At 52.6% G+C, this 248,339-nt stretch overlaps 56 protein-coding genes across 56 annotated transcripts; 30 read left to right on the top strand and 26 right to left on the bottom strand.

Annotated features, from left to right (window-relative positions):
• Positions 1–5,064: 5,064 nt before the first annotated feature.
• V2A60_006599 (histidine-specific methyltransferase) lies at positions 5,065–6,388 on the top strand (the record flags this gene model as incomplete). The annotated part of the gene is made up of 3 exons (XM_083257893.1): positions 5,065–5,411; positions 5,504–6,201; positions 6,312–6,388. 3 exons carry the CDS (start codon positions 5,065–5,067, stop codon positions 6,386–6,388), a joined length of 1,122 nt encoding a protein of 373 aa, XP_083114019.1.
• A 136-nt stretch (positions 6,389–6,524) lies between these two features.
• On the bottom strand, positions 6,525–9,487 carry V2A60_006598 (transcription factor domain-containing protein; the record flags this gene model as incomplete). The annotated part of the gene is made up of 5 exons (XM_083257892.1): positions 6,525–6,701; positions 6,771–6,975; positions 7,032–7,583; positions 8,216–8,756; positions 9,136–9,487. The coding sequence occupies 5 exons, from the start codon at positions 9,485–9,487 to the stop codon at positions 6,525–6,527; spliced, it is 1,827 nt and encodes a 608-aa protein (XP_083114018.1).
• A 5,802-nt stretch (positions 9,488–15,289) lies between these two features.
• Positions 15,290–16,283, top strand: V2A60_006597 (uncharacterized protein; the record flags this gene model as incomplete). Its single annotated transcript, XM_083257891.1, has 3 exons — positions 15,290–15,549; positions 15,615–16,031; positions 16,121–16,283. The coding sequence occupies 3 exons, from the start codon at positions 15,290–15,292 to the stop codon at positions 16,281–16,283; spliced, it is 840 nt and encodes a 279-aa protein (XP_083114017.1).
• Positions 16,284–23,235: 6,952 nt separating this feature from the next.
• V2A60_006596 (FAD dependent oxidoreductase) lies at positions 23,236–24,709 on the top strand (the record flags this gene model as incomplete). Its single annotated transcript, XM_083257890.1, has 2 exons — positions 23,236–24,401; positions 24,454–24,709. The coding sequence occupies 2 exons, from the start codon at positions 23,236–23,238 to the stop codon at positions 24,707–24,709; spliced, it is 1,422 nt and encodes a 473-aa protein (XP_083114016.1).
• A 2,848-nt stretch (positions 24,710–27,557) lies between these two features.
• V2A60_006595 (sulfite reductase subunit alpha) lies at positions 27,558–30,695 on the bottom strand (the record flags this gene model as incomplete). The annotated part of the gene is made up of 1 exon (XM_083257889.1): positions 27,558–30,695. One exon carries the CDS (start codon positions 30,693–30,695, stop codon positions 27,558–27,560), a length of 3,138 nt encoding a protein of 1,045 aa, XP_083114015.1.
• A 959-nt stretch (positions 30,696–31,654) lies between these two features.
• V2A60_006594 (SUMO ligase MMS21) lies at positions 31,655–32,950 on the bottom strand (the record flags this gene model as incomplete). The annotated part of the gene is made up of 2 exons (XM_083257888.1): positions 31,655–31,837; positions 31,916–32,950. The coding sequence occupies 2 exons, from the start codon at positions 32,948–32,950 to the stop codon at positions 31,655–31,657; spliced, it is 1,218 nt and encodes a 405-aa protein (XP_083114014.1).
• A 1,729-nt stretch (positions 32,951–34,679) lies between these two features.
• V2A60_006593 (PAS domain-containing protein) lies at positions 34,680–35,373 on the top strand (the record flags this gene model as incomplete). The annotated part of the gene is made up of 3 exons (XM_083257887.1): positions 34,680–34,709; positions 34,772–34,906; positions 34,966–35,373. 3 exons carry the CDS (start codon positions 34,680–34,682, stop codon positions 35,371–35,373), a joined length of 573 nt encoding a protein of 190 aa, XP_083114013.1.
• A 384-nt stretch (positions 35,374–35,757) lies between these two features.
• V2A60_006592 (Formamidopyrimidine-DNA glycosylase N-terminal domain-containing protein) lies at positions 35,758–37,161 on the bottom strand (the record flags this gene model as incomplete). The annotated part of the gene is made up of 5 exons (XM_083257886.1): positions 35,758–36,716; positions 36,767–36,816; positions 36,867–36,901; positions 36,951–37,090; positions 37,143–37,161. The coding sequence occupies 5 exons, from the start codon at positions 37,159–37,161 to the stop codon at positions 35,758–35,760; spliced, it is 1,203 nt and encodes a 400-aa protein (XP_083114012.1).
• Positions 37,162–39,323: 2,162 nt separating this feature from the next.
• V2A60_006591 (uncharacterized protein) lies at positions 39,324–41,002 on the bottom strand (the record flags this gene model as incomplete). Its single annotated transcript, XM_083257885.1, has 2 exons — positions 39,324–40,796; positions 40,913–41,002. The coding sequence occupies 2 exons, from the start codon at positions 41,000–41,002 to the stop codon at positions 39,324–39,326; spliced, it is 1,563 nt and encodes a 520-aa protein (XP_083114011.1).
• A 2,298-nt stretch (positions 41,003–43,300) lies between these two features.
• V2A60_006590 (or S-antigen, N-terminal domain-containing protein) lies at positions 43,301–45,186 on the bottom strand (the record flags this gene model as incomplete). Its single annotated transcript, XM_083257884.1, has 3 exons — positions 43,301–44,840; positions 44,921–45,064; positions 45,122–45,186. 3 exons carry the CDS (start codon positions 45,184–45,186, stop codon positions 43,301–43,303), a joined length of 1,749 nt encoding a protein of 582 aa, XP_083114010.1.
• A 4,409-nt stretch (positions 45,187–49,595) lies between these two features.
• On the bottom strand, positions 49,596–51,873 carry V2A60_006589 (WD40-repeat-containing domain protein; the record flags this gene model as incomplete). Its single annotated transcript, XM_083257883.1, has 9 exons — positions 49,596–49,669; positions 49,724–49,799; positions 49,852–49,989; positions 50,048–50,333; positions 50,388–50,761; positions 50,809–50,976; positions 51,027–51,580; positions 51,643–51,791; positions 51,869–51,873. 9 exons carry the CDS (start codon positions 51,871–51,873, stop codon positions 49,596–49,598), a joined length of 1,824 nt encoding a protein of 607 aa, XP_083114009.1.
• Positions 51,874–53,530: 1,657 nt separating this feature from the next.
• On the top strand, positions 53,531–55,507 carry V2A60_006588 (ERMES complex Ca(2+)-binding regulatory GTPase GEM1; the record flags this gene model as incomplete). Its single annotated transcript, XM_083257882.1, has 1 exon — positions 53,531–55,507. One exon carries the CDS (start codon positions 53,531–53,533, stop codon positions 55,505–55,507), a length of 1,977 nt encoding a protein of 658 aa, XP_083114008.1.
• Positions 55,508–56,126: 619 nt separating this feature from the next.
• V2A60_006587 (mRNA (guanine-N7)-methyltransferase) lies at positions 56,127–57,620 on the bottom strand (the record flags this gene model as incomplete). Its single annotated transcript, XM_083257881.1, has 1 exon — positions 56,127–57,620. The coding sequence occupies one exon, from the start codon at positions 57,618–57,620 to the stop codon at positions 56,127–56,129; it is 1,494 nt and encodes a 497-aa protein (XP_083114007.1).
• Positions 57,621–58,542: 922 nt separating this feature from the next.
• On the top strand, positions 58,543–60,117 carry V2A60_006586 (proteasome regulatory particle lid subunit RPN7; the record flags this gene model as incomplete). Its single annotated transcript, XM_083257880.1, has 3 exons — positions 58,543–58,998; positions 59,057–59,862; positions 59,919–60,117. The coding sequence occupies 3 exons, from the start codon at positions 58,543–58,545 to the stop codon at positions 60,115–60,117; spliced, it is 1,461 nt and encodes a 486-aa protein (XP_083114006.1).
• Positions 60,118–60,477: 360 nt separating this feature from the next.
• On the bottom strand, positions 60,478–61,991 carry V2A60_006585 (pyridoxal phosphate-dependent transferase; the record flags this gene model as incomplete). The annotated part of the gene is made up of 2 exons (XM_083257879.1): positions 60,478–61,529; positions 61,604–61,991. 2 exons carry the CDS (start codon positions 61,989–61,991, stop codon positions 60,478–60,480), a joined length of 1,440 nt encoding a protein of 479 aa, XP_083114005.1.
• A 2,017-nt stretch (positions 61,992–64,008) lies between these two features.
• On the top strand, positions 64,009–64,363 carry V2A60_006584 (mitochondrial 54S ribosomal protein bL33m; the record flags this gene model as incomplete). Its single annotated transcript, XM_083257878.1, has 3 exons — positions 64,009–64,021; positions 64,129–64,245; positions 64,317–64,363. 3 exons carry the CDS (start codon positions 64,009–64,011, stop codon positions 64,361–64,363), a joined length of 177 nt encoding a protein of 58 aa, XP_083114004.1.
• Positions 64,364–65,220: 857 nt separating this feature from the next.
• V2A60_006583 (uncharacterized protein) lies at positions 65,221–67,264 on the bottom strand (the record flags this gene model as incomplete). Its single annotated transcript, XM_083257877.1, has 6 exons — positions 65,221–65,266; positions 65,335–65,683; positions 65,915–66,060; positions 66,111–66,212; positions 66,268–66,496; positions 66,571–67,264. 6 exons carry the CDS (start codon positions 67,262–67,264, stop codon positions 65,221–65,223), a joined length of 1,566 nt encoding a protein of 521 aa, XP_083114003.1.
• A 2,774-nt stretch (positions 67,265–70,038) lies between these two features.
• On the bottom strand, positions 70,039–71,964 carry V2A60_006582 (ribosome biosynthesis protein ENP2; the record flags this gene model as incomplete). Its single annotated transcript, XM_083257876.1, has 1 exon — positions 70,039–71,964. The coding sequence occupies one exon, from the start codon at positions 71,962–71,964 to the stop codon at positions 70,039–70,041; it is 1,926 nt and encodes a 641-aa protein (XP_083114002.1).
• Positions 71,965–73,967: 2,003 nt separating this feature from the next.
• Positions 73,968–77,147, top strand: V2A60_006581 (mediator complex subunit 13 C-terminal-domain-containing protein; the record flags this gene model as incomplete). Its single annotated transcript, XM_083257875.1, has 2 exons — positions 73,968–75,645; positions 75,697–77,147. The coding sequence occupies 2 exons, from the start codon at positions 73,968–73,970 to the stop codon at positions 77,145–77,147; spliced, it is 3,129 nt and encodes a 1,042-aa protein (XP_083114001.1).
• Positions 77,148–79,328: 2,181 nt separating this feature from the next.
• V2A60_006580 (E1-E2 ATPase-domain-containing protein) lies at positions 79,329–82,613 on the top strand (the record flags this gene model as incomplete). Its single annotated transcript, XM_083257874.1, has 1 exon — positions 79,329–82,613. One exon carries the CDS (start codon positions 79,329–79,331, stop codon positions 82,611–82,613), a length of 3,285 nt encoding a protein of 1,094 aa, XP_083114000.1.
• Positions 82,614–85,122: 2,509 nt separating this feature from the next.
• On the bottom strand, positions 85,123–86,289 carry V2A60_006579 (cyclin family protein; the record flags this gene model as incomplete). The annotated part of the gene is made up of 1 exon (XM_083257873.1): positions 85,123–86,289. One exon carries the CDS (start codon positions 86,287–86,289, stop codon positions 85,123–85,125), a length of 1,167 nt encoding a protein of 388 aa, XP_083113999.1.
• An 11,782-nt stretch (positions 86,290–98,071) lies between these two features.
• Positions 98,072–100,185, top strand: V2A60_006578 (bacterial low temperature requirement A protein-domain-containing protein; the record flags this gene model as incomplete). The annotated part of the gene is made up of 4 exons (XM_083257872.1): positions 98,072–98,702; positions 98,765–98,954; positions 99,025–99,623; positions 99,677–100,185. The coding sequence occupies 4 exons, from the start codon at positions 98,072–98,074 to the stop codon at positions 100,183–100,185; spliced, it is 1,929 nt and encodes a 642-aa protein (XP_083113998.1).
• A 437-nt stretch (positions 100,186–100,622) lies between these two features.
• On the top strand, positions 100,623–102,421 carry V2A60_006577 (Zn(II)2Cys6 transcription factor domain-containing protein; the record flags this gene model as incomplete). Its single annotated transcript, XM_083257871.1, has 2 exons — positions 100,623–100,708; positions 100,789–102,421. The coding sequence occupies 2 exons, from the start codon at positions 100,623–100,625 to the stop codon at positions 102,419–102,421; spliced, it is 1,719 nt and encodes a 572-aa protein (XP_083113997.1).
• A 609-nt stretch (positions 102,422–103,030) lies between these two features.
• V2A60_006576 (kinase-like domain-containing protein) lies at positions 103,031–104,206 on the bottom strand (the record flags this gene model as incomplete). Its single annotated transcript, XM_083257870.1, has 3 exons — positions 103,031–103,292; positions 103,372–104,047; positions 104,170–104,206. The coding sequence occupies 3 exons, from the start codon at positions 104,204–104,206 to the stop codon at positions 103,031–103,033; spliced, it is 975 nt and encodes a 324-aa protein (XP_083113996.1).
• Positions 104,207–105,076: 870 nt separating this feature from the next.
• On the bottom strand, positions 105,077–106,640 carry V2A60_006575 (YigZ family protein; the record flags this gene model as incomplete). Its single annotated transcript, XM_083257869.1, has 2 exons — positions 105,077–106,443; positions 106,502–106,640. 2 exons carry the CDS (start codon positions 106,638–106,640, stop codon positions 105,077–105,079), a joined length of 1,506 nt encoding a protein of 501 aa, XP_083113995.1.
• A 378-nt stretch (positions 106,641–107,018) lies between these two features.
• On the top strand, positions 107,019–108,401 carry V2A60_006574 (S-adenosyl-L-methionine-dependent methyltransferase; the record flags this gene model as incomplete). The annotated part of the gene is made up of 2 exons (XM_083257868.1): positions 107,019–107,176; positions 107,273–108,401. The coding sequence occupies 2 exons, from the start codon at positions 107,019–107,021 to the stop codon at positions 108,399–108,401; spliced, it is 1,287 nt and encodes a 428-aa protein (XP_083113994.1).
• Positions 108,402–108,980: 579 nt separating this feature from the next.
• V2A60_006573 (uncharacterized protein) lies at positions 108,981–110,191 on the bottom strand (the record flags this gene model as incomplete). Its single annotated transcript, XM_083257867.1, has 2 exons — positions 108,981–109,710; positions 109,770–110,191. The coding sequence occupies 2 exons, from the start codon at positions 110,189–110,191 to the stop codon at positions 108,981–108,983; spliced, it is 1,152 nt and encodes a 383-aa protein (XP_083113993.1).
• Positions 110,192–115,825: 5,634 nt separating this feature from the next.
• On the top strand, positions 115,826–116,785 carry V2A60_006572 (PhzF family phenazine biosynthesis protein; the record flags this gene model as incomplete). Its single annotated transcript, XM_083257866.1, has 1 exon — positions 115,826–116,785. One exon carries the CDS (start codon positions 115,826–115,828, stop codon positions 116,783–116,785), a length of 960 nt encoding a protein of 319 aa, XP_083113992.1.
• Positions 116,786–117,168: 383 nt separating this feature from the next.
• Positions 117,169–123,830, bottom strand: V2A60_006571 (CCR4-NOT core subunit CDC39; the record flags this gene model as incomplete). The annotated part of the gene is made up of 3 exons (XM_083257865.1): positions 117,169–117,207; positions 117,258–123,518; positions 123,579–123,830. 3 exons carry the CDS (start codon positions 123,828–123,830, stop codon positions 117,169–117,171), a joined length of 6,552 nt encoding a protein of 2,183 aa, XP_083113991.1.
• Positions 123,831–124,631: 801 nt separating this feature from the next.
• Positions 124,632–129,297, top strand: V2A60_006570 (tubulin-tyrosine ligase; the record flags this gene model as incomplete). The annotated part of the gene is made up of 7 exons (XM_083257864.1): positions 124,632–124,674; positions 124,728–124,832; positions 124,895–125,181; positions 125,233–127,366; positions 127,421–127,530; positions 128,075–128,259; positions 128,331–129,297. The coding sequence occupies 7 exons, from the start codon at positions 124,632–124,634 to the stop codon at positions 129,295–129,297; spliced, it is 3,831 nt and encodes a 1,276-aa protein (XP_083113990.1).
• A 1,599-nt stretch (positions 129,298–130,896) lies between these two features.
• V2A60_006569 (uncharacterized protein) lies at positions 130,897–132,723 on the top strand (the record flags this gene model as incomplete). Its single annotated transcript, XM_083257863.1, has 3 exons — positions 130,897–131,911; positions 131,969–132,312; positions 132,370–132,723. The coding sequence occupies 3 exons, from the start codon at positions 130,897–130,899 to the stop codon at positions 132,721–132,723; spliced, it is 1,713 nt and encodes a 570-aa protein (XP_083113989.1).
• Positions 132,724–133,602: 879 nt separating this feature from the next.
• Positions 133,603–135,381, top strand: V2A60_006568 (serine hydrolase domain-containing protein; the record flags this gene model as incomplete). Its single annotated transcript, XM_083257862.1, has 3 exons — positions 133,603–133,818; positions 133,896–134,896; positions 134,958–135,381. 3 exons carry the CDS (start codon positions 133,603–133,605, stop codon positions 135,379–135,381), a joined length of 1,641 nt encoding a protein of 546 aa, XP_083113988.1.
• A 1,026-nt stretch (positions 135,382–136,407) lies between these two features.
• Positions 136,408–137,185, top strand: V2A60_006567 (Ran GTPase-binding protein NTF2; the record flags this gene model as incomplete). The annotated part of the gene is made up of 6 exons (XM_083257861.1): positions 136,408–136,414; positions 136,513–136,530; positions 136,598–136,662; positions 136,761–136,832; positions 136,893–136,994; positions 137,072–137,185. 6 exons carry the CDS (start codon positions 136,408–136,410, stop codon positions 137,183–137,185), a joined length of 378 nt encoding a protein of 125 aa, XP_083113987.1.
• Positions 137,186–138,451: 1,266 nt separating this feature from the next.
• On the top strand, positions 138,452–141,621 carry V2A60_006566 (SNF2 family N-terminal domain-containing protein; the record flags this gene model as incomplete). Its single annotated transcript, XM_083257860.1, has 2 exons — positions 138,452–141,187; positions 141,268–141,621. The coding sequence occupies 2 exons, from the start codon at positions 138,452–138,454 to the stop codon at positions 141,619–141,621; spliced, it is 3,090 nt and encodes a 1,029-aa protein (XP_083113986.1).
• A 494-nt stretch (positions 141,622–142,115) lies between these two features.
• V2A60_006565 (uncharacterized protein) lies at positions 142,116–145,654 on the bottom strand (the record flags this gene model as incomplete). Its single annotated transcript, XM_083257859.1, has 6 exons — positions 142,116–143,002; positions 143,051–143,123; positions 143,179–143,931; positions 143,983–144,143; positions 144,205–144,487; positions 145,649–145,654. The coding sequence occupies 6 exons, from the start codon at positions 145,652–145,654 to the stop codon at positions 142,116–142,118; spliced, it is 2,163 nt and encodes a 720-aa protein (XP_083113985.1).
• Positions 145,655–147,286: 1,632 nt separating this feature from the next.
• On the top strand, positions 147,287–150,221 carry V2A60_006564 (autophagy-related protein 13-domain-containing protein; the record flags this gene model as incomplete). The annotated part of the gene is made up of 4 exons (XM_083257858.1): positions 147,287–147,520; positions 147,578–147,673; positions 147,729–148,041; positions 149,491–150,221. The coding sequence occupies 4 exons, from the start codon at positions 147,287–147,289 to the stop codon at positions 150,219–150,221; spliced, it is 1,374 nt and encodes a 457-aa protein (XP_083113984.1).
• A 764-nt stretch (positions 150,222–150,985) lies between these two features.
• V2A60_006563 (mitochondrial 2-oxodicarboxylate carrier) lies at positions 150,986–155,836 on the bottom strand (the record flags this gene model as incomplete). Its single annotated transcript, XM_083257857.1, has 9 exons — positions 150,986–152,770; positions 152,844–153,196; positions 153,453–153,528; positions 154,673–155,291; positions 155,350–155,430; positions 155,497–155,526; positions 155,616–155,626; positions 155,684–155,706; positions 155,791–155,836. 9 exons carry the CDS (start codon positions 155,834–155,836, stop codon positions 150,986–150,988), a joined length of 3,024 nt encoding a protein of 1,007 aa, XP_083113983.1.
• Positions 155,837–157,761: 1,925 nt separating this feature from the next.
• V2A60_006562 (uncharacterized protein) lies at positions 157,762–162,570 on the top strand (the record flags this gene model as incomplete). The annotated part of the gene is made up of 2 exons (XM_083257856.1): positions 157,762–158,396; positions 158,454–162,570. 2 exons carry the CDS (start codon positions 157,762–157,764, stop codon positions 162,568–162,570), a joined length of 4,752 nt encoding a protein of 1,583 aa, XP_083113982.1.
• Positions 162,571–164,165: 1,595 nt separating this feature from the next.
• Positions 164,166–166,100, top strand: V2A60_006561 (ENTH domain-containing protein; the record flags this gene model as incomplete). Its single annotated transcript, XM_083257855.1, has 4 exons — positions 164,166–164,238; positions 164,355–164,424; positions 164,513–164,733; positions 164,797–166,100. 4 exons carry the CDS (start codon positions 164,166–164,168, stop codon positions 166,098–166,100), a joined length of 1,668 nt encoding a protein of 555 aa, XP_083113981.1.
• Positions 166,101–167,133: 1,033 nt separating this feature from the next.
• Positions 167,134–167,841, bottom strand: V2A60_006560 (uncharacterized protein; the record flags this gene model as incomplete). The annotated part of the gene is made up of 2 exons (XM_083257854.1): positions 167,134–167,577; positions 167,656–167,841. The coding sequence occupies 2 exons, from the start codon at positions 167,839–167,841 to the stop codon at positions 167,134–167,136; spliced, it is 630 nt and encodes a 209-aa protein (XP_083113980.1).
• A 1,220-nt stretch (positions 167,842–169,061) lies between these two features.
• V2A60_006559 (nuclear protein 96-domain-containing protein) lies at positions 169,062–175,376 on the top strand (the record flags this gene model as incomplete). Its single annotated transcript, XM_083257853.1, has 6 exons — positions 169,062–169,176; positions 169,257–169,358; positions 169,439–173,205; positions 173,327–173,557; positions 173,610–175,205; positions 175,266–175,376. The coding sequence occupies 6 exons, from the start codon at positions 169,062–169,064 to the stop codon at positions 175,374–175,376; spliced, it is 5,922 nt and encodes a 1,973-aa protein (XP_083113979.1).
• Positions 175,377–175,822: 446 nt separating this feature from the next.
• Positions 175,823–176,458, top strand: V2A60_006558 (uncharacterized protein; the record flags this gene model as incomplete). The annotated part of the gene is made up of 1 exon (XM_083257852.1): positions 175,823–176,458. The coding sequence occupies one exon, from the start codon at positions 175,823–175,825 to the stop codon at positions 176,456–176,458; it is 636 nt and encodes a 211-aa protein (XP_083113978.1).
• Positions 176,459–177,149: 691 nt separating this feature from the next.
• Positions 177,150–180,257, bottom strand: V2A60_006557 (uncharacterized protein; the record flags this gene model as incomplete). Its single annotated transcript, XM_083257851.1, has 1 exon — positions 177,150–180,257. One exon carries the CDS (start codon positions 180,255–180,257, stop codon positions 177,150–177,152), a length of 3,108 nt encoding a protein of 1,035 aa, XP_083113977.1.
• A 651-nt stretch (positions 180,258–180,908) lies between these two features.
• On the top strand, positions 180,909–181,334 carry V2A60_006556 (NADH dehydrogenase [ubiquinone] 1 alpha subcomplex subunit 1; the record flags this gene model as incomplete). The annotated part of the gene is made up of 4 exons (XM_083257850.1): positions 180,909–180,956; positions 181,011–181,103; positions 181,161–181,259; positions 181,314–181,334. 4 exons carry the CDS (start codon positions 180,909–180,911, stop codon positions 181,332–181,334), a joined length of 261 nt encoding a protein of 86 aa, XP_083113976.1.
• Positions 181,335–181,558: 224 nt separating this feature from the next.
• On the bottom strand, positions 181,559–182,734 carry V2A60_006555 (uncharacterized protein; the record flags this gene model as incomplete). The annotated part of the gene is made up of 1 exon (XM_083257849.1): positions 181,559–182,734. The coding sequence occupies one exon, from the start codon at positions 182,732–182,734 to the stop codon at positions 181,559–181,561; it is 1,176 nt and encodes a 391-aa protein (XP_083113975.1).
• Positions 182,735–183,180: 446 nt separating this feature from the next.
• V2A60_006554 (60S ribosomal protein eL8) lies at positions 183,181–184,354 on the top strand (the record flags this gene model as incomplete). The annotated part of the gene is made up of 3 exons (XM_083257848.1): positions 183,181–183,183; positions 183,506–183,580; positions 183,644–184,354. 3 exons carry the CDS (start codon positions 183,181–183,183, stop codon positions 184,352–184,354), a joined length of 789 nt encoding a protein of 262 aa, XP_083113974.1.
• Positions 184,355–186,866: 2,512 nt separating this feature from the next.
• V2A60_006553 (uncharacterized protein) lies at positions 186,867–188,842 on the top strand (the record flags this gene model as incomplete). Its single annotated transcript, XM_083257847.1, has 4 exons — positions 186,867–187,433; positions 187,533–187,824; positions 187,895–188,209; positions 188,559–188,842. The coding sequence occupies 4 exons, from the start codon at positions 186,867–186,869 to the stop codon at positions 188,840–188,842; spliced, it is 1,458 nt and encodes a 485-aa protein (XP_083113973.1).
• A 1,975-nt stretch (positions 188,843–190,817) lies between these two features.
• On the bottom strand, positions 190,818–192,029 carry V2A60_006552 (uncharacterized protein; the record flags this gene model as incomplete). The annotated part of the gene is made up of 2 exons (XM_083257846.1): positions 190,818–191,450; positions 191,556–192,029. 2 exons carry the CDS (start codon positions 192,027–192,029, stop codon positions 190,818–190,820), a joined length of 1,107 nt encoding a protein of 368 aa, XP_083113972.1.
• Positions 192,030–201,386: 9,357 nt separating this feature from the next.
• On the top strand, positions 201,387–202,949 carry V2A60_006551 (uncharacterized protein; the record flags this gene model as incomplete). Its single annotated transcript, XM_083257845.1, has 1 exon — positions 201,387–202,949. The coding sequence occupies one exon, from the start codon at positions 201,387–201,389 to the stop codon at positions 202,947–202,949; it is 1,563 nt and encodes a 520-aa protein (XP_083113971.1).
• Positions 202,950–204,023: 1,074 nt separating this feature from the next.
• On the bottom strand, positions 204,024–207,121 carry V2A60_006550 (phosphoenolpyruvate carboxykinase PCK1; the record flags this gene model as incomplete). Its single annotated transcript, XM_083257844.1, has 7 exons — positions 204,024–205,042; positions 205,273–205,597; positions 206,352–206,510; positions 206,621–206,662; positions 206,736–206,811; positions 206,875–206,923; positions 207,025–207,121. The coding sequence occupies 7 exons, from the start codon at positions 207,119–207,121 to the stop codon at positions 204,024–204,026; spliced, it is 1,767 nt and encodes a 588-aa protein (XP_083113970.1).
• Positions 207,122–215,400: 8,279 nt separating this feature from the next.
• V2A60_006549 (translation termination factor GTPase eRF3) lies at positions 215,401–217,550 on the bottom strand (the record flags this gene model as incomplete). Its single annotated transcript, XM_083257843.1, has 2 exons — positions 215,401–217,145; positions 217,199–217,550. 2 exons carry the CDS (start codon positions 217,548–217,550, stop codon positions 215,401–215,403), a joined length of 2,097 nt encoding a protein of 698 aa, XP_083113969.1.
• Positions 217,551–218,215: 665 nt separating this feature from the next.
• V2A60_006548 (RanGTP-binding protein-domain-containing protein) lies at positions 218,216–218,497 on the top strand (the record flags this gene model as incomplete). The annotated part of the gene is made up of 2 exons (XM_083257842.1): positions 218,216–218,395; positions 218,483–218,497. The coding sequence occupies 2 exons, from the start codon at positions 218,216–218,218 to the stop codon at positions 218,495–218,497; spliced, it is 195 nt and encodes a 64-aa protein (XP_083113968.1).
• Positions 218,498–221,511: 3,014 nt separating this feature from the next.
• On the top strand, positions 221,512–222,597 carry V2A60_006547 (casein kinase 2 regulatory subunit CKB1; the record flags this gene model as incomplete). The annotated part of the gene is made up of 2 exons (XM_083257841.1): positions 221,512–221,670; positions 221,731–222,597. 2 exons carry the CDS (start codon positions 221,512–221,514, stop codon positions 222,595–222,597), a joined length of 1,026 nt encoding a protein of 341 aa, XP_083113967.1.
• A 1,067-nt stretch (positions 222,598–223,664) lies between these two features.
• V2A60_006546 (poly(A)-specific ribonuclease) lies at positions 223,665–228,962 on the bottom strand (the record flags this gene model as incomplete). Its single annotated transcript, XM_083257840.1, has 8 exons — positions 223,665–225,630; positions 225,677–226,093; positions 226,147–226,733; positions 226,784–226,910; positions 226,961–227,136; positions 227,197–227,310; positions 228,418–228,771; positions 228,831–228,962. The coding sequence occupies 8 exons, from the start codon at positions 228,960–228,962 to the stop codon at positions 223,665–223,667; spliced, it is 3,873 nt and encodes a 1,290-aa protein (XP_083113966.1).
• Positions 228,963–229,664: 702 nt separating this feature from the next.
• On the top strand, positions 229,665–231,993 carry V2A60_006545 (uncharacterized protein; the record flags this gene model as incomplete). Its single annotated transcript, XM_083257839.1, has 3 exons — positions 229,665–230,299; positions 230,353–231,284; positions 231,350–231,993. The coding sequence occupies 3 exons, from the start codon at positions 229,665–229,667 to the stop codon at positions 231,991–231,993; spliced, it is 2,211 nt and encodes a 736-aa protein (XP_083113965.1).
• A 3,907-nt stretch (positions 231,994–235,900) lies between these two features.
• Positions 235,901–237,096, bottom strand: V2A60_006544 (uncharacterized protein; the record flags this gene model as incomplete). The annotated part of the gene is made up of 2 exons (XM_083257838.1): positions 235,901–236,925; positions 237,003–237,096. The coding sequence occupies 2 exons, from the start codon at positions 237,094–237,096 to the stop codon at positions 235,901–235,903; spliced, it is 1,119 nt and encodes a 372-aa protein (XP_083113964.1).
• Between the last annotated feature and the right edge of the window lie 11,243 nt (positions 237,097–248,339).

Below are 248,339 nucleotides of genomic sequence, written 5' to 3'. Positions count from 1 at the left end.
TAGGCCCGTTCGAGGGTCTGCTCAACGGTAGCTTTGGTGGTCACCTCCGTTTGATCGCCCCCGTCACCTTGTCATTGCCACATTCTGCCTCCCTCATTGCGTATCTTTTTTCTTTTTTTGGGTGTTCGTTACGTCACCACGTATCTTTTGAGCCTTGAGCAGCTTATCGAATGGTCAACAGGTGAGCTACGAGGTAGAGGCGCCGCCACGCCCAGCGCTTCGGGTAGTTGCCTAAAATGAAAGCATGCGCAATCCACAGAGGGACTACCGGTAGGCATGAGGTGTTGGTACAGGTAGTCCTCCGAAATCGTTTCTTCTTTTAATCTTCCATGCGCGCAACCAGAATTGGGTCTTGTTTTTGCAACACTCCGTCCAAGTCAGAATTCCTTCACGGCGGCAGGGACCTTTGGCGCATGAGCAGGACATACTTGTCTCGGACGAAAACCGTTCTTACATGGCTATCAGTTACCAACGAACATACAAAGTACAAAACCACTTGCCAATTCATAGCGAGCTGGGGGTCTACTAAGTAGGCGGATTCGTGGATTTTGCACGCTAACCTAGCGGAAGAATACCACAAGGTTGCACCGCAGGCTGAGCTTGGCTCATACTTGCGTCGTGCTTGTCCGCAGGAGAGGGGGAAAGCAACTGGCGTTGTTGGGGCTTGATGCCTTACTTCTATTGTGTTGAGCTAAGCGGCAACAGATCTGTTACGACAGAATGTACGAATGAGTGTTCAGACTTACCTCTCGCCCAGATCTAACGCGGGACGTACCGATTGGCGGGCGGGTGAGCAGCAGCGCATACAAGCCAAGGAACATACTGGTAGCGCTCAGTAAACTGATTGTTGATAGGACCTGGTCTGTGCAAGTTTTGTAGATTAATGAAGCATAGGAGCGGCATTTTGGGTAATCCGGTTGGCCAGGGGTCAAGTCAAGGGCAAGGGGGGCAGGGGATCCTGGTAAGCGGAGAAGGAGGGTCGAGCAGGGAAGTCGGATGGGGTTCCAATGGATGCAACGCCAAATATGACAAGAGCAAGGGAAGAAAGAAGCCATCACCATGGCCACTTATCGACCACGATAAGAAGAAAAACCAAAGGCCTATTCTACTTACCCGGGACCCCTGGCTGAGCAACATGTCACCACCGTTGTACCGCATGTTGTGGACAGTAACACCGGCTTGGCTGCAGGGCGGCATTGAGATGGGATGGTCCCGGCAGACGCAAAGCTTAACATTCAAGCCAGGAGCGGTGGAACTTGTCACCTTTCTCATGGTTCCTTCGTCTCCATGACGGATGTTGTCTGCGCTTAATGAAACCAGCAAAAATGATATGCATTAGACGGCAATGCTTAGCAACGGAAACGCCGGCTCCTCATGATTAGATTGGCGCCACGCCAGACGTGAGGTTGAATGCCATCCTTTTATGCTTTCTATAGCCAGGGAAAGCCACACGGCTCCCATGGGCATACACACGACGCATCACTCAACCCCTTCCCACCAACCGGCCGGCAAAGTGAAAGCCTATTTTATCAGCCTCCCTCAGGAGTCTGTGATTGCATCGGCACGCACAGATCACACGGCGCCCTCTGGCCAGTTTGCATTGTTTCTAGATCCAATTTTTCCCCGTCACACTCAAATTCTCTTTTCGTCGTCAGGTGGAGAGTTAAAGCGGCGGCTCGGCCCTCGCTCCAAAAGGGGACCTTTTGAGGGGGCGTTCCTCTTCTTAGCACAGGTCGTTATTCGCCCCAACGGGTGACGTTGCGGTGCGGTGGGCTTGGATGAAGTAGGAAGCCACTTCCCGCAAAAAAAATCATAGCCCGGTCCCGCAAAGAACCAGGGGGGTCGGCGAGGGCGAGGCGAGAAAGGTACGAGTTGCCTTGTCCAGACAGCCTTGTGGCAGCACAACTCACGCTGCGGACCAACCAGCTGAGGATGAATGGGATACTGGTACTGTCAGCAGTACGGGTACTTGAGGGAAATGACGAGTCCGAAGAAAATGACGGGGAAGCGAATCCGCTGTGGGCTTTGCGCATCCAACCTGGCTCCTCAAGTCGGCAACGGCAGTAGGAAATCTGTACCAGTACACACACCGCGGGGAGAATCTGCGCGCGCGCGCCTTCGGCAAGCTTCCCCCTCCCGACTCAGTTGGACCGTCGACCGAATACATGGTATAGATGTCTTGCTGTGCATGAAGGCTTAAAAAGAGTGTGTCGAGCATGCAGCGGGTGCGCCCGCCGCGCTGCATGGTACAGGCTGTATGCAGGTCTCTGCATTTATGATATCCAATCTAACGCTAACGACGCTGGGCTTATGTACTGGCATGACTGGTATTTCTATTTTTTAAAAAAAGGTGTGTCCTGTGCTAAGCCGTTTACGACGGCCTTGTTTTCTCATTACAAACCGAAAAGAGACAACAAGACCACGTATGCCGAAAGAAAAATATGGCCGTCGTGCGTGCGTGTGAATGTGTGTACGGAGTAGCGACAACCATCACTTCTTGGCCGATCAAGGGTCCCCGTCCGGGGAGTGGATAGATGACGGTGGGCGGCAACAATTTTTTTTCTTTTTCTTTTTCATTTTCATTTTCTTCTTTTTTTACTTTTTTTTTCGATTATTCAGAAAGAGACATCGCCAAGTAGCTAATATATCTTCTTTTCGGCCGCATGAAGAGTGCGGGGGAGGGGGAATGAAACGACGCAGCGGTTGACAAGAAGCGGAAGGAAGAAAAGGAATCAGAAGAGAAATTTGACAACAAAATGATGAAGAAACGAGGGGAGAGAAAATGAAGAGGAAAAGGAGAGGGAAAGAATAAAAGGGACAGAGAGAAGAAGAAGAAGAAGAAGAAGAAGAAGAAGAAGAAGAAGAAGAAGAAGAAGAAGAAGAAGAAGAAGAAGAAGAAGAAGAAGAAGAAGAAGAAGAAGAAGAAGAAGAAGAAGAAGAAGAAGAAGAAGAAGAAGAAGAAGAAGAAGAAGAAGAAGAAGAAGAAGAAGAAGAAGAAGAAGAAGAAGAAGAAGAAGAAGAAGAAGAAGAAGAAGAAGAAAGAGTAAAAGAAATCAGAAAGAAAAGGAATATAACAATAATAATAATAACACAGGAATAAAAGAATCAAGCAGACTGGGCAGAAAAGGAAAAGGCAAGGTAATATTAGCAACCTTGGATCGTGTGAGAATTTCAACGATGTAATACTTTGGTCATGCAGCATCGGGTTTTGCCAGGGACATGAAGGCGCAGGAAAAGATATTATTATTATCATTTCTTTTTTTAAAAAAAAAAAAGAAAAAGAGGAGACCAATACTTTGTAATGAACGGTGCAGAACCGTTTTCGTTTGCAATGTCTCTTGTTCTTTCGTCATTTCGTGAGAGTCCCCCCCTTCCAAATCGTTGGTTGTATGCATATAGAGAGAATTTGTCACGAGTCGGGCGGTGCCTCTTATTACTTTCGTTCTTTACTCATTTATGCAAAGTACTGGTACAGATGCCAGTACACAAGATAATTTAGGGTCCTCGCAGCTTGTCCGTCCTCCACTCCTTCCCCCCCCCCCCGCTCCGTCATGCTTATATCCACACACACACACACCCCAAAGAGGCCGTCGCCCATCGCTGTGGCTTGGCTGGACCCCCCTCACACCACACACGCCGAGTACCAGGAATACTACCACACATGCACACGCTCCCAGATGGGGTAGATGTGCGAAATGCTTTGTTCCCTTTTCTGAATAAAAAGACAAGCTTTGCCATTTGCCCCAGCCCGTTGATTACAGGTGAGAGATGCATGTATGTATGTTTGAAGGAGTGAGCCAGTGAGTGATTCAGTGAGCGAGCGAGCGAGCGAGTGAGTGAGTGAGTGAGAGAGCGACAGACAGGGAGAGAAAGAGAGAGAGAGAGAGAAGGGGGTGGGGCCTAACTACTTCTTTCGATCCAAGACCTACTGATACTTACAACAAACCCCCCCCCCCCCTCCTCTTCCCATTTCTCCTCCACCCCCAGTCTTTTGCCTGATACGTACTTTATTGAAGAAGCATGGGGGGGGAAAGGGAATTTTTTATTCATTTTATGCTAGTTTTTTTTCAACTACTGGTGCTGTTACTACTGCCCATTAGGATATGAAATTATGATGGCGCCTGTGGCTGTTTTTATAAATACAGATAATCCTCGGTCATATATCCCATTACTTGCACCATTTTCCTCATCCCGCTGAATCTGATTGAATCTTCCCTTCATCCCCCCCCTCTCCCCTGCCCTGCCCTGCCCTGCCCTGCTTTTTGTAATTTTTTTCTTGGTTTGTCTTCTTTCTTTTACAAGCACGGCCCTGCGCAACATCTCTTTCTTTTGGTTTTCCTCTGGCCCGTGAACCAAAGACAAGCCCGTGTGGTTGGTGTCCATCCTCTACTACCGCCACTATCACAACAAGTCTCATATTGCCGTCCCGGGCCACTGTATTCTTACACCTCTCTCGCCTTCTCCTCATCATCCTCCTCTTCCGCCATCCCGTCACGCGCCACTCTACAAGCTTGGTCGTAATTACACCCTCACTCACTCACTCACTCGCTCGCTCTCTCTCTTTCTCACCCATTCCCTGAACACGACTTCAGTACTCCCTCGTCTCTTTCATCAATCCGCATCTATTTTTGGAAAGGTGTCTGGTGTCAATGGTTCTTGCATTAGAAAGGCCCATCATTATCATATTTCATTCTTCGGTCGCTCGCTATCCGTTACGATACCAAACACGAGCACCTACCCTTGCTCTTACACGACGACGTACAAAGTCAGATATTCAATCACACATACACGCACATACGCAAGCATTCTCGCATATATGCAGGATATAAAAGCCACCCAATTCCGTCTCCTTCGCCGTCTCTTTCCATCCAGCCATCCACAGACCCAATAATGTCCGCCATCTCGATTACGCACCATCGACCAACCAAGTAGTAACCGCGATAGCAATCCCCGTGTCAACGCCCTCGCTTCAAAAGAGCATTTCCCGCGGTTCGACGTTTCCCTTGACTCTCGTGCCTCCTCTTGTCGGCCCTCATTTGCCACCTCCACCGCCGCCCTGCCATCATGGATATCCAAACACAGCCCAGAACTGTGCCTATAGCATCACAAAACGAGTCTGTCGCTACGACCCCAGACCATGGTAGCATCCTCGATATTGGAGGCGGTTCCTTGGAGAGTCTCTATGTCGGCAAGCTCAAGGAGACGCTAGCCGCCATTGCCGACTCGAGAAGCGTGCCTACGCTACCCGATGAACTGCTGTATGATAATACGGGTCTGCTAATCTGGAACCGAATCATCTCAATACCGCAGTTCTATCAGACACACGAAGAGACGACTCTGTTCGACCGCAATGCTTCCGAGATCATTCGTCACGTCCCTGAAAATGTAACCATAATCGACTTGGGTTCCGGGTAAGTGTTGACTTTTTCCTCGCATTACCCCTAGATGGTTCTTGCATTGTAGCGGTCATGTTGTTGCTAACAAGAGTTTTCATCTCATCCAGCGATACAACCAAAGTCGACCATCTTCTCACCGCATTCGAGTCCGCCCGGATCCCCGCAACCTACATGGCGCTCGATATATCAAAGTCTTCGCTAGATCAGAGCATAGCAAACTTGCATGCTAGTCATTCTGGCCCTGACGCGGTTGTCAAGTGTGGCGGTCTCTGGGGCACTTTTGACAACGGATTGGACCATGTCGCGACGATCAAGTCGCCCCGTCTGTTCTTGTCGCTTGGTTCCGTACTATGCAATGATCCTTGGGCCAATGCTCTGTGCCACCTTCGAAAGTGGGCATCGATCCTGCGCCGGGGTGATAAGATCTTGATTGGCATGGACGGTCATCTTATTGCTGATCATCGGGACAAGATCTGGGCCTCCTATCATTCCTGCGATAATTTGTTCCGCGAATTCTTCCTCAACGGTTTGAATAACGCAAACAAGCTTCTTGGGTACGAACTATTCCATGAGCGGGATTGGGAAATCAAGTCCGGCTTAGGAGAAGATGGGTCCGCGACGCGCCATCGGTTCTTCATTCGTGCCAACAAAGATGTCAAGCAAAAAGGCGGACCCGTCATTGCCGAGGGCCAGGAAATAGACTGGTTTGACTCTCACAAATACAGCGAGCAGGAGGTTTGTCTCATGTGTGGCAAGGCTGGCTTGACCGTCATCAAGTCTTGGGCACTGCCAGGTTCCGAGTTTCGTAAGCATCCCAGATCCCCTTCCTCCGCACAAGTGCCCCAGACCAGTTCCCACCAACCTAACCCCTCTTATAAAATATCGAGGGATAATGATATTAATGAATCAATGCAGGGCAGTACCTTGTGCGCCTTAAAGAGGAGCGCGATGGCTTCGAAGATCACGATAGCGGCATTTCCGGTGTTGACTGAGGTTAATTGAAACGGGTAAAAAGATTCCATTTGGAAAGGTATTTTTTTCACTTGTTTTGTGCCTTTTATTGCTTTCGATGTATGCATTGGATGGTGTTGATACATGGGCGGCGTTTTCACTTTCATAGACGGCTCCTCATGTCAGGCAGAGGACTTCCATCTCTTTCTCATGTATCTTAGATACCATGCGCTCCCACCATGGTGGCCTCTCGGCAATAGCTTGGGACAGTTCCGTGTTTCGTGACGGCACTGGAACTTCGTGGTCCATCCAAGTATGGATACGTTTCAGGGCTTGATAGAGTGGCGGCACGCTCTGCCGCAGGAGTTTGATTAGAAACTAGTATAGAATGGACTTCTTGGCCATGATCATAGCTCGACTTACACTGCGAACAGGAGTGTGAATAACTTGTTGGAACCATGCGTGAGCCACTTCAGCATGATCTGGAACAGTCGCAAGCAGCCCAAGGAAGAATACAGGCAACAGCGGGGCCTGGGCCGTAAACACCAGGCCCGATGTTGGCATGATGGCAATACTCTTGGCCAAGTCGGCCAGGTTGGAAACGACCTCGGGATGGTTTCGGGGGAGCCTAAGCAGAATCAGTCTGTGCATTTTAGATGCGAGCAGAGACGCATGCTCGCTTACCTGAAGAGACGGCATTGTAGATATAGCATTCCCGCAAGTCTCCACGCTTCCGCAGTTACCTCTGTCATCTCTTTAGCATCTTGAACAACGTATGTCTCATCCTTCTGACGAATCCATTCAATCGGTTGTTGATTTCTATGTTGTGCAGTTTCCCAGTCATCGTGTTCGCCACTCCACTGGTTCAGGTTTGAAACCTGATCAAACAGCATTTGGGCCGTCACCGGCACGATAGGCGTTTCGCCATCTTGAAGTATACGCGCAGTGCAGTGAGTCACCTGATTAAAGATGTGCAGTAGACGTTTTGAGAAGCCACACCCGCCGTGTATCTCGTACATATCTTGCTCAGATCCATATAGAAGGAATCCAAACCGACGTGTCTCTGCGACGGCGTCAAATGTGGCGCCAGATGGCAGAGGCATCATAGGCTGGGCCAGGATAACAGCTCGACCAACAATGACTGATTGTGATAGGCGCAGAGCATCGACCTGCACGTTTGACTCCTTGTAGAAGCGATTGCCGGGATCTGTGAGTTCGAGCATGTTTTCTGCTTGCCTGAATCCCGTTAGCCAGCGAGGATGGCATGGTTTCTTGACCCTTCGTTCTGTGAGAACAACATCTTGCATGGAAAGCAGAGAAGCCAAAGTGATAAGCTCGCTCGATTCTACTTCATTCAAATTTTGCATGTCTGCGAGTAGTTGGCTAAATCGAGCTTCGGCAACGGCAAATCGTTCGTTGATGCGACGGCGTACAATCTCATCTGGCAGATAATCATGTATGTAAATCCCGGCGAGCGACTGTATAGCAGCTAGGACGCCGACACTGCCGTGCAGCCTTGCAAAATCAGTCAACCAAAGGTTCGTATTTTTCAGAACACTTCTTCCGGGGCACCAATTATGAACGTCTTCGAGGTACTAGTCAGTGACATGCTGCTAGCAAAAAAATGTGGCAGATAGGACTTACAGAACTTGAACAGTTTTCTGTCCATGCTATCCATGACAGTATTTAGTCCAAAATGTGATGGAAGGTAGCGGGGCTTCACTCTTTTGTCGAACTCAAGGTACGGTGCAACGCTCCCTGTTGGAGATGGAAGATAAGCGCCATTTTGGGAAGAAACAAGAGTCGATGCTGTTGAACACGGCGAGTCGCTCCCTGTCGGGGGAGAGACGGTTGGTGTTGAAGCTGACGTAGCGCGACAATGCTGTAGCGCGAGGTCATAGCCGTGGTTCGGTGTGTGTGATATGGCCACAGAGGTAGTCGGGGTATCGTCTTCGAGATCCGTTACTTCAACAACCCTCGATGATGGCCGTTCCTGGCTTTGGGACCAGGCGAACTTGATGTAGCCGTTGACCTTGCCGTCAACCGGGCGAGAAAACTGTTGAGGGGAGAAAGTATGCCCGAACGAATCGATGCAGTCAGAAAATGGACTGCTAGTGTTGTACTTGGGCCGGGCCTTTCGTCTCCGTTGTTCCTGGTGGGTAGGTTCCGAAACGACGGGTGGACTACGGGATGGCAGTGTTTGACGTGGTCGCCGCTGCGGCTGCAGCCGTGGCGTTGGGTGCGACTGTCGGGAATGTTGCAACTGCAGAGAGGACTGTGAGTATGAGGTAGATTGCGACGGCGGCCGTGGTGCATGTTGCGACGGCTGTGATTGTTCCAGAGGGAGAATGACGTGCTGTGGTTGTGGCGGGAACATGGCCGAGATATCAGCCGCGATGGCGGGGACGTCTGCGAGCACAGGCCATTAGCATGATAATCTTCAGTATAGTTATTTTCTGGCGGTTGGGCGGGAGGAAGGTTCCCCGTTTCAAAGGAGAAGGAAGAGGCGCGAGGACCCGATGCCAGCGAGCTAGAGTTCGAAGAGCTCATGGGACGAGTAGGAGCCAACATTTCAGTGGCGAGAGTATCTTGCAATCAGCGTTTAGAGCTCAGCAGAGAAGCATCAAAGCGGGCTGCAGGTGTAAGAGCCAAGCGATAACTGCGCTAAAAGAGCAAGCAGTTGATCGTGTTACCAATTCAATTATAGGCGCAGAGAGAGGTAGCACGGGAAAGATGAGAGAGGGCACGATTGGTGGATTCGCACAGGCTGTATATTTCAAAGACTTACTGAAACTCGTGTTCCATGGGGGCGCTATGGAGCTGTCTATCAGAGGGAGCGTGGGGGGCACCATGGAGGAGTTGATAGGCAGAATTGTGTTGGAATGAGGCATGACGCTGGCTATCGATCCAGAAACAGGCATTGGCAGAGAGCCGTGGGTTATGATCGCGTTGGGAAACAGCCATTCTTGGTCGGTGCTTGGTGATGATCCCCAAGCATCGCGGAAGTTGCCATCGGGAGGCGGGGCGCCGTGACCATCGGCGGCTTGATCAAGCCTGACGCGCTTGGCCGGGCGCTGGCCATCGTCTCCGAAGTCACCCATGCAGTCGAGGCGAAAATGTGGAGGACTGGAAGGGTTCATGGACGTGGGCCGCGGAGTTGGAGCGTCGCCGCGAGTTGATCGGGTGCGTGTCGGGCACCGCTGGCCACTGGACGGATGCCGGGCTAGGCTGGGCAAGGCGCCACAAGGCGGCAACAGTAAAAAGGTGCGGCGACAAGAGAAAAGTGAGGCGCGCAAAGAGGAATCGTGTATATTGGTAGATTGCGGCGAGAGCAGAACAGCCGCGAGAAGAGGAGACGCGCGAAGAGAAAAGAGTATTCTAGTCAGCGGGCCAGGACGTCTATGTTGGAGTCGGTGACCACTTTATTAGCGTTGGCGCAAGGGGAGAGCACCAACAACAAGGTAGGACTATGTAAGTAAGTAGTCTATCTCGCAGAGCCGAGAGGCCCAGGGCAGGTTAGCGCTAAAGGTGAAGCGAGATCCACCGGCAACAGCAAGACGGAGAGGCGGCACGCTGTTGGTGTAGAATGCCGGCTATTAGTGGTACTGATACGTAGCAGGCATGTACTCGGCAGTCGACCCAGCAAAACCAGTACCTTGGAAATCGAGGACAGAGGGTGCATGTACTCCGTACTGAGTATGCCGTGGAGCAAGAGGCCGTGGATGTACCAAGACAAGGTATGAAATGCAGCTAGCAGCACTTCTGGAGCACGTCTGGTGCAGTTGTCCTGATGCGTGGGGCGTTTGATGAGTCTCTGTGATCTGTCGGCAGCTAGCAAGGTCACTAGGCCAGCCATGCACATAGGCAACCAGTAAGCAACCTGGCCAGATGGGAAACGGGCCTAAAGCAGTGGAGAGGTGGGCGGGCCGACCGTGACAGCGAATGGCAGCTGCCCACTTGGATGGAGAGTGAAAGCACCTTTGAGATCCTTGAGCAGCTGAAGGGGCGAGTCGTACGTGAGTCGGACGACGCGAAGGAACGGCCGCTGATACGAAAGAGGTTGGGCAATAGCGTATTGGTCTTTTGGCCGGACTTTGCGATATCCTAAGGGGCGAAAGAAGGCAACGTGCGCAACAGCGTCTGCGGTGTGTTTCGCCGCTTGCTGGGGTCGAAGGCGGTGATGGTGGGTTGGCGGGCACGTCTGTGAATAGCGGTGCACTCGGGATGGTGTGCTCAGGTTCGAGCCTGGTCAATAGATGAGACGTGCGGGATAACAGAGGCAGAGACAAGATTGACAATCCAAGGGTATCTTGGTAGTCGACGGCAAACGTCACCGCGATGGCCACCAACAAACACGGACGGGGATGGCGTCGGCGGCGGGTGGCGATGCGCGGGGCCAATAGTGGAAACGCGCAGCAACAGGAGCGTCTCAACTGGCGTCAAGCAGGCATGCGTTGAACCAGTAGGGAAGGGGCAGCCAGTGCAACGAGAAACAATATAGTCGTATTAGAATCAAGATATAAAGTTTAATGTTGTTGTTGTCGTTGTCGTCTCTTTGCGGGACAAGATGCAAAAGGGAAAGGGAAATGGGGAAAGAGGAGAAGAAGTGTGGAGAGGCAGGAGGAGCTTGGCAATGGGAAGGCGGGAACTAAAAAGGCGCCCGTCTGTTTGAAGCCGACAGAGCGGTAACGAGTCTGGCCCTGCAGCACAAGGCCGTATATAGAAACAACGAGACAAGGAAACGTACGTACGAGAGACGATGAGTGGACGACGGAAGCCAGGGCTTGTTTTCATTCCCATGGCTTTTCGGCGTGGCGGCGACCGAGATGAGCAAGACAGGGCCAGACGCGGGCGAAAGCAAAGGAGGTAAAAGAAGGGTCCGAAACGTAGCCAATGGGGATTCCTTCATGCTGGGTAGCTGGAAGGGGGTGGGCAGGGCAATCTAGCTCGATTGACAGCTTCAGGCGCACATCCGAACATCTGTCGAACTGGACAAAGGCAGAAAGGTCATGACGCCGAGTTTTTTCGGGAGCCAGGTTTGTTGGCAGGTGACGGGGGTTCGGGTGGCCGGGGTTGGGTTTGGGGTTGGGTTTGGAGGGGGGCGGCTGGACGGGACGGTTTTGCTTTGGAGCAACAACATCACGAATGAATCCTGCGACTAGCTGCTGGTAGATGAGTTGCTTGCATACCTGCAACTAAAACCACGACTAATACTACTCAGTACTACTTCTTAGTACTACTACTGCTACCACCGGTCAAGGGCAAAGGGGCGAAAAAGCAAGGCAAAGGCGACTTGAACAGACAGACAGATAGACAAGACAGGTTGGGTGGCCGAAGTGGCTGCAGCGTGTGCGGGCCTTGACGCTACCTTTGGGCCCGCCAGATCTGCGCGAGATTGATTGGGCCTTGTCACCTTGAATGGGACCGCCTGGCCGGCGTCATCGTCGTCGTCGTAGCTGTCGTCGCTGCAGGTGCGCCAACCCGAGAAGCTGGGATCGTGCCCGGCTGTAAGTAGTAAGCAGTACATTGTCGGAGAGAAAGGGGGAGGGGGGCGGACATGGGAAGCGAAGGAGGCTCACCTGCAGGTTGGCAACAGGGTCATGATGGATGAATGGCAAATGGCAATTCACTGATATGGATGCTACATGCACCGCAATCACCAGCCATGGGTATAATAAATAGGATGCGCCGCCGCCTTTGCCAGGGGGGAGGGGGAGGAGGGGAGGATGCCGTAGCCTGCAAGCCACACCCATCAAGCAGCGCAGCATCAGCGCGCGATCCCCGTGGCCTCAGACATTGCCCAAGATCGCGCGGCTTGGTGTCCAGATCAGTGATTGACTACCCATCCGTCGATTGCTCAATCGGGCGCGTCTGGTGTGGCTGCCGACTCCTACCACAGGTTATGCAAGCCACAGCGCTGCACATAAACAAGCCCGGTACAGCCACATTTTGTCTGCAGTCATTGTTCGATCCAGGGGAGGATGGGGAGGGGGGCCACCATGTTCCAGCATGGCATGTTTTGCGTTGGCTTCCTATTGGTATTTTCCATTTATTTATATATTTTTACACATCCTCCTCTTGTGGGTTTGAGTGCCAGATTTGCATCATCCTCTGTTTACATGCATGGATGATGACAGAGATGTATCTAACAAACCGTCAATTGTTAAAAAAAGGTCGCTCGCCCGTCGTAGCGACCACCGACGAGCTGGAGCGCATCTGGCGTATGCAGCCAAGCTTGATTTTGGCATATGATCCCGTTCGTCTGGTTGACGGGCACTCTTGCGAGAAAAAGACGCAATACCTCTGTAATTAAGACGTCAACCTATGGCATAGCGGGCCAGCAGCGCATGACATGACCTGCATGCTAAATTATATGCTAAAGTGCTTGGTGCATTCCGGCCAACTACGGTGTGCGAAATGCTGCACATATCCGTCCCAAAGAAGGTTGCTGCATGATGCGCTTATACTCAGTAGAACCGATTTACTGCATCCCCTACAAGTACATGCCGCAACGCCTTGGCCACTCCGACGCTGCCCATCTCTGCCCATCTCTGCCCAACAAGCGCAGTCACCAAGCACTCCAACAGGGGCAGACAACCCAAATGCCCATACTCCGTACATACATACCCATCGTTGCCATCCTATGTATCCTAAATAGCACGTACCCAAACGCCCGAATACTGGTCAATTCCCCTAGCAGGGATGTCAATGGCGGCTCAGCAGCGGATCCTCCCGGCGCGAGCTTGCCGGTCCGCCTAGCCTTGTTGTCTCTTCTCTCCCGTGTCAGCACAGCCAATCAGCAGCTGCCTCGCCGAGGGCAACGTTGCGATCAGTGCCCGATCGCGACTAGCCTGCCCGTACTGTTGGGGCGACAGGGGTTGACCGCGTGAGTGGGTCCACAGCCCAGGACTCGGTCGGTAAGAAGTACCTAAGTACCTACTCAGTACCTACCTCTGTCTGGGTAGCAAATCATTCAATGTATGCAAGACTCTACATCTCGCGCGGCAGTCCTGCCAGATCAATGTACTGTGGACTTTTCGACATTTAGCCATCCACAGTGTCGGAACTCGTTCCCCAGCTTTGTCCCCGCTCTACCACCCACTAGTGCCACCCTGGGCAAGTGCCTCGAAGGAAGGACGAAAAAAAAAGAAGGAAAAAAAGATACATCATTTCTGCCTGCAAACATCAAATTTGATTATCTACCAGCTGAGTCGCTCAGAAGAAAGGATTGGCTTGCTGATTTGTTTTGTTTTGTTTTTCTCTGGACTAACTCTCTTCCTTTGTGCAACGACGAGCTATTTGTAGTTTCGAGACAAAAAAGAAACGAGCATTGGGTAGCGGTTGCATGGACAAGAGGATAAGAAATATCCATCGACGTGGAGGCGTGTTCCGCTTGTCAGAGTACCTAGACACCTGGGTAAACAGTGCGGCGTAAGTACTTACTCCGTATCTCCAGCTTATCACTGGTGAGAATACGGATCACGGAGTATTGTACCAAATATAGGCACCGGCTTATTACCACCTACCTACCTCTCTGGGCACTTACTCACCTACGTTGCGTGCTTGTCTCCGACGATTCCTTCTGCCTGCCAACCTTACTTATTAGGTCCGTTGCGATTTGCACGTCGCCATTCGCCACTCACAGGCACACACCGGCTCCGGCTCTGGCCCTGATACGGAGTACGGAGTACACACTGTGCTGTCACCATCTGCGGCCCGACCAGCCACCCAAGTGTCCCTTCCGACACTGTTGACTAAACATCTCCCCAAGAAAAATCACCACGAGGCCAAGCCAGGCCAACCACAACAGCCAACCGCTGCCTCACTTTGTGCCACCCAATCACTCATCACTCCTCGCCTCAACCAGCACCCGTGGCCCATCCCTTCCTTGCCTGAAGTGACATCGGTTTACCGCTCTTGTCTGGCCCGATACCGAGCAACAAACCCGCCGGCCGGCCATCCCTCCCTCCCCTCTTCCTCTTCCTCAGCGAAGCAGCAAGGCTGTCTGTGCTGTTCTTGTGTTGCGTGGTGTTTGCGGTGGGCAGGGCAGGTGGGCTTCCCCCGGCCGGCGTCTCTCCGCCTCTCTCCCGTTCTTGGTCGATCCAATCGACCCTGAGTTCACTTGTCTCTCCGGGCATCTGATACCCTCCTGTCTCTTTACCTCTTCGCCCGCAACCTTGGCCTTGACCGGCCGGGCAACCACCACCCCTCCCTCCCCGCCTGCTCGTAACGGTTCGCGCCTCCCCAATTCCAATACTGGGCCACCCCCCTCCCCCCCCTGGTCCCTCTTGTCTGCGCATCGTCAACCGTTGTCTCCTTGCTTGCCTGCGAACATTGCTACGCTGCTACGCTAGACGAAAAGCGTCTCACCTGTAGCCCGCAGGCAAACAGACGTTTTTAACTTTATTAGTGGCCCAGCAGAGTTTCTTGGCCCTTTCATCTGGCCTACCTAGGAAGGTCCCTGGCAGGTGGAGGCGCCGGCGCCCCGCCCATTCTGTACCCAACCATCCAACCTCGCCGACGTCATCTGTGCTCGTGGCCTGCAAAGCATACAGGCCTCTTCAAGGCAAAAGTCGGCTCCATTGACAGCGCCGACATAGCGTTGCGCGGAAACTCTCTCTGTGCCAGTTGTCGTCTCACGAACACAGAGTACTACCTGTGCCCTGCCCTCGTGGCATGTAGGAGCGCTGCCGCGGCGTCGCCTAGTGGGACGAAACAAAGAGCCCCAACCATAACTCCCCAGAGTTCCTTGCCCAGCCGAGTTACGTACTGGCGCGAGCCCGGGGCTCGTGGATATACTTATTATGGACAGTGCCTTTACTGCTACGCCGAGGCATGCTCGTATCTTTGAGTCGAGTTTGCATATAAGTTCCCGCAATACTGCCTTTTTCGATGATCTAATTAGAGACAACCTTAACCAAATCACCCGCGACTTCCACAGTATGGCCGATGGACCCCCATCACCTCCCTCGCCGCCAGCTGCCGGGCCGCTTCTCTCCGAAGAATCGGCCACTCTCCTCCGGGAGCTGGGGGACTACTTTACCCGTACCGCTCAGATGTGGTCGACAATGACGCACAGTCTACTTCAAGGGCCTCACATAGATCAAGTTGCCTTGGACGTCAATACCCGCTCTGAGAGGCAAACCCACCTGACCGACATATCAGCAATTTTTGCCGTCGATGCTGAACTTGGCCGTTTACGGTATGAGCCATCTCACACAATACCTTGTGCTCGTTCTACAACCACCTTCTCACGCTGTTTCGCAGGAAAATACGGGACCTCACTGCCAAGTTCTCTCAAGACGTCCAGGATGTTTGGCGCCCTGACGGCCGTGTTTTGGACCCTTCTTCGTCTAGTCAGAATGTCCGTAGTAGTCATTTTCCAGTCGCCAGCATGCTATCTTCTGCACCAAGCCGGGAGGTTCACTTCATGAACCACGGCCACACTGAGAATGATAGCCTAAATACGCTGGCCGGTGGCATGGCTGAACAGATGGATCTTGGCAACGAGGATGACTCCGACTCTGACTCTGGAGACGAGGAACTATTTGCCAGCATCGACATGGACGCGCTCAAACAGCGAGGCAAGGGTTCGTACACGTGTCCAAAGGGGATCAGATGCGACAAAGGCGGCGTCGACAAGGACGGCAAAATCATCGTCTTTGATCGCAACTCTTCATTTGCGTATGTGCCCAACTCCCTCACATCTCCGTCCCACATAAGGCACATTGGCCAAGCCGCAGAACATGACTGACGTGCTAATGCATGAACAGCCAGCATTGTAATAAGCACCGCAAACCCTGGGTCTGTGACTTGGCAAACTGTCCAAATACGCTCAAGAAGCGCCGATTTGCCCGGCGCGATGGGTTGGAGCGGCACAAGCAGACAGTAAAGCATGAACCCAGAACTGCAGACTCGCAAATTGGTGGCAGCTAGCATATCTGCCGCACCATTTGACCGGTTAATCGTTGAAGCATGCATCATCTTGTGATACACTGTTCCGCGGATCGCTGCAATAGGTCATCACGACCGGGCTGGGCTAGCCTAGACGCATAGAGCCAGCCAGCGAGCAAGCAAGCACGTTGACGTGGTTTGGCAGCCATGCAGATGGACGCCGCTCTGCAAAGGGCGGCGCCCGCCACATGATCAAGCGAGTCGGTGTAACCAAGGACAGACACTGGGCAAATTGCCTTGAGCAAAAAAAAAAACCATGATCTGGTCCATTATCCGCACATGAGAATGATGTGATTGTTGCCTTGATTGCTTCGCTTCCACTCCGCGGGGGGAGAAGAGGGATTTCAAGCTGAGAGATGGGGGAAGAGAACGTCAGCTAAACGGATGGGGAAGACGAGGGGAGAAAAGTCGGCCTGTATCCGTAAACAAGGCCGGCCTGGTAAGAATGGGAAAATGGAACGGGCCACGGAGCCAATTCATGTGAGATGACGGCATGGTAATAATTGGGTCACTCCAGAACAGATCGAAAGGCTAGTACAACCTAAAGCCCATCACTCACAATGAAACGACGACGCATGACATGGACATGTAATTTGAGCCCATCCTTGCATCCTTTGCTTTTCGTAACTGGCTGGCTGGGCGCCGATCCTCTTTACTCGGGATTTATTTTGTCATTTTTTTTTCTTCTTTGCCTTTAATTCGTTCGTGTTCCCAGACTATTACTTTTTATCGGTATTGTTTTTTCTTTTAATTTGTTTCTAAGGGGGGCTCGCGGGCTTTAGCAAGGAGATGGCTTGTGATCTGTGTGGTCGTTTTGGGCCCTCGTTGCGACGCCTCATTGGGCCCGTCTGCGTGTGTGGCGGCCACCAGCTCATCGGGGTCCAAGGCCCAGGCCGAAAAGTCTCGGCAGAAAGAAAGCCTCTCTCTCGGCAGAAGAAGAAGCAAAAAAAAAAATAATGTTCTGCAGCCCAACCACACCCCACAACAGAGGTGAGCGGGCGCCTGTTTTTTCCAGCCCTTCTCTTTTTGGCGTCGAAGAATGTAGGCTAGTAAGGGCCTCTTGCATGACTAGCTGGTTCGGCGATCTGACCTGGCGACGGGGAAGCGAGGTTGTACTGATAGGAGAATGAATCGGAGCGCAAGAGCATCACTACTGAGTATCAGTAATACTTTCGAGCAGGAGACAGGCCGCGGGGCTATCCTACCTGGTATAGTTACTAGTAGTGTAGACGCGCCCCATTCGAAAGCCTGCAAGCGTCTCGCATGAGTCGCCTCACGCCCCAAGTGCCGGCAAGAGCAGATACCCAGGCTCGGATGAGCAAATCTGGCTGCCGACGCTGTCTTGTGGTTGTTTCACAGCATTTTCCATCGTCCTTGACCAATTGGATTCAGTTGTGCATCATTCGGTCGTTGTGCTCCTGCTACTTCGGTTTTGGGTACCAACAGCCGACTATGGATAGCTTCCTTCCGAGGTCATCTGGCCGACGAGCCTGCATTCAGCAGAGACATCCAAACCCGTCGTGGGTACAGGCTAAGTACAGGCTGGCGTCAGAGTAGGCGTCGCCGCGCATTGCAAGGCGATACTAGACAGGAAGTACAGCTGCCAACCGCACAAGTTCCCACAGCTCTGACGTATGAAATTTGTACATGGCGCGGCGGTGAGCGAGAAAGAGGCGCGTCATCTTAACAGCTGATGCATGCTCCTCTTTTTTTCTCTTTGCGTCGGGGTCACGGCAACAGTCGTCCAATCAATACTCAACGCCTTTTACTAAAGGAGTCTCTTATATATTAGCCCTTTGTTTTGTTACAATATGAATCAAGTAATGAGGGCCCGGCCAAGTACTAACATCTCGCGCCAGCGATGCGTGTAGCCTTGTCCATGGTGGGGAAGGAGGGGTCGCAGTTGACGAACGATGGAGGCATGGCTGAAGTTGACGCCTGGCCGGCCGGGGGGGATTGTCTTGCGGCACTTGTAATTCGCGCACAAGTTGTCTTGAGGCTTGTCTCTGGGGGGACACAGCCCTGCCCATAAGGGGTTGCAAAGGATCCCAGGCTGCCAGGCTGCCAGGGAGACGCAGGGCTTACACATGAGTGTGCGGGATCTTGCTTGCTGGAAATTGGAGAAATCAGGGTTTGTATTGTCTGAAGATGGAAGGAGTATGCGTCGGCCTGCATGTTGAAGACGCCCGCAGGGCTAATGACTGCAGCCTACGGGTTACACTGTACACATACCTTTGTTCGGCTCAGACAAGATCTTGGCGCCTTGAGTATGGATTTCTTGGGGGAAGAGACATGGCGAGAAGAGGACGGAGATAAGATGCCCCGAGGAAACAATACGTGAGTACTAGACAAAAACAGCGTTCTGATGCATGTACATCGAACTGCAGTGTCGTCGGGCACTCGTCGGCCAACTTGATGGGCTTGCCAACTGTCCAGGCAACCGGGGTCAAATTCGATCAACCTATGACGCTGTTGTGTGACGTCTTGGCTGGGGTGCTATACGGTTATTGTTAGATTGAGGCGGGCACTATTTGAGATAACATCCGTCGTCCAAGGACGGTCACTACAATCTTCTGTCCGGGCAGGAGTGAGTGGCATCACACCCACCGGCATACCCCCCTTCAGCCATGCCAAGTTCAGAGTTGCACGACCTGGCAGCAGCAGCAGCACAATAACAGCAGTAGCAGGAAGCACCACACCCTTTTTTTGTCCTCGCGAAAAGAGTGCGGTACCGGTGGAATGGAACACGTGTGGATCAGGTCGATGTCGATGCCCCAGACGGCCCCTGGTCGACCCAAGCCGACGGGTCGGCTGTCTCATAGACGGCTAACTTATAACCCAACTGCCAACCTGCCTGTGCAAGCTGCCCGCCGCAGCTCCGAATCGCTGGGACGGCTCAAGTGGGGGCAACAGGCATCAAATGGGGAGAGTACGGAGTAGTAAAAGAGGATTAGTTGCGACGAGGTAACATTGCTGGGCAGAGGGTCGCCGCAACAAGTCGGCGAGGTGAAGCGGCGCTGTACTTACTGGTAGGGATGCCGTTGGTAGTATGGAGTATGCGCAGGGAGAGACCATTGGGCCTGCAGATCAGAGGACAGGGACAGCGAGGCTTGCTCTGATGGTCAGGAAGGCCGGAATGGGGCGTGTTATGCACGTAATGCGCTGACGGTTACTGCCACGTTCGTCCTGCCAGCCCATAGGGAGCGTTTCGGACAACAACGGTGGCCAAGCAGCGTGCATGCATGTATGCTTTGACAAATACCACCAGTTCGAGAAGGAAGAAGGGGCACGTGCTCTCGTGGCGGTGCGGACATGAATGTGGTCACTGGTGGGTGGTGTCAGAGAAGCAACGAGCAACCGGAAAAGGGCAAGCAGCGAGAGAAGTGGACAGACCATTTGAGGGGCGGGCGCGTATTGGGATGGGCAGGCGTGCTCCATGAGAAAAGAGAGAACAAAAAAAAAAGTATATCAATCTGGGGGTCAAGGGGTGTAACAAACAAAAATGCAAAAAGTTAATAATAATGCGCTTGGGCTAGCAGGGAGGACCATTAGCGCCGAACGGTGTTAGCTCGGGTCAGGGAAACAAGTTGCCGATTGTAACAGGATTCGGGCTACGAGGAAGGAACGATGATATCAAATAAATGAAGAGCCAACTAACTCACTTTATTACAAAAAAAAAAAAGAGGCCGAAGATGGGCTGTGGCGAGCTGCTGAGTAGATGATTTTTGTCGCGGATCGACACTGACAGATTGCAAGCAGCGTAAGCGGTTGCAGTGGCGAGATTCTGTACCCTGCAAAGTACATTTGGGTATCCCGCGTAACGTATAGTTGCATTATATCTGGTAGATGGTCAAGCCCATTCTAAGAACAGAAGAGGTTGAACCCATACATGCAAGAAGTTGGGTGTTTTTCTTCTTTTTTTTTCAGTCATTCGAATTGTTTGTACAACATTCAGGTTTATTCAGGTCTCCTTCTATCGTCGCAAAGCCACCTCGTTCTATTTCACAAATGGCCTACCAGTAAATCCGTACCAGTAGCTTATCACCTAGGTAGGTACCCATTAGCCTGCCACATGGCGGGCGGTGGCGACATCCTTTTGTTTTTTGCTTTGATGAGCCTGCTACTCAGTACCTCCTTCTCCTCCCTCCGAGTTCTGAGTGGCCATTCACTCGAATGCGCTCCCTTCCACAAAACTTCCAGATACGGGCGGGGAGGGGTACAATGGCTGAATGGGCAGGGCAGTAGTTTGGTAAGTTGGGGGCAATGCCAGCAGGGCAAAGCAACCGCTGAAAAGAGCAACACAAGACAGGGATGGATAAGTAGGAAACCGATAACTCTGGTCCCTCAGCCTTGCCATACCTGTCAGGTAGTTACTTAGTGATGGCAGCGACTGGCTGCCAGGCATAGGCTCGCTGCGCCGCATTGTCCCGGCTGAGCTGTATCGTGGTCATTTTTAGTCAACTGCCATGTCCATATTCGTACAGCAGAATGCGGTGGCTGCGACAGAGACAGCTGGGCACAGGTACAATGATGCAATGTCTCAAGACGCAGCGAGAGAGCGAGGCAGATGATTAGCTGAAATGTAGCCGACGGCCTAATGGGCGATTCGGGCTTCCCAGGACGACACACTGGCACAAAGTAGTCCGCGGCATCCGTCTGTTATGCTTGAACCCTTAAGGCTTCCTCCCTTGCCGAGTAGCTAACATACTCAGCCGTAGGCACGAATCAGTACTCCATATTCGGTACCTATTCTCTATATCCTACTTACGCGCCTTGGGCAGGTAAGTGCCTACTAAGGTACGTACTTAAGAAGTTGCCTACCTACTGTAGGTACCTTACAACTAAGTTACCTACAAACCTGTAAGCGCAATCAACTTGGCCTTTTAAAACTGAACAGGAAACCGTCCAGGCAATACGGGCTCGCATTAATAACCAGGTAATCTGCAATATGTACCTACTAATCCGTAGAATAAATGCACATGCCTACACAGATAGGTAGCTACTTGGCTACCTCTCTGGCTCCTACAGCCTCTTTTGGCTCCAACTCCAGCATCATGCCCATGCCCGCCCCGCCAGTGCGCAAACACGCCCAGCGGCGCGCCCAGGATGGCCCCTGTATTGACTGAACCTGGATGCCCCGCCACCTGCCAACCTTACCTCTGTGCACTGTCCCACCAGCTTCTTGTTGTCTCCCCCTCCCCCGCCATCTTGCTTCGCCATTGTCAAACAAACAGGCGCACCAACGTCCACTTTGATTCGCACTCGCGATTAGTCTTCTTCTGATAGCCAAGCATCATTCTCTCAACAGCCAGTCTCGATGCTGTGACACCTGAAATTGTTCACGGAATGACCTCGGAGCGGAGGATGCGAGGCAGGCGGGGGAGCGAGCTACGCTTGACACGAAACAGACTTCTCTTGCCATATTTGCTGCCCAAGCACACACGTACAGCATGAACCTGAACAGTCATCGACTGCGCGTCCCGAAGGCAGAGCAAACCTGTGCCAGTCAGTCAGTACCTGTGGCTCTGTTTCCCTTTCCCAGAAACGTACGCACACGGCTGCAAACTGACGGTGTACGAGTAAGCTGGCTTTGCGCCTACCTCCCAACGAAGTAACTAGTTACCTTGTACCAACGACTTCCAGCCTCTTGGGCGCGGACCCGTCGTCGTGATTGGTGGGCAGCATCGTCGGTCATGAAGCAATCCGGCTTCCCTCGCATGCATCCTTTATATTGAATGCCAATTAGGCAATGCCGGTTGTGGGCTAAGGCTATCTTGTCGCAATCCGCCTTCCACGATGGCGGTAAAGAGGCGGCCGTTCGCGACCGCATCCACCCCTCCAAGAAAGGACCCTGGCTGTACAAATATCTGTTCTGCACATGAGACACCTGCTGCTGCTCCTACTGCTCCTGCGTTTCTGTCAACGAGCGTCCTCGCCTACTCATTCTTCGCCTCAAATATGCAGATATACAGTGGTCCTTCTCTTGTTACACTACTGCCCACAAGGTTTTCTCTGGCTCCATCGAGAGACTATGCCTACTTTCCGGGTCTCTGGTAGAGACGACTGCGCTAGCGAACACTGTGGCTTGCGGTGGTGTGCGGGCAGCAGCCAACCGGAAGTACCACGGACGGCGTACCATCACTGTGGTTTCGAGCCCATTGCTCACCAACCTCACCCTAGTTGCTATCATGACGGGGTGTTGTGTTTCTCGGTAGCCTCGTCCAGCCCAGCAAGTCAACAGTGTGCTGGCTACCCCGTCGTGCCTGGCATCTGGCAGCTACTTACACCATGGATCCCCCCCCCCCACGGCGGAGCACCGCCAGTACTCAGTACACACGCAGCCCGGAAGGGCGGGGGTCATAACTGGGTCCCCTCAAGCTAGTCAATACGCCTACTTAGCTCTTCTTTTCCCAGTCGCCGCCCCCGCGAGAGAGGAGACGAGATGGGCGTGTGGGCATTGAGAAAAGAGGCATGCCAAGTCTCTTGCTTTTTTGTACCTACAGAGCCAATAGGTGACAGCCGCCCCCGAGAGGCTTTGTTCAGACACTCCTCGCTTCAACCCACACCCCCTCCCCTTTCCAACCCTAGGAAGACCGAGTTGTTACTCACTATTTCTTTTCCTTTTGAGAGTTGCTTGCCAAGCTCAGTCTAATACATCGCGGCTCGATTTATAAAGATCCATATCCACCCACATCTTTGTATGCCTTTTTCAATCCCTCTCCAGACACCAATTCCATACCCTCTCATTGACTGGTTGTGCACTCAATCACAGACAATATAGAGTATCACTGCCTCACACGGTGCTACTACTCTTTCATTGATTCGGTGTCACTGGCATCTGCAACTACCCTGACTGCTTTGATTAACATCACTGGTATCTTGGCTACACCAACACCGCTTGACCACTACTTATAAAATCTTGACGACCATAGCCATGCGCCAACTCACCAACATGTACACGCTGGACGCCTCAGCTCTTTCCTCATCCCCATCCTCAACTCCTCAGTCGCCTTCGATGCCCGCCACTCCACTCTCCTCCTCATCCTCCATGTCTGTCCCGGACAATGACACGCCAGACTTCAATTCCGTCATTATTGTTGGTGCCGGCAACTTTGGTGCCGGCACCGCCTTGTCATTGGCTCAACGGGGCGTCCAAGTAACCCTGCTTGATACTGCTGCTTTCCCCAACCCCAGGGCAGCCTCGCATGATATCAACAAGATTGTTCGCGACGATTATCCTGATCTTCTTTATATGCGCATGATGGCCAAGGCTATGCCTATGTGGAGGAGCAATGACCTCTACAAGTCTTTCTACCACGAAACCGGCATGCTTCGCGCTGATCCGACCGACTTTGGTGAGAAGAGCATCGCCGCCTACAAGGAGCTAGGCATTGAACATGAATGCGAAATGCTTCCTGTTGACGAGGTCCGCAAGCGCTGGAACGGACTCTTTTCTACCGCCAACTTTGAGGGCCTTGACAAGATTCTCTTTAACCCCAACGTCGGGTTTGCCGAGGCCGACAAGGCTCTGGCTGCCGTTGTACAAGCGGGCATCGACTTGGGTGTTGACTATGTTGTTGGGGAGATGGACACGCTTGCGTTTGGTCTTGAGGGTCAATGCATCGGAGTGACTCTCAAGAGCGGAGATACCATCCTGGCAGACAAGGTCCTTATGGCCACCGGAGCCCGCACGGAGCCCCTGCTTGCGCAGAGCGCGCCCAAGAACATGAAGCTGCACTCTGGTGATCGCGTGTTGGCTACGGGTGCTGTAAGCTTTTATGCCCGGTTGCACGGAAAGAAGAAGGCCAAGTTTGCGCCCATTCCTGTTTTGAAGAATTGTCTCAAGCAGGTCAAGGGCGAGGGCATGTCTATCCTGGCCGATGGCACCATCAAATTCAACTGCGATATGTGCTTTACCAACTTTCAAAACTTCCCTGCGACGGGCAAGCGGATGTCGCTGCCCCCTAGCGACCCCGCGTACAGCACCTGGACGGGTCCGGATTTTGTCGACTTTTTCAAGCAGCGAGCCCAGCAGACATACAGGGGCCTCTACGGAGATGAGGTTGAGGGTGTCGATATCGAAGCGTACCGTATCTGCTGGTGAGTCATGTTTCCGACGCCGTTCCCCGGCAGTCACTAACAATTGCTGTAGGGATGCCTCCACACCCACACACGACTTCCTCATCACTTCGCACCCCCACTGCGAGGGCTTGTACGTGGCGACGGGAGGCTCGTTCCACGGTTGGAAGTTCCTGCCCGTCATTGGCGACTACATTGCCGACATGATGCAGGGCACGCTTGACGAGGAATACACGGCACGTTGGGCGTGGGACAAGAAGGGCGGTGATGGACATTCGGCCAATCCTACTTACCAGGTGGTGGGCGATCTCCAAGACTGGATCGCGTAAGCGAACCAAGTGGGATGGACTGAGAAAGCATGGGACGCGCGACGCATCAAGTAAGAAGAGAAGGAGCAAAGAAAGAGCAAAGGGCAAAAATACCCACGAGGCTGATGTGAAGACGGCACATACACACTAGAAGCAGGCTGCAAAGAAATTTTACCGAGGGAGGCGCATATACGCGAGGGACATCACGAGACGGCGTTTTTGTTTTACATGATTCGCTAAATGCGTATTGTTTTTCTTCTTCACTTTTCTTTTCAATTATTCGCATAGAATGAACTGGTTGACCGAAATACACGAGCATTCTCTCAGGTGATTCTGGTTCCTTTTGTGGAGAGGCAGGCAGCAATAGTCGGCCAGGGCATGAGTGACCATGCGATGCGGGCGAACGAAGACTCATCTGAACCTTGGCAGCTGAGAGGGTCTGCAGGGGCCAACTCAAATTATTACGGTATTCTGATATCGAGCTGGACGAGAGAAAAAAACAAGCAAACAGAACAATCAGTGAGGAGGAGGAGGATGCATTCTGACAGTTGCAGAAAAACTGGGGGTCGTGAAACTCTGCGCCTGCAGATGCTTCCCGCCTGTAGATCCTTGGACCTATAATTTGATACAAGTGGTCGTGAGGCCAAAAAGGATGTACGAAACAAGACGGAGCCGCGAACGCAAAGCTTGCATACATGGGAGTACAACGAGGCGTACGGGAGAAAAATTAAGGGGACAGGGGGTCATGAAATTTGTGAGTAAGAAGTTTACAGAGTCAAAGAGGGTGTGAGTGAGAGAAAGTGAGAGAAAGAGCAATGGAAAAAAAGGAAGGAAAAAACCAGGTCATCTCCCACGCCAAACAAGAAAAAAAAAAGAAAACACGGCATCTCGGATTTCTTGTCGCGGTGTATATGCACGGCTGAAGGAGGGCGGTCAGTGTAAGTAGTGCGAAGCAGGGATTTATTAATAGCAGACACCTGGACAAGGAGTGAAGAAGTCGTCGTTGTGGTAAATAGGTAATACCAAGTAGAACCGAACAGGCGGGACAATGATCAAGCACACATACTAAGTAGGTACTAAGTACTCCTTACCCTGGTCCTTATTAACCAAAAGAGACAAGAAGGACGCCCCCTCCACCTTGTTGCTCTCACATCCGTCGGGGCGGTCTTGTCCGTTGAGAAGAAGTTGTCAGACACTTTTCTTTCTTCTTTTTTTTTTGTATTCCCTTGACCATGTCCGGGCCCCCTTATCCCCTTTCGCAGTCTCTCTCCCCGTCCCCCCCTTCTCCGTGCCGTTGTGTGTCGTCATTCTGCATCGCCTTGAGTACTCGACAGTATCTATCCCCCATGCACGCCGGAGCTCCTCCTGCACCAGGACGGATACGTCGTCAAGTCGTCACACGCAGGACAACAAAGTGTGTCTCGGTCCATCAATGGTGATCACGTTACATCGGGCGCCTGAAGCTCGGTTTCGGCACTGACCGACGTCTTGCGGCTTGCTGCCACCATCGAAGCCATGTCTCCCTCTTTATCGGCTACTCAACGGACCCCAACCTTTTTGTGATCGGCCTTTGTATCTTTCCGTTTTCTTTTTCTTTTTCCTTGTTCTCTTGTTTTTTTTTTTTTCCTTTTTGTCTGTCCTTTTCTATACCGCTCCTGCAGCCACGACAATCTTGTCATCCTGTGAAGATCAGCTGCCGCAGTGTGCATCCTGGCAAGTTCATAGGCCGCATTCAACTTTGCTCCGCTCGGCTTGCTCAACGCATCTCACCGATCTCACTAGGGGTCGTATTCCCCCAATAGTTGACGGCGCATACAGGATGTTTCTCCTTTGTTTTCCATTTGTCTCCTCTTTTCGTCTCGCCTGGCAGCGCCGATGTAGCACCCGTCACACCGCTTGGTGAAGATTATCAGATGGAGGACATAATGATGCTATAGGGTAGGTCGACTCTCATCCCCTGTCGTATGCAGCGGACGACCATGCAGATGCATTCATTGCCTTGCGGCAGTAGATCTCCCAACGCATGCCTACCTAGATTACGCTTCTCATGCCGCTTCTCTTTACCAGCCGGCTACCCAACGAGGTGGTTAGAGCTCGAAGCTTGATCATGCGCGGCGCAGGCGGGTAAAAATTGCAAACCCTGCCAGCCGTGTCTGTGACCCAAGTGGGCAGCCAGTGTGCTGGCACATGATGATGACATGCCGTTCCTGCATTCCCGGAGTAGAGGAGGGACTATAGTGTCACGCTCTTCCCGTGTACTGAGTATACACCTGAAGAAAGCAACCACCGGCGCGAGCCGTCGCCGTCCTAGACGGCGGTGGAGTCTACATGTGTGTGTGTGTGTGTGCGCGCGCGCGCGTGGCCAGACACACTTCGTGGCTTGCAGGAAAAGATGCAGCATGTCGAAGGAAGTTAGTTGGCTGCGCTGCTTCGCCAGTCTTCTCTGCGCCGAGTTGGGGGTCCGGGCAGCAGTGCCTCGCTCTCAGGCGCACACACAGCTACCAACACCGCCGACGACCATAGACGCGGGGTGGCGACTACCCAGAACGGTGAAGCTGGCTGCCCAACTACTCAGCCAGCCACTCGGCGCTGTCGGATTACCACTCCCCCCCCTTCGCCGCTCTCCGATTACAAACTCCGGGACAGACACACTCGAAGCATTGACATGGAGCCGGCTGGGCTGGACTCGCTGCGCAGCCCAACTACATGCACTGTTGAGGATCAAGACGCACGCTTGCGGGGTGAGTATTGTTAGCAACCATGCTTCGTGTCATCTATCTGATTATCGCTGATCTAGCCTCGATTTTTTATGCCATGAAAACGATCACAACGTAAGAAAAAAAAAACACACAACAGTGCAGCACCTCATTTAGTAGACTTCGAGAACGTAGCGTCCCTCCTCCTTGAGCTTCTCGATTTCCTTCTTGGGGTCGACCTTCTTGCCCGCCGCCTTGGCCTCGGCGGCAATGGCCTCCTCGAGGACTGCCGTCACGTCGGGGACGGGCCACGTCGGGCCGCAGAGGTAGAAGCTGCCCTCGTCCTTGATGTAGGCCTGGACAATGTCGCCGACGGTCTGGCGCATGCGGTCCTGGATGTAAATCTTTTGCGGCTGGTCGCGCGAGAAGGCGGCGCCGATGAGCGTCACGACGCCCGCGTCCAGGTACGCCTCCCACTCCTCGCCGTACAAGTACTCCTCGCGCTGGTGGCGCGAGCCCAGGTACAGCAGGATCGCGCCAATCTCTTTGCCCTGCGCCTTCTGCATCGCGCGGTACTGCACGAACGCGCGGAACGGCGCGAGGCCCGTGCCCAGGCCTGCCATGATGAGCGGCGCCGTGTCCTTGACGGGGAGCTTCATCACCGACGGCTTGACCGACACGGTGACTGGCGCGCCGGCCGCCAACCGCGACAGGTACCGCGTCGCCTGGCCGTAGCGCGTGCGGCCGCGCGTGTCGACCCAGTCGACGACGACGATCATGAGCGAGACCGAGTTGGGTGTCACGGCCTGCGCCGACGCGATGGAGTACTCGCGTCGCTTCAGCGGGCTGACAATCTTGATCAGGTCATGAAAGCTGGGTCGTGCCGAGGCAAACTCCTCCAGGACGTCCACGTAGGTGAGCGTGTCGACCTCGGTGCGCTTCTTGAAGTCCTCGGCGCCGGCTTGGCTGCCGAGCGCCTCGAGCTTCTTCTTCTCCGTCTCGTCTGTCGCAAACTCAGCCAGGGCCTCGTAGAAGCGCTTCGGCGGCTTGCCAAGAATGTCGACATTCTGCACGAGCGCCTGGTGCACGGTGCGTAGTTCCGTGACCGCGACGTCGTCGCGCGAGGGCACCTGGACGAGGTCATCGGCGTTGAGGCCGTAGAACTTGATGAAGGCCGCCACGTCCTCGACGTCGTTTTCGGCGTGGATGCCAAGCGCCTCACCAATCTTGTAGGTGAGGCCGGTGGTGCCGAGGTCAAACTCAATGTGGAAGATGTTGCGGTCGTAGTCGGAGGGCGTGAGGCGTCGGTTCTCCTTGACGGTGACGGTGTGCGTGGTGACGGCCAGGTCAGGGCGCACAGCCTCTCGCGTGCCGTACGCCTCCTTGAAGACGATACCGCGCGCAAGCGTCTGCCAGTCCTGCAGCTGAAGTGTCTCCGCGTCCTCGTCTTTGGCGAAGGAAACAAAGCTGTTGGGCTGGATGCTCAGAGGCAGCTCGGCTGGGGCCTCTTCGACCTCGGCCCAGGTGGCAGAGACCTCGAGCTTGCTCAAGCACTGGTCAACTGCCTCGGCAGCCTGCTCAAGAGTGACGTTTTCAGCGGCGATGGCAATGTCCTTGGGTGAGACCGCCGGCTGCGCGATTTTGAGGAAAGCAAGCTCAAGAAGGAGCTTGGACGCAGCGCGGTCCTTTTCAAATGCGGGGAGCACGGCAGGATCGAGGACAAAGGTAGCAATGTCCTTTTCGACAAGTGTCTTGCGGAAAGCAGCTGACAAACGCTTCTCAACATCAGCCTCCTTGAAGCCAGGCAGGTTCAGAATGACCTTGCCGCCGGGAGCAACGCTAGCGAGAACGTCGACATCCTTGAGGATCTTCTCGTCACCCACAACAATGGTATCGGCTTCGTTAATGTCGTATGGCGCCTCCAGCGTCTTCTTGGAGACGCGGAGATCGGCACGGACAGCACCGCCCTGGGTGAGATTGTCGTAGACCTCGCGAACGAAGACATTGGAGGTCGACTGCTTGGCGAGAAGCCTGCCGATAACAGCAGGCGACGCAACGGTAGCAGAGCTGTCGAGGTCCCAGAATGTGTACTGCTCGGCAGCAATGAGCGAGGGCAGGGTGTTGGCCTCGCCCTCGTTGCCAAAGACCTTGTGCAGGGTGTTGACTAGGCCCTGGGGCGTCAAGGTCTGGGCAGCGGTGTACTTGATGTCGAGCACATCGGGCTCCTCCGCGAACTTGCCGGAGAAGGTGACGGCGGTGAGGACGTCGCCATAGAGGGCCGACTGCGTGGCCTCGTCATGGAGGGCCGCGTCGGTATTGACTTGGCCGAGCACTGCGACGGTGCGGGCCGAGGCGGGAATGGCAGCAAGGAAGGCCTCCTCAATGAAGGGGCGGTAGATGCGAACGTTGATGACGCCTACCTTGGCTCCCTCGCCGGCAATCCTGGTCAAGACCTGGCGGGCAACCTGGGCCTCGACGCTGCCAAAGACAACGAGGACCACGTCGGGGGTCTCGTGGCCGTGGTACTCGAAAGGACTGTAGACGGTGCCGAGCTCATCGTTGAAGGCCTTGAGAAGCTCAACAACCTTGCCCGCGTTGTCGAGGCGCGGATTCAGCCTGTCAGCCTCGGCAGCAAGCTTGGCGTACAGGTCAGCGACGCCCGCTTCGCTGAGAGCATCGACAACGCGCAGGGTCTCGCGGGCAACGCGGACACCGTCGTAGACGTGCAGCGTAGGCAGCACCTTGGCGATGAGCGTCGCGAGAAGCGACATGTGCTGGGCCTCATAGGCCGATGAGGAGGCGAGGAGACCCAGGCCAAGTTCCTCGGCGAGGCGCAGCGCGCCGTCGTAGCTGGCGACGATGCCGCTGGCGGCCGAGTAGTCGGCCGCCGCCACGTGGGCGACGAACGGGCTGGAGACGCTGTAGAGCAGCGAGAGCTGGTCGAGCGTGGCGCGGAGGGCCGGCAGGCTGCCGGACGAGGCCAGCAGCGTCTGGGGGATGTGGCGCTTGCCGACGTCAAAGTCGGGCGAGAAGATGTAGCCGAGGGCGAGGGCGCCGGCGCCGGCGCGGGTCTGCAGGCTCAGGACCTCGGGTGTGTACTTGTGGACGTTGCTGTCGCCGGCCGCGGCCCAGCGCCTGGCGGCGACGTCGAGGTCAAAGGTCTCGGGGGAGTAGGAGAAGATCTTGTCGGAGAGCTGGTAGGCCACGTGTTGGACGAGCAGCTGGGCCGTGACATAGGTCGGGCCGGAAATGTCGCCAATGGCCACGTGCTGGCCAAACGGCAGCGTGGAGGACGATGGCGCGGAGGGCATGGCGGCAACGATGGCGAGCGAGGCCTTGTCGTAACAGTGTGATGATGATGATGATGGTTGATGCAAGGGATTTCGCTCGTGCTATTTTACGAACGCGCACGCAGACTCACTCAGGATTTGATCCTGAGCCTCGAGAAGCCAGGGAGCGCTGTGATGGGCACACTGAAAAGCACCGGATAAACTGGAAAAGCACGGCAAGAGGGAACGAGTTGAAGGGATGGAAGAAGACGAAACACAAGACAAATAGCATTTACTCTATTTCGAAGGTATGGGCACAAAATAACGGACGGGTCCGCCTCCCCTCATGGCAAGCACGGAGGCAGCGCCGAGGGCCCGTCCCCAGCTTTTGCAAAGGCAGCCAGCAAAATCTGGAATTGCGCCAACAACGGGCGTGTCGTTTCGTCGGTTTAGATGGCTCGGGGCGAATTTGTCGATACTTGAACAGAATCACGCAATTGATTTAGACCGAAACCGGTTTAGCGCCGATGGTGCCACCACCCTTGAGCCTCGTCGGCTACCCTTTTTGGCCCAATTTTTGCTGCTGTTCTGCAGCGACAGTCTCCGAGAGGCCGGACGGCCCCGGTTTTGTCTGTCGACTGCGATTCTGGTTGGACCGGGTCGTCGGCCAGGGCGGTTTCGGCTGCTTGGTCATGATAAAAATTAACAACCGACTTCCGCGGGTGGGAAGAACGCAACTGCGCTGATGACGGTCTTTGTTCGTACTTTCTGGCTCGAGTCTCATCTTCTTGACCTCTTGACCTCTGCCTGTCATGTATACCGGGTGAAGTTTGGTTCAGCCAAACACGGGTGGCATCTTTGACTCGTTCCAAACTCTCGGCACGCTCAACCATGCGCAGATTAAGAACTGAATATAGAAAGGAAACATGTTTTCGTGACATGTACGATGCGTATGCACTGGTTATCGCCAGAATGGTGCTCAAAATCAAAGCTTCCGCAGCTCACGAGTCCCGCTTCGCTCGTTTCACAGATCTTTGACTGCTTACTTGGAAATCAGTAGACGTGTTCGCGTCGTCGTCCAAATCCATATCGTCCAGCCGGTTCTGTACATTTCTACGTTGAAGTCGTCGCAAGAGGGCGTGGTCGAGGTAAAAATCTTGTGCAAAGTCCGCGCGTGTGAAAACCTGCACAACAAGACAAGTTAGCCTCCATAGATTCGAGACGTCGGTAAATCAGCCGCTATCGCAAGACACAAGACATACCTGGGAGCATCCCGTTTGCGGGCATTGGACCTGGCCCCTCGCCGGTAGATAGTCTAAGATGGCCGATTTCTCGAACGTGTGCTTGCATTTCTTGTTGCTGTAGGGCTCAACAAACTCTTGCAGCGAGAGCGGGCATCTCAGGCTCGTAACTTCTCGTGCCACAGCAATATCATCGTCCGAGTCGTCGCCCTGATCCACTGTCCTGCTTCGTCTCCGCCCCGCACGGGGAGCCACCGTGGGAAGTATAGGCGCGCCATCGGCGGCAAACCAGCGCGAAGCGTCGGGCAGCGGTGGCCCGTCTTCGCCTTGAGCGGCATCATGCCACAGCTTCTTGAAGCTCGCGTATTCGTTGTTTACGGCGTATCGCTGGTGCACGCTCAACTGTTCGTACTCGCGCTGCTTGTCGCCCTGTCTTTCACGCAGGGAATCGAGTGTGCTTTGAACAGGCGACGGTTTGTCTTCCTCGTCTTCTTCTTCTGGGGGGTTCGGGTCGCCGTTGGCCTGTGCAATTTCGATGGCCTCCGCTCGTCGGCGTTCCTTTTGTAGTTGGCGCGTAGTCTCGTCAGCCTGTGCGTTTGTAGCATCCGTGTATATTTCGCCAATGACTTTGCCCTCGTCTTCGAGAGCGAATTGCTGATCAATCAGACGACGAAGGTTTTCCTCGGCCTCTCGAGAGCTATCATCAACCTTCTTGGCGTACTCGTCCAGATACTGTTCAAGGGCGTCCAAATCTTCCTCCCCGTCCTCGGGAGCCTTGTCCTGCCGGCGACATCTCTGGGTGGCAATATGTGCGCGACGTTCGCGTAGGCGGTCTTGGATATCTCCGACGACATTTCCGAGATTGGTGGTAGCGGCCTTGAGATTTCTGATGTACCTGCTTTGCAGGCGGTGGGTGGATAGTTGCTCTAGAGCAAGGCGTGCGGCATCATCAAGGGGATACTCTAGAGGTTCGTAGTGGTCCGCGCCGGACGGCATCGGGGTCGCGGATCCGTTTGCGGCAGAGGACCTCGCTCGGCTGACCAGGCGTCGGGACATGACGAGTGCAGCGGGAGAAAGATCCGCGCGAATGATCACAACAGAAGGTTGGTCTTGTCCAGGTAGCGCCGTGCAAGATCGAGATGTGAGATGTGGGGAGCGCGTCAGAAACACGCGCTGCCTAACTTGAGTTAGAAAATGGAAGTTGCAGGGGGGTTCATGGGTCATGCTCAGAGAGCCAATCAGATGAGTGGTAGGTACCTTTGGCCATCGGGGTGACAGGAAAAGCAAGCGCCTTCGCCAACAACCACAACCTGCATCACAATAACGATTAACGCGTAAAATGAAATATGGAAATACAGAAATAGAAACTACAATATATTAGAATTGTTAAGCTACCTATCTTTTATCCCAACGATTCAAGCATTGTGTACTAAATATCATGATGCTAGCATAAGGGTGGCTGGAGCGCTCAATTTTTCTGTCACCCCCTTTGGTAGGTACCCAAGGTGGCAAGGTAAGGACCTATGTGCCTAAGTAAAGGAACCTCATTACCTCAGTACCTGCCTACGGAATTTAGGTATCCGTACTTATTGGAGGTAGGTTAAGTAGGTACTGGTAAGTAGTAAAGGTAGTCAACAATGGCCCAGGCACAGTGACGTACCTCCCTGTTGCCCCACCAGCTCCGAGTCGTCAGCGGGTGGCTTGCTTTCTTGCCTGCATCAGTAAGTGCCCTGTAAAATGTGACTGCAAGGGCCTGAAGCGAGTCTCTGGGGGTCCTGGCTTCTGCAACGAGCGCACAGTACTTACGCTGCCAAAGCGTCACAGTGCCGGGCTTGCACGCATCACAGAGTTATCACCTCTACTCCCTGTAGTGGGACGATTTTTTTTTCCCGGTGTCTCCATTGATTAAAATTACGGAGTACACTTCAATCACATATGCAGCTTGCCATGTGCGTTGCCTGATTCTGTGACGGCTATGCAGCTGGCCCAAGCACTGCTACCAGCGCGGCCCTTGAGTACCTAAGCAAGTATCCGTAGCTACATAAGGTAAAAAGTACCTGTCTGTCCACAATGAGTGGGCACCAGAAGCACTTGGGACGGACACCACCCGGGGCGTCGCACTGCGTCACTCTAGGCAGCCTGCAGTCGAGGCCGTCGAAAGATCGATGTCTTTACAAATTATCGATTTCCGCAATGTCCTGGATCCCAAGTTCTCGCCCACCTCGTGTATGGTTTTACCTCGCACTAGAATCGCCCCTGCGCTGCTTTCGCCCAGCCGATCTCCCGTTGCAGGTCAAGATGGCCACGCTCTCGGCCCCACCTATATGACCGTTCTCGATCGCGGTTCGAGAGGACCATCCGCCGCGATCGAGCCCCGGCTTCCTTTGCCTCCGGCTGCTCGCATGTTCCTCGAAAAGGCCTGGGTGTCTTGAGCCACTCTGAGTTTATTTGTAGCCTGTCAGTTAGTTACGTCGTCGATGTCCAAACACTAGTTCATCATGCGGATCGCCCAAACTGTGCCTCGTAACATTTTACCTTGCATACTTTGCCTACCTTATAATATACCCGCTTGGGTTCACAGCACCAACATGGCTGCCTTTTTGCCGAATGTCCCCGGCACCTCTTGTCAGCCCACCTCTTGTTTCTAGCTTTCTTTGGTTCATTGTCTTATTGTCAACTTCTGCCTGCCCTTTTCAACTCGCGTTTTTCCCTACTGTATCAACCAAGCAAATCAAAGTTCAGCATCATGTGTACGATTCCGAGAGCACCCGTTACTGTGCCCAGCATGAATCCTTGGGAGTCCCAGGCCATGGCAGTAAGTGACCGAACAGAACTCCCGTCGGCCTTCGCTCGGAATATTCTGATGTGTTCTTGCAGCACAACTTCCCCAGTGACCCATCGCCTGCTGTTGGCAAGAACCAGAGCACGCATTCCCGCTTGCAATCTCGACAAGATCCTATCATTTATCCTGGGCTCTACGCGCCCAGCGGAGTAGATATTATGACGGTTCTGGTACGATTCAGCCCTCCGGAACACGCCTCTGGGACGTACAATACTGACCATGTCCCTAGTTTAGTGTGTTTGCTCGCCCGGATCCGAAGATCGAGTTAGGACCTGTAGATTGCTCCGCTGCTTTGACCGTGAGCAACCTCGATCTTCCAGGCAGCCCCATCATCTATGCAAATGAGGCCTTTGCCAAGTTGACGGGCTACACTATCAAAGAGGTTGTGGGTAAGAACTCTCAGTTTCTTCATTCGCCACAGAGCAAAGCTTCTTCACAATCTAGCCTACTCGACCAACAGGTCGCAGCCATCCAACAATTAGACCACGCAGCAGCCACTCGAGACGAAATACAGCTTTACATTACCAACTACAAGAAGAACGGTCAAAAATTCACCAATCTTCTCAGTATGGTACCGATCCGTCTTCCCGACGACGAGACGCAATACTCTGTCGGCTTCCATGTTGCCGCGGATTGAATGCACTGCAGCCATCTGCCGGCGTCTTCCAGCCCATTTCCTTTCCTTGTCCCATACTTTTTGCATTCATACTTTACGATATAGCAACGGGAAGCGACTGTTCACGGATTTTTTTATTCATTTGACTTAAGTTCCTATTATACCCCAGTTATTAAAGGCTTGTTTGCCTCAACGCCCAAAGACCACCAGCCACTCCTTTGGTGCTTGAGTCTACAGCAAGACTTTGGTTGTTATACCCTACCGGAATACACGATACGGAAATACTGGTTTTCTTAGACTATGACAATACACGATATACCTCTACATAGATACATGAATATAGCTTGTATAATTCAGCCATCTTAGACCGTGCCTCTGCTCTTTTACATCCAATAGTGTGACCTTCTATTTTCTAAGCCTCCCTGAGCGACGTCTGCCAGCATCGTTCGCAACCGTCTCCACTTTTGCCTTCTTATTGTTGCTCGTCTCGCTGCTGGCGGGTTTCGAACGTTTGCCCTTGGCTGGCGTAGTGCTCTTCTCCTCTGATTTGGCTGCCTTGCGGGTTGGCTTGCCTCCCTTCTCGGGTAATGCGCTTTCATGGGCAGACTCTTCTTTGGCAGTCTTGCCTGTCGATCTGCGAACCTTTTTAGGAGGCACATTTTCATCCCCAGACTCTTCTTTGACAAGAGGCTCTGTCTTGGCGTTGGCTGTTACTCGGCCCGTCTTTTTCTGAATGGCCGGAGCGAAGCAGCTAGTACGACCGCCAACGGTGATAAATGAGAGCTTCTCCCCATTGGGAAGTTTGGATGACGAGTTCTTGCCACCCTTACCCCAGCGGTGATTGAATAGCCAGTGCTCTGGGAACTGGTCAGAGTCACCAAGTTTCTCCACGGCCAGGTCACAGACATAGCAGATAGTATCGTAAAGCTTTTTAATCTCGGTATCGCTGAAATCGTCGCAGTACTGCTCGGGATGCATCTTGGCGTGGTAGAGTGTCTCATCAGCAACCCAGTTACCGATGCCGCTAATCATAGTCTGATCAAGGAGCAGCGCCTTGATAGGAACATGACGCGATTTCATTTTGCCACTTAGATACTCTTCCGTAAAACGATCCTTGTCGACGACAGGGTCGGGGCCATTCTCAACCAGCGGAGAGTGTTGGCGAATGTCTTCCCCGGGGCAGTCCACCAGCCGGACACGGCCAAATCGGCGAGGATCTGTGAATGCGATCTCTACTGCAGGTTTTTCGTCTGTCGTGATTTGAAACTTCCAAAATTTCGGGGGCCAGATTGTGTACTCGCTATCTTCCATCTTCTTGAAGTAATTGGTGTATGCAGTCTTATCATTTTTAATGTGAATCCAACCTGTCGCGTTCAGTCAATGTGAGAGCATGTGGGAGAAGCATTGAACTTACCAGTCATACCAAAATGCATCACCAAGTGTGGAGGTTTCTCTAAAGTTAACCTGCCATACTTTTAGCTAATGAACAGGTAGATAGTCACGGCTTCGCTTACCAAAAATACTTGCCCTGCGTGCCGGCGGACACAACCTGCAATTTCGTCAGTAGTCATAGTAAAAATTGCAACGCTGTCCCAGACCTTTTTGCCTTTGAGCGCAGCTGCTACCGCAGCACCAGTGGTGCCAACCTTGCCGAAGACATTGGCATCATCAATGGCCTCGGCTGAAGCAATGCGCTTACCAACCAGGTGAATGCGCAGGAAATGGACCGCTCGTGCGACTGGTATAGGCCATTAGTATAGCGTCCTACAGCAAAGATTCAGTTGACGTACTCTCAGCAATCTCGGGCATGTTGAATCTCGTTTTTGTTGACAACGAAGATTGCAAATAATGAAAGCAAATGTATCAACAATTCCGTCGTCAATCACAGGGCGCCTGAAGCTACCCCGGTGCCCACCACGCCACCCGAGCGCGCCAACTTCAACGTCGCCGCGCTCAAGGCACGAAATCTCGTGACGTGCTTACATAACCCTGCTACCGCTCCACCAAAAAAACCGACTTTTATTAGCTTCAGGTTTTTGCTTTCTAACCACTTCTTTTCCACCACATCACCATGATTCTTTGAGCAGCAAAAGCTTTTTGGTAAGTCTCGAGAGTGACAAGTCGATCCGCATTGCATCATTTAGCACAATCCTTCCCTCTTTGCTTCCTGATGACAGCTTGAAACCGCAAACTAGAGTCTTTGACCACTTTGGAATGAAAACTCTTTTTCACACGTCAGTCTGAAAGACGAACCTCGCATTGCGTTGCTTGATATACATGAATTTTCATGAGGACCTCGAGCTAACCGCATCTACAGATTCGTGGATGCATGATACTGCGTCAGATGCAGCTTCCTGCGAATCGAATGAGGTCGCCAGCATTGCATGAATTGGTAAGTTTGCATGTTTGCTATCCTTCTTTTGTTTTATGCTTGTTATGATGATCAATTCGTAAACAATATACGCTGGAAATTACCGGCTGAGATCTTTCCTTGAAGATATTAAATGGCTATGTCTGACGCAAATCGCAACATGTTTTCTCTTTTACATCACACATCCTTGTTTGAGTCTCGTTGCTAACTGTTGCCAAGATTCACAGACAAGGTACGAACCAATTCCACCTCTCAGTATCATCTTTCTGTTGAATGATGAAGCGGCACTGGGCTCCGAAATTATACACATGAGCAAGACAAGCCACTTTGCGGCAGGCCTAGAAAACCTCGCCCACTGACTTCACACGATCCACTTGCATCTTGAACTGGCTATGGTTTAGCATTCATGCTAACTGGCTATACAGTGTCTGTTGCTCCTGTAGTTTGACAATTGTATAAACTGTTTCAACAGCTCGATCACAAGGGTACGTTGTTTGTCTATACACACAAAAGCACACTTCCTTTATATGATGAAACAGATGACGAGTCTTATTCGAGTTTTCGATGCTGACACTATCTTTTTTTTTTACCATTCATGCCTTAACTGATTTCCCTACTCAATCGCACTCTCTCTTGTGACACCTTTTCTTGAGAACATCGGCTAACTTGAGAACCAGATCTTTACTCTGTTCGCCTCAAAGGGTTAGTCCACCTCGGTCGCGTACAACCTACCTTCTGCATGATGAACAAGAATGAAAATGACAAGCATATGTCCGAGCTCACGCTGCGAAGACAAACTCATTCGACGTCTGACTACAGAAGCAATCCATCCTTTGCCACGATACTCTGGTGGAGCTCGATGCTAATCTGTCAAAGAGTTTCAGTTGTGTTTACTTAACGACCAGGACACCAACGATCGTAGATTTGTAAAAGGTTAGTACACTCTTCTGATTGCTCTTTCTCCCCTCTGCTTAAAATGATGCTACAATTATCACGACGGTCAACGTAGCCAATTTGCATTGACGATATCGCCTGTGACAAGGCACTTTTTCCTGAAATTCGACGCAGTGTTACTTCTTTTTGTTGCAAGCTTGTGGATGAGACACGTGCTGACCTTGAACAGATACCCAGCCTTGTAAACTTAACTCTATATAGATGTATCCGTAAATACATTTTTGCAATACAACAACTGTTTTTATTGACTCTTGCCATCCCACGGAGCGTCTCAATGTGCTGGCACTATGCATATCGTAACTGTCCTCCGTAGCGAACGGAGATTGTGGGTACTGGGTGCTGTCCTTTATGGCCTCTGGTACCCCACGGTTCGACAGTCTCGGACTAACAGCAGTGAAGTACAGTATGTCAAAACATGTCTCAACAGTTGAGGTGCATCACAGAGAAACGAGCCGGCCAACGCTCACTTCGTAGCGCTCTTGAGCGGCTGTCAGGGTGATTCGGCAACATACATAATGATGCCGCCCAGGTATACAATGAATGTAGAAAGCAACGCTGGTATATTAGGGCTGGTGATTAAAGCTAGTAGATGGTGCTTAGAACCTTATCATGGTCCGTCTCGTCCTTGTGTCCCTCTCCCCTCGCGTCAAGAAAAGTCAGGCTCGGCCACTTTCTTCTCGTCGTGCGCGGTCGTTGTAGCCGCCGCCGCCGCCGCCGGGGTCGGTTTGGCCGACGCACCCGAGACGCTACGCATGCTCTGGGCGGCGCCCGAGGGGCTGCGCGTGACGCCGCTCTCCTGGTCCGGGTGCAGGGCGGGTTTGGGGGCCGCCGCGGTCGGCGAGTTGAGGGCGAGCGCGTCCTCCTTGGGGTTGGTCGCCGACGAGGGCGAGGCAACAGTCGGCGAGCCCAGCGGGGCAGCGCTGGTGGTGATGGAGGCCGGCGAGGCCGGCGACACGGGCGAGTTGGGCTCCGCGGGGCCGGTGGCGCCGCAGACGCCCTGGACGACCTGGAACCACTTCTGGGCCTCGGCCGGGGTGTGCGCTTTGAAGGCGAACTCGGAGCTGCCGGTGAGCTTGCTGGAGAGGGTCTTGCTGCGGTCCTTGCCCTTGATGTTGAACTTTTCGCCGCTGGGCGCGCCGATGACGGCGTCGGGAAGGTAGAGGGAGAGCTCGGGCTTGGGGTCCTGGCGGGCGTCGTCCGAGTCCTTGAACTCGTGGAGGAACTTGGACGCGGTGACGACGTAGTAGGCCGTGGAGTAGCCAAAGGAGAGCTTGTTGCGCGACTTGCGCTCGAGGGAGCCCTCGATGAGGGGCTTGGTCGCGGCGTGGTCCATGTTAGGGAAGGTGATGGCGTCGACGGAGCGGGCAGGGTCGTTGGGGTTGGCGAGGCGGTCGGCGCTGCGCGTGGCAAAGTTGGCCCACTCGAAGCCCTTGGGCACGCACTGGATGGTGCCGAGGATGTCGTTGTGCAGGGCGCGGATCTTATCCGCCTGACCGCCGCCGAGCTGGACGAGCGCGCCGACGGCCTCTTGCAGGACCTCGATGACGTGGGCCTCAAAGGCCTCAAAGTTGTTCTGCACCGAGATGAGGTCGTTGGTGTGGTTGTTCTCGGCGAGGACCTGGTTGGAGAGGCGGTGGAGGACGCCGCGGTAGACGACGTAGGGGTCGTCGGTGCCGTTGAGGCGGCCGCCCGCGGCGTCGAACGAGGCCGTCTGCTGGCCGAGCAGCTCAATCTGCTTCTGGGTCGTGTTGCGCAGCTTCTCGACCTCCTTGGCGCCCGAGTAGGCGCCCGAGTCGAGCTCCTTGGCCTTGTGCTTGATCTCCTTGTGCAGGCGCTCGAGGATGGGCAGCACGGAGCCTTTGATGCTCTTCTCCGTTTCGAGGTTGGTGTTGATCATGGCCTGCGTGTTGGCGCGAAGGTTCTCGAAGAAGCCCGCCACGCCCCCCAGCGACTGGTCAAAGTGGTGGCCCTCACGCAGCGGGTTCGAGATGGTCTTGAGCACCTTTTCGTACTCCTTGGCGTGTCGTCCGTGGATCTTCTCCATGGCCGTCATGTAGTCCTCGAGGTATCCGACGGCGTGCTTCCATGCCTGCAGACGCTCAGCGAGCAGGCCCGCGGTCTGTACGGTATGAAAAGGGATTAGTGCCCGGAATATGAGAAGCGAGTTCTTTCATTCTTTATTTTTTTTTCTTGTTCCCCTCCGATTCTTCAAGCCAAGTCAAGGTAGGAACATACAGTCGTGGGGTCCAAGTCGGGGACGGCATCCTCGAGGCTCATGCCTGTAGCTGTGCGCGACGGCAGCCTGGACGAGGCGGGGGAAGCCATGGTCGCTAGTCGGTGCGCGTGTGTGGATTGATTTGAGGATAACTCGGGTATGATGTTGCAAGCAAGGACAAAAGCAATACGAAAAGTATGTGTGAGAAGCAAAAAGAAGGAAGAGAAAACCTGGCCGGTTTGAGTGTTAGCGAGGGGAAATGAGAGCAGGCCTGGGAGCTGGGCATGATCTCCAGCCAGAAGGGGGGCTTCCTTGGCGGAGCAAGTAATATTGCAGCGGCCGGGCCGGCGGGCTACCAGAAGCCGATGAACCACGGGGAGGGGAAACCACCTCAAGGGCGGTGTGAGTGCGTAAAGTGTCTGGGGCTTGCTTTTCTGCTCAGAAAACTTGATTTCAGACCAAGGACCGCAAGCCTATTTCCTGGGCCCCCTTTCCCTGAAGAGCTCTCTAGAGCTCTCGCTAGTGGCCCCCTGTCCCTTGGTTCTCTCACCAATTGTATAGGTATAGGTAGTGTATGTGTGTGTGGGGAGCATGTGCTGTCATGACGGCGCCGAGACCGTTTCTTGGTCCGCCTGCCTGATTGTCTACATACCGGAATTACGTCTGTTTTTTTTTTTCTTTCTTTGGATTTCTCTACAAAGTCACTCTTCTTTGACGCGACTAAGTGGTATTTTCTGGCTGTTGTGGCGTAGATGTGCGTTCGGCGTTTGAGAGAGAAAGAATAATTTAGATCAAGTAACAAAAGGGTATATATTTTAAAATAGTCAGAGGAAAAGGGCACAACAACCCTTAGATTACGGTGGCAAAATAGCAAGGGCCAAGAGAAGTGGCATGCCAGCGTCTTATAGCATCCAAGAGGAGCGAGGGCGTAGCATGCCCTTTTGGTCGTCGGACGTGGAAAATTCAAGCCAGACGTCTGGTCTTGTGACGCCATGACATCAGTGACGTCAGCGCCGCCTCGCATGGAAAAAAAACCACCCTGAGTCGCTCGCCATTGACCAGCTCAAACAGCCTACGTCGAGGTTTCACGTATCATGTATTTGAGTATCAAAGTAACTACTGATAGCTTAGAAAAAAAGTATAACAAGGTTCCGCCAAGCTTTAGCCATGTTACTCCGTACAGACCCTGATCACCGCTGCAGCCAGGCTACCAGGGTTGTGAGAGCTCAGCTTTCCAGGGTTTGGGTCGTGGCTGTGCAAAGAAGAATCGGCGTTGCGCATTTTCCCGATCGATGGGCCCTTGTTGGGTGCTGTCTAATAGTATCGAATTATCGGGCCTTCTCCCCTTTTTTTAGGGGGGGGGGTTGTTTCAACAGCCTATCCAAGGCCTGAGCAGCGAAGGTAGTCGCACGCAGCCGTATTCGTACTCCAAAGAAGCTCCAAGCATCTGGCAATTGATAATGGACTGTGAAACTGTCGAGATTGGAGATACCAACTACGCACAATTTTGTTTCCTGCTCGGTAAAACAATTGTGTGTACTGTAACCCCAGCTGTCACGTAAACAGCTCGTCTTAAGAGCCCGTCGGCGTACCCAGTAGGACAGAAAGACTCGGTCGCACGGCGCAGACAGATGCTTATTAGGCTGCCTCCAATGGGCGGATTGGCACGGCCTATTGGATGACTTGCAACGCTTCAAATATGCGCGCCTGATAGATGCACTGTGAGTGCAGCTTTTTCTGGGCAGAACGAGCCGGTAGGATGACGTGCCATTTGCTAAAAGCTGAAGTGTACCAAAGACGGATAAGAGAATGAGAATGGGAAGAATGGGGAAGGCTCCAAAACGATAAAGTGAAATGAAAGCACAGACTATTCCCTTTGCTAGCGCGTCTGTAGACTATTATCCCCGAGCTTGCTGTTACACTGGCACGGATCATCGGTGATGCCCCCAGCCGTGTGACACCGCACCGTGCGGTCACGGTGACAACTTCCTAATTGGGTTCCGCGATTCGGGCTCGCTGACACTTGTCCGAACAAGGGCCGGTCTGTCTCTGTATGTGCAGAGTTCTACTGTCACTGACGTGGCGCTTTCCCAGAAAGAATAAATCGTGATAATTGTAACTAGGCAAGGCTTTAATCGATGTGAATTCATGTATATATATTGATATTGATGGGTGATATTTACTATTAATGCCGAGTTCTGACCCAATCTGTCATCCTTAATTTCAAAACTACGCCCGTGTTCCCGTTGCTATATGTAAATAGGGCTCTCGTGTCCGTAAGCGACACGGTCCAAATCTCCGACTGTATCCCAGAAAATAAACGCCGAAAATGCATTATCCTTGTTGTATGACGAACGGATTTATGTGTGTGTAAAGATGTTTCAATGTTCCTGTGAAAAAATGTCGACCTAGGCAGAGAGCGGCACCACGCCAGTGGTATTTCTTGAGGCGCTTCTCGACATTTCCGGGCGGCGCATGCTGTAATCGTCGGTAGGACGTTCAGCAATGGGCGACAAGATCTCGTGAACGCCCTCCGTTGCTGGGGGCGTGCGAGGGGCGCTGAGCGCAGTCTGGTAATCGGGAAGCGGCCCTGCCGAGGTGTGCACGCGTGAGCGGGCTGGCGTGCGGACCGCAGTCGCATAGCTGGGCACACGATTAAGCTCAGCAAACTCGTCGGGGTCGAGGTGTACGTGCTCAGTGGATGCCCGGTCAGATCCCTCCTCTTCGCTGTTGCTGCGCGTCAGATTATTTGACGACGGTGGCTCCGAACGCGCTGCCGAACCCGTGCCATGGTTAGGAGACACGCGTCCAGAAAGCGAGTTGAGGGAGAAATATGATGTGCTGCGCTGTGAGGGGTCTAGAGATACGTCGGCCAGTCGTGATGATAGTGCCGCGGGCGCAATGTGTGACATGTGCCCAATGCCGTGTAAGTTTTCCGCAGAGCCGCTGCGCGATTGCGCATAAAACGGACTGCTGACGCCGGACTGAACGCCTGGCGTCTGGAAGCCGCTCGTGTCCATATCTTCGTAGAGTTGGTCGAGAATATGCTCGCCGTAGCCAGGAGGAGCAGCACCAGCTGTTTGCTGACTGACGCCGGCCTCACCCGGAGCATGGCTGACCATGTTGCCCTGCTCGTCGAAGGGGATGTTGGGTGAAATAAAGATGGAAACGGGAAGGGTAGCACGAAGCTCCGATATGTGGCCGTCAGGGTTTTTGAGAGCCACCGTGAGCTTAATTTTGTGGCGAACCTTGATACCGTGGTGGTTGAGGTCCTGGATACATTGGCGCAGCTTTTTGGGCAGGCTCAGCTGCTTGGTGAGAGCCCATCCCTCCTGCCCCGTCTCTTCTATCATGTCATGCCAGTGTTCCTCGCGGGTGACCTCGAATTTCCAGGTCGCGACGTCACGTTCGGTCTTGTGCTCGCGAATGTTGATGCCAGTAGAGCCTTGGATGACGCACTCACGGCTCTCGATCATTTTGGCCGTCACCTCGCCTAGCTCGAGTCCCTTGAGTAGAGGCGTAAATCGCATTTCCATGTCGACGACGCCACCAAAGACGACGGCCTTTTGGGGGATAATAACCGAGTATTCGAGTTTGTTGGGCCAGATATTTTCCACACTCATAGCATGAAGAAATTCGAGTGCACCTGCTTCGAGGGTGCGAATGATGCGAAGGTGCTTGTAAGCGTGTAAGTCGTAGGCAAGCTTGCCGCGGCTGACAGTGGCTTTGAGGCGGTAGGTAATGGATGCTTCGGGGATGCCCTCGACGCTTTCTGAGGTGTCGCCGGGGAGCGTATATTCGAACGGGTATTCGTAGTTGCCAGCAGGCAATGTCATGCTCTTTCCGTGTGTGCCGACAAAGGGAGCCCATCGGTGGTCCAAAATCAGCGTCGTCTTGTCGACCTTTTGGCCGGCGACAGCGGGTGTGCTAGATCTAGGGTCGGCCCAACTGCAAATTTGTGACTGTTAGACGTGCCAACGATTATGGAGACTAGTGGCGTGAGCGTCAACGGCGGAGCATGTACGTACGAGACACGATGTGTTCCTGTTAAGCGCAGGTGTATATCTTCCATTCGGAGGGGTTGTGAGAGGCAGAGAACGACAACGCCTTTGAGAAGCTGGCCAGCAGATTCATGGTCGTTGCCACGAAAGACGATGAAGTCCTGATCGAGGCTGCGAAGCGTTAGTGGGGGTCAATAAACGGCGGCGGTCGAACACGAGGAAGCCTACCGGATATCAAAAAGACTGTAGCTATTACGTCCGGTGACGGACGAGAACGGGTTGAAGGTCGGCATCTCGGCCGGGACTCTGGTGCGTCGCGGGGCCAAGGCCGCTCAGCGCTTTTGTAAGTGAAGGATGACGCCTGCAATGTCGCAGAGGTAAGCTCGCAGGAGCGTGACGAGTCGTTGTGGCCGAACGAGAAATTGGTGCACTGGCGAAAAGGATGAATGTGTTTTCAAAAGACAAGCAATGAGTGCGAAACCGGCAGGACGAGCAAACAGGCGCTATCCGAAATCACGTCTTGTCCGGGCAGTTGCGCTTGGTGGGGTCGTGGTGCCGGACCGGTCTGGTGGTGGCTGACGGTCGCTGAAGCCGAGTTATGAGCGAGTAGGCTAATAGAGTGGCAGGAGTGTTTTTGCCGCTGAACTATGTTGATTTGGCTGCCTCGGTTGTCTGAGCTTTGTTTTATGTTTCGTGTTGGTTGAGAAATGGGATGAGAAAGTGAAGAGGAGCAGAGACAGAAAGTTGAGAGAGAGAAGAAGGTGACGGATGAAAGCGAAGCACGAGGTATGTAGGCGAAGTACGGATACCGTGGTAGCAATGAGCTGACCAGATAGTTATCCATACAGTACAAAGTACCTTGCAGTAAAAAAAGATACAAAGATGGTCGGATAGGAAAAAAAAAAGACTGGGACCGGAACTGGGTCGGTGATGGACGCAAGGGCCTGTTCAAACAGTGAGTGGATGGTTGGGATGGCGCGCGGTGTCAGGATGGTACTGCAAGTGGATTTTGGGCGCTGCAAGTGTGGATTGATTGAAGTGGATGTGACTGATGATGGGTGGGTTTTGGGAAAGGGGAATAAGAGGTACTGAGTAGACGGGTGCAATGCAAGAGGCTGGATATCACAGTAATAAGTATTGAGTTGTGTGAGCGAGGCGTTACAAAAGCGATTGAAGAGTGGGAGTCGGCAATAGTTGGGAGAGGGAGGGGCGATGTTTGGGAGGTACCCAGAGTTGGGTAGAGGAGGCAGCGGCAGGCAGGTACTGGCTAGCAAGGAATGCAAGGCTCTTACTTTAGCGAATTCTGACGTGGTGTTGGAAAAAAAATTACAGCGCATCTGCATCGCATCCACAGCACATCGGCAGTGCATCCACAGCTGAGACACCGCCTGCAATCACCGCCTGTGCTGAAGGTACCTAGTCACCGTCGGTTGTTCATGCGTGTCCCTGGGCGAGGATGCGTGCTTTGTTCGTGTCGGCCAATGACCTGGTTGATAATCACGACTCATGCTTCGAAGCCGCCCTCGATGGTTATGGGTGAGCAGGACTTGACAGTCAAATGCCGCATCTACTTTTACCGCTCTGCAGTCGCTCTTCCTGCGCGCGCAAACGGTCAGGGTTCCCGGCGTGAAAACCTTGATCGCTCACTGATTGACTTATACCGGGATCGGAAACTCACAGGCAACAGTATAAAAGGTACAACCGTCGTACTGTGTAGGTACCCGGGCGGCTGCCTAGGTAAGTAAATAGTTCAACCACAGGAACGGCGCGGCTGGGTTCTGCCTCTAGCAGCTGCTCGCATGTGTTTTGGGTTTCTTCCGATCGTCATCCTCCTGAGTTGCACTGCGAGAGCCGTTCCGGTTCAGTCACCTATTCGAGGCTAGTTGGTGCAATGTAGGGTTGCGGCCGAGGAGGTAAGGGGAGGGGGAAAGATAAAAATACATTAAATTAAACTCAAAAGGGTCAACGGAGCGTCCATGCATTCCAGCGAGTCAATGGTTTTTTTTTTCTCGGCCATGTTTATGTCTGCTATCGAGTTACCATTCAATTGCCGCATCCGTCATGGAAACTTGAGACATGCAGCACCGCAAACTACGAACGCCCGATGAGCCGATGCGTGGGAGCAGCAGACATGGCTTGGTTTTGATTCTTTGAATCAGAAGATGAAATATCCGACTGGGCATGTACATAGCACTGCAACGTGAAACCAGCCCGGTTCGAAGGGACTGCGCCGCTTTATTATCTAGACATGCAAGCAGACCACATGTCGCCGCCGCTATACAAACTCGTCTCGGCGATCGAAAACCATTCACAGGGGTGTGTTGCCAGTGCGTTGAATGCTACTACTGGTACTATAATGAGTGTTTTGAGCCACCAGCACCAACGCCTACGATCTAGCCTGGCGCTGCACCGCCACCAGCCAAGGGTAATTGTGCTGCGTTGATACAGCCAGCCGCTCACTATTGCGTGCTTCGCTGTGACAATGGTCTCTCTGACCGTTTCATGGTCATGTCATGTCAAGTCACGTAGGCAAGGTCTTTGGGTGCTTCCACCAATGAACTTTTGGCCTATCCAGCTCGTGCATCTCCAGTCCAAGATACAGTGACGTTACTTTGAGACCTCCCCGTCGCTGCACAGAACAAAAATACTTGGAGAAAGAGCAAGTCAGTGTCACTCGGAAAGTGGTCATCAACGCGCAGGGTCAGCCCACCACGGATGCACAAATGGGCGACCAAACCACTGTGCTCACTCTCCTCATCAGCTCATCTCAATACTTACTGTCACATCACAGATGGCGGCCTGACTATTAGAGAATACTACCCAAGAAGAAGAAAAAAAGGGGAGAAACCCGCCGAATTAAAAAATAATAAAAAAAAAAGACGCAAAAAAAAATTCAACGAAGAGGAAGGGAAAAAAACAGGCCCTCTTTTACGGAGTACAATGGAGTCCATCGTATCTGCTGCGGCGCAACCCATCCTTGATATCAGCGGGTCGCTGCCCGCTGTGGAGCCTCTTGACTCTTGGCTTCTTGCATTGGCTGTTTTATAAACTAGTTATCCATGGCTTGACTGGCATGCCGGGCAAGGACTCCTTGACATTGGCTCTTACAATCAGATGGCATGTTGCACAGCACAGAGGGATGAAGAAAGGGAAAGAGAGAGAGAGAGAGAGAGAGAGAGAGAGAGAGAGAGAGAGAGAGAGAGAGAGAGAGAGAGAGAGAGAGAGAGAGAGAGACGGTTGATTGTGGTGGGCACTTGCTATACATGCTCCCCTCGATGGACTGACCCTTTATTCCCAGTTGAGTTTGACGTGCCACTTATCAAGGTATCCAAACACTTCTCAATAGATGGTAATACAGATCTATATATTTATATATATTTATATTACATATGTACACATTGCTTATTCTTGCCAAAATTCACGACTCTACATTTGCAAAAAGAGTCTCCAATTTCCCAAAGACCAGCTTGACAACAGTTGGCTGAAGCGTCTCATCCCATCACTCTTTTGGTCTCACAGGGTTCGGCAGCGACCGGTGGTGCGGCGGCCAGCCCGCGGCCGATAGCTTATTATGCAGCCCTTTAATAACTGAGACGTCAGCGCGCACACGGCCGCCACGGCACCTGTCCCGGCGCGATCGAGCTGCCAGTTTACCGAACGTGCATACTTAGTACTTGGGTAGTTGATAAGTTCTTAGCCCTGCTGATAACAGCTCAGGCGCATGTATCGCCCTCGCGTGGTCCCCTGTCAGTCTACTCCGTGCCAACCAAATTGATGACAGCTGTCAGCCCCATTCATGGTCTTCCGCAAAACCAGCGCAAGCCAGGAATGATGATTGAAGTTCTGTTCCTTGGCTAAAAAAATTTTCTACTTCAACCTTTTTTTTTTCTTGAATAAACGCGCACTTTGACTGGGTCGACCGGTCCAGGGACCCTGCTGCCCTGCGCAGATAACGAGCTAGCACAGCTCCATCACCTCATACCGGAATCATCGCCACTCTGCGCGGCAGGCTCTCTGCGACTTATTTCCGACTTGGCCTTATCCTTGTCCTTTTATTTTTGCCTGGTCTTGCATCCACATTGTTATCTGTTCCGACCAAGCCACCAAAAGCCTCTGAGAAATCACGTTGATAGCTTATCTTGCTTCGCTCCCTTTTTTTTTTCGGCGACCTAGCATGACTCAACTCTGGTCAAGCTCGGCGTTTCGGTCCGCCACACCGAGAATTCTGCCCATCAAGAGACTTTTTTCCATCGTCTCACTGACAGTGGCCAGAACCAGGGACCAACCGTTGAGAACACAGAAAACAGGACACATTCTAGAATGGGCCCAACCGACCGCCAGGGTAGACCACGTTGCCCGGCACGGCCGGCTTGTCGTACCCACCAAGCGCCACATCTCACTAGTTCTCACACGCGGTCGAATACAATCAGGTTATACCCTGCGAGATCCTCCGTAGAAAAGACCAGTCGTCACAATACCTTCATAAACGTGCATGTAAGTTTTGATATACAAGAAAGAATAGAATAAAGAAAGAAGGATACATATCAAGAAAGATCGATGGTATAACCAAATTGCACCGCTTTGCGATCTGCGGCTTAATAAGGCCGAATTATCCACACGCTACCAACTACAAGATGCCTCACCACGACCACGAAATAGCCACCAACGCCAAAGTCTGCCATGTACAAATCGTCCATCTCGGTCACGAGCCTGATTCTGAAGCTTGCGGCTCTACTGCGGCTCCCATGCCTGGTCTGTTCCACGTCCTAATGTGGCCTGTATCCGGGATTAGCAGCCGTCCCAATGAAGAGTCGTACACAAAAGACTTACCGTTTTTACAGCTGGTAATAATGGCATCTTCGGTAAATTCGAGCCAGGAAAGCGGATGCTTGTCAATGACCTTGGACTATTCACGCATGTTAACAGAATCTACAGCAACTCCACTCCACAGGACATACCATGACCGGCGGGAGCATAGGAATTCGTGCTCGTGGCTCGACGGCATGCGCGATCCCAGAGCCCTCGTGGCTGTCGTAGCTATTGACTCGCTCCGCCACGCCAACATTTGAAGAAACAGAGCCTCGGTGTCGGTGGCGCTGGCATCTTGTTAGCATTTTCCACACTAGAACGGGATCAAAGAGCAAGCAATCATACAGTTTGGGGGCGGTGCAGCATCACTGCCGAGAAATCCCAAAGACATAGTCGCCCATCCTCGCCAACGCTGCCAAAGCGGTAGTTACGGTCGTCGCAGCGCCATGGGTCGAATGCAAGCGCCGCAACCCAGGATTCGTGGCCCTGACATCGCGCTACCAACGCCGTATCTGCCATCGACCAGATCGAAATAAGATCGTCCTGTCCGCCAGTCAAGACGTATTTGCCATCTGGTGTCCACGTTACGCAGGAAAACCCGCCATAGTAAGAAAAGAATAAATCAAGCAGCCTAAGAAGCACAGTGTTAGTAGTATTCAACAAGTACAAACATGCTCCCACTTACTCTTCCTTGAGGTAGTCGATAATTCTCAGTGTCCCATCTTCGGACACAACAGCCAGGTGTCTATTATCGGGCGAGAATGAAAAGGCATGTATGCGTTGGTTGGACAGCTTCCAAGCCGCCACTGGATTCGTCTTCTGGTTCTTGGAGTGAACCGATTTGCGAATTGACATGCTGATGCTGGACGTGGTCCCGTTCGTTGCGTCGCCAGCCTCGGAGCCTCCGTTAGACAGAGTTTCGTCTTCAGGTGTGAATGCCGCATCCTCCTTCTCTTTATCGTAGACGATCAATGAACCATCCATGTGTGCTGCAAGGAAGAGGTTTTCAGATCCGGGAAGCCACTTCACATGTGCTACTGGCGTATTGTTGATCACGCCCTAGGATGGGTTAGCGTCGCAGTACAAGACAGAAGCTGCCGACTTACGTTTTTATTCAGTCGAGTATAACGTTGCGAGATGGGTTCTAGCCAGATTATCTCTCCAGTGGAAAAGCCCATGACGACATCGAGGTGGGAAGCGCCTTTAGTAGCCAAGTTCACATCGTGGCATAAGCAGTGAGCTTTTGTGAAAAGGATCTTGACAAGGTAGTCTTGCTATTTGGCTGTCAGCCCATTCACGCCGTTATTTTGCGAGCGAGCCCTACCTTATTTGATGAGGACATATCCAACCATTGGAAAGCCCGGTTGATGTTGGCAAAAGCAAAAATGCCGTCGGCAGGACGGTCGGTAAGTCGCCGACTCACGCTGTCATTGACAATGACTCTGGAGATGAATGACGAATTGCTCTTCGTGACATTATTCTTTGGCTTCTTTCTCTTGTTCACGTCTTTGGTCACCACCGTTGTGAGGGCCGTATTGCCTTGTCCAAAGGCCGGTGCAGCAGAACCCAAGGCAAGCTGTGGGCGCTGCACATCGCTGTTTGAAGTCGCACGGCCATCCTCACTACTCATGCCACCTTCGGTAGAGTATCGAGGGTCGTTGGATCCATCCAGGGTGGCCAGTCCGCCAAAGGACGATGCTGCAGCTCCCCCGTAGACGAATGGCGGGGTTTTGGGGTGGAGGCTGACGAGTGACATCTTTGTCCCTGCGCTGGCAGGCTGTGGATTGGTCGCGAGCGGGTTCGGGTTCACAATCGGAGCTTCGGAAGGGTGTGGAGGGGGTGTGGCCAAGGAGAGATCTTCTCTGAGAACGTAGGTTCCTGCGCGACTGGTGTCAATCAAACCCATCCGTCCGTCACCGATACATTGGTTTTTGGCTTACCTTCTCCGACAAGAAACTGCCATTCCGGGCCCGTCGGCTTTTCAATTGTGTTATTTGTCTCAACAAGCGGCACTATGCCACCGAGGCCCGCGGCTCCATAGCCGCCGACACCTGGGTATCGCGGAGGAGGCGGCAGAACGCTGAAGCCGCTTCGCAACAAGACTGTCAGTATGGTTGCCAAGACAGTGGTAATCCTTCCCGCACGTCGTCTGGCGGCACTACCTACAGCATAGTTGTGGGTTTCCGGGATATCTGGTCTCGTATGGGCCTCTTGTAGAGCGTGTTGGGAGGGTAATGGAAAGTCGCGCTGCTTGAGCGTAGGTAATGATGACCTTATCGTAGCCGATCCCTGCGGTGACGCAGCCGCATTCGTCGGGCCGGCGTGGCGGCACTATGTATAACGTAGCTATGTGTATAGAGAGTGCGTTCAGTGGGCATGAGGTTGGCAAAGGAGCATTTGTTGGCTGCTGGGACGCCGGGGCTGGCGACGCTCTCCGTCCATCTGCAGCTGGGGGAGTTTGCGTGTGGGGTAGTCAAGCCACCAAGCCTTGACGAGCACACGCCGACTCGTGCGACTTGGCGGGCTGACAGAGGTGTGGCTGGCACTAGACCGGCACCAGTTCGTCCGCAGGCGTGGGCAAAAGTGCCCCTTTTTTAAGCCGAAGGGGAATGCGAGAATGGTTGTCAACTGTGATACTTGGGAAGCTGTGTTGGAGTCGATTCGCCGATCGTCGGCTGCAGTATGGGGTAGTTATAGTTTGTACGTCGGTGCGACTCTGCCTGGAGGGCAGCGTCATCACTCTAGGTGGGTGGATCCTCTGGGACGAGACGAAGGGTTAGGGTCAGTACAATGTAATTAAGCCTATGATGAACGCACTAGGCCGAGTTTATGAGCAATGCCCTGTGGCTTTTTGGTCGTTTGGAGGCTAGATGGGTCAAGTTGAGTCGGTGAACACATTTCGGCCAGGTATAGGGTACTGTGTGGTCAAGTTACGGCTGCGAGGAACCAGGCAAGCCGAGACATTTTGACTGTTGTTGTAGAAGCCTCATGCATCTGGAACTCGGGTTAGTGATCATGCATCTAATGCATGAAATGGTAACGGGGAGTAGCTCTGAGTCGTACGTAGAGATGCATCACCCCACGCCCAAGGGACGACGTGTAAGTGTACTTATAAGCCAGTAACGCAAGGCACAAAGCGGAGCACGGGACGTGCAACAGCCTAATAATGCTTGAGTAGATTCATACTCTGAATCATTCATACTCTGAATCATATGGCAACTAGATATCATTACTTCATGCGCAGCTGGAGCCTTCTGCACCAACATTGTAATTGATGAATGGGACCGTCTTTCATTGGTACATGCTGGTCGTGAGGCCCACCCGACAATTCCACCAGCTCGAACTGCTGGAGACTGCTAAGTACTTATGATGAACTACTAAGTTGCTCTGTGGGCCATAAGTAAGTAACTCTGAACAATTTGCTACACAATCTACACACGCTCCTGATTGGAACTACTTATGCGCACTGGGGCTGTCCCCGGCGCTTCTGGCAGAGGTCAATTTTGACTGGAAAGCCGCTAAGGAATAAGTACTTACAGCTGCCACCAATGTACGGAGTAAATATCCGTACGGAGTACTCAGATACACAATACCACCCCTACCTACCTACGTACCCGCAATTTTACCCAGCGCCATCCCGGCCCAGCTCCTCTTCCTCGGGTCGGTCGCGCGTTTCTTTCTCGTCACGGTCATCTCGAAAGTGTTAAAGCTTCATCACCGCCTTCGTCTGTTGCTGTTCTTCTTGCTACTGAGATGCTACGGATATGACGTAGACCAACGCCGATCATCCTGTTATTTGTTCGCCTTCCGTCCTCTGTATCACTCATCATGACCACAGGTATACTCTGCTCCAAAACGCCCCTCCAGCCCCCGACAAGCCCCAACCACAAAGCTTCCCAACACATATCTAACTTGACGCCAAACTGGATAGTCCGTATTTGCGTTTGCGGTGATGAGGGCACCGGCAAGTCAAGCCTCATTGCCTCCCTGGTAAAGGATCAGTTCATCAACAACAAGATCCAGTCCGTCCTGCCCCAAATCACGATACCACCCAGCATCGGAACTCCAGAAAACGTCACAACCACAGTCGTCGACACCTCGGCGCGTCCACAAGATCGTACGACCTTGCGAAAGGAGATTCGAAAATGCAACGTCATTCTTCTGATATACTCGGACCACTACAGTTATGAGCGAGTCGCTCTTTTCTGGATGCCCTATTTCCGCTCGTTAGGCGTCAACGTCCCAGTAGTGCTCTGTGCCAACAAGTCTGACCTTGCTGGCCAAGCCAACACGCCGCAAGTCGTCGAGGAAGAGCTTCTGCCGGTCATGGCAGAGTTCCGTGAAATCGACTCATGCATCCGAACCAGTGCCCGCGAGCACCGCAACGTCAACGAAGTCTTCTTTCTCTGCCAAAAAGCTGTTACCCATCCCATCGCACCTCTGTTCGACTACAAGGAGGGAAAGCTCAAACCAGCTTGTGTGCATGCCCTCAAGCGAATCTTCTTCCTCTGTGATAAGGACCAGGACGGGTACCTCAACACGCAAGAAATGCGCGAGTTTCAGCTCAAGTGCTTCGACAAGCCGCTGACCGACGACGATCTCGAAAACATCAAGCTCTCTATCGCAAAGTCTCTGCCTGAAGTAAATTTGGAACCCGGTATTGACCTCCAAGGATTTCTCCAGCTCAACAAGCTTTACGCCGAGAAAGGCCGCCATGAGACTATTTGGATTATCCTGCGTGAATACCATTACACCGACAGCTTAAGCTTGGAGGACAAGTTTCTGCACCCCAAGTTTGAGGTTCCCGAGTTCTCTTCCGCTGAGCTCAGTCCCGCTGGGTACCGCTTCTTTGTCGATTTGTTTCTGCTGTTCGATAAGGACAATGACGGAGGCTTGAATGACGATGAATTGGAAGCACTGTTTGCCCCTACCCCGGGTCTACCGCCTTCTTGGATCGAGTCATCCTTCCCATCAACTACTGTACGAAACGAAGCCGGCCACATTACTCTCCAAGGCTGGTTGGCGCAATGGAGCATGACCACGTTTTTGGAACCGCACACGACTATTTCCTATCTGGCGTATCTTGGCTTTGAACCTCCAAATGTCAAGGACCCCATTACGGCGGCGCTCAAGATAACAAAGTCGCGCAAGAGAAGACGTCGCCCTGGTCGTGTGGAAAGAAACGTTGTGCTGTGCTACCTGGTCGGAGCCCCTGGAGCTGGCAAGTCATCACTATTAGACGCATTCTTGAACCGGCCATTCGACGGCCTGTACCGCCCGACTATCAAGCCACGACGAACTGTCAACAGCGTCGAATTACCTGGAGGCAAGCAGGTTTACATGATTTTTGAGGAACTTGGCGAGTTGGAACCTGCAATTCTGGAAAATCAGTCCAAGCTAGATGCTTGCGATCTCGTCTGCTATGCCTACGATTCTTCCGACCCTGATTCATTTTCGCATATTGTTGATATGCGAAAGAAGTACCCACACCTTGATGAGCTTCCCTCGGTGTACACGGCCCTCAAAGCCGACAAGGATAAAACGACTCAACGCAGCGAGCTGCAACCCGACCAGTACACTGCCGCCATCAACATGAGCACTCCACTACACGTCAGCGTCACATGGAACAGTATCACCGAGCTGTTCGTCGCCGTCGCCGAGGCGGCCACCAACCCTAGCACGGGCTTCCCGAAGAGCGAGGAGGAGGCCCCCGACCGGAGTGGGCTGTATATCGCCCTCGGCGCGACGGCCTGCGCTGTTGTCGCCGCGGCCATGATCTGGCGCCGATCCACCAACTCTGCCTAGGAAGTTATCGTTTGGTTCGAGCTGCTTCCTGCGCATATCCACCAAAACTCAACTCTTTGAACCCGCGCACTCATTATTTCTCTTCAAACATACGGCCGGGCTCGTCGTCTCTCACTGACCAGCCCTGTACTTTTTTTTTAATCCTTCACGGCAGACGTATCATTCATTTCGAATTATCACGTTTGCAAGGATTTGTACTCGATAACCTAATTCACACTGGAGGAGTAATAGGTGTTTCTGATCCTTTCTCTGGATCATTCTTCTTTTACATCTGTTTTTTTTGGCCTTGATGGGAGGGCAATCTCTCTTTCTGATTTTCTTGGACTAAACACCATCCACTTTTCTTTCGATATGCAGGAGTAGCGAGACGCTTTCTTGGTTCCTAGCTGCTCCGTGTCATATATTCCAAAGGAAGAACAATGACACTCCAGCTAGTGATATTATGATACCCAACGTTTTTGGAAAAAGAATAGAAATACGCTCGTTTTCACCAGTTCTACATGATACGTCGGCGTTCTGCCGAGAAAAAAGTTCAAAGGAAAAAGGTAAAGCATTATATTCGCCATGGAGCATTAGTATCTGAGCCTGTTTCTGTGAAAAAAAAAGTCCACTGTAAAATTTACACCTTGTAGAAACAGAAGCCAACGTAAAAGCTCGCCGCCTCCATCTCGTCATCACTGACCAGCAAAGGGCCGCCTCCAGACTCGCGGACGCGCATGCGCTCACTCAGGGGGCCAAGCTCCTTGTCGTCCTTCTCTGCCTCCCAGATCTCGGGGAAGGTGCGGTGGTACTGCAACTCGAGGTTGTAATCCTCAGCGAGGGCGCGGAACGCCTCCCACGGCACCACGTACTCGGGCACCTCCTCCACGGCTTCATCGAGGAAGAAACTGTACTTCCAGCCGAATGCCGGGCGGAAGACGCCATCCTCAGGCGTCGCACCAGGGAAGCGCACGCGGTAGATGGAGTTGCCCCATTCAGCAGACGGCTCGGCCTCGCCCTCCTCCAGCTCACCGTCCTCGGGTTCCGGCGCGTCTTCAGCCTTGGCCGCCTCCTCCTTGTCAGCAGCCCCTTGTGCCTCCGCATCTCCGGCCTGTTTCTTGGCCTCGCGGCGCTCAGCGGCCTTGGCGTTGAATTTGCGAACGTGCTCGCCAAGGACGTCCGAGTTTGGGATGCAACCGATAAACCGGCCGCCCTTTTTCAGGGCTCCGGCAACGTTGCGCAGCATGTTGCGTGCGTTCTTCTCCGACTCGAACGCGTAGTGCATGGAAAACATCATGCTCACAACGTCGAAGCCGCGACGGTTCATAGGCGATGGGTCGAAGCCGACCTGCTGGATGACTTCGAGGTCCTCAATGCTTTCGCCGTAGCAGTCCTTGACATGGAACCGCGCATCAAACATGCGCGCGGGCGGCCCACGATGGTGACCTCCCCGGCCGCCGCCCCGGCCGCCGCGCGGATTACCCATTTCTCTGTAGCGGCGACGGGCCTGATCGATACTGACATCCGCAGGATCGAGGCCGACGTATAGCTGCACGGCTTGTGGAGCCTGCTGCCACTTGTTCAAATCACCGCCCTTGCCGCAGCCGATGTCCAGGATGAGAAGCTCTTTACCGCTGGTGCGACCCAACTCGCGCGAGCCCGGTGCGTGGTCCTCATCAGGCGAGTAACGCTGGATGAGACAGCTCTTGATCCAGTTGTTGAAGACGCGGAGGCCCTTGATCTTGCTGTCGGTCGTGCGCCACTGGCGGCCACGCTCGGGGACGCTGTTGTAGTGTTGGCGGACAAGATCGTGGTTGCCACGGCCGCGGTGACTTTGCTCGGCGGCGGCGGCGGCGGCGGCAGCGTCTGCAGCTTCTCTGTCACGCTGAATTTGTCTTTGGCGGATGGCTTCGCGCTGCGCCTCGGAGATGCGGGCGCGAGCACCGGGGCGCTTCTGTTTGCGCGGTTGCTCGGAGGGCGATACGGCTCGTCGCTTTGTTGCATGCAGGCTGTTGGCATTGTATGGTTGTGGAAGATCATCGGTAGTCTCCTCGGCTCGGCGCTTTCTGGTCGGGCTACGGCTTCGTGATCGCGACCTGGCGCGGCCGCGGTCGTCGTCGTCGTCTCTTACCATGGCGGCTGAGAGATTTCGCAATGTGCTCGTGAATGCCTGTTTGATCCGTGCAATAAATTTTGCGACCTTCCGTAGCAATTGGGTTGCGTTGTGAGCGTGGAGCGGTGAGTTGGTTGTGGTGTGCCAGGAGGAGCTGCTTTTGTAGGTAGGTAGGAAGGTAGTGCTGGTAGGACTGTGGTGCAAAACCAGCGTCGTTCAAATGGCAAGACCGCCCACCAGGCACGCAAACAGTGTACAAATAATACGAGCCGTGTTGGAGTAACCTCGACGGCGACGATTCTTAGTGAAGCGCGACAACAAACAACAAGAGTGTGGTACCACAGATCAGGCTAATACAATGGGTTCACGAAGTGCTATGGTTCAAGGATTGGCTGGCTCGTTGCTTGGATTAAGGCCAATTGACGAGCCAGCCCATTCGCCGCTGCGAGGCAGTCCCAAGCACAATTGTGGGAGATGTGCGCAATTCGTTTTTATTCCATCTATTAAAAAAAGGTTGGAAACTGGTGAGTGGCTCTGGACAGAGTTGACGTTGACAGAGTTGGCCTACTGAACCGCCATGTTGAGCGGCATGTAGAGTCAGATTGCTGACAGTGTTGTTGCTGGCAGCACAGAACGCAAGTCCGCGTCACGCTGAAGCCTTGAGCTCGGATGCTTCGAATGGTTATTTTCAGTGCCGCTTTAGAAGACGATGCTGAAAGACTTGGAGGTGTATCGCCTCTGCACGTGACCAGCTTCACAGTCTTACCAAAGCGGCGTCGATTATAGCTAAATTGGGCCGTCTCCACGACACTGGCCCAAGCTACGGCCTCACAGTAGTTGGATTCCATCATCTTCCGCCATCCGCCTCATCTCCCAATTCGCATCAACAAGCCTTCCCAAGCCGGACGTCGGATTCTCTTGCAAGTACGCCGCCGCCGCCGCCATGGGCTCCGATCCTCAGTACGCAAAGTGGCCGCTGCTGCCGCTCTCGCAGCACGTCTTCACCCTCACAAACGCCTACGCCTCGAAGCAGTCACAGCAAGCCGCCCTCAAGGCCCTCCAGGATGCCATCGCGGAAGACAAGATGGCGCCATTTTACCGCTACCTAGCGCATCCCATTGACGGAATCCTCAACCAGGTCGGCGAGGGCGGCGCGTCGGCCCCCGGCAAGCCGCTGAGCCGCAAGTCCTCCCTCGTTGGTATGATCGCTACCAAAGCCGCACACAGCGTCCACCTGCCCTGGGACGATGCTCTATATGCGCGCTTAAAGGAGGACAACGATAAAGAATTGGCGCAGTTGCAGAAAGAGGAGGATGAAGCCGAGGAACAGGCTGGTGAGACGGAAGTTATGGCCGCTAAGGGCAAGCGCGCTGACTTTTGGGCTCGCGTGGGTGACAAGGTAAGCAGTGATCAGACATGACGACCCTTTAAATGACACCGTACTCATGACTGGATAGGAGAAAGCAATCACAGCCTATGACGATGTCTTCGAAAAGACGGGCATCCTTGGCAGCAAAATCGATCTCGTTCTAGCGATAATACGTATGGGCTTGTTCTACGGCGACAAGCAACTAGTCAAGAAGTACATTGAGCGCGCAAAGGGCCTCGTCGAGACTGGCGGTGACTGGGATCGCCGCAACCGTCTCAAAGCCTACGAAGGACTTCACCTTCTCACCCTCCGATCCCACAGCACTGCCGCCCCTCTGCTCCTCGACTCGCTGTCGACTTTTACCAGCTATGAACTCTGCACGTACTCGAACCTTGTAGTATACTCTGTTCTGGCCGGTTCCGTCTCGCTGAAGCGCGTCGACTTCAAGTCTAAGGTGGTCGATGCTCCTGAGATCAAGGCCATTCTCGGCGACGGCGAGGACAAGCTGCTCGCTCTCAGCGGTGCTCTGAGTGCCGGCCCCGGCGCCGATGATACTCCCGGCACAAACACCCCCAAGGCCACAACGACAGCCGTCAACCTGACCACCCTTGGGTCGAGCACGGAGCAGCCCGAGGCCGAGGCCGCCATCGACTTTTCGCCGCTAGCGCTTCTCGTCAGCAGCTTGTACAATGGCAACTACAAGACCTTTTTCCAGTCGCTCGCTTCTGTGGAGGAGCAGTTCCTGAACCAAGATCGCTACTTGCACGAGCACAAGACGTGGTTTATCCGCGAGATGCGCCTCCGCGCGTACCAGCAGCTTCTTCAAAGCTACCGTGTCGTCGGCCTCGACAGCATGGCCAGCGACTTTGGTGTCACGGTAGACTTTCTGGACCGGTAAGTTGCTCTCAGTCGTCAAGATGTTGAAATACTGTGCTAACAGCCAAAATTAGGGATCTCGCCCGCTTTATCGCCGCCGGCCGTATCCCCTGCACGATTGATCGCGTGACCGGCAAGGGCGTCATTGAGACAAACCGACCAGACGATAAGAACAAGCAGTACCAGGATGTTGTCCGACAGGGTGACCAGCTCATCACAAAGCTGCAAAAGTACGGGCAGGCTGTTAGACTTCGAGGAAGTGAGAGGGCATAAGAGACGCGGGCAAGGAGCGGGTTATGGTTGTTTACGTGCACTGTGTCATTACCACTTATGTATGATACGAAATCCGAGTTAGATGAGGACTTCTGATACCAAAATACAAAACGGTCAGGTCATGCAACCAGGCTCTATGGTGTTTTTAATGTACGTGGCCCAAATGGAAAATGCAGAAGTCACGAGTGATGTAAGTGCGTAGGAGTAATTCATTCATCATATGTCTATATACTGCTATGCAGTCCCAAATAAAAGATTTCTCTATCCAAAACACAGCGGAAAGCACATTGGAATGTCATTAAATTTATTCTTCTCTCTATAGTCTTGTGCTGTCAATACTATACGCAAAGATCGCCCCTTTTACCTGTATTTGTCCATGAACTCCTTGTGGAACTTGACGATGCTGCCAACCCACTCGGTGCCGGGAGCAAGGAAGGTGGTGCGGAAATGCAAGGTACCCTCGACCTGACCGAACCCACTGCCGGGGATGACGCAAATACCGGTGGCCTTGAGCAGCTCCATGGCGTAAAACTCGTCGGGCGAGCGACCGTCTGCCTTGGCGGCATCCACGGCCTTTTGGGCGAGGGTAATGGTGGGGAAGAGGTACATGGAGCCTTGTGGCTCAGCGCAGCTGACGCCCTCCATCTCAGAAAAGGCCTTGTGGAGGGCGGAGGCGCGCTCCTGCAGACCGTTGAAGATACCCTTGTACTCCTGGTCATAGAGAGCAAAGGAGGGGTCGCCGGGGCGGGGCGGGTTGACCATGAGCTCGACCATGCACTGGCCGATGACGGGGGCGCAGAGCATGATGGAGACGAACTTGTAGACGTTGGCTTCGACCTCCGGGTCGAGGCCGACGACCTCAAAGTAGCCGCCACGGTGGCCGCACTCGCCTACCATGCCCTTGGAGACGGAGTGCAGCGAGGCGAGCTGAACCTTGTCATATTTGCCGGGGGTGTCCTTCTGCATCTTGCGGAGGACCGACTTGAAGCTGTGAAACTTGCCAACGAAAACGTTGGTCTGGTAGACCTCGTCGGCCATGACGAGCAGGTCCTTCTCATTGGCGAAGTCGATAACGGCGCGGATGTCGGCCTCGGGTAGAGAGGAACCGGTCGGGTTGCCAGGATTGATGATGACGATGCAGCGAACGTCGATACCGTCGGCCTTGCCCTTCTCGTAGCTCTTTCGGATGGTGTCAAGGTCGGTGCCCCAGTTTTTGGACTCGTCGAGGTAGTAAGGAACGGGGGTAGCGTCGAGGAGGGCGAGCGATGCCGTGTAGAGGGGGTACTGGGGGATAGGAATCATGATACCGCTCTGCTTGGAGGCGCAGATGACATTAAGGAGTGTGTTGACGCCGGAAGAGGCACCAGTCGAGAGGTAGATGTGAGCCGGATCAGCGGGGAAGCCATCGCGCTCTGCGGCAGGTGCACGTAGTTAGCAAAAGTTCAGGTCGAAAGTGTCGTTGGACACTCTTGGTAGTCAATATTACCCTCAATAAATTTGGCAATGCTCTCCTTGATGGCAGGGACACCGTTGCTGGCGCTGTATGCGCCGACAGAGCCAACACTGGCGAGCAGCTTCTTGGCGCGGGCAATAACGTCGGGCTGGTATCCGAGGCCGTTGAGGAGGACATCCTCCTTGTCGAGCAGCAGCGGGTTCTCGAGGATAGACAGGACCTGGCGGAAGAAGGTGAGGGGCTTCTGGTCGAGCTGCTGGGGGTTACCAATGTTGGCGCTGATGACCTGGTCAAAAGGCAGCGTCTTGTCACCCTTGGCGAGGCGGGCGCGAAACTCCTCCGACTTAACGGCGAGCTCGCCGCGGACGGCGTACTCGGCGTTGCGGACACGCTGGTTGATGGTGTCGACGGTGAGGCCCATGGTGGATTGGAGGCGTCGATAGGCGTACGAGACTGTTGTTCTTGGTGTTGCTGAGGACGGAAGAAGGAGGGGGGTCCGGACGTGAAGCCTTGCGAGGACGTGGGGTTGTAAAAGGGCGCTTGGCGGGGCAATCGTGAGAGCTGCAACGGAGCAGATCAATGTCAGTTGACTTTTTCTCTTTTTGACGTCGAGAGCAAATCAAACAGTTATAGATAAAATTGGATCCAATGAAGAAGAACAATAACAGATTGCGTGTTGTGCGCAAGTACACTCGATGCCTGTAGAGCGCGGGGTGTATTGATTTCTTGTATGTAATGGAGGGGCAGAAAAAAAGTAGGTAGAGGAGCGAAAGCGGCTTTAGGAGGCAAGGACCGGGGAGAGAGGCAACTATGCCACGAACCGGCTCATGTTGTGTTCCACGGCAAGCACCGATTTATACGAAAAGCATGACGCTCCAAAAATCCCGAGAAGGACGGTGCGCAGCATAGGAGCACTCAGAGGATAAACCTAGTTCGGCTGCCACAGCAAATAATAAGCCGTCATCCTACTTCGACTCATCCCGCGTCATGATCAGCCCAGCCAACGAGGCCTGTTCCGCAACCCCGGTTCAGAAGGGGTGGTACACCAAGACGAGCCAAGAGGCGTGATGGCTTTTTTTCTGGGCTGTGAAATGGTATGGCTTGCGTATCGGACTCATCCGACGCCGGGTCACGCCGGCAGAATGGCTTTCTGTGTGGCACGGTCTATCACTGGATTCGGCCTCTTCGCAGCGTTGATGCGCCGGCGTGGAAGCTGAGGTCCGGTAGCGGCGGATGGGGTGAGGCAGTTGCACAACAACCTGGAGGGTATGAGGAGAAAAACCCGCCATACAAGGAAAGAAGGAAGGGGACAAGATATAGTCAAGGGCGAAAAAAGAAGAAAAAAAGAAAGAGCAGGAGAAATGGAATTAGAAGTAGCCAAAGAAAAGGAACCTCTCTTACCTGCCACTCGGTGTGAGCTGCGCAAAACCACACTCTGTGCCACGACTAGGCCCATTAATTACAGGTCTCGATATAACGCCGTTTGATGCAAGTTCTTGCAGTTGATCCGACAATGCTCAAATTTTCATCGGGAAATCCTGTTGTGAGAGCGAATTTTCTCATCCGCAGAAGCAGCAGTGCTACACCAGCATTCTTATAAACCGCGCTATATCCGCCAACGCTCTCCTTTATTAAGGTCCTTGTGTCAGACAAGACGGGCCAAACAGGGCGGGCCGGATTTCGGACGTTTCATGGGTGGCATTCATCACAAATAACGCATCACTTCAAACATGCCAAACTATCAGCACACCAAATTAGCGTGATGCGCAACGCGGCGATCCTGCTTCTGGGGCGCTGCATGGGGTGCCAAACGAATTCGATGTCCTAGCATTGCAGCTGGACCATCCCTTCTAACTCGCCCGTAGAATGCAAAACTATGCCTGGAGACTAACCGTAATCTGCTTATTCGCTGGATTTTTCTTATTTTAGAAAGAACCCTGCATAGGTATCTACCTAGCTTGTAAGGAGGCTCATATATCTGCTGGTACCCGCCAGAGGCACCTTTGATTCCCATTGCCTTACAGCGGAGAGATCCACCTGATAATTCAACCTACCTGCCTGGGTACCAGTAGGTAGGCACCTACTAAGCAGGCATAGGTTTAGATACGTAGGTATGTAGCTCACAAAATAAACCTGCAAATGGTCTTTATAGGAGAGAAAGCAACAGATATCTAGGCTAAAATAGACTCGTGGATCAAAACTCAATAAAATTGCTCTTTTTTGCATGGTAGAATTGCCATTTTATGGATGCTGGCTAGTGTGTCTACTTTATTACCGCCCTGCCATTTCCTACACCAAAATGTCTGTCCCGGAAAGCGGCTTTACCATTTTCCCGAACTTGTCAGCGACTTCCCTTAGTAACTTGAATGAAGCTTCTCACGCGGCACCGTGCACGACAGCAATAGCTCTCAAACCAACTAGGCCCAATCACCGCAATCATGGCCAAGAAAGGTGCGCATCGCGAATCCCTGACTTGGGTCGCACTCTGAACATCCGATGGAAACATCGTATCATCACCAATCTCTTCGCTCCCGTCGCTAACAATATCCGCGCTGCAGCCAAGACTCGTCTGATCCACGTGCGCCTCCTCTCCATGGCCATGACGGGATTCTTCTACACCTTTAAGCGCCCACGTACGGCTCTTCCCATGGGGCTGATGAAATACGACCCGATTGGTATGCGCGAAGAGCCTCTTGTGAGACAATGCTTCATCTACGGCGCTCAAGCTAACTTGGAGTTTCTACAGTACGAAAGAAGGTGCTCTTCCTCGAGTCCAAGCGAAAAGGCAAATAAGCAACAAGATCACCCCAAACCCTCGAGAACGATTGCACTTCTACGAACATGCACCTCATTTTCCGCTTTCCGAACATCTGAATGGCGACAAAGTCGACAACGCATGGGTAGCCAACGAGATGCCGCGCTTCTCGACCTGAATCCGCCACACTGTATTATAACAAACGCATATTTGGAGTTAATGGATGGGCAACTTACGCGCAGTGTGCGCCATGTACTTCTGCGTTGAGCTATGCTACACACATGACATACTAGAACTTGGGAGAAAATATAATGAATTCAGCCAATCAAGTGTACCATTCCACCAACTGGTCAAGCGAGGCCAAGCGGCGAAGCAAATGCGAAGCAAATCAATTCCTCCAGCCTGAAATGCGTCGGCAATCGGATCAATGTTTGATACTTTTCAGACTGCCGCCGTCATCCCCGCAGCTACGGCGGTAGGGCCTTTTGCCAAGTTCGCATCCGCCAGATCTCCGAGACAAACTTCCGGTCCATTCGCGGCATTGTTTAACCTGAGATACTCCGTCATTGGTGTAAGTCCAGTGGCCCTATTTGATGACGGAGATCCTGCCAGGGGAGATAGGATCAAAGTGGAGCGAATATCTGCAATCGCCTGCTCTGATGTAAGTAAGATGCTGCGAGCGGAAGCAGCTAGACTCTTCGTTGCCGCAACCTTGTTCTGAGACTGTTTAAGGATTGATCTTGGCCTTGCAGGCTCTCTTCTGCGCCGCTGCTCTTGAGCCGTGGTAACTGGGAGTGGCGAATCGCCCCGTGGCCCCGGACTATGCACTACAACTTTTCGGAGTTGAGTTTCACATGCAGCATCATCAGGATTTGGTTGGATAGCAGGCCAAGATTCAGGCCTTGAACATGCAGGCGACTGGCTGCTCGATATATGGCTTGCTGATGCGTCCGTAGTTCCGGAGCCATCTGAATGCAGCGCCCGGTCGCCCATCGTTTGTTGAACCCACTGCTCTTCTTTATCCATAAATCTTGATGTCTCCCGAATCAGGACGCTCATGTCGTATATCTTCTTAAGCGATAGTGGTACATCATCCACTTTGGAGAGCTGTGACTCAACCTGTCGTAGCTTGAGTCGCACGGCCTCGACATCCTGTAGCCATTTTCGGTCACTGGGGGCCGATTTACGGCTATTAGTCCACTGTGAAAGTTGCAGACCGAGATTTTCTTTCAGTGTCTCGAAGGCCGCTTCGAAATTCTTCTTTAGGCCTGTGATAAGCTCCCGCGAGACGATCTCTTGACTGAGGAACTTGGCATCAACATGTCCGGCCAGCATTTCGTAAAATCGTTGCGCGTCGCCTGTGGTTCTCTCTAGAGCAGACAAAACTTTGCAGCTTTCTCCAGATAAACCTTGAGTCGATTCCAAGATCACTGCAATACTTGTACCTATAGCTCCACGCGGAGAAACCCCCTCGACAAGGCTCTCCAGACGGCTATTTCCAACCTCTACTCTGCTGGCCACATCTCTATTAGCCGCCGATATCAATGTGAGCAAGTCAATCACTTCTGCATGATATTCGTTACTGTTACTCATCGTTTTTCTGAGGTCGATTGCATGTGTTTGAATCTGCTCCTGGAGCTTTGACCATCCTCCTTCGGCAGCTGCTGCCAACGAAGTTACGGATGCGTTTGACTCGGACTGTTTCGTAGCGATCCCTTCAATTGCCGGGAGAAGACTGCCCTACAGTCAGAATTTAAAGGGAACATTTTACCAACTACTACTTACCTCCCCTGGATAAGATTTTCTAAGCTATTGAGCTTAGCATGTGATCTTGAGACCTGCTCCTTTAACTCGGCAAAATCCTGATCGTGTCGTAGATCCTCAACTCTTACAATAGTCAGCCCCCATATACTACAATGAAATAAAAGGAGAGATAACGAACCGGGTCTTCATATCTCTTAGCTCAATAGCTACAGTGTCTTGGGAAGCATCCAACACCCGAAGCTGAGTGATGAGGCCACTAAGCTGGGAATCTACTTTTTCGATGCACGCTCTTGTAGTTCGACTGGCAATGATTTCGTTATAGAATCTCTCTTTGTCTTCTTCGAGAGCATCGATTTGGTCGCACTGAGTCTCGTTTTCTTTCTCTAGAGTTTTGATCTTGCGTTCAACTGTGCTCAATTGTAAGCGGAAGAGTAACAAAAATAAGAAAGAAAAAGAGAAAAACGAGAACCATTTAACCTACATTCAGCTGTCTTATACTGGAAATCATGCTGCATGTGTTCAACAACCTTCTTGAACTCCTCACGCTTCTCTTTATTGCTCTGTAGAGCCTTCTCCACTGCCTCAGCGGTGGCTTTTTCTCGCACATCACCTTGTTTAATCTGATTTTCTAGATTCGTATAGAGATTTTTAGATTTGTTGAATAGTTCTCGCTGTTCCGTAATGGTATTGACCAGTTTCTCTTCCAAACCGTTGAACTTAGCGGGCATTTCCTTGACTTGATTTCGAAGTTTTTCATAGCCGACATTGAGCTCGTGGATTCTGTTTTCCAGGGATTTCTTATCCTGTGAATAGCGGGTATTCTGTCTTGTAAGATCTTGTAGCTGCTCTTGTAAAGTTTGCAGGTCTGTTTTACCCGTTTTTACAGCACTCTGAGCTACCTGAAGCTCGTTCGCCTGTCGCTGAAGCTTTTTCTTCAGGCTATGTATGGTAGACCTTGCTTGGTTAGATTCTTCAGTTGTAATTTGAATGCATTCATTCCAATGTTTGACTGCCTCAGTCATGGCAAGACGCTTTCGATCAGGCTCCGAGGTTTGATGATTCGTCTGACCGAATCGTCTCTTGCGCGAAATATTGCTGGCACGTGAGCGGTTGCGGCGTGGAAGCGAGCTATCTATCTCGAATGAGAGACTTTGAGAGTGACTTCGACGAGCCATTCTTACATGACTTGGTGGTGTTCGGGTTGTATTGGAGGCCTCGTAAATACCGAAGTCTTCAAGGTCTCCACAACGCGGTGGTGGCGTTCGGCATTGACTGTGTTCCCTTTGCAAATGCTGCATCCCCCTTTGCCTGCCATCTCCCCTTGTGAGCCCTTCAAAGGGTTTGGAAGTGCTATGGTGCGCGTTGTGGGCGGGCCTGCGCTCCGTCTCCGAGAGAGAGAGGTCCTGCTCGCCGCACATTCGACGCGCTGGGCTGCAGTTCTCAAAGTCAAAAGTAATAGATGGTTCGAGTCTATCTTGTGGAGGGTTTTCAGATTGAAATACATCTCCTGGATCTGGACTGTTGTGATCGCTTCTATGGGAGAAATGAGCAGAAACACTTGGGTTTCTGCTTGCACTGACAAGAGCTTGATCTTCAGCACGAGCGTTGGCGCCAAAGGAAGTTGCTATATTGACCTGCTTGTTGGAGGCAAAATCTAGTCCCAGATATTGGGTTGTTGATCGTTGTGAAGGTGACTGTGCTGGCAATGTGGGAATCGTTGGGTTGGAGGGGTGTACGCCCGGTACGATGCTCTTGGGTATTGGGCCAGAAAACTGTCCCTGCTTATTCGCTTCTCGAGCATCAAACGAAAATCCCCTAGAGAGCTCGCCATCTGATAATATCTCCGTGTTTAGTTGAAAATGAGACGCCATCATCATGTTCGAGCGTGAAACGCGATAACACGATATGGTGAGCGGGATGCAACTGCCGCGTAGAAGGACGGAGAGTAAGCCGTTGATCGCGGCTGTCACCATGCACGGGATATCTGCAATGCAAGAGAGCAATTGTCAATGGAAAAATCCTGGTGTAGACCTCGACGGGAGGTTCTCTGCAATCTAGCTCCCAGACAACCAAGCACAACGGGCGGCTGGCAGGACGGACCGTCAAATAAAATGGCAGTTGCCACTCGCTTGCTGCCTGGTGATCTCACAGTGGAGAACGACATCTTCAACTGCAATTGCCGAAGTTAATACATTCTCGGGTCAGTGGGAAAAAAAAGGTCGGGCTTATCAATCATGTCCCTCTTGCATTGTATGTGTGTATACGCCGTGCACTCAGATGAACTCCGGCTCGCTGGCAACCTCTTTCCGTAGTAATACAGATCCCACGAAACTAGCTGAATGAGTTGCGGTGTTCTAAACATGAAGCGTAATGTTTCCCCGTAGTCCTCGAGAGCAAGGCTTAGTCCTTCGTTAACAATCGCGTTTTTATTCCGTTAATGGCTTTGGACGATGAAACCGGAAAACTTGCTTGCCACCGGCGTTGTGGCGTACTTGGCTGGATGGAAATAGGATAATCATTCTAGAAATTCCGGGCACAAGGCTGTGGCGCTAAATCCCTCCGTGTTACGCTGCCTCGCCGAGTTTGACCTGAAAGCCAACAAGACCATTATCCCGAATGAGAAAACTTGCAGCAGTGTCCCGGAATGTGTGGTTACGATCACCCATTGAGGCTAGTCGAAAGGCCATGACCAAGAGCGCATTCAAGCTGGTCCAACAACACAAACCCTGTCATTGATCTGCGAGGCAATGCTTAAACGGTAGAATTACTCTCTGCCAGGCTGCACACCATTCCCTAGAATCACAGAGCTAGTGATGCTACATGCAGGTCTGGGATTTGTTGCTTGCCGTCTCTTGCACCTGATTGGGCAAGTACTATCGTGTTAAGCGCCGACCTCAGCGCTTCGTGATGGTGTGGATCGCAGTCGCACCAATCAGCAAAGTACCGGCGTGGGATGGATAGGGGGGCCCACGAAATGCTTGCAATTCTGTGTCCCCTTCGATTATCATTGGTAGCTGACTGCCGGCATTGCAGCACGCAGGAACCGCATGCTGCCTGAGGGGACGTGCCACACTTGAATACACCCCTCGTGCCCTGGTGGCTGCATGATGGATAAATGTATTGATGATTCCCGTACGCTTCTAGATTACTTGACTATACTTTTGCACGGTACAACTCCTATGCAAACTTCTTTACACCAGTAACTTTATACTCGTGCATCTCTCGCAAGCCGATTTGTGTGACGCATCTAAGTACCTGCATACTCTGCCCTTCGAACGACACAATCATGTCCACCACCTCGGCCAGTTTTCCAACTCCAACAAACAGTTATACGGATGCCGGGGATGGGCTTGGGTCGGGCGTCGAGTCAGGGACTGAAGCCGGCGCCGCAGGAGACAGCTCAAAAAATTCGATAAGTCTGTCTACCGGAGGCATGATCGCCATCATTGTGGTCGTGGCTGTGGTCGTTCTTATTGGTGGTAAGCTGACGACGCGCTGGACCTTAATTTCTTCAGTGAAATGCTAACGACTGCAATGCAGTGTCCACCGCCACTTTGTTCTTCATCGCCAAGAAGAGAGAATGGAAAGTCCGCGAAACCCTTCGGCGATCGGCCCGAAAAGTCGCTACAGCCCTCACCCCACGCAGGTCACAATTTCCGGACTCTGTAAAGCGCTCCGTTGAAGCACCGACATCCAGTCGTCTGCAGGCGGTTGGTAGTAGAGACGGTATACTAAGATCGTCTGACGAGGATCTGGAAAAAGGATGCCCTCCAAAAGAGAAGAGAATGAAGTGGCGGAAATAAAGTAAGCGGAACAGTTTGTGGTGATTGGGCTCGAATTTTTGCGGAACGCCTTCTGTGGTCAAATGCTTTATTGATGCCGGGGAATCATGAGAAATTTTTTGGTTTAAAGGTCGAATGTACATAGTTTGGTTGCAAGTGAGGATAAATCACATCTTGCGGAACGTGTTAGAGCTGGCGCTCCGCCTTCCGGTGTTGAATCGTCTTTGTGGCTTCTCAGTCTCTTCCTGGCTCTTCTTCTTCGACTTTGGTAAAAATGTGACTTCACGATCGCCGACAACGTCACCGCGAGATCTGATATGACGGCCTGTGCCAGCTTGTCTTGATCCTAGACTAGTGTCCTTGAGTGGCCGGCCGTGATTCTGAGTTGAAGACACCCGCATAGTGATATCGGCCGGCTTCTTAGGAGCTGTCCGAATTTCGTCATCGCTAGACTCATCATCTGAATCCTTGGCTTGGTATCTCTTCGGGGCCTTTGGATCAGGCTGCTGGTTAGCCTCGATAACGGTACTCGGGTTGAGGACCTGAAATTCTCGGCTAGTCTCGTCAACCTTGTAGTCTTCGTCTTCGAACAGCTTGCTGAAACGAGAGTCGCCGAGTAATCCAGCACTGGTATCGACCTCGCCTCTGTTCTCCTGCTTCTTGAGGAGTCTATCGACAACTCGCTGGTTAACCTTGACCTTTTTACTGCCTCTGATTCTGCTAGCACGCTCCTTTTCAATCTTCTCCTTGACGCGCTTCGTTCTCTCCTCCTCGAATGCGTAGGGATTCGCAATGAGCTTGGCCTGATCATAGAGCTTGGACGCAACAAAGTAGCCGTGCATATAGGGCCGCAACAAGTTGCTCTTTCCAACCAAATGATCAAGGCTAAGTTGCTTAAGCTCAGGTAATGACAAGAACTTGTAGTTGTCGTATGTTTCTGTACGCACTTCCTCTGCCATCTCCTCAACCATGTTGTCTAAGAAGGAGCACCACTTTGGCGCGGGTCCGAGCTGAGGTATGAAAAAGGCATGTTGTTGGGGCCCCTCGTTCGCGGTGAGGAGCATTCCACTATCCTTGCACCAGGCGACATCGTTTAGGTCAACAGCGGGTTCGACTGATGTCCAAGGCTCGCCGTCTTTCTCGTCCCAAATCTTGATAATGCGCTTATCTGCCGACATGACCTTTCTTTCCTGCGATGAGGTTGTCATGTGCTTGAGATTCTGTACTGGGAAACCATATCCGTGATCCTTCTTCAACATCGGAGTGGGGCGACGGAGGTCAAAAAGTTGAACCATGCCAGTGCTCGACCCGGTAGCCAAGGACAAACCAGACTCGTTGAAGTCGATGGCTGTGACCTCTCCATCGTGACCAGCCAGCAAGGCGACCCGTGATTTGGAACGAGGATCCCAAAACTCGACTGTACCTATGGATGTGCCAAAGGCGAGTAAGTTGTGCGAACGCTCTGCAATCGCCGCTACATTGACGCTTCCCACATGGATACCGCCCTGGAGGCCACCACCCGTGAGCTCATCATCACCGCCAACCTCGATTTGGTATGATTTCATAAACCGGCCCGCCTCAAGGTTCATGCGGAAGACTTCGCCCTTGCCGTCGGCATCAATGCCGACGGCCGGGATCAGCGCTTCAGTAGAATTGCGATCATATTTGATATCTCGACCGTATCGCGGCAGACGAACTTCGTAATGACAGCCCATTGGCGTGTGAAACTCGATCCTGCGGTCGGTCTGCAGGTGCAGAGATTTAGAGTAGTCGGACGATAGGAGAATGAAGCTGTGGTTGAGGGAGTTGGTGTGCCGAGCGAAGGATAGACCAAGTTGCGGCAGGTTGTGGACATGTATTTGAGGCTTATATGTACCAGTACTCATGACCCAGTCTCCATCTTCACTGATTCGAATGCAGGAACTGGCCTCCTCGAATTCAAAATCTTGGAGCAATTCGACTCGGCTTTGGTACTCGGCATCGTTTTTTAAGCTGCGCTTTCTGCGGCGGGCGAGCCATTCTGGCAATTGTCTGGCGGTGTTGGAACCCGAAATCGTATACACGGGAACCGTGCCGGGGTTAGAGAGCTTCATAACTATCCTGAAGTGCTTTAACAGGAAGAAGCGCAAGAAAAGGTTCAGAAGGCAGTGTAAAAAAAAGTTGGTTGGTCTTATCGACAAGCCCAGAGAAAAAAAACCTTGGCCCCGTTTTTCTGGTTCTCGGGTGAACCCCACAAGTTGATTGAGGTATGTACCTCGCGCAGACCCTCGGGCCTGCCTAGGCCGGACTCCGCTATTAAGGGCCCCAGCCAACCTACGAATGTCTGCTCGCACGCATCTCATCATCTCCCGCGAGCTTTCGCGCCGCTCCGCTTGTTCACGCACGTTCAGAATCAAGTGGGCAGATACGCCAGGTCTACTGAACGACTGCAAGAATATATCTTGTCTTCATTGAATCCAAATTGCGCCTGAGCCTCGACATCGAATACTCAGGCAGCCTGCGCTCCTCCGCGCATTGCCGGCCTCACCGTCTCGCGGAAGCCGGTCTTAAGAGCTGCTGAAATGGAGTCAAGCTCCCTGAGGTGACAACGTGTGGCATTCAAGTTCAGTTATCGATATATCGCGCCAATTCGAGGATTTCTGGCTTCAACGACGACTTTCCTAGCACTTGCGCAAGCCTCGGGCGTCGCAGATCGACGCTTCCCCTGCTCTCGGCATATACCCTACGGTTGCAATACTCGCTTGTTAATATGGATACCGTGGATATTGAGACAAATGTTCTCCATATTGTAAGTCTTCGAAGCTGATTACAAGGGGTGAAATGCGACGCATTGGGAACTAACCGGCATTAGAACCATATCGCGAGCGTCGAATATCGATTCTACGAGCCCTCCACAGATTCGAAGCAGACATTTTATCCAAATGCTCTCGAAATCGAGAGCAATCTCAGAGAGCAGGGTCATATTATCTCTTTCGATGCGACCCGGCGTGGCCTATGGTATTTTCGTATCCAGCGCTCTGTCGATGCAGAGCTACAAGGCCCGTCAGAGTTGTCTGCGACATTTACTGCCAGTGGCCAAAATTTGGTTTCGGTGAGAAATGGATCTATGGAGCCATCTGCATGGTATAAAGCCCTTGCCCCAGAACCGAACCATCAAAAGCCCAATCCCGCTTCGTCTGGCCAAGGCGCACACTTGCACGCTACAGGGACTCAGCAGGACCACGACGCAACAGCGCCGATAGAACAGACTGAATTGCAGAATGCAAATGGCTACTCTTCAAAAATTCTTTACGAATCATTTGTTGGGTCTTTGCTATTGACGATATGCTCCAGCTTTTGTGCGCGGTCCGAAGCGCTGCCCTTGAATTTCCGGACAGTCCTTCTCCCTACCCTGAAACCTTCCCAAAGTACTTCAGAGCGATGGCAGGGAGAGCAATCCCAAGCTTTGGGCACTTTGAAATGCTATATGATTAGTACAGGCTCCTTGATACTGTCGTTCTCTGTGACAGTCTGCCCTGGATTAGCGAGCCTGGAGGATATATTGAGCGCCAGTCCTAGTCCTATCGGGAACAATATACTCGCGGCACCTTTTGGCGTCATGACAAACGAAGAGCAACTCTCACCGTCTCACTCGACTGGAACCAACTTGGCCCATACCCCGAATGCACAGGCTTTAGCACAAAGGTCACCTTCACACGCTAATTCTTCACTGTGGAAGCAAGCATGCATGGCCGTTTTTCAGTTGCGAGGGGTTCCAGGAGCTGCGCTGCGTGACTGCTCTTGGGTCAACTTACTTGTTTCTAAGCCCAAGCTCCAAGACACAAGACAGGAAAATGGACGTAGCACCTTGGCCACCATCAGCATTCCCTGGCCGGGATCATTGTGCTTCCGAAAGAAAGCTCTCGAATTGTCTGCAACGAATCGTATCAGTGACACAATTGCCGTCGGTCACGAAGAAACACATGACCCGCTCGGAGACGCACACAAATGGCTGAGCTCGGCAAACGAGAGAGAGGAGCGAGTTATCAAGCGACAGGTGGAACGATCTGCTGCAGGCGCAAAGGACAATCTGGCCGTGGATGCACGCCTAGCCAAAATGAACGCTCCGTCTCCGGTGACGGTGCGAAGACCGAGCACGACAGGCGGAAACGCTGTGTACCCAACCCCGCCTGATGCTATTCAAAATCTGAACGGCGTGACACCATCCATGGACGGCAATCTTTCAAGTCCCGGACACCAGCTCTCCGTTGTGGCTGACGTTGATATTGACTGTGAACCTCCTGGTGGTGCGAGTTCGATACACCAGCATACTGACGAGATGGCCGAAGTAGCAGACGGAAAGCCACTGCAATCGGACAACAACTTGTTGAGTGAAGCAGAAAATATGTTTGAGGACATGGGAGGAGACATGTTTGGTGATAACGACATCACTGATGCGGACTTCAATTTCTTCGACGAGCAACCTGATGACCTCAGTATTGACATGTCGTTGGATAACATCAAGACGGCTAATAGCTCAACTGCTACTCCGGTCAAAACTGAAGAGCCCTCTTTATTAACATTGGTACCACCAGCGACGGAATCGGTCGTATTTGCCAAGCCGGAACTCAAACATGCGAGGAGTTCGCAGGCTGAAGACAGTCTACAGAGGGGCCGGGATCTCCAGGCGAAGTCTGTGAAGCGTGGCTCAAGTCCCTTTGACCCTGATAGTGTTTTCAAAAGGCTCAGAGCCACTGCGTCACAACAGAACCAGGGAGCGACATATGGCGTTGGCCGAAGCAAAGCATACAAGGTCTTCGGAAAAGTCGACTTTCACCCAAAAATGCCAATGCTTAACAAGAAATACGAACATGGTGGATTTTTCGACTTCGTGCCAAATGACAAAGACGCCGACAAACTGGAGCCTGGTACACTCCCTAAGACCGATTATTTGCGTCGTCATAGCAAAAGCAGGACCAAACAGCAAGCGGGTTCGCGCCGATCATCGTTGGTCAAATCGGGTAATGATTCTGATTCCCAATTGTTGGATCGTCAGCTTCTGAACTTGGATGGTGACATCTCCGATGGAGATGACTCGAGCAGTGATTCAGACAGCGCATCAAACTTGTCTGTCAAAGAACCCACATCGCCCATCAAATCGACTGTGAAACAGTCTACATTGGGTGAAGATGATGCTGCCTCATATGCCACCACTAGTAAAGACCCTGAGCTAGCTGAGGAACCAGATGAGCAACTTGCACTGGAATTGCCCCGACTCTCTCTGTTGGACGGGCCGGACACATCGCTCTTCAAGTATTTCACCGATCCTCAGCCTCTATCTCTGGACATCTCCCTCAGTGACGAGGACATGGTCCAAGTGGCACAGCTTGTGGCAGAACAGGCAGCAACAGGATCATTGCTAATTTTCAATGGTCAAGGTGGTATTGGACTGCGTACTGCCACGGAGGAAGACGTACGGATTGAGCAACTTACGGGTACGCGCACCGTGTTACAGGCGCTTCGCGAGGCGGCTTCTTCTGTGATAGGAAGCGTTTCTCCAGTTGGACTCAAAAAGCTACTTGAAGTTCAGGACGGCTCACTTCCAGGACAAGGGAGTCGGGTACAGCCGCGCCAAGTTCCTTCCAGAGATCCAAATTCGGAGCCTATCAAGCCTAGCAACCTTTACCAAATACCATGTCCACATCTGGAAGTACGTCGGGCTGATGTGAGAATGTCACTGCTACCTACCGCCGTGACCTTCTGGGAGAACCTGGGACTCGCACCTTCGTCTGGTGGTAAAGACATACATGCAGTGTGTGTGTGTCCTAAATGGACTGGCATGATAGGCAACGCGCAGACATTTTTGGGGCGACTCAAGAGTGCTTATGAGACGTTAAAACTAGGTACTTTTGAGAATATGCCGCTCTCTGCAGATATGGATGATGGCGTTCTGCTCTATGGAGTGGATCGAATTTCAACCGCTCCGGATGCTACAATGATGGGGCATGGTTCTGCGCTCCTGGAAAGCATGGAAACGCTCTCCAGTGCCATGTCGGGTTTGCAAGTCGTCGACACGAACGTGGTCGTGTACTTCATGTATTCCGCTAGTAATCCTGGAACGATTGTCGAAGCATGCATGGCTTTCCAAAGATTCTTCGAGTCATACAAAAGGGCGCTTTCGGCTAAGCGAGAAACGGTCAAGAATGAAATCGTTCTTCAACTTGTTTCCGCGGATGCGATTTCTAGCTCTACATGCATGGTTGTCACACCTTCCTCGGAGTTGATCAAGCTTTGCATGGAGACATATGACCGTTGTACACTTTTCGGCGGCAATATGCCTGCACCGGCGATTCGACTCGAGCAACCACTGCCACGCATCATTGACTTCAAATTGTCTCCGGCGCCATCGTCATCTCTGGCTCGCGAGAATTCATGCATTCATATTGCCTACGCGCGGAGCATTGACGGCCGCTGGGTGACAGCGGCCTGGACCGACGACAGAGGAAATGAGCAAGCCACGGCAGCTTACTGTCTCGGACGTAAGGGTGAGCCTGAGTCACGGACTATGAATGATGTTGCAAATGAAATTTGGGAAACCACTGTTGAGCTTATTTCGACATGGAAGGTTCATTACCGAATTATCATGACCAAGTGCGGCCCAACAGACGAAGGCGAAATCGATTTTTGGATTGACTTGGCACGAACCGAGATTCACGCCAGTGTGACTATGGTTGTCATGACTGTCGATACAAGCCCATCATTGCAACTTGTGCCTGCCCCAATCAAAATACCCTTGCAACCGCTATCGATATACACAACGCCTGTGTCTACGCCGCAGGCTAACATTTTATCGCCTGATGCTAGCGCGACACCGGCAACCCCTGCTCGAGATGCAGCGGCAGCCGCTGCGACGCCTGGCGGCGAAAGCACTGGCGATACAGATGTGGATTCTGTACTGGCAGACGTTATGGATCAGACCTGGGGTGCAATCGTTAATCACCGATTGAACAACACATTCGGTACCACAAGCATCCAGCCAGCACTTATCAGCGGCTACCTCATCAAACGAACAGGTCCAAAAGCAGAAGACGTGCCCTCCGTCATGGAGGTCAACCTCGTCTACACGGAAGCGACAGCCCGGACATACGAGCCTCTGCTGCGAGAGATGCTCAGTTACTTTCGAGGTCTGGGTACTCTGGCAAGAGCGAGAGGCGTAGTCGATCGCCAGACGGATGTCAGACCGTGGCACGTGGCTGCCGCGGAGAAAGCTCTCCGGGCGCTCTATATTTTGATGTGAAGAGATGCTTGGAGCCGCCACGGGAGAAATGAAAGGACCCGGGAAATGTGTTTTGTTGATGAGTATGTTTGATTATGAACTGGGCATTTGCGGCGTGCAGTGGGAGTTCAACTCGTTGGGGTAGAGGAAAATGGCGTTGGGATTCTTCTTTTTTGCATTAGGCTGATAACAATATCGGGGTATAAACTTGATGAACGGAGATGTATAAAGAGCCCAGCGAACTTTTTCTTCTTTCTTTTTGTGTATCTGTTCTTATTCTCTTTGAAACTCGAACTATTTCTCGACCAAGTTAGTTCAGCCAGGATCTTGACCCCTCACTCATCGGCTCTGCTTGGTAGTCATCGGACCACAGCCCAGCTTTCACTGATAACCGACCAGGAAATATCCAAGCAGGACGAAACGCCACACAAGGTCGAGGCGCCGAGCAAGCCTGCCCAACCCCGGCAAGCCTGCCCAACGTCAACCACTAGAATAAGCAGCCTCCTGGACGGGTACTTTATCCAAGTACGGGATGCAAGACTGGGTTTAGGAGCATTGCCGCCCACTTGCAGTTTCGTATCAACAATGTTTAAGATGGACAATAGCATTCATGTATATTGGGTCAGCATAGCACTGAGAACGTGGGCACACCACGCCAATAGGACCAGAGAGAGGGGCGCCTTGGCGTCGGGAAGAGTTCAGGGGATCGACAGATGCTTTATCAAGAAGACACCGCCGGAAGTACCACGATGCCGAGGGGTTCCTTAAAAAGACCGCCAGGGCAACCGTTACCCCCTCGGGGACGCTTTGATGCTGCAGATGTATGCTCAATTTGACAACGTCATGGTACCACGAAACGGCCAATGAAAGTTCGTCAATCCGATATCTCAAGAATCAACGAGAGACTACATCTTTCGATATGGTCGTGTTCAGCCGATCGGGGTGTTCGTAGGCTGTTCCTACGATTCATTATTGCTCAGCACCTCCCCACGAAAGCTTAAAGGAAGAAGTTTTCTTTCCTCCTCTGGTCCTATCATCTGCAGACAGGGCTTGTGATACTACGGCCGGATGAGATGGGAGTGGTTGATCGTAACGTCGTGTTTGGGTATGGACGAATGGCCGAACAATTCTTCCCCAGATTTTGCCGCAGTGCAAAGTGTTGCAATCACACGTTGATTCCATATTAGTGCTGAAACGCGGGTGTTTAGTAGTTGATTGCTGGTAGTAATGCAGCCCCCGGCCAGAAGCCACTGTGAATACGTCGATCACGCGATCGAAGAGGTGTAAACGAACTCAGCCAAGACACGTGATCTGGGGAAGATGATGTAATAATGTGTCTATGATGCCGCTAGAATGTACAGGAATCGCGTGGTATTCGCTCCTCGTCATTCTGTCCTTTTTTTTTTTCCCCTCCGAACCTCACATTTTAATTTCCGTATATGCAAGGTCAATCCTACGCACAAATATCGCACAGGGGTCCGCCACAGCTACTCCACTGGTCATTCGTCTGGTGTAAATCCCAATTCCCCTTGCCATTCTCATTAGCCCGCTTTTAGTACTTAGCCCACTGGGCCACTGCCGGAACTCGCCGCAAAAATCTCGCGCTGGGAGAGGCTGGTTGGCTGGATCTGATAGCTTCTTCGCCACCAGATCTGTTATACCACCGCCCCTATATACGACGCGGTGTAACAAACTGCCGCCGGCAGTATTGACATTTTTCACAATTTTCGAGGGTCATGCTTCAGGGCCGCGGATGATAAATCTTGCATTCATGCCCTTCATGTACCGATGCGTGCTTCCCGCCGTCTCGCCTTTCGCCTGCAGTGAGGCTTGCCGCCCGGGTATGTACTTGCGATATTTGTGCGGATTTTAGAGTGGGTTTGTCATCGACGGCCATATTAACGCACCACCACGCCGTAATGGCTACAAAAGTCGTAGTTAATTAATATAAAGCTCTGACATGGCAGCTACGTCTCATGGTCTTTTAGTATCATAAGTCGACTTTCTCTGTTTCATTCAAACTTTGGCACTTGCCCTTTTCGTCCGTTTCAGCCCCGCAATCTCGAATCCTGCCTCTCTGTTTACACGTTACATTCCAAACTTCAACACCTGGCACATCCTATCGTTGCCGTACGATCGTGTCAAGGGCCCCCGTGCCTCCAGCAAACATTTCCAACATAGCAAACGTGGGGCACATCAAGCATGGCGCCGTCTCAAACTGCCCTGACGTCTTACCTCTTGGGCAACCTCCACTGCCCATCATGTGTCGCTGCTATCCGTACGCTGTTGGCAGACACCTATGGTGATAGGATAAAATGGGTGTCGCCGAACCTGGTCACTTCTGTCGTGACGGTCGAGCATCAAGCCACCATACCCGGCATCGTTCAAAGCATGGCCAAGACTCTCGAAGACGTCGGCTATGATGTATGCGCTGTCGATTCGACCAACGACGGCACCGACGATAGCGTCACTGTCGTCGATCACGGTGACGGCCATCTCGTGACCCCTAAGAAGGAAAGCCCCTTCAGTCTTTTCTCCTGGCTTTGGAAACCCGATGCCTCTGCCTCAATAGAGGCGGCTCGCGCCGCGCATCTGAAGAATTGCGAATCCTGCCGAAACGGCCAAGAGCACGATGTCCTTTCGAGGCGGGCTTCAGCTTCAGTCGAATCCATTCAACGCTCGCGGACAGAATCTCCTGCTCTCGAGGGTATTGTTACCTCAGGTGTGACATCTTCGGGTCCCTGGCGAGCCACTCTTTCAGTCGGCGGCATGACTTGTGCCGTCTGTACAAACACGATAACTAGAGAGATGGAAAAGCTACCATGGATTTCCAGAGTCGTTGTCAATCTCGTGGCAAACAGCGCCCTTGTCGATTTCACAGAACCTGATCGCGAGCAAGACATTGTTGAAGGCATCCAAGATCTAGGCTACGATGCCACCTTGGACAAGGTACAAGATCTCGGCCAGGATAGCAAGAAGACGGATGCCCGCGAGGTTGAAATCGAGATTGACGGCATCTTTTGCCCACGTTGCCCTGACAGAATATACGCTACGATGAAGAGTTTTGGCACTAAGCACGTTGACGTCCTTAAGAAGCCTACCCTCAACCGTCCACTCCTCAAGGTCCGATACACTCCAGCATCCCCTACCTTTACCGTCCGACATATTCTCAGAGCCATCGAAGCAACAGACTCGTCGCTGCATGCCTCCATTTACCATCCCCCAACGCTCGAAGAGAGGTCTAGGGCCATCCGCGCCAAGCATCAGCGTGCCCTACTCTGGCGCATGATATTGGCGCTCATCATTGCCGTCCCAACACTCATCTTCGGCATCATCTACATGAGTCTCGTCTCCGACTCGAACTCTACCAAGCACTTTCTCATGAAACCGTGGGTTTCTGGACTTAGTCGTCTAGAAATCATACTGTTTGCGCTTTCTACCCCTGTCTACTTTTTCGGCGCCGACATTTTCCACACGCGGGCTATGAAGGAGGTCTGGACAATGTGGAAGAGTGGCAGCCGTACGTCTCTGGCTCAGCGCTTCTACAAGTTTGGTAGCATGAATCTACTCATCTCTCTGGGTACAACTATTGCATACTTTTCTTCCATTGCCCAAATGATTGCAGCGGCCGTCAACCATGATGAGGATGTCCCATCGGACCGGTTCTACTTTGACTCTGTCGTCTTTTTGACGTTGTTTTTGCTAGCAGGTCGGTTGATTGAGGCTTATAGCAAGTCAAAGACAGGAAGTGCCGTTGAAGCGCTGGCCAAATTACGTCCAACCACCGCGCTTCTTGTCGAGGGGAAAGCAGGTGACGTCAGGACGACAGAAATTCCATTAGACCAGCTGGAGCATGGTGACATTATCAGAGTGCCTCACGGCGCTTCACCTGCGGCAGACGGCACTATTCTTACCGGGGAAAGCAACTTTGACGAGTCTAGTCTTACTGGCGAATCGCGCCCTATCAAGAAGATCCCAGGTGACGAAGTCTTTGCGGGCACGGTCAACAAGGGCGCTGCTATTACGATCCGTGCCACAGGCACATCCGGCAAGTCCATGCTAGATCAAATCGTTGAAGTCGTCCGTGAGGGCCAGACAAAGCGAGCGCCCGTGGAACAAATCGCTGATCTCATGACTTCTTACTTTGTTCCCGTCGTCACTCTGATTGCAGTCATTACTTGGATCGTCTGGCTGGTCTTGGTTCAGACTGGCAAGGTTTCCAGCGAAGAGACGGATACTTCTAGCGGGCGTATTGCGTTTGCGTTCCAGTTTGCTATTGCCGTCTTTGTTGTGGCTTGCCCATGCGGTCTCGGACTCGCTGCTCCAACAGCCATCTTTGTCGGCGGAGGTATCGCTGCTAACCATGGCATCCTCGTCAAAGGAGGCGGCGAGGCGTTTGAAAAGGCAAGCAGAATAGATTGCGTGGTTTTCGACAAGACGGGCACACTTACTGTAGGTGGTGAGCCTCAGATCACGGATTCGGCGATGTTTCCCGAAGGGCCGACTGATGTCTCCGAAACTACAATTCTCTCCGGCCTCAAAGCCATCGAGCAGAACAGCACCCACCCCATCGCCAAGGCGATTGTGGCGTTTTGTGGCACTAACCAATCATCTGCGGACCTTGACGAAATCGAAGAAGTTCCGGGAAAGGGAATGAAAGCGGCATTTACGTCCTCCGAGCTCAGCATTGCCGTCGGCAACGAGCCCCTCATGAATAGCCTCGACGTTGTCATTTCGGAGAGAACCCGCTCCATGCTTGATACATGGAAGAGGGAAGCCAAGTCCGTCGCTCTCGTCGCCATCCAAAAAGGCTCCTGCTCTGCCTGGCATCTCGTCGCCATCTTGGCCATCTCGGACCCCATCCGCGACGAGACCGCACCCGTCATCAGGGCGCTGCAGCAGCGCGGCACCCAGGTCTGGATGCTGTCAGGCGACAACCTCACGACAGCGCAGGCCGTTGCGGACCTCGTCGGTATCCCCGCCGACCACGTCCTCGCCGAGGTGCTCCCGTCAGAAAAGGCGGACCGGGTGCGGTACCTGCAGGCAACGGCCGGCGGCACCGCCGAGAGCGGCCGCGCCATGGTGGCGATGGTGGGTGACGGCATCAACGACTCACCCGCGCTGGCGACGGCCGACATTGGCATCGCCATCGGATCTGGCAGCGACGTGGCCATTTCCAGCGCCGACTTTGTGCTCGCCAGCTCCCGCCTCACCGCCGTGCTCACGCTGCTGGATCTCTCCCGCGTCGTGTTCCGCCGCATCAAGATGAACTTTGGCTGGGCGCTCGTGTACAATATGGTGGCGCTACCCATTGCCGCCGGCTGCCTGTACGCGGTCCGGACGAGCGGCGGTGCCCACGTCAAGCTGGACCCCGTGTGGGCGAGCCTGGCCATGGCGCTGTCGAGCCTATCGGTCGTGCTCAGCAGCCTGAGCCTGCGCAGCAAAATTCCGCTTGTCGGCTTCCGCGCCAAGAAGGTGATTGCGTAATAAGTATTGTTGGATTCAAAGGGATGTATACCAGTGAGCTAGGCCTCTTATTATTACGAGTTTGGACATGGATTGTTTTGGCATTACTAGCGTTGCATTAGCTATAACTCCCATTGAATTATTATACCATGGGTTGTCTTTTTATATCTTTTCTGTCCCCATCATGCCCATCATGTTATAGCTTTGGTCATAAGGCGTGATATATAGTAAATCACCAAAGCGCATAAAGGACATGACGTGTACAGGGGTAAGCGTTGTTCAGCAAAACTCTAAACATGTAAGAAGAACATTTCTCCGTTGTGGTTCCCAATAGGGACCGGAGTATTCCGCTCTCGACGGGATAAAAAAAAGAAACCAATCCAACAGTGCTACACAGATGATAAAAAAAATTACCTTTAACCGAATTCTCGGCGTAAGCTCAGCATGCCAAACACCAAAACCCGACAGTATAATGCGCGCGCGCGTGCGTGTGTGTATGTGTCCGTGTTTTTCGGAGTCATTATACACGCCGCGCGTACGAGATGTCACCAAACCCGGCCGTCGCCGCCGCCGTCGCCGGAGCCCCCCCCCCCCCCCCCCCCTTGTCACTAGCTACACGCCCACCACCACACCGGCGGCCCTCTCAACGAGCGCGGCACAACCCACCCACAAGGTAGAGAGGGCAAACACAACCACACTACGGAGTATAAGTTGTATATGTATGTATATGTATGTATATGTATCGGCTTTGATAAGACGGTGGCGATGGAGGGTAAGAGCAGGGGGGATGATGATGGACCGAAAAAAAAAAAAAGTGAGACGAGAGGGCAAAACTGCCGGTGAAAGTCGGTATAGTAAAAAAAAAATGAAAAAAGATTGTCGAGGGACAAGAAGCATGTGCGCATTCGCTTGGCCAGGTTTTCTGAATAGCGGCATCACCTGGACCGGTTTTGCTGCGCCACGTGCCGCCCCCTCCGTCCATCCATCCCGCCCTCCCTTCCTCCCGCCGTTGCAGCCCTTGTTTTTTTTTCGGGCCCATCAACCGCCTTTTGCGTTGCCAGTCATCAAAAACAGGTTGCCTGCCTGTATGCTTAGTACTATCATTATCATTATCACGACTGCTCCTCTCACCCATCTTGAAATAGCTGTAGAAGACCACCGCGAGAGGCTTCACGTGCCCATCGATCATGCCCTTTTTTTATGTGCAATTGCTGCTGCCCCCCCCCCCCCCCCCCCCCCCCGCTTCGCTCATCACGGCCTGTGTTTGATATGGGCTTTGCAGCACATGCAAGAGATGCCGCTCCCCATGTGAATCCATCATATCTTCTTTTTTATTTCTTTATTTTTTTCTTCTTTACACCGAGAAAAGAGACCAAGAATGTGAACGTACCTCTTCGCATCACGAGTCATACATGACAAGATTCACATGTCCTTTTTTCATGATTGAATAAACCGTCTCCCCCTCCCCACCACACCACCACACTCAACTTTACTTACACAGCCCAGAATCGCGGGGTGGGCGATGTGACGGTGTCTCGCGCGCGCCGTAAGCGTACGGCGTGCGTTGACCGCTTGATCATATTTCTTTGCATGTGCAATTCCGAAAGAGAAAAGAAAAAAGAGGGAGGAAGAAGGGAGGAAGGGAAAAGGCGTGGCAAGGCATGGCAAGGCATGCACATGCGAAAGCGAATGACTGTTACATGTCACAGGTAGTAGTTGATGAGTGCGACAGTCGGATCGCTTGCTCGTCACTAATAAGCTGTATAACACGACTGATAGCAAAGACACAATGGTAGTCACTGAAAGGCACATGTTTTTGTTGTAGAAGATATATTTAGCCCAAGGCCATTTATTGAGACAATCTCACACATGAGATTAAGGAAAAAAACACTATGAAAATTTCCCTTGGCAAGGGAATAGTTCCCTTTTCCCCAAAACATAAAAAAAGGTGATTGTTGTTCGTGCCATGTATCTCCACTAACAGATGCCATCAAGGCTATCAATCGTCAGATGCCGCGGCAGCAACGGCCGATGAAAAAAAATTCAAAATGATAATGCTAGATGTTTCGCCAAACTCCTCCCTGGGAAAAACAAAAGGAAAACAAGTCCGTTTCCAAAAGATATTGATGAAATCCAACCGTGTGTTGATTTCGTATGCTCGTAAGAAGAACAATGAAAATGAGTCAAAGAAAAAAAGAGCTCGGGATTTCCCTTTCCGTGTGAAAGACGGGGTGATTATGCACGTATTGATGTATGATATATAAAGTATGCAGACGCCTGTGCACGGGCGCATTAAGTAAATCGAACAAAGAAGCTCTCGGTAAAGGTCGAGTCGTCGGTGGAGTCGAGAAAAAAAGCAGAGGCCGTGAGAACCAGTCTAAAAGCTCGCTGCAAGAGAAGGAGATAAATCCAAGGAGAAACGGAAAAAAAAGGAAAAAAAGATGAAGAAGACGCCATGCATGTTTGTTATTACCCAATCTTCAGGTGTGGCTTTTCCTCGGAGGTCAAAACCTGCCACGTTTTATTTGCTTCATCGCACGGTCACAGCACCACCGAGCAAACGGCTCCACATGCCACGGCGCTGACGCTTCTTGTTGACACCATCCTGGATTTGTTGATAATGGTCGTTGGCCATGTCGTGGAGGTGCAGTCTGCTGGCTGTGGGTTTGAGTGTGCGCGTAGAGGCGGTGACGGCATCCTTTTCCATAGATAGCTCAACGGGGGAGTCGTAGAGGCTGTCGTGGAGGGCCGCGTGGTATACAAAGGGATCCGTCTCGGACTCGAGGGGCGTGGAGGAGCGGGACTGTTGTCTGCTCGAGGCAGAAGCGACCGATGAGGCGTAGGAGCTCGCAGAGCTGCTGTAGGTGAGACCGGGAGGTGTGATGGAACCGGCGCGGACAGCAGCCAGGCGACTGTCCGGGCTGGCATGCCGGGATCGAGACTGGCCACGGGACGAGGGCGAGCTGGGGTAGCGAGCAGAGGCCGAGGCGGCGGCGGCGGCGTAGAGCTCCTGCTGGCGACGCTTCTCTTCGCGGTGGCGCATGCGCTTGGCGTGGGCGTGGGCAATCTTGTGGCGGATGGGCTCGAGGAAGGAGTCAAACTCGCGGTACAGGTCCTGCTCAACGATGCGAAGGTCCCACTCAAGAAGGAAGAGGAGCTGCTTCTCCATCAGGTTGACCTCGGTGCGGCTAAAGCCAAAGCTGTACGTGTCGGTGTTGATATGGGTGTAGTTGGCCCAGTGCTTGTTCTTGGGAGAGGAGTCGTTGAGGTACTTGGCGGCGAGGATAAGAGCAGCGAGGAAGATGCGGTGTGTGGTGCATCGGAGACCACGCGCCATGGGCTGAAGCTTGGACTTGAGGCGGGTTAGGTAGACGAGGGTCGACATGAGGGTCGGGACCTGGACGTTGGAGGAGACGACGAGCTGAGTGATGAACTCCTCGACCGTGGGCAAGTTGCCATCAGCAGGCTTGACGGAGGTCGACTCGGGGCTCTCGGGCGGAGTTGGAGGTGCGTGATGCTGAGCCGCTGTGTCTTGTTGTTGCTTAGGCATGAGTGAAGAGTCGCAAGAGATGACGTTGTGGGCGGCGTTGGCGAGGTAGGTGATCATGTCGCGGCTGACGGGTTGGTAGACAAACTGCTCGAGAGCCAGCTTGTTCAGCTCGCTGCCGGCGAGCATTCTCGATGACAAGGAAGCCATATCGACTTTGTGTGTAGTGGTGAAAAAGGTTGCGACGAAGGACGGTTAAAGATGCGAAAAGTAGTAGACGGGAACCAATGGCTGGCTGGCGGATCCCACGTATGAGCGAGTGGTGGTTAAGAGAGTGAGTGAACAGAGTAAGAACCAGATGGAGACCTATTAAATATATAACAGGCTGTCGAGATAATCTGGAGAAAGCGGCCCCAAGGTGTGATATAAGTAATACGGCTCAAAGAGACAAGGGACGTATTAAGTATATGAACAAAGGAAGGAGGGTTGAAGAAGGGCGAGGGGGATGGAAAGGGAACAAGACGAGGGTGAGACTCTGGGGGGGTTGAGGAATTAAAAACCAGAGTATTGAGAAGCCGAAAGAAGTAAGGGAAGGGAGGAGGTGATCTTGTGAAAAAGCAAGACAAGTGGTGAAGCGGGAACGAGTTTAGAGGAGGCGCATGTGCTCACGGACTCGAGACCAGAAGCAGAGACAGAGAGAGAGAGAGAGGCAGACCAGACAGACAATGACTGGGCCTAGCGCCAGGGCTTGTTCCGTTTCCGTCTTGGGAAGGCTGTTTTTAGAGGGGGGAGGGGGAGGGGGGTGAGAGGGAGGGGTGTTGGGGAGGAGAGGGGGGTGTGAACAGGACAGGATAGATCCCAGGTACCTAGGTCGGTTGCTTGTAGCGGTCGCGACAACGCTGTAGTTGGCGGGTAGGCTAGCTTGGCTGCTTGGACAGGTGGCGTCGCAGCAGTGGCAGGTGCCTGAATGCGCGTTTCCAGGGGAGTTGCCTGGGGGGTGTACTGGTAGTGGCTGTGTGGACACTGACAGACGACCGAGAGCGAGGGTGGCGTCAGCGGGTGACGTTTTGTCGAGGTCCTGCAAAAAAAAAAAAAAAGAGAAAGAAATAGAAAAAAGAAAAAAGATGCAGCTCCACGAGGGTCACTGCAAGGGCGACAAAGGGCTGTGCCTGGATTCCTGATTCAAGAGAATTGGCAGGAGAAAGGAGAGAGGTACCAGCGAATCGCGCCAAGTAGCTCTGCGGGGGGAGGGGAGCGCGGGTTGCCCGACAGGGGATTCAGACGGACAAGGGGGGGAGTGCGGACGGGCGAGGATAGAGTTTTGGCTCGCAGCAACGCCTCTTTTGTTCTGATGGAGATGGGAGAAGAGAGTGTATCGTAACTGAATCGCCAAACAGGCAATCTTATCACAGGACTGGGTATGGCCGTATTGCCAGGAGCGTCTGCAAAGCAATAAATGCAAACAGGCACGGCGTGTCGTGACGTTGTGGAGAGTTCGGGTAAATTGACACGGGATGTATCTTGTTCTTTTTTTTCGGTGATTTTCGGTTCGCTGATCTGGCAAGTGCAGCTTGAATTCGTGAAAAGCAAAGTCGAGGGCACACGCACAGGCGAGAATGCTGGTGGTGCCGGTGGTTGCGGTAGATTTGGCGGCGGTGGTGGTGGTGGTGGAGGAGGTAGTGGTGGTGGTGGCTGCTCAAGGGCGAAAAACTGACAAGGGAGCGAGCGATCCGAGGGTAACGGCTTTGCGTGGCTGCAATGATCCTTTCCTTTCTTTTCTCCTTTGGTCAAAGCGAGGGGCCGAAAAAATCCGATGAAAAAAATTCCAAGGCTTTCGACAACTTTTCAAGATGCTCAATTGAATTGTCTTTTCAATGGTATGCAAAATAAGATCAACCAAAAAAAGTAGCCTGCCAATGCTTGGGTCCGTCTTTGAGATCGGCCAAAGTGAATCAAGTCCAAGTGTGGGGTCTGTCCTTGTACCAAGACAGTGGGAAGCGTTGCTCGCTAGTCAAGGGTCGGGGGCGAGGCGTAGAATTGCTTTTTCCTTTTCTTCCTATCCTTTCAGCTTTTGTTGCTTTTCGTCCGTAGTTGGTTGAAATGGTGACAGTAGTAAGTAAGTGGTTGAAGGGAGATGGATACTCGTAAAAAAAAGTGAATGGTGAACGGGTCCGAGCGAGCTGGGCAGTGTTTGCTTTTGGGGGGGGTCGAGAAAAAAAAGAATGTCTTCCTGCTTTCCGGTCTTCTTTGTCTCTTTGGCGGATGGAGATGAAGATGAGGATGAGAATCTAAAAAGAGAATGAAAGAAACCGCTTCAAGTCGTGATATATATAACGAGCTGTGAAGCTGGTAAAATGTGTCAAAATGGCAGACCACGGCCAATAATGCAAACAAGGGTCCGACGAGGGAGGTTGGTTTGGATGGGCGGCGGTGATGAACAGCCGTCGCCTGGCGTGCGGAGGCGTTGTGGAGGTAGTCGGTACCTATTCAAGGTGGGTAGTGGTTAGGCAGTCCGAGTACAGATACCAAAAGGGAGCCTAGCAGAGTACCGAGGCCTACTAGTAGGCAGAGTATTGGGCGATAAATTGGCCCAGCGACTGAACTAGTTCACTTAGTAGATTAGGTACCTAGGCTGTACGTAGGTAGCCTTGGCCTGTTGAAACCCTTTGAAGGGGATGGTGGATGGTGGATGAATGGATGAACGGGTCCTTTGCTAGCGGACGTTTTGGTGGCCTGAGATGTCAGAGATGCGCAGAGACGAGCTAGGAAAGCTGCTGTTAGCGGGGCTCAGCGCTGGAATTTGACTGCCAATGCCTGGCGGGGGGGGAGGAGAGGCGGGAGGGTGGCGTTTGGACCACATCACTGGAATGCCGTGAACATGCTAGAGGGGGCGAGGCGAGACTCACACAAGTTTTCTGTCTTGATAATTTGCCTCTTCCTTATCTTGTCCACCAGGGACAATGCAGAAACAAGAGGGAAGAAAAAAAGAAAATAAAATTGTCAAATAGGCAGGGACCAAGGTATGCAGGTTTTAAAATTGCCCAGCAATCTTACAGCCTTGCAGGTCGTCCGTGTACTTTGCTATCACGGACCGTAGGACGGGCAATGATTCAGATCAAGGTCGTTTTTTTTGCGCACAGGTGCCTTTGTCCGTGCCAAAAGAGGAGTGTTGACGTTGCTCTTGTCCAGTACTATTTCTTTATATGGCGGGCTGTCGTTGTCGTTGTCGTTGTTGTTGTTGTTGTTGTTGCTGTGCTTATTGATTTCCTTTTCGGTCAAGTAGAAACAAAAATAGTATGCAATCAATCTGATGTCGTCGTCGTGATGGCCACAATTGTGTGTATGCGAAATGCTACCAGGCAAAAAAAGTCGCAAACTCCGATATGGTCCTTGCTTTCCGTTCTTTTTCCACTAGCAGGCGCGCGCACTCAAAAGACACGAGGCCGGCAACGAAAGAAGGTCGAAAATAAAAAGGGAAAAAAAAGGGCGCGATATTAGGCGAGATTGAATCAAGATTGGGGGAGAAGAGATCAAACTGAACAAATAAAGAGACCCAGTCTCAATCAAAGCAATAGTACACACACCAAAAAAAAAGGAAGGAAATGAAGACGGGATGATGAAAAAACCACAAAGGGATGATGAGAGCAGGAAACAAGAAACAAAAAACCATGCATCTATAAAGGTGGACTAGATCAAAGATATATTCAACGTGAAAGCTGCACTACTATGTGTGTACTGGTGGTAGTCAATGCAAAAACTAGGAAACCATCCCTGTCCGCTCATCCTGCCAAGCAGCGGACCAAAATAGAATGCTTTCCCATTCATGTAAAGACCACAACCTTTTTTTTTTTTTGCGCGCCTGGATGAAGGTTCATGGATGACAAGGCGGTGCACACAAAACAGACTCTTCTTCTTCTTCTTCAACCCACAGCCAGCCAGTCCCATCCCGGCGCGTAAATCTCATGCCCACCCCCCGTGCCCCCGGCCGCCTATCCCCAAGCCAAGCCTGCGGAGACCACGCCACTTTGCTGCCCCCCTCTCTTCACTCAAGGCCAACCACCATACGAATTGCAATAACAAGATGAGAAAAAAAATCTTTTTTTTTTGTTTTTTATTCACAGTGTCTGTGGCCCGGTATCAGGGAAAGGTTGTGCGGGAGGCGATACATCGCAGGCAGGCAGGGTAGACGCTTCCCAGCCAGTCAAACGCTCGTGGGGTTCTACCATCTCACACATGCCCACTGGTTAACTAGGTACCCAACTTTGGATGGCCCCCATACGATTGTGGCCTTTTTTTTTTTCTTTTTCTTTTCTACTTTTTTATAGGCCATTTTACTGCCATTTCTAGATTACAAGAAAAGACATCTTTGCTTGCTCACCCAATTCTTTGTCGCACCTTGTCGCAGATTCAAGGTCTTTTTTTTTTGTGTGTGTCTGAATCAACAATGCTACAAAATGCATCCTCTGGTGGATGGCATCTCTCGTCTCCCGGCCACCACCAAACGGTTGCAGGCACGGGTGGGGAGAGAGACACAGAGAGAGAGAGAGAGAGAGAGGAACAATGTTTCTGAACCGAGCGGCACGTTGCTCTGGCCAAAACGGTTTCGCTTCTTTCCCCCCTTCCCGCGCGCCTTGCGTGCTTGTCTAGCCAGAGCTTGTCGAAACGAAATGTCATGTTGGGGAGTGGTTAGGCAGGCAACCACAGGGCACACATACTGAGTACACACGCACAGCCCAGAGCCCGACTTCATACTCGGCCCAACGAGGCGGCTCTCATACGTGGAGCCCCGGGGCTGACGCTGGCATTCGTTGTCATTCCTCCATCTCTATCCGTACTTATGGAGTAGGTATCTGTCTCTACTCTGCCCAACAACGGGGCTCAGGATAGAGAACTTGGCAGTACCCGTACTCTGTAAAGATGAATCAGTAAAACGTCGGCCTTTGTTCTTTTCTTGATTCTTCTCTTGCACCTTTTCCACCTTGCTATTCTTCTTCTCATGATTCATTCTGGGGGGGTTTATTTTCATCTTATTTTACTTTTTCTTCTTTCAAAAAAAAATGCTCATTGTCCTCCTACAGAGGTAGGTAGCATCGCCGCCCGCTCCGGGATGAACACCCACCCATCCATCTAGTTGCCCCCCCTGGTCGCCCTGCCGCACCGGCTCCTCTCAGCGAGCGGCAGTACCTGCATCTTGACTGGCTCTTGATGCTCCCTCTGGTTGATTAGCCTCGATCGGAAACCTAGCGGGAACGGCTTCTTGATTGGCCCGTCGCAGGCATATCCTTGCTGGTACACCACACACTCTCTCTCTTTACGGAGTACGGATGCACACCAGGCATCTTGAAACAAGGCACCTCGGCGGGCCAGGGGGCGGCCTTTTGCTCCCCTACTCAGTTACTGGGTACGAATCCTAATATCAGTAACCACTTGATGCTATTTTTTACCAGTTCCCGCTCTGTCGAGCTCATCGTTCTTGGTACTACCTTCCTGTCCAATCATTGCCCCTTTGCCCCCCCTACCCCCCTCTTCCCCCCCAAAACCCGTCCACAGCCTCGTCGCTCGCTCTGGCAAGGTCAGGATACGAAACACGCACCAGATATTGTTCCAGAACGAATCCTCCTGCTTAGACGATACCAGCCTCCTGCTTCAGTACGCGCCATAATACCATTTTGAGCAAGAGAAAAAAAAAGCTATGGTGTATGTGCAGACACGTTGCTCTTGCCGCCAAAGTGGGCAAGTTTTTTTTTTTTCTTATTCTTCTTTTTCGCTACCCAAACCAAGTATTCAGCCAGCGCACACTCGTACTGAGTATAACCGCCAGGGGCGCTACCTTGCTACACTTGTCCATTGGCAGTGATGATACCAGTCTATAGTTGGTGAATTCCGCCAAAACAGCAAAATACGATCCGCCATTGTATCAAAAGTGACTGGGCTGCCTAGCGTTCTGTCATACGCAGGCGGCCATTTTTTTTTTTGTTTCCAATGGACTGATGGGCGCTGAAGAAGGGGAAAGCAAGAGTCTCTATCCGTACCTCTCTTTGATGCCGCTTTCTGCCAGCATACGGCGTCAGCCTGGTATGAAATGAATACGAATCGCTGACCTCTCATTGCCAGGCCTCTCGGCTAGCGATTCGCTCAACAATAAAAAAAATCTTTGGCCCTTTGGTTACAGACTGACTGAATGAAATTGACTTTTTTTTCTTTCTTTTCTTCTTTCTTCTCATGTAGACATTTTCGCCTCTCTAGCAAGATGGAATCGAGTTTCGCCCATCATTTTCATTTCTTCTTGGTCAGGTCAATTGTGGCCAGCCATCCAAGCAAATACATCTCTTGAGTCGTTGTGGTGATGCACCATCATCAGGCCCACGTCCCCGCGACGCCGGCCTGTAATGCAGGGTTCCGCTGACATGCATGTATAAAAAAAAATTTATCTATTTATATATTTATGCCTTGACAAGAGCAGTCAATTTTGCATCGCCGTTTTTTTTTTTGAGGGGCATTTTGCACTGCACTTTGCATGTTGCATTTTGCACTTGACTCTCCTTGAAATTAAAATCAAGAAAAAGGGATCGCAAGGCCACTGACTTCATACATACTTCTCAATGCCCATTGTTGCCTAGTACCCAACTAACCCAACGGTATAGACCACGCCCGACTCGCCATCAACCACGTTCCCCCCTGTTCCCTTGGGTGAATGAAATGCATGCATGCAGGTCTAGTTATGGCTTGGACCCTTTTTGTGTTTTTTTTTTCTTCTTCCTTCTTCCTTCACACGCCTTGCTTCTTGACAAGGGGGGCCCCCTCCTCCTCCTGCAATGCTGCATGCGGGCGGCGCCAACAGCCCGTGTTACAAGGCCCAACCCAAAAAGGGCCCTCCTACTGGTACCAGCAACCACTGCTACTCCCGTTTTGCTTTTGATATGAAACCAGGAGCCCACAGGCTGTACGCTGCACCTGTGGCCACAAATTACGGATTCGCCCTTCTGGCCCTTTACCAGTATTTCTTTTCTTTTCTTTTCTTTTTGGTCCGTTTCGCAAAGGAAACAAAATCGACACACGCCCGACAATCCATACCAATGAGCCCCCCCCTGGATATTCGCCGCCCAGCGAATGGCGAGGCTTTGCTTGCCCGTTCATCGCCCCCGAGATCCCCTTCTTTCTACACCGCTGGGCTGCAGGTGTCACAAATGTCAGTTCAACATTCTCTCTCCCCACCCCCTGCTTTGTGTGAATCTGGAACCGTCAAGTTCTCTTCTGGGAAGCCAGTGGCCACCTTTTTTTTTTTTTTTCTTCTTGATTCGTTTGGGGTCTGCAATCAAACCAGTGGCAGTGGGTGTTGCTGGAATGTGACGGCGCTGGCGTCGCGTCCTCCCAGCCACACAATGACCACTCAACTTTTCATTCATAGGAAAAATAAGAATCTCTCTGCATTCCAAACAAAAGACAAGACCTTTTTTTTTTCGACATGTACATACTCGCTGGAGCTCCTTTGATGCCGCCACCCACTAGTTTCTCGCTTATTGATTGCAAAGAAAGAGGAGAGGGGGCCTCATTATGTTCGGCGCCCTTTTACTGAAATGTTGGTCTTGAAAGCCACTTTACGCGAGTAAATGGCTGCTCCACGGTGGCAGCGCGCCGTCGCAGGTTCCTGAAAGACACATTCCAATCTAACATCCACCCTTTTCCATCTACTGAGGATTCACTTCAGGCAATGGCCCCTCGCCGGTGTCTCTGCACACGCCCCCCCCCCCCCCCCCCCCCCCCACCCCCCCCCCCCCCCCCTGATACTTTCAGTCTATATATCTTCCTCTTTCAGATCTCCTGCTATGCTACTCTATCAGTACGGGGAGCATGTCCTCCACTCCTCAATCAGACCGGGCTGGCTTCTGAAATGCGCTTATTACTTGGGCAGCGGTGCGGGCTCTTCTCGGGAAGTAGTTCAGTTCACAAAGACCTTGGGGATGCGGCCACATCTTCCTTTCCGGCTTCGGACCCATATCTACTTATTAGTATAGTCTACTTACTCGACCAAAGGAATAGCTACTGGAGTAATTTCGGGATCGCGTGTCATATCCCGGGAGGGGGCACCAAGTACTTACACGAACGCTGATATTCAGGAACGCCGAGCAGTCAATGCCTTGTTTGCCTGATTCCTTGTCCGATGATGCCTGATGGACCGCTATACTCTTTCCATGTTGCCATGAAACACTGGCATAGAGGCTGTAGAGGAGACCTGGTCATGAACGTCTAAGCAAAGCCCAGTAGTGGCCTTGTCGGGTCGCGCGTGCTTAATCTTGGCAGGAAGATGAGACTTCTTTTGCCGGTATTATTTGCTTTACCTTCAGGCCTATGTATGCGTCCTAGTAAGGCGTTCGTGAGCTGCATGAATTCGGGCAAGGTCCCATGAACGATGGCTAGTCATGGCAAGTCCTGGTCATTACTCTTGTTCATGTCGTCCCAAACAAGGGCGAATACATTATACAGGCGGTACTTTTCTCGCTGCGGCATGGGTATGAGCCAAGCCTACCAACGGTCGCGTCGTTTGTTTGCGTCACTCTCACCGTCATTTTGCCTTTCGGATTTTCAAAAACCTCGCCCGCTGGAAATTTCACGCAAACAATCTTCCTGCACGACTTGGGGTGGAAGAAAAAAAAAGTGGTCTACGGACTACGGTTCATCCTAATTCGTGCGCCAATATTCAACATTTTTTGTCGTATGCCTCCGTTCGAGGGAGGAGTTTAATGAGTACCAAGCCTGCGAGCTTACAAGCCGCCCACCCGATTTCTTCGGCCGTCATCTAATGTGCCTCCCTTCAGTCGCTACCACTCGGGATAAAAAAAACCAATTAAAACCTGACCCTCAATGGATCCAGAATCGGCAGAGTCTTACTTCTGCTACAGAGTTAACAGACAGTCCATTTAAAAAAAAACTTCCGGTCCGGCTCTGTCCCTTCCCCTTGGCCCCCATGCCCCCTCACCAACAACTGTCCTCCCTTGGACCGCCTTGTCTCAACTCCTACTGCAACGGACCTTCACCACCATTCCACCTTCTGGCAGCTATGTGTAATAGCTTGATAGCCAACCCGCTTTCTGCACTTGCTTCAACCCTTGTTAAATATCGAGGGCGTCGGTAAATTTCGTCCTTTCCGCCCCTACCTACCATGCTACCTACCCCTCAGTCGGTGATTCGCTATTGTCTGGAATGCGTTTTTGCGCCTCATGGACTCGCTAGGTGGAGGTGTCAATGGCTACGTTGTGACCTTTCTCCCTCTCTCCTCCTATCTCGCTGCGAGAGAACATCGCCACTGGTTCTCAAACGTAATGGCCGAACAAGCAGCGTCGGCGGAAATCACTTGTTGCAAAATCCGCTGACTGTTGTTTTGCTGCGCACACATGCCCAGTGCCACACTCCGGCAGTCGCAAGCTGTCATTTGTAATGTCGCATGGCTGAGGCTGGTCCAAACGAGATGGGGAGACACGTCATGTAGGCCGTCATTATCTGTGAACTCAATCTAGCCGCGGTTTGCACGACAGCGTTCTTCCTCGGAGCTGGCCGGGTCTCCTCTACTACGCTCTGCTTTCTCTATAGACAAGACAAGCAGCGAGCGGATCTGTACAGGACTTTAACATGTGTGTCGACTCTTCGCGGATCACTACCATGTACTAGCAGCTGAATTCTTCACTAGTCAATGGTCAGTTGTATAAAGCGGGACTCAGACTCCAGGATTAGCACAAGACTTGGCTTGCGTTCCGTATAGTAGATATTTCTCTTCTACCTGGTGCCATACCCCACACTATAGGGTACGATGCTGCAGTATCAGTGCTTCGACACGTGAAATTTGTATTATTCTTCCGAAAACAAAATACAGTCTCTTTCTCTCTCTCAAAAATTGAGCTGATTTTCTGTACCATCAGGCTTGACACCGGAAATAATCAGGTTTGTGGTAGTTGCACACGATTGTAAACGATGGTCCGGACCAATCTATGTGAATGACTTGCTAGCCGCTTGACATCCGGCTTCTGCCAACCGAATTTGCAAGATACCAAAGTGACTGTTTCTATGGGTAGTCTGGGTCGCACGAAAGCTCGCTATCGGAACATACTACGATGAGAACCTCCACGCGCTGATGGCCCGTCTCAACGCTCTGGGGGTTGGAAGACCTATATTTGACGTTGCGGAGCACGATAATGAAGAAATTCCAGCGCATCAGAGAAGTCTGATTCGATGCTTGCGTACAAACCTTAGTTACGGACGCTTTAACACGCCCCGAATGATCAAGATGGACGTTGCCCTCATGACGTTCATGCTTAACCCGAGCCTTATCCAGCGCCCTGATTCAGCATTTAAGCGACGAACTGGTGAAGAAGATGAATGGCTTTTTTCTTTTCTGAAGCAACTCTTGAATCATTTCGATTAAAAACTGCTGGTCTCTTGGAAGTTGGCGACATTTGCAAGGTCAGATTTATTCATCGATCTGATGTACACTTTTGCGCGAGTCTGCGTCGGCACAAAAGATTCTACAAACCGACAAAACGATGCCGCGAGATCAACGAAAAGGGTTCACCAGCGACATGATCACTCAAAGTACCTGAAGAGGAAAATGCACCATTGAGTATGACCCTGCTGATGGCAATAGCTTTTCCGACCTAAGCCTGAACAGCATTGTATCAGATCTATATAACAAGGTCCAAGAAATATACTGTCGCCTTTTTTTATTGGTAAGAAGGGTTGGGAATACATCACAAGAGACATTTTCCATACCGTTTGCATACCTCCTCAACACTCTGCACACAATTCTGGGACACAGAAAGGTCGATTTGAGATATGCAATGGTTTCCTGTCAGACATTATTAGAGACTACCGAAACTTTCCGCCCAACCGAGACCATGCCTCTATAAATAGAAATTTCTTGGTCTATTTCACGCGGGACTCAGCAACGCGGGAAGCATGCCTCTAAGACTCAGTGACCGCAAAGACACCTCTTTGGATTACTGTCCGATGTCTTTGGACTGAGATGGGCGCTCTCGACTTTCTAGGATCACTGCACCGGCCGAAGAGAATGAATTACCATTTTGTGTCGTTGCTGTACAGTTTGGTGCTACTCGACGAGCGAATGGACACATGAATCAAAAGGGGGGGGGCCTTGTATCCCCTTCTTGGTGTCTGACATCACTGAAGCCTCTGCCATCACTTACGAGCAAAGCAAAGATAGAGGCGATTAGCTGTGCAACGATGAAAGCAGAACGCGGCGGCTCATTTGGTTCTGATACCAGAACTGCGATTCCCGGCTTGAATCGATGCAGTTCAGGAGTATCGCTCAAGGTGCGTGAGGCAAATGAGCGTAAACTCGAGCATGTGTGGTTGCGATACAGGCAAAACGATTCCACTACCTCACGGCTACCTCAGCCTTGTTGTCCGACTAGTAGTGAGATACTGATTGAGCTGAGTACCTGATTTGACTCGGAAGCCCGATACGATGAAAGCAGTACAACACAGAAATTTCATGCCCATTTCTACACAGATATAGCCCGAATTAGTCTTGAAACTGTTGACGTGTTGGGACAAGCGGCTGCATACCAGTTTCCTAATACGCTATCAAGCAAATTCCCATTTCCCGAAGCCTTTATTGCTCATTTGCAACGAGACTCAGTTGTCTCGCTCGAATCCCATGTATGAGCGCCAAATATTATTCGTGCATCTAGTGACCTTGTTAATGGGTAGCCGTTTCGAAAGCTAATAACTAGCATCGAACCGTTCAGCCCAGTTTGTATTAGCACAAGCCCTGGCGCTCGAGCTATCCCTTAAAACTTTAAATTACGCCGTGCCATATCTCACTGATGCTGTCGGTCGGCGTTGAACACCGGGCCCCAGGTAGAGTTTTTCCTCCTTGCCCGTCCTCAAAAGAAGGGCCAAAAAACCATTGAACTTCAATCAAGACATACCTAGCGCATCGGGACGGCAAAAAAAAGCGCAGCACCCCTTGCCAAAAAACATGTCGCACACGCCCACGGGGCGGCGCTTCAAGCCGCACGAGTTCACGCTCCCGTCGGGCAGGAAGATCATCGCCAGCCTGCCGGGCGACATGGCCACGCTGCGCAGGCAGCACAGCGCCAGCGACGCCGACGTCGTGGAGCACGGCTCCGACGCGCACATTGGCTACCTGCGGCAGGTGCACTCGCACCACGAGAGCCGGCGCGACGCGATGCGCGCGCGGCTGGGCGACGCCGCCGCCGAGTGGGAGGAGACGCACCGCCAGCTGACCGCGGTCGGCGTGGAGCTCGAGCGCCTGGCGCGGCGCGAGGCGGCGCTGGAGCACAACTTTGACAAGTTTGGCTACAACAAGCGCCTCCGGACGTACGACGGCGTCCTCGGCGACGATGGCGGCGGCGGCGGCGGATCCGGCCCGGCGACGACGACGGGCGCGGCGGCGAGCGGCTCTTCCACGCCTCGCGATCCGGGGGCGGATCCAGGTGAAAAAAAGAGACACCGACACGGCAGGGGAGACAGCACGAAACTGTTCAAGATGCCGGTGGTGAGGCAATGGTTCCACAAGGGCGTCATCTGGCGTGCGGCTGGACAGACGGAGATTATGGCCATTGAGTTGTTCTTTGATCTTCTCTACGGTATGCTACGCAGGCTTGGCAGCTTTTGAAAAAAGAAAAACTCGACATCTAACGTTCTACAGTTGGCATCATTCACTCGAACGGTGAGCACATGGCCGAGGAGCCCACGGGCCACGAACTCTTGCGGTTTGCCATTACCTTCATCATGTCGTGGAAGATTTGGACCGAAATTACCTATGCTCTGAGCTGGTTCGAATCGGACGACGTCCTGACGAAACTCGAGGTTCTCTTCAATCTCGCATGTCTTCTTGGGTGAGACAGCCCCCTTCACCTCTCCTCCCCCCCCCCAAACGCAAGTTCTGCCCAGCCTAACTCTGCCCAGCTTCACAACCAACATGATCAGCAGCTTCAACGAGGACGCCGCGCACAACACCTATGCGCAGCTGGTTGGCTTCTACCTCGCCACTCGCTACGCCGTCGCCTTGCACTTTGCCATCAACTACTTTCTGCTGCCCATGGTCCGCGGCTTCATGCTCGCCTCGTGCATACAGGTGGTGGTGCCCACGGCGCTCTGGATCGGCAGCGTCTTCGTCGAGATGCCGAACCGCCTGGCCCTCATCTGGATCGCCATCGCCCTCGACATGTGGGGGCAGATCTTCTATTTCGCGCCCGTGCAGTACGCTTTGCGGTACAAGGAAGACGCCGACACGCCGTTCACCAGAGGGGTCAAGACCATGTTTGAGTTCATTCCCGCCATCAACATTGAGCACCGCGTAGAGCGCACCAATGCCTTTGTGTCCCTGGTCTTGGGCTATTCTGTTGTCGGTATCTTGTTTCAGAGCAACGGCGGCTACAACGTCAACGCTTTTCTGGGCAAGGCTGTTCTTGGTCTGCTGCAAGCCTTCTTCTTCAACTGGATCTACTTTGATGTTGACGGCCACGGCATTGATGTGCACGCCATTCGTCGGTCAGCGCCAGCAAGTAAGTATCAAGATGTCTTGCCTCGAATACGGACACTAATTCATCCTCATCAGTGGGCGTCTGGAACAATGCTCACCTGCCGTTTATCATGGGCTACATCATTGCCACATCAGCCTTGTCTCGGCTGGTTCTCGCGTCTGACATGTCCAACACTCACCCGGAACAGCTGACGGAGAACTACCGCGCCTTAGCGGAAGAGGAGTTTGGCATCGGCGTCCGCTACTTTTACTGCCACGGGTTGGCAATCGCCCTTTTGTCTATGACCGCCATCGCCATTAGCCACAGGCACCACTCGGTTGGTACGCCACGTCTCGCCAAGAAATACCGCCTCGCAAATCGCGTAGCCATGGCCATCATCATGTTTTTCCTTCCGCTCGCCACCGATCTCAAGTCGCTGTATCTCATCTCAATCACTCTTGGCTTGATTAGCTGGGTTCTTATTGTCGAACTCTGGGGTGTAGCGTTGAAAGGGCATTCGTTCATCGGCGAGACGGACTGCACACGCAGAGCAATCAGAGGAACCAAGGAAGAGGAAGATGCGAATCTACCTCCTATTACGTAATGATGCACCGATTTACTCGGACTTTTCTTCAAAGCCGTAAAGCATGGTGTTGAGCATGTGATGTTGGCTTCACATAGGATTTGATCTGATGCCCGATGGTCCGATGGTCCAAAAGGACAAGTCTACACTTTTTTTTTCATGTGATTATTGAATGCTTGGCATTGTGTAAATAGCTGTTTCCGTTTGGTAATTTTGAATCATGCAACTTTTGAAAGCTATATCCGGCTGCAGGGAGGTCTGCGACAGCCGGCCCAGCCCTGCGCTAATCAACGGATCGACCCAGCTTCATCGCGATGGAGCCAAGCCAGCCCCAACGGGCGGCGCCGTTGGCGCGCCCCCAGAAAAAAAATGGGCCGCGCATCTTCGTTCATTCAATAAAGTCTCCGAGGAATCAGGCGGATTCATGCAAGAGGAACCACAAAGAGGATACACTCGCCATGGAATCTGACCAAAAGAATCCCGCCACCTCACGCAGAACCAGAAAATGGGCCACCAAGACCCGTACGGGCTGCATCACCTGCAGGTGAGTGTGATCCCTGCGCAACCAGACCGCAGAGCAATAGCGTTGAGCTAACGGCTTTCCACTTGCTCCCCCGCCCTTAGACGACGACGTATCAAGTGCGATGAAGGGGCACCGTACTGTAAGAGATGTATAACCACGGGCCGCGACTGCGAGGGATACAGCCATGGCGCCGCCGCCGCCGCCGCCGCCGGCACCAGCAACGGCGATGGTGTGGCCAGTATGCTGGCGGTCTACCATGAACCGGTGCCGAGCGACGCCCCTGCGGGCATAGACGCCAGCCACGCCGAGCGCGGCGCCTTTGCCATGCTGCGCGGGGAATGCGTGCGGCGTATGGCCGGCCTCTTCAGCGAGTCCTTCTGGACCGTCGACGTCATGAGGGCGACGCAGGTTTACCCAGCCATCTGGCATGCGGGCCTCGCCATGGCGGCCATGCACCGCGCGACCTGCATCACGGCGCAGACGGCCCAGGCCCGTGCTTCGCGGCAGCGCAACGAGGCCTTTGCCCTCACTCAGTTCAACGCTGCCGTCCTGTCCGTGCTTGAGCTGACCCGGAAGCCGGTGCTGTCCGACGCCGACAAGGAGACCATCCTCCTCGCCAGCACCCTCTTCACCGGCCTGTGCTGCCTGCAGGAGAACTATGAGCAGGCCTCGGCGCATGCCATGGGTGGCAACCGGCTGTACTGGCGGTGGGAGTATTGGAAGGGGACTGGCGGCAGCGAGGACGACGGCTCTGACAACGATGATGACGCCGACTTGACATGCACGACGGAAAACTACCGCGTCGACAATCAGGGATCGCGCAGGGCCGGCTGCGTGCTGACGACAAAGTCCCTGACGGCCGTTTTTACGCACTTTGAGATGCAGTTCTGCAGCCGATTCCGCACCATTGACGTTCCCGAGTGGCGCTGGCGCGACAAGGCGCACAAGTGCTCCACGGCGCCTTTCGCCTCGGCCACCGATGCCTACACGGAGCTGCAGCCGCTTCTGACGGGCTTCTGCCACATGGGACGCTATCTCAGCATCCCGCGGACCTCGGCTGAGCTGGAGTCCGCAAATCGTAGCATCGTGGCCTATGTGGGGGAGCTGCTTGCTTGGCAAACCAAATTTGAAGATTTGCTCGCGCGGCGGGACAGCGCATCGCTGACGACGGCCGCGAGCGAGGAGGAGGAGCACCACATTATCTGCCTGCGGCTTCTGTGGATGACGCTCGAGACGTGTCTCACGCGCAGCGAGGAGAGCGGCGAGATGGTCTGGGACGAGCGCACGCCCGACCTGGAGCGCGCGACGGCCTTTGCCGAGGAGCACTTCGCGCCCCGTTGCCGGCCCGGCGCGCCCCGCCCCTTCACCTTCTCCTTCGCCATGAGCGCCGCCGAGGTGCTCACCTTCGCGGGCACCAACTGCCGCGACGGCGGCATCCGCCGGCGGCTCATTGCGCTGCTGCACGGCTGGCGCGAGCGCGACGGCATGATGGACGCGCGGCTGCTGGCCCTCATCGTGCACTCGGTCATGGTGCTCGAGGAGAACGCCACGACGGGCATGCAGGCGGCCTACGAGGGCTGCACGTGCGTGCCGGGCACCTTCATCTGCAAGGACCACAGGGTGTGCCTGATTGACACGCAGTTTCTGGGCGAGCGCAGCGCCACCATTGTGCTGACCACGGCGGGCATGTTCAAGACGGACATGCCGCCGTACGAGACGAGCGTGAGCTGGTGAGGCTTGCGTGATGAGTGAGGAGAGATATACCCTCGAGGAGCAAAAGACGAGACATGCCGGTCGCGTGCATTTGATGGGAAAGGAAAACTAATGAATATCACGATTCTGCATTCACCGAACCGTTTCAGTTTACACTCTATTACCCTGCCTGCCGAAAACAAAAAAAAAACCTCGTAGACAATAACGAAGAAAAAGTAAATGCAGTGCAGATAGAAGGCCATAAGAGCCCCGTTCTACACTGTACATGGAAAAGGATCTGGGGAATGCGCTCCAATCCCAAACATGTGCTGTCCGTATCCGCTTCCTTCCACTCTTCCTGGTAATGCGCAATAAGAAAAGTAGCGCAAAGATATTGTCGTTCCTATTCCGGCCACAAAGCGTGACTTTTTGCATCCAGCTCTGCCTTGCTCTCCAGAGCACAATTTGTATTCTGCTCACATATATACTAGACCTGATAGGAAAGACTCGGCGCCGACATCAAAATGACTCCAAAGTCGACGCATTGATTTCTCTTTTTTTTTTCGCATCCTATGTTGATGCGTCACGTTGAAATGCTCTTGTGACCTACCGCGGGGGCGGTATGGGGTACGGCCCGGCCGCTGCATACTTCTAGTTGTAGTAGCCGGCGCCGCGACCCGCAGTCGCCAGCTCCTCCTCGTCCTCAAAGTATGGGTGGTTGACGGCAGCCTTGGCAGAGATGCGGCCGGCGGGGTCGTAAACGAGCATGGCCTCAAGCAGGTCGAGGCCGGGTTCGTCGAGGTTGTGGCAGAGGGCGGCGGAGAAGTCTCTCTTCCACTTGGGGAAGGACGATTTGAAATCAGGGTACGAGGTGACGCCGGGCCAGACGTCATCGGAGGGCGTTCCGAGGGCACTACAGATTGACAACAGTTAGATGCTGATGAGGCTTACGTGTGGGGGTTGCGGGTCGTGTATTCCATTCTAGTTCATACCGGAATATTTTGAAAATCTCGTCAATCTCCGAGTCACCGGGGAAAAGGGGCTTGCGAGTGCACATCTCGGCAAAGATGCAGCCGACGGACCACATGTCGACACCAGTCGAGTACTGGCGGCCGCCGAGCAGGATCTCCGGGGCACGGTACCACAGCGTGACGACCTCGTGGGTGTAGGTGCGGAGAGGCACGCCAAAGGCGCGGGCGAGGCCAAAGTCGGCGAGCTTGAGGTTTCCGTCGCGGTCAATGAGCAGGTTCTGAGGCTTGAGGTCGCGGTGGAGGACGCGGTGTGAGTGGCAGTAGCGGATACCGTCGCAGAGCTGGCGCATGAACTTCTTGATGACGGCGTCGCCCATGCCGAGGCGGGAGAGGTGCGCCGAGGAACCCTCGGGGAGGGCCTTGCCGCGGCCGCCATCGCTGACAGGCAGCGACTCCATGTATTTTTTGAGGTCGAGGTCGAGGAACTCGAAAACGAGGTAGAGCTTGTGGCCGTCGGCGTGCACAATGTTGAAGAGCCGCACAATGTTGGGGTCCTTCATCTCCTTGAGCAGCGAGATCTCGCGGATGGCCGTGCTCGGCACGCCCTCGTCCTCGGCCTCGAGGCGAATCTTCTTGAGCGCGACGATCCGGCCTCCGTTGGCCAGATCGCGCGCCTTGTATACCACACCATAGGTACCTGCACGAAGGGGCACGGAAAAGCCGAGCGGGCAAGGGCAAAGGTTAGCTGGTGTAGCGGGCGGCTTTTGCGTTGACGAGCGCGCCTCGTCGCCGCAGCGCGGGAGCTGCCTGAAAACTCACCCTCGCCGACCTTTTCTAGCTTCTGGTAGTTATCCATGATTTTAATGTACGCGTCTTCGTGTGTGAGTCTGTCTGTGTGTCTGTGTGTCTGTTGTCCGTCCGCAGCTGTACGTCTGGTGTTCGTTGTTCGGTAGAGAAACAGGCCCGCCCGTTGTGGAATACTCGTCGTGATAAAAAAGCAGAGAGGAAAAAGAGAGAATGACAACCACGGGAAAAGAGGATTAGAATGAAGAAACAGGCGTCGAGAGGCCACCCGTACGAAATGTGTTTAGGTGGGTTGCTAGGCGGGCGAGGTTTACGAGGGTAAAGTTCTCAAGGGCGAACAGAAAATTAGCAAAATGGTCCCAGCACCGTCAACAAGCGCGTCGTTCAATCGACAAGCCGCAATGTCGGGGTCCTCATTAGGAATCTCTAATCTTATTTTTTATCGTGTCGGACCGTTACTTTAGATTAAATTATCGTCGTCTTTGTTTAATTTAGAGATTTAGGTTCGTTTTGGTGTTTTCGGGTCTAGTCGTCCCTTGTGTTTGTGTTGCCCTTCTTGTTTACTTTTGATTGGGTGGCGGAGCGACACAGGCAGCTTGCGTGGCAGACTATCGAAGCAACTGGACAGATATCGGGGTTTCGAACACGACCCGGACAAAGTCAGCTTGACCGCCTATTTTGGCACAATTAACAGTAAGGAAGTATGTTGTTGCCGTGCGTTTTATCGATAGAGCATGCTCCTCGCCGGTGTCATCATACCGTCTTTTGCTCACCCCGCGCGTCGACGACGCGTTGTGGCGGGGCCTATCGATAACGGTCGCTGGTGCGCCCAGCGACAAGCTGTTCCGTCATTTCGATGCATTGTGCTTCGCAATCAAAAGTTCCTAAAGGGTGCGGAACCAATTTTTTAATTTGACCATCTTCAGCCCACATTACGTTTTAAATCCAATATCTTGCTGAGCTTCAGTTCGCCCCGAGCTCCCCAGCCGGCCGGTCCCGACTGCACATCCGGCCGAACAGCCATATACCAGTTCCACGCCCGATTATCCAGCTCGCCCTTGTTCAGCACGCCGGACCAGCTCTCCACGACGATTCGCAGAGCGCCCAGCAGCCGGCCCAGGTTCTCCTGCTTCTCGTCGTTGATGGCCGTGACGGTCCTCTTGGGCCCTCCCGATGGGGCCCCCGCCTCCCCCGCTGCCGTGGGCGATGCAAACGAGCGCAGTAGGTAATTGCGTGCGCCTTCGGGTCGATGTATGCCCATCCCGACGGTGGACGTGGTCGGGTTCTTGTCCTGCGTGTCAAGACCCCATACCGCTGCCTCGCCGGCCACAAACGTAGATGTGCGCCGCTGCGACGAGAGCGCGTCGTTGACGCATTCCCGCATCAGCCGCCACCGGTCTGGCCCGAGCATCACGCCGCCGAACCAGCGCGTCAGAACCACCAGCGTATTCGTAATATCGGCGTCCTTCATTATGTCCAGCATGAACTTGCCGCAACCAGACTCGCCGTCATCGAACGACGCCTGCTGCACCAGCGGCGAGTTGCCGAAGCTGGTGCGGATGGCCCACGCGTTGTGCGACGCCGTTTCCAGGTCGGGACGCTCCGCCATCAGCTGCTTGATGAGACTCGGCCGCCAGCTGGGGTTGGACACGGGTGCTGCATGAGCCACAAACGTAGAAGCGCGTGATGTCAGCGTGGCGCTCGCCGTCCACGTCTTTTTGTTTCCGGGCGACGCACTCGCGCCGCCTGCGTTCGTGGTTTCGCCCTTCTCCTTTGTCGGTGCGCCCGACCACGTGTAGTCGCCGCGCTTGAGAACGGGGATTTCTCGGCCCATGACACGGACCTTGGGCTGGCCCTCGGCAACGGGCACCTCCCCGCCGGGCTTCTCGATGCCGATGCTGACGGCCTTGCTCCGCGAGTTGGCGCTCACCAGGGCCTGCGCGAGGCTTAGTCTACTGCTTGGTGGCTGCTCTGGCATTGTCACTCGAAGGACCTCAACGGCGAAGGCGAGAACCAGAGGCGCCCTATTTGTCACGACGATGGTGTCGCGTATCAGAGTCTCGTCCTCCACCAGTGGTAGCTCGAGTGACGCTTCCAAGTCATCTGCCGTCATGGAGCCATAGTCTAAGTCGCGTTTCGTAGGCTCCAGCTTGGTCTTCTTCGCTGTCGGTGACGTCGCGTCCCCTGCGGCGCGCTTGACTGCCGGCGCAGGCCTCTTGCTATGGGATTTGCATGCTGTGTGGAGGCCCTTGGCCAGTTTTGCGTCCTTCAGCGCTTCCTCTATCGCCGCTAGCGGCGCATCAGCTATCTGTTCGATGCTGGTGATTCATCAGTTTCGGCGTCATACGTGCCGGCGCGGGATCGTGTGCTAACCTTTTAAAGTTCTTTGCTTGTAGTGATTTGACGTGACCCATGGCTGCGAGCATAGGTACTTTACGCGCTGTAAGCATACGCAGCAGCTCCTGCAAATCTCCCTGGCCCGCCATTCTGGTGGTCATTCACGTGCTGTAGACCTGGAAATATAAAAAGGTACCAGATTCCTGAAATTAAGGTGTGATGACCAGTAATTGCGGCACACAGTTTATAACTGCAAAGATGGTGTAAGTACAGGGTAAATTCGATTCACGGTGTTGGGATAATGGACTATCAGTAGCTGTGACCCACTAATTTGGTCAACAGCGGAATCGGTGCCGAGACCCCTCGGGCCGTAGCGACTCCGTTGAAAAAAAGTACCTCGAGGCTTAAACTTTTTGAATCTCAACTTACACCAGTCAAGCCTCCCGTCCAGCACCAACGTCGACCTCTCCAAGTTGGCTCGCCTGCCAATTGATCCATATACTTTCAAATACAGCTATGCACACCCGATGAATTGCTGCGTGACAACGCGCCGCGCTGCTGCGGCAGCCGCAGCCCGGGCGCACTGTGCCTGTCGCTGGGCGCACATCAAGACCGGGCCTCGCAAGCCGGGTTTTGTGTCCAAGACCAAGGCCAAGGCAACGGAGCCCACGATACTCTCCAAACCGTACGACTCAAGACTACCCTTTCTACCTCTCCCAAGATCCCGTTGTCTATCGACCGACCGAATCACCGACTAACCGAACGGGAAAAAAAAAAACAGAGCCTCGCAGGTCCGTCCCCGACCAGCGCCGTCGCCGTCGCCGACATCGAGATCGAAACCGAGACCACAATCATCGCCCCCTCCGCAGTCCGAAGACACCCTCCTGAGCGTCTGGCGCGCGACGTGGCTCCCGCTGAGCGGCGCGGCCCTCGTCGCCGGCGCGCTGGGCTTCTACATATTCGGCACCGCCGCCGCGACGCTCAAAGCTGGCCCCTGCTCCTGCGAGGCGGACCACCACCACCACCACGACGCCACGCCGACCGGCCGCCCTCCCGCACTCACGGGCGACAACGCCGAGCAGTTCGACAAGGAGCTCGACTGGCCCGAGTTCTGGATGGGCATCACCAGCCTCCGGCGGCGGCTGGCGGCGCACGCGCGCGGCGACGTGCTGGAGCTGGCCATGGGATCGGGCCGCAACCTCGAGTACTACGACTGGTCCCCGATCACGGCCGCGATCGAGGCGGCCAAGGACGAGACGCACGCGAACAAGGCGATCCGCGCGGCCAAGGGCATCACCTCCTTCACCGGCCTCGACATCTCCGTGGACATGCTCGACGTGGCGCGCCGCAAGCTCACCAAGACGGTGCCGCCGCTCAAGGCGTCGGCGCCCGTCGTGAGCGCCTCTTCCATGGCAGACAGCACGGGCGGGCAGCTCGCATTCCTGTCGGGCCGGCTGCGACTGGTGCACTCGGACGCGCACCACCCGCTGCCCGGCGCGCCGACCACCACCGCCTCCTCTTCCTCGGTTAGCAGCGGCAGCAACGGCAGCAAAAAGTACGACTCCATCATCCAGACGTTTGGGCTGTGCTCCGTGGCGGACCCTGTGGCGGTGCTGCGGAACCTCGCGTCGGCGGTCAAGCCCGGCACCGGGCGCATCGTGCTGCTGGAGCACGGCAAGGGCTACTACGGGCTCGTCAACGGCCTGCTGGACAGGAACGCGGCGCGGCACTTTGACCGGTACGGGTGCTGGTGGAACCGCGACATTGAGGCGCTGGTCGAGGAGGCGGCGCGCGCGACGCCCGGCCTGACCGTCGTCCGGGTGGAGAGGCCCAAGGTGCTGCAGATGGGCACGCTCGTGTGGGTGGAGCTCAAGGTCGAGGAGCAGACGTCGGCAACTGGGAGCAAGTAATAATAAAGACACGGGGCGCGGAGATTGGATTCTGGGAGCCGGGGTTGAAAGTGTATATTATTAGTGTTTGCATGCAAAAAGGTCGGCGCAAGTGCCATGTACATGCCTAGGTGGGGAACTGTATTGTACAGAAGAGTAAATGGCCGATGGCTGTTGTTGCCATGCATGGAGTCAATACGTCACGAATCAAGCGAGACTAAAAAAGCTGAGAACAATGAGTGGTATATTCTTTTATGTAAACCGCTAAGCCGAAATGCACTGAATCCGTCAACGCCGTCTTTGTAATAAATCAAAAGATATCAAAAAGGTCCATTTTCCGTAACCAGTCCCTTTTGTCGTAATCCAGTCTGAGCCAATTGCAGGGTCGTTGCCCAATGGCAACATTATATACATGTATATCGTAGACATCCGCCAAACATCGATTTCGCAAAGGTGCGGAGATGTGAGTATCGAACAAATTTGTACAGTGCGAAAAGAAAACAAGTGGAAACTCGCCCCGGGACGATGGCCGAAGCGCAGCTCACACACATCGTCCCATCGTACATTTTATAGTAAGCCATGGCTGAAGGGGCAGGAAGCCTAGTAGGCGTCCAAAAGACCATCGAGCTCCTCAATCTCGATGCTCTCGGCGCCCTGCTCGCCGCCAAAGAGCCGGAGCCAGTTATCGGCATCTTCATCTTTGCGAATCAAGGGGCCAACGCTAGGCTTAATAGCGGGACTGGCAAGGAAAGCAGTAGATGAAGTGGTGCGGTTGTCGCCAAACCACATGTCGTCGCGGAACCCATACTCGGCCAGGACGGCGCGGTCAGAGGGATCGACGACGACAGGAGTGGCCTCGGAGAGCTTGCGCTTAAGCACGACGTCGGCGGTTTGCGTGAACTCGCGCTCGTCCTTCTCCAGAGGGGGGGAGTCATGGCGGAAGTCGCGAGCTATTCTAACGCGACGTGATGAGAAGGAACCAACAGGAGTACCAGGGAGAAACATGTCGTCAAAGGTGTCCTCAAATCCATGAGGCGAGAGGTCGACCTCGGGGGAGGGGCTGAGCTCGCGGCGACGACCGTCGGCGTCAGAGCCGGAGTCGTCGGTGAGGGAGACGGAGGGGGTGACGATGGCGGCAGGGAGAATGGGCTGCACAATGCTGGGGTCAGGAAGCTCCTGGCGCGGCTGGGTGGTGAGGAAAAAGTATGTGCGGCGGGGGTGAACAGTCTCAAGCTCCTTGGCTAGAGGGCAAGGGGACGAAGCAGACCAAATGGGGCGCTTGAGGTATGAGGCGAGGCGAGAGGAGATGATGGCGCAAGGGTTGGCAGATCTAGTTATGTTGGGTTAGCGGTTAGAAAGGACAGGAGAGAAGAGTCAAGAAAGGCTTACTGCTGAACCGAAGTGAGAGTCTGGCCGAGAACGATGGCAAGGTCCTTGACAAGATGGGGACGGTTGCTGGTGGTCTGTAGCTGGACAATGACACCCTCGACAATGTCGTCGTTGATAGTAGACAGGTCAATCTTGGAGGCAGAGTCGGCATCGGCCATCTCGATGCTGTCGGCGACAGCAGGGGAGGGAGGGGGTGTTTGCTCGATGGCTTCGGCGGGCGCAGGGCCGGTGTGGGAGCGCTTGAGACGCTTGGTGGGATGGGACTCGGCAGACTCGGCGGCGGGCGCAGTAGGAGACGTCGAGAGACGAGACGCAGACTTGGAAGCAGAAGCAGAAGCGGCAGCGCGAGCGGCGTGCGTCATGGGAATATGAATGCCCAGGCTGGGCAGTGACAGCGACTTGCGCCGTGTGTTGTAAGGCATGGCAGGCGGCGTTTGTGACGGGAGAGATGAAGAGAGAGAGAGAGGCTGTTTGCGGGAGCGCAAGCAGTGTCGAGGCAAGAGGAAGATGCGAGACAAGGGATCAAAGCGATTGGCGAAAGCTTGTTATTGTATCGATATCAACGTCGTCGCTTAGGAGAAGGGGACTCGTTGCATAGGACTCTCTGAAGGAGAAGGAGAGGCGACGGATGCGGAATGGTGGACAAGGCGGCTTGCAGGTGGATATCGCTAGGGCGGCCGACAGAAACACGGCTGGTGTTTTAGAAATAAGGAGTTGCTATACCTGACGAGAGCAACACAGAGATGGGAGATGTTGAAAAACAAGACGAGTAATATCAGGGAAGATTCTGGACAAGGGAAGCAGTGATGTTGTGAAATGTTTCGGAGAGTGTCGGGGGGGTGGCCTGGATAGAAAGGCAAGGGAAGGGAAGGGGGGGGGGGGGGGCGGGATTCAACTTTTTTTTTTTGGCGGCGGGCTGGTTTGGAGTGCAGCGACTTTTTTTTTTCCTTTTGGCTTGGGGAGGAAGGAGCTCAGGCGATTAGTACCAGGACTGGTAGCGGACCAGCAGACCCGGGACGGGGGGGGCACTCACTGGAGTGGCTTTTTTTGGGGGGCCAAATACTGAAGAGGACCAGCAAGCACGAGAGCTTTGAACTTTTTTTTTTCTGCATGCTTCCTATTGGTTGGCAACCAGGATGCCTGCATGCCAAAGTGGGCCGCTAGAACGTCAGTCCCAGAGCACGGGCCATGTCCCGACCCTGCAGTTACCTTCTTTGATTTTTCTGCCTCATATTTTTAATGGTGACCCCAAATCAAGGGAGCAAAGCAGCCCGCATTCCAGAGTACAGACTGTTGGCGGGGAGGGTTCTTCCGGGGAGGTTGACGCAGTTGTAGAAACAAACAAGGCAAGATGCAAGATGAATGCCAGAGAGGGATTTCGCCTTTTATAGATTCGAGTTTGTATCCTGTCCTGTTGCCTCTCTCTCGCTTTCTCTCTGTCTTTTTTTCTTCTATTTCCTTTTTCTGTACGGGTACCAGTGTCAGTCATGCCCAGCATCCCCCTCGACGTTTTGGAGTGACGGCTATGAATTAAAAAAAAAAAAGGCTCACCGCCCACATTTCCCAGGTTTCCCCACTCAGCCTCGGAGGAGCAGGTAAAAGGGCAGGTTGTAAGTGTTTGTAGGGGTCCAGGCAGGTACTCCAGCCGCACTACTGCACCGCCATGATACTGTTATTGTTTACCTACTCAGTACTCCGTACTGACGTACATATTGCCCAGGTAATCTGTACGGATACGTAGATACCTGTTACTTATACTGGCAATACTTGACTTGCCATGTTGCTCATTGTCAATTGGTGATTCGCAGTCCCGTCTTTGTTTGCAGCAAGCAAGATGGCGGTAAATGAAAATTGTATAGCACATGTGGTTCTAAAACCACCCTCCTCTTTCATATCTGCATTACTACCCAGGAAATCCGTACTCTTGAGTCTTCCTACTACTGCCCCCTCATCCGTCTCTTCCGTCTCCTCTGCCCCCTTCAACGTGCCTGTCTTGCCTGGCAACTGGGAATAGTCACAAACATCCATGTAATCTGCACTTGGCAATCTACTCCCACTTATCTGCTCCTATACTGAGTACACCACCATCATCCCCCAGAAAACACTGCACCACCTATGTACTTACCCTCATCCGCCCCATCACCTTGGTCCCGTATCCATTCGTGCACTCCCGATTTGCAGATTTTCCTTTGCCACGGTAAGTACTTACTTGCCTGGCCCTTTTTTTTATTTTCCCCTTGTCTCCCCTCAACCACACTGGTCCTGCCCTCACATTATCTCTCTCCCCCCCCTTCCCCCGTCGCAGCTTGATTCAGTCAACAGTGCCCCCCGCCCGCTGCGCCTGGGGAAAGGAAAGGTTCCTGCGCCCACCCGTGTTTAGCCAATGGCGCCTCGCCTAATCTGTGCTTGTCATCCCTCGGCGACCGAATGTTTGCCTTCGCTGTTACCAGTATGCCGTTACCCAGCCTTTTCGTTATCGATTCATCATCTTATCGTGCAATAAATAACAATCAGTACTCCGTACATATACATGTATCTATACGGAATACATACAAGGCAAGTGAGGACTGTTGCTTGCTGCGTTCAAGCGCCCGCCAGGCTTTTTTCCATGCTCAATCATGAAGCAAGCCTACTTAGGTACCGACTAGTTACTGATACACACACATTCTCTCTCTCTCTCTCTCTCTCTCTCTCTCCCTCTCCCCCCTTTACCCTTCTTTTCTCTACTTGCAACGGCCAGACAATTTATCGCGTCTCTTACTATCTGAATACCCGTCTGTGCATGCACCAGCGCCAGCCACTTTGCTGACATTTGCCGAATACAAACGCATACATACACACACAAAGCGCCTGACACAAACCGTCGGTGTGCACGCATCACCACCATGCCTGCCTCAAACGTGCATGATGCGCTGCTCGGCACAATGACCTGCCTAAAACTGGAGCCATGGAACCGAATCAAGCCAATGCATCTATTAAAATCCTGCAAGACACCCGCAAGTGGTACGCGGTTACGAGTCGTGACATCAATCGCCCCTCTCGGCTCCAAGAATGAACCGGCAAGGAAGGGGTAAAAAAAAACGAAAAAAATTGTATGCCCACCCACATTTGTTTGGGGCCAACTCGTTGGTAATTTTTTACCATCCGATCGCTGTGCACCATGGCAGCTAAGTTAGTTAATGAACAGAGAGACTAATGATGCTACCGCCACTGCCAACAAGTTGTTGCCGATGGCGATGACCACTGCGTCAGTACTTGACAGTCCCGCGACAATGACCTGCACCGCCACTCGGCGTCATGATGGGAATAAACTCTACTTGCCCTTCTCCGTCATGTTCCAGAGAGCAACGAGTCTCACACAAGAAAGAGAAAGCAGCCCTCAAGTCATCTTTGTTGTCGCCGTTGTCTGCACAACACTTTAACACACCTACCGTCGACACCGGACCTTCATCGATCCCCCCATCGTCATTCCCACAACACCCGCCACCTCGCTCGTCCATCACGTAGGCGGCTCTGCTTACCAGTATACAAGAAGGAACAAGCTCACCTTCTCGAAGCCGGCCCTAGGGCGAATTGGTCCTGGCGGGGGTTTAGCTTGGGCTACTTACTAGCTGGCTAGTCTCTGCCAAGTTCCGCCGCCGCCGCCCGACGGAGAGCTCCCAGAGAGACTTGCTTCACGCCAAATGCCTCCTGGGTTGGTTGGTTCCTCTTGGTCTCCTCCTCTGCCCGCCCCTCATCTGACCATCTTGCATCGTTAGTCCGTTGGCGCGCCGTAGTCCTTTGTTGGCCGGGCTCCTCTTGCTCGTTGCGCCACTTTACTCGCCGTGTAAGCCGAGGACTAAAGAAGGGTCAAGGCAAAAAAAAAGGGGATGAATGACTTTTGTTTTTTCTTCGATAAGTGAGCCATCGCCCTCTCAACAGACAGCAACTTCTCTTGAGCCTCTGACCCCCTTTAAAGTCAAATATAGATATTCCTTCTTTACCTTTGCAGGATTCTGCTGCTCACGTCTATGCCAACAGCGTCCCGGCTCCTCCGCCTTGCTACGTTTTGCAACTTGGTAACTACTTACTGACCTTGCTCTCCATTCATTATAGAGCACCATGAAAACAACCGAATGGTCCCGATTTGCTCGCGCGACTGTAATTTCCCGGCTTACTTTACTCTTCTGCAAAAGGTTAAAGAAAAAAAAAAAGGGGACCCTCAATTTTATCCTCGACCTGGGTGTGGAACAACCGACTGCCCGCTTGTTACCGTAGTACCAGTGAGGATAAAGCCTCACCCCCAGTTGGTGGGCTCCGCTCGCCACAAATATTGGCTATGGAGCACAACGCAGGTACAGTACGAGACTTTCACTGGAGGAGGGGCCCTTGACTGCGTCCCTCGGTTGTCTTGTTATTTTTTGTTATTTTTTTTTCTTTCTTTCTCGATGCCCCGGTTTTAACTATACTTGCCGCCTGCCAAGTCTTATCATTATACAGATTAATTGCTATTATTATGTACCAGTAGAAGTTGCCCCCCAACGGCCTCATACCGAGTCTGGTGTGTTGGCGGCAAGTTGTTGTTCTGACGGACGACTCTTGACGCCTCGCCGTTTCGCTCTGTCTGTGCACTGCCGCCCGTCCGGCTCATCGGGAGCGCAACGTAGGCAAAATGCTGGTCCCCGATAAGCTTTGGACTAGTTCGTTGGTTGCTTTTGCTCTCCCCTCCTCTCTGTCTCTTCGCTCGCCCGCCTCCCCTCCCCTCCCCCGTCCGGCAATAAGGTTGCTTCTGCTGCTCTGCGATGAGCACAACATTAAAGCACCCGTGAACCTTGACAGAGCCGCGCCCATTGTCCAGACCAGGGCCTGGACGTTGCATCCTCGGTAGCCGAAAGTTGGTGTGCGCACCGAGTTTGTACTTTCCATCATGGCCCAAAGGCTAGACCATCACCACGGTAGGTGATGACGGCTAGACTACTGATGGACCGGCCTGAATTGAGTTTTTCTTCTCTATTCACTTGTATTTTATTGCCTCTTACCGCGAAATTGAGTTGATATCACTACGCTTCGTTTGGCCTGTTGTTTATTGCCTCTTTGTTTCCTGGGTGCTTGGGTCGGTGCCGCCTATCGCCGGCTTACCGCCTGCACTGCCAGCTCTTATCAATTGTAGCCTCGCAGGAAGCTGACCCTTTCTTGGCCTGGAACACAGCCGCCATGACTTTGTTCAATTGCAAGTTTGTCTTGTCCAGTTCGGCTGCTCTCGGTGGAATCCCCCCCGAGACCTGAGAGATAGGCGAGCTTTGACTACGATCTTGTACAATTGCCGCACTCCATCTTCGATAGCCAGGGCCATTTGTATCCCATGCGATAATGCACGTGTGCCATGTGCGCGGTCCCATTTGGATCTCGGCCAGGGTTCTGTTGCGGCTTACAAGACCCCCGGACGGGCGATTTGTATACTTATTCCAGGGCTACTTACGATTTGGCACAGGATTAGCGGCAACTGAAAAGTGCGACAAATGCCGACGACCTCTATGCATAATTATATCCGTGAATGCATAAACCCGGCTGTCCAATCAACGCACGATTGGCATCTCCAATGCGAAACGTTCCCTTCGGTAGGGCCGATAACCAGATCGGCTGGTGACTCATCGGTAGATAATCGGTTAATATATCAGTATGCTCTTATGTATGTCGACATGTTATGGGAGATACTTGTCCTTTGGCCCGTTCGTCCACTTATACAACCCTGCCTCAACCGTCCTCAGCCGCCTTCAGCCCACTCCAGCTCGTCAACATGAAGGGCGTATCAAGATCAAGGGCGCGAGAGCGGAGAGGACATGAGTCGAATGATGGCCGCATAGCTCTCTAAGTGTAGATATATATCCCTCTTCATCCCCATCTAATATCCCTCGGCATAGCTGCATTGCATATTCAGAGACGCCAATCAACTTTGACCCGGTTCTGCAGGCAGGGACCCCCTCATCTCTCACCTTTCACCCCGCCTCAACTCTCGCCCTCGCAGCCCGTAAGTAGTCATCACCTACAAAAAGAAACGCCCGACAAGAGTTGAAGCCATGGAGCTCCCCTTTGAAACCTACGACGTCTTCACCGAGACGCCCTACCGCGGCAACCCCCTCGCCATCGTCACCATCCCCGCGAGCCTCCCCGCGCCCCCCACGCAGGCCCAGAAGCAGGCCATTGCGCGCGAGTTCAACCTCTCCGAGACCATCTTCATCCACGAGCCCGCCGCCGGCGACACCGGCAGCAGCGCCACCTCCCGCACGGCCGACATTTTTGTCGTCAGCGCCGAGATTCCCTTTGCCGGGCATCCCACCATCGGCGCCGCCGTGTCCCTGCTTAGCGGCGGCAGCGGAATCGACACCATCATCACCAAGGCCGGCCCCATCCCCGTCGCCAGCACCGGCCCCAACGCCGCGCGGGCCGTCATCCCGCACAACGTGCACCTGCACGCCAAGCGGCTGCGCGACCTGCCCTCTGCCGCGCAGCTCGAGGGCCTCTCGCTCGTGCCGAGCGTGCGCGCCGCCGAGTTGGACGCCCCCATCTACAGCATCGTCCGCGGCATGAGCTTCGTCCTCATCGAGCTGCCGTCGCTCGAGGCCCTCGCGCAGGCCGCCACCTCGACCTGGACCGGCCCCGTCGAGGACCTCCTCGACGCCGGGTGGCAGACTGGCCTCTGCTGCCGCTTCTACTACGTCCGGACCGGCACCCGCGAACCCGCCGGCGGGGCCGGGGCCGACAGCGTCGAGGTCGTGACGCTGCGCACGCGCATGCTGGACGTGGTCTGCGCCGAGGACCCCGCCACCGGCTCCGCGTCGTCGGCGCTGTGCTGCTACCTCAGCGCGGCGCGCGGCGAGCAAAAAGTGCCCCGGCGTCGATATGAACTGACGCAGGGCGTGGAGATGGGTCGCGAGAGTAATATTGTCGTGGATGTGACCATGAAGGAGAATGCTATTGACGAGGTTCATCTCTCGGGCAAGGCCGTCAAGGTCATGAAAGGCACCTTGATCATTTGAAATCGGCATCGTTGACGCACAACATGTAGATCATGACAAAATGATTGGGTTAGATCAAAAAGCAGAAACCCACCTGTTGCGCCGTGGTATTACCTCAAACAACGTACAACTGCCCTATTAATATACATTGATGCATTATACCTAATACAAGAAATTTTCGTCGCTGGATCCAAATGTCTACATCCCCCAATGCAGAAACATGGTTCTCTATGCAACGTCATTCCCATTATTTCCAAATACTGAATGCAACCCTTTAAAAAACCCTATTTTCGGCCCTCTTGTTTAATACTTCATTTCACGCAAGTACAGCACCTTGCTTGCTTTTCATAAACATCGCGCCGGCGTTAGTAGCCGAGCCTTCTATAAGATCCTTCGGCAAGCTCCTAAACCCGCTGAAGAATATTACCAAATCGTTCCGCCACCTATACATGTTAGCTTTTGATTTCTCCCAATTGAAAGCAAGACAAAATACCTCGGGGGTGGACTTGATGAATGGCAAGTCGAAGAACATATATTTTTCGTTCTTGAGCAGCTCGATGACCATGTACATCAGCCCCCATGGCTGTGGCCAGAATCCAATGAGCCTCTCCAGTAAGACTCTTGTAATCTCTTGGCGAATGTCCGTGTCCTCCGGATCATGCAGGTCCTTGCCAAATATATACAGCAGCAGCTGGCTAAAGAACTCTGTGTGCATGTTTGGGTATCGAAGCTGGTTGATCATGCTCGACACCAGGTAGTACCTAGCCTCTAGAGATACCTCGTGCACAAGCACAGACAAGAACGCGGCCTCCGGCTCCTTGCCATTGATTGCAATGGGCTCCGCTCCAGATAAACGTTCCGCTGCGTGATTACCGAGATAAATGACGACTGCATTGATGACATCAACATTGGCGGAAACCGGAACGTGCCCGAATGTGGTTTCATTATTGGACCCAGTGCTCATGCTGTGGACAATCTGCGCCATGATACCCTCGGAAGCGGCGCCCTGGACAACTTCCTCGAGACCCTCAAGGAGACCTGCCTGCTGCAATACTACCTTGGCATCATCGACGAGACCCGGGTAGACCTTGGTCTCCTCACGTAGCGGAGAGCCCTTGCTCTTGGCAATAATCTTGGCGTAACCGTGCTGAGGGTTAGCTGCAAGGACAGCGTTGAGCAGCTGGGTGCAGTGCGGAAGGATGCTCTTGTAAATATCAACGTGATGTGCTGCAACGAATTCGGGAAAGTCGTGCTGAAGAACGACGAGAAGTTTGAGCGTAGCCCGGTACAGGTCTTTGGCGACAGGTGATACGCTGAATGCTTTGAGCTGCTCGCTCAGGCAGTCCAAAAGCTGACACAAAAGTTTTGAAAAAGGTTTCCATCCTGCGTAATCGGGTATAGACAGCAAAATCGGTAGCAGCGATCGGTGCTGCAGAAGCGCGAGCCAGCCAAAGACGAAGCCTGGTAGATGGAATGGACCGAGTGGCTCCATTCTGCTGGCGACAGTCAAGATAATTTGTCCCGATTCTTCCTCCGACAACTGATCGCAGATGCCGTGAAGCTCGTGCAGCAGCATTGAGAACAGACGGAAGAATATTCTTTGGTTCAGATGCTCACCGCGATTTGTGTGGTGATGATACAGCACCAAGGTAATAATGACAAACACTGAGTCGACGAATGATGCGCGAGTAGTAACGCCGTCTTGGTGCATGCTCACAAAGACGCCAATGAGCTTCGCAAGTGCATCAATCATGACGTAGCCATCACCTCCAGCATGGATCAGATGCTCGAAGCGTTCAACGGACAAGTCAATAGCTGTGCGGACGAACATGAAGAAATCGCTCTTGTTACGAATCACTTGTGTAGCACGCAGCTGCTTCACAAAGATATCGACTGCGGTGCTTGATGCGTTTTGGTTGTTGCACAGATGTACCCATTCGTCAAAGACATACTCCATTTGGTCCTGTCTCGAAGTAGACTCGTTGCCATTGCTATGTGGCTGGTACATGCCGGAGCCGACAAGCTTGCCCCGGAGCCTCTCACCGATGACAGAGTCACTTTCCGCATTAATCCAGCCCCAAGCCGCTTCCAAAGTACGGACAAAGTCAGCGTATAGGGCAATAGGCCGGCTGTTCAGCAAGACGAGATCGAACATCTGCTCTAGGAAGCCAAGAGAGCCCTCTTTTCTCGCATCGAGGGCCTTTGACATGGCGAGGTCGATGCTTCTCCAATCGAGAAGATCGGTCCGCATGAGAGCAGCAAGTAAAGGCAGGCTGAGGAAACTGCTTCCTGGTTGTTGGCTGAATAGAGCACGCACACGACTATTCAAGCCGGGACCGGAAATCTTGCGCAATGTTTCCATGACGTGAACAAGGCTCTCTAAAGTGAGGTTGTCTTCGACCTGCTGGAAAATGACTGCAGTAATCTGCTCAGCAGCATAAATGGGAAGCTCTTCCGAGCTCTGGGAAGTCTTAATAATCAACTGGACAAGTGCGTCGACAACGTCAAGGACTTGGTGAGGGCGGGGCAAGTCAGAAAAGTGCTCCTCACGGGCCTCACCGGCAGCGCGAAGTAATTCCTGCAGTAATTTACTAAGGCGCTCTGTTAGGCTATGTGCCTCCATCGGGAAACTGCTGGAACGTCCATTCGATATGCCCCCCGCAGTGCTTTGCAAAGGACCGTAAGGCTGCATCTGTGAGCCGAGCTGCTGAAGTGAGGGTGTCTCTGCCGGGGTAGGGATATTCGGCATATTGGCAAACGGCTCTTGTAGCACCTCATTGGCGAGCGATCTTGTCGCGTCGGAGGCGGAGGGCTCATGACTTGCGCCAGATGTAGCTGTCGTCGCCGTGTTACGGGGCTGCCGTGCAAAGTCCTCATAGATGGCCATTTGCTCGGGGTTCAGACCAGGCATGTTGGGAGACAACTTGAAGGGATTGGGTATAGTCATCGCCCAGCGATTGATATTTGCCGGGTAAGAGGACTCGTTAGGGTGCTGGGCCTTGAACCGGCGTCTGGCCTCGAAATCGGGGTCAAGTAGTTCTTCGATTTCTGGTACTGCACGTTCTTCGGCTTGTTGCTCGATAATATTGCAGGCAAGATCGAGGTTAGAGTTGACACACATGATAATGGTGCCTTCCGGAAGACCAGACGGAAGGTCGTTGGAAAGATTGCGCATGTAGTTCGTTAGGTTAGCGCGAAGGGGTTCCTTAGAAGTAACAAGAGCTAAGCTTCCAGCTGTTGCTTTGACCATATTGATCGCAGAGGTGCGAATGCGGTTCTCATCCGGTTCAGAAACGAAATCCTTACGAATCATTTGCTGCGTCGAAATCGCGGCGATCGTAACTGATCGGTCGACAACGGGCTGAATAATGTCATGCAGGGCCCGATTGATGGCGCTTCGGACGATTTCATGTAATCTGGTGGTGCTGACCACCATTTCATTTGTAGGTGGGATGGTGATCTGCGAACTCAGGTCAGGGATCGTCGGCGCTACAGCCTGAGGGGAGAGCCCGGCGCCAACGCCTGAGCCAAGGCCATTCAAAGGCATTCCTTCGAAAGGCTCCAGTTGCTCAGTGGCTAGCACTGCTGGTGAATCCTCCACCGCTGGCCTGTTGAGAATTTCACCGGACGGCTCAATGCTCTTATGGTCGAGGCTGAGACCCTTGCAGAGGACTTCGATTTCGAACTTGAGGTTTAGTTTGAGCTCGGCGTGGTGATAGAGGTCGATTAATAGATATATGATATCCATCAGCCATGGATTGGGAGGGCGGAATACAGCCGAGGTAGCGCCTTGCAAAAGTACCTTGCAGACGAACGGGATCACGACAATGAGTCTCTTGGTATCGTGAGCTTCCATGAGCAGTTGCTTGAAGGCAATGTTCTTGTGCTTAATCGGCCGATCACGAGCAAGTGTCAGAAGTCCAAGCCAGCCGCCAAGATTCTTCAAATGTGTTCGCTCGGTCGAGTTTTGCATTGTGGCTTCGGAGTTAAGCATGCGAGCGACGTTGATGTAGGTCTCCCTGAGTACCTCACCCCAGAGAGCCGGGTTCTCGAAGAATTTGACCAGGTCCAAGTATACATGGTGGTAGTTTGGTTGCATCTTTGCTCGCTCTGCGACCAGATGGCTGGCAAACCATTGTTGATGCTTGTGACTCAACATGTCGCGGAGCTCCAAGCACATGGATTCCAGAGTCTGCTCTGTGATGTTGTTGAGGACGAACTGGATTTTGCCCTGCTCGTCCTCATCGGGATCTTCGTATCCGGCCCCTGGGGGAACAGGGTCGATACCAATAGCTGTAAAGGGTGCGATTGGCCGATCAGTCAAAGCAATACCATCGCTACTGCCGTTTGCCAGCACATCGCCAGCGAAGCCTAACGAATGAGGTGTGCTGGCGCTACCTCGTCCGCGAGCTAAATCATCTTCATGCTCTCGAACGATTTCCTCAGCCTTCTTGTAAGCATCCGTGCCCTGTAGACCAGGAACCTGGAGAAGCTGCTTGCAGAAACCTGGCCATTCTCGAAACCGAGCCAGTAACTGCATCAGAGCCTGCAAGCCGAATTTGTACATTGATTCATCTGGGCGGTGATCACGAACAGCCTCAAGAACCATTCCAAGGCCTATCTTCAGTGGGAGATCGGAAATCAATTTGTGAGAAATGATGCCGCCAAAAAGAACTGCCGTAGTCGCCAAAGCTTCAAGCGGGTAATCAGAATAATGATTGTACTCGTCGAACAAGCCGTGGATCATGCAAGCGAAGACATCCTGGTCGAGCATGTCTCTAGAATGTTTGTACCGCTCGAGAATGTCAACGATAGTACGAACGGGAATTTCGTCGCCGTACATTCTTTTGTAGTGCTCCTCCATCTTGCTGTTCGCCGCTGGCGGGAGCCCATTGCCATGTGCGGAATTGGCATCGATAATGTCGTCGTAGCCTTCGCCATAATTGATAAGTCGAGGATAAGCTGTGATGCACTGACGTTGAACAAGAATAAGATCTGGTACCGGGGCTTTGGGCATCAAATCCTCAAGAATTTGTAACAAGGCAGACACGGTACGAACTTGGAGGTGTGTTGTTGCCGCCTTGCCGGTATGCTGAGACTCAGGATGCTGGAAGTCAATTTCCATCTGCGCCTTGATTAACAGAAACTGGGTAAGTGTTCTAGAAATGTCTGTTCCTTGCTCTGCATGGTACTTGGTCCATTTGGAAAGATCTAAGTATCCTTCTGCGTGGGCCAGAGCCGCCAAATCGAGTGCAAATCCATTTCCCAAATATGCGAGAGTATCCAGCCAGTTGTGCTTAACTGCATGCTCGAAGATGAGCGGCAGCTCGATTGGCTTCGAGGCATGTGAATCGACAAGGCGATTGCACACCCACTCCTTGTCCTTCCGCCAGAGGCTGTCCAGTACGAACTCATACTCCGTAGAATGTTTGTAGAGAAACTGCTCAAACAAGGAACTTAAAGTCTCGACCGCCATATCGGCCCAAGACTCTCTGGGAATCTCGAATGCTGTAACGAGGAATATATCGAGGTTTGGAACAACAACGTTTTGGAACAACCGCTTCGCCTCTATCGATTGGGACGACTGGATTGAACTGAGTGCGGCATTGAAAATGGCCGATAGAGCTCCGACGGATACGAGAGGGTGCCTCACAGCAACTGCGGCTCGTTCGCGTACTTTCTGTGACGAGTTTGCGTAATCGTCGAGATTGATGCCTCGTTGGAGGTTGGGAATTGTCGTAGCATCGAGCTGCTCCGGTGTCAATGAAGCGTAAGCACTCACAAAAGACAACTGCGCCTCTGGTTCAGACCATGTTCCACCCCACAGTCGCTGGATGTCAAAGTTGGACTTTGTATCCTCAGCGATTGGCAGAAGTGCTTTGTACAAGCGAAGAAACTGTGCCGACGTGATTCTAGCAGTGGGCTGGTCGAACAACCTCACGACATCATTCCAATCGAAGGACTTGGGTACAATGCGGCGAAGGGCAGCAACAAAAATCGACGGATCGTGTTCAGGGGCTTTTGTGATGGTAACAAAAGTGAGCGCCGAAGATACTTGTTCGGGTGTAAGCTGAAAATTGTTGTGGCGTGTTTGCAGATGCGCCAAGCATGATTCTTCGTCGCGGGTGAACTCCGCACCAGTCATTTTTATATATCTCGTTAACGCATTGGCGGGTTTGTCAGCCACAACACGCTCGAGATCTAAAGCAGCCATAACTTGCGCAGGAGGCGCCACATCCATCGTTGCGTATCGCTTCAGTATAGCACCGCGGAGGTCGCGTCGAGAGCGGCCAAGATCCACTGGAGGGACATGCTGGACGAACCGGTCGAGAACAAGGGCCATGAAATCAGGCGTAATATCTGCGTGAACAAGGGGCAGCTCCAGCATGTGCAGAAAAGTACTGTAGCTGTCTAGTAAAATCATGTCAGACTTCATGTTCAGATCACGGCTTGACCCCATTTTGAAGGCCAGTGCGACCAAGGTCTTCATGAGCGGATCCAGCTTGAAGTGTTCCAGAAAAGTATCCAAATCGAAGTCGCGGAAAATGTCTTCAGTTCCACTCTCGATGGACTCGGCAATTTTAGTCGCTTGTTCAGGATCCCAGGCAATCTTCTGCATTTCGTTAACCAGGATGCGGTAGTTGCCGGGGTTGGCAACTGGCCTGTTTAGGCCGGGAAATATTTGTGGCGCATTTCCGACAACTAGTCGAGTGAAGTATTTAGTGAAAACTTCCATGCCGTGGTCATCGATAAGCTGTGAAGAGACGGTTAGATCATTGCTCTCGAGAATGCGTCAAAAACCAATTACGCTTACTTTTTTCAGCTGCTCAAACTGGGCTTCCCACTTGACTCTGTCCTTGTCCTCCTTGATTGTGCTCAGGAGGAGATAAACTTGCGCGACAACAATCTTGGTAAGGGAGCTGGCCCCCGTCGGACTGCTGGTGCTGGGGCTAGCGCCAGCACTGAGAACACCAGCGTGTGACGGATGCGGAGAGTGGTTGGAACCGGTCTGAAGAGCTTGGGCAGGATTGGGCGAAAATGATCCCGCTCTTGGTGGAGGGACCATGGAGGGATCTTGGTCAAGGTCGTGGAATATGTGATGGAGCGCCTGCCTGGGGGGAGCTGGCAGGCAGGTAGGCTCGAAAGAAAGATAACGAGACTGTACGAACGAGGTACTGTTCGTGGCAGTTCCTACATGGATAGAAATCGATTTGATTGTGGCTGACCGAGGTGATTCGATATCGCGGGGCGGCGAAAACCGAATGGGCTGGGGGAAAGACGATCGTGTCGCGAGACTCGTGTGTTTAGCAAAGCTTGAAGCAGCCGATCGAGGAGGGCTACCTAACGAGCCGCGGTCGTTCTCTAGAGATTGGGCGGCGCTGTAGCCGGGAATGTAAACACGTCGCTGTAATCCGATGCGCACTGATAGATAGAGATTGGAAGATTCTGTGTGAGGAAGGAAGACGGTGCTGGAATATTTCAATGATGGCAATACGCTGTAGGTGTGTGTGGAGGACAAAGTCGGTGCAAGCAAGCCTGAAAATGGACTCTCAGCAGTCTTGCGGTACACTCTGCAAGCCCTTGCAACACGTCGCCAAACCGGGAGCAGGGCGATCAGGTCACGTGCGACAGACCGATTTGCGTTGCCCTGCCAACTGCCCGACTTGGGCTTCCAAACAATGAAAGGAGGCGTCACAGCACCTATGGCCGTGCTCTCCACTTTGTTGAGATACTCGGGGTTTCAAACTTGGAAAAGGTAACAAATCTCCTTTTCTGTCATCTTTCTTGTACTGCATCAATATTTATTGCAGTTGCGGCGTAACATACATCAGTCATAGCACCATTTTCTGAGTACGGGACGGGCAGTATGCCTGCCGCCACAACCGAAGTACCAGCCGTCGCGCTGTCCTGTATGTTTTTTGACCAAAATCGTATCCCAAGTTCGCTACTGATATACTTCCAGTTGCGAATAACTTTTGGGGCAAAGATGACGCCGGTGTCCATCCTCTTTTGGATCGAATGGCGGCGGCCAAGCAAACAAATGACGAGTTGAAGTCTTTTTATAGCGGTACAATATTCACCGCCTTACAATTCGAATAAGGAAAGCTTTCATACTAATTCTAGGAACAGCCCGAGCATCACTCGAAGACGAATATGCCAAGAAGCTTCTCAACCTAAGCAAGAAATCTCTGGGTTCGCAAGAGACTGGAACGCTCAAAGCGTCTCTTGATACTCTCCGTGGTGAGGTCGAGAGCATGGGCAAACAGCACCAAAGTATTGCGGCACAGATGAAGACAGAATTAGAAGAGCCATTATCCGCTTTCGCTGGTGGTATGAAGGAGCGCCGCAAGATCGTCCAGAATGTCATTGAAAAGATATTGAAGACAAAAATTCAACAGACACAGCAGGTCAACAAGGTATGTATAGGGCTGCAGTTCTATGGAAAATTGCTAATTTAACACTTTCAGACGCGAGATAAATATGAACAAGAATGCCTCAAGATCAAGGGCTACCTCGCACAGGGTCATATGGTCATGGGTCAGGAAGAGCGCCGCAACAAGGCCAAGCTCGAGAAGACGCAAATCAGTCTAGCGACATCAAATACCGAATATGAAACGGCGATCAAAGCTCTCGAAGAAACCACGGTACGATGGAACAGAGAATGGAAGGCTGCCGCGGATAAGTTCCAGGACTTGGAAGAAGAACGCCTCGACTTCACAAAGAGCAGCCTGTGGACGTTCGCCAACGTTGCCTCTACTGTGTGTGTTAGCGATGACGCCTCTTGTGAGAAGATTCGTCTCTCTCTGGAGAACATGGAAGTTGAGAAAGACATTGCTTCCTTCATTTCAGAGAGAGGTACTGGTCAAGAGATCCCCGACGCCCCGAAGTATATCAACTTCCGTAGGGGCGATGTTGACAACCAGTCTGATGTTTCAGACGATGATCACTACTCAGTTGCTCAATTCCCTCGCAGCATCAATCCTGCATTCCGTTCCTCGTCACCGCAGCCATCAACTTTCGAATCTCACCATGATCCCACATCCAGCTTGGCAAACGATCTTGCACACAGAGACAATATGATACAGCCTGGAAGCAGAGAAACTACGGTCACGCCGCAACGTGGACGAACCAGTCAAGGAAGACCTTCTGTCGATGGCCGGGACAACCTGATCCCCCCCGGAAGCAGAGAAACCACAGTCACACCGCAGCGTGGACCAGTCAGTCAAGGAAGACCCTCTGTCGATGAACAGTTCCGTCGAGGACCTCCACAAATGAGTGCACAACAGTACGATAGCAAGCAGCATGGTCCATTGGCGGCTGTGCCTCATGACCCATACCCTATGGATGGCATGACTATGCTATGCCGTACTGGCCCGCCCTCAGATCTGAGCTCTCAGGTTACATCTGCCAGACCATCTAGCAGGGATTCGCACAGCGAGTATTCGAACCCAAATTCGTTCTCCAGTGTCGAGCCTCCTAGTGGCAAGACTTCGCCGATCAAACAGGATCCTGAGCCCGTTGCTAGCCCTGAAAAGCGAGTATTCAAGAAAAAGAGCGGATTTTTCCAGAACCACAGCCCCTTCCGCCGAAAGAGCACTAAAGAAGTCAATCCCGAAGCGAATCGCAACACTTGGCATTCCAGCGCAAGCTCCGGAAGCCCACGCAGGCCGCCTTTGTACAGCCAAGAGGAGCAGGCCAGGCATTCGGCAACCACAAGGGCCTCTAGTCCCGAGCCTATTGATGCTCATGCGAGTCTCGCGCTTGGTGTCGGCCAGAATGTGCTACCAGTCTCGACTGCCGACACGCGGCGTAGAGGTGGCCACGGCCCAGCTGCTAGCGTTGATGAAACTGATCCAATTGCAGCTGCCCTTGCGGAATTAAAGGTCGGCAGTAGCAAGGCTGGCTCTGTCCGCATGTCCGCTGACCGCTATCATGGCGTTGCAACTCCAGCCCCTGGCGGACACGATTCTACGGCACCTACTCGTGGGACACCTCCGGCATATAGTTCCCAGTCACAGGTTTCGAGACTCGGAGTGCCTCCGCCCGCTGTGACTTCTAAAGCAATGAAACAAGCTTCTAAGAAGGTGGCCAGTCAGACGCGGAGCATTTTCGGCGAAGACAGCAGAGATGGCGGTATGTCGCCAAGCTCTCGCCCCGGAACCCGTGGAGGTTATGATATGCCGCGAGCAGCATCCCCTGCTCCTACGCGAAGTGTATCGCCACAGCCGAGAATGAGCTATGATGCTCGCTACCGCTCTGCATCTCCCAACCCTCGTACACAGCACCAGCGAGGCGGCTCACAGTCACACAATGATGCATACCGCCACGCCTCTCCCCACGGCTCTATGAGGGGTTCTGTTAGAGGATCATCACCCGCATCTTATGTGGACTACGGCGCTCGTCCTCACAGCAGCTATGGCGGCAGCGACATGGCAGTGCAGCTAGCTCCTATGGGCGGGGACATGTACGATTCCAAGCGCGGAAGGGGTGGCGATTCCCGCGCTATGGGGCTGTATGAAGGTGGCTCCCGCCCTCGTAGTAAGAGCGTTGTTGATTCTTCTCGCCAGTATACGCGCGATGGCAGGGTTATCCTGCACTTTGGTAGGTGGTCGCCGAATACTCACTATTGGACTCCGCTGACGTTTATCCACATAGCACGTGCTCTCTATATGTATCAGGCAGCTATCCCAGAGGAGCTGGGATTTGCCAAGGGGGATATCCTCGCTGTTCTGCGACACCAGGATGATGGCTGGTGGGAGGCAGAGGTACACGGCGGCAATGGCCGCGTTGGGCTGGTCCCAAGCAATTATCTTCAGCAATGCTAACTGCTCGATGTGAGAAACGATTTTTGATTGTACATGGTATGATTTTCAAGACTGAATGCAATGCACTGTGGAGGATTACTAGGTTGCTCTTTGTATACATATATGACTTGCTTTTCCCGTCACAGCTATGAGGCTCTTTCAGAACAGCACGTTGTATAGTATTCGCATGTCGAAGGTACAAACTACTTTTATTAGGATACAATTATCATTTACATACCTTTTCATGATTGTTCTTGATGTATGTGCCAGTTTCCTTGGGTCGTCACCTCTCGCTCCTTTGACCAATGGCGTCACATGCATCACGCTAGGGAGCTCGGGTGGGTCTGGTATTGGATACTGTCCCGCGGTGCGTCACTGTACTTACACTTCTCATCATCCTACGCTCTGTAGCAACCACTACGCAAATATGGTACAAATTCCCCTCAAAGCCCAATTTGAGCTGTAAGAAACAGATTTGATTGTAACAAAAACTAAAATGTAGTAGGAAACCGTGCGGGATGCCGTCCGGACCCTGACATCCAAGCCGATGCAGAGGTTGGCCATCAATGCGATGCTGGTCGCGTCAGGAATTGGGACCCTGCTGGGCCTCGCCGCAATCTCATCAGCACTTTTCTTCCAAGCCTACCTGCCGCAGCAGGTCGTGACAGCGCCGGTGTACCTGCAATATGGGTATGTTGACCCTTGCGCATGACGCTGACGGAGAAGGGCAAGTCGATTTGGCTAACGCGTAGGGCAAACAGATCGAGTCCGAACCCGTATGGTATAGCTCCATTGGTGGCGTCGCGTATGAAGGCCTTACAAGATTACGACATATCCGTAACATTCACGATGCCCCGATCACCGGCGAACCTCAACCGCGGCAACTTCATGGTCAGCCTGCATCTGATTGACTCGCGCGACCAGAATACTATTGAGGCACGTGCCGACGAGTTTGCCAGAAGCCATGTCGGCTTCGGGGTGAACAAAGCACTATTCAGCTCCCGCAGACCAGCGCTGGTGCCATACGTGGACCCGCTGGTGTCCCTCACGTCCCGCGTACTATTGATGGCGTACCACTTGCTGTCATCAACTTCTCAGCGACATGCGCTAACGGTGAAACTGGCCGAGCGTGTCTCGTTCGACAAGGAGTCGCTGAAGCCCGCGGCCGCGTATATTGAAGTGGAAGCCGGACAAGATATTCAAATCTACAGCACGCAGTTGACGCTTACGGCGCAGCTCCGCGGACTGCGCTACATAATGTTCCACTACCGCGTGCTGACTTATGTCATATTCACGCTCCTGTTTTGGTTCTTCGAGATACTTTTTATGAGCGCTGCGTGGTCGGCTTGGAGTACTTACACTTCAATGCCCGCGCAGGGAGGCAAGCCGCGGATAAGAGGATCAGCGGAGGGGGACGTTACCGACTCGGGCGACGACCTTGACCAGGATGGCGGCGGTGACGAGGACGAGGATGGCGATGAGGCGATGCCAAGTCGGAGTATCAAGCGGGACAGCTCCATAACTGTTAAAAGAGAGTCTAGGTTCAAAGGGGAGGAGACACCTGAGCGATCATTGGCCGATATCCCGTTTGCTGGCGCTGACGCGGACGACGAGGATGACTCGGAGGAAGAGGTCAGGAAGGACGGCGTTGTGTCGGGAAAAGGCACGAGCTATAGTAAGGATGGTGCAGAAACGATGCGCCGGAGGTCTTCGCAGGGCTTCGCATAATCTATAAACTGAGCTGACTGCCGATGACGGGCAGCACTAACATGTATGGCAGTGGTGGTGATTTGATACCCTTGCTTAATTGCTGATGGTCAAGGTAGTGTGCGGTACGCAAGCTGAAAGCCACACTCACGGTATGATTTTTCTTTCTTCATGTTTGCACCCTTTCATTTTCTTCAACAGTCCGGTGATGTTGTGCATGTTCCGTGAATGTCGTGACCGACCATGTTCCACTTGACGAGAGCGGTTTCAGCTGCAAGTGTGACGGGAACAGATTGCTATATACATGCTTTCATTGCTTTTTCCATGCCTTCCATGCCTTCCATTGTGTTCTATCTTCCTTGTCTTTCTGTGACACAGAATTGTGACTTGTAACATATTTATTCTGGCCACACATGTATTTCGGTTGTGATTAGTCGTAGTAATAAGCCCGGATAATACTAAGGAGGTTGGTGGCACTGTTGGGTACCTAGGTACCTACCTATCTAGGTAGGTACATATCCATAATGCAATTATCGAAGTTGCCAATTGATACCGAAACTACCTCCATACTGAGTACTTGGGAGAGACATTGTGAACATGTAGAATGTGTTGAAAATGGAAATAAAAGGGGCATTAATGCTGTGATTTTAGATCTCACCGTTACAGGGGAGCTAATCGAGGGAAGACGTTATAAGTTATAAGTAGAATCACGCGTTGGAAAATTAGATTTCAGCTGAGCCCGCTAGCCGTTTTTCAATTATCGCTGTCTGTTTTATTCATACGCTAAAGACTCCAATTCCCTACCTAGGTAGGTACCTAGGTAGGCAAGTAGGTAGGTAGGTATCCAGGAGTTTTACTTGACTCAAAAAGCTGGCGTGGGGCTCATCCAGAGGTAGCACTGGGCGCTTCCCGCTCTGTGCCGCCGTGGAGGAGCCTAACTTGAACTTTGCCCGCCACCTCGATCCATCACTTGGACACAGGCGTCGTGTCGAATTTCCTCCCTTTTCCAGCCTTCCAGTTTCAGCATCATTCGCGTCGAGGACATCGCAGGATCTCCTTGTTTGCAGTCTGATCTTGACTTTTCATTCTCCTTCGCTTTTTTTTTTCGGTCTTGTTAGACGTGCGTCAAGCCGCGTGGCCGCAAGCTCGCTCCATTACGCCTACCCCCACACCGCATGAGGGCATTCCAAGAGATACCCCTCTGCACAAATTTGCCAGCCAACTAGCCCGGCAGTACAGCAATATCGAGAAGTGCTGAGAACTTCTGCTAGAGAGTACCGATAGCAGTGCTCCCAAATCTCAACGCACAGTGCAAATCACCCGTCTGCTCTTTTCCTATCCACGCGAGACTAGGCGCCCTATTGAAGCTTCCGACTTCTGGCTCTCCCCACTGCCACTACCTTCATACTACTACTAGCGAGGCGGTCCGGTCCCTACCTCTACCTACCAGGCACGAACCCCCACCGCCCTTCCCCAACCACGACGACATAACCGCCTTCGCTCTCTGCTTTGCTTTTGCTCGATATTCGCAGCCCTCCCGCACGCGCCTGACCGATCTGCTACCCCTCCCGCCAAACTGTTGATACGCACGTATACTTAGGTTGTACCCATCGCGCCAAGATGCCCTGCTTTAAGGGCATTGCGGTGAGCGTTCACGCCAACGGAACCCCGCTGCCGGAGTATGGCATGCAGAAACAGTCTAGATTGTCACGCATCAGCACCTACATACCCGTCCCGCAGCCCTCGATAACCGATGATCCCAGCAAGCCTGAACCTGCCAAGTTTGCCATCTCCATAACCCTCCTTACTTCCGGCTTGCCGATCCCCTACTCTGCACCCAAGCCGACCGAGGCCAATCCTTACCCGAAGCCTCAGTTCGTTGGTGGCCTTCATCCTGGGTCGCAGGGCGAACGTGGCAGGTTCATGGGGCTCGTTAGTCCCTACATTCCCATGACCAATTCCGAAAACGAGACGATTGCTGCATACATTTACTTTGACGGTCGCGTCAAGGAAGAGGTTGCGACACTTCTGCGCCCGGGCGAGGAGACGTGGGTTAACAGCAGATGGGTCCAAGTCCCAGATTCCGAGGGTGGTGGTCTTGCTGAGCGCGAGTTCCTCTTCCGTGAAGTTGGCCTCGAGAGATGGCTTAACGGTCTGGATCTCCAAGGTCACGATGCTGCCGAGAAGCTCGAGAAGCGCAGGCAAAAGTTCCAACGGCGCCAGCAGCGCCAGAGCATATCCCTGGAAGGAGAGGATCTGCTCAGCAAGAAAAGAGGGACACTGAGATATGGCGCAGAAGATGGATCTCCCATCGAAGCAGTCTATGACTACTCAGGTTCATCCTCAGATGATGACGAGCCACCTGAGGCCACCGGCCAGATCAAAGTTGCCATGTTCCGGGTCCTTGCTTCCGGAGAGATTAAGAAAGGAGAATACTCACCTCAATTTGACGCCCATGATGGTGATGAGGAGGGAAACACTGAAAAGAGTGGCATAGATGCCGACGTCGAGCACACCACCAGCTTTGCTAAGCCAAAGACCTTGGATCCAAAGACGATCAGCACTCAAACGGTAACCGGAATTGATGGTCCGGATAAGCCTTTTGCGGTATTCACATTCTTTTACCGTGGTGATCGTGAGTATACCATGCCTTCGCTACCTCATCCACGCTGATAATTAATGTCCATGGTAGGCCAATTACAAAAAATTGGTGTCATGCAATCGGCAAAGACACACGCCCCAGCAGGATCTGCTAAACGGCGGTCGGGTCAGTTAGACTTTTCTAGCCTTGGCCCTTTAAAGGCCGGAGGAACTGTGGGCTTCTCTGCCTTCCGTGATCAGGCAACCGAAGCCTCCAGACGCCGCAAAGCCCGCAAGAAGAGCAACGGGAATATTGCTGACGACAGTGACGATGATGACGAGAGTGACGGTATGGCCAATATGGACCAGGTAGATGACAAGGATGAAGATCGAAAACTTGCACCTGAAGATGCGAAATCGCAAGGTGAACTGGCCGATGGAGTGAACCGCATCCATGTAAGTCTTCAATCGACCTTATTCTCCACTGTTACTTATTGTTAACCTGCCAAATAGCTTAAGAGAGCACATTCGGCCGACCCAGACGCAAACTCAACGCCCGGCACCCCGCAGCTCGGATCAAGCAACGACACGCCGGGCGAATTGGGCTCTAGCTCTGTTCAACCGATCCCCACGCCATCGACAACTGCTCATGCTATTGATAGCTTGACGGCTGAAACAACCGTGGGGAGTCCTCTCAAGAAGGCACGAGCAAGCGTTGACTTCGGCGCCACCGGAGTCGACAAGTATTCAAGCACGCAAAGCCTCAGTGCTGCTCTTGGCTCCGTCATGTCGACATCGGCACCTAGTACTATTCAGACTGAATCGAACAAAAAGTCGACGGCAGTCGAAGAAGAGGAAGAGTTGTAGCACATGCACGGGACTGGGCGCTATTATTTTTTTGCAAACATGATATCTCCTTGCTCTTGCAATGGCGTGGCATACCGAAACCGGCTCCTGAATGCATGCACATGGGAATAACACCAACAGGATTGAATAGGTGGCATTTGTTATTTTTGGACATGAGCCCAGACATGTTAGTACCATGTAGCAGAGTGATGCTACATGGCTTAGAGCTTACCTTCTTTATATGGACCATGAGGATTGATGCATACGGAATGGATACCTGTATATGTGGCTGTAGCAAGGCGTTGACTGCTTCTGCTTGCCCGAAAATTTTTCTTTGTTGTGAGAGTTGCTGGATTACTGCATGAAGGCCTGATTGCCGAACGATACTGGAGCAGATTACATGGCTTCGATATGGCGGACAGTAATTTGGATATACGATGCATTTGCTCGGAGCAGAATACGCTCAAGTGAGGGGTTGGTAGCGTGTGTCGCGCATACCTCCAACTGGAATATCTGTACTACGGTGTGATCGTGTAATGCTAAAACTTGATGGTTGCATGTTTAATATTCGACTGCTCTGTTTGACAAATCAACTTGGCTTAGGACCTTTTGTTTATTCGGCGGCCTCAACGCCGGGTACTCCATCCAGCAGTGGCCTTGCTACATGCTAAATAAACGTGCCACACACAGCCTGACCTTGATCATGACGTCTCCGCACTAGCTCGCACTTTCGACTTTTCGTACAGCTAGAGATTAGTCGCCGAATGCTTTTTCCCCCCTTTGAGTCGCTTCGTTGATTGCTAAACTGGTGCCAACAGCTCTACTAGGAACCAATACATCAAACACATCGACCTAAGAGGCTTCGCACGCCTCAATTGGGCAGCTCCCCGGCAGTCGAAGATGAGGTCGTTACGAGATACTGTCCTGGCGCTAGCTGTTGTCGCTGCACACGCGGCCAAAGGTAGCGACAGCCAGAAGCCAATTGTTCAGAAACACGAAACCACAGAGAACCCCCTCAATGACGAAATGGCCAAGTCGGTTCAAGAGTCGCTCGACTTTTGGCACGTGCCGGGCATGGCGGTCGGAGTCATTGACGACGACCACATATATACCGAGGTGAGTGACACAGCCATCATGTTATGGTCCCCCCTTCCTACTGTTACATATCTTGACCGATTTCTTCCAATGATTAGGGCTACGGCTACGCCACGCTCCCCGACGTGCGGGCCACCGCCGACACGTTGTGGTATGGGGCGTCGACGTCCAAGGCGCAGAGCGCGGCGCTGCTCGCGCACCTCGTTCACTCGGGTAACTATAGCCAGCTCGCGGTGCGCGGGTGGGAGACGCCGATCGCGGCGATTGTGCGCGACGACTTTGTTCTCTCGGACGAGTGGGCGACGGCGCACGTCACGCTCAACGACGCCGTGAGCCACCGGACGGGCATGGGCCGGCACGACCTGTCGATGCACCGGGTGCGCGGCGGGCGGCCCGTGACGCCGCGCGACGTGGCACGCAACTTGCGACACCTGCCCATGATGGCGGAGCCGCGTGTGCGGTACTCGTACTGCAACCTCATGTACGTGACGCTCGGCCACGTGGCCGAGACGCTCACGGGCGTGTGGCTCGGCGAGGCGCTGCGGACGCACCTGTGGGCGCCTTTGGGCATGGACGCGACGTACTTTGACACGGCGGACGCGCTGGGCGCGCCCCAGCACTTCGCAGGAGGCTACGCCTGGGACGAGCGCGCGGGCAACTACACACCCGTCGATTACATGTCGGTGACGGACGCCGGCGCGGCCGGCGGCGTCATTTCCAACGTCAAGGACTACGCCAAGTGGGTGCGGTGCCTGCTGCACCAGAGCGCGCCGCTGTCGAAGGAGACGCACGCGGATATAAGGACGCCGAGGATGTTTGTCTCGGCGGAGACGGACGGCAACAGCAGCAGCATGGGCATGTCGGCCTACGGTCTCGGCTGGAACCGCGCGACCATGCATGATCGTACTGTATTCGAGCACTCGGGCGGTATGCACGCTTACGGTGCCGAGGTGTTTTGGCTGCCCGAGATCAACTTTGGCGTCGTTGCCTTTGGTAACACGGCAATGTCGTCCAACTTTGCGGCACTGGAGATCGTGTACCGTCTCATAGAGGACAAATTGGGTATTCCGGATGATCAGAGGATTGATATTCGGGCCAAGTGAGTTAATGCAACATGTTGTGTTTTTGACGCGCCTACTGAAATGTGGTAATTTACATAGATCGATCAAGAGCCGGGACAGCTTGCCGACGCGGGAAGAAGCCATCGAGGCGCTCTTCCCCGATCGGCCCGAGACGCCGCAGCTGGGATCGTTTGATGCTGGGCAGCTTGTTGGACATTACAAGAATGAGGGTTGGGGTGACGTTACATTCACTGTCGCAGATAATTATGAGGGCAGCAACAAGACTGTACTCGTTGGACCGCGACCAGATACGTCATTCAGGCACACGTTCATCTTGGAGCACATCACGGGCGACTATTGGCTCGTACTGGCCTCGATGCTGGGCAACAGTCGCTATACAAACGCGTATTTTACCGCGAAGTTCGTCGCTGGAGTCGATGGAAATCCGAGCGCCATGGACCTGGATACCCAAGGCGTCAGCAAAGCTGGCGATGGCATTATCCAGTTTACAAAAATAGATTAAAATGCGTGAGCCTGTTCGTATAGGCGATTCAAATTCTGGAAACATGTCTGTGCAGCGTTAGCGTTTGTGCTTGTGTATGTTGAGATCAAGTGATTGCAAAGGCTAGTGTGCGGATTCAAGTCAGACTGTTGAGCTTGATAATTGAATGATCAACATGGAGATTCAGTTGGCCGTTCTTAATGGAAGTTTTTGTCATCATGAAGAAAAAGGACAAACATGTCGTGGCAGACGAAGTATGTCAAGGTGAAGCAGAAAAAAGAGACCTACCAAAGTCAATCAAGAGGAACTTGAAGCCCAAGCCAGAAACTGCAGCGGAACATGTATCCAGCATCTCCTAGGTGCCATAGACACAAACCAGGTCCGCTTTGGCTGTATGATGCTCAATTGAGTATGAACAAGTATGAAGGGTACAGCCCTTTGAAGGGAGGAGAGTTGTGTAGAAATTTGCGAGAGCCAGTATTCTTTTTTTGTATGTCAAGATGCTGGTTCCCCGACAAATGCATATCCCGCTTAAGGAGCTTCTGCAGCAGGTCGCCTTGGGTACCGGTACTTGGGCGCGGTGCGCAGAAAAATTGGATGACCGCGGCGGCCCCCCTGTGGTTCCAGACACCTGCGGCCACTGTATTATTAGCAGGGGCATTACCCAATGTCGCGCAGGCTGACTTGCCTACAGCCTGGGACAGGGACTGCAGGTGGGCAGCGCTGGCAACGACCTCGGAGGCCTTGACCTTTTTTTTTCCCGGTCTGGCTGGCTGGCCCGGATAGCGTAATTATAATTATTGTAACGCGCGCTGTGCACTGTGTTGCCCCTCTTCCCTGGCTGCCAACCCCACCATCCACATCAAGGCCAGCTCTTTGTTTTGGGCACCCGCAGTTGCAACAACCCGACTGACTAGTCTGAAAGCTCTAGAGTCTTTTTGATCTCACTCTTTTTCACATCTCTGGTCGGCTTGTGAACCTCCCTTGCTCCTTAAACTACATCACAAAACCTTTCTTCGCCACTTCAGTACCGCGAATACCGTCACCATGTCTGGTATGTGCTCGAGCTTTGCCCCTCCCCAAAGGAGGGGTGGACAAACCTGACAAACGCGACGAAGTCGCAGAGTGACTAACCAGAGAAAATGGCGGTAGGCTTCGAGGACATTGCTAGTACGTGCCCGCCGCACCGAGACCGAGCCCTGCGCGAATGCGTAATCTAACGAAATACCGTCAACAGAGCAATTCATCGAATTCTACTACCAGCAGTTCGATACGGACCGCAAGAGCCTTGCCTCTCTCTACGTGAGCATAGCCAGCCAACCCCTCATCCTAGCGGAGGGTGACGACCTTGAGTATTGGTCGCTTCGGGTGCTAACGTTTTCTCTTTCTGGGCAAAATAGCGCGAGCAGTCTATGCTGACTTTTGAGTCTGCTTCCGTTCTCGGAGCCACTGCTATTGTCGAGAAGCTCACTGTACGCAATGCCCCGGCATGAGCCCTCTGTTTGTACCTCCTCTAACATTCCCCGACACAGTCCCTGCCTTTCGAGAAGGTTAAGCACCAGGTCTCTACCCTCGATGCCCAGCCCAGCATGGTTGAGGGTGGCGTCGTTATCCTCGTGACCGGCCAGCTTCTCGTAAGCCACCCCAAACTTGCGATGCGCCAGTCGCATGTCGCCCACTAGTACAGCTACTGACATAACTTCTACTGTAGGTCGACGAAGAGCAGCGCCCCATGAACTACACCCAGGCTTTCCAGCTCGCCCGTGACCCTGCCAACGGCCAGTACTTTGTTTTCAACGACGTCTTCAAGCTGGTCTATGGTTAGATGTTGACGCGGCTCGGTGAGACAGCAGAGCATGTGAATGGCATATAGAATAGAGCACTAGTAATGCGAAGTTGTGCTAAAGCCCCTGTGATAGTTGTTGAGGATGGCTTTGCAACCGTTTGCCAGTTGACTGCTTCCTGGATGCCATGCTGGGTTCCAGGCAAACTTTTATCATGCTATGAGGTGAAAGTAGATAAGAAGACTGCAGGCCGCCAATTTATAGAAGAAGGGACCTCCAATGAAATAAAATTCAATGTTAAACAAATCCACAAACCCAGGTCGTTTGACGAACCACTAAATGACGGGAATGAGCTATCAGGTACACCCGTGGCATGATTGAATAGCTCATCAGGATCCAATTACAGTCTCCCTACTCCGTACTGAAGCTGCCACTGTCTCAGGTTCGGCAAGCTACTATTCATTATGGATGAAAGGAACGTCTAGCTGTTTTTATATCTCATTTAATCGAAGCCCCTCCGTCCAGGCCCGAACTTTTACCTTTTTTTCTATATTCCCCTTTCCATGGTATCTCCAGGTGCCTGCGCGGGACGGGGTACAAAAGAGGAGTGGTGAATATTTCCTGGCCAGTGGTTACAGTGGCTTATTACTAGATACACTGTCTACATGTAAGTAAGATCAAAACTTTACTACTACATGTCAGAGAAGGGCATCATGCGAAAACAGAAAAGAATAATCAAAAGGTAGATCTAGTTTTATTCTATTTTTACTATTGCTTGTTTATTCTTGCTGAAGTCTTAACAACCAGTTGGAGGCTGCGTTTCCGGTCACTTCTATTTTATTGTGTCAGTGGCCTCTGGCTAGAGGTCCCACCTCGGTGTACCTAGCCCCAGCCCTTTTAGTACGTACTGGGTACTCAGGTAGCAAACGCTTTTTTCTTCCTTTTTCTCTTGGCGCTCGCACTGTGCAGCGGGGTATCAATGTCAGGCTCAGCACAGTACTTAACGCCAACAATGCCCCCGCCGTGGTTGCGCTAACGCCTGCTGTAGTTGCTGGGGCAATTATGTCATATGCATTCAAACAAACTGTGCAAAAGAGACCTCGTTTTTGTCTATATGCAATGTTCAAGATTGCACTCCATGCGACGCAAACCGTCTGATGAACCAGAACGAGCGATATAAACCAGGCTCAGGCTTTGCATTTAAGCCGGCAAATAGCATCGCCTCCCAGAAGCTCCCAGACTTCTTCAAATCGCCAAAGAAGCACCACAAACTGATAGATCCAGCCCTCCACGAAATACGCGACACAATGGTCAACGAACGCGCACCACCTTCACAGTCTTTGGCTAGTCGACTCGCAGGAAGTGGCGGCGATGGGCCTGCAAGGGCAAAAGCAGCGGACGATGATGACGATATTAGTGCTATCGTCAGCGGTTGGTCCTCACTGAACAATGATAACCGCCAAGGATCGAAACCGCCGTTCCCAGAAACCACTAGAGTCCCACAGTTTGGCCATCCAACGAAGCTGGTTTCGTCTCGCAAGCAAAAGGCTGATGTCTTCATCCGCCAAACAAGTCGCCCCGAACACCACATCAGCAGCACGAAAGTCACCGCCCCAAAACCTCGTGCATATGCCGATCGCAAACCCCCTCCTCTACCCGTCTTCAGTTCAAATCAGAGCGATAAGCCCTCCCGTGGAAAGTTTGGAGAGGAAGTATTCTATACTGACCCAGCAAAGGCCAGTGCGGACCTGAAAGCCCTGCTGGAAGGTGGCATGGAGGATGAAGCTGAGGAGGAGGAACAAGCACGATCCGACGCAGCCAACACAGCACCTGCTGAAGATAAGGCAGAGAGGTCCAAGAAGCAAATCAAACAGCGCATCAGCAAAGATGGCAAGGTAGATGGCTTAAAGGTCCGGTTATTGCCCCATCAAGTTGAGGGCGTTGAATGGATGCTCGGCCGTGAACTCGGCCCTGTGAAGCGAGGCACGGTGCCCAAGGGCGGGCTTCTTGCAGATGATATGGGTCTTGGCAAAACTCTTCAAACTGTTTCTCTCATTCTTTCAAACCTCAAACCGGAAAAGGGCTCAGAAAATTGGAAGCCTCAATACGAAAAGATGGAAAAGACAACGCTAGTCGTTGCTCCTCTCGCTCTCATTCGGCAATGGGAGCATGAGATCAACGACAAGGTAGAAAAAGCTACCGGAATAAAAGTTCATGTTCACCATGGCCCGCAACGAACAAAGAATTTCAAGGATCTCACAAAATACAATGTCGTGATTACGACATATCAGATCTTGGTATCAGACCATGCCGGCTCGTCCGAGACTGACGATGGCAAGAAGACTGGCTGCTTTGGCCCAACGTGGTGGCGCGTTGTTCTGGACGAAGCTCATACGATCAAGAACCGCAATGCCAAGTCAACAAAAGCTTGCTATGCCCTACGCTCAGAATATCGCTGGTGTTTGACTGGCACACCGATGCAAAACAACCTCGATGAACTACAGTCGCTCATTCGGTTCCTGCGAATAAAACCATATGACGAACTGCGTCAATGGAGAGACCATATTGACCAGCCTTTGAAGAACGGCAAGGGACATGTTGCCATTGGCCGCTTGCACAGTGTTCTGCAGTGCTTCATGAAGCGGCGCACCAAGGATATCCTCAAGGAAGAAGGGGCGTTGAAACCTGGAGGCAAGGCCGCCGAAGGCGACATGGACGACTCGGGCCCTGGCTTCAAGCACACCGAACGAAAAGTCATCACTGTCTCTGCGGAGCTTTCTGTTGCAGAACGCCACTTCTACGATCGTCTGGAAGATCGTACTGGAGAGAGTATGAAGCGTATGATGGAAGAAAAGCTCAACTATTTGAATGCATTCACATTGCTTCTACGTCTGAGACAAGCTTGCAATCATCCAAAGCTCGTCGAAGGCAAGATCGAGAAGGATCGAGATGCGATGACTACTGACAGCAGCCAAGGTCATAGTCAAAAGTCACAAGACTCTGAGATGGATGCCATGGCGGATCTCTTTTCTGGAATGGGGATAGAATCCAAAAAATGCGATGTCTGCTCCATGGACCTCCTCAAGGACGATGCCGCGAAGGGACTCAGTACTTGCTCGTCTTGCAAAGAAGACATGGCCCAATTTAAAGAATTTGAGAAGAACCGCAAGGCAAAGAAGAAGGCGAAGCTGACGACGAAGTCCAAGTCCTGCTCTCACAAGCAACGTCAACCAGACCGAAAGCAGCAAGCAAAAACCAGGCAAACCAGCCGACGTCCACGAAACCGTAACGCTGTTATTGACAGCGATGACGAGGACGATGCTGAAGGTAGCTGGCTTGTATCGGAAGGCGAAAGAGGCCCGTTGAAGCTCGGCAAAGCTGGGGGCGAGGAAGACGAAAACGCAGCTGGCCCGACGGAGTGGCTACGGTCAGATTCTGAGGAGTCTGAAGACGAGGACCAGAGCAATTTGAGCAGCTTTGTCGTGGACGACGATAATGACAAAAAATGCACACCAGAAACTGATGATTCTGTCCTCTCTATGGACGCTCTGACTAGGCAGCTTGCGTCCCAGACACTGCAGGATAAACCAATTGCAGTTTCCAAGACCTCTGTCCCGGAGAGTGATGACCATGACAGCAGCTCTAATGATGAATCATCGAGCTCTGCGTCAGGCATTGATGAATCGGAACTATACTCTGATGACGACGTGCAGCCTGCACCAGGGACGAGCCAAATTGTAGCTTCGGCCAAGATTCGCGAGCTTAGCCGCATCCTGCGCGCCGAAGCGCACGACCACAAATTCATCGTTTTTTCCCAATTCACTTCCATGCTGGACCTCGTCGAGCCGTTTATTCGCAAAGATGGCTTCAAATTTACCCGCTACGATGGTAGCATGCGCAACGACGAACGCGAAGAGAGCCTGCGCAGACTTCGTGAGGATAAGAACTGCCGTGTGCTCCTGTGCAGTCTAAAATGTGGTAGCCTGGGTCTGAATCTCACGGCCGCTACACGCGTTGTCATTATTGAACCCTTCTGGAATCCTGTACGTTGCAGACCCCCGTGATGGAGCCCAAATCCTTAAATCAACCACGGACCAGTTCTACTAACCCGCTGTATTATTAGTTCGTCGAAGAGCAAGCTATTGACCGCGTCCATCGTCTCAATCAGACCGTCGATGTTGTCGTCTATAAGCTCACCGTCGCCAACACAGTTGAGGAGCGCATCATCGACCTGCAGGAGAAGAAGCGCCTACTCGCCGAGCAGACTATCGACACCGGCGCCAAGAAGGGTGCACTCAAGCTCGGCCTCAGTGAAATCATTGATATGTTCAAGCCCGGCGGCGCGTTCAGCAACGGCACGGGCTCCAGCGGCCTCGGCGAACAGACTCGGGCCGCTGCCGCGCGCTTAATGGGTGTCGGCGGCAAGAAGACGCCGCCGAAACGTGAAGAGAGTTCCATTTACGGGCGACGTTGGTAACTTTGGACCGCGCAGAGCCAATATTGTCTCGCTTTCGCTTTTCCACTTGTGCATTTGTGGCGTCAAGAGGGAATGAGATGCTTGTCTCGTGATCTGTATTCAGATGATATATATTTTTGATGCGTCTCTCTTAGCGTATGGAATTATGGCATAACATGGATTTAGGGCTATAGAGGAGGGATTTGGACTTTGGATGATACCGAATAGCTATGCTTTACCAGGAGAATTATGAAAAGCTTTTCACGAAAAACGCGCAACATCAACTGAGAACTGAAGCGGTTCCTTATATTACCCAGACACCAAAACAAATGTTGCGCTAGCTAGCTAGTCATGAAGTATATGCTGCTACCAATTGCCCCCCCTCTCATGTTTTTCACGTCAGTGTTTCGCCTGTGATAGCAAGTCAATGACTACATAATCTACGGACACAGAATACCTCCACAATACTCAGAAGAAACCCCAAATGGCCCAGTTCTTCCAACCGCCAAATGATTTTAGTAACCACCAGGCTGGCGGTAGTAGTCATTGGGACTAGGCGCGCTGGGGCCATCCTGGGCAGAGGCTCCAGGAGGGACGTATGGTTTGTACTGAGGCGCACCGCCACCGGCAGCACTGCCACCGGGTGGCTGTGGGGGCTGACCTGTCGGCACAGGAGGAGCCGCTTGACTTGGCGGCACGTAGCTCTGATAGTGCGGCTGCGAGGGTACTTGCTGCTGGTGTGCAGGCGGAGAAGCGGCGTGTGGTGCGTTGCCACCGGCTTCGTCTTGGGAGTAGAAGCTATTTGGGTTGTGCGGCGCAATGGGAGAGTCGTAGACGGAAGTGGCGAGCTCTTGGGCCCCGTAGGTGCTCTGAGGTCGTTGCAGGGGCTGCAGAGGAGGAGGCTGCTGGGCTTGCTGGGACGGCGGGTGGTAGACTTGCTGAGGCTGGGGTGAATAGGGAGTGTAGCCTTGACCCTGAGGCGGAGGTGATGTGCTGTTGGGCACGGGCGGTTGCGAGGAGGAAGGGATACGGGGCGTCGGGTCGCGAGGGGGATATTGCTGGGGAGCAGGCTGTTGGTGGCCGGCCTGAGATGTAATCTCAGCTCCGCCTATATAGAACGGAGCATTACCTGCTTGGCCACCAGGTGGAAAGTTGGGGGGAGGAGAGGATGCTTGGTAACGATGGTCTGGGCCAGCCGGGGGGGCGGAATTGTAGTATTGGTTGGGCTCCTGCGAAGGGGGTGGCTGGCTGGGATAGCCTCCTGCCTGAGGGTAGCCTTGGGCAGGCCGCATTGCATATTGCTGGTAGTTGTGTTGAGGGGGGTGCGCCATGGAAGACTCGAGAAGGGACTCGTAGTCACGGCGCGCCTTGATGAACTTTTCATTAAGCTGTGTAAAGTCATCTGCATGGTATTAGCATGTGATAACCTTTGGGGAGAGACCGACAGTACCTTTCTTCTGCGAATACTTTTCGATGAGCTTAATGAGCTTTGGGCGGATAGCTAACGTCTGATGGTATAACTTCTGGTGAATGTTAGCATACGGAAGCGCTCGCAACTTTTGCCAACTTTGCTCTTACCGAGATCTCCTCGTTATCCTCCTCCCGAGGACCTGTGTTAGAGGCGCTTAGCAGAGTCAACAGTTTCTCCACGTTCTTGATTTCCGCAAAGACCTCGGCCTCCATTTGTGCTTCCCTCTGAAGCTCGTCAGGAGTTGGATCCGTGAGCTTCTCGACGTAGTTAAGCGGGAAGATGCCGGTGTTGCCCTTGAGCGAACCACGCCACCAGTCTTTGTATACACTCTCGAGCACGGCAATAACATCGCCCTTCTTGAACTCGAGCTCACCGGGCTCAGACGGTGCGAAATCGAACAAGGCACGCACTCTGCTAACCGTGGCTGCCGTAGTACCAGCGGCCACTGGTGGAGCTGGGGCGGCGTCGTCCTTGCCAGAGGAGCCAGGTTGGGCGGAGCTGGAGGATGCAACAGCCTTTTTACGGTCCTCTTCTTGCAAACTCAATTTTAGTGCCATCTGCAGCTCATCGTCTTCCTTTTGTCTGTCTGATGCAGTGAGACCCTGCTTTTGCGGCGCGCTCGGGGCTTGCAACGTGGGGTTGGTTTGCTTGAGTCGGTAGTAAGCGTCGTACATGATGCCAAGCTCAGCATCTTTGCTGAACATGTCGCTCCAGTCCTTCATCTTTTCCAAGATCTTGCTCTTGACTTGTTGATGTGTGTTTCGGTCGTTGGCCAGCTTGAGAAGGGCGTCGGTAAAGGCACGGCTGGAAACTTCACGGTGCATGGGCTTTCCGCAGTTTTGGCAGAGCGCATGGGCAAGCTGAACGATAATTAGCATGTGTAGGAAATGGCAAATCCTCAGAGTAGTTACCTCGAGTGTGTATAGTTGGACATTAGCGTTGCGATGCGCGAGTCGCTTAATCATACTCTGTACAGCTTCCTTGGGGCCGGTTGGATCGCTGGTGGCTTTGTCGCATACCTCCATGATGGCACCCCAGTCCTCAGAGGTGAGGTTCTCATCCGTCGCCTTGGCTGTGAGCAGGTTAGAATTTCCACGACGAGAATATGTATTGCGACTCGTCACACGACTTACCGACAGCATCGTCAAAAGGACCGACCGCCGCCGCTCGAAACATGGCTGTGGTGCTTGGGTCGAGAAGCAGGTGGGTGAGAGTCGGTGAAGGTGGAGGTTGGGCGAGGTCGAAAGGCGATCCGGGGAATTCAGAAGTCAATTTGTGATTGGTAGATGGTGTTGAGGATGTCGCGGGAGGCGTCGAGTCGATGCAGAGGCCGTCGCCGTAAATGAGAAGAGATGCAGGCAGTGGCGAGCTCAGTGGCCAGTGGGTGGACGTCAGCCAGGCGCAGGCGAGTTGGAGCTAGTTCGTCATCAGGACGCGAAGGCTGGTGGCCAAGTGGGGTTGCGCGAGGCAAAGGGTACCTATGTATGGTGGTGCCCTGGGGTTAGGCAGTTGGTTGTTGGAGACGGCAAGAGTCGGGTATAAAGATGAAGAAGAAATGACAACAAGAAGAAAATGAAGACAGATGGTGCAGAAATTAAAGATAGTTCTGTCATTTTCGCAGAGACTACACTATTACCCTCTCGGAGGTTTTTCTTCCCTCGTCACAGGGGTACTCTTGACCTGGGCCCTATTCCGATGCTACCTTACTTAGTACCTAGGTAGGTACGTACCTCCGGAGTAGCAGGGCGTTGAGAATGCCTGGGCTAGGTACCTACTCCGTACTTAATAAGGGAGCTAAGAACCTACAGCCTACCTACTAACCTACTAAGTTACCTAGGTTCTAAGTAAGTAAGGTACTTACTTAACCAGTACTTAGGTAAGTACCTGAGTACTTACCAGTACAGTGCTGTCACCATCATGCCAGCCTCTGTGGCCACCACAATCAGCCTCGGCCTCCAAGGCGAGCAACGAGGCCTTCAGAGCGGACGTGTCCTCACAGCCCTACAGGGCCGCGCGGCTTACAGAAGAGAGGTTTGCTGCGAATCAGCAACGGCAATAGCTATCTGTGTGGTTCAGACAGCTATTCTGTCATGCTATCGATGGCGAGTGATAGTGATGATGAGCTGATGGCTCCAGGCATTTGGTGTTGGGCCGGGCTACACATAGGACTGAGCAAAAAGGTGCACACAACCGCAGGTTTAAGTACCTGAATGGCCAAGAAGGAAAGGCTGTACCCAATCATGATGGCTCAATATCAAAACGAGAAACGACTGCATCCGAAACGTCTTATTAAAGTCACATTCCCAACCGATGGCTTCCAACCACAGAGGGTAACAAACTGCCAACCGAGCTATGCACGGGCAGCACAGTCACTAAATTGCCGAATCCGCAGATCTCGCTGCAATGGTGGTTTGACAGCTGTTCTGCAATACGTGGCACAGAGCAAGACGAGTGAGCTCTCTTCAGATGCATCTCACGATGGTGGCCACCAACGGTCACACGGCAGCTAGGCAGGCAGAGAACTGTGGCAACCTGATAGTCGGTTCACGGTTGAGCGTGGTCGCCGTTCACTCGTACATTCATGAGTTGGCTGGCTCCTGGTGAATGAGGATGAGGTTGGTGTAACTGGTGTCAGGACGGCCACAGCGACAGCTCGAGACAGCATCACGGGTGACTCAGTAATAAGGGCCAGCGAATGATTGTTCCCAGCCTCGACCCCTGCAGCGACAAGCATAGCATTCACAGCCATTATCACAGAGTCAGCGCATGTCCAGGCATCCAGGGTCCCACGGTTCTCGACATCAAGGTTGCACGATCCAAAGAGGTGTGTGCCCGGTGGAATATGGCAGCCGCAGTGTCCGTGATGAAGCAAACTCCATGTCTCTATTCTTTTCTACGGTTGCTTCCTTTTTTTTTTGACTTTTTTCCTAAAAACAGAAGAAGAAGAAGGAAAGAATCCGAGTAAGTTGCATGCATGTCCCGCTGCTAAAAGTAAGTAAATAAGTAGCCAAGCAACCAGCTTGTGACTGGGAGTCCCAGCAGTCCCCCAGTGCCAGCGGGTACGTACCAGATACTGCATCGGGACCTGACCGGTGGGGCAATCAACGGGCGTCAGTGAGGTATCTGCAAGCCGTGATTGGGTACAAGATACTTGCCATAATGCAACCCTTTCTTGACCTCCCTACTTACTTAAGTACTGATACTTAGGTACTTACTCGTACTCAGTAAGTAGTCGTCTCTTCCGGTCACCAGTCTGTCTGTCCCTGGTCGGTCGGTGCTGGACGAGTTCAGGGTGCCTGTTATTGTTGTTGCTGCCTTGTTGCTTATTATGCTTGTCTCTTGTCTCTTCCCCGTCTGCCCCATGATTGATGGGCACGCCTAGCGCCGCCAGTCCATCTGCCTAGCTTTATCTACTTAGGTTGTACGCAGTACTTGGTCGACGCTGGGAAGGTACTTGCTTCATCTACCGCTCTCCTGCAAGTACTCAGGTACCCCGATAGCAAAATGCGCCCCCCCGGCACCCGCTTCTTCTCCACGACTTGTTAGTAGCCCTGTGCCCATTGCGTTATCGACGCTGCCGTTCGAGTCACCTCTCTCATCGACCACCGCTCTTCTCCTCTTCCTCATTCAACCTCGCACTCCTTGGCCTGTCTTGCTATCTCTTCATCATTATTCCTATCCTGCTACCTCGTTCTTCCTTCCTGTCATCGGCCCTCTCCTCTGCCAGCCCATGACAAAAGCTACCTACCAAATACTTATCGGATCAGCATCACGAGGTCCCCGACCTGCCGCTACGAATGACCCGGCCTCGGACCCATCCCCCATCACACATCGCTGCCAGTCCTCATAAGCACTTGACGAGCTCGACCATCGCCCTTCCATCTCCGATATCCATACTTCCAATCCTGCGCTGTCTCCCGATCTGAGCTTGCACTCGCACCGAGCCCTGTCCTCTTTGTGTGCTGCTCTGAGCTACCTTGTGTCAGCTGTTGTCCGACCACTGGTGACTAGCTGCTAGTCCAATTCATTGTCCCTCTACCTGCTTCGCCCGCAGAAACTGTGCTTGATATTCCATCCACCCAAGATCATTATCGACCGCGAATCAACGACGATGGAAGAGTACATTTCTGTCGCCTAATTTCTCCCCTGCGCTACTCCCTTCCCGTCTCGGCCCGCCTCCCCATCCGCGCCGGCCGAAGCCTTCTGTCTTACACCATGCATCAACAGGCAAGGATACCCCAGAGGAAGGTCTCGTCGCCAGCGCCATCGCCGCAGCTTCCGTCCTCCAGGAATCTACCCAGCTCTGATGCAGGCATCAGCGGAGCGCGTCCTCGCGCGGCATCTACACTCTCCATGAATCAGCCAGCACCGACCCCGGCGCCGAGTGAAAATGCAACAGCCTCGGCGTTGCCCAACGATTCCGTCAAGAAGCTTGATCAGATAGTACAGGTGTGTTGTATCAAAGGAAACCTCCGGTGAAAACTTGAAATGCTGACAACACAGTAGAACTTCTACACCAAGGCTGCTGCATTAATTCTTGACTCGAGAATGAAGTTGCGGCCCATACGGAATTCTAGTGGAGCACCCAAAGTCAACAAATGGGTATGTGCTGTCTTGGAACTCGGTCATCTCCTACCAGTGCTAACGTTCAATGTAGTACCAAATAGAGACAGACGAGATTGATGACTTCCGAGAAGAGCTCAGAACCTGGAAGACATGTGGCAGTCTAGAAAACCTCCCACCTCCAATGGTCATTGAGGTGTACCTAGACACATCATCGCTAAAGGAGAGCCAGAGTCTAGTCACTGTAGACGAACATGGTAAACGCTGGGACGTTATAGAGCAGTTGCAGTCGTCCCGGTCAAGTGATGGCACGCCGCCCAGCACTTTCGGCCCCAGCACAGAAGTGGTATTGGAACGCTGGACAGTGGAGTTGATACCCAACAACTCCCTGCCCACCGACGACTTTGGTCCAATCCTCCCAACCATCTACAAAAAGGCCATTGTCTTTTTTAGGTCTCTCTTCATCACCACAAGACTATTGCCAGCTTGGAAATTTACCAACCATGGGAGGGCAAAAGGCTGCGTAGCAGCGCTTTCCCCTCGTTGCAGAATGTTGATGCAGCGTCCAAGCAGGAGATCCCCGGATTTGTTAAGGACCCCCATCGACGGTAGACCCGACCCTGTTACAGAATATATGTTTGGAGATTTGGATGTTCCTGTGGGTCGCCTCAGTACGTCGGTCACATACAGAAACGACTGTAGCTTTCGAATCGACGATGCCGAGTCTCTATTGAGTTCCAGGTTCATGGGTATTGACGAGAATTACTTCAAACCCTCCATACCCCAAGGAGTCAATTCGCAAAGAGGCACACAGCCCGAGGTTGGGTCATTACGAGATCATCGAAAAAGGCTCAGCATCGGCGACGTCCAACAAACCTACGGAAGTCTGTCAACTTTCCATGGGGACGGCCCCCTAGGAACAAGCCCCATATCTGCTCTCAGATCTGTCAAGGTACCCGGCTCTGACACAAGCTCACCACCGGCATCGTTACCGAAGCAGCCGTATTTTGATGCCCCAAGTTCGTTGCCAGTTGGCACCAAAGGACAGTCTAGTCGCCATGCGAACCGACCTGATGGATCTTCCAGGAGACCATCCATCTCGTTTCAACCATTCAAAGCTGGCTCTCTATCCGGCTCTCCCGTGCCTCGATCTCTTGAGCCCGAATCGCCAGCATCATTGCAAAGCCGGACCTCAGCTTTCCCGTCAATGCAGCCTAGACAGAGGACATCGCTGACCGCTGGCATGCCAGCATCATTGCGAGGCGGACCCCCCCAGCCGACTGACATTCCCATCATTGGGTCGCCGCGGCCCTCATCCTCCAATCGCTATAGTAGCAGTTTCACGCACCGACGCAACCGTCCATCTATCAGTGGACCGAGTAGAGGAGGGCCTGATGATGAGCAAGGTAGCAGTGGAAGACAAAGCCTTGCTTCTTCGGTAGTCCAGCCTGGATCAGGGCTACTGGCTGAGCCCGACAACACCAGCTCTGGGTCGCTACCCGCCGAAGAAGATGACATCTCCGTTTTCCTCAAGATCCTGGACAGTAAAAAAACGCTGAAGAGTTTCGAGCCAGCCAAACGGGACTCGGCAACGAATAAGACAGTTGCACAACTGTCCAGGTTTCATCTCATGCGAGAGTCGAATAATGCGCTTGGAGATTCTATGACTTCGTCTATGCAACTGCAGCGCTCGTCGAGTTCCTCAAGTCGGCAACTGACTAGTGTACCAGGAATGGTTGCACCTGCATCAATGTCGCCGTCTTCATCATCTCCTGGCAAACCCATTTCACCTCATACACCTCATACGCCCGCTATTCCGTCTCGCCTTAGTGAGAACTCTATTGTTGATCACTCAGAGGAGCGTTCCAGAGCAGTTTCCCGGGGATCACGACCCAGAGGCCCCTCGATACCTGAATCAGATCGCCAAAACACCATCACCCAAGCAGGCACAACTGCCATTGACATTCCACTGTCACCCCGCCTTGGTTCGCATCAGAGACGATCAAGCTCAGTTGCTCAGCAAACTAGAGCAACAGTTGACGACGAGGAAACCGATTTGGCATTCGCAAATAGAAGCGTTAGTTTGGGAGCGGAGGACAGAGAACCCCCAACTCTCAGTACCCTCCTTGGCCGCCAATTGCAGCTGGAAGAAGAGTCCATTGCTCGCGAAAGCCCACCCAGCAGCCTGCGACCCGCACCTGATATTCGATCTGCGAGTGTATCGGTGGCGATGCTCCGTGCGTCGACAGAAGAGGCCCCTCCCGACGGCTTGATTTCTGTCGCGCAGTCGTCGTCGCCGTTTCAACGGAAACGGTATGCCGGAATGAGTGCCGGGCGTGGCCAAACACCGCCACCGCAGCTCACGCAGTCTGTTCGAGGCAGCTATGCAGGTGGTTCCAGCAGTCGCCTTGTGCGTGGCGATGACGAATCGGTCGGTGATGAGCCCCTCATGTTCACTCTCTCAGAGATGGACGCCCAGGGCCGTCGCAGTCTGGAAGAAGGAAGAGGCAGCGTAAATGCAGGATGCAACACTAGCTCGGACAGAGCCGGGTTTGAGCATCGCGGCACCACCAGAAGAGGCTGGTAAAATTGTATTTGGAGATATCGAGGCAGTAAAAATGTAGAAAGAATTCAAGACTAATTTTCACGGAGAGCCTTGTCCTGCAGATAGATCGTAAATTGGTGAAGTGATGATGACTCGCTGACAGTGAAAAGTTGGCAAAGTATACGTAACGGATTGATTAAACTGCATAGTGCCAGATTTTGATGAAGAATCGGAAGTGCCTGGCTGAGATTCCTGAGGATGCGAAGAAGTCGCAGGCGCAGCAACAGCACCTTTCTTTGATATACGGCTCTGTACAGCGGAAGTATCTGCTTGGATCTCACTTATGAAACTCCTGATGTAGTTACTGGTTTCAAAATTCTGATTATCTCGAATCCCCTACTTAGATCATCTTTGGCTGAGATTGTCAAGCTAAATACCGTAAAAACAAGAAATAATATGAGATGGCAATCCTTAATAGCAAATGTCAAAGGATGGATACATGCCAACTTGGGAGAATGGTTAAGCAAAGAGCAAATTGGGAGCAAACAAGAAGCGTGAGATGATTAGGGGTACTTGCAAGTTATCAATCATTCTTTTGGTGCTTATTCTTCACCTTCTTCCTCCTACCCCTGCTCCTCATCGCTGCCTTCATCGCCTTCATCGCCGCTGTCTTCGTCTGAGCGTTTCTCCCTGTCGGCGCCCTCCGTCTCAAGACCTTGACTGACGCTCCCGCGACAATCAGGTCTACCCGCTCCCCGATCGTGTCAGAGCCAAGCCCCCCCCCCCCCCCCCCCCCTCTCTCCCCCTTAGTTTTTGTCCTTGCCGTCATCCTCGTCCTCATCGCTAGACTCTGCACCCACCCAGCTGGGTAGAGGTTCTGGTTTAGGCTGGTCGTCTTGGACGAACAGACTGCTCTGCTCACGGTCTGCGCTCTTGCTCACGGAGCGATCGCTTGAAGAGAAGCGCCAGACAGTCTGCGACTGGCCGGGGTCCGAATCACGCGCGGGCGATGCGCCGTCAATTGCTAGCGGCGAGCTTCCGCCTTCCCGTGCAGGAGCTGTGAGACGAGGGGAGCTGAGAGGAGCGCCGAGGTTGGTGTCGCTTTCATACCCATTGTCCTCGTCGCCATTGCCATCAGCATCAGCCATGTACATATCATCGTCAACATCAGCGCTCCAGTTGGCATCGGCCATCTCGGCATCGCTATTTGTTGCTTCATGTTGATCGCCAGCCATCTCCTCGAACGGCTCTTGGACGGCAGCCGGTGCAGTGGTGTTCGCGGCAGGTCTTGTTTCTGCCGCGTTTACGCCGTAGCACCTTTGGCCGCCGCAAAAATAAGGCACTTCGTCGTCGTCGTCGTCGTCGTCATCTGAATGGTCGCTGGAAGTATCCACGCCATTAATGCCACCAGAGCCATGCTGTGGCCAGTTGTCCGGCGACACTTCAGGCCTGAGATCGCCCGATTCTCGCTCCATCCTAATAGCTTTGGCGACAGCTCGCTTTTCTTTCTGTGTAGGTAGAAAGCTGATTTTCAATGGAGCGAGATTTTGAAATTCTGCATGCCGAGCTGCGTTAGGATCCTTGGGTTCACCCGTTGTAACATTCATGTAGGTGACAAAGTTATGATCACGAATGCACTTGTTCATTTGACCGTTCTTCAAAAAAGCATCGTAATCCCAATATTCGATTGAATGAATGCCCCGGAGGCATTTAATGTTGTCTCGTCCTTGAACGCCTTCCATGTCACGAAAGAGGCGAAAGTTTGGCTGACTGATTGTGTTGCGCTTGTCATGTCTAATTATGCCCCGAGTCTCGTGTTTGCGACGCATGTAATGCGGATTACTTTCGCGTATGTACACGCCGATTTTCTTGAGGCGTCGAGCCTCCGGTAGCCATGAGAGGGGCCGGGTGCGGCGAGAAACACTTTTGCCCCTTTCGTTGATCCGGAATGACACATTCTGAGAGCCGATCCACAACAATTCGATGTGCTGTATTCTTTGGACTCTAACACCAATATTCTCACAAAAGTCGCCAAGCTCACCGAGCGACGAGAAGCAAAACCTGTTATTGCTATAGAAAAGGTTGCAAGCAATGTAGTACCACTGCTTGCTCACCAGGAGGGGAGCGAGCAGTTCGTTCGGCTTCTTCGCGTAGGTGAGATTGAACTGGCCGGTACCGATTAAGAATCGATGCAGAAACCGCAAGTTCGTGCCATTTTCTTGGACTCCGAAGCTTTGATGAGGCAGTAAATGGCTGACGTCTGACTTGTAGTGAGGGTCGAGACGGGAAACTACGTGCACAGCTTCTCCAGGAAAGACAACTAGGCATTTCAATATTTCCATCAATATTCCTAGCGGAAACCGTTTCGTGAATGTCGGCTGGCCATGTTCATTTCCGCCCACCGCGTCATCTGAATCGGCCTCAGTATGCCGGATATCTTCCTTCTGCTCAAAGTCTGTTGGCGGCCTGAGACGCAGTTGAGGGTGAAGATATCTCGATCTGTTTTCTTCCTTGCAAGCAATTCGATAAATCTTGTCGTAATCTTTATTCTCCTGGTATCGCAGCTCTCGGTAAAGTGCAGCTTTCCAGGTCTAATACTTAGTTAGTCTCATCTCTTGGCGGCGCGGTCACGCCTGGTGACTGACGACTGGTGACCACACTTACCGTTTCAACTTTTCTTTGTTTATTGAGGCGTTCCTCCCGCAGTTTCCCAAGCTCTTCTCTTGCGTCTCGCAACTGGTCTCTGAAATAGGTTTCTCTCTGCCGTGATGCAGCCAGATAAGCCTTGAGTAGTCTGAGTCTCCGCTTTCTGCGGTACGCAGTTTCTCTTCTGTTTTGAAAGGGCGGTTCACAGCTTTTCAAACAATCTCCCTGATATTCTACATCTGGCTGCGAATCTTCGCTCTCATCTCCACTGTCAGTAAAGTCCCCAGCTCCGTCTGGTAGTCTTGGAACACCGTCTGGTAAGCCTAGGTCAGAGTCGCCATCAATATCTTCGGCGAGACTCTGATCGAGATCTATCCCTTGACTTGGAAAGTGTTCATTTTGCGGAGCTTCTTTCATGGCGATGGGAGTAAGGTGTGGACACGCAGGAAGCTAGAATAGCGGGAAGTCGATAATGACCAATGGGGATGTATGTGGCGGAGAGAAGCTCTCAATTCAGCTTGAAAGTATGCAGTTCACAGCACTGCGAGTAAATTCCTAATAGAGAATCACTATGACACAACCATGTTAGAGGCGCAAGAAGAAGAGTCAAGATGAACAAATACGTACCTGTAGAGTTGTGGAATTGAAGAAGCAGCGTCTCGGTCTTGAGGTGGCACGACGGGGCAGATATCAGTTGCGTGATCTAAATCAGAGTTATGATATAATTGGGGAATGAATAGAAATTGTTTTGTTGCTGAAGGTGTAAAAGAAGAAGAAGAAAAAGGAGAAGAAGAAGGAGGAGGAGGAGAGGAAGAAGAAGAAGAAGAAGAAGAAGAAGAAAAAGAAGAAGAAGAAGAAGAAGAAGAAGAAGAAGAAGAAGAAGAAGAAGAAGAAGAAGAAGAAGAAGAAGAAGAAGAAGAAGAAGAAGAAGAAGAAGAAGAAGAAGAAGAAGAAGAAGAAGAAGAAGAAGAAGAAGAAGAAGAAGAAGAAGAAGAAGAAGAAGAAGAAGAAGAAGAAGAAGAAGAAGAAGAAGAAGAAGAAGAAGAAAAAGAAGAAAAAGAAGAAAAAGAAAAGGATGAGGACGAAGAAGACGAGGACGACGACGAAGACGAGGAGGAGGAAGAAGTGCGTTTTATTAGCGAAGAGGAGGAAAAAGACGAGGAGGAAGAAGTGCGTTTTATTGGCAGCAGGAAAGCCATATATATAGCGGAATTGAAAGAGAGATGGAGAGATACAGTTGTTATTGAGGTTCTCCTTTATCTGCTGGGTTGATTTCATCGATTCTCCGAGGAGCGTGCGTTTGTGTGCCCGCAGACGTGCATGCATGGCCGACCAACGACCGCCGGCTCGTTGTAGACGACACATCTAGGTAATCAGAGTAGATTAGGTTGATAGTGTTCCTTCATTCATCTAGCACTAGTGCTGTATCTCACTGTGAAGCCCAACTTTGAAGACAAACGCCTCATGATCCCCTCAATCCGAGAGCAAGCCAACAAAAAAGAGGCCAATTTCCATGGGAAGCGTTTCAACCTTCATCAGCACACAACGTACCATAATATTTACAGAATGTGATTTCTTCGGCGATGGTTCATTTGCCCCTTCCATTCTACAAACAAGATTTGATATCACGCTACACATTTTCGGGGCGGCAATTGCTCAACTCAGTTGTAATAAAGAATCAAATGGCTTTTTTAGAAGTTATTTAAAGCAGTTAGACTTGCCATTGTCGGAAGGTGTCCATGACAGTGGTGAATACGACAAGAAGAATGCCACCTCCGGGCCCAAGACGCAGAACCTTGGCAAGTTAGCAACGACATCCGGGTGGGACGATGCCGGGAAAAGCTTACCTTGGGGAGGAAACCCTTGTATAGAGCGCCGAATCCCTCCTCCTTGAAGACGGTAACCACACCGGGCCAGGCCCAGTTGTACTTGGGAATCTGCCCAGGCACCTTGGGGGTATTCTGAATTCTGCTCTTCACGACGTCCATTGGGGTGTTGACGATGGTGCCGACAGTACCGCCGATGGCGCCAGAGATGAGATCGTTGGTCATCTTGCCGCTCTTGGTGTCGGCTTTGGGAAGCATCTGCCGGACCTGGAAAATGCAGCCAAAGTAACCGGCATTCCACAGAATGTGGCGCCACATGGTAGATTCGAGACCCTGGTACATGGTGAGGACACCCTCGTTGCGGACCGTCTTGACGACGCAGTCAACCATGCCCTTGTACTTGCCGGCCGACGCCTTATCCTGAAGACGAATCTTGACAAGCTCAAAGGGGACGACGACGAAGGACTCGGTGGCACCGGCGGTGGCACCAGTGAGGATCGAGAGCGACTGGTTCATATGGGTGACTCCAAACATCTTGCGGTAGACCTTGCCCCATTCATCGTTGGCAGCGAACTTGGTGGCACGCTTAGGCGCCTCCATCAGAATGGGGGCGGTGATTCCGCGGTAAAGGCGGGAGAATCTGGGCGGTTGTCAGCGGTTTGCGTTGTCTCTTATCCGGTGCCGGAGTCGCGCAGTACCCTTCATTCTTGATAATCTTGCGGAAGCAATCAACCATTCCATTGTAGCTCTCGCCGGTGCCAGTACCGGTTTGCAATTGACTAACCGATCATTAGCAAGATGGTACTTCGAGAACGTGCTTCGGAGGCGTAGGGGTACGGGCGTACACTCGAGTCTTGACAACGTCCAACGGGTACCTGGGCGCGGACAGTTAGCGGGATGTGTTCGGCGAGTTCGGCGTCAACACCGGAGGTGAGCAGGCGCGGGACCCAAAAAAAAAACTCACATAACAAGAATCTAGGGACAATAAATAAGCCTGTATACATTTCAGCGGTTATCGGCAAGACCTTTTACCTCAGAGACACCGGCAATGGCGCCTGCGAGAAAAAATGTTAGCCCATCGGGAGTCGACGGTCAAGGGCACAAGTAGCACGAGGGCAACGACAACGGGCGGCACGAACCGGCGGCGAACTGGTAGGCAAAGGGAAGGGGCTTCTCCTCGGCCATTGCGAACGGTTACGACAAGAATTGGGCTATTTGGGTTGCAAAGCAGAGACGACGTCAATAGTGCGAGGGCGAAACGGTCAACCGGTCAAACGGTGAAAGGTCGGAGAGAGGGCGCCATCGTAAGAGAGAGGGAAAGCCGAGACAGATCTGCGGGCCAGAGAAAATGTTTAGCGGCAATTTTGGCAGCACAGTGGGTTGTCGTCTGGTCGTCTTTGCCAGGGCAGGCCAGCAAGCCAGTGACAGCCTACAGGCACAGATCCTAGCGGCCGTCGGTTGGCCTGTGCCGCTTGTACCCAGCAGGTAGGTAGTCTTTTGCAGGGGACTTGAACTGCTGGAGCATCGAGGTTCTCCAGGTTACAGGGCCAAGAACCGCTAACAATACCCTGATGCGCTAAGGCAAGTACCTGGAGGTGGTAGAGTATCTTGTATCTTAGCTAAGCAGATAAGCTGCAGAAGTGCAATCGTACCCCGGTCCCAGGGCTCTCAGAGCGCACGCCATGTAGTAATCAAGGCGAGAATTATAGTAAGAATATGGGGAACCAGGGGCGCATGCATGCATGTATTGCTGATTCCCACCCCAAGATACTGGCCGATTTTATGTATGTATATGATGTGGCGTGCTGGTAATATACTGGGAAATCAAAGACGGATGTTTTGTGCAAAGCCACACCATAGCGAAGCCTGCCCTCGTGAGTAAGTAAGTACGCCCAGGTATCCGTACAGAGGAGACAGACTGCTCGCTTCCCCGCGCTGCTCCAACTTACCTGGCCTGCCGTTGACCCTCCCTCCTCGGCGAGATGGCCGGATGGCCGGCCACGACACAATGTCGAGTAGCTACTCAGTAGTTTTATCATGCCTTTAGATCTCAATGCACTTCATCTAATAAGAGGAGCGCAATTCCGTTGCATTATCACCATACAGAATAGATAGTCGGAATATCACGGATCACTTCGCTACTAGCAACTGCCGCATACTGCAGCACCTCCCATTCTCGTCGTCGTCATCGTCATCCACGCGTCACGCCAGCAGGCACAGGAACCGTACAAGCCTCCAAGAACAACATCACGAGGTGCGCGAACGAAGCGGCTCCGCATGCGGCACGGGCAAATAACAGCCAGCGCTGGCCGACATGTGTTTCGTCCAACGACTTCACGCGACTGCCCGCAGACGCCACGCTTAAACCCTATCGGCCTTGGAGCCCAGCACAGGTGGCAGCGCTGTGAAGTCATTGGTCAGCGGCGGAAACCCGCTGGTCAGGGCCGTTGTGCCGAGTCTCTGGCACACTGTAGCACAGCTCCCCGCCGTACATAGCTGCCGCAGAAGCTGCACCATGCAGCCTACCAGAGGTACATTTGATGCACTTCTGCCTCACTAGCTCCTGCACCGTCCTCACATGTACTCCTTGGTGACTCCGGAGTAAGTACTGGTACCTGAGATGGAGGGCACAGGGCTTGCGCGCCCGCGACGCGGCGACCAGCAACAACCCCACCATCCCGAATCAGTACCTGTTACCCGTTAATTAAAGACCTCTCGAACCTCATAATCGCGACAACCCCTTCCATCCCGTCAACTACCTTTTGCTCGCGCCCCTCATCGACTCTTTAAGTTTACAATCTCTAATCCGAAATCGTATCTATAAACGCGTCTCTTCAGATTCAATCGCCTGGCATTCTCTTCATCCGTTATCCCCGTCGACTCCGACCCCTCCTCTCCATATCTCCGGTTTCTTGCCACTGTATAGTCGCATTACGAAGTATCGACTCCTACCGCACGACCGCTACAGAAGGGCAAGACCCTCTCCCTCGACCTAACAAGCTCCCCGGCACGCTTCAAGTCGCACCTTTAAAAAAGCCGTGGTCCCCGAGAACCATAGCGAGGTGCTCTTTCAAGCGTAAAGAGCTCGTTGCTGACCTCTCGACTGGCCGATGAGTCACCTGCTGTGGAAATACTACTGGGAAAATGATGTCGACAAGTTTCGACGTCTATTGGATCCTGCCGGCGCGGCGGCTCCGGCTGGCTCCAAGAGCCCTGTGATCGGCAGCGCCGGCTGGCCCAGTCCAGGCGGCTTCAGCTCGTCGCCACGCCTCGGCGGCAAGTCGCGCAAGGCCTCGACCAGGTCAAAAGACACGGTCAACACCATCGGAAGGGCTGAAATCAATAGCCGTGATCATTCCGGCCTCACAGTCCTCTTGCGCGCCGCCTCCTCTACCGACACTACCGCCCGCGAGTTTGTTCAAGCCCTCCTCGAACATCCAGCCATCGATCTATACGTACAGGACCCCGAGAGCGGCTGGAATGCCCTCCATCGATCCTTGTACAGCGGAAATGTTTCCATTGCGCGCATCATATTGGCCAAGGAGAGGGAGAATATCCTCTCCGGGACAGGCGCATTTTCGGGACGGGTTGGGAGACTCATCAAAACCAAGGACCACGAAGGAAATAGTCCCTTCGATGTCTACAACTCGACAATCGCCACCCGATCCTTGAATCGAGGTCAGCTGAACGAGGATCCTGACGATGAATCCGACAGCGGAGAAAGCACAGGTGACTACAACGAACTGTAAGCTTCGGCCTTGCGCCCTGATCCTCGTGGCCCCTTGCTGATAATTTTAAACAGCACAAAGTCTACCAATCTGGCCTCCTCCAACAACGAAGGCGACGAGCTATTCGTCTTTGGAAGTAACAGAAACATGTCTCTTGGCGTTGGTGACGAAGATGACCGCCAGTATCCCGAGCGCATCCATCTGCAGCGCCCAGATGGTCTACTGCGACGGTTTTACGAATCCTATTTGGGCGAAGAAGATGCGGAATTCATAGCTTCAAGCCTGGAAATTGAGGATATCCCCATCATGGTCCGCAGTCGCCCTCTCTTGATTCAAGATATTGCCATGTCCAAGCTCCACACAGCCGTTTTGACGACAGATCCTGTCAGTAATCTGTTCATCGCCGGTCTTGGTCGCGGCGGGCGCCTCGGGCTCGGAGATGAAATTACAAGATTCAAATTCGTCCCTGTTCAGGGGCCACTGGCCGACAAGAAGATCCGGCAAGTTGCTCTTGGTCAGAATCACTCAATGGCAATCGCTGGCAACGGCGAGCTGTGGACCTGGGGTCTAAACTCTGATTCGCAGCTGGGTTACGCTCTGCCCCCTCCAACGAGAGCCGACGAGGAACCCATGAGCTTGGTCCCGCGTCAAGTCTTTGGCACGCTTAAGAAGGAACTGATTCAGGGCATCGCCGCGTCTGCACTCCACTCTGTTGCCCATACCGGAACATCACTCTTCTGCTGGGGTCGCAACGTCGGACAACTTGCGCTCATGGATGCAGACTCTCGATCGCTAGATCTCCAAGCCACGCCACGCAGAGTAGCAGCGTCGCTATTGACGGCGCCAATTCTCATGGTATCGGCTATTGACAAGGCCACCACGGTTTTGCTGGCTAACCACAACGTCTGGGTCTTTACCAATTATGGCTACAATCTCATCAAATTCCCAACCCCTGATCCATTCGCCAACTACAATCTCTCCTCCTACGCCAGCAAACGCGAGTCTGGTAGAAAGGAAATCATTTCCATCGCATCTGGTGGGGACACTATCGCTGCAGTGACATCCCGAGGTGATCTGTTCACCATGAACGTCAATAACAACGGTGAGTTGGATCAGCTAAATGGTTCGACCACGAATCCTGCCAAGATCAAAGGCGCAGTATCACAGCCGCAGTGCGTATGGGATTCTCGCAAGGACGGTGTCACATCAATGAGCGTTGGAGAGCACGGCTCCGTCATTATCTGCACAGATTCTGGCGCTGTGTGGAAGCGAGTGAAGCGCACCAAGGGAAAGGTACTGTCCAGCGCAGGTGTGAAGAAGAAGGACTTCAAATTTGAGCGTATTCCCTACATAACCAATTGCACCAAAGTGCGGAGCTCGACTTTTGGCGCCTTTGCTGCCATTCGAAAAGACAGTAAGGTCATGGCGGAGGAAATTTCTGTTACAAAGCCATCCCTCTGGGAAGATCTCAGCTCACTTTTATGCTTGAATGACTTTGAAGCATCAATGCCCAAGTCAGATTCGAAAGAGCCCCGAAAGGCTTGGAACAAAGCAATCACTAGAGAAAGACAGGGTTCTGTTGTTCACGAACTGCTGAAGTCGCCGGACCTTGAATCTGATCTTGTGCAAATGCTGAAATTTGGCTCGATGCAATTCGAGACCGTTGACCTTCGGCTGTCCACGACAGCTGCTCCCCATATCAAGATTCCGGTGCACGGCTGGCTGATCTCTGCCAGAAGTCCCGTTGTGCTTAGTGCCCTTGCCAAATTCCGTCGCAGTGGCAGCCAATTCAATGAAGATGTTTTTCTGCTGGGAGAAGACGAGGGTAAGGTTGTTTTGACGTTCCAGCAGATTGACGTGCTCACGCTAGTGAACATCGTGGTGTTCACATACCTTGATACTGTGATGCCTGTCTGGAAATATACCAAAGAAGCACCCTCGCTCGCCCATCGCTACCGACAGGTCAGAACTGAGCTCATGAAGACGGCGACTCAGCTGCAAATGACGAGACTTGAAGGCGCGGCCCGGCTACAAAGCAGCGTTGAACCTTCCTTGGACTCGGATCTTCAGGCCGCCATTTCTGACAAGCGCTTTTTCGAGGACGGCGATATATTGGTACAGCTCGACGGCGAAGACTTCCCTGTTCATAGCCAACTCGTTTGCCGGCGATGCCCCTTCTTCGAGGGCATGTTTCATGGTCGTTCGCAAGGCGGGTGGCTCTCAAGCAGACGCCTAGGCCAAACTGCTGAGGATCGCATTGAAGTCGATCTGAAGCATGTGAGCCCAGAGACATTTATGATGGTGATGCAATACATCTATGGCGATGTTGGCGAAGAGCTCTTTGAAGATGTGACCTCTGCGTCTCTGGACGAGTTTTCGGAAACTGTTCTAGATGTCATGGCCGCAGCAAATGAGCTGATGCTTGATCGACTCTCACAAGCCTGCCAATCTGTCATCGGAAAGTTTGTCACCACGCGCAATATTGCCAATCTGCTGAACGAGATTAGCGTCTGCTCAGTCACTGAGTTCAAGGACGTTGGGCTAGAGTACATTTGCCTGCAGCTAGAAAACATGCTGGAGAACGGCAACCTTGATGGCATGGACGAAGAAGTTTTGTTGGATCTTGATGAGGTTGTGCGTGAGAACCAACTTGCTCGGTTCCCCTTTGTACGGAGTGGGCGTACAGAGCTACTTTTGCATGAAAAATACCCAGATCTTCTGGCCGATATTGAAGAGGAGCGCCAGCGTCGTGTCAAGGAATTTGCCTTCAAGTCGACTCAGCGAGAGGAGGAGAAGAAACTGTCCTCATCGTACCGAGCACGTTTTGGCAGTTTGGATGAGGTGGCGGCCTTCCCCAGAACGCCCGATGTTGGTCGACGCAAGTCCAGCTTCGCCCAGAACGAGCCATTCAGCCCGAATTTGCGACCAAAAGCATCTCATGGAGATCTCATTTTCGATATGGACGAGGATGTGGCCAAGTATGGCGATCTGTCGTCTCCGGATGCGCTTTCTCCTATTCCGCAACTCGATCTGGACGTGGAGCCGATGACACAGCTTCCAGAGGCGGCTTGGCGGCAACCCAAGAAGAAGCATTCCGTCTCGTTCTCCAAATCACCAAGCTCCCCCGCTCCCATGCCGACGCTCGCATCATCTCGAAACTTGGGTGGAACACCTGCTACACAAGCTCCTAGCTCTGCGCGAAAAGTAAGCGGCCCTTGGGCCTCGCCGGTTTTGTCGGCCGCCAAGTTGGATCTGCGAGGGATCATGTCCGAGGCGTCTCCGAAGCCGACATCTGCGCTTACAACAAGCCTGGTGGCCGCATCCAAGGATGTACCGTCGCCAAAACCTCCGGTTAAGATGTCGCAAAAGGAACGCAAAAGGCAGATGCAAAAGCAAGCAGAGATGCGGGCCGCGGCCGGTGACGAGAAAGCGAACAGCAAACCATGGCAGCCTGCGTCATCTGGCAGTAATCCAGCGCCATGGATAGCAGTATCAGCTGCCCCTAAGACATCCTTACAAGAAGCCATGGCTTCCGAGTCCCAAAGCTGTGGTTTGATTCACAAGGCAAAGCCTCTTGTCGCTGCCGAGACTGTTCCTGAGGTCAAGCGCCGCACGGCGTCGCCGGACACCAAATTTCCCGGGCAAAACCGTCATCGACGAGCTTTAGCAGACTCATCGGCGTCTACCAGCCAGCAGGCGGCAAGCCCGCTAACCCCGCACTCCAAGTCGTACATTACACGGGAGCGCAAGGAATCGCCCCTAGTGGGGGCGACACTAGCAGACATTATCGGGCAGCAGAGGCGCGAGCAAGAGTTAGTCAAGGAGGCTGTGGCGAAACGGTCCTTGCAAGAAATTCAGCAGGAGCAGGCATTCCAGGAATGGTGGGACCAGGAGAGCCGCCGCGCTCAGGAGGAGGAAGCGCAACACTCGGCGCGGCCAGCCAAAGAGAGAGGCGACGGTGGTGCTAAACGCGGAAGAAGAGGCCGCGGTGGTGGTAGTGGTGGTGTAGGCGGCGGCACCGGCGGCAATGCTAATACCGGCTCAAACAGGTCGAGTAAAGTCAAGGAAACCGCCGACAAAGCAGAGCAGCCCAGAGTCCCGTCAGGGCCCAAGCCGCGCGGTGGAGGCAAGGCCGTAGCTGGCAAGGCCGTTGCTAGCAAGGCCGTGGCTGGAAAACCCGGTAAGAAATAGGTTGTATGCATATATGTGTGGCATGGAGTATCATCCCTTGTTATTTTTTTTTTATATATTTGGGCTATTTTGTCGCTGGGCGTTTGACGGCTTACCACCAGACAGTCACCTCGATACAGAGCTTCAGGGATTGTTTTGTTGTTTTTCAATTTAAGAGCGTTTAAGAACCTTTTAATATATACGGATAGTTGCTCAAAGGCTTTCCTCTAATCTTCATTTTCACAGCTTAAAAGCACTGCTTTCCTTCTTGCCTGTATGCCGTTGTTTGATGTGCCAAGCGAGGGGCGGTAAACGGTGCGTGGCTGTGCCCTTTGCGAGGGGAGGGTGCTCTTTGGCGGGAGTTGATACATTTGGCGTTGCCAACACATCAGGCATGATAGCTCTGAGTAGTCCATTGCGCCAAAAAAAAATGATTTCTTCATTGAGCGTCGTCATCTGTCAAGTTGCAACTTTTTTTTCCCCCCCGCTGTGCGTCAGTGTACTACCCAGCTGCCAGTGTCGGTGTGGCAGCCCTTTTTTTTTTTTCGCCACGCGGCAGAACCGAGCAAGGCAAGGACTCGTCATCAAGTCGGCTCTCCCGTTTACCCGTAGCCGTGACATCTATCATCGGAATTATGGCATTATTATTTGCAGGCGCGGAATGGGGGCAAGTTGTTATGCATATTGGGAGAGGAGCGAGACGGGCACTTTGAATAACGGTGATGCATGGGTGGGCTGATGTTGGGTACCTACCCAGGTACCCTGGGGTGTAACAGTGAATAGGACGGGGGCTTATCTGCCAGTCAACCGGGGATTTATTACATATAATATAACGGCGGCTGGGAGAGGAGACGACACCAAGATGAGACAGTCTACATTCACCTAAAACTGTCATCAACGTTGAAGCGTTTGTACCGAGTATAGTACAAGGGAGTAAGTACAAGGGCACTACTTTGGAGTTAGCTGTACTTAGACAAGCCGCCACAAGAGTCGCCAAGGGCTGCGCGTCTTTCAGCGCAGCTGCTCGCCTGAGATGGCGCCCTGGAGGTGTGGCACCCAGGGTACCTTAGTACTAACCTACTAGCCTTACTTAGCACTGCTAAGTAGCAGCTTCTGCATTCCAGACCCAGCCAACCTACCTAGGTACCTTTTACTTAGAAGCCCCCCCTCCTTTGTGCTAGCTTTCTGCTGGCCAACTTCCCAAGCCTCCAAGCCACATCCACCACGAGTCACGACCCGTTCCTAGGTACAGATTACACTACACAGCCAGGCGCTACTGATAATTCAATCCCCGACCTCTTGGAGACATTTCTCCGCCACAGTCCCATATCGCCAACCTCGCTTCCTCCTCCAGCATCACCATTCACAAAACACCCGCACCCCCGACACAGCACCAGCCTGCTACTACTGTCCTTTCTAGACGCAGCTGCGCCCGCTAGCGAGGTTGTCCTCCTTCCAGAAAAGCGCGCGTGCGACATCATAGACTCGATAGGTCCGGCGCTTCGGCTTAGCGTCGGCGAGGTAGTGACGACGCTTGCGGCCCTCCCGCAACCACCGCTGCTGCTTTTTGAATCACAGCACCACAGTCCTCTCGCGAGGCATCACAGTCGCCCACCATGTCCAAGGTTATGCGAAGCATCAAAAATGTGACCCATGGGTACTCGAGCATCCAGGCCAAGGTCCGCGAAGGTTCGTCTTTCCAGTCCCGCCCGCATCGTAAACGCCACGACGCGGCTTGGGCGAGCTGCCCGCCTCCCTGCCTCGACAGCGCATCTGGTGCTGACCCTCTCCCTCTCTCTCAATAGCGACCAGCAACGACCCATGGGGTCCGACAGGCACCCAAATGAGCGAGATTGCTCAGATGACCTTCAACACGTAAGTCAACCCTCCGTTGGTCGCCCTATCTCCTCTCGCGGCATATACGTGCGGGGCCCGCAACTGATCACGCTCGCCGCCCCTCCAGCTCGACCGAGTTTTATGAGATCATGGACATGCTCGACAAGCGCCTCAATGATAAGGGAAAGAACTGGCGACACGTTCTCAAGGCCCTCAAGGTCCTCGACTACTGCCTGCACGAGGGCTCCGAGCTCGTCGTCACCTGGGCCCGCCAAAGCCTTTACGTCATCAAGACTCTTCGCGAGTTCCAGTACATTGATGAAGACGGGCGCGATGTCGGCCAGAACGGTATGATGCTCGTCAAACTGTGCCCGAAAAAAAATTTGCCGGCTAACCTACCTTACTTGACAGTCCGCGTCGCTGCCAAGGAGCTTACTTCGTTGGTTCTCGACGAGGAGCGTCTTCGCGCAGAGAGAACCGACCGAAAGTCATGGAAATCCCGCGTGACCGGCCTCGAGGAGAATATGCCCGATTTTATGGCCTCTTCCTCGCAACCCCAACGACGACCCACCAGACGCCCACAGAATGACGAAGAGGATGCCGAATACAGACTTGCCCTCGAGGCCAGCAAGGCTCAGGAGGAGGAGGATCGCAAGAAGAGAGAAAGTAGACAAGGCGGCGCCGATGACCCCGATCTAGAAAAGGCACTGAAATTGAGCAAGGAGGAGGAAGAACGAAGACGACGCGATCTCGAGGACCAGAACGCGAATGCCCTTTTCGGCTTCGACGAGCCTGCACAAGCTTCTCAGCCCCAGCCTACCGGTCTCAACCAGGGTTATCAGCAGGGAAACCAGGTCAACTTTATGGGTAACCCAATTGATCAAAATCAGATGATGGGTCAGCCTACAGGATATATGCAGAACCCGTATCAGACCGGCGTGATGCCCAACCAGACCGGCTTCCCCAACTATAGCAATAATGGCTTTGGTATACAGCAGACGGGCATGGGCATGGATCCTTATGGCCAACAGCAGCAATCGATGCCTTCCTTCCAGCAACCGCAGCCCACCGGCTTTAACCCTTACGCGCAACAGCAATCGCAGCCTCAGCACCCCTCTGAGCCCTCGCTTCAGCCCGGTAGCAACAATCCGTGGGCCACCAATCAGTCTCAGCAGTCTCTAAAGCCTATGCAAACCGGCTCCAACAACCCATTTGCCCAGTTCAACAACCGTCCTCAAGCTTCGTCGCCAATCTCTTCACTCTCAGCCCTTCCGGAGCAGAAGACGCTGTCTTCTTTCGGCCAACAGCAGCAACAATTCCCTCAGGTGCAGCCTCAACAGTCACAGATGAGCTTCAACCAATCCCAGACCGGTCTGAACAACCAGCCCAAGAAGGAGCTGAGCGAGCATGAGAGTAGGCTCAACGCCTTGCTTGCGTCCGGTGATGGTATGGATACGTACGGCAACACGGGCGACCTCCGTATTCCTGCGCAACACACAGCGCCCGGGATGTTTATGAACAGCGCCGGTTCCGGTGCCGCCAGACTGCAAGCCGAGGCCACGGGCAGCAATCCATTCATGCGTCAGCAGTTCACCGGCATGCCCAACATTAACTACGGAGGACCGAATGGCCAGCAACCTAACAATAACCCTTTTGGTGCTCAACAGCAGCCACAAAGGCAGCAGCAACCTGGTCAAGATCTGATTCAGTTTTAGCACCTTCAGGGAGGGCAAGAGATGAAGAAGAAATGAGACGAGACACGGGTCGACAACTATGTTCTCTCATGTTTCCCTTTGTAAATTTTTCTTTCGCCTGTGTTCTCACACTTTGCGAGTTGGTGTTTTCTGGCTTTTCTTCTTTGTTCCTTGAGAAAATATGTGCAAATTTATTCTTATAACCTCTTTAGGACTTTTCAACCTGTTATTATCCCCCCTTCTCTTGCGGGATCTTTGTGATTGGGGGTCATCATGTGTTATGTTTTGTTCTTGCCCCTTCGTTCTGTCCTCCATTATACCTTATCTATGATTCTTATCTTTCTTGGGAGGGAAAAGCAGGGCCAATTTTTTTGCATGTAGATTGACTCTTCCGATTGTGAAGCGTGGGCAAAGATGGCTTAGCTAGCATAGGCAGAGCTGGACAATGAGGTTTTTTTCTTCTAATTTTTGATATGCGATGAACGCGGGCGACTCAAGACGAGAGCGGGTAGAATTTGTTTGTGTTTAATCCATCGAAGGTAGGACGTTTTATTTGCATTAAAGATTTTAAATTTGACGGTGTATTTGTCCTGCTCACCAGACCATCAAGAATACAACAAAAAAAAAGTACAGCATCAATCAAACTCCAACAACGCCGCGCTTTCTTTTCGAACCGCTTGATAGCGATGTGACATTTCCAGCTTGAAACAAAAAGTTGAACGCAGATGTTCACTTGTCCTTGAAGGGTTGCAAACGCCTCTACATTGCTCCTACACCCGACCGCCCGGGCCCTTGGCGACTTTCTTGCCCTTATATGGCAAGCGGCGGTGTTTCCGAGAAAACGGGAGCCGTGTGCTTCGAGCTGCATCGATCCGCGTCTTGTATCGAGATTGGTTGTTGCAGGTTCGTTTATGTACGCGGGTGCGACGCGGGCCGCGCCGTAAATTTTGAATGGCTCCGCGGAGCCGGTGCTTTTTTGTATCTCCCTCTCCCAGTCTCCGCCAGCTGACTGGACATTTTGCGGAAACCAGGAACATGGGCGAGAAGGGTATCCTTAGCCGGCCTCCTCCATCATCTGCATAAACTCATCGAGATTGACGCCACCCTTGCCCTCATGGTCAAGGTGGTCGATCATGCTGAGAATCTCCTCGTCGCTCAGGCTGCGATCTTCTTTGATGTCTTGAGCGAGATGGCGCATATCGTCAACGGAGATGATGCCGTCCTGGTCATAGTCGAACATGGCAAAGACCTTGGCGGCCTCTTCGCGCGGGTCGCGGCCGGCGATAAGCTTGGAGGCGCAGAGGCGGAACTGGTCGAGGTAGAGGTGCAGGCGGTTGACGGGACACTGCTGGTCCTGCCAGTCAGGCGGCACGGTGCCATAGGCTTCCAGCTCGCGGAAATACTCGGGCTTAGAGAGCTCAAAGCCGAGTGCTGCGAGAGAGTGGCGGAACTCGTAGCTGTTGAGGTAGCCCTTTTTCTTCATATCCATGAGGTCAAACTGCAGGTTCGCGTGTCAGCCAAGCCCAATTTCGATGATAGTAGTCTACACAGCAGGTAACAGGGGGGAGGCTCATACTACTTCGTCGATGTGTTCGCGGTCTTCGTCGGGAATGCCAGCATAGTCCTCGTTGGACGTTACTTGCGGAGGCGGAGGCGGTTGGCGCTGTCGCTGGTCCTGGCCCGAGGGGCCGCCGGCAAGAGAGCGCCCAGCAAAAGGTCGCGGGGTCGCAGACGAGCTGAAACCCATCGGTCTGGAAGCCATGGGGTGCGGTCGATGGTTTGTAAAGTGGAAAAGATGTTTGTGTGGTGTCCAAAAGAAAGCCTTGTCCAAACAGGTGAGAAAAAAAGCCAAGGCGAGGAAGCCAAAAAAAAAAAAAAAGGGAAGGAAAAAAGGTTATTAATCGAGAATCATGAACAAAAACGATTTCAATAAAGTTTGACCCAGCGAGACAGAGCGACGAGCCTTTTGATTGATAATCTTGCGCGTAGGCAGCAAGGATGGCAGGGGAGAGGTTGTCAACGGTGCCGACGGTGGCCGATGAAGACAGTAAGTAGGCAATGGTCACTTTGCGACGCGACGCCGAGGTGCGTACAGACGCGCCGCGACTTTGCAGGAGCGGGCAGAAATACGCCTTGCAGTCAGACAACAGTACTTGGCGGCGCGGTACCTCCCAGGCAAGAGCCAGGCAGCAGGTCACCTGCCACAATGTACAGCTCCGAAACGTTGTGATTGGTGTATGTTAGTCAGCAGCCCGGACCTGGCCAATGGCAGTAGTGAATTGGCCAGCGGAGGCAGCAGCCTGAACGAGCGCCTAAAAGCCAAACACACGGTGCACCCAAGACTGCTCACCTAATAAAAAGGTCCCCCAAGAACCACTGGCACCCTTCCTGGTAGAAATTCCCCCCCAAGCCGCGCGAAAAAAAAAGAACTGGCTGGGCCCAAGGACCAGCCAACCTGGAAACCTCAACCTATCCCCAGAGCTTCGTGCTAGAGCGAAACCTCTCGCCACATCAACCCAGCTTGAGGTCATTTCCCACGGCGCGTTATCGCCTTTCGCCTCTCGCGTTCATCTCCCCCGGCTGACGGACTTTGTTCACCTTCAGCATCCATTCATTGTTTGTCTTCTTTTCTTCTCCCTTCTCGTTTTCTTCCCGGCGCGTTAGCTCCCTAGCGAGCAGGAAGCTATCTCAGGCCGAAATTTCGCTACAACACGCGCAACGGGCAGCTTGACAACACTGCGCGAAAAGATATCTGCCCAGCCATCCCCTCGGACTCGTCCTCGCTCCGTCGATCGAAATCCTTATCCCTCTTGTCCCTCTCCGAAGTCGATGAATCCATCACGCGCAACTTGTGCCGACTAAAGATTTTCGACTTGGGGGCCTTCATCTAGGTTGCGGCCGTCAACACCTAGCCTCCCATCACACCTTCCCTCCTGACGGCATCACACCCAGTCATTCCATCTATCCCCAGCGGCCTTCATTATGTCGTTTGGCGGTGGTGGCTTCGGCGGCTTCGGCCAGAACAACAACAACCAGCAGCAGCAACAATCGTCCGCGTTTGGCGGCTTTGGCCAGAACAACAATAATACCAACACAGGTACGTTCCATCATCCTGCTCCTCCCTCCTGTCAAAGCCATCCCTATGATGGGTGATGTGCTGACGAATGGCTTTCCCAGGCTTCGGTGCGACTGCAAACACTGGTGGAGGCTTCGGCGCCAACGCCGGCGGCGGCGTTTTTGGAAGCAGTAACAACACTGGTGGCGGCTTCGGCAGCGGAGGTAAGCTTCATCGGACTAGTTCCTTAGCTTGGGCTTGCGATTTGAAGTCAAAGAAGAGGTTCCTTTACTAACTTTCATAGGCGGCTTCGGCACCAACAACAATGCTGGTGGTGCCTTTGGCAGCAAGCCCGCTTTTGGCGCTCCGGCATCAACGACCGGAAGCTCCATGTTCGGCGGCGCTACTGCAAACAATTCTACAAACTCTGCCTTTGGCAGTTTCGGCAACAACAACGCTAACACCAACTCGGCGTTTGGTGGGAACAACAATGCTACCTCTGGTGGCCTCTTCGGTGCCAACAAACCTACTGGCTTCGGCGCTTCGACGACTGGTAATTCCCTCTTCGGTGGTGGAGGAAGTAACACAACCACGACTGGTGGGTTCGGTGCGAGCAGTGGCTTCGGGGGGAATAATGCCCTGGCAAGTGGCGATCCTCCCGGTACCGCTGTCACCCCTTTCCAGGCCTTTACAGAGAAGGAGGGCTCTTCAACAACATCCAACGCCTTCCAGAACATCTGTTTTCAGGATCCCTACAAGAAGTGGTCTGCTGAAGAGTTGCGACTTGTAGATTACGTCCAAGGCCGAAAGCACGGCAATGCCAGCGGCAGTGGCGCTTTCGGCGTTTCTTCCGGCTTCGGTGGCGGCTTTGGCGCAACCAACAACAACAATCAGACGACCAGTGCCTTCGGTACCAATAATGCGAACACTACTACCGGAAGCGGCCTTTTCGGCAACAATAACAACAACACTGCCAACACCGGAGGGGCGTTTGGCTCCGGAGGAACATCAGCTTTCGGAGCCTCCAACACCACCACCGGAGGGGGATTATTCGGAAACGCCAACAAGCCCGCTACTGGTGGTGGTTTGTTCGGTAGCGCCGGGGCGCAGCCTCAGCAGACTGGCAGCAGTCTTTTCGGTGGCGGCAACAACAATGCAGGTGGCTTCGGCGCCAACAACAACACTACCAACAGTGCTTTCGGTACCCCTGCGAACACCACTGGGGGCGGCCTTTTTGGCAATGCCAATCAGAACAAGCCCGCCGGAACCGGCTTCAGCTTTGGCCAGAATGCCAACAATAATGCTACCGGTTCTGCTTTCGGTGGTGGAAATACAGCCAGTCCTTTTGGGGCTACAAACACCACAAGCAACACTGGCAGCGGTCTCTTTGGCGGCAGCAATAATAATACCACTCAGCAAGCCTCTGGTGGTCTGTTCGGAAATGCAAACAACGTGCAGCAGAACAATACTGCGTCTCCTTTTGGCGGTTTCGGCGGTCAACAAAACCAAACAGCGCAACAGTCCGGTGGTGGTTTGTTTGCTAATCAGAACAAGCCTGCGACTGGCGGACTCTTTGGCGGTGGTGCCGCTACTACCACCAACAATGCCACTGGCGGGGGTCTTTTTGGCAATGCTGGTACCAACAACCAGCAAACAGGCTCTGCATTTGGTCAAAGCAACTCCGGCGGACTATTTGGAGCAGCTAAACCTGCTAGTGGTGGCGGCCTCTTTGGCAATAGCACCAACACCCAGAACAACACTACTGGCGGTGGCTTGTTCGGCGGCGGTGGCCTCGGTCAGAACACGCAACAGAATAACTCCGGAAGTCTCTTTAGTCCCGCAAACAACAATCAGCAGAAGACTGGGGGTCTTTTCGGCAGCTCGACTCAGGCCACCGGTGGCAGTGTATTTGGAGGACAGAACAACCAAGCTCAGGGTTCTTCCCTCTTCGGTGGTGCCAACAATCAGCAAAACCAGCAAGGCTCGGCCTTTGGTGGATCCGTATTGGGCAATTCTCAGCAAAATGCCAATGCTCCTCAGGGTCTCACGGCCAACCTGAATGATGTGTCTGCCTACGGCACTCCAGCTCTCTTTGCCAGTCTTGGCGGAAACGAGTCCCCGAATCCAGGACCGCTGGCCACGCCACTCAACGGCAACTCCAAGCCACGCAGGAGCTCGATTTTACCCATGTACAAGCTTGCTCCTGCTTCTGCTTCTCGCTTCGCTACTCCGCAAAAGCGTGGCTTTGGCTTTTCGTACAGCAGTTACGGCACCCCCGGAGGCAGCCCTGCCAGCCTATCCAGCACTCCCAGCGGACTTGGGCGCAGTCTGCTTGGCTCTAGCTCTAGTGGAAGTCTGAGCAAGAGCATGTCTACCAACAACTTACGTCGCACCTTCAACAGCGAAGATAGCATCCTCGCTCCGGGTGCCTTCTCGTCAAGCTCCAACACTCGCTGGTATGGAAGCACAGGATCCAAAAAGCTTGTCATCAATCGCGAAATTCGGAGCGATTTGTTCACTACACCTCAAAAAGATAAGCCCGCAGCGGAAAGCAATGGCACTGGCCGTAAGTTGTTGAAGCGTGTGAGCTTCGACACCAGCAACGTTGATTCTGAGGAGATCACAACGCCTGTCCGTTCTCTTCCGGCGGCGATTGAAGACAGCCCTGGCACAGAGGTCGAGGATACACCTCGTCAGCCCAGACCCACCGCTAATGGAACCAAACCGGTTGAGATGGAGCAAGCCTCGAGTGGAAAGGAGTTGGCCGTCGTGCAGGAGGACAGCGGCGCTGCTGCTACCGCTGCTGATGCCCAGGCTTCTCCAGGTAGTGGCTTTGACAATGCTCCCGGCCAGTACTGGATGCAACCCAGCAAGGATGAACTTCAAAGCATGAACCGCATTCAACGGCAGAAGGTTGACGGATTCACCGTCGGCCGTGACAACGTTGGTGAAATCAAGTTCAAGGTCCCCGTTGATCTGAGTAGTATTGATCTAGAGGAGATTTGTGGCGGCATCATTCAACTGGAGCCACGATCTGCTACCGTCTATCCTGTCGCTGCCAAGAAGCCCCCCATGGGCAAAGGCCTCAATGTTCCCGCTAGGATCTCCCTGGAGCAGTCTTGGCCTCGTGGTGGACGTGAGAAGCGTGTCACCAGCGATCCCAAGCGCTTTAACAAACACATCGAGCGCCTCAAGCGCATTCCCGACACTACCTTCGAAAGCTACGACAAGGACACTGGCGTCTGGGCTTTCTCCGTTGAGCACTTCACCACCTACGGCTTGGATGACTCTGATGAAGAGGACGAGACTGACTCTGATATTCAACCCTCGCGTGAAATGGACGTTGATGCTATGACTCCAGGCAATGATCTGGATGGGAACTCGGGAGCTTTAAGCGAGAGCAGTAGGCAGCTATTCCGTCGCAAGGGTGTACCCGGTGCCTTCGATGAGCAAGAAGTCTACGAAGAGGAAGTGCCCCTAAAGCAGTCTTTTTTAGGGGCTAGCTCCGCGGATTCTGCGCCTAACGAAGTCAGACTGTCTCTTGAAATGGAGGACCTTGCTGACATGGGCGAAGAATATGACGAGTCCGATGACGAAGACATGGCGAGAGCTTTGGTCGGACCGCATCACGCCGCGGAGCTTGAAGAAGCCTCGTCGGAGGATGAGCAGGATGCCAAGAGAGGCACTCCTGGCGGCATCCTTAGAGCCAGAATGCGAGCGATCAAGGACTCGGCTGGTCCTGTTCGGCTCGAAGTGGCTGATGGTGATGACTGGACGGAGATGCTGCGTAAGACTGTCAGTCCGATCAAGCGCGACAGACAAGAACTACGTGAACTGAACGAATCGCCGTCCAAAAACCCTAGCGGGCAAGACGACAACTTCATGGCCTCTGTTTGGGGACGTCGCAGCATGGGACGCACGGATAAGAACGACAGCTTCGCAGGCAATACGGCACTAGATAAGAGTCGGGGGTTTGCCACCAGTATTGACTTGATGAACTCGTTGTTTGAGAAGCCAAAACCCATGCGCGAAGGTTTGCGCGCTTCTCGTTCTGCTATTGGATTTCCTCAGGTCGGTGCCCTCGTTACAATCTGATTTGATTTTTTTGCCTTCTACCACACACAAATGCCTCGGAGACCAATTTGTATCTAGCACCGAACCTCAATAAATGCTAAATTGTTTATTTTCATAGTGGCCATATAACCGACAAGACAAATCATTCGACATTGATGCTAAAGAGAGTGCTTTCCACCGCACCCCTCGAGTCACCTGGGGTCCGGGTGAGACACTGGTCGTTACCCAGCCACGGGAAAAGCTCTCATCAGCTCACCTTCTCCGAGATCACGTTGATCTTGTAAACCTGCACAGAACTAGCATCGAAAGTGACGTGAACAATGTGTTCTTTGCCAAGTTTTCTAGCCCGGTATGTGTAATTTTTTTGTCGAACCATGACAGCATGCTAAGAAGCCAAAAAGTCGTCCACAAAGTACCTGCAAGCCCAGGACAGGCTGACCGACGTTCGCATGATTGATGGCGCTCCTTTCGCTATCCTCCGTCAGACAAGCCTCGGGGACATTTTCCATCATCAGGATATGACCGACCCTGCCAGCCTCCAAGAGAAGCGAGTTTGGGATCTTGCCAACATTCTATTTGGCCATGAATACAATCCCAACTTGCCGGAGCACATTGCACGCAAGAAGAAGCTATCTGATTTCTGGACTGAGCTTGTTGAACAGGCCTCATCTACTGCCATTGGCAAGGCTGTCTCGAGCGAAGAGAAGGCCGTCGCTTGCCTCGCTGGCCATCGCATTACGGAGGCTTGCAAGTATCTTTTGGAGGGACAAAACTTCCACATTGGTACCCTAGTGTCTTTAATTGGCAGTAGCGATTCGGCTAAGAAGGAGATGAAGGAGCAACTCAAATCTTGGCAAAGCTCCAAGATGCTGTCCGAGTTCCCCGAAGCTCTTCGGACAATTTGCGAGGTGTTGAGTGGCAATGTATGTGTTTGCGAAGGCTTAAAGGATGTGCCTGTCGAAGACCGCATGGACTCGTTTGTCATTTCTAAAAAATTTGGCCTAGACTGGAGGCAAGCCTTCGGTATGCGACTGTGGTATGCGCTGAACAAAGATGAGGATGCCAGGACTGCGGTAAAGTTGTTGCGCGACGATATTGAACAGGACAGAGAGGAACTTCCTGAGCCGTGGTATATTGAGCAAGGCATCAAGCCCGTGTGGTTCGATGCAGACTCAGGCAGGCGCCAGGATCTTCTATGGGGCTTGCTCCAGCTGTACGCCGAGCCAAGCACGGATCTAGAGGCCATCATACGTCCTGAAAACTCTCAGCTGTCACCCCTCGATGCTCGACTCTCCTGGCAACTAGGCCAAGCTCTCTACTCTACTGGCAAGATATTACACGGAGAACACGATGACACTAAAGCTGATGCTGCGACTGTTGCTTATGCAGCTCAGCTGACCAGTGCCGGCGATTGGCTGGAAGCGATTTTTGTACTGCTACATCTTCGTAGCGCAGCCGCTCGCAAGCAAGCTCTGCAGGAGCACCTCAGCCATCACGCCCGCCACATTGGCGCTGAAAACGGGCCCAACTTTACCACCCTCACAGAGAAGCTACTTATTCCCGCCAGTTGGATCTGGGAAGCTCTTGCACTGTACATGCGAAGCGTGAAGAAGGACGCCTCGGGTGAGGTACAGTGCCTGCTCCGCGCCGGTTCCTTTGAGGAAGCGCACCGTGTCCTGGTGAACCAGGTCGCTCCGCGCGCCATTGTGGAACGCGACTATACCGGCTTGTCCGAGCTCATTTCACAGTTCAAGGGCCGGCAAGACAGTATATCGCAGTGGTCCCTTGGCGGTGAGATCTACGACTACTTCCTCGCCTTGATGCAGCACCGCAGCAAGAACGAAAGCATCCCTTCTACGTTACTGGAGAGGTTACTTGTTGGGCTTAACGCCATGAGCGAAAGCAGTTCTGACAAGGAAATTCTAAGATATGCGGCAGTTTCGGATATGGCTGATGAGACGGCGAGAGAAATTATCAAGATGGCCCAGAAGAAGCAGGTATGTTGTTGCGTTGCCGGGATCAGCTTTGTGCGGGTGAAGGCTAACATGTCCCGATAGGATTTGGATCTGCGCTCCAGAATTTTGCATCTACCGCTGACGCAGGATCGACTTCTTGCTTATTCCGTCGATCTGGGCCTCGACAGATATCGTGAGGTCATATCTTGCTGAATGAAAGAATGGTTGATATGACTCCAGCATTTAGTTTGTTTGGTCTTTCTTGATATACAGGTGAAGCCTACCAGGCACAATGGCGATTTTGGCAATGTGAAAAAGGTACAGACGGAAAACGGGTCAAAGTTGCGTTGGTTTACATGCTTGGCAATATTGTTTTCTATCTTAATTGATTCTTCAGCCGATAAACCCAAAGGCTCTTGCAGAGAGGTGGGAGAGCACACTTTTGTAAAACATTTAGTAAAATTAGATAGGGTCTTTTTGCTTTATTTATTGTATTTCGACAGTTGAGTGGATGCTCTTGGGGTTGGTCGTGCATGCCGTGCAACTATCTCTCCACTGTAAAAGTCCCCGTGTTATTCGCTCTGGTGTGCGATGGCCTCACTTACAACGTTTCATGCCTTGCCCGGAAAATCGGCATACGCGCGTTCCCCCGTAAAATCATGTCGCAGCCCAAAAATTGGCCTGGTACTCTACCATATCTCAAGGCCCCTCTGCACAGCAAAGACTTGGCGCATTCACACCTAGCCGCCATCCGCACCAAACCGTCCCTCTCCTCAGACATCCCCATACTCCCCGCCTCAGAGACGGCCACCCCATGCCCACGCGTCAAGATACAGCCCATCAGCACGCCATCTCACCCGGCTCACGGGCAGAGCGGGCTCTTTGCGGCACAGAACCTCAAGCCCGGCGCCTTTATCCTCGCATACCTGGGCCGCGTGCACTCGAGCGCGGGCACGTCGGCCGCGTCCGACTACGACCTGTGGCTGGACCGCGACGCCGACGTGGCGGTGGACGCGGCGCGGGAGGGCAACGAGGCGCGCTTCGTCAATGATTATCGCGGCGTCGGGCCGCGCGCCAACGCCGAGTTCCGGCCCGCGTTTTGCGAGCGCTGGGGCGAGCTGTGCATCGGGGTATGGGTGCTGGGCGCGGGCGCGGGCGCGGGGAAGAAGAGGACCAAGGAGCAAGGTATCAGGAAGGGGGAGGAGATCCTAGTGAGTTATGGAAAGGGTTTCTGGGAGGAGAGGAGGAGAGAGCTGGAGGATGGTAAGGCGACAGAGGAGGATAGTGGCGCCTGAGTCTGTTTACTGGCACAGGGCATGTCCAGCTTTCATTGCACAACGTTGATTGATGGGAAATTTGGGTGTCGATAGATGTGAAGCGGTAAAGCATTCGATGGAAGATCGGTCGTACAGAATCTTCTGTTACACCCGAGTTTGCTCAACTAGCTCCGAGTCACCATCGCCAGGCGATATGCAGCTCCAAAATGTGTAGCTGCTGGTGTTGATATACCCATTATGAGCATCGTTTTGCGCAACTTTGAGAAGATAAGAGCCTCTTCTTTTCAAGCTCACATAGTTTCCGTGACACGTCTCAGCATCAGACTATGACGCAAGACCAACGTAGGCGTGAATTCCAGGCATCGCCTTCCGGGCAATGGAAGAGGCCAACGTCAAGATGTCGTGCATTTTAAGAGACGCTTGTTCAACCCCTCTATTTTCCAAGGAGAAACAGTCTCTCGGTTGACCTTGTACATTAGTCTTGCTGGTCACACAGCGCAATTTTGAACTTTGGGGAGCACTCTGATGGGAAAAAATTGGTTCAACCCTCAATTGATATCATACCCGTAACTTGGCCGAAATCGCCCCATGCTCCTACAGAATGAATCCATACGCCCCTATAGCTTCTTAAATCAAAGCGCAACCGCAAATCCAAAGCGCCGTCACCATAGTCGATATATATAAGTACAAACAAGTTTGTCGACAAGCATTATTCTTCTTCGCCGGAAGCGTCCACATCTCCTTCTTGAGTTTCTTGTTCCTCTTCCTCTTCCCCCATCTCCTCCCCCTCTGCATCATCGTGCCTTTCACTCTCGGCGTCGTCCTCCTCCTCTTCCTCATCTTGTTCGTCATCAACTTCTGCTTCCTGTTCTTCTTGCTCCTCGTCATCTTCTTGCCCAGCGCTAGATTCCTCAGCAGGCTCTTCGTCGTCCTCTACGGTGGCATTGCCCATGTCTGGCCCAAGCAGCTGAACTTGAACTTCGTCCTGAGCGGGATCGTCTTCGACGGCCACGCTGGCATTTTCGCTCTCGCCAGTGGCTTGTGCATTACCGGCGTCGCCTTGCCAGCCAGGCGGCATACCAGGCCCACTGTCAGCATTGCCGTAGTCCGCCTTCTTTGTCCCCTTCGGGAATCGTCCGGGGCCGCGGCCCGTGCCACCACCCTTTCGTCGAGAGGAGCTGCTCCGAGCGCGATTCAGCGGCGGGCGGCCACGTTTCCGAGGGACGCCATTGTTCGCTGATAAGCGGCGCCGATTCCGGTCTCGACGATTGCCGCCCACAGAAGGGAAGACTTCGAATCGGGTTGCTGGGATTTCTCTGTAGGCAGCATCCCACGTTTCTACAATGTCCTCGACATCCTTCATCGGCTCATCCTCAGACTTGATGGGCTTCTCTTCCGAATCAGCTTTCTCAATGGATGCTGTTGGTGCCGCACCGGGTTCGTCTCTGTCAGCAGTAGAATGAGCCATGTCCCCATTCGTTTCCTGCGGCGTTTCAGTACTCAATCCATTCGGCCCCTCCAGTAATTTGGCCTCGTCATCCTCGCGCGGCGCGATTGCGTTGATGGGCGGTCCAAATTCGAAATTAACGGCATTGGATCTGCCCATGACGTACGGTGTCCAGACCAGGGCTTCGGATTTTAGCCTTACGTAGCCTTTGTTTTCCCATTTTTCCCAATAATTGCGGCAATACTCCAAGTCTATTCGGAAGGCGTAGAGTTTTGTTTCAGGGTCGCGAACAAGGGCTCTCAGACCCTCGAGTGCAGAAATGACATCGTCGGGCGTCATACCAGTGTCATCTGACATCTTTTTGATGCTCAATCCATTGGTTCTGAACTCTCCAGATTCAACAATGTCCAAGAAATAGCGGCACAGTCGGAGTCGCCAGTAATTTCTGTACGACACCAGGCCCATATCAGAGAGTGGCTTTTCCGGCGAGCCGGTCTTCTCTTCAACTCGTGTGAGGAGGTACGAGAAGTCAATGAGTAAATTGCCGTAGCCTTTTCGTTGGTGGATCGGTAGGGTCAGAATACAGGAGACATTGTTCTGGCTGCTTGCTCGCTTCTCTTTCGAGAAGTAGCCAACGAAATGGTATCCGCAGTCGTCATACTCACACAAGACGTAAAATAGGAACGGCTCCACGTCGTAGTATAGTGTCTTGGAGCCAAGAAATAGCTTAGCTAGAAGACACAGATTTTGGCAGTACACGGGATGTTTGCGACCGTCGACTTCGAACACTGAAATCGAGTCGTGCCTATAAATCTCGTCACCTGGCGGGTGCTTGGTGCCACATTTCAATTTATGTCTCCAAGCGACATAGTCGGAGTTCATGTATTTGAGACAGAATTCGCAAATGTAGAGGACGCGATTTCTACTATACTCCGCAGGGTACGGTGCCGCATACCAGGTTTCAATTTCCCAGCCTCCAAACTCGATACACTCGATTTGGCTTGCGTGGTCACTGTTCTTTTTATGCCGTCGAACCGGCATGTCTTGTTCTGCCTGCATTGCGAGCACACGGGCCCGCCACTCATCTTCCGCTTGCTGCTTTGCTTTATCAAATCGTTTGCGGTCGTCGGGCGTTGGAAAAGTCTTAGTTGTATCGGCTTCTGCCTCCGTCAAGATACCACCATATGGTTTTCCCTTGATTTCGTCTGTTTCCTTATCGAAAAAGGAATAGAAGGGCTGCGAGTATACGTCGAAGCTGAATGGTGTGGGCATGGCGGATATCGGTACGTCGAATCCTGTCGAAGACAATTGCTGTGCAATTGGCCGTGCCGGTCGGACAGTGCTGGTGCGCTTCCGGTCTCGGCGCCGTCGAGATAGGAATTCCTTCAAATTTCCAGGCCGAACATGGAATTTAAGAATCAAAGAGTGTCTTGAGCGTTTCTCCATAGTGACTAGAGGCTGCCGAGTAGACTTTTGCCTGGCAGTGCGGCTTCTTGTATTCTCAGCGCCGTCTATGTCCTGCGTCGAGTTGGCCTCGGCAGAAAAGTTCCGCCGACGCTTCCGAACGGTAATCGCGCCGTCTTCGTCTTCGTCTTGCAGAGGTGAGGATTTTCTCTTGCGGCCGGCACGAGAATTAGTGCCCGTGCCACCGCTTCCTTGAGATACTTTTGCATCAGAAGCAGTAGCGCTGTCAACCTCGGCATCATCTTCGTCATCAGAGGATTTATCGATACACTCTGGGCATTTCCAATTCTGCGCATCATTCTCTTCCGTCATTGCTGCCGCTTCACGAGCACATTGCTGGTGAGCATGGTCGCCGCATCTCTTGCACGTTAAATATGCTTCAAAGTCTTCGCTCGGGTCATCCTCCTCGTCTTGTTTGCAAAAAGTACAGACATTACTGCGACTAGCGACAGATGCGTCTTCTTCATCTCTCTCGTCGACTTCTTCATCCCAGACAGCTGCCTCTTCGTCTTCTTCGGCCTCGCTCTCGTGCGTTGAAGCTTGGCTATCGCCATCATCGTCGGATTCGGTTCGGACTTTGACGAGATCGACGCCATCCTCGTCAGACTCTTCTTCTCTACCGTCTTCATCATCGTCATCGCTCGAGAGTTTTGCGCTGGCCACTATTGACTGGTGTCCAGCGTTTATTTGTTGTTGGAGAAGATCATTGTCCTCTTCACCTTCGGCATCCTCGTCTCCTTCTTCGATTTCCTCTCCGGATGCATCACGGTCACTCATTTCTTCTTCACCATTAAGCGACGGCGCATTCGTGGTGCCTTGGCCAGATGGAGAGGACTCATATGCTCCATCTTCTGAAATCATGACGCTCTGCTGAAGCTGCTCCTCCATGTCTTGGGCGCTCGCCATTCTGTTTTCGGGCAACGAGTTCCACTGACAAGTTCAAATTATTATCGTGTGTGCATGTCGGTCAATTCTGTAGCTCGCGACTGGTATTAGGACTGCGACAGGCTGCAGGCATCGTGTCGTTGCGACGGCGCGTTTCTCATCGACAAACGAATAGGGGGTCCTATGGATTTCGAATCAGCTTATCGCTCTTGGGGGAGCCTGGCGAATCTTACCGAGCAGGTGCAGCTTGCGCAATCCTCGTCTACTTCAAATAGTCGCGAATGTGCCCTAAGAGAGACAATCGCGTCTCCGACGTCTTCGGAGTGCCACTGTCGCGGTTCGCGGGCGTACAGTGCGTGCGATTTGGCCCCTCGCAGACTAAGCTGCCGATTTTTGGCCTTTGGACCGTGCGTATGCCACGACACGCTAACTGTGCAGTCGCGCAGCGCCTGTCCCTGACATTTGAAGCCTCAGGCACACACTAGAGCAAGCTAAGCCTGGGCCTAATTGAGCCTTTGATCACGTCAAATCGTCAAGCCGGTGCACTTGAAGGCAAAAACGCAACCACGATATCGATTCCCTCATCAGCTAGGGGTCCGACCTGCTCTTATATGATTGGTTAATCTGATAGCTACGCATTGATCTACTCGACGCCCATTGCAACCCGCAAACATGCCCGTTCCCTTCGAGACTTTCCTACCGTACGCCATCATGGTTGTCGTATGTATTCAAGGATGCCTCCGACAAGAGGAATGGAAATTAATGGTTTCCCAGATGTTTGGTGCTACAGGAACCGGTCTCGCTGCTATCCGTACCTGGCAGAATGACGGCAAGCGTCCTCGCTACTCTCTCGACCAGTGGGACAAGGTAAGCCTCAGTCCTTTTCCTAATCTCCAATTTCCTCAGAGCTAACACCCCCAACAGCAAATGATGGAGCGCGACAACCGTCTCACAGGGAGACCTCGTGGGCAGACTGACAAGCCCGAAGCCCCATTCGGCTTCGAGTTCTCAAATGGATGGAAGGTAAGCTGGCGCGACTCTTTCCTGCGTACAGGACCTGGAACTCACTCTTCACAGCTTGAGAAGCGCTATAACTAAACGAATCGACCAAACGGCGGGATCGGATAGCAGTTCACGAACTGGGAGCGATGACAAAATGCAACCAGATGTACATACGAAGCCAAGTCAGCTGCGGCCATGCTGGCGATAATAAAAAAAATATGAAACTTAAGAGCAACACTCTTCACACGGCATACCGGGAAATTGGTTTCTTTTGTTGAGGAGTAGCCAGCTGAGGTCCGCAGACTCGCACGACTTTGTTTTTATATTGCTATGTCTGCTCTATTTTTATTGAGTCGCTCTACTAACGTGCATGCCTGGCAAATCTCTTGACTCGACATATAGCCGCAGCGAATACAGGTTCCGAGGGTTTGCAGTTGACTGGGCAACGGCTCTCGTCTTTGACCCTTGCGCTGTCGCGGTCGCACGGGAAGCTTGACGGCCTCCTCTTTGGGTTTGGACGTGATCTCGGTCTCGAGTGCTGTGTTTTCGTTATTTTGCGTGAGACTGGCTTCCACTTGTGCCAGCTCACTGCCAGCGGATCGCCCATTCGCGGAACCACAGCCACCGGCACTTCCGTCATCGTCACACGCACATGCCGTTTGCCCTTTATCTGGAGTCAGGCGAGCAAGATCCTCGCCGCTGCGGACGATATCCAGAATAGCACTAGGGCGCACTTTCTCTAGGTTCTTGATCAAACTTCTCGCTGTCCCTCGAAATGCTTCGGGGCTGTAAATGCATTCGGTGCTGAAGTAGTCCAGTTTTTTGTGGTGTGCATACAATACGATTTCTTTTTCATATGCGTATTTGAGCGGCTTGCTTCTCTTGACATCGTTGGAAGAATTTCCCGTAACAATGCTAGTGCTTCTTGAGAGCCTCGACAAGTCTCCTCTGAGGAGATTCATGAGAACAGTTTCGGCGATGTCATCCGCGTTATGGCCTGTGACAACATGCTTGATCTCTAGCATTTTTGCGCCGCGATCGAGGGCCTGCCGTCGAAAAACACCGCAATATGTGCAATTTCCCTTCTTTCCAATAGTTTCGACAACTTGATCCATAGTCCAGCCATACAGTGTGTCGTAGCCAACGATTTGCAGGGGCATTTCATATTGTACTGCGTTGCGTTTCACCGTCTCCAGTGAGTCATCCCTGTATCCCTTGATACCTTCATCTACACTGAGTAGCACGAGGTCCAGTCCATAATCGTGTCTTTCGTTGAGCGTCTTGAGAACTGAGGCCAGAACAGTTGAGTCTTTGCCTCCCGAAGCACCTATGGCGACTGTTTCACCTCGCACGAACAGGTTGGACGAGATGATAGTATGGTGAACTTCGTCCTCAAATACGGTCAGGAAGCACTCCTTGCAGATTTTGTGGTGGTTCTTCGGACGCTTGACAACGGCCTTTTGCGAATTACATCGCACGCATAATGTGGGTGGCATGACACCAATTTTCACTCCCAGGTGAAAACCTGGCAAATGGGTGGCGGGTCTGCGAAGAGGGCTGTGCTTCTCCGACAAAGCGCAGCCAAACAGAGCGATAAGTTTCAGCGTCCTGGTTGTACTGAAAAAATCCGTTGTTTATTATAACTGTAGAGTCACAGAGAGGCAATCTTGGCTTCGATGATTGAACTTTTCTGAAGTATAGGGTAAGTGACATCGCGCCACAGAAGTCACGCTCCACGTGACAGTCAAGCCACATTATGCACTAGCCACGATTGCAAGCGAAAAACGCAGTTTAGCCCACATGCTGTTACTTTGGCCCACCGAAAGCCCTAATTTTCTGCCCACCGGTGCAATTTTTGTCTTCGCTTCTTTTCAACCCATCCGCAAGGCGTCCCCAACTTTTGCTCAACCACACTTCAGAGCATCACCGCCCAGTTGTCATAATGGTGAGTACCTGAACATGGAATAAATTCTCTCTCATGGCCACAGTTATGTGAGTCAACAGTGCTTCGGCACAGTTGATGCCACGCGCAAAGCGATTCCGATTTACCCTCGTCGTCGCCGCCGCTGGCAAAAACACATCCGATCGAAATCTTTTCTTCCACGATATAACTTCGAGAAAGATGGGTTTCAATGGATTGACTTGGCTGGAGATCTCTGTATACGCGCCGGCGCAGAAATGCAATGGACGTTACGAGTCTCGTTTAGAGTTCAGAGAAGACCTGCTTGGTAGAGCACAATGCTGATGTCTTCTTTTCTCAATGACAGCCCCCCAAATCTGGCAAGAAGGTCGCCCCCGCCCCTTTCCCTCAGGGAAAGGCTGGCTCCAAGAAGGCTCCCAAGGTAGGTTTTATCCTTGAGTCACCGATTGTCGACTTGACTGGTCTCTGACTGGCACTGGTACAGAACCCTCTCATCGAGCGCCGCCCCCGCAACTTCGGTATCGGCCAGGACATCCAGCCCAAGCGTAACCTGTCCCGCATGGTTAAGTGGCCCGAGTATGTCCGCCTCCAGCGCCAGAAGAAGATTCTGCAGATGCGCGTCAAGGTCCCCCCTGCGATCGCCCAGTTCTCCCACGTCCTCGACAAGAACACTGCTGCTCAGGCTTTCAAGCTCCTGAACAAGTACCGCCCCGAGACCAAGGCTGAGAAGAAGGAGCGTCTCCTTCAGGAGGCCACCGCCGTCAAGGAGGGCAAGAAGAAGGAGGACGTCTCCAAGAAGCCCTACACCGTCAAGTACGGTCTCAACCACGTCGTCGGTCTCATTGAGAACAAGAAGGCCTCCCTCGTCCTGATTCCCAACGACGTTGATCCTATTGAGCTCGTTGTCTTCCTCCCCTCCCTCTGCAAGAAGATGGGTGTCCCTTACGCCGTCGTCAAGGGCAAGGCCCGTCTCGGCACGGTCGTCCACAAGAAGACCGCCGCTGTCCTCGCCTTCACCGAGGTCCGCTCCGAGGACAAGACTGAGCTCTCAAAGCTCGTCTCTACCATCAAGGATGGCTTCATGGACAAGCACGACTCGGCCCGCAGACAGTGGGGTGGCGGTATTATGGGTGCCAAGGCCCAGATGCGCACCCTGAAGAAGCAGAAGGCTCACGAGGCTGCCACCAAGATTTAAGCAGTGTAATACCCGTTTATGCATTGGGGTTTTTTAAAAAAGGGATCCATGGTGTTGCCAGGTTTAGGTCATGACAAAAAAATGAATAAAATTTTAAGCTTTATGATCTAAAGGTATCTACGTACCCGTGTGATGGATATATCGCACTTACTATGACTTGTTTGCCAAGGATGACTGAGACCTAATGTAACGTAGGTCGCTACTTGCGAGGGTGTGCTATAACACTGATAGCTTGATAGTTCTTCAATCGGACAACCGAGAGTGTAATGTATTCGTTAAATGGGCAACACTTGTAAAATGCACTGACTCGGGTGTAAATTGTGTAATGGCGTTGAGAAATGTCCGAGGCCACTCCTGCCACCTCGGTGAGATGAGTACTCCAGAAGTCACAAGCATGGTTAAAGAAAAGTATTGTCACAATCACCATGAGCAATTAAGACGACACGCATCGATTGTATCGACTTCTTTGACAGTCTTCAACGAACTGCCAGTTATCGGAGAGTGATTAGCTGCTTTCGCTCACTTGAGACCGGCTATTGTAGCTGTCAAGGGTACGAGATATATAATAGCCGTGTGCTGATACCTCTGGCTAACATCAGTCGATGATCAATATCACCTGCATGGCCATCATACTACCCGTACAGGGACCCGAGGCCTCCTCCCGGTCGATGGCTTGAGTCGATGGATGCATAATATTGCTGCGGGTAAAAGTGGTGGCGCTGTAGTGCTGGGGTGGAATTGTAGACTTGATGCATTTCTTGTCTCCTCTTTATTGAGTTGAAATATCATGTCGCCCACTTAAGGCAGGGGGTCGATGTTGCCAAGACACGGCCCTCAGCCTCACATGGCCGGGTTGAAGGTTATACCAGTAGCTGGGTGGACTGGCATAAGCTGGTTCAGCGTCCCGCAGCAGTGCAGGGCCAATCACTATGACATTCGTCGCAAAAATATGCTACATTGCTATACAATTACCGACTTGGCCGTACACTTTCATCGGCGTCTGCACGAGGCAATGCATTCGCTAACACGATGGGCATTGTAATGTACATACCATCATGAGCCTGAGCAACCGGAACCTTGTACGGGAGTACTTACTGAGTATGGCTCTGCCAGGCTATCCAAGTGACCCCCACCCCGAGCAGGGAACAAAGCGACGGACTACGGGATATGTGCATACTGTTAACTTGCATGGAGCTACAACGTGGCATTGGTTGAGCATTCGTAATTCCTCCACCGATCGCGAGAGGAACCTCCTAGGTCCCCAACGACAAGATACTCCGCTCTGGAATCCTGTCGTTGTAGAATAAAAAGGTGCAGAGGAACTGGCGGGGGCCGCGGGACGAGCTAGCAAGGAGCCCGGTCAGCATTGATAACTACACTTCGTCGAGAAAGATCATGGTTGTAGGGTAGACCAGGCTGCGAACAGGACAAGGGCTTCGGGGAAGAAGACATGAACGGTTCAATTCTGCAGTATGGAGCGGCTGGGAGAGCCAATTTGGAGACTGGACAGTCAAGTGCCCCCCCCGCCCCGTCTCTTGAAAACCCGAGGCACGATAGAGTCACGATAGAACCACGTAGCTCGTACAATATGGTCCAATCGGGGTTGCACATACCATAGTCAGCAGGACAAGCGGAGCGAATGTCTGTCGCCACGAAGTCATCTTCGTTTTTTCTGGAAGACAAAATGTGCAGCGGGGGAAAAAAAGTCCTGCCTCGGTGGTAAAACAAAGGGCACACCTCGGGGCCGCTCTGCCTTGCACACCTGCATGATGAATGGCACGACGTACGTGCGCACACACCGAACGCGTACCAGTAAGGCGGACACGCAGCTTCGTCACTCATCATGCGCAGGGGAGCTGCCAGGATCTGACCCGACTTTCGAGCGAGATGTCCCCGAGAGAGCATCGGAGGACGTTGCAATCTGTAATAGTAGTAAGGAGTGGATTTGCTTCACAAGCGGAGCACAAGTTGGGATTGACTGGGATTTTACCTCTGTATTTGCTGTTTTTGGCGATTGAACAGTGAGGCTCGGGAAGTCCCCGGCTTTCGATATAACTTGGGCAACAAGTGTCCGCAGTTCATGTCATTGGGGCCAGCTTTATTAACAGAGCCTCGCTTTTCGCTTTTCGCGCTTTTTAGTCACACCCCGCGATGATGACTGTCATCATTTCCGTTCGGCTATCTAGCCTCCTAAAATCTGACCGACCACTGTAAACTTGGTTTCGGAAATTCATCTTTCTTTTTTTTGTTTTCCCATTTGGCTTCTCACAATTGCATCTCCTAATATCGAGCGTGGCTCGCGCTTTCTTTCTCGCCAAGGCCCGCAGAGCTGGAAAGCCCCCAATTGAACGACGTTGAGAAGGGCAAACAGCAAAATTTTCCCTCGTCGACTTGCCTAGCTTACCACGACAGTCACCTGCTGTCAGAAGCTGTTCTCGCAGGCTCATATATGAGCAGCCGAATTTCCAAACTCGGCAGGGAGTTTTCGACCCGGAAAGGAACCGCCACCGATATGGGAACCAGTGTCACGGAGCCTGCAGTTCCTGCAGCAACAGCTGCCACCACCACCACCACCACTACCGCCAGCCAAAGCACCGCCGCCACTACCGCCAACGGCGACGCCGCCGCCATCAACGGACAAGACACCGGTAATGACACATTGCACGCGGCCAGTAGCAGTGGCGACGACGACACCCGCCGGCCGGTACTCATCGTCGGCGCGGGCCCCAGCGGCCTGCTGCTCGCCCAGTCTCTGCGCCGTCGCGGCGTGCCCTTTCGAATCTTTGAGCGCGACGCCGACTTCACCACCCGCGGCGTCGGCTGGGGCCTGACGCTCAACTGGGCGCTGCCCATCATGCGCGAGCTGCTGCCGGACGGCCTGGGCGACCCCGACAGCCTGCGCAACATGGCCTGCGTCGACCGCAAGGCCGTCGAGGACGGCAGCGTTTCGCGCTTTCCCTACTATAACCTGACTACGGCCGAACGCATCACGGCGGCGCCACCCGCGCCCGAGACGGCCCGCCTCCGCGTCACCCGACAGCGGCTGCGCAGCCTTTTGGCAAGCAAACTCGACATTGAGGTAAGAAATACCATATGCGTGGACGGGCAGTCTCCGCGTGGCAGATGCACGCTTTACTACTAGTAGCCTTGCTGTAATTTTCCATGTTAACATTGGCAGTGGAACATGTCTTTTGTGTCTTCCGAAGACCATGGAGACTCCATCACAGCTCACTTCGAAAACGGCTCAGCCGTCGAGGGCAGCCTCCTTGTTGCCTGCGACGGCGCCAAGTCGCTGCTCAGGCGAGAAATCTTCGCTCAGCAGGATGAGAAACACATGAGCGCCTTGCCCATACGTATGCTCGGCGCGAAGCTGTCCTGTACTCCAGAAGAGATCTCGGAACTGCTCAAGATGGACCCTTTCTTTCTGCATGGCACCAGCTCGCACGACAACTCATTTGGCTACTTTAGCGGTCAGTTACATAGGGCTATATGGACATGATACGCATGCCGTATTCTTCTTTACTGACATTTTCATTGCAGTTCTTGACGCGCCGGGTAACACGGAGGAGAGCACTGACAATTATTTGCTACAAATCTGCATCTCGTGGCTCGAGCAGGCTGGGTTCCGGGGTCAAGAGGAGCCCACGACGATGCCTGAGACAAACAAGGAGCGCGTAGAGCTCTTTAAGAGCATCGGATCATCGTGGGCAGAGCCCTTCAAGTCCCTCGCGCTGAAGGTGCGCGATGACGACGAGGTAAAGGGCCTGAGACTCATGGACTGGGTGCCGCCCAAAGACCTGCGGTCCAAGGGCCGCGCCGTGCTGATGGGCGACTCACTTCATGTCATGACTATGTGTAAGTCTTAACTATTTTTCACCCTTTGCCGTCACTTTTGTCCTGTTTCGCTATCGGCATAGCTTGTTCTGTTCCGAGGGCATGGTAAGGCCCCATTTTCTTGCATTGCATTGCACTATCTGTTCAGTTAGCGTTGGTATGTTGTCTCGGTCCCAAAAATAGGCAAGACAGGCAACGATTCAGCTTCTACTGAGTAACGGGAAGACGGCATGCCTATGTGGGAAAAAAAAAGAAAAAAAAAGAAGAAGTAAAAAAAAAAAAAAAAAGAACCCAAGAAGGGAGGAAAGATTACAAAAGCGCATGAAATGAAAACGACTTCCAGGAGAACCGAGGCTAACATGCACACCAGTCCGCGGTGATGGTGCCAACCACGCGCTGGCCGACGTAGAGGACTTTGATAGACATGTGGCGCCACAGCTGGTCAAGACAGGCACGGCGATGACGACGACGGCAGAGCTGCGCGAGGCGCTGTCGCAGTATGAGGCTTCGGTGATTCTCCGTGCGCGCCCAGGAGTTTTTGCCTCGCGGCAGGCGGGCCACGATGCGCACGACTGGGACAAGATGACGGCCAAGAGCCCGTTGCTGACGCCGCGGGTGAAGAATCTCAACTTTGCGGAGCCCGTCGGCAGTTGAGAGACTGTGCGTGCTGAGTACTTTGTGTGTGTGTTTTTGTGGACACTGCTGTCCATTTCCGGGCATGGGCTATCTGAATATAGGATATTTCCTTTTTGGAATGCGACATGGCGGCTTATAGTTGGTTCGGATTCCCGGGTTGTGCTGACTGAGATGTGCCGTCTAACATGTCAATTAACCTGAGAATTTTTCCATCATATGCTAGGAAGAACATAGTGTGAAGACAAGAGAAAGAAATGACAATGGAGTAGAATTGTCGGTCTGCTTTCGTTATTATTATTCCTATTATCATGATGTTTTTTCTTCATCAATATTACCTATTGGCGACGGCAGTTCTTTCAGGTCCTTTTTTGTGATGTCACTGCGTCTGTGAGGTCACGGACAGGATGCCCTCCAACGCAGCAGGTTGTGTTGTCTACCTATGCCAAGCAACCGATTTGATGGAGCAATGCCACACGGCAAAGAGAATCAAGAATCGAACCATGCCGTATGCGTCGCATGAACATGACAAACCTAATCTGTCCAAATCCTAATATAACCAGCTGACCCTTTTATCATTTTTCTTTCTTCTTTTCCACCCCATCGGTACGTTCGTTCGGCTTTGCGCCTCGACTATACGTACCCACAGCGGCATGAACCCCCTCCCTCGTCCCTCCACAGCCGCCCGCCGCCCCAAAAAGCCCGCCGCCACAGTGATCGGCCGAGGGTTTGGCCTGTTGTGGCGTTGCTCGCTTGTTGCAAAGTTTTAACTGGTTACCCGCCCCCGCCAGCTAACTTGCCAGCTTGCCAGCTTGCCAGCTTGCCAGCATATCAATTTCGTCTGTGCGACTTTGATTTATATTAATTTATAATTTATAAACGAGACACCCGACACCTTTACTATTCAGCTGAGGCTCGGCCCCCAATTTCTGCAAGGGTTGAGAAGAGAATTGAGAGGGAGCCAAGGAAGCCGCTCAATATCTTTCTCTATTCCTTCCCCCCCAAAAAGGCAGTGTGACGGGGGTCACTCAAACTTGCGGGGATCATCGATCGGCTATCAGTACACAGACCACGCCGACAAACGCAAGGGATGGCGAGTCGCATTTGGAAAAGGGCAGGAGGGTGAGGGGGAAGAAAAGGTGGCGGGCAGGGAGGGAAAGAGGTGGTGGCAACGCTTTTGCTTTTTGCACATTGTGCCCCGCCACGCGCGCGAACCATTATACTAGTAGTTGTAGGAAGCCATCGCCAGTTTTCTGGTTGGAAGCGGGGGAGGATGCGCCTCGGCCCTTGCAGAAGCAAAAAAAAAAACAAGAAGAAGAAAGAAAAAGAAAGCATAACAATGGCATAACCACTTTGAAAAACAAGCAAAGACTGATAAGACAAAAATCGTCAATGCGCCATCACTATGTGCAGGGCTGCAGGTTGATATGCTTTTTGCAATGCAAATTATCAGCCCCCCCTGACGGCAGATCGCTCAGGCACCTTGGCTTCCCTTGGGTACACAATCAGTCACCTTGTAGACTGGCACATGAGAAATGAAAAATTGAACTCAATTAGTTTCGTTAAGCCGCTCAGTGTACTGTACAGTCAATGCGCCCTCCTACCTCGCCTCGGCTTCTCGTACACGCCTGTCATCCCGCGAAGGAAAAAATGTAGTGAGAATGGAATGTTTCCAAAAAAAAAAAAAAAACAAGAATAAGCCAATGATAGAAGAACAGCAACAATAGTCCGACTATGAGCTTTGAAAGCAGCTGTTTGAATGTCTTGTCAGACGCGAAAAGGAGAAAATAACAAAATAAATGCCATGCTTTTCCAGTTTCCAGCCAGATAGATGCGAACCAAAATTTCAAAATAGCAACAAGTCTCCTCAATCAAAAAAAGAAAAAAAGAAAAAAAGGAAGGCGTGGATTATGTTCGACGATGATAGCTGCTGGTGGGATATCTTTTTTGGGCAAGGAGACGACAACGCACTCGGCTGCTGCAGCCAACAAAACTTTTAGACGTGGTTTTTTTGGTGGCCGCGGGTATCCATATGCTCGTCGTCGTCCTCGACGCGGACGCTGTACGTCACCGACTTCATAATGGCATTGTTTTTTTGCAGAATATTCTCCTCACTGCTCGAGGCGTGCGTCTGCGAGGCGGCAAAGGCGCTCCTGTCATGGGAGACGTCGGTAAGCTTGTACGCCTCGCTGCCATTGATGCCCCCGCCCGGGCCGCGGCCCTTGCTGTTGCTGTTGGAGCCGTAAGCGTACTTGGAGTGCTTGGAGCGGTAGTCCTTGGCCTTGCGCAGGCACACGGGCGCGAGGAAGGGCAGCGACGAGACCATGTTGCCGACGTTGAACTCGATGACGCCCCAGACGACCAGCATGGTCGAGTCGTGGTCGCCATACTGGATGCGGTTGATTTGCGTGTAGCGCAGGATGGAGCACAGCGTCGTGAACAGGCCCAGCGCAAAGATGCCCATGAGGCCGAGCTTCTTCTCCAGGCGGATGTTGAGCTTGAGCAGCACAGGAATGGGCAGCACGGCGACGAGCACGTCTGATATGATGGTGAGCACGGCGTAGGCGGTAAACGGGGCGACGGCGGGCAGGCAGGTGCCGGGCTTGGAGGGGTTCCACGACTTGTCGACCTGGGCAGGCGCATACGCATGTTAGTCACGGCTCTGTGCAACGAGGAGGGGGGGGGAGGGGGGGAAGCCTTGTATATTGTTTGGGGACTACAAAGTCAGCCGTACCGGGTTGCAGTTGAAGATGAGCGCCAAGGCGCTGCCGAAATGGTTGAGGAAGACAAAGGCGATGGCGCCCCAGATCACCATGCGGTAGACGCGGTTATCGGTGCCTTGCAGCAGACGCAGGTAGCTTATGAGCAGGGCAATCTTGAAGAAGCTGATGCCGATCTGGTAGATGGGCCGGCCGGCGTAGTTTACTCGCGTATAGGGAATGAGGTTCTGCTTGGGTCGCTTGGCGGGGACCAGCCCGAGGCCGTACTTGGTCTGCACGATGCAGAGAATGGAGTAGGCAATGGCGAAGATGAGGGAGAGAATCGACATCCAGTCGTCACCCGCGAAGCGGTTGTTCTTCTTGCGAATGTAGAGGCGCGCCCCGACAATGATTGTGGACAGCGTCGCCATGACCACGCACACGGAAATGATCATCTTGTACTGGGACTGCTCGTTGAGCTCCTCTGAGGCATTGTCGACGAAGACCATGGTGAGCGGGTTGCTGCGTGCGCGGCAGCTCTTGGGAAGCGAGGCGCTGGAGGGGGGTTCACAGGCCAAAGCCGGATGGGTGTAGAACAGTGGTTGTCAATGGTCAAAAGAGTTTCAAGAGAAGGAGTACTACTTGAAAAGCAGACCAAAAAAAAGTAAAGGTATGTGTCAGAAGATGGGGCCCCTTCAGGTTTTATTTGGCCGATCAGACAGTTGAAGAGCAGAGAAATCGAGATGCCTGAAGAACAAGTGAAGGAAACGGAGAGAGGCAGTCGACGGATTAAGACGACGAAGGTGTGAGTGGTAGTTAAAGCAAATCTGAGCCGCTCTCAAAGAGCACCTCTGCTATACTAACCAGGAGGTTCATAACCAGGGAAATCTCAGGAACGGCTCTTTTGTGCTGAGAATACTACGCAGTATTGGTATGTTTCTAGTCTGCCCAGGCGTGGAGCAGCTAGGGGGGTGTTGAAAGGTCTACTGAGTAGCTGGAGTTGTCTCCGGACCCAGAAGATACAAAAAAAAAGCAAAGAAAAAAAAGAAAATAAAAAGAAGAAAATAAAAATGAACCACAGGATGCTAGCAGGGATGAGGTGGGCAGCCACTCGCCAACCATCCATCGCTTGGCTGGCCCCTCCCTTCATGCTGGGCATTTGTCTTTTACTATTACTGGTGCTACTATCCGTACTCCGTAGTCATCCAGTCATGTTCTTTTACGGGCGGGGCGGAGCGTAGCATTGGGGCCAAGTGGGAATGAAGGCGATGATGGACGCAGGGAATTGCGCTGGCTGGCTCCAACCCGTGTGTGATCGTTTGGGATGGTAACAACTCCGTACTTAGTTTATCAGTAGTTATAGAACGGCGCATGGGGGCGGAAAGTGACGGAGCAACACACCTGGTCATGGCTTGCAGACATGCATGGTGCGCGCGCCAGCCTTGCTGGTGATACAACGGTACAGGTGAGGCAAAGGAGAGGGAGAAAAAAAAGCAAGGAAAGAACAGAACAGAACAGAGAGAGCTACTGATCATGGTGATTGTCCCGGCACATCGATCACTGGAAATCATTGACCTTGCTAATGTTACCCTGCGTTGGAGTGGGGAGTGGAGGGCATTTTGGGCACTTCGTTTTGGGGCTACCAAGTACTTACTTACTTGCGCGACAAGCCTACTTAGCAGGTGTATCTAGCCAACGTATTGAAAAAAAAAAAAAAAGGCCTGTCGGAGACTGGCCGCAGGGGATGGGAGAATATGGGATGGACAGGTGAGGGGGGGAATCCAAGCAGGCCGCGAGGAGGGGTCTGGTTGGTGGACGGACTCACTCGGATGGCGACTCGATGATGAGGGCTGCCGAGGTGAGACAGACCTTTGGGCCAACCGGAGCCGCCTCACCGAGCAAAGGGAGAGAGACCAGGCCACTGGTGCATCGCCGTGCAAGGATGATGCAATATTGATCATTCTTTCTTTCGTGTTGCAAGGAGTCCGAAACGTGATGGCTGGCGCAGGGACCCGGAAGCATCGCGCCTGTTGCCGTACGGGGCATTCTATGGCGAGGCATAATGTTTGAGCATCGTGTTTGAGCACAATGTTTGATGGGGGATCAATAGAATAAAATAGAATAAAATAAAATGAAATAAAATGAAATGAAATGAAATAAAACGCTGGGTACTTTTGTCAGCGTCCACGGAGACTTGGCCCAGGCAGGCCCTGCTTAACCGCACAAGAACCAGCCAAGAACCGCCGCATTGGAAAAAAAAAAAAAAAAAAAAAAGTCAAACCCCTGCGCCGGGAAACCCATCTTGCCATCTCACATTTGCTGGCCAAAGGCAGGGATGGGAGGCGGACAACGTCTGACTTGATACTGAATGCTGTCACCAAAGAGAGGTCACAAGGGAGACGGATGACAGCGTCGACCATGTCTTGCCACGCACGCACTACTTACAATTCTCACAGGTTTCTTGCTACGCAGCCTTGGCCAACTCGTGTCTTGGCTACTTACCGTATGTGCTGAAGAATTTTTACAAGTCCATCCCCCCCACCACCAGTCTTGTTGGCAAGCTCCCGGCTAACTTAGCTGCCGGTGCTAAGTAGTGAGCTCACGCATCTTGCTGGTATTACCTACCTAGTTGGGTATTGTCTGTGCTCAATGGTCCCGGGTCGACTGCTATTAGTATAGATTAAATGGCCGCATCTTGCCGGCTGCCCCCAAACGAAACCTCCTCCGTGGGTTTAAGTAGTTAGTGTAGGACCAAGAGAGGAGTGCGTTTGGCGCTGCTCATCCCACTGCGCCTCTCAAGAACAGACCTTTGTTGGTCCCATTGCTCAGTTACTTGTGCAGCAGGGCTGGCTCTTGGATCTTTTGCCCATGATACGACATGGACAGAGCTCCTCCCCGGTTTTGGCATGACACAGTCTCATGCATACTGGCACACCAAGGACGTCACACAACACACAACCACGACATGTCAAACACGAGCGCCAAGTACTTGTGATGCGGACCGATTTCGAATCCACTGACCCGAACCCTTTACCCCATACCGAGTACGATATGACTACGGAGTACCCTGATGCCTGTGTGTAAAATGGCACGAACCCTGATGCGCTGCCGCACTGGAGCACCAGTCTCTGGCCCCTTGCCCCCGATTCAGGTTTGTTCCACCGCACCCACCGTCTGGTTCTTCTTTCTCTCAGAAACAGCGGGAAAGCCCCCCCGCAGGTTACCCCGGAAAATTGCGCCGACGTAACCATCCTGCTCAATGCAATGGGCTGACGGGTAAAGTGGTATAACAGTAGCGATCACCACTCATGCACACTCTACCGTATATCCTGCGGTGCCTGTTGGTGACTTGCACCCATCTAACCCCAAGCGGCGCGCATCATCAATCTGTCTATGCGAGCAGCAGGAAGTCCTCTTGAAAACTCTACTTAAAGCCGAACCCTTGAGCAGTTTCGGCGGGCCACGCCTTCCCACCTTTTAACCTTGGCGGGGAGCACTGTGGCCCTTTTGTGCATTGTACAGACAGCATGTGCCACTTCACACAAATACGTATTAGGCAACTGACTCTTTCTTCTCTTTGCCAACATACTGGTAAGCAAAAGGCTAATTGAGCACGCTCCACCGGCAAAGCACCAATTTCTCTGCCCGTATCCTCCCTGCTGAATGATGACACACTGCCTGCCGACACAACGAGGCACCGGCGAAGCGCCGCGACCGAACCCGTGGATATGGTTTGCGCCATCTCAGTCCAACCCAATGGGCCTTGTGAAGGAAACCGCTTCACGTCTTTCCCACCAACCAGGGGACGGGGCGGGAAGAATCCCTGCCTGGCCTGTTTCTCTTTTACCGACGGGCCCGGCGGGCCTAGTAAGCTGTTATGCACTTATGCCGTGGAGGTGGTTCTTTTGGAAGTGGGATGCCCCGTACGCTAGAAGATCTTTTGACAATTGTTGATTTGCTCGGCGGGTCTGCTCGCTAATAACTACTACTATTATTAGTTAGAATATTCAATTCAGGAAACTGCAACTGCTTCCGCTCCTCCCCCCCGTCTGCAAAGAATGAACCTAACAAGAAGATGTGCTGAGTAGCAGCCGAGTTTTGATTATCAACAGAAAAGCTTTCCGATAGAATCCTCGGTAGTTGTGGCGCCACAAATGAATAGGGATTTGCACGGCCAAGACGGAGCCTTGTTAGTAGAACGCCATGCAGAACAGAGTGAGGTGTGGCGTTTGTTCATTCTTGCAACCCCGGCCCCTATTCGCTGAAGCATCGTCTGCATCTATGAGGCGCATTATTTCACCATCGAGCCGCCAAGCCATGGTGGACTCGGAGTCTGCGTATACATTAACTAAGTACTCCGTATACTAAGTACAATGGCTGCATGCAGGTTGACTGTCACCATATATATTCCAAACAGCCCCTCCCCTGCAGAAATCCTCGCCAATTCAGCTCGTCTGTCTGTCTGTCTCATCAGAAGCCGCATGCAGCACGGATATGCTGCGCCCGTCTTCCCGCATCAAGTATCGACAGGCACTCCCCGGGGGAAATTTGGTGCGTCGCTCCATAAACTTATTTGGTGTTGCAGGCAAATCTAGGTAGTTTGTAACGTCGGCCACCTACTTCTGGGCCACGCCATTGCTAGGCTATATTTTCCTACTAAAACACACCATGCAAACAGTTTCTCTAGGCCTACGGAGTACTTTAATGAACAAAAAAACGTCAATGTGCTAGGACTATTTATCACTTCAGTAGATAAATTTTCGAGCTTCAAATATATCTTGATTCTCTTTGATATCCTTTATAAAAATTAAGAAACAGTTTATAGTAGTTTTTAGTATGTATCGCACTATAGAATCCTTTCTATTCATACTCATTATTGTATAAGGATAACTTTTAGTCCCACTTCAGCTTTGCTATATCAAGAAAGGCAGCCTGGAGATAGGTGTGGCCTGGAAGCGGATGGCTGACGCTGGCTGGTTACCAGGAGGGTGATAGTCCCAGCTGTATATCTGGAAGATCCATGTGTATAATGGCTAGATTTCGTCTCAGAGTGAGCCGATGCACTGATGACTTGTTGCCTCTCTTCTCCCCCTCTCTTTCGCCGGGTATCAGTAACCGCTTTTTCTCCCCCAAACTGCTTGCCGCATCGACTTCTTCAATGGACGACAACGTGCCACCGGGCAAACTCGGTGATAAGGATGTTCAATGCAAAAAAAAAAAAAAAAAAAAGAAAGAAAGAAAGAAAGAAAGAAAGAAAGACCGGTCGGCATTGGCCAGGTACTAGCTGCCTTTCTGGAAAATCCGGGATGCTTCGCCTAGTTCAAACTAAAGAGAGCTAGCTCACCTGCAGCCGGCGCAGAAAAGAAAAGCAAACCCCCTTGTGAAAACAAGGCCCCTTGTCCTTTGCCTTACCAGTACTCCATACTACAGGGGGGCGTGAGCCACTTGGACCGCAGAAAACGGGGTCGAATGATCCTGCAGTGCTATCAGTACATGCCAACAGCAGAGAGAAGCAACACGAACCTCCCCCCTTTGGCCGTTGCAACTTTGTCAGGGACAGGGCAAGTCCTCGCGCGACAGCATGTGCGTACCTGCTTATCATAGGCTACGCCATCCGTTCTTCACCTTGTGAAGGGTAGGGGTTAGTGACCACATCGTCCATCGGTATCCGTAATTCTTACCAGTACGGTTGCACGAATCAGAATTGCGGAATTTCACTGATCCCCTTTAACCTGCATTAGTTATCGCATAAGCTCAATTTGGAACTAATTTCCTGGTCTTATCGAGTCTAGCCTTGACCATGGAGCAAAGTTGCTGACAGAAGGTACGGCGCAGCAACCATGTGGTGGAGAGGTAGCATTTGATCGTTACCCTTTCTCGCATCCACCTGGAGCCTGGTCCGAGAGGCTGCGAGAGGCTCTTACATAGGTTTGAGATGGATGCTCAAAGGACTGCTCTAGCAAAAAACGCAAAGACCACGTGGAGTTTGAGCGATGGTCAAGATTCAGCATCTCCGGTGTTTGGGCCAAGTCTTTGCGCCGTCCCTTCTTGGTGGCCATCGCCGTACCCGGCTCGGGGAGATTTGCTGATGCATCCGCGAATTTAGCGTAGGCAATAGTCCCAAGGAAAGGAGTCGTCCGAAGTACGACACAGACGTTGAAGTCGGGCCCTAATAAGGATGCTATCCATCATGACCCTATCGGCTGCATTCCAGTGACCCATTACCAGAACATGTCCGTGGTACTGGAGCAACTCTCCAGCCTCGAGAGTCGAAATGCGTTGGCAGATATCTTTCTTTCAAAGACAGAGCGTTCAACGCCACTGTTGCGTTACATACGGCGTAACCCAAGACGGCCGGCCTGCATGCCGATTATATACAGTGCAACACACCGGATCGGAGTCCTGACCCAAATCTGCTTGAATCACAGCTGATGAGTACGCATTCGGCGTCCTCAGCCTGCTTTGCATAAAACAGACTGCGCTGAGTGCGCCCAGTGAGTCTTCTCTCGCGGACAACGTTGACGAACAGCGATTGAGTAATGGAGACAGGCTCACACAGACCCTCGACAGCCGGCGCATCCTGTACGGGTGGGCACACAAGGCACCAAGTATCGTGGCGAACAAGAAACCCCTGTTGAGCCAATGCTGGAAACCTCCCAATGGATAATTCAAATTCGACGGACGTATCTCCTTCTTCATCTGGAGGGGTTGTGGAGAGGCCATGATTAGCGGCGGCGGCGGCGGCGGCGGTGCAATGGCGGGACGACCACCCGCTAGCTTTACTAGCGGGGTTCTTGTCACAGAAAGTCTTGGCCTAGTTCGCCGTTCTGCCGAGACAACCTGACTGCCTGATCGGAGGACGGCGCATTAGTACTGCGTGGCGAAGGAGGAAAACCGAGCAGTGTCACCTCGACCAAAATGTTGGTCCCTGGCACATTACCATGACTAGTTGAGGAGGGCATCATGCAGCTCAAGATGACTCTTTGCAAGCACCGTGATACAGACCAGTTGCTCAAACTTGTTGAGCCACCAGGATCAAAACACGAGGACACCATTACCCTGGGAGGTGTAAATGCGGGCATGTCAGCCAAGATATACATACCCTTGATCAGTTTACATGTGAATTGAGTTGGCCAGCTTACCAGTATACTCGATATGATTCTAGAAGCAGAACTTGCGTATGTCTTCACTGAGCTGGGGCGCAGTTGATGAAGTATCGATTTCTTCGCCTACTGTTCCCTGTTCAAATGAAGCGCGTTGACCGAACAAAATGGATGTATCCAGTCCGTGTCATCTCGAAATGGGTTTCTCGCCAGGAGCTCTCGAGCATGATACTAATACTGAGTAGGTCTCGGTACGATGGCAGGCAAATATGGCTGGGAGGGGGGTTCTACTTACGACTGGTGAAATACAGTGTTATGCGCTTGAAATTGACTACCCGCATCGTAAGCGGCATCCATCGATATTGGACGCGCGGGTCCTATTCATGTTACCCGTGGTACTGAGTATTACTTTACAGCATAGGTGAGGGGATGACGCGACGCCGAAAACGTGAACCATTTCGAGACCGTTTCTGGCGTCGATATGTCAAGGTATCTAGCCGGTGCCTCCAAAAAGTTAGATTTAAGCTGCGGAGGATGTGTCGAGGCCTGGTTTGTAGGGTGTCCGACGCGATATAGCCAGCTGGTGTTGACAAAGATGCAGCCTGCCAGTGAACAGTTGCGCTGAGCACGGAAAAGGCCATTCCGTAGGGCACGCTCTACATCTACTATCATATAAGCGTAAAACTGATTGCGGCATGAGATGTGAGACTATTTAGGCTTCCGTATACTGGTAGTTCATCAGAGAGGGTTATTTCTTTGCGGGTGTGACCTGCATTGGGACATGGTGACTTGTGGTAACCATAAAGGGGGCTAGTAATCATTCTTTGCCCTGTCTGGGCTTGGTCACAATGGTTTTCGCTTTCGCGTGATTCTTACACGCGGATTGGCGAGGACACCGAAGACCCGTACTGGTATCCGTACGGAGTACTGAGTAGGTATATCTTTATGGATATCAAACTTACTCGTGCCACGCACCTTCCGATTATCGAAGTAGGCGCGGTAAGGGTTCGAGGGCTGGGTAGAAAGCCAAAAGGGCGACATATCATAAGTAACTAATGAACATTGAGCCCGTACTGGTACTGAGTATACAAGTATTTTACCCAGTATGCTAGTCAACTAGTACAAGGCGAAACAGTGTAGTGGAGGTGTGGTGGGCAAAGGCGGACCATGGCCAGCGAGGGTTGGCTTTTTGGGTCGACGCGCATCGTATCGGCGGCTCGGCCCACAACAGCGAGAGCGCATGACAAACTGTCTCGCCCCAGATGGACCGTGGAGAGACGATTCATATCACTGGTATGACTATCCGTACTTGGCAGAGGAGAGTGCGGTTGTAGACAAGGGTTGAATGTTGGGCCGGGGACCGCACTAGCCTTTGCGCTGCGTGCGTTTGGGACTGCTGTTTGACTAGAAAGAAGAAGAAGAAGAAGAAGAAGGAGAAAGAGGTAGCGAGCGCGCAAGACAGCGACCAGCCTGATCAGTAGAGCGCGTCAGGAAATAGAGGTACATAGATTATAGCACACTTTCTTTGGTGAGTGTTGGATGCAAAGAAAAGAAAGCAGAGAGGTCCGTTCGCGTGGTGGTGGAGGTCCGTCCACGACAGTGAGGGGGGGGGGGCAAGCTAAGGACGGGGATTGAGCTGGCAAGTAAGTATCTTGGCAGTATTTACCAGTAGGGAGCTGAGCCAAGTAGAGTTGACGAGTGCCAAGACTAACCAAAAATGACATGTTGACTAAGTAGTCGGTATTGTGAGTGGTGTCCTCAGTATCCGTAGGCATGTATGGATTACAGAAAACCTGTCCGTACTCAGTACAGAGCACGTAGGAATAGCTCGAGATGCATGGTCATCCTGCGTGTCTGAACTGTTTGCCAACCTCAGGCATCAACTAAATGCAGGTACCCAGGACAATCTCGGCAAACGGGCTTGACTGCCGAGTATGGAATACTTACATCAAGACCGCTCCAATTCTTCATCCATGGCATCTGCATGATGCATCTTTCCATATTCTCATCCGCCCCTCCTTTTACTCCTCCATCCACTGCTTGCTGGAACCGTTTCTTTTCCTGATCCGCGGCGACCCTCTTGCTCCTCCGCCCTTCGCATGGCTTCAATCGCCCCTCGACCCTAGCTCCTAGCATGCATAGCGAAATAATAAAGTCGAGCTAAAATCCCTGCTGCCACCCACCACCCTCCCGGCTAGCAAAGTCTTGGTTAGCTTCTTTCTACGACGAGTTCCACAACACCGGGGGGGGGGCTGCTTTTTTTTTTCTCTTTGGTCGCTTGGACGCCGCCGCCTATCGACAGGCCCCATCCGACAATCAGTCCCCAAGACGAGGGCGGGAGGGACAAACCACATCAGACGTCTCGCCCAGAAAAAGCCCTCGTGCCCACGCCGTGGCAGACGTTTCGCCTTTAACAATACCACATGGTGCCCTCCTCGACTCGGTTGTCCTTTTCTTCCCTACAACATATTCCAATCACAGCTTGATTGGTTGCAGCAAAGAGAGAGACAGAGAGACCTTTGCGTCTTGCAAAGACTTTGCCGCCTCAATCAACTTATACCCGCCCCTCTCTTCGCTTCCTGATACTGTACACAGGGGCACCAGCTGGCCAGCAACCCAATTACTCTTCCGAGACATTTGCTTCGCCCCGCATCGATCGTTTTTAAACATTTGTTTTTGATACCCTCTCCCCCATTTCATCTGCTTTGCTCTTTTCTCATCTGATTTCTCCCCCGAACCAAACTGATCATCCGCGCCGACACCATGTCTGCCGTCTCCGACCCCGAAAAGGTCGGCGCCGCCACCGTTCGCGCCAACTCATCCTCCGGCGGCTCGGACAAGACTGATATCGTCGCGCGACCCCAGTCTGTAGGCTCCGACATTGACACAGCTTGGAAATTTCTCCGAAGCGTTGGTCCTGTCGACGAGAACGAGGTCAACAGCGTCAATCTGTCTTCGCTCCGCCGCAAAGTCGATTGGCGCATCGTCCCTCTCATGTTCTGCTGCTACACGCTCCAATTTCTCGACAAGGTCATCTACAACTACGCCGCCGTCATGGGCATGCCCAAAGATCTCAAGTTCACAGGCAACGACTTCTCCAATATCGCCACCTACCTCTTTGTCGGGCTACTCTGCTTCGAGATCCCCAACATTTACTTGCTTCAAGTCATTCCTTGCGCCAAGTGGCTCGGCATCAATGTCACCCTCTGGGGTGTCGCCACCGCCTGCGGTGCTGCTGCCCACAACGCCCAGACTCTGCTCGTCTCTCGCGTTTTCCTTGGAATCTTTGAGGCCACCATTGGTCCCTCTCTGATGCTCATCAGCAGTCAATGGTACACCAAGTCTGAACAAGCTCCGCGCTTCTCCTTCTGGTACCTGGGTCTCGGTCTTGGCCAGATCCTCGGCGGCGCAATCTCCTACGGCTTCCAGCACATCACCACCGGCGCCACTCTCTCTGGATGGCGAACCATGTTTGTGGCCCTCGGCTGCATCACCATTGCCATTGGACTCTGCGTCATCTTCTTTCTGCCCGATACCCCCATGCAGGCCGGCTGGCTCTCCAACGTGGAGAAGCTCGCGCTTCTCAAGCACGTTTCCGTCAACCAAACTGGCATCTCTTCCAAGAAGTTTCGCTTCAAGGAAATTCTCGAAGCTCTTATTGACCCACAGATCTGGCTTTTGCTCTTTGCCGTCGTCTTGCTATCAGTCTCTAGCGGTGTCATCACTACCTACTCTGCTACTCTGATTCGTAACCTCAAGTACACGCCCAAGCAGTCTGCACTTATGAATATGCCATCTGGTGTTGTCAGCATCTTCTTCACTCTCCTAGTCGGCTTCGGGATCCGTCACGGCTCTCACCGCTGGGCTTGGATCATTGTCTGCATCGTTCCGGCTATTATTGGCGGTGCGCTCATGTCGTTCTTGCCTACCACCAACCGCTCTGGCATCCTTGCTGGCATCTACTTGGTCAATGCTGTCGTCGCCCCGTTGGCCGTTTTCTACAACTGGACCGTTGTCAACGTCGCCGGTGCCACAAAGCGCGCTTTCGCCTGCGCTGTCATCGCCGGGTCCTTCTCCCTCGGTAACATCATCGGACCCCAGACTTTCCAAGCTCGCGACGCCCCCGACTTCCGCCCTGCCAAGCTTGCCGTCATGGGCACGCAAGCTGGCTGCGCATTCATCACATTCCTCCTCTTTGTATACTACGCTTGGATGAACCGCCGCCGTGCCGACAAGACCAAGCAGAATGAAGAGGCCTACAAGTCTCCCGAGGTGTGGGCCAACATGACGGACAAGGAGAATCCTCACTTTGTCTATACATACTAAACATGGCATGCTCGCGATTGTGCCGTGCGGTACAACACGTACAATCATCGTCCTCTGAGGAAGGACAAGCCTATCACTCCTTTGGCCTAGAAAATAGCCGATTCACGAGCACTCATTTATGTGTGTCACAGCATATTTCCCTTCTGTATTTATATTCTGTTTTGTGGGGAGTTATTAATCCCGGAGCGATCTAAGAAAGCTCTTTTTCTGCAAATGCGCTCTATAATTTTGTACTGTTCAGGTTGGAAATGACAGACTAGAAGGGTACTCGTGTTTGTGCACGTCGGACAAGTATAGACATATATATCGTACCATATACGTACCTTGCTCTATGATCTCAATTGGACCGTTTCTCGATCAAAATAACAACAGACAAGCAAGCGAGGCTAGAAGAAAGAATTCAACAAAAATCAAAACGCAAAGCCAAAGTCACGCAAAGTAGCCTTTTGTTCGGTTCAACTCGGTTTTCTTGGTTTGAAGCTGTCACATTCATCCTCTTGGCCGTGAGAAACCTTGATCTACTGCTCAACCAAGGTGGTTTACTCCCGTTGGCATCACCGACCGTTTTTTCTTTGGGTCACTTGCTGGCTTCGCTTACCCCGAGCCAACTCATTTTGTTGTATCCGTGTGTCGCCAAAATAAGATGATGACTGCATGAGACTAGCTCGCTCCGGGTGATCACATGGCCAGCAACCATGGTTATGCCAGAATGTGGCGCCAAGCTCACCAACCTCTACATCTTTCCGTGAGGGATGCCGCTTGACGAGTTAGTCACCTTGAATCAGCGAGCGTAAAAGTACCACAGCATGAACATACACATACACGGCAAAGCGTCAAAGTCGTCATGTAAAATGTATTCATGGCAGTAGCCATTCTATCTTGCACTAATGGTGTAAATGAAAAAAAAAACGCCAGAGTTCCCATCCTTTTCCAAACAATTCATAGGAAATGGTTCAACAAAGGAAAAAAATTATAACATCTTCAAGGCCTCATCGAATCTGTTCTGTTGTTCTAGCCGTCACGGCCTATGCAGAGTGGTGCGCGAAAACACACAAAGACACGACTTGCCGCCATTTAGACGGCAGGGCCGGCCTTGATGACCTCGGGGGTGGCCTCGCTCTCGTACTTCTTGAAGTTTTCGTTGAAGAGGCCACCAAGCTTCTTGACCTCGGCCTCGAAGCTGTCGGCACCAGCGGTCCAAGCCTTCTTGGGGTTGAGCATGTCGTCGGGGACGTTGGGGCAGGAGGTGGGGACCTGCAGGTTGAAGACATCGTAGTTCTCGTACTGGACGTTGGCGAGCTCGCCGCTGTGGATGGCGTCGAGGATGGCACGAGTGTACTTGAGGGGGCAACGCTTGCCACCCTGAGAGAAACCGGCACCAACCCAACCAGTGTTGAGCAGCCAGGCGTTGGCGTTGTTGGCCTCAATACGGTCAGCCAACATCTTGGCGTAGCGCATGGGGTGCAGGGCCAGGAAGGGCTGGGCGAAACACGAGGAGAAGGTAGCCTGGGGCTCTGTGACACCATCCTCAGTACCGGCCATCTTGGAGGTGTAGCCAGAAATGAAGTGGAACATGGTCTGGTTGCGGTCGAGCTTGGAGATGGGAGGCAGGACACCGCGAGCATCGCAGGTCAGGAGGATAATGTTGGTGGGCATATTGTTGGATAGGCAAGGGATCTTGGCGTTGGAGATGTACTCGATGGGGTAGGCGCAGCGGGTGTTCTCGGTGAGGGTGTTGTCGTCGTAGTCGACGGCACGAGTGCTAGGATCGAAAACGACGTTCTCGAGGACGGAGCCGTAGCGGATAGCGCCATAGATATCAGGCTCCTTCTCGGCAGAGAGGCCGATGCACTTGGCGTAGCAGCCACCCTCAATATTGAAGACACCGTTGTCACTCCAGCAGTGCTCGTCGTCACCGATCAGGGCACGGTTGGGGTCAGCAGACAGCGTAGTCTTGCCGGTACCAGAGAGGCCGAAGAAGAGGGTAACGTCGCCGCTCTTACCCTCGTTGGCGGAGGAGTGCAGGGTGAGGACGTTGTGCTTGATGGGCATTTCGTAGAAGAGGACGGTGAAGACACCCTTTTTCATTTCGCCTATATTGCATTAGTATCGTTGTCCACATGTTCCAGATGTGAGGCCGTCTTTTTACGGGCAGTGAGATCGCTGGGGTATTTCAATGACTTCTGATAGATATTGTAACAGGGCCCTTTCCCTCCATGCGGACAAAGCGTCCATGCAAGATGAGGACTCGTGAGGAAGAAGTGAAGGGGCAATACTGAGGAAGGACACATCTACAAGTAAGGGAGGAGTTAGGGAGTCTTACCGGCGTACTCAGTACCGAGGATAACCATCTCCTTAGCGGCGAAGTTGATGGCGACCGAGGTGGCAGAGGTCATGCCCTCAGTGTAACGGTTGGCAGGGAAAGTACCAGCGTTGTAGATTGTGTAGTCGGGGTGGAAGCCCTCGAGCTCCTCACGAGGAGGGCGAATCAACATGTTGCGCATGAAGAGCGCATGGTAAGCACGAGCGCAGATGACGCGGACCTTGATGCGGTACTTCTCGTCCCAGCCGGCATAACCGTCAACGACGTAGATGCGGTTGCGGGTGTTGAGGTAGTCGACGGCACGTTCGCGGTTAATCTTCCAGACCTGTACATATTGTAAGCAGCTGGCGGTGGTTGTGATGCAGCGGTAGTGGTAGTGGTAGCAAAAGTAGTGAAAAAAAAAATAAGGCAAGCGCAATCTTGGGTAGTCGAGGCCACTGGCTCACGATTGAGGCAGTCGTACTGCCCGATTCGGGCGACCACGAACTTGAATAATGAGCGCTTGGTCATTGGTCCAGATAGGTGGGTCATGCGAGCGAGTAGCCGGGACAGGTCGGAAGCGCAGCGGCCACGAGGACACGCCGTGCTCCGCTTATACTCGGCTAGTTCGGTTCTGCGGGGCAGTGACGAGAGCGGAACAGCTCGAGACGTCAACCCAGAAAATAAATAGGCAGAGCCGAGGGGTTACTGCAGCTGGACAAGCGCAAAGCAAGGGGGGGAGAATCCAGGCCATCACATGCATTGCATGATGCGGGGTTGCATCATAGCCGGCCCCATGCAGGCCCTGGTTTGAGAGAGTCGAAAAATAGGGCATTGAAGCATTCAACACCGCGACGGACCGGGAACGGCCGCGCACGGGTTAGAAATGCGGCTGCTTGTCCAGTCTCTCGAGGTGCAACAAGGGCGAATGAGCGCAATGCGCCGCAGGTTGCAGCCAACGAGCCCGCGTTGGCTTGCAGCAGTTAGGCTGCATGCACTGCGCCCGCCCTAGTGTGTCGCGTGCCGCGCCAGACAGTAGGCTCGACAGTGGAAGGGAGTGGGAAATGAGGTCCAGAAAATTCAGAGGATAAAAAACCTACCTCAGGAGTCATGGGCTTGTTGACGGGTCCCCACCAGATGTCGTCTTTTGAGGAGTCCTCCTGGACAATTCGCTTGTCAAGGGGAGAGCGACCAGTCTTGGCGCCAGAGTAGGCAGTCAGAGCACCGGAGTCGGTGATGGCGGAGCCAGTCTCATAAACCTTGGGTCACCTGTCAGTATTGCATGCGTAGCACAACGATTGAAACACGATGCGCCGACGCTGCGTCAAGTCGGCAAGCAGCGCCGGCATCGCACTGTTGTGCTACGTACCAGAGCATCTTCGTAGAGAGCGGCAACGGAGGGGTTGTGAATCTGCGCGGGTGGCATGGTCAGCGATTGAAGCTTGCCATGACGGTTAGGCAATCTGTTTCTGTTGGCGACTTACAATAGCGACGTGGTCATAGTCAATGTGAGCAGTTTCGTGGAGCTCCTCCTCAAGGTCGGTGTGCTCGCGGTGAGGCCTGATTTCATGTTAGTGACGACCAACTCATATGCAGGGCGGCCGGGAGAGTGACTAGACATACTGAACACCACCGGGGTGGAGGGAAGTCTTGTTAACACTGTTGGAAATCACTGGACGGGCTTTGTTAGCGGCTGGTAGGAGGCAAGAGGCACACACAGGGCACACAGTCGATGTGTAAGTGCCGATGAGAAGGTGAGAAGAGACGACATACTCCTGCGCAAATCCGGACGGCGAGCTTGAAGAACAGATCTAGGGCCTTTGACTGTAGGATCAGGATAAGGAGAAGCTGCTCTGAGAACGGGGTCCATGGCTATTAAAGTACTTTCGGGAACGGGCCTCCACAAGGCTTTTTTTTTTCTCTCTGGCAGTTTCTCTTGTCGTGACGGAAGACTTGCTTGGATCTTCAGCTGCCTGGAACGCTTCTCGAGCCGGGGCAACACAGCGGGGGGTGGGGAGTGGATAATGGAAGAGAAGTGATTGGGGCCACAGGTGCAAGGGTGGGAAGGGGGGCGTGTGCAGCAAGAAAATGCGTAGCGATCAGGTTGAAACGGTACGGAGCAGGTACAGGTACGTGGATGTGTACGTGTGTGAGTCGTCGAGGGGAGAGGGAGAGAGAGAGAGAGAGAGGGAGGGAGGCAGGGAGGGGGGGGGAGAAGAGGTGGTTCCGGGACGTATTCGAGGACGACGAGGAACGAAGTCGAAAGAGCTCCACAGAGTGGAATCGGCCGGGAGATTTGGCTGGGGGATGACCGGCCTGATGTGAAGGGGGCGTGTGTGTGTGTGTTTGTGTGCGTGTATGCGTGTTGCGGCTATGGCTTGAGTAGCTAGTGCCACTCGAAGGTTTGTATTGCGTAAAAGGGCGAGGGCGTGTGCTTGATTTTAAAAAAAAAAAGAAGCCGGCAAGGGTGTGGAAGAAACCGGGACAAAGATGGGCAAAGGGGCAATTGGTGCTTGTTTTAAGAAGAGGAAAAAAACGAAGCAGCCTGCAGCGTCTGACAAACGTCCTTTTTAGAGAATTTCAAGTTTGCAGCGTAGACGGAAACGTGCTGGGAATCCAACAGTGTCCAAACCAGCAATGAAATAAAATTGCGAGGCGGTTAAAAGAGTCGCTGAAAGCAGCAACGTGATGCTTTTTGCGGCGAAACGCGGGCGGTCCAAAAGTCGTGTAAAAGGCCCAACTCGCTTTTCTTTTAGTGGAATGGGGCAAAAATTAAAAAAAAAAATGGAGTGGCTTGCTTGGATCCTCTCGGCGGTGGCGGGCACCAAAGGGAAAAATAATGATAATAATAAAATAGTCCCAGTGGGCAGAAGAAGAACGGGTGATGGACAGGGCTGTGCGACCAAAGAACTCGCCGGGGCACGATATTATTCCGGAACGGAGAGCAACCAGACGGTACCTCTCCAAGTGTAGTTGTGCTGAGGCTCGTTGATGAGTTTGAGTATTCGAATATAGTTTTTGTTGATGATTTCCTTCCTTCTTTCTTTTTATTTATTTATTTTTTTGCTTCCGTATCTGACAAAGGACACGAGGCGGTCGGCGTGTCGTTAGAAAAGAACAAGGATGCGCAGGTCGTTGCAGCGCAGACAGGCAGTGTCGAGCTGGCGTGGCGTTTGGCAGCTGGTTTTTTTATTGGGCAGTAACAACCAAATACGGCAGTAACGCAGTAACACCAGGACGTCGGCTGATGGACCAGATGGCAAAAAGTGTTCTGAGTATAGTATAGTTGCTCTGGCGGGAGGACCAAGTCGAGGTTGTCTCGATCGATCGCTGCAGTGGCTGGTGGTGGTGGTGGTAGAGGTGGTGGGATGGGATAAAGCGGGTAGCGAGCTGCCACAGCTAGTGATAGTACGGCAACTTATAGGCTGTGGGATTCGCAAAGCCTCGATGTAGTTGGTACGAGAGATCAATACCACTGCGAGGTAGTGGCGGCAATGGATAGACTGCCGTTCAAGGACAAGTAAAAGAAATGGCGGGTTGGAAATGAGTTTGATGGTTGGCAGTGTGCTTTGAATCAAAGTCGAAAAGAATCCGAGTTGTACAGATTAACATCTCTTCTTATTTATAGACCTAGACAAGACGATCAGACGATTCTGTATTGTCTGCATGGCAGCGTCGAGACGACCTGTCCCGGGATTCTACGAGACATGTAGTAAGCCAGCTCGAGGGCGGCGACGGCCTTGGTCCCGGTAGGCCGGAAAGAGGCGATCTGGAAGCCATTGCCAGTCTCCTTTTCCCCAACAAAACAGGTTGAACCCCCGGGGGCATGCTAGCGTATTCTAGGCTGACCGTTGTCCCGGGCCTACGGACTCGGAGTGAGGGGGCAAAAATGTCGGCGTCATGAGGCCATCATTGTGCTGGCGAAACGCTGGACGACAGTGCTAGCGCTGGTTGTGAACCAAGCAAGTATGGTATCAGTAAAGGCCCATGGGCATTGCAACGGGCAACAAGAGCAGGTGAGATGGCACATCTCATTGTTCATCGGAGGCCCCCATCCCGGCCCGGACGCGGGGAAATGGCAACTAGACGGAAACCAGCAACACCACTACACTTGATCTAGAAGCGGACGGATCCGGTTGTTCTATGAATATCACACTGAGGATGGGACAAGGGTTTTCTTTTTTCTTTTTCTCTTTTTTTTTTCCAATTGAATGGAAGCAACCCTTGCCCAGCAGTTACACCGTCACGACGGGCCACGAGGTGTTCCTATTGCCGCCGCACCATGCGCTGCAAGTACAGCTTGGTGCCCTGTGCCAAGCGTGGGCTTCACTAGTGTGTGCAACGTCAAAACCGACATGCCTCGAATGATGAAGCGAGCCAAAAAAAAAAAAAAAAAAGGGAGTCACAGTTCGACTCCGAATCGGAGACCGGTCGAACAAGCGAGGCTTGGGCAATTTGACGGGAGAGGAGGGTGTATACGGAGAAAAGTAAAAAAAGGCAAAAGGACAAAGGAAATCAACAAGAACCAACATCTGTAATACGGCAAACGCCATTAGTTTCAGATAATCCCCGTCAAATCATCACGAGGGGGGCAAAAAAAAAGTGCATGGGCGAAAAGGTTGACGACGAAAACCATTTCATGCCCAGACCCGGGTCTGGAATTGCTCTTTTCGTCAGATGACGGCGCCGACCCGAGCTTGGGGAGGGGGGCGTTTCCGGGGAGCGGGCGGTCCCACCGAGCGACGGCAAGCATAGTGGCACAGCATGGCAACAAGACGAGACACTGGCAATAAAATGAAGAAGAAGAAAAGTGGCAGAAAATGATACATGAAGAAAAAGAGTAGGAGATTGCAGGCCAGCTGGCATGCAAGTCCCTGCCATTGGTTGGTCAGAATTTCCCCGGAAATCCTTGCTGCCCATGTGGCGATACCGCGGTTTGCAGCTATTATTGCAGTAGACTGCTAATAGCTAAATCATGACCGGCAAACTACCAGTAATAATAAAGTACCGGTAGGGTACATCCAGTACTCCGTACATGGAGCGCCCAATTTCGACCCGATGGGCGCAAATATACGCTACCCACGGCAAGGTACGTACGGGAAGGAGAATGATCAAATGAGCATGGCCGAGGACTGGGAAAAAAAAAAAAAAAAAAAAAAAAAAAGAGGTGCAACGTGTTACGTGCATGTGTACATCGAAATGATGAAAATTATACATCAACTACTATGCCAAAAAAGGGTGTAGAGCAGAAAGGACATGCATGCATATACGCATCTAGTATCTGTAGGTACGTATATTCAACGTTGCGCCACCACCACGACACTGGAGAAGAAGAAGAAGAGGAAGAAGCAGAAGAGCATTGCCAAATCTAGCAAAAAAAAAAAGGAAAAGGAAAGAAAATGGTACCGCACAACTCGACTTGTAAAAAAAAAATCAAAAAAAAAAAAATCAACCGACCACCTGACTGTCCACACTGAAAAAAGTAAAAAAGAAGAAAAAAGACGTCCGACTGGGGGAGCGGGGGGCCAAACCGGCCGGTGCCCAAGTGGCGCTTGCTCCGCTCATAAGGGGAGGCCGTCGTGGGGTCTAAGCCACCGCTGAAGCTGGTGGTGGTGGTTGCTTTCTATTCTCGGAGCCTCGTACAATTTTTTTTTTTAATTCGTGATTGTACCTGTACGAGTGACACAAGATACGATGCGAATTGTGGTTTATGCTCTTCTTTTTTTCTTCCCTTTGTTGTCCATGCCTATAGGTAGAAGAAGTACAAACTTGACCTGGCATTGCAAGAGTCTTGAAAAACGAGAATTTTGCGGGCGGTTTTGCCATAGTTGCTACGGGTACGTACCTAAATAGATGGACAGAACAGGGGAGGAGTGCCGACAGCTTGGGCCAAAAACTTTCAACAGGCATGGTATAATGGGTAAAAGATGACAACAAAACAACATGGACATTGATACAACCATATACATGGCCATACATCAGCAATACATGGCCACACATCAGCACCCGTTGAGCTGTCCCAGCTGGGGCTGGCTGTCGCATGCATGCTGTACCTGCCAGGCCGCCTGCCTTTGCCTTTGGGTCCCCCCCCCCCCCCCCCTTCTCTCCGCCCTGTGGGCCACTAGAAAATGTCCACTGGCGCTCCCCGCAAAAGCCAAGAAACCCGGCCCCGCCTGTACACGCCCCCTGGTCTGTCCACACACACAGCCAGACAGCCAGACAGCGCTGCGGCTCAATTGATCGCCACCGTTCCGACTTTTTACGAAGGGAAACTAGAGAAGGTATGGCCGCCGCCGCCGCCTCCTAACCTTTTTTTTTTTTTAAATGAAATTGATTAAACTCCTGGGACAATTGATAGTCTGTGTATGTGGCGTCGGTGGGATTGACGGCTACTGCAAGGCCAAGATTTACAACAAAAGAGAGAAGAAGAAGAAAAAACCACGTTGGCCACGGCGTAACTGCGGCTTGCGCCGGCTCAGCCTTGGTAACCTTTTTTTCCCTCTTCTTGTTCCTTCTTGGTCTTACTGTGCCAGCCTGTTTTTGGCTGTCGACTGTGCCCACGTACTGTGTCTCTGCTGCAAGGGCGCTCATACTCTTTACCCCCCCCCCCCCCCCCCCCCTCTCACCCCGCGAGTGAGACAAGGGGATCGTTATGTAGACTGGCGGAAAGAAACAAAAAGGTCTCGGCTCGTCTATGCCGGACAGTCACTGGGTAAGAAAGGGAAAAAGAATATTGTGCAAAAAAAGGATAATAATAATAATAATAATATATATATACTGAGTATATATACAATGATACTATCAGTACATGGCTCACGGAACAAGTCCGGCTGTAAAAGAGAACAGGGGCGGTGGGCGAACCTGCTGCCACTCGCGCGCGTCTGTTGCTCAATTCAGCCCCATCCTTCCACTCAGGAGGCTCCGACTTTGCCCGCGGGCGTGCAGCACTTGAATCAATGTGCATATAATAAATCTAAAAGTCACCGCCTATCATAAGCGAGAATATTGAAATTGAGCAGCAAAACGGGGGTTTCTGATACAAGAAAGAAGAAAAACATTGAAACCCTGGGGAGCAGGTATTGAAAGAGAGTGGAGGGGTCTGGTATTTTCCTTTAACCGGGCTTTGCCACGTACTCGGTAGTATTCAGCATTCGACATTCAGCTATCAGCATTCAGCATTCAGCATTCAGCCAAGGCCAAAGCCAAAGCCCGTTGTTTTCATTCTCAATGCAGGCATATCCAAGCTTGGCTCTATTTTTTTTTTTCGACATGTGCCAACCAAAGCGCGGCTTGTATCGTTTTTCATTGGCTGGTCCATTATGATTCATTCATACATTTTCAATCCCAATAATATATATATATACACAATTGCCATACAAGCAGCTGGCTGAACAGTGTCCTGCCCTTAAGGGTAAAAATGCCAAGACGTTCAAGTTCCCAGCTCCGTCGCACCCAAAAACAACGACAGTCACATATCCTCACACTCACACTCACATTCGCATTCACACAACATCCCACCCGTTGCCCTCCCCCCGCCAATAACGCGATACCACACCGGCCACCCCTTGTGCGTTGTTCAAATTTTCTATTTGCGCGATACCTGACCATCTTTCCCTCTCAAGGCTACTTATGTTACTTTTGGTTGCAACAAACAACAAACGTAGACCTCCCTCCTCAACCACTTACACGGGCTGCCGTAACCCCCTCCAATAACTGGTTCACACAACATCCAAGACTGCTTTCTGTTTTTTTTCCCTTGTTCGCCCGTTCCCTCATTTTTTTTTTCATTGGGTTTTATCCGGTTCTTTTCCCTCATCGGTAAAACTATTTCGCAAGTCTCTCGGGCAGCTACTACAAATAGCCCGCCACTTTTTCTTTGGCATGCACACCTACCCAACCGCAACCTACCCTGCGTCTCGCTTGAATACGGCAAGGCAGGAAGGCAGGGAGAAGTTGTCCATGATCAATTTGTTTGTGTTTTCATCTCAGTGCCCAACCTTTCTCTCTCTCACTCTCTCACTCTCTCTGTGCCCCTTTCACCAACATCAGCAATGCCCTTTGATCAAAGGAACCCGAGGCAACTCCCGTGGCGCTCATCTTGAATGCAACTACCATAAAAGGAAATAACTTGCCAGCAAAGTTGCCTTGTGACTGAGGCTGCCATCATCCCCAGCTTTTTTTTTTCGTGTCAACCCGGCTCCTCCATCTCCTCCTCCCCTCCCCTCACTACTTATCTCTCCATCAGCCCCAGAACACCAACACCAACAAGCCGCCCCTTATCTACACACTTAATCTCTCTTCCACACCACATCTTGCACCCGTATCGACGCCAGGCCTCCAGGCATACATACACAATCTATCTACAAAGCGCATGCCTACATGTACCCATCCACCGTTATCTCGCCGACAGCTACACCCGACACCGTTTCTAACCATCCACCCTGCTGCCACCGTTCCGTTATCTGTCTCGTCTCTGTTCCGTTTCATCGACATGCTCCTCGTTATCGCCCAGCTCTGTACGGAGTACCGACGATCCCAACTCGTCCCGTCCACACAAGCACACATAATAGTACACGCACACACACCCCTCCCTCCCCTCCCCTCACAAGCTGCCTAACAAGATCGTTCCTCTCCGTCCCGATCCGAGCCTACCATGTGGCAGTGGCGTGCTGCCTTCAGGCTCACCTGTACTGTACATACCAGTATCTGTAATCGTACATGACATGTAGGCTCGCTCTGCTGGACATCCCTATCTGCTCCTATCTGCCAAAAACATTTCCTTATCTGTTTCTCGCACATACCGCTCTGTTGCACTGCCCGGATCGGCCATCCATATCTTCCTTGCCGACACTGCCGCTCCGACCACTTGCACATGCCAGAACCTACTTTAAAGAACCACCAACAACTGCGTCAACCTTTCCTATCCCTCCCGGTTGACCGCGCCGCGTTGCATCGCAGCACTCCCAATGGCGCTTTCACCACCACAAATCACACCCCCCCTTTTGCCAAAGCGCGGGATTGCCACCAGTTACTCCCCAGTACATTTGAGCCAAAACCCACCCAAAACTTTTGGCCAAGTGGGATAAGTAGAATTGGAGTTCTGGCAGAGCCTCTTTTACGGATTAGTCGGCGCATGACACACTCCCCCCAGTCCCACCGTCCCCCACTCCGTTCTGGGTCTTCTTGCAAAGCGCTGCTGGCTGGTTCACCGTCTCGGTTCACGGCAGCAGCAGAAGCTTCTCCCACCGCCGCTCGATTCTTTGCCTGCCTCCGGTTCATTTTCGTCCTCGCTGCACTTTCCATGCTCTCGAGTCGCCCATTACGTTTTTAATGGTCGTGTACATCTCACCCGCATCCTCCCGAACCGTGACGGCGGGAACGCGCACCCCTCCCTCCCTTGTCTTGTTTATTCCCATCTTCACTATCCTAGTCTGTGGCCTTGGCCATTGTAGTTTCGGGTCCGTCATGCACGTTTGATGTGATTTTCGTCGCCGTTATTTCGTCATTGAAGTCATCGTGAGCCCGGCCCCACCCACTTCTGTCCCATCTTGTACCGAATACCACATTGCCGTACCGCTCGAGACAGACTTTTTTTTTTCCTCTTCTCTTCCCCCCCCCCTTCTCTTTTAACCCTACAGAAAAGCACGCACTGGCCATCATTGTGGGTTCCACAAGCCTGTTTAACCCGAGCTTCGGTATACATGTTTGTCCTGGTCTGGCATTCTTCCGCATTCCGCAACCCGGCTCCGGCCACTTGCTCCGCTTCCGACCTCACCCCTCCGGCTTGATGCTTCGACGGAGACGCTCCCTGCTACACACCGCTTCACTCGTCCGGCATGGAATTTCGGCTAATCGTCATTGCATCATCTATTTTGAAAAAAATCTTGACTACCAGCCACCTATGAAGCTCCTGAATCGTCCATCTCGCTGAGCCTGGCAGCGTCATTCCCCAACGCGATGCTGAATGCCTCTCTTTTGGGTCCCTCCTCCTTCTTGTGTAGCCGTCCTATTCGTGCCCCATATATTCATGCAGATTGGCCGTTTCTACAATGCGTTTACTCATCAAGGATCAGCTTCGTAATCTTGCCAATGGCAATGGTTTGTCCCTGCATACACACACACACACACAAGTTAGCATTTTCGTACGTCCTACAGCGTATCGCACTTGTAATTACTGACCTGGTCACGGAGTGTGAAACGACCCATCTGGGCATAGTCCTCAAATCTCTCAACGCAGACAGCACCAGCACCACCAATAACCTGCATACGAGCAATGATGCTGTCGCCCTTCTTTGCGTGTGTAGGAGGTAACTTGCTCTTGCGGTTTGTCCCCTTCTGTAGCTTGTGCAATAGCGCTGAAAACGTGACTTCCTCAATGGCCGAGTGCACGTGCAGAACGCAGTTGAAACCAGATGTCAAGATGCTTTTGAGATCCAGGATTCTGATTTGCGCCTCAAACTCAGAGACGCAGTGCACAAGGCGCTTTGGCGAGCACAACACAAAGCCGGGGAGAATTTCTTCCTCTTCAATACCCTTGAGACGCAGGCGAACTTGGTCACCGCACTGCAGCACAGGAACTTCCTCTTCCTGCTCCCCGAAGAGTGCTGATAGTTCGACATTCTGCTTGCGAGGCATCATCACGAGGTTCATGCCCTTCTTGATAACACCGGCCTCGATCTTGCCGTCAATCATGGTTCCCAGATCCTTGTACTTGGCATTGACGGGCATCATAAAAGGGGCGTTGATTTTACGCTCCAGGGCAGTCATGCTGTCGAGGTACTCGAGCAGCGACGGTCCATCATACCAGGGAGCTTTGCCTTTGGGTAGACGGTCCTTGATGTTTTGGCTAGTCTGAGCAGCCACGGGCATAAAGAAGACATCATTCTTCAGGTTGTAGCCTGTTCCCTTAAGAAACTGGGCCAGCTTCGTTGTGCATTCCAGATAGCGTTCATGTGACCACTCGACAGTAGGGTCATCCATCTTGTTGATAACGACAATGAGCTTATTGACACCCTGCGTTTTGGCCAACATAGCGTGCTCGCGGGTCTGGCCGCCACGCTCGAAACCAGTTTCGTATTCACCCTTTCTGGCCGAAATGACCAGAATACCGACATCAGCCTGAGAAGCACCACCAATCATGTTGGGTACATAAGTCTTGTGGCCAGGGGCGTCGAGAATACTGTATCTGCGCTTCTCTGTCTCGAAGAAGCCGCGACCAACTTCGACAGTCTTGCCCTTCGAACGCTCTTCCTTGGTCAAATCCATGACCCATGACAGATACCAGGTTTCGCGACCAAGATCCTTGGCCTCCTTCTTGTACTTATCCATGGTTCGCTCGTCAACCATGCCCGTGGCGTAGAGAATTGAACCACCGAGAGTAGATTTACCAGCATCAACGTGTCCAATGAAAATGACGTTAACGTGCTCCTTGCCATAAATTTCCTTGAGCGTATCATCGTCAACATCGGCAGCCTGTTCCTTCGCAACGGCGTCCGCATCGCGCTGAGTCTTCTTCTCACCCCCAGATGGGCTAGAGCGACCAGACGAAGGAGTGGGCGAGGTCCGCCCGCTGGAGGTGGTAGTCTTTTCGCCAGTCTTTTCGATGGCCTTGGCAGCCGTTGTCTTTTGTCCGGCTTCGGGTTTGTCGGTAGGCTCTGGCTTAGCATCTGCCTTCGTCTCTGTCTTTTCGGCGGGCGAGCCACCGATAGAGAGCACCTTGGCGACTTTGGGTTTCGCGGCAGAATCACCGCCGATGCTGAGAACCTTGGGAGCTCCCTGCTTGGTGACAACAGGTTTGCTGGCGCTAGATGCCGTGGGGGCTCCTTGGGCAGCAGGAGCTTTGGAGGCTTGAGGCTTGGGCTGCTGCGCCTGCTGCTGACCGTATTGGGGGTATCCTGTATCGCGAGTGAGTCACAGAAAGGCTCGGACTTTGCATAACAAAACGAACCTTGTCCTTGGTTATATCCTTGGCTAAAGTTGCCGCCATAACCTTGCTGGTTATACTGGTTGAATTGCTGTCCTCCTTGGCCCTGGCCGTACTGTGGATAGTATCCTTGCTGATAGTACTGCTGCTGCTGGTATTGCTGATTGTATCCTCCACCATATTGCTGTCCGGGAGTAAAAGACTGAGCGCCTGGTTGGAAAGACGTGGCTCCCGGCTGGAAAGAAGCAATGCCGGGGCGGAATCCACCCTGCTGTTGCTGGTTGGGCGCATTCATGTTGAGCTGCTGCTGGGCCTGACGCGAGAGGTTCTCGTCCTGAGCCGACGGGTCATCTTCCCAAGAGTTGAGGTTCGACATGTTTGCGTCGAAGCTGCGAAAGAGCGATCCGTATATGTGATTGAGACGTGTAATGGGGAGAAAAATTGACAAGCACCGCTCAATATTGATACGTCGACAAATTCGGCCGGGTCGACAGAAGTCGTTGCGTTTGCCACAGATATGAGCCTTAAACAACTATTGTATTCGCTCAAGAGATCTGAGCCCTCGAAGCAGAGTGAGTCAGTGTTGAAGCCTGACTGCTGTTTATGCCTGGGCAGAAGAGGTTGCGTGGTGAAAATTCGAGCCCCACCATGAGACTGTCGCGGGGATATGGAGGGGCAGTACAGTGAAGTGCGCACTATTGGCACTCCATGTTTAGCGACGTGTGTGCTGATAACGCCGATAGATGACTTCATATTTTTGGTAATTGCGCGCCAAATATCATATTTAACTACTGCAAAAGTACAGTAACCCTCTTGATCCCCCCTTGATACAGCGCAGACTCTTTGTATGCAGTATTGCATGGGACTGGTGGCGGAGGGGTAACCTCGGGTTCTCGCACTGTACGCTGACCTCGTCACTCGTTTGCGCCTGGGCCGAAGTGAATGCCTTGGGCAATGACATACTAGCCTCTGACAACATACAAATGAATGCTATGACTTGAGAGTCCACTGTGAAACTTCATATGAAGAACAATATGCGCCATGGAACAATTTCTCACGCTGGTCGGCATGCAGGCCATGAAGCTCGTTGTCAGATCGGCCATCGTCTTCACCTCGTCATATGCGCTGAAACAATATTCGCAGCTTCTTACGACTGTGAACGATGAACAGCTTTCCGCTGAACTCAGAGCTCTCCAAGATGAACTAGAAGGTAAAACTCAGGTATGTGACAGTTTCACGGTACGAGCCGTACCTGACCTTTGACATCATTTAGATTATCACGCCAGCAATTAACTTGATCGAACTCAGATCAGGACGTGGTAACAGCGCTCTGGAATCGGCCCTAGTGCTTACGACAAAAATTCAAAAAGAAATGACTTTGCTTGGCGACAAAATTGCCTCCTTAACTTCTGGTCAAACCAGCCAAGCCGCAATCCGCCATTTGATCGCAGACATTAGAGCTCTCATCGATCGTATAGATGAAAGCATACCACTTCTCCAACTGGCAATTTCCGCATCTGGAGAAAGTTTGTCAACGAACTTGCCTGATTCTGTTTCACCTTCGCGAATGCTTCAAGCCAGCGCTTTTCTAATGATTGCCGACAGCCAGTTCACAGCCAACCCGCGAACACGAATCCAAGTCGGGCCAGACTTCACCGTATCAGTATATATGATCTTCAAAGGCTATTCATTTCAACGGCCAGAAAACTCTTCTTCCAACAATACCCATCAATATTGGAATCTTGAAAACACTAGCAAGCCCACTTGGCAAGAAGTCTTGCATAAGGCACGTCTGAGACTCCATCGCGCACCTTGCCCGCGAAGTCGATCGCAACACAATGGGCTAGAAAGTTCTTCAGTATACTCGTATTATCTCGAGATCCAGGAAAACTTAGATGACGGGAGGCTGCACAATCTTTCAGACAGCTCTATGGAAGGCTGCGGATCAGATCTAATACCAATCACTGAAATCACCAGACTTCTCTACACCAATTCTGCGGCTATTCTCAACATCAAAGACGACCCAGAAGCATGTAGCACACCAATATTGTTGCTCAAAAGGGAGTTAAATGCCATCAAGATATTTAATGAATCAAAACTCGATACAGCGGAGGACGAGACGCAGCACCGCGTGGACTGCCAAATCTTTAACGAATGCAAAGGTGCAACACTCAGCAGTCAAGATAGCGAGCCTTTTATCCCTTCAACACATAGCTCTCGATTTCCGTCATATCTTGATCCAGAGTGGATTGCTCTCGAAATGTATACGGCAGATGAATGCGACGACAGCCAATCCGACCGAAGCGAAGCCTGGTCCACACAAGAGGGTTGTAACGAACATGAACAAAGCAGCAGTTGTGAGGCCGCAACAAACGATGCTGTGAGCCAATTAAGCTCGCTTACCCTTCAAGATGACAGTGAGCACAGGTCAGAACCCCAATGCGCGACTGCCAGCACCCACCGAAGCGTACCCAACAACCTTTCCGGCATGGTCACTACGTCATTGTCCCTCCTTGAGCTCGTCATCAGGCTGGCCATCTTGCAAGAAACACAGCAGAAGTCTCATCTCTCGGTACCCGACCATATCCTTACATGCTTCTTGGGCGGAACACTGCAGCCAAATGATTTATAGAACAGTGGCTTAGCCCGAATAGGCCTGGCCATTGATTGTATTATGTCGCCTGGCAGCTATCTTCGCGGGCGCGTGGCAAAAGGCATTTTCAGTGTCGTAGAAAAAGACAACCGTGATAGTCAGCGCTATTCGATGATTCTATATACACAGTAAGCAGTTTCAGCGAAACCACCAATTAACAGATCCATTCAAGCCTCCGGAGATTCCCTTGCTTTTCACAGAGTGCCACCAGCCTTCGGGTATGAAAAGCGCGTCTCCAGCATCAAGTTCTACTTCACACATCTCCTCAATAGCCTTTTCAGGCTGCCAAACTGCTCCATGAAGAACTTCGCGCTCGTCTCCCCCCATCATCTCTAGACCTCTGATGCGGCTACTCCCTTGCATGCGAAGCTGTACTTGAACTTGTAGATACAGCTGTTCTCCTAGTTGCGGCGGGAGAAGCCTAATAATCTTCTGCTTGTAGAGCTGACAGAACAAATTTGGATTGGGATCTCGATGAAGTGGGGTGTATGTAGGTTCAGTCCCCAGCCAGATTGATGAGCTATAAATGTCACCTTTGCCAGTCTCCAAGACCAACGCAGGGGTTGGCAAATCTTGCTGTAGGCCTGCCGGAAGATCTGCAAGAAGCGACTGCGCAATATACAATTCAACAGTATTTCTACCAGAAGCTTTTCTATGTTGATTGAACTCCAACGCCCTGTGTAGCAGCTTCAAAGGTGCGAAGAGCTGGAAGAAGCGGGTGCCTGGAGCTTCCGTCACAGTCGAGTGTAAGATACCAGCTATTATTTGGTCTTCCATGTCCTGACTTGCGACTAATGAGTCGCAAAATGCATGCAAGGCCTGCAGATGTTCTTCCGACGTCCCCAATATCTCGTAGGGGAAAGGTAACTGATGATACTGATCAAGCTGCTCTGGCAACCCTACCCTGGTTACAGCAGAGTCTTGTACAGGGCCTTGGAACCATTTATTAAAGGCAGGTATCGATAATGTCGGAGAACCATAATTCTTTCTAAAAAGGGCAGGTGTCTTTTTCGCATAGGCTCCGTGCTTGAATGATTGGATGCTGTCACCTGTAGCATTCCAAGGTATTGTTTGTATGGGAAGTACAGTGAGCCTGCGACTCGTGCTGCTGTGAAACTGCTTTATTGCCGAACGGCAGACAGATATGGAGGACATAGCCTACCGATCAGTGCATTAAAACACATGCAAAAACACGAAAAAAATAGCTGTAAGGATTGAGGGTACTTATTTCCGCGGTTCAAACTTGCGAAGGCGATCTTCAGTTGGACAGTATGATGGCTTCCGCGGAAGCCGGGTAAACCCAGCTTCCGCCAACCCACCAACGGGCTGCGCGGTGTCTTTCGCCCCTCCCCACCGCAACATCCCACCACCACTGGTCTCAAAACGCCATATCACGCAGCTTCAGCAGCCTTATCCCAGTACCCCAACCCAGTGGGGGAATCACTTTTGTCTCTTTTGTGGTGCGCACGAGACTATACTGTTACATAGCGTTTTTGCGGTACCGATACCTCCCTTGTGCCGTGCGGGAGACGACGTGCGCTGCGGAGCCTGTACGCGTGCACCAACCACCACTGGGCACTTTGAGACAGCCTTGAGCTACGACTACCTCTCAGGCCCGACCTGGCCAGACGCGAGGCCTCGCGAGGTTTTTCAAAATCGACTTTTAAATCTATCGAGCGGTGCCATGTCAACATCATCAGCGGCGCCCGAGTCTTGGATCACGAGCTTCTGCTCCCTGCTCGGGCACGAATATTTTGCGGAGGTGTCTGAGGATTTCATTGAAGATGACTTCAACTTGACAGGCTTACAGACCCAGGTTGATATGTATAAGGAGGCTTTGGAGGTAAGAGACGTCGTCACTTTCACTACCTCCTCGGCGCGAGCTACTGACACTTAGCTTCAGATGATTCTCGATGTAGAACCCGAAGAAGACGATGAAGATCTTGATGAAGATGAGGAGGACTATGACAACGAATCGGCCATGGAGCATGGCTCCCGATTCGGCAACGAGAGAAGGCATCATGCCAGAATGGCCAGCGATCTTACCGTCATTGAATCTTCTGCAGAGCTGCTGTACGGTCTCATCCATCAGCGATTCATCTGCTCGCGGGTCGGAATACAACAGATGAGTGAAAAGTACGAACTAGGTCACTTCGGTTCCTGCCCCCGTACGCATTGCGAACAGTCGCGCACGCTCCCTGTCGGGTTGTCTGATATCCCAGGCGAGGATACAGTCAAGCTTTTCTGCCCTGCATGCCTGGACGTCTATGTCCCTCCCAACAGCCGGTTTCAGACTGTCGATGGAGCATTCTTTGGTCGCACTTTTGGGGCTCTCTTCCTCATGACCTTCCCGGAGTATGACCTCACGCGACGCGGCTCAGAAGCGCTAACCTCCATCAACACTCGCATTCCCATTGCGGAGGGCGAGGGAATTGTAAATGGCATGTACGCGAAGAATATTGCCCCTGGTCTTGGTCCCGGTCGTATATATGAGCCTAAAATCTATGGCTTCAAGGTGTCGGAGCGTGCTCGCACAGGCCCGCGCATGCGCTGGCTAAGAGAACGACCCGCCGATGTATCCGAACTGGACGAGGCTCGGGTGTATCTGCAACAGAACCCAGACTCGGACGACGATGCTGCCGCTGCCACCAGCAGTGCCATCGTGCGCAGACGGCCTCCAGGCAACGCGCGTCTCCGCCAGCGACAAAACCAGAACCAGAACGGTAGTCCGATGGCCATGTCAACAAACGGCGCTGAATCCGAGCTGTAGCATGGCGCACGAAGCACAACGCCGCCTGAACTCAAAGCTCGAAACCACAAACATCACTACCGTGTGCAATTCGAGCGCCAACATCGTGGCAAGATCGTGGCAACATCCCGGCTCGATTAGCCAATATCATTCAATATGGGGTTGGCCGTGATGCATGACACACGATGCTAGCTAGCAGCCTAGCTCGCGAGCGTCGATAGGCTCGTCGCCAATGCAGTGGGAGTCGGACGATTTTAGACGAGACCACCGCGGCTTGTACACGTTACTTGAAGGGGGATTCGGAGTCTCGGACGGAGGAAGCGTATACTGCGCTGGGTGGTGAATACTAGAAACAAGCTAAACAAAAATTACAGGAGCGGAATATTGCTTCTTTGCATAGACTGGGCGTTGGGACAGACACTTCCTAGGGACAACTGTAGGGACAAGCCTGCTGAAGCATTTAAGGCTGGGCGAAATCCCTCATTAACTCGAAAAACAAGACACCTTCGAAACATACATTTTTTATTCTCATTTCTGTATCTCTTCTCTCCCGTTCCTTGTCTACAATCCTTGTCTACAATCTCCCCTACTGAGGTTATACTTGTCATAGCTTATTCTTCCCGTCAATCGCGTTGATCGTATTTTAGCCGGCGTTTATGAGTATGCTAGATCATTGGCGGGCCAGAGGCGTTCATTGGGTTTTCTGCTATTGTTCTTTCTGTTACCATGTTTGAAGCTGCGGCCCCAGCCCGCAGAGATTGCATGCCAAAGTTTAATCGGTGTCTTTCGCTACGGACGGAAGCCTAGACCTACGTGAGTGAACGACAGCGGAAGCAAGTAAAATGGATAGGTTGATCGACTATTACACGTGATGGTACGCAAAGTTAAGAACTACTCTCCGCAAAATAAGTAATAATAACTTGTAGCCGGCTCAGATCGTGCCTATTGGTATGCTAGCCGAGCCACGTTGGTTTCAGAGCGATGCAATTATAAAATCCAATTGTGTTAAAAAAACGACTGTTGTGACCTACGGCGTAATAGCGCCCATACCTTTGTTATGCTCACATCATGCTTCCCGATTTGACATCCTATCTCAGCGGAGAGCCTTTGCCAGGCGTCCAGTTCCCGCCGGTGCCTCCAAATCCGGGTGTCGCCAGTGTCGCCGCCTTTCTCACCGGTGTCAAAGGTCCCCCGTTTCCGTCCACCGGCAATGGCGGCGTGTCTATACGCTGAACGTCCTGCCCGTCCTTGCGCGGCGGCTTAAAGTTGACGTCTCGCCCGGCGCGATAAATATCCTGCAGCATCGGCTCTAGGATCCCGGCATCTTCAAACTCAAGGTATTTCCTATATAGCTTGAGCGCGGTGCGTGAATCTTCGATTGAGTCGTGAGTTTCCATTTGAATGTCCTCCTTGAGCAGGTACCAGGCCAAGAAAGCGAGTGATAATTTTCGTAGTCTTGTCTTCAGGAAAAAGAGATCAATTGTATCAATGATCTGTGACTTTGGTACGTGGATATTAATGACACGAAAGTCCTGCTTCAAGCCATGTCCCAGGAACTTGCAGCCCAGGTTAAGCAGGACCCAAAGCTTCTTGTACACTATTTTGAGGGGTAGTAAACTGTGCTGGGAGACTCGCGGATCCAGGTCGGACTGAGTAATGCCAGAATAGGATGTGAGATAATCCACAATAGGCTCCTTAATGGTGATATAATCGTCGATGAAGGGCAGTCCTTCTTCTTCGCCCTGCCCTCGGACAACCGAAGCCCTTGCTAAAGCATAAACAATGGGTCGAATTGTTTCTCGTTCGCCGTCTGAATTCATCTCAATCTCTGGTTGCCTGACAGCCACAAACTCAGTATCAAGGGCGATGATAGTTTCGGGACCAGGATGTTCTGTCGGCTTTTTGAGTAATTCGTATGTTCTGTTCTCAGGAGGGTGCGGGTTTGTGTTTTCGTACAGAATCGAAGTATCGAGTTGATCCTTCCATGTCGAATCAATTTTGTTGTTTGCGTCCTTGACCTGGAACGCAATGACCGATGGTACTTTCCAGGAAGTATTGAAGGTAAGAGCTTCGTCTGTGCTGACTGAGCGTACCAGGAAGTCATTGAACAGATGCCACTGGCTCTTCCCTGGCGCTTCTGCTTCGGCATGCGCGACGTTGATCATTGAGACTAGGTGTGGCTTCTGTGTTTGCGCGTTCTCGATGTTGATTGCCATACCAATCAACGAATAGACCGTAATATTGTGCATACCGCGCTGAAGGTGTAGTTTCAAGTCTTCGCCCTCGTAGCAGAAAAACTGGCCTTGATCAACTATGATGCCAATTTCTTCTGGAAGCCAACCTGGCGTAGACCAAAGTATGCGATGCTCGTGGCTGTTGATGGCGGTATTTAATATGAGGACCGCTGGAATGCTGTGGATAGTCTTCTTTGTTGCAATGTTCTTATATTTGCTGCATTTTCCGCACCATCCCTTTGATGTTGTCTCCCTCTCCACGCTGTTTTTGAGAACTTGAGAGAAGGTGACCCTTGGGAACTTCGAGATATTGGCTTGTGCCTTTGGAGACGGGTACAACAAATCATTCACCAAAGTCGACCCAGGGCGTGTATATTCGCTGCGACATGATATGCAGTTGATGGAGCTAGTTGCAGAAGTTGACAGAACTTGCTCCATTGGCGCAGCTGTACCCTCTATCAACCTGAAATCTTGTACAATTTTATCGAGGAGGAAGCGCGTCAAACCCTGCAACATCATATTCAGTGAAGAACCGCGCGGGTCTTCTTCCAAAAGGCCCAGCGCACCGGCTTGGGGTTGATTGCTAAGCGTCTTTAGCAAATTTGTCGCCTGGCAAATGGATCCCTCAGCCTTTTGCAGCATATCGAACAAGTAGCCAAGCTCGCAGAGTATGCAAATCTCACTCAAACACGACGTGGCAGCGTGACGAAGCGCCAGATTTCGAATGATGGGGATGAAATGCATGATCTGCAGAAGAGAATTGGCGTATGAGTTTGAAATGTGAATTTCGAGTCCTGAAAACTTTGTCTTGTTGTAGAATCTGCTGTTCTTAGCTTGTGTGCTGACAGAATAAAGAGACGACTTACCCAAAATCAAAGTCATCAACACCGAACTTGCTGTATTTGATCTCCACATTGCCATACATGGCCGGCACTTCGGATTTCTTACTTTCAATCTCAGCCTCGGCCAGTGAGCTATGAGTGTCCTCGGCTCTGTCATCTGCAACACTATCTGACTTGGCTGATTCGCGCGCTTTTTCACTCAGAAACTTGGGCGCTTTGAGGCCGGCATTGACCGATTTGATCAGATTCCGAGTGTCCTCGGCCTGGTTTCGCCTTAATCCTCGTGTGTTGCGCCCATACAAGGCAAACCCGGTAGCTTTGAGTGTCGAAAGGAACTGCTGGTCAAGTTTGGGTGGCGGCGCTCCGACATCAGACACTAGATCCGGCCATGCAGAAGCTAGAACATCGCGATAGTATGGGAGCCCAACGGCATTCAGTGGCCTACAGCACGTTAGCATTGGGTCAGAGTCATAGGACTAAGCATAGAAACTGACACCTCCGGCGACCAGTCTATGGGAGGCAAACGCTCCTCCGTAGCAGCAAACTCGAGTGGCGTTGGAAGGTCGACAAAACGGAGCTTGCTTCGTGATCCCCATAGTTGGATAGAGCATTCCGAATCTGTAAATGCCAACGCTTCTCCAGATGGAGCAATTTCGAACATATTCAGAAAACCAAACATGGTTGCCTGTCTCACATTGCTAGTGTTCGGGTTCATCAGATCAACCACATGCATCTGTCCACTCTGTGAAACAACAAAGCTTGTGGTGAGCATCCTAGGGTGCATGCGACAGTATGCAGCTCCGGCTGGGAACGGTACTGGTGGCATAGATGCCATCTTCTTCATGTCAAAGACATTGAGGAACGGATCAAGCATGTAAGCCTGTCCTTGGCGTAGTGAATAGCCGCACGTGGTAACGAAATCATGCTGTGCGTCCATATCGTTGATGAGAGCTGAATGAGCATTCCAGGATTTAACGACTGTAAAGGAGACTGGGTCAAGTAAGTTGACTAGGCCATTCTGGGTTGCAGCGCAGATATAACGGCCTCGTTTCATGATGAGGTATTGGTGCTCAGTCGGGACCTGCAGATGTCAGCCTTGTGAGAAGAGTACCTTGCTGTGGGACCTCATACCTGCTTGACGACATCACCTTTATTGAGGTCGATAACAAGCATTTTGTTCTGCATTCCGGCAACAATGATCTCCGCGGTTCCTTTGGAAGTGAAGCTCATGCACCTCAGGTCTAACATAGCGTCGTGTCTACAAGGGGAGTCAGCGAGGTAGTCGTGCCTTGGGCTTATGAAATTTACTTTATGTGCCATATTGCAGTACCCCTCCTATGTGCCATGTGAACATCGTTGGATCCGAGAGCGATCACGCCCTTATCGTTGACCAGAATCTGCCGGATAGGCCCCTCCGAGGACAGGTGTGCTTTGAAGGACGTGTAGCGCTGCAGTTCGCTTCCGGTGAAAGACGTGACGCGTCCCTTGATGATTGTGAGAAACTCTCTGCGCTATTCATGTGTGTACAACCGGGAAACTCGTACATAGTCATTTCCAGTCCACAGCAGTTCCTGTGACGTATCGAACATCATGGTCGTAACCGGGGTTGGCATAGCGTGGACGCCCGGAGCCGGAGGCGGGAAATGGATGCGGGCAACCTAAAAGATGTATGCGCATTAGTACATCGTGTTACAGGCAGAGCGCACCGCGGGTGCTGACGTGTGAGCACAATTGCTCGCTTACGCGTCATTACGGTGCGGAGAGACCAGTGTTGGGAGTAGTGCGCCATACGTCACCCCAATCTGCATCCATCTTGACTGATTTCACATAATCCTCAGTATCATAGTTCCAGGTAATAGTGGGGTATCACTGCAATGTTGCGATGGGCTTGAGCGGCTTCCAAGGTGACGCACGGGAGAGCGCGATGCTGTAGTTGTCGGGTGCTGAGGTTGCGACTTGAGCTCCGACATGCGAAGTGGGACGCGGTTAGTTGGTGCTGCCTACCTCTTGCCAGGCCAGGCTGCCAGCGAACCTAGTTACTAACTGTGTGGACAGATGCTGGAGGGGTAAGTGCCGCCTTAGTACCCCTGCTGACCTATCAGAGTACACAGCAGTAGGTACCTAGCTAGGTAGGCAGGCAGGTACCGGGCTGTGGGCCGAGCTACCCGGGATCGTGACATCTAGCTTGTGCATCAGTTGTGATGAGTTTCACGACGCTGCATTGAGCAAATCAACCCCAAAGCAATATGGAGCGCGATTTCGAACACTTGAAAACATTGAAATTTGCCAAGTCCTCCTATTCAACAGCGTTACCGTGAAAGGTGTGTTCTGCTTCACCTGCTACGGTCACTTGGACACTGTCTCACAAGGCAACTTTGGTGCAACTTTCATAATGAGGCCCTAGAATTGCGCTGAGACACGCCGCAGAATTATCATGGCAATTGATATATGGCGAAATTTACAGACACTAACCCCCTTCTCAACTCAATTGCATCATCCATGCGCTCATCATTGCGTCCAACTTCTACATGCCACCTTGTATCCGTCATTTTCCCAGCTTCGTCCCACAACCTTTGGAAGCTCTCATGATTGTGGAGGTACGACCTACTACCGGTCGGGGCAACTCGCGTCGGGTGTATTGTACCTACATGTCTGCCATATATAAAACTGTTCTTCGTGTCCGTTCTCAGCCAAAGTATCAGTCGTTTGGCGGCGTATAGCTGCTCTGTCCATGACAGCAAGTGGAAGAAACTGTCGGCGTGTACGATTGTGAAACGCCCAGCAAGGACGTTCAACCGCCCATCATCCGGGTTGAGCAAGTCTCCAGTGACAAATGTTGCCCCAAGTGTCTCCTTGTCACGAAACAGATCGTAACCCAGGCTGATGAACTGAGGCTCAATATCAGCGCCAAAGAGCTTGGAGCCTGCCACGCCATTGGCACGCAGCTGCCTCAGCGCCTGACCAAAGCCACAGCCGATATCCAGTATGGCGTCTGTAGACCTCGGAAGCGTAAGACGAAAGAGAACCTGCTGAAAGTACGGGTCTAGAGGTTCGGCCAGATGCAGAAACTTCCAGCGCCCTATGAAGGGCTGTCGCGACACATCCCAGGCTCGCTTCCGCTGCAACAGGGTCAGCATCTCTGCAAAAAAGACAAAGATCAACCAAGGGAAGATCCTACAATATGCAACAAATGACTGTCGATATCCGCCTCTGGGAGGCCACTATAGTGGTGCAGCAAGCCATACGCTGTGGCGTTGGACCTTGGAGCGCCGTCTGTGTAGGCCCACTTCTGGAGAGTCAAGATGTCCATATGTGGCTTGCTGCGATTTAAGGGCCGTGGGGACGGAAAGAAAGCCCATATGGGATGAAATCAGTGTAGGGATTGCCATGGGGTCATTACTAGAACGATTCCATTTTGGCCGGCTGCGCAGAATGCATTCCGTGGCCCAATAGCCAATTTACGGATCAAAAAAAGGAATTAATATGCTTACGAGTTACCTGGTATGTAGCCAGTGAGGCTCTGCGGACCATGATGACTAAGCCATCTGGCCCCCAGCTGCAGAAAAATTCTTCCACCTCCGTGCTCTGATCGCAGGCCACCTAAAAAATACACGCTTCGCGGCGCCGAGTTCTTCCTCTTCCGTTGCGCGCGCGACGGGTCCATCGCATTTATCATCCTCCGGATTCCAGGTACGGCTCTGTGTAAGTCGGCATTTGGCTACAATTTCTACCAGCGACATAATCGCGCCCCAATTCTGGGAAATTTGCTGTCGCCGGTGAATTGCGCTGGCGCGCGCGTGCTAACAATGGCTTCTTAGATTTTGCCCAACGCGACGAGGCAGCAGTGTCGCGACTAACACGGCCGATCTGCGTATAAGGCGAATACGGCTTTGGCCGCACAGAACAACGACAGTCTACTTACGGAATTATTTCTTCTGGGCAGAACAAATCACTGCTGTTGCTGGGCGATTATAGTCAAAACGTACCTATCCCCTTTCTATCGTTGCCTGCTATGGGTCCCAATCGCGATGGCGAGGCAGACGACCCCAATCTGTATCCATCGCCAGGCGCCGAAGCTCTGGATGCTGGCCCTTTTTATGGTACCAATGGGCGGGATGATACACAAGAACACCACGATCATACAGATTCGCATGTTGATGACCATGTGCCCGAGCAAAGCCATCTTCACGCAGACGAGGACCCCCACAGTGTGTCACGACCCGCAAACTTGGAAGAGTTGCAGCTCGCTGCGCAGTTGGGCCAAGGGCTGGCAGGCGCGGGAATCTTACCAGCGACTGATCCTAATATGAGCGTCGACGAAACTGGTATGCGTAGCATCATGCCTCATACCGAATCCGACCATCACGGCACCCCGAGCTATGTGCACGATACTCCTACCTCAGACCACATGGTCCAACACGCCATGCAGGTGCCTGTCGGTCCACCCCTTGGCCAGTACAACATGGGAGACGGCGTTCCGCCGAGAAAAAGATCAAAAGTCTCACGCGCCTGCGACGAGTGCCGACGGAAGAAGATCAAATGCGACGCGCAGTCCGACACTGGTGAAGCACCGTGCTCCAGCTGCGCGCGATCTAACATTCGTTGTCTGTTTAGTCGCGTACCGCAAAAACGAGGTCCCAGCAAAGGGTATGGTGCAATGGCGTCAATATTGTGAACATGATTACTGACATGGAATATAGTTACATCAAAGAGCTCGCCGACCGAATCAACAGCATCGAGAGCAAGCTCGAGTCCGACGGTGGCATGTCGCAAGATGAAATCGACAAACTGTTCAGCTCGGAGCGCCATCGCGGCACGAACGGCACTACCGTCGTGGATGATGCCAACCGCAAACGTCCGTATTCGAGCATCTCGAATGACTTTAGCACACCGGCCCCGAACCGTCAAGCGCCATGGGGTCCAGAACCCCGATCTGTGCCTCCGGAATCGGCGCATTCAGACTCGTACTACCACAACTCAACTCTGGCACCACAGCCATCTGCTGTGAACGACACGCCATCAAAACCGGCGGCCGACGATGTGGGCGACATGCCCATGGAAGACGGAGAATACGTCCCTAGCATAGACGAGGGGGTGCTCAACGACTTCCTCAACTCGGTGCAGCCCCTCTACCCCATCCTCGCCACGACAAAGACGCGCCAACAAGCGCTGCTGGCGCAGTGCCCGCTGTCCGTCCGGACGGCGTTTGAGATTGCGTTGCTCGCGGTCGGTCAGAGCACGGCGGGCGACGTCCAACAGGCCAGCGCGCTGCTGCACGACTGGGAGAGCAGCGAGGTGCCGCGCTCGCGCGCGACGGATATTGTGCACGCGCAGACGCTGCTGCTGCTCATTATTGACGCGGACTGGCGCTCCGTGGCGACGCTGCCGTTTTTGTTGTCTCGCGCTGTCGGCCTGGCGAATAGCATGAAGCTCTGGAAGCTGCCAGCCGTGGATCCCACCGCCGAGACGGACTGTGATGAAGCTCTCTGCACGCGCATCTGGTGGTCGCTCATTGGCATGGACCGGTGGTACGCGGCCGGTACGGGCAAGCCGGCGCAGATCCCCGATAACAGCGTCGTGGCCCCCGCAGGGTTAGATGCAGTCCTCGGGGAAACCTGCTACTATTTTACACGTACGTATGACCCTTCTCAGCGCCCCATCGTGCCGGAGTATTGCTAACAGCTCCATCCCTTCTAGGTCTCTCTAAGCTCCTCAACCGGATATCATTTGTCATTTCCAACCTCCCCGCCGGCGTCGCCACCGCCGACGTGCCCATGGCCGCCATTCTCGCCGACTACATTGAAAACTACCGCGAGGACCTCCCCGCGCACATGGACGCGGCCGCGTTCCCCCTGATCCATCTCGCATACTGGCACTGCAAGCTCCTCGTCACGCTCCTCACACCCGGCTCGACCGCGACGGAGACGCTGTGGCCCACCAAGGAGGTGACGCAGCTGCTGCTGGCGACGCCGCACCTGCGCAGCCCGCTCGTCAACCACTACGTCTCGCTGGCCGCCATGTCCATCACCACACTGTCCAGGTCGGAGCGCACGCGCGACGAGGCGCTGACGCTCGCCCGCGACGTCGTCGAGGGTGGCGGCGACCACTGGGCCGGCGTCCGCGACCGCCTCGCCGAGGTCCTGCGGCCAACGTCGTCGTCGGCCGCGGTCGATGCTGCGGCCGCCAGCCAGGGTCTGCAGCACCTCGCGGACTTGGCGACGGCGCACGAGAGCTTGACACCGGCGGAGGGCGAGACTGCTGCGGCTGCGGCTGCGGCGACGGCAGCCGAAGCGGCGGCGGCAGCGGCCTCTCTTGCCACGGGCTACCTCGAAGTTGCGTGAGATTACATGCTGCGAGTCTCATCTCGCAACCCCTAACGTCGTTCTTTCTTCATGTACATACGTTTTGATTCAGGACTAAGGAGACATTGTTTTTATCCCTTTTAGGTCATGGCATTGTTGGCGAACCAGAGTGTATAGTAGGACAACAAAAGCAAAACAAGTTTCGCTCGGAAAGGCGCAGCAAAAGGTAGAAGGGTCATTATATGAACTATCAATCAATCGAGCGTATGGGCATTTCTCTCTTGTATACCCTATGTTTGGGTCATGTCGGCTTATACGATACCACCCGCTTACTTGCAACCCAAAGAGATGAGAAATCGCCCCCACCATAACGCCGAAGATGGACTGTATAGGAAGGTTCGTTAAATGAATGAAAATAGGATGGAAATAAAAACCAACGGAATGGTGAATACAAGTGTGCAATATATACAATGTGTTGTACTCTTGCATAGAAGAACTACACATTTGTACAATTGGTATTTTGGTACTGGCAAGCTATCACCGGAAGACGACTGATGTTTTTCGATGTGACTTGTGCTTGCTAGCGTTCTGGACATTGATCAATCAAGAAGCGGTGCGCATCCCGGGGGCTTGACAGTTCATGATATCCGTGACCCGTGCACTCCCCGAGTCAAGCCACCATCGCACCAGAACAGACAGCCCCAACCGGGCTGCTTTTCGAACGGTCAAATTTGCCACTCTAGAACGAAGCAGGCTTGGAGAATCAAATAGGAAAGTTGAAAGATGACCCATGTTGTCGAAAGCCATCACTTTTCAGAAAAATCGCAGGAATGAAAGGAGAGGAAGAGCAGAAAAAACCTTGAAGTTTGAGTACTGGAGTACTCGAGATCCTTCCTTCACCAGATGCGCTCTGTTCGCGTGATGGAATTAGAGGCCAAGATGTCTGGGCATTTATGCCCTTCACCGCCAATTGTCCATCGAGCTCCGGAGGTCAAAGGGGACCGAGTGCTTGGTTCAACGTGTGGACTTTTTGCAAGGGCAGTGGAACAGAGGACAAAGGACGACACAACGACTAGATGTGCGAGAGCGAGAAGGGCCCCAACGTCTTCAAAACCTGGCGACGGCGATTGCGGACAACGGCAGGTGTTGAAGGCTCAAGACAAGCGGGCTCAAGTTGCGAGGAGGAGTGAGAGGAAGGGTGGATGGAAACTCCCCCAATGGTCATGTTGTAAGTGAAATTAGGAGAGAACATCAAGGCCCGAGTATCATCATTTTGATGACCAAGCATGAAGCAGGAAGCAGCACATGGGAGCTATGTAGAAGAAGCCGTCTTTGCTCTCCCTCAAATTCTTTGCTTAGCAGAGGAAGCCATCACGGTTGCCTTCTCAACCACTGATGCCATCGTTTTTTTTTTCCGTTTTTCTTCTTCTTCGTGTTTTACATTACGAATCTAGTTACAGGCCAAACTCATCTCGACACGCCTGCCTGCTGCCTCTCTGGCAAAAGACCGAAGTTCAAGACACGCCCCCCCCCTCCTTTCATCTGCAACAACACCCAACTCACTCTCGCTCGGGCTGCCCGCCGCTACCCGCTCCCCTCCCCTCCCCTCATGTCCGCTTTCCTTTCCGCCGTTCCAGATGTACCGGCTTCTTACTTTTTCTTCCCAACGGAACGTCGGATCCCGCCCATCGGGCTGCTGCTCGCCACCCCTCCTCTCAAAGTACACTATTTTTTTTTTAACCCGCAGCGATTTCTCATGGTTGTAAATCTGCACCCTGTTTGCGGGACTTTGCCCCGGCCGCCCGCAACGGTCGAGGATGGGGTCGTTGTTCCCTTGCCCCCCCCCTAGCATGAACGGTAGATTGTTGTGCAGCCTTGGTGCTCTATTCTTCCTATTCTTCCTCTTCCAAATGACATATTGTCTATTTTTGAATTCTAAATCGCGTGATGCACAGCGTCACAGCAAAGACGACACCCCTGGTACCCCCTCTTTTTTTGCTGTCCTGCCTTCAGGCATTTTTCGCAATATACTAATAAGCTTCCGGAGTAGTAGTAGTAGAAGAAGGGGGCGGGGGACGGCAGAAAGGCCTACGTAGGGGAGGCCTCCGCAAGCAGCTCTCTCTCTACCTGCAAGTACTTACCGGGAGGGGTGCACTTTTTATTCTTGTTCTTGTCCTTGAAAGCATCTTGCACGTGTTTCGTTTGGCTTAGAAAACGTAAAAATTTGACATAGAATGCGCCTCACACGACAAACAAAATCGGCACTTGTCACATCTCTGAAAGCAACTTGTGGCTCGAGGCTGTCAAGCGAGAGGTGTGTGGCAGCCAGAAAAAGAACCCCTCCCTCCTCCATCTCTCGCCAGGTTCCGACTTCCCCTCCACACCCCGCGGCACTGTTGGCAAGGCGGGGCGCGGTTTCCTTTCTTCTTCTCTCTACTTTAACTTTTCACGGTGGGCTAATAAACCGATCGATTCCGGCCCGGGTTCAACCTGGTGAGAGCTTGCTATTTGTGTGGTCACATGTATCTCCCCAATGTCAAAATCATACGCCAGTTGTTTGCGAATCAAACGAAATAGGAAACGGAAAAGACAAAAAAAAAAACAAAAAAGGACAGAGATCAATCAAATCTCCGGGTTACCTAACCATTTGCCTCTTCGCCTCTTGTTCCACTACTTGCAGCCCATGTACCCCTTGTCAAGACGCAAATCTAAACAAGGACGACTTGTGAACGGGACCAGAACGGGACCAGAACGGGACCAGGACGAGGATCATCATACTTGCATCCGCCCCCGACTTCTTCCTTCATCACCCCCGCACTTGTCCTACGTCGCCAAATATAGGCTACGCCTCACCGGCGATGGGGGAGGAACGGGCCAGTCACGTATGCCAAGAAAAGAAAACGGTGGCACATGCCAGTCGAGTGTGCTGGCCAGTGTCAGTCCATTAGATGGCAGGGATTCAGTTCATGTGGTTTCAAAGTCTGCTTGCTAGCTTGCTATGTGTGTGTGCGTGTATGTATGTGTGGCTGCGCTCTCTGGCGCCTGTATAGTGTATTAAAAGTCCAATGAGCCTCTAAGTATTTTTCCGCGCCTCATATTTTATTTTTGTCATTGCCCAGTCCCAAGGGGTATATTCTCTTGTTTTTTTTCGCCGGTAAGTCATATCAAAGCCTCAAATCAAGCAGCCAGAAAAAAACACCAAATAAAGCAAAATAGCAGACCCCAAAGTAAAGGTGATTCTAGCCAGAATCTGTCTATCGAAAAGGAAAAGGAAAAAAAAAAAACGCCAAATCGATATCGAAATATATATGCTTCGTCCTTCTCTTGCCCTGACACAAAGTCTGAAAGATGGCCTCTGTACACCACGGTAGGCAGAGGTCATCGTCCCAACCTTGCATTAGACATTTGAAAGATGGCTTTGTAAGTTTTGTAGCTGCCAAACGCCGTATGTTGCCCTTTTTTTTAAGCCCAGTCCAAATCCTTCACGCGCAACGCGCGTCAGGTCCTATAGTGCAGTGCAAAGAGGAGGAAATAAAATCAGAAGAGGTGTGCAGACGAGCATTGCAGAACGCAGCACTCAAGAGGAAGGAGGCAAAAAAAGTACAAAGTAGCTAAGACGATCTCGCCTATAACAACTCTGCATAGAAAGTAGAAACAGCAACAAAGAAGCCCGAGCGCTTTGACACGTTTCCGCCCCTGCTTATTCCTCATAAGACCGCTGTAAACGCGCCAGAAACATGAATAAAAAAGGAAAGAAAAAAGCGAATGTGACCACACCACAATATATTGCCCAATTGTATCCCGCGTGGTCTTTCTAGAGATCTCTCTTTATCCCTTGCAAAACGCCCGCAGTGAAAAAGAAAACCTCGACGCCTTCCGTGTAGCCCAGTGCAAGAAACAAAACACCAAAAAAGCCACTCATGGCCACAGAGATAGGAAAGCAAGACTACATTTGCCAAAAGTTGTTTGCTGTCGCGGCGCCGAGCGGGTCTGGGCTCTCGTCAACAGTGGCAATGCCGTCATTGTAGTTGGGCATCCAGAACGCGGGGTCCTCCTCGACAAGGGACACGCCAGAGCCAGCCATGGCAGATGTTTCGGCACCCTTGTAGAAGTTGTCGTAATCTATGCTCGTCAGGTCGGCTGCACCGGCAGCCATGACATTTTGGCGCAGGAAGCTGTTGCTACCAAAACCATCCAGGTCGTCGCCGCCGGGCAGAAAGTCTTCAACTTCGGAGACATCGCCCGAGGTGGATGTGGTGTTGGCGAGGTTGGGGAGCTGTTCAGACCCGCTACCGAACTCAAATAGGCCGTTGAAGCTGCGACCCCCTGTTTGGCTATAGCTGGAGGGAGCAAAGTTCTCACCCCGGCCATCGCTGAACTCGTAGTGACTCCAATCGACAGAAGCGGCCGAGAGGCCGGCACTGTACATAGGGCCATCCTGGTCGAACCCGGTGCCAAATAGGTCAAAGGAGCCATTGTTGACATAAGCAGTATTATCAATCCTAGAGAGGTCCAGAGGAGGCAAATTGGCGGCACCGAGCGGGAAGCTAGAGCCAGACATGAGGGGGGAGGCCGTTTCGGACTTGACCCGGCGTTCGCGGGTGGCAGAACTCTTGCCGGCGTTGGGATTGTGAGTGAAGCTCAGGCCTTCGACGCCAGCACCGAGACTGCTGGCGCTGTTGGCCGAGTTGACGCGGTTGAGCTGGTAAGGGTTGCACTTTTGGGCAGCACGGTTGTGCTTGGCCATGGGCTTGTGGTGACCGTTCTCGTCAAACGAGAGACCGCCATCGGCGTGGATGGTATTGGCGCGACGCCTCGGTCTGGCAGGCGGCTTGGGACGGCCGGCGGCAAGTGCAGCAGCCTGGACGTCGGCTGATTCTTGTTCCGAGTCGGACTCGTGGACAGTATCGAGACTCGGTTCCTTCTTGAGGGCGCAAGTGCAGCGACCGCCATGGTTGCAGCAGCACGTCTCTTGAGCGAGGGAGAAGAGGACGCGTTAGAACCCACGAGACTTGCGAGAGGCGTATGGGAGGATCAATAGGGCTCACCAGTGTGTCCTTCGACGGTAGGTTGCAGGTGAGTACACTTGCTCGTCTTCTCACCACAGTCGCACTTGATATGGGCAGCGCGCGACTTGCGCATGGAGCGGCAGTGGGCACATTGAGAGACAGGACGACCCTTTTTATTGATATGCTGAAGAGGGCGATCTGCGCGAGAGGATAGACAGTCAGAGACAAGCTGCAGAGGATGACGGGAACGTCGGGTAGGAAAGGCGGCTCAAGCAATTTTGCCGACCAGACGGACGAGGCCATCGCGGTTCCCTGTGATGGGCGGGCGGCAGCGGGCGTGGGGGTGGGAGCCGTCGCTGTAGGGGCCGGTTGGGGCGCTGAAAGACGTACCTGAGTGCTGGCAGTTACTGACACGGTGCCCGCGCACGCATGCCTCGCAGGCGTACTTTTCGCCGTCAATTATCATTGCGAGAAGATATTGATGTCTTTGAGAGTAGACGCGAGGCAGGAGGCTAGGCCAAGGGAACAAAACCAGGAACAAGAATGCGAGGAGGAGGAGGTCGGTAGGATTTTTTTTCTTGGGAAGAATAGAAGAGAGTAAAAGCTTGGGGGTGGAGGAAGTAAGTAGATGGAGAGAGCCAGTATGGTGGGTGGATTGTGTGTGGCCGGCCGCACACAGGACAGGACAGGACAGGACAAGGTCGAAGCAGGAGGGAGAGGAGGGAGGGTGGGTTTAAAGTTGGTGCGGCCAGTTCGGGGCTGGTCGCCGGTCCCGTCAGTAATGTAAGTAGTTTCGTACCTTGGTACCACGAGCCCGGGGCAACCTTTGCTAGTACTTGCGATTTATGTACCGGCAAGGTAGGTAGGAAACAATACCGAATAGCTAGCTCTCGAGTTGCTGGGTAGACCAGTTACTGTGAATGCTGAGTGCGCATGTGTAGGTGAGAGAGGTACCGACGGAGCAGAGGCGCGCGCGGGTACCAAGGTATGGAAGACTGTTGAGGGCAACAGAAGACAGCCGATGATAGCAAGGGACGGCAGAGGGTAGCAGAGGACAGAGGACCACAGGACCACAGGCTCACAGAGGACGAGCGTGTCAGAGACCAAGAGGTCAGAGAGGCAGGCGGGTCGGATGAGCAGTGCGCCGCAGGGCAGGATCCGTTTGTGCGGGCTCCAGGTGTCCAGCTGGGAGGGGGAGCAGTCGAGCCAGCCAGCCAACCAGCCAGCACCTAGGTGGGCGTACTGGGCGGCCAGAAGAAGGTAGGCGGAGGAGGGGCGGTGCAGGAGAAGGCGTGGGAGCAGGGTAAAGCTACTGGTAGAGAAGAGACAAGGGAACAAGAAAAAGAAAGAGGAAGAAGAGAGAACATCAAGGTCAAGAGAAGGCAAGACGAGAAGAGGCGGGTGATGGACCGGTTTTGTTGCACTGATGATGAGACAGAGGTTGCACTTACGGGCTGGTTGGTGGCATGCAGGATTCGATGCAGCCTGGATGCCTGGTTAGCCAGCCAGCCATGCGGGCAACGCAGGATGCCAGTTGCCAGTTGCCAGTTGCCAGCCAACTACAGCGTAGGTAAGTAGGTTCTCCGTAGGTAGTTACGGAGTAGGTAGGTAGGTGACCAGGTAACCCTGCTTGCCTGCCTGCCTACCTACCTCATTTGACCATCTACATACTCAGTACCTACTGAGTACTCCGTACTTACCTACCTAACTTACCTAACTAACTTAACTACCTGCCTACCTGAGTTGCTACGAGGCCCAGGTAACATGGCGATATGCTAGGATGTACTTTTAAGTTAGTCAGTAACTCCCTAGGTGCTGTAGTACAGATTACTTCTTACCTTGGTATCCCCTGAAGTTACTTGCCTAAAATTGCAAACTGGTCAACGCATGCGCCATCAGAATCAGAAGGATATCCACTTGGGATTTAATCAATCTTAGAGGCTGGTGTTGTGCACCGTACTGAACACTCACCTTACTGCCTATTGGTGCCAATGTGCCGAGTGCTTGACAACACCGCATTGGGAACCACCCACGAATATCTCAGAACAACCTCTTAGAAAAAAAAGACGGTAAAAGTAAACAGGAAAAATGCAGCAGCAACTCTCGTTGAATACAACGGAAAAGACGGAAGAGACTACCAGAGACTGGGTTCCCAGACGTATGGACAGACACATAAGTACTACTCCGTACTTACCTACACAATACACAACCGGGACAACCATAAGTACCAAGACGGCCAAATTGTAACACGGATGAACAAGCAAAGAGGGTTAGACTGTAAACACAGAATGACCCAGCACACAAAGGTAACCGTTCCACTTTACCGAGTCTACCTAAGTAATACGTGCCTTACTTAGTTACTTGGGCTGTTGGTAGGTTGGGTAAGTAGGGAGTGCTTCGTACCTGAGTGCGGATAGGTTGGTTACTTGGGTTGCAGATGCTCCAGCGTTCCCGCAGGTTTTTAGTGGGCGTACCAAGTAAGTATACTGGTAGATGCTGCGCTGGTTGACTGGACTGGCAAACAGGCACTCGCAGGCCGGACTGGGGCGTGGTGGGTGTGTGGTGGGCGTGCGCAGCTCCAGCGCGTACCATGGGGTACGTACCTTGTAGCGGGGTGAGTGGGTGTGCTAGTGGATATGTCCCCCTAGTGGGAGTGCATTGCGGTTTCCAACAACCAGTGCGTCCCCCCAAGTGCCCCCAGGTCCAAGGGGGGAGGGGCTGACGGGGGCTTGTGGGAATGGGAGAGAAGCGCTGTACCGGTGGTACAGTAACTAACCCTGTGCTGTAAATTAGCGTTAGATGTATAGAAGTGCCTACGAATTATAGGGCATGCCACAGCACCAGGGTGTGCTGGCGATATCGCCGGCTACAATGATGATGCTAAGTACCGCTGCTGTTGTTATTGATGATGATGATGACGATGCTGATAATGTGGGATGTGGGATGACCCTCTGACACGAGGTACCTGGTCGAGGTACCTCTTCCATAGGTAGTAAGAATTGTTAAGTAGTCGGACCGGACGGCCACTGGCACTATCAACATGACCGAGACGACAACGCCAAGCACGCTCGCCCCATCATCGTCATCATCATCATCATCCTCTTCTACCTCTGTCTTCCCGCGTCGTACCTTTTACTCCCCCGAGTTCGAGTAACCAGCACCTCCGTCTGGCTCAGCTCCGCCTCACCAAAGATGGACATGCCCCAACCTCTCGACACCAAGAGACGGCTTCGGTGGGCTCTTGTGGAACTGTTTTTTCCTCCCCAGCAAACCCAGCCAGCAAAAGCCCTAGTGGAGCACTGCCTGCTCCTGCTCGCCTGTGCGTCACGGTGCTGGACGAGTGCCCGAGGACGGATCATGTGTGCCTGAGGTATCAACATCCACATTCACGCCCTCCATCACCATCTACGCCGCGTACGCCGCCTCACACCTCCCTCACACGCTCTCTGCACCATGCAAGCCATCGTGCGGTGCTTCTACACTGGGCACTAGCGCCAACCCGAATTTTACAAAGAGCCCACACATCTTCTGCACCTCCGTTGAATCAGGCCCCTGCAACCGCCGATACTTGCCTCCAACTCATTACTGGTACTCTTGTTACTCCGTGCAGACTACGGAGTACTGTAGCTCGAATACTGATACAGCCATGAGTCTTCGAATGCCTGGCTGAGATGTGCTTCTCCGATGCGCCGGCGGAGTGCCCCTGTGTCAAGTGGACGCTGCGGTGCGTGCGCTCCTACCAGTACTGATACAGTGATACTAACTACCGACTGAGCAACTACCTACGTCCTTCCTGCACTGTCTCCGGCATGCTCCTCTTTTCCGTTAGGCTGGCGACTCGGTCGGTAACCTGCAACAAAAGAAAGACTTGGGAAAACAGGCCCTCAGGGTCCATGCTATAATTCATGACTGTTACAACAGCACCCGTCAGTATAGGCTTGGCAGCAATAATTTGCCCTCTACAGAAATCGGCCCCAAGTCGGCTCGCACCAGTGCATATCCCCATCAGCAGCCCGGCGTCGCCCACGCTTCGCCGTCTCTCTTGTCTCGCAGCCCGCCACCAGCCCTCGATGGATGGCGAAACTACCCGACTCGGTATCGGAATGTCGCTCGTTAGCCTGCGGGAGGCGGCCTGACTCGGCCTTCTCTCTACCACTTTCGTCTTCGCCTCGCGCTACAGTACCGACGAGCCCAGCCTGCACCTGAATGATTCTACTCTAGCCTGCCAGCCACACACTAGTTACCATGACCTCCTCTGGTTCCCGTCCTCAGGCTTTTCTTTGTTCGACACAAGCACTAGCCTCGCCGTCACTGCCTACTTATTTCGTGCGTGCTAAGTAATCCATGGCCCAAAAAGCTTGGCCCGCCAATGTCGTCAACGTGCAGCCATCAACTGGCTCATCAATACGGTCTCCCTTCTATGGCACTGCCAGGGCGAATTGGTGAACCCATCTCTAAAAGCCACCATTGATCAGCCCAGCCGTAAAGGGAAAGTCGAAGAGACGTGAGACGAACAAGTTTGGTATTCGGCTTGCTATGTGGTCATCAGCCGTATTCCAGAAAGCACCGACCGTCATGGCCTACTATTGCAGAACTCGCACAGTTTCGAGGACTATTTACAGCTCCCCGCTACACGGCCTCTCCTTTTCCTGTTGCTTAAACGGAGGCCCCGGCGTGGACTACGTCTCTGCTACTATGTAGACACGACAACAACTCGACACACACCTGCACACCGAGCAAGGGTCTTACCCTCCCGCAGTGACTGACCTGTGAATCCCTACGGTAAAAATAGACGACGAAATGTGTATCGTCGACTTATGCCCGTTGCTACCCTTCTTCGCCCTGGCTACCCGCTCACCAGTTGCATCCACGCCCCTCGACTTCAAGGACTGTCATATGCCCATGCAGCGGATGAGGCTCGCGCTAATAAGAGACAGCCACCCAACTGAAATCATCGTGCAGTAGCTCCTCGACAGGTTTTGCAATGACGATGAGGTACAGGGGTTCACTAAGATGGGTCTTCGTGGATGGCTTGGTGGAGAGACTCAGTGGCTACTTGAGATGCATGATGCTAGCCCTTTTTTTTCCTACGGCGACGTGGGCTGGCAGGCTGGTCACCCTCATCAATGACTGACTACCCAGTAGAAACACCATCGGTGCCAGCCCATGGACAATACTCAGTACCCACCCTCAAACCGCCTGGACGAAATGATCAGAAACGAGCGTGGCCGGAATATAGTGGCTTTCCTTGGGTGTGAGTGGATGCCATTGCGCCTTGACGACCTGTTTTCCCACAGACTGCTACTTAAAAAGTGACCCGAAAGAGAAGCGAAAGCCAGTTTCTCAGAGCACACTGTCTCCGACAGACACCGCGACCATGTGTCACCTCTGCGGTAACGATTGACTTTTGCCGGGACGGATCAGCATGATTTTGTTTGCAGCTCCTAAGTTGATTATTAGTAACCACTTGCTACTCCATACGCCTTTCTCTTCTGACTACTTGTCAGAAAGAAGCTTAGTCTGTTTTAATTTGCTAAATGCCCCGATTGTGCATTTGCCGACCATTTCATGGTAGCCCCATCTATCTTCGTCTTTCTGCCCCCTCGCTTCCTCAAGTGGCATCGTCTTTTGATTAGTCGCAAAGTGGCCGCTCAGTATGCTGAGATGTTCCGGGCATGGCTTTCTACATGTTCTGGCAGCGATGTCACTGCTCGGCTAGGCTGTGCTACTGCACAACCAGCCTCATCGACCATCTTTCCAAGTGGTAAACAACCTGTTGCGTTCCTCGCCACCTCGATTTGGCAGCCCTCTTGCAACTATCCTGGCAGCAACAACCCTAGTAGAGGGCTGGATTAAGCAGATGACTGGCGGTATCCTTGTCAAATCCGCGTTCCTTCAACTGGCACTAATCTCCTTAAGCTTTGATCCATAGTCTCGTGTAGCTGCCCACGATTTTTTCCCCTTGGTACAGCAATCATCCATGGCCCTGACAGCCCGAATAGCTCACAACATAGCTCGTTGCAAGTTTGGGTCATGGTACAAATTTGTTGAAGCTTCCATTGATAAGATCGGTCCGTTCTGGCACCGCTCTTGCAAAGAAAGTATCGCCATTACTTGGGTTCTTGGCCTCACTACGTCATAGCTGCACCACCGGCGCGTAGCGAAACCTGAAGATGAAATATGGGAAGGATTGGTGGCTGCTCATCCCGAGAGCGCCTCGACCCCGCCGGACTACCAATTTTGGCAGATGCGCCAGTCTTTCATGGTTGCCTTTGCAGCATATCACATCGCACAACATGACGGCGGCGGCGGCGGCGGCGGCGTCGGCGGCGTCGGCGGCGACACCACATAACTACCGCACAGCGCTGAATCATGCAGCTCGACAGACAGATGCAGGCGACGTGTATGATTCCTGGCTCCTCCCGAGTCTGTTTCGCTGCCAATGCGTTCACCCCGCTACCCCGATCAGCCCTGACCTACAAGACTCTCTGGCCTCCGCGCACGCCGCTGGCCAAATTTTGCAACTCAACTGTCGCCGGATTCTGAGCACGCCATTTCTCTTGGCGGGGCAGTCAGTTGGCCATGCAATGTTTTTCGGTGCCCGTCGCCCGTCGCCCGCCGTCGCCCGCCGCCGCCTTCAACTCCCGCCCTTCATCCTCGAGAACTCGGCCATCCGATTCCGCTCCACACAGTTGTGTGATCGCAGCACACAGGCACCACGGACGAATAGCGGCGAGCGCTAGGATGAGCTTGCTCCGAGGCAACGACTAGTTACCGCCCCGAGAAGCCCTTCGAGAATAGGTCACAGTCAACGCTAGTTTGTCCTCTCATATCTGTTCAGACTATTAGTAGCAGACAGTCGTAAGCCTAAAAGCACAACTGACCAGACAGCTCACCGACAGCAAGGCCCATGGCCATTACTGAGTACCCTCTCCACGGCTCCAGTTTCAATTTTCACACAGACAGCTCCACTGGCCGGGCGGTTACATGCCCATTGACGTAGCAAAACCGGAAAAATACTATAAGGTATATCCCACACTCCATAATAGTTCAACGTTGCCCGTTCCCAAACCTAACAGGGGTACGTGCCAGTGTGGCATACGACGATGCAACAATGGCAAGCAATGGGTTGCTCCGGAAAAAAAAAATGGTCTCTGGTGGCCCTGTGGGCACCTGCATCTTTCATCTGGTGGCTTTTCGGTATTGCGACTGAACAAAAGGGTTCTGTCATCTCCATCAGTCCGGCGCCAGTTGGCTGGACGCCCTCCAAGCGTAATGAGTAAGGTGAGCTACGGGCCCGCGAAACTACTGAGTACGGTTATGCGCCAAGCCTGTATCATCAATTTTCCTTGACGGGGAGGGGTTGCCAACTACTGTCTACTTCATTTGATATTCTGATTGTGACGAGGTGAGTCAATGGCTGCACGCGACCGGCTCACAGACACTTGTTTCTCTGTCAGCGTTTGACAAGAGGCTGTCGCCTTCTCTTGAATATTACTGCCCGCCAAGTGTGCCCTCCGAGACAACCGGCGTGCTCACTGAGCCCCGTGCCAATATAAAAATGGATTATAGACATCCAGCGACGATGTACGGAGAACTGAGTACAGGTAGACAGGCAGACAGGCAGGCAACACTGAGCCGGGCGCCCTGGCTAGTGCCCACCAGTGTCTTTCTTTCCTGTTAGCACATAGGCATAGGTAAGCCCGTCAACAGACTGTACTGTATCCGTACTACTGAGTATTACTGGTAATAAGCTGGCTCATGCTGCGACAGCCAGCCAAGTGAGACTCGTTTGATCCTCGTTCGGCTGCAAGCCGCCACCAGAGTAATACGGACACAAATTCTAACCTGGAACATGTCAGATTTTTTTTCCCAAGCACCACTTCGTCTTCATTCTTCTGTATTGACAAGGTTTATGGGTAACATATCAAGGGGTAAAACATGTAGACCCTGGCAGACACTTTACACAGGAGGAGACTAGCCCTTTGGGCAGTTGGGACGGACATGCATCGATGGACAGTCTTGGCACCCATGCACCTAAATGGCATCGCTTGGGGGGTCAGGTTAGGACAGGTACTTAGGTGGCCAACCAGGTATTCTCTTTGCCTCACCTCGCCCCCCAAGACAAAATTGGAACAAGGTAGCAGTGGCACAAGTGCATATGTTACGGATTGACCTCATTGCGCCCTAGAAGGGTTCAGAGCTCGAGGAATGCCTAATATCCTAAGTATGCTGAGGCCGTATAGTTTTAATTTGACGGTAAGACTACTTACAGCTTTTTTGCATGGAGAATCAATTTCCCCCACCAAGAAAAAAGAAAGAAAAAGGAAAAAGAAGAAGAAAAGAAGAAGACAGTGTTGCCGAAGGGGCTGCAACAGTGAATGCTCCTTCGCGCTAAACCTGTTCGCAGCCTTGAATTCGCGTCATCGGCCGTGGTCGCTCACTTGCATGTACTTTAGCATGCATGTAGTAATCAACGAGGCCTCCTCCATAAGCGTAATATAACCTTTCGCAAACTTCTCTGTACCCGAGCAAGTCGCTTCATGCCTGGGCAGTGCGCTGCATAGAGTCGGCATGGTACCCATGTTCACGCTGAGGCGAGGCCCGTTTCCTGAACACGTTTCCGATCCAAGACAAGTCCCCGGCTGGGGTGATAGGGTGATTCTGCCCTGTCCCGTCAGAATGCCAGGGTATAAGTACTGGCCACAAAGGCGACCTGGGCAACGTTTCAGCGCCGACGTACTATGTATACTGGGTGCGGATACGCGGCGTCCAGGCTAATAGTAGTACTTTGCTGTCGTGTGATCCTCAGACGGTAAGCACCGGTTAACGCATGTAAGGGAGGGACAGTTTGGAAAAACCCCGACGATGGCCAACTCTGGCCAGCTAGAACATCTCGCTAGCTTTGTTCACAAGCCAAAGAAAACCTGTCGCTATGCTGTCCGCTCTGGTAACTGTACAGTGATCAAACTCTGCTAACCGATCATGCCGGCCCGAGGCTAGGGCGGCAGAGGCGCTAGCCTGCAACGAATGGGCATATGGCTCTCAAACGAGTAAGTGGACGCGTCCCGTCTCAGTCTGCAAATCTCCTTGTCTTGTGTATTCCCGTCGCCAAGCCCCCGCCTGGAAGCTGCGAGCCCTCTGGTCGCCGAAACCTTTCTCAGCCGCTCGTCCACCACTCCAGAGCGTACGGTTGCAGCAATAAATCGAATCGCTGTCGCTCGGGTATTTGCGGAAACAGCTGCATACCAATCATAGTTCTACTGCAAGTGTCCTTCCCGGAGCCGATGCACGTGATATCACTCGGCCAACAGGCAGTTTCATGCACGCCCCGGATTGTTTCTCCAGGATCAAGCGCAACGGGACCCCATCTTGTGCACCGGCCGAAACTGCAAGCCTTGTCAAATCCTTTAAATCGCATATAGCCAAAATTCGTTCGCGTACGATAACGATTGCGGGCAGCACTGCGTTGATCCTCCACCCCGGCTCTTTCGGACATGAAAACACCGGCTATCTTTCAGATTGAAGCCCAAAAGAACACTACTAGCCGCGTCAATAGCCGTCATTGACTGCTGCGGGGCGCATTGCAGAGTTACCACGAGCGGTACTTACAACTTGGTCTGTCCAGAGTGTCTCAGCTGCTGGTCGAAAATGGATCGGAAATTGTCGAATTGTCGAAAAACTGGGCCATCGACACTCGGTGACACTCCGACCTAGTCCCTATTTGGGGAGGCCAAGAGGGCTGTTCCACCTAGCATTCTAGAAATTCGACAGAGTGCTGACGCGACAATGTACCCAAGGGCAGGCAAGTGTACTAACTATTAGTACTACCAGTACTTACTGAGTAGGCGAGAATTGTGTAGAGGGTTGAGGGCCGGCGCAACAACTCCACCTTGGTGGCTGCCGCTATTGATGAAACCTAGGCTGCCAGGCCAGTCTGAAAGCGATTTCAACGACTTGGAATGAAATGACAGCCACTTCGTTGGTCACTTGTAGAATGGCGACGAGCTCACTCAACAGGGATCCTCGATACCGATATGCAGCGCCGCTGTGCCCAGGATTCTTCACCACAGGTGGCGGAGGGGCCCATCTCTACGTGCGGCGCCTGCTGACTGGCTGGTACGCGCACGGTACAATAAAGCTGTGTGGGATGAAATTCTGAAAACGCAATTGTGGTCCCGGCGCATTATGTGAGAGCGGTGGTTGGCGTCTCAGGAATGATGAAGAACAAAAAAATTGGCCCGTCCTCCACCTCGGAGCGTTTTACCTGGAGGCCAATATTTGGCCCAGGCGCTGGACTAACGTTTTACAGCATCGTTGCACCATTAGAAAATTTGAAGCTGTGGATTTTGGTGGCGCGAGCTGCAGGCAGGATCGCTGGCCATTTTCTCTTATAGCTCTTCGGCTGATACGTAGCCTTGTTGCAACATTTGCCACGGGTCAGCCTCTTTCCGGTGCTTGAAGGAGCTTCGGCCCGTCTTTCTTGACAGGCTGTGTTTCACCACCCTCGCGGGGCCCAGCGTACCCGTGATGCAGGCATTGGCCTGCTCGTGCCGGGCCTGGCTGGCAGGCTGACTGCGTGGCAAGTTCCGTCGAGCGTTGGCAGATGGTGGCCCTCAGGACTGTAGTGCTGGGTGGCAAGTCATACCCCGAGAGGATGCTCCATGTTCATCATCGTCCTGAGTAAAGCGCGGCGGGCCACTGTGATATTATGCTTGTCAAGGGTCCATCGAGGCGTTCCTCTGCCGCCCCCCTGCCTGGGTGTACTCAGTAAGAGCTGAACCAGCACTGGATACCGGTGAGATGGGTTGATGCGCTCGCGCATGGGTATGCACGGTGAGGGCTTACAAGAGACATGTGGGCGACTTTGGCGACGCCTTGGAAACGAGTTACAGACTATCTCCTGGCGAAAGACTGCGTCTGGAGAGGCGTTTTCTGTTTGTTTGCACCGTATAGTAGCTGCTCTGGACCTCTATAATGTGCCAGCCAGCGACCAGCTGTGTGGTGGGCGCCGCGGCCGTGGCCCACTTCTTACGCTCACAAGTGGCCTTGGCCTGCCGGCATTACTGAGTAGTGGCTGCTGGTAAACTAAGCGAGAGAGGAGACCCTTATCGTTATCGTTATCTATCAGCCATGCTCTTCTCTGCCGCGAATAGAACTTGTCAACTTGGAAAACTTTTTCCCTTCTCCTCCGCAGTCGGGGGGCAATGCTTTGCCGTGTCTGCCACACCAACCAATTTTCCACTCAATTACCAGTAGTTTTCCGTGTCACGGGTTGGATCTGCCACACTGGTCTATTACGGAGCGGAGCTGCCGTCCTAGCTTGAGCCTATCGAGGCTCGTTTCGACGTCCCTCACCGCGACTCCCTTGTTTTT

The sequence above is a fragment of the Cordyceps javanica genome, chromosome 4 (genome assembly GCF_051103115.1).
Source record: "Cordyceps javanica chromosome 4, complete sequence".
Classification (NCBI taxonomy): Eukaryota; Fungi; Ascomycota; class Sordariomycetes; order Hypocreales; family Cordycipitaceae; genus Cordyceps; species Cordyceps javanica.
This window is presented reverse-complemented; position numbering and strand designations above follow the sequence as displayed.